General features: G+C 45.1%; 2 protein-coding genes across 14 annotated transcripts in view; one reads left to right on the top strand and one right to left on the bottom strand.

Annotated features, from left to right (window-relative positions):
• The first annotated feature begins 13,604 nt into the window (after positions 1 to 13,604).
• Positions 13,605 to 189,455, top strand: col8a1a (collagen, type VIII, alpha 1a). The gene is made up of 4 exons (XM_070892994.1): positions 13,605 to 13,726; positions 48,054 to 48,195; positions 162,776 to 163,091; positions 187,515 to 189,455. Exons 3-4 carry the CDS (start codon positions 162,779 to 162,781, stop codon positions 189,443 to 189,445), a joined length of 2,244 nt encoding a protein of 747 aa, XP_070749095.1. The 5' UTR covers positions 13,605 to 13,726; positions 48,054 to 48,195; positions 162,776 to 162,778; the 3' UTR covers positions 189,446 to 189,455.
• An 18,270-nt stretch (positions 189,456 to 207,725) lies between these two features.
• LOC139276151 (type 2 lactosamine alpha-2,3-sialyltransferase-like) overlaps positions 207,726 to 257,190 on the bottom strand; it is a 124,515-nt gene continuing 75,050 nt past the window's right edge. For 9 of the 13 annotated variants that reach the window (XM_070893692.1, XM_070893690.1, XM_070893693.1 and 6 more), the window contains 9 exons: positions 254,734 to 254,836; positions 239,556 to 239,615; positions 226,523 to 226,635; positions 225,453 to 225,516; positions 220,279 to 220,374; positions 217,456 to 217,642; positions 215,818 to 215,955; positions 212,788 to 212,940; positions 207,726 to 208,512 (listed from right to left, as the gene is read on the bottom strand). In XM_070893692.1, coding sequence (XP_070749793.1) covers positions 208,423 to 208,512; positions 212,788 to 212,940; positions 215,818 to 215,955; positions 217,456 to 217,642; positions 220,279 to 220,374; positions 225,453 to 225,516; positions 226,523 to 226,635; positions 239,556 to 239,615; positions 254,734 to 254,836 — 1,004 coding nt within the window. In that variant the 3' untranslated portion in view covers positions 207,726 to 208,422. Of the gene's footprint in view, positions 208,513 to 212,787; positions 212,941 to 215,817; positions 215,956 to 217,455; positions 217,643 to 220,278; positions 220,375 to 225,452; positions 225,517 to 226,522; positions 226,636 to 239,555; positions 239,629 to 249,276; positions 249,302 to 254,733; positions 254,837 to 257,190 lie in introns of those variants that run through there. The other 4 variants (XM_070893688.1, XM_070893700.1, XM_070893698.1 and 1 more) reach the window with 4 other exon arrangements.

The following is a 257,190-nucleotide window of genomic DNA, read 5'->3' as shown; positions in this document are numbered from 1 at the left end:
GTCACCCTCCCAACAGTACTCAAAGCGGTGTGTCTGTTTTGCAGGGGGATGACCACAGGGGACCCCTGCACCACCTTCCTTGCACTACTCTTCCTGCTGGTCTTCCATTCCCTATCTGGCTGTGGACCCTTCTCCTGCGGTAAGACCAACTCGCTACACGTGCTACTCACGTCATTCTCAGCATCGTGGATGCTCCAGAGTGAATCCACCCTCAGCTCCAATTCCGCAACGCGGACCGTCAGGAGCTTGAGGCGGATACACTTCCCGCACACGTAGTCGTCAGGAACAATGGTGTCGTCCCTGAGTTCCCACATGGTACAGGAGGAGCATAACACCCGACTGAGCTCTCCTGCCATGACTTAACCCTTAGATACACTTAAATTGGCAACAACACTGTTAAAATTACTGACTAATATAAAAAGAAAAAGAAAAACTACTCACCAATCACCAGCCAATCACTTACCCCCTGGGCTGTGACGTCACCTTTCTGTTTCTTTCTACTTCTTTTTTGCCTTCTCCCTGTAGCTGCACAAGTACGCCTTTTATAGGCCTCTGCTGATCCCCGGACTCACGCCTCAGCGACCACGAACTCCCGCTGCCTCTCGCGGCCTTTTATAGGCCTCTGCTGATCCCCGGACTCACGCCTCAGCGACCACGAACTCCCGCTGCCTCTCGCGGCCTTTTATAGGCCTCTGCTGATCCCCGGACTCACGCCTCAGCGACCACGAACTCCCGCTGCCTCTCGCGGCCTTTTATAGGCCTCTGCTGATCCCCGGACTCACGCCTCAGCGACCACGAATTCCCGCTGCCTCTCGCAGCCTTTTATAGGCCTCTCGCCGACCCTTAATAACATTTCATTTTCATTGTCTAGGAAACATTATAACTATTTCTGTTTTTAATGAGTTTTGTGTTTATTAGGGCAAGTGATTCTTGTAAAATGGAGCATTTTCTCTCTCAGTGCACCACGCACTAACAGGCCACATGCAAAGTAAAACTCTCTTGTATTTTGCTCTAGAATACAGAGAACCCTCCCAGTTGTGGACTGAAAAGCCGTGTGGGCAAATCATGGTCTGATTTTGAGAAAAAAATAATACTCACCATTTTCTACTGTATAGTTCAGCTTGATGGGATGAACAAAAATCACAGGGGAGTAAATATTTTCACCAGCAAGACTAAATTCATCTGTATGAATTCATCAGAATTTATGCAAATGAGATTTTTTTTCTCTACTTCATATAGACAACAGTGAAAATGTTGAGTGCATGCACAAAATGGAGAATTAAATAGTCAATGTTTAATTTTGAAAATAGTCATGAAACAGTTTGTCGAATGCGTAGAGTAATTGCTGGGCACAAAATCCCAACAACTGAAAATTTAAACTCATCAAAGAAATATGTCTATTGTTTCAAAGAAAGTTAACAAAGTATCTATAGTTAATAGAAATCAAGAAAACTGATAAATTGCCTACATCAAATGGTCAGGGGAAAAGAACAAGTATAGCAACAAAAGGCTTACTTTGAAAGTATTAGTATTAGGCAGTCCCTCCTATCGAGGATGACCTGCTTCCACACCAAAAAGGGATGAGTTCACAGGTGTTTCAATGAGGGATCTGACATCCTAGGTCCCGAACTACATATTGAAGGGTGGAAGATGCCTGTGCGTGGATTTTTTTAACGTGGGGTGGCCGTTGCACACCAGTCACTGCACGGGCTTGACAGAGCTAGGTCTTGGTCCAGTGGCAAGGATTAACCAGGACGACTGGAGACCAAGCTCTGCTATACTTTGAAAGACTGATATAACTAAGGAGGAAAAAAATGTTGATCTGTAAAAAATTGGATGTGCCTGAACTATTCCTCCTCATAGAACATGGACCGTCCCATCATCTGATTTCACTGACTCTTCTCAATTTCACATTATTTCTTACAACTCCACCTCCAATACTTCATGTATTGTAATGTCAACTATTGCACTATAGCTTGTTTAACACATATTGCAATATGCGTGATGAAAGTCCCCTAAAGCATATGTAAATGTTTTTGTCCCTAAATTCAACACTATCTTCCTTCATGGTTTAAATATTTTGCCAAATTGCTTTGCTTTTCTCTTGCTCGTTATTCATGTATTGAGTCAAATTGAACGATGCAAGATATTAAAGAACAAACATTTAAACATGTTAAGTATGGCTACTAAAATCACAAAGTGTGATTTAACCTCAATGCTTCTTCAAGTTTATTCATTTCATCGAGAAAATATTGTTTCATTCTCCTTTGTAGGTGGTGCAAATTTTGTTTTCAAATATGTTTTATTTGGTTTAAACTCTAGTCAGTCTAAAGTACTCATAAATGATGGATTTAATAATTATGCAGGAAGTATATATTATGCACTAGTAGAAATCTGCCTAAATCCTAAATCTTCCCAAACTAAGTTGTCCTGACATAGTGAAAACCCAAGCTGATAGGTCGATGAATTCTTCCAATATTTTTAATGCCAGTGTTAGAAGAGCACTACACCATAACCAAGTTTTCCATTTTCCATACTGGCCTTCCTCATGCCCTCTCCAAGTGAGACTCCCAATCCAGTGTTGATTTGTGCCGAACTGTGGACAGTTCTGTGTTGTGGCTTACACCTACTAAGAGCTGAAAGCTTAACTTTATTTCATATACAACACTTACAGCTGGCGGATTGAGAGGATTTTCCTCTCAGCAGCTTGGGCTGCACTCAAACCCAGATTTGAGGTAAAAGTATTATCCACTGGGCCACCCACTACCCCACAGAACTACTCCTAAGTAGAATTATGAAGCTTTCTGTATTTTTACTAAGGTTCTGATGACCAAAATATGGATGCTACCCAGATTTTAATGGGATTATTTTGTTAATTAAAAGGAGAAGTGCTTTTCCTGAAATGTAAGCAACCGATATATTAAGGTTCGGATATTCCCGTGTGAACCTTCTTTTTGGCAAATGTTAAATTTTCATATTCCAGTTTGACAGATTGCATTCATTAAAGCCACTTAATAAGATCTTTTTATTACGATTTTATTCAGCCACGAGTATTAATTTAAATGGTAGTGTATGCCTGAGTGAGAGTTTTTATGGGTGCATTTTTTCTTACTAAGCTTTGGTTCATATTAAGGTAAGGAATGACAGGACTGCAGAATTTCACATGATGCAGCCAAAGGGATCAGTACTAGGCAATAGGATCAGTATTGAACAATAAGGCCATTTCTTGTACTCTTTTGCACTGACTGACTTGTCCCTTATGAGGGAAAACATGGCAGAAATACTGTTTCACCTTTTAATCAAAAATAGTGATAGAAAGAATGAATTAGAAGAGTTGATTTGTCCCTAAAAAGGCAAATAACTTCAAGTAGTTCACTCATTCTGTAATTAAGGGATGCATGGATTCCCCAGAATGCTCCCGATTGTAACATATGTTAGTCCATGCTCTGCATTCCAAGCTGCTCACTGAAAATTTGCCTTCTGTATATTTCTTGCATTGAGGTCGAAGGAGTATAAAATGTTCTGATCTGTCCTGGTCAAGAGTTTAAACATGGGGCAAATTGGATGGGCTTTTCTCAGTCCTGCTTTATCTTCCCTTAGTCCTGTGCCCTGTCATTTCTTAACCTAAATTATTGGAGTCTTAAGAAGTAGATTTTCATTTAAGCCCTTTTCGGGGCCAAGACACGACCACACCAAAAGGCCTGAGGCCGGCCCAGAATTGGTGCTCAGCCCTCCTTAGGATTTTATTCGTGAGTTACCGGTGCCTGTTGCACCTCCACAGGCAGCTCACGCATTGTAAGTTCCGAAGGTCAGGCCGCTTGCCTCGTCGGCAGTGGCCCACCGGTAATTCACAGAGTGGGGGGAGAGACGATAATAAGAACTGTGGAATTGCGGTAGCACTCCTGCTCCTTTTGGTACCACAGCAAGGTTATTTGTAAAGGGAAATTTTAAAAGCACTTATCTTTAGTTGGTGACCGCAAGGGCCATTGAAGAATTAACATATGCAAGGTGTCTAACATCCGTTTTAGGCGGCGGCCTGGAACACATCAAAAATGAGCCCAGCAAATTTAGGAGCAGGCTGATCGCCTGTGCAGATTTTGTGCAGGCCGTCCCACCACTAAATTGATATGTGTTGTGCCTGTTCTTCGCAAAATGGACACAATGGATACCAATTTCCATCCCTTGGTTTCTAATCACTAGTGTTAATAACAAATTGCACAACTTGGCCTGAAAGATATTTGAATTTAAAGGCAACTTACTTATGTATGATAAGGGATAAAAGTCCACAAATGGAGTCAGGGAATTGTTAACTTGCATTGTAAATGATATACGATAGATATATTTTGTCAGTGATACTCTGTGCAACATTGATTTTAATTGGAAGAGTTACTGCTGTCCCAATTAATGTCCCTTCTTGTGGGGAGGCATTGGACCCCATTTTCAATACCCTACAACTAAGTGTTTCATGGGGAAAGCACACTGTCCTTCCAAATGAATGTCCTAGATTCTAAGTCAGCAATAGTGATGGGATGAAGGGCTACTTTTTGTGCTGATCCAAAAAGTCCTGAGCGAAATAAATGTAGTTTTTTATGGTGCTTTTATTGAACAACCTGTCTGCAATTTGGCACTAAAGAGGAAAGCTCACTCTAAAACAGCTGGTTGGTGTGCGAAATGCAAAAATTCACATGATTACAGTAAGGAATTTTTAAGGTTTCTATTAAGGCCCATTCATTGGTTGGCAGAGCCAAGTGGACTTTAATGAGCCTACACTCCATGCTGATCAGGAATGTTTAATACTGATACTGGGTGGTAATGGGAGAAAGATTCTTCCATCCCCCAATGTGCACATTTCTAACCTTAACAAAAAATTTTCCCCCAGCTCCCAATAAATACAGACTAAAAATGCCTTCACCTCACCAAAGCTATGGAATTCCCTCGCTGTACCTCTCCATTCCCCTCTCTTCATTTAAGACCCTCCTTATAACCCACCTTTTTAATCAAGCTTATAATCACTTCTCCTAATACGATCTTTCTTCTCGCAGTGTTGATCTTTGTCTGATTATGCTTCTGTGAAGCGCCTTCGGGCATTGTTCTACATTGAAGGTGCTATATAAATGCAAGAGCTGCAATTGCTATGTACTTCTTTAAAATATATGGCTATTGTGTGGGATTCTCTCTGATAGAACCACGCAGGTAAAACCATGTTGCATTTCTAAATGCTATGCAAGCAGAGTAAGCTGTGTTATGTTACTACATTCCTTGAGTCTATGAAGCATAAGAGAATAATGGATCCAGTAGCACTGCACACCAGGTGCCAAAAAGATGCAACAAAAGGGAGTGTTATCCTACAACTGGATGCAACATTTTTAAAAAGAATAGGAAAACAAAGCTTCAGAAAGAAAATTCCTGACTTCAATAACTTACTTTCTAGCTGCTTCTTCATCTGTAATATGAGAGATTTTACTTTTGAATACGAAAAGCTGGACACATAACTGCACTGTACTTCTGAACAGACTCAAAAAGCTTTATAAAGTATACTGCACACTTTCAGACCTGCGTAATCATATTTTAGTTACAACCCTTGTCTCCATGTGAACCTATTCAGCTGTGGAATGCTGCTGGCTGTGAGGCAAGAACTACCGTGTCAGGTTTTAACTGGTTCGCAGCAACTACAAATAGCTGCTCTTAACGTTGATCCCACTGCAAGTGACAATGAGCAGCAATGAGCAGCAATGTTTCCAATTCTGTCAAATTATTAGATTCCTTGTTAAAACCATGAGGCTGAAAATGTTAAAATCCTGAGCGCATACCTTGAGTTTGTTGTTGTACTTAGACAGCTCAGTGGAGCCATGTGTGGTGTACTGACACAGGCCGGTAGATTCTGATGTTGTGTCCTTAATTGCCTCCAGCCAGGTTTCAAAGGGAGGAAGGGCAAATGAGAGTGTTAGTCAACTCAGGCCACTCTCGTACACTTGCTGGTATCTGGTGGCAGATTGGCAGTAAGTTATAGATACTAAATTAGCATTGTTTCCTCACCCACTATGAACTTGCTGATGTTGAAACTCAGGCATGTCCTTTGATTTTTCTTCCCCATATTATGACAACATTTAATAGAGCACTTTATTTGATAACAGGAAAACAAAATTATTTGGCTAATGAACATGTACTTGTAAAATGTTAAAACCTTACATGTTCAGTTTTAATAAGGAACCCATTTGTTGCCAGAAATGAAAATGCGTATTGTAATTTTGAAAGATGGCTGCCGCACTACTTAGATGTTCTACATTTGGTTCCCCCAGATTGAACCAGTTGCATAAATGCACTGGCCACGGCTAACATGTCTCTTCCGTCCTTAGCTGAACCACTCAATGTGGATGGGGCATGGAGGGAACACATTGCACTGCAGCAAAAAATAAAGAAGAAAGAAAGAAATACTTGCATTTATATAGCGTCTTTCATGACCACCGGATGTCTCAAAGCGCTTTACAGCCAATGAAGTACTTTTGGAGTGTAGTCACTGTTGTAATGTGGGAAACATGGCAGCCAACTTGCGCACAGCAAACTCCCACAAACAGCAATGTGACAATGACCAGATAATCTGATTTTGTTATGTTGATTGAAGGATAAATATTGGCCAGGACACCGGGAATAACTCCCCTGCTCTTCTTCGAAATAGTGTCGTGGGATCTTTTATGTCCACCTGACAGAGCAGATGGGGCTCGGTTTAACGTCTCATCTGAAAGACAGCACCTCCGACAGTGCAGCACTCCCTCAGCACTGCACTGGAGTGTCAGCTTAGACTTACCGTATATACTCGCGTATCATGCGACTTTTGAAGACCTAAATTGTAACCTAAATTTGGGGGGTCGCATGATACGCGAGATACAAAATTTGCGGGTGTGAAGTGCTGGCCAAGATTAAGCCAAGTTCCTGCAGCACACCACTAACTACATCCTCCCAATGCAAAAAAAAATCCATTTAACTCCTGCTGAAATTCTTCTCTTCAGGGGGAGAGAGAGTCGCGGAGGTCGGGGGGAGAGAGAGTCGCGGAGGTCGGGGGGAGAGAGAGAGTCGCGGAGGTCGGGGGGGGGGAGAGAGTCGCGGAGGTAGGGGGGGGAGAGAGAGTCGCGGAGGTCGGGGGGGAGAGAGAGTCGCGGAGGTCGGGGGGGGAGAGAGAGTCGCGGAGGTCGGGGGGGAGAGAGAGTCGCGGAGGTCGAGGGGGAGAGAGAGAGTCGCGGAGGTCGGGGGGGGGGAGAGAGTCGCGGAGGTCGGGGGGGAGAGAGAGTCGCGGAGGTCGGGGGGGGAGAGAGAGTCGCGGAGGTCGGGGGGGGAGAGAGAGTCGCGGAGGTCGGGGGGTGAGAGAGAGTCGCGGAGGTCGGGGGGGGAGAGAGAGTCGCGGAGGTAGGGGGGGAGAGAGAGTCGCGGAGGTCGAGGGGGGAGAGAGAGTCGCGGAGGTCAGGGGGGGAGAGAGAGTCGCGGAGGTCAGGGGGGGAGAGAGAGTCGCAGAGGTCGGGGGGAGAGAGAGAGTCGCGGAGGTCGGGGGGGAGAGAGAGTCGTGGAGGTCGGGGGGGGAGAGAGAGTCGCGGAGGTCGGGGGGGAGAGAGAGTCGTGGAGGTCGGGGGGGGAGAGAGAGTCGCGGGGGTCAGGGGGGAGAGAGAGAGTCGCGGAGGTCGGGGGGGAGAGAGAGTCGTGGAGGTCGGGGGGGGAGAGAGAGTCGCGGAGGTCAGGGGGGAGAGAGAGAGTCGCGGAGGTCGGGGGGGAGAGAGAGTCGCGGAGGTCGGGGGGGAGAGAGAGTCGCGGAGGTCGAGGGGGGAGAGAGAGTCGCGGAGGTCGGGGGGGGAGAGAGTGTCGCGGAGGTCGGGGGGGGAGAGAGAGTCGCGGAGGTCAGGGGGGAGAGAGAGTCGCGGAGGTCGGGGGGGAGAGAGAGTCGCGGAGGTCGGGGGGGAGAGAGAGTCGCGGAGGTCGGGGGGAGAGAGAGTCGCGGAGGTCGGGGGGGAGAGAGAGTCGCGGAGGTCGGGGGGGAGAGAGAGTCGCGGAGGTCGGGGGGGAGAGAGAGTCGCGGAGGTCGGGGGGGGAGAGAGAGTCGCGGAGGTCGGGGGGGAGAGAGAGTCGCGGAGGTCGGGGGGGGAGAGAGAGTCGCTGAGGTCGGGGGGGGAGAGAGAGTCGCGGAGGTCGGGGGGGAGAGAGTGTCGCGGAGGTCGGGGGGAGAGAGAGAGTCGCGGAGGTCATGGGGGGAGAGAGAGTCGCGGAGGTCGGGGGGAGAGAGAGAGTCGCGGAGGTCGGGGGGGAGAGAGTCGCGGAGGTCGGGGGGGAGAGAGTCGCGGAGGTCGGGGGGGAGAGAGTCGCGGAGGTCGGGGGGGAGAGAGAGTCGCGGAGGTCGGGGGGGGAGAGAGTCGCGGAGGTCGGGGGGGGGAGAGAGTCGCGGAGGTCGGGGGGGGAGAGAGAGTCGCGGAGGTCGGGGGGGAGAGAGAGTCGCGGAGGTCGGGGGGGGAGAGAGAGTCGCGGAGGTCGGGGGGGGAGAGAGAGTCGCGGAGGTCGGGGGGGGGAGAGAGTCGCGGAGGTCGGGGGGGGGAGAGAGTCGCGGAGGTCGGGGGGGGGAGAGAGTCGCGGAGGTCGGGGGGGGGAGAGAGTCGCGGAGGTCGGGGGGGGAGAGAGAGTCGCGGAGGTCGGGGGGAGAGAGAGTCGCGGAGGTCGGGGGGGGAGAGAGAGTCGCGGAGGTCGGGGGGGAGGAGAGAGAGTCGCGGAGGTCGGGGGGGGAGAGAGAGTCGCGGAGGTCGGGGGGGAGAGAGTCGCGGAGGTCGGGGGGGGAGAGAGAGTCGCGGAGGTCGGGGGGGGAGAGAGAGTCGCGGAGGTCGGGGGGGAGAGAGTCGCGGAGGTCGGGGGGGGAGAGAGAGTCGCGGAGGTCGGGGGGGGAGAGAGAGTCGCGGAGGTCGGGGGGGGAGAGAGAGTCGCAGAGGTCGGGGGGGGAGAGAGAGTCGCGGAGGTCGGGGGGGGGGAGAGAGTCGCGGAGGTCGGGGGGGGAGAGAGAGTCGCGGAGGTCGGGGGGGGAGAGAGAGTCGCGGAGGTCGGGGGGGAGAGAGAGTCGCGGAGGTCGGGGGGGGAGAGAGAGTCGCGGAGGTCGGGGGGGAGAGAGAGTCGCGGAGGTCGGGGGGGGAGAGAGAGTCGCGGAGGTCGGGGGGGAGAGAGAGTCGCGGAGGTCGGGGGGGGAGAGAGAGTCGCGGAGGTCGGGGGGGGAGAGAGAGTCGCGGAGGTCGGGGGGGAGAGAGTCGCGGAGGTCGGGGGGGGAGAGAGAGTCGCGGAGGTCGGGGGGGGAGAGAGAGTCGCGGAGGTCGGGGGGGGAGAGAGAGTCGCGGAGGTCGGGGGGGGAGAGAGAGTCGCGGAGGTCGGGGGGGAGAGAGAGTCGCGGAGGTCGGGGGGGAGAGAGAGTCGCGGAGGTCGGGGGGAGAGAGAGTGTCGCGGAGGTCGGGGGGGGAGAGAGAGTCGCGGAGGTCGGGGGGGAGAGAGAGTCGCGGAGGTCGGGGGGGAGAGAGAGTCGCGGAGGTCGGGGGGGAGAGTACGGAGAGAGAGCACGGAGAGAGAGTACGGGGAGAGAGTACGGAGAGAGAGCACGGAGAGAGAGCACGGAGAGCGAGTACGGAGAGAGAGCACAGAGAGAGAGCAGAATCCACTCGATGTTTCATGTTAAGGTCTGTATTCGATCTCAAAAAAGTGACTCGCATGATACATGAGATATATGGTAAAATCATGTTTTGGGGACGAAAATTTAGGGGTCGCATGATATGCGAGATCGCAGGATACGCGAGTATATACGGTATGTGCTCAAGTTCCTGGAGTGGGACTTGAATCCACAACCTTCTAACTTGGAGGTGAGAGTGCTACCCACTGAGCCACAAAGGATTATGAGAAAGCATAATGGATCGTTCCGGAATCTGGGCGTCTCGCTGGCAAGGCCAGCATTTATTGCCCATCCCTAATTGCCCTTGAGAAGGTGCAGTCCATGAGGTGAAGGTGCTCCCACAGTGCTGTTATGGAGGGACTTCCAGGACTTTGACCCATCGACAATGAAGGAACAGCAATATATTTCCAAGTCAGGATGGTGTGTGACTTGGAGGGGAACTTGCAGGTGATAGCGATCCCCTGCACCTGCTGCCATTGTCCATCTAGGTGGTAGAGGTTGCGGGTTTGAGAGGTGCTGCCGAAGAACCCTTGGCGGGTTGCTGCAGTGCATCTTGTAGATGGTACACACAGCAGCCACAGTGTGCCGGTGGTAGAGGGAGTGAATGTTTAAAGTGATGGATGGGGTTCCAGTCAAGCGGGCTACTTTGTCCTGGATGGAATCGAGCTTTTTGAGTGTTGTTGGAGCTGCACTTATCTGTCCTAAATAAAATTTCCTACTGCAGTACGTGCAAGGATTTTCTCAAAATCCTTTTCCTTTAAACTTTTCATGATTCCCCCACACAAATACTGTTAAGCATGTTAGATCCACCTATATTCATGCCATCAGACTTGTCTGATCTCATTAAAGTTTTCCGGTCTTAATCCCACAACTGCCCCTTGCACTCCTTCGTATTCATTAAAGTCTAATTTAATCATCCCGTTTGTATAATAGGTTGTAGCAAGTGGACTTCATGTTGGACCAACAAGGAAAGTATTGACAGTGCTATCCAATGAGGACTGGTCTAGCAGCAGAAAGATTCAGCTTAAAGTATTAAAATAAAGCTTAAAACAATGGAGAATTACTTAGCAAATTTAAACTACTTGCAACTTTTAACATGTTTACATGTATATTCTGCTGTATAATTGCAGTAACAATGAAGTTCTGTCCATTTTTAATGCTGAACATTATAAACAATTTTACAAAAAAAATCTATGGACCCGCAAAATGTGTTTTTGATAATAAAATAGTCAACCTTAAATTAGAAAACTTAAATTTAAAAGCTCCTATGTTTTTCAGATTGTTTAATTTTCTGTTTTGCTTCTCACATAGTTCAGTCTTCCAGCAGTGAAGTTATTGTATTTTTGTAACTTTCAGTTATACATAGAAATACATAGAAGTGACAACTTAAAAACAGGCCAACCAGTCATTGTCAATGTTCGCCCTCCACTGAAGCAAGTGGTCCTAATCACATTTACGTGTGCTATTCCTGTATCACTTCATAATCTTCGTTCATGCACCTATTCAATCTAATCTGGAATGCTGATAGAATCATGGAATCATAGAAACTTACAGCACAGAAGGAGGGCATTTGGCCCATCGTCCAGTGCTGGCTCTTTGAACGAGCAGTCGTGCTTAGTCTCACCCTCTCACCCCGTTTTTTGTCCAAAACCCTGGAAGTTCCTCATCCTCAAGTACCCATCCAACTCCCTTTTAAAATTATGTGTGGAATGAGCTTCCACCACGGTTTCAGGTAGAGTGTTCCAGAACCCCATATCATCTTGAAAACCTCTATTAGGTCACCTCTTAACCTGCTCAATTCCAAGGAGAACAGTCCTAACTTTTCCAAACTCGGTTCATAACTGAAGTCCCTCATCCCCGATAACATCCTGGTAAACCTCCTCTGTACCCTTTCTAAGGCCACTAGATCTTTCCTGAAGTGTGGTGCCCAGAATCGTCCACCATACTCCAGCTGTGGCCTAACCAGTGATTTATAAAGTTCCAGCATGATCACTTTGCTTTTACAGGTAGAGGGCTGTGCATGCTCAGTCATTGAGTATATTCAAGACAGAGATTGATAGATTTTTGGGCACTAAGGGAATCGAGGGATTTGGGGATAGGTGAGAAAGTGGAGTTGATGTAGAAGTTCAGCCATGATCTTATTGGTTGGTGCAGCAGGCTCGGGGCTGCAGTATGGTCTACCCCTGCTCTTTTTTCTCATGTGCTTATAAACCCAAATAACCCATAAGCTTTTTGACCACGATCAAACCACCTCGCAGTCTGAAAAACATTCATCCACCACCATCCTCTGCTTCCTGTCACTGAGCCAGTTCTGTATTCGTACCACCACTTCCCCTTCATTCCATGGGCTTCCATCTTATTAACAAGCCTCCTGTGTGGCATATTGTCGAATTCCTTCCCAAAGTCCATATATACAACATCTACTGCTACCTTGATCAACCTTCTCTGTTATTTCATCAAAGAATTCGATCATGTTAGTCAGACACAATTTTCCTTTAACAAATCCAAACTGGCTCCCCTTGGTTAACCCATGCCTTCGAAATGAAAGTTTATTTTGTCCCTGATAATGGTTTCCAGTAACTTCTCCATCACCAATGTTCAGCTGACTGGCCTGTAGTTTACGGATTTATCCCTCTTGACTAGTGGTATAACATTAGCAACTCTCCAATCCTCCGACACCACTCCTGTATCCAATGAGGATTGAAAGATTGTGAGCAATGCCGCTGCTATTTCTACCTTTGTTTCTTTCAGCAACCTAGGATATATTCCATTCAGACCAGGTGACTTACCAACTTTCAGTATGTCTTCTCTATCTATTGCTGTCCTGTCCACAACTAGTGTAACCTTCACATCATCCGCTTTCTTTGTGAAGACAGATGGAAAGTATTAATTTACTACTTTATTCATGTCCTCTGCCTTTACATGAAGAACATAAGAATATAAGAATTAGGGGCAGGAGTAGGCCATTCGCCCCATGAGCCTGCTCTGCATTCAGTAAAATCATGGTTGATGTTGTACCTGAACTCCACTTTCCTGCACTATCCCCATATCCCTTGATTCCCTTAATATCCAAAAATCTATTGATCTCTGTCTTGAATGTACTTAACGACTGAGCATTCAAAGCCCTCTGGGGCAGAGAATTCCAAAGATTCACCACCCTCTGAGTGAAGACAGTTCGCCTCATCTCAGTCCTAAATGGCCGACCCCTTATTCTGAGACTGTGACCCCTGGTTCTTGTCTCCTCAGCCAGGGGAAACATTCTGTCAAGCCCTGTAAGAATTTTGTATGTTTCAGTGCGATCACCTCTCATTCTTCTAATCTCTAGAGAATATAGGCCTGGTCTACTCAATCTCTCCTCATAGGACAATCCCCCCCATCCCTGGAATCAGTCTGGTGAACCTTTGTTGCACTCCCTGTATGGCAAGCATATCCTTCCTTAAGTAAGGAGATCAAAGCTGCACAATACTTGTCACACTTTGGTTCCTTAATAGGCCCTACCTCTTCCCTAGCTAACCTCGTACACTTTAAAATGTTTATTAAATGTTTTAGACTTCAATTTAATGTTGCTTGCTAATCGTTTCTTGTAACCTCTCTTTGCCTACCGTATTAACTTTTTCAATTCCCTCCTGTACTTTCCATAATCATCCTGGTTATTAACTGAATCTTGCTCCTGACATTTGTCATAAGCCTTCTCTTTCTGTTTTATTTTAACTTTTATTTCCTATGTCATCCAGGATGCATTAGCTTTGGATGCTCAGCCTTTTCACTTCAAATATTCCTAGTTTGTACCCGAACAATCTCCTTCCTGAATGGGTTCCATTGCTCCGCCCTGCCTTACCCTGCAATCGCCTTTTCCAATCTAGGTTCTGCCTCATCCACTAACCCTGGAAGTGAATTCCACAGCCTCACAACTCTCTGTGTAAAGAAATTTATCGCGCTCTCTGTTCTAAATGTTTAATCTTGTGCCGTGGCAACTTGTACTGGACTCTTCAGCTGCTGGAAACAGTCTGCTTTTTCCTATCTTGTTGCAAGCTGTCATGATTTCAAACCGTGAGTTCTCCTTAAGCTCTTTTCTCTTTGTGCTCTTTTATTCAATATGTATATGATTTCTATTGTGCATTTCCCTATTGTAATCTATCTAATTCATTAGTCTATTTTATTGGATTGTTGACCTAAAAAAATAAAATCAATACAGCATTGCACCTTTTTACATGAGTTTGTCCTCTGATAGCACAGAACTCCAAGCCAAGCATCTGGGGCTAGGGTTACCAGGGAAATCCTCTCGTAGGTGGGGAATGTGTTTAGTGCCTGAGGTTTGTAGTTTGCACTATGTGTTTCACATCTGCTTTCTGAACTCAGCACTAGTCTTTATTTCCTATTGCTGAGAGTGTACAGCCCTTCTATTGCCTTACGTTTGTGGTTATCAGATTTTCTTCTGTATAATCTTACATTTTTGAGTGAAATGCCCTTGTTCGCTTGTCACATCTTGAGCAACAGGCCAAGCAGACCATGAATGGAAAGTCTGAGTAGATACACTGAATGCAAATATGTAGACAGGAAACTGTTAGGCTCTTGTAAGCGCTTGCACAGTTTTTTTTTTCCTAAAGCATACTTAACCCTCTAAGAGTTTGCTTTTTGATTCGTCCTACCAGCAGAAACAGCTGATCCTCCAGTTAGGTCACAGGAACCCAAAATAAATCACAGACAACCCTGCCGGCTTTCTCAGCAGAGCCACACTTGTCTGAAATGCAACTCCAACTCCCAGCAGTGCTGCTGTCTTCCTGCACTCAGGACCCGCCTCGGGAATCCAATATTTTATAGGTCCTGACTGCTGAGACTGGAGACGCATGTTAGTCCAATCCTACTGAGAAAGCCAGTAATGCTATTTGTGAATTTTTTTTTCAAATTCTCAAGCTCCCGCCAGCAGACTGGTTGTTTCTACAAGCAGGTTTTATTTTTACAGGTAAGTAATTTTCATTGTTAATGTGCACCTCATTTTACGGAGGGTGGGAGCAGCAGGAAAGATGAGCTCCACCCCCAGCCATAGAGCAACTGACTGATTCAGGATCACGTAACTTAACCCTGACAATATCATCATCCCTGCCCCCAGTAGACTACATCCAATGGGAAGCTACCAAACAAAATACTCTTGGGCCCTGCTCCAGCACAATAGATTCTCTAGCCAATGAAGAGAATCCCCGGGGAAATTCCCAGTGACAGTGACTTGAGGTAGAAGTGAAGGCTGAGAGAGACACAGGTCGCAGTGAAAGCAGCCAGAGAGACAGAAAAGTGAAGTGTGAGAGACAGAGAGACAAAAGTCAAAAAAGGAGATATAGACGGTAATGAAGAGGGAAGGAGCATTCTACGAAATGTAAAATACATTAGGAGTTGGCCATAGTCTTTAATCATGAATCTGCCCAACTCAATAATGATTTATGACAATAGACTATGACCTTCTGATCTAGAGTTAAGATCACAGCCAATCCACTCCCAAGAAGCAGGTCGCGCATTTACATATTATGACGAGGCTGGTGTGCCTCAGATTTAAACACCATTTAACCAAATGTAATTCTAGCTGGTCGGGTTTTGCAGGCCTCGGGGAACCTCCCGGGTAAAGTAAGGCAAAGACTGCTGGATTCAGGAGGTAAGTGCCTTTTCACTTACCTGCTGGATCCAGCGACCCTGCCTCACCCACCAACCATGATCGGACACTCGCCAAGGCTTCCGATTCACCCCCCCCCACCCCGAGGCCTCTGATCCCCATCCACCCCTCCTGCCCGAGGCCTCCGATCACCCCCGAGGCTTCCCTCCCCCCACCCGAGGCCTCCGATCCCCACCCCCCGACTTCCCCCTCCCCCGCCACCGAGGCCTCCGATCCCCCCACCCGAGCTTCCTGATAACCTAAGCCTATCTTTTATATTTTGTTCTATAGTCATGACTTAATTTGAAATAGTGCTCTGGATTAATCTTTACTGTTCCCTGTAATACCGCTCTCATTCGCCTCCTTTCAAGGTTGAAAATTCTGAGCATGTCTAATCCTCCCTTATACTTCAGTCTTTTGACACTAGGGATCAGCTTCATTCCCTTCTCTGCACCATTCCAAGGCCTCTGATCCCCCCCACACTCGAACCCACTGATCTTCCCCTACCCAAGAGGCCTTTGATTCCCCCCGCCCCTCCCTGGTGCTCCTCCAGCCAGCCCCGGTCCTCTCTCCCCCCCAGGTCCCCGGTGCTCTTCCAGTCAGCGCCGATCCTCTCTCTCCCCCCGACGCTGACCCATTCATAATTTTAAAGACCTCTATCAAGTCTCCTCTATCATGTATGTAACCTCTATGTAACACCACTGCAATACTGTATATACTTAAGCAATGCACACCTTGACCACAGGGGGTGAACTTGTGGGAGACACTCCTTACCTGGTCATCCAGGTACATAAAGGGAGGTCCCACGCAGGGTCATCACTTCTTGGTCCTGTGAATAAAGGTTCAGGTCATAAAGTGACCTTGTCCATAGAATGTGCCTTGTGTGGGTTTTGTGCCATTGAGTAAGGACATTACATTGGCGACGAGAAACGGGAATCAACGACCCACGAGAATGGCCACCAATAGCACAGAGGAATGATATTATGTTGGTGAGGACTGGGACGATTTCATTGAGAGGCTCCAGCAAAGCTTTGTCACGAAAGAATGGCTGGGAGATGCAGCGGCCAACAAGTGAAGGACCCATCTGCTGACCAGCTGCGGACCTAAGACTTATGCACTCATGAAGGACCTACTAGCACCTGAAAAGCCGGCGGGCAAAACCTTTGAAGAGCTCAGCAAACTAATCGGTGAGCATCTCAAACTGGCGAGCAGCATACACATGGCCCGACACAGATTCTATACCCACCGACGTCGTGAAGGACAGAGCATACCGGACTTCATTGCGGACCTCCGGCGTTTGGCCAGCCTCCATAGGTTCACAGACGCCTGCAGGGGGGAGATGTTAAGTGACTTCTTTATTGAGGGCATCGGTCATTGAAAGTTAATTGAGACCAAGGACTTGACTTTGGAAGCGGCGGCGTTGATGGCTCAGACTTTCATGGCGGGGGAGGAGGAAACCAAAATAATATACGCGCGCAATTCTGCTTCCAACGTGGCGGGGGATCAGGGAGTCAATATCATGAATGCGACTCAGAGCCCTGCAGGCAGGCAAGGGCAGTTCGACACACCCCAAGCAGCAATAGACTCCAGAGTAGGTTTGCAACAGAGACAATGGCAGGCTGAACGGACATTTACGCCATCACAGCGGACAATGCGGTCCGGGATGGGGCCATTGACACCCACTAACAAGGTACTCAAGGGCAGTCAAAGGGACAATCAGTGAGGAATGCTCCTTTGTTCACAACAATGGGAATCTCAGCTCATGCTGGAGGTGTGGGGGCAAACAGTCTGCCAGGACTTGCAGGTTTCAACAATTTGTCTGCAGAAATTGCAACCTCAGTGGCCATTTAGTTCGAATGTGCAGGAAGCCTGTAACCAGGCTAATTTTTGAGGCAGATGGATCAGAAGAGGGATCTGTGAGGCAGGATGACTCTTGGGGCAAATCAATGGATGCTGAAGTTCAGCGGGTTCATGTGGCAAACATTCACAGCTCATATACCAAAACGCCACCAATGATGATGAAGGTTTTATTAAATGGCATCCCTGTACGCATGGAGCTGGACACGGGGGTCAGCCAGTCACTCATGAGCGTTCAACAATTCGAAAAGCTATGGCCACTCAAAGCCAGTAGACCCAAACTAGAATGCATTGAGACACAACTACGAACGTATACCAAAGAAATCATTCCAGTACTAGGCAATGCAATGTTGGCGATCACGCACAATGGATCAGTGAACCGGCTGCCGCTCTGGATTGTCCCGAGCAATGGTCCCGCACTGTTGGGAAGGAGCTGGTTAGCTGAGATGAACTGGAAATGGGGGGATGTGCATGCAATGTCATCTGTGGAGCAAAGTTCGTGCTCACAAGTCCTACAACAATTTGAGTCACTATTCCAACCTGGCGTCGGGACGTTCAAAGGTACCAAAGTAGTGATACGCATTACAGCAGACGCCAGACCAGTGCACGACAAAGCGGTGCCGTATGTGATGCGGGAGAAAATTGAGAGCGAATTGGACCATTTGCTAAGAGAGGGCATCTCGCCCATTGAATTCAGCGACTGGGCGAGCCCCATTGTTCCCGTCCTAAAAGTGGATGGTTCTGTCAGGATCTGTGGCGACTACTAGACCACTATCAATCGGGTGTCCCTGCAAGACCAATTCCCGCTCCTGAAAGCGGAGGATCTTTACACCACGCTGGCAGGCGGCAAGCTGGTTACCAAGTTGGATCTTACTTCAGCCTACATGACCCAAGAACTGGCCGACGAATCTACTACTAACCACCATCATTACGCACAAGAGACTGTTCGTTTACAACAGGCGCCTGTTTGGCATTCAATCAGCGGCCGCGATTTTTCAAAGAAACATGGAAAGCCTGCTCAAATCCATTCCTGGAACAATCGTATTTCAGGACGACATCCTCATGACATGACACCGAGTAACACCTCCACAACTTGGAGGAGGTGTTACGCCGACTGGACCGGGTAGAAGTCTAAATATGTGTTTTTGGCTCCTGAGGCTGAGTTCCTGGGCAGGAGGGTTGCTGCAGATGGGATTCGGCCCACCGAATCCAAAACAGAGGCGATTTTACGAGCCCCCAGGCCCGGCAACACATCGGAGTTGTGTTCATTTCTGGGACTCTTGAACTATTTCGGGAACTGTCTGCCGAACTTAAGCACATTGTTGGAGCCGCTTCACGTGCTTCTGCATAAGGGTTGTGATTGGTTTTGGGGCGACTGTCAGGAATGGGCTTTCAATCGGGCGCGGAACCTACTTTGTTCAAATAAGTTATTGACCCTATACGACCCATGTAAGAAATTGGTTCTGACATGTGATGCATCGTCCTATGGGGTTGGGTGGGTGTTGCAGCAGAGTAATGCTGAGGGCCAACTACAACCTGTGGCTTATGCTTCCAGGTCGCTCTCTCAAGCAGAACGGGGATATGGGATGGCTGAGAAGGAGGCACTCGCATGTGTCTATGGTGTAAAAAAAAAGCATCAGTACCTTTTTGGCAGGAGGTTTGAATTAGAAATGGACCACAAGCCTTTAACATCCCTGTTGTCAGACAGCAAGGCTGTCAATGCCAACATGTCAGCCTGCATACAGCGATGGGCTCTCAGGCTGGCTGCTTATGACTACTCCATCCGGCACTGGCCTGGCACCAAAAATTGCGCTGACGCGCTCAGCAGGCTTCCACTGGCCACCACCGAGGGGGCAGCGGAACAAAGCACTGAGATGGTCAAGTCCGTTGATGCCTTTGACAGTGCAGGCTCCCCCATCACAGCCCGCCAGATCAAAATCTGGACAAACAGACATCCCCTCCTATCTCTGATTAAGAAATGTGTCCTGACTGGGGATTGGGAGCATGCCCTGAGGAGATCAGACCGTTTCACAGGCGGATGGATGAGCTCTCCATCCAAGCTGACTGCCTACTATGGGGCAGCCAGGTAGTCATGCCCCAGAGGGGCAGGGAGGCATTGATCAGGTAACTCCACAGCGAGCATTCAGGCATCGTGCTGATGATGGCCATTGCCCGGTCACATGTTTGGTGGCCTGGAATTGATTCAGACCTGGAACACTGTGTTCGCAGGTGCACAACGTGTGCCCAGCTGGTTAATGCCCCCAGTGAGGCCCCGCTCAGCCCGTGGCCCTGGCCCACCAAGCCATGGTCACATATTCATGTAGGCTACACGGGCCCGTTCATAGGAAACATTTTTCTAATTGTGGTAGATGCTTACTCGAAATGGATCGAGTGCATCATTTTGAATTCGTGCACGACATCCACCACTTTGGAGAGTCTACGTGTGATCTTTGCAACCCACGGCTTGCCGGACATCCTTGTTAGCGATAATGGCCCATGTTTCACGAGCTACGAATTCCGGGAGTTCATGTCGGGCAATGGCATCAACCATGTCAGGACAACACAGTTCAAGCCGGCCTCCAATGGTCAGGTGGAACGTGCAGTCCAAATCATAAAACAAGGCATGCTCAGGATTCAAGGACCCTCCCTTCAATGCCGCCTATTGCGCCTCCTGCTGGCTTATAGGTCCCGACCGCACTCGCTCACGGGGGTCTCGCCCGCTGAGCTACTTATGAAACAAACACTCAAAACTCGGTTGTCCCTCATTCACCTGGCCGACATTGTTGAGGGCAAGTGCCAGTCCCAAAATGAGTACCATGACCGAAATTCAAGGGGGAGATGTATAGAAATAAATGACCCCGTATTTGTCCTCAATCACGCCGTGGGGCCCAAACGGTTTGAGGGTACTGTAATAGACAAAGAAGGGAACAGGGTCATCGTGGTTAAACTTAACAATGGACAGATGTGCCATAAGCATCAGGACCAAGTTAAAAAAAAGGCTCAGCATAGACACTGAGGAACCCGAGGAAGATCATGAGATGGTGCTCACACCACCGTCAGTGAACAAGCAACAAGAACATGGCAGACCAATTGAAAAGTACTTTGGTTCGGTATTCACTAAGGAGGACACAAACAACCTTCCGGATATAAAAGGGGTCAGAGGGTCTAGTAAGGAGGAGGAACTGAGGGAAATTCTTATTAGTCGGGAAATTGTGTTGGGGAAATTGATGGGATTGAAGGCCGATAAATCCCCAGCGCCTGATGGACTGCATCCCAGAGTACTTAAGGAGGTGGCCTTGGAAATAGCGGATGCATTGACAGTCATTTTCCAACATTCCATTGACTCTGGATCAGTTCCTATCGAGTGGAGGGTAGCCAATGTAACCCCACTTTTTAAAAAAGGAGGGAGAGAGAAAACAGGGAATTATAGACCGGTCAGCCTGACTTCAGTAGTGGGTAAAATGATGGAATCAATTATTAAGGATGTCATAGCAGCACATTTGGAAAGAGATGACATGATAGGTCCAAGTCAGCATGGACTTGTGAAAGGGAAATCATGCTTGACAAATCTTCTGGAATTTTTTGAGGATGTTTCCAGTAGAGTGGACAAGGGAGAACCAGTTGATGTGGTATATTTGGACTTTCAGAAGGCTTTCGACAAGGTCCCACACAAGAGATTAATGTGCAAAGTTAAAGCACATGGAATTGGGGGTAGTGTGCTGACATGGATTGAGAACTGGTTGTCAGACAGGAAGCAAAGAGTAGGAGTAAATGGGTACTTTTCAGAATGGCAGGCAGTGACTCGTGGGGTACCGCAAGGTTCTGTGCTGGGGCCCCAGCTGTTTACACTGTACATTAATGATTTAGACGAAGGGATTAAATGTAGTATCTCCAAATTTGCGGATGACACTAAGTTGGGTGGCAGTGTGAGCTGCGAGGAGGATGCTATGAGGCTGCAGAGTGACTTGGATAGGTTAGGTGAGTGGGAAAATGCATGGCAGATGCAGTATAATGTGGATAAATGTGAGGTTATCCACTTTGGTGGTAAAAACAGAGAGACAAGCTATTATCTGAATGGTGACAGATTAGGAAAAGGGGAGGTGCAACGAGACCTGGGTGTCATGGTACATCAGTCATTGAAGGTTGGCATGCAGGTGCAGCAGGCGGTTGGGAAGGCAAATGGCATGTTGGCCTTCATAGCAAGGGGATTTGAGTACAGGGGCAGGGAGGTGTTGCTACAGTTGTACAGGGCCTTGGTGAGGCCACACCTGGAGTATTGTGTACAGTTTTGGTCTCCTAACTTGAGGAAGGACATTCTTGCTATTGAGGGAGTGCAGCGAAGGTTCACCAGACTGATTCCCGGGGTGGCGGGACTGACCTATCAAGAAAGACTGGATCAACTGGGCTTGTATTCACTGGAGTTCAGAAGAATGAGAGGGTACCTCATAGAAATGTTTAAAATTCTGATGGGTTCAGACAGATTAGATGCAGGAAGAATGTTCCCAATGTTGGGGAAGTCCAGAACCAGGGGTCACAGTCTAAGGATAAGAGGTAAGCCATTTAGGACCGAGATGAGGAGAAACTTCTTCACCCAGAGAGTGGTCAACCTGTGGAATTCTCTACCACAGAGTTGTTGAGGCCAATTCACTAAATATATTCAAAAAGGAGTTGGATGAAGTCCTTACTAATAGGAGAATCAAGGGGTATGGCGAGAAAGCAGGAATGGGGTACTGAAGTTGCATGTTCAGCCATGAACTCATTGAATGGCGGTGCAGGCTAGAAGGGCTGAATGGCCTACTCCTGCACCTATTTTCTATGTTTCTATGTTTAACATTCAGCAGCATGCACAGTCCCGGTGGTCAGCCCGGACAGGCCGGAATCACCACAGGTGACAGACACTCATGCTAAGGCTCAACAACCAGAGCCCCAACTACGGCGCTCCACGAGGGATGTAGACCACCTGAAAGACTTAACCTATGATCCTAATAAGACTTTGGTGGGGAGGTGATGTCATGTATATAACACCATTACAATACTGTATATACTTAAGCAATGCACACCTTAACCACAGGGGGTGAACTTGTGGGAGACACTCCTCACCTGGTCATCCAAGTACATAAAGGGAGGTCCCACGCAGGGTCATCATTTCTTGGTCCTGTGAAAAAAGATTCAGGTCATAGAGTGACCTTGTCCATAGAATGTGCCTCGTGTGGATTTTGTGCCATTGAGTAAGGACATTACATTGGCAACGAGAAACGGGAATCAATGACCCACGAGAATGGCCACCGGTAGCACAGAGGAACGGTACTGTGTTGGTGAGGACTGGGACGATTTCATTGAGAGGCTCCAGCAGAGCTTTGTCACGAAAGAATGGCTGAGAGATGCAGCGGCCGACAAGTGAAGGGCCCATCTGCTGACCAGCTGCGGACATAAGACTTACGCGCTCATGAAGCACCTACTAGCACCCGAAAAGCCGGCGGACAAAACCTTTGAAGAGCTCAGCAAACTAATCAGTGAGCACCTCAAACTGGCGAGCAGCATACACATGGCCCGACACAGATTCTATACCCACCGACGTCGTGAAGGACAGAGTATACCAGACTTCGTTGCGGATCTCCGGCATTTGGCCAGCCTCTCTAAGTTCACAGACGCCTGCAGGGGGGAGATGTTAAGGGACTTCTTTATTGAGGGCATCGGTCATGTGGGAATTTTCCGAAAGTTAATTGAGACCAAGGACTTGACTTTGGAAGCGGCGGCGTTGATGGCTCAGACTTTCCTAGCGGGGGAGGAGGAAACCAAAATAATATACGCGCGCAATTCTGCCTCCAACGTTGCGGGGGATCAGGGAATCAATATCATAAATGCGACTCAGAGCCCTGCAGGCAGGCAAGGGCAGTTCGACACACCCTAGGCAGCAATAGACCCCTGAGTAGGTTTGCAACAGAGACAATGGCAGGCTGAACGGACATTTACGCCATCACAGTGGACAATGCGGTCCGGGATGGGGCCATTGACACCCACTAATAAGGTACTCAAGAGCAGTCAAAGGGACAATCAGCGAGGAATGCCGGGTCATAGCTCCTTTGTTCACAACAATGGGAATCTCAGCTCATGCTGGAGGTGTGGGGGCAAACACTGTATATACTTAAGCAATGCACATCTTGACCACAGGGGATGAACTTGTGGGAGACACTCCTTACCTGGTCATCCAGGTACATAAAGGGAGGTCCCACGCAAGGTCATCATTTCTTGGTCCTGTGAATAAAGATTCAGGTCATAGAGTGACCTTGTCCATAGAAAGTGCCTCATGTGGGTTTTGTGCCATTGAGTGAGGACATTACATCCTCTATGTCTTCTCTTTTCTACAGTAAAAAACCCCAACACCTTCAATCTTTCCCAATAGCTGTAAGGTTACATTGATGAGGATAAAATTATGTTGCTATGCCCTAATGTTACTTTAATGTGTAGGTGGATGTTGGTATCATTTATTATAAAGATGTATGTGTTTTTTTCTGCGGTAATCAATTTCAGGAGCAGGAGTGTACTCACATTATGTATTCATTTCTGATTTTTGCCAAGCACAGAGCTAAAATTAAAGGGCATAAAGCTGAACTGAGAAATCAATCCCCTCCAAAATTAGCTGACACTTAAAAAACATATTTCTAAATGATGTCAATCTGCAGATGAATTTTGGAAATGGGTTGACTTTATTTAGTGCCCTCAGTATAAAATGCGGTTGACTGAACAAGATTTTATGCTTGGATCAGAAATTCTCCACAATAGAAGTGAGTGAGATGTGTCTGGTATCTCAGAATGATATAACTGGGTGAGGTATCTGTTTATCTGGAGTTGATTATGTCTGCCCTTATGCAGTCTGCTTGAATTCTATTTAAGCAATACTGATTTTATTAAATGTGAGGTATCGGATCCAAATCAGACCAGACTCGAAAATTGCAGAGTTGAAAGATGAAGGGCTGGATTTTCGGCTTTTGAGATTTCGGGGTGGTAATGGCAGCGGGATAGTGCTGATACCTCCTGGAAAGAGTTTGTGCCCTCGTCTTCAAAATTCCGCAAAAAATGAGGTTCCATGATTGGGGGCTCAAAATCAGGTGTTACAGAATCAGGAAATCTTTGCGCCCCAGCTGAAAATCGCGGCGTTAAAAAACTTTCATTGATTTAAGGAACTTCATTGCTGCTCAGTGCTCTGCAACATAATGTTATATATTGTATGGTTTTATTTTGTTGCAGTAAAAGTTAGGATTCATCCTTTTCTATTGGCGTCTTGTGTATTATTCCAATGTTCTCCGGAGATGTGCCTTTATGGGGGCACATAGCGTGTCCAGTGTTAGCTCCATCCCTCAGTTTCCTCCATTTAGGAGAACCGGTCCCATTATGAGTTGGCGATATGTGACTCTTCGTCCGGCAGCATCTCCACACTGCCTTCCCCGTGGATGTTGTGACTATCCAATGGGGGCCTCGTCAGGCTCCTCTTTGTCGTGCTCCTCCTCCTGAGGTGGGCCTGCAATCCCCACTGGCAATGCCTGGCCCCTCATGATGCCCAAGTTGTGCAACATGCAGCACACCATTATGAATTCGAATACCTGTTGAGGGGAGTATTGAAGGCTGCCTCCAGAGCGGTCCTGGCATCGGTCTGCCTGTAGGAGATAGCATATCTCTGTCAGCATTTCCTTTCGGAAGTGCTGCCTTTCACACACTTCTCCTCAGAAAGCTGGAGGTATGAGTGTTGGTGCCTGTAAACCCTTAGGGGCTAAGCCCTCCGCCCCAGGCATTTTCGGCCTCTCCTCATCTGTGGGCCAACATTGCCAAGAGCCCTTCTTCTAGCTTGATGCCGCCTGGCAATAGCATGTAGGATGATATGCTGTTGAACTAGTAATGCTCCTATTAAATTCTCTCACTGAAGTTGTAAGGACATGTAATGGCAGATAAAAGTACCGTTTGCAAGTCGGAGCTTCACGCAGCGTGATGTGCGTAACCATTGCAGTCAATGTGACCTGTGATGTAGGAGCCTCATCCCTCCATTTAAATACGCTGCCAATACTGCCTGCTGCATCCTGGGAATGCCTGTTTTTTGAGACGTTTCCTGGGGCGGGAGTTAAATGAGGCATTAGGGCCGAATTTTGCATCCGGTGCGGTATGGAGCGGTGCACGACGATTGACAACATGATCTCAGGGAAACTAGATGGTAGGGCAGTAAGTTTTTGCACCGCTGCAAACCATGAGCCAAATTTGCCGGCTGGGCAGTAAAAGCTGGACACCCAGCATTATACCTAGAAACACCATTTACCGCCCCTCTGGGCCGCAATCTAAGGCGCAACCAAGCTGAAAATCCAGCCCAAAAGCTATTAAACTTTCAGCTTCTCCTGAGTTTATCAAGTCAATTTACATGCAATCTAATATTGCCATTCAATCATATTTTACCAATTATTAAATTTCTATTACTCTTTTAACTTGTTCACCAAATGCTAGCTTCTTGTGCAGCTCTCTTTATGGTTAAATCCCTTTTGTGTTAAATACTTCTGGATAAATCCAGTGTGACATCCCAGAATGACTGTTATATCACTATGACACCCTCATTCACGCTTTGTGGATCACCCTTGAAAATTAACCATATACTTCAGTTAATAAAACTCCAGTATGTAAATAAAATATAGTAATATTGAATAAGTTATCTATATCATGAAAAAAAGTTGCATCAGTGTAATATTGTATGATTGTAAATTGTAGAGAGCATCTAAAGTTGGTGATTGGTCAGTGCTAATCATGTTACACCTCAGACGAATCAGAGCCCAGGTTGGTCCATGCTAACCATATGATACTACAGACCAGTTAGACCAAAGGAAAAAAGATTTCTGTTTCTAGCCACCACAAAAGTTCCCCTTTCTCCCTCCCCCTCCATTGAGATATTTTGCCCATTCTTCCTGGTCTTTACTCTCTCCCAGAGTACCCCTCACTGGTAGAATTCAGATCTGGTTCTGTTCCCTTTCTCTCAGCATGACCCTCCACTCCTTCAGCAGCAGTGGGGGTGAAGTAGAGGTGGAGATGAGCGATGTTACAGAAATTAAAGTCATGATCTTGATGATGTACTGGATGAGGAGTTTGAAACTTAGCTCAGGGTCAAGCAGAACATAAAGATTGTGCAATGTTGGATTCAGCCTGAGTGAATGGCATGGAAAGGAGATGGAAGGGTTTCCTGATATCCTAAACATGTCTTTTATATTTTGTTCTATAGTCATGACTTAATTTGAAATAGTGCTCCGGATTAATCTTTTCTGTTCCCTTTAATATTGTATACACCTTGGCGGATTACATTGGCATGTTTCCAGAGGGGCCTCACTATATTCATTGTGTCCCTCATTCGTCTCTTTTTAAGGTTGAAGATTCTGAGCATGTCTATTCTTTCCTCATACTTCAGTCTTTTGACACTATGGATGAGCCTCGTGTCTTCTCCGCACCACTTCCAGAGCTTAAATGTTTCCCTTCTGCTGCAGTGGCCAGAACTGGGTGTAGTATTGAGGTGCAGCCTGGCTTCAGCACGATATAGTATCAGCTTCCTCTTTCAGCTAATTCCTGTTCCAGTTCCAAATTCTATCACGGATGCCCACTGCTTTAATCTTGTGTAGGACTTCATCAAAAGCTTTCTGATAGTTCAGACACATTTGTTCCAATATCCTCTTGGGAGGTTACTTGAGATATAAATTAGTCAGGCAAGATCTGTCCCTCCTGAAACCATGCTGGATACCATTTACTACATTATTTTCATACAAGGGTAAGCCTCATGCTTCTTCCAATTGATCAATTGTATTATTTTAACAGTTTTTACCTGGGCTTATTTTGACAGCTTTTAATAACATGGGGATTACATTGCCGTGTTTCCAGCGGGCACTTCCGATATTCTTTGAGTCTCTCATGATGGTCATCAGCACTTTGTAGATTTTATCCCCAGCCTCACTTAACATTCCTGGGTATACACTGCCCCTTTTTGGTTTTACGTCTCTCCTTGTAAGTGTTAAGTTTAGTTATATTCTCTTGTGAAGTGTGGCTTGCCAACAATGTCTTCTCCGATGACCTGGAAGGTTAATATCAAAGCTCAGACCTAAATGGTTAAATGGCAAATTTGATATAGTAGAAAGGAAAAAACAACAATCTTTAAATGATTTAAGGACACTGAGAAAGAAATTAGAAACTATGTAAGAATTAATATAAAATTTCAAAAAGATAATGCAGAAAGGAAAAGGGACAACAAATGGAAGAGATATTGCGGGCAATGAAAAGAGGAAGTTGATGTTATATTTTAAAATGCTTTTCACCAGAGGCATTCACTTGCAGTAGTTAGAGGGTTTGGAGGTGCATCTGATGCCTTGGCCTCGACTTTAACTCCTCACACTTGGCGGAAACCAGACTGAAGGCAGTTAAAATGGAGCGGGGGACTTACCCATTCCTTTTCTGCACGATCTGGCTGACCGACCATCCCACGGGTCCCCAGCAATGGTCTCCTGCTGAACAAATTCCCGCTCACGCCAGCCAGGCAGTGATTCCTGCCGGGTTCGGCTGGATGCTGGATCCTGAATATGGTAATGAGGCCCAGGAATTAAAATCTCTCCAGGCCTTGACATGCGAGCTTGTTGCTCTTGCTGTCCCCACACCCCCTGTCCCTCCTATCCCCCCACCCCCTGTCCCCCCCTCACCCCCTATCCCCCCCCACCCACTGTCTCCCCCTCACCCTCTGTCCCCCCCCCCACCCCCTGTCCCTCCTGTCCCCCCCACCCCCTGTCCCTCCTATCCCTCCCACCCACTGTCTCCCCCCCCACCCCCTGTCCCTCCTGTCCCCCCCTGCCCCTCCTGTCCCCCCCACCCCCTGTCCCCCTCACCCCCGTTCCCCCCTTACCTCCTGTACCCCCACCCCCTGTCCCTCCTGTCCCCCCCACCCACTGTCACCCCCCCACCCCCTGTCCCTTGTGTCCCCCTCACTCCCTGTCCCCCCCACCCCCTGTCCCTCCTGACCCCCCCACCCCCTGTCTCCCCCCTCACCCCCTGTCCCTCCTGTCCCCCCCACCCCCTGTCTAAACCCTCACCCCCTGTCCCTCCTGTCCTCCCCACCCCCTGTCTCCCCCTCACCTCCTGTCCCCCCACCCCTTGTCTCCCCCCCACCCCCTGTCCCTCCTGTCCCCCCCCACCCCCTGTCTGAACCCCCATCCCCTGTCCCTCCTGTCCCCCCCCCACCCATTGTCTCCCCCCCACCCCCTGTCCCTCCTGTCCCCTCACCCACTGTCCCCCCCACCCCCTGTCCCCCCTCACCCCCTGTCCCCCCCTACCTCCTGTCCCCCTCACCCCCTGTCTCTCCTGCCCCCCCCTCACCCCCTGTCCCCCTCACACCCTGTCCCCCCCACCCCCTGTCCCTCCCTTAACCCCTGACTCCTCTCACCCCCTGTCCCCCTCACCCCCTGCCCTCACGACCCCCTGCGCCCCCTCACCCCCTGTCCCCCCTCACACCCTGTCCCCCCACCCCCTGTCCCTCCCTTACCCCCTGTCTCCCCCCCCAACCCCTGTCCCCCCCACCCCCTGTCCCCTCCCTACCTCCTGTCCCCCCCCACCCCCTGTCTCTCCTGTCCCCCCCACCCCCTGTCCCCGCCCCCCCACCCCCCCACCCCCTGTCCCTCCTGTCCTCCCCTCAGCCCCTGTCCCTCCTGTCCCCCCCGCCCGCATTGATTTCAACTCGAGTGTAGCATTGGTCATGTGTTGTGTAAAGTCTGGAGCACAGCCATGACATTTAGTTGCTTAGATGGAGCAGTGTTTAATCTGCCCTGTCCCTTTAGGATCACTGTTCAGGTAGTCCTTGTGGGGAGCACGTCTAAATAGGCAAACCCAGAGGGCAATTAGAGGCGAGTGCTTGTGGATTGTCAACTGTTTATAAGTTCCAGGCTCCTGCCCTTAAGACCAGCTCAGGTTATTAAAGTTTAAAAAAGAAAGACTTGCATTTATATAGCATCTTTCATAAGAACATAAGAACATAAGAATTAGGAAAAGGAGTAGGCCATCTAGCCCCTCGAGCCTGCCCCATCATTCAAAAAGATCATGGCTGATCTGGTCGTGAACTCAGCTCCACTTACCCGCCCGCTCTCCATAACCCTTAATTCCCTTATTGGTTAAAAATCTATCTATCTGTGATTTGAATACATTCAATGAGCTAGCCTCAACTGCTTCCCTGGGCAGAGAATTCCACAGATTCACAACCCTCTGGGAGAAGAAATTCCTTCTCAACTCGGTTTTAAATTGGCTCCCCTGTATTTTGAGGCTGTGCCCCCTAGTTCTAGTCTCCCCGACCAGTGGAAACAACCTCTCCGCCTCCATCCTGTCTATCCCTTTCATTATTTCAAATGTTTCCATAAGACCACCCCTCATCCCTCCGAACTCCAAGGACCCAGTCCACTCAATCCATCATCGCAAGGCAAGCCCCTCATCTCCGGAATCAGCCCAGCGAATCGTCTCTGTACCCCCTCCAAGGCTAGTATATCCCTCCTTAAGTAAGGCGACCAAAACTGCACACAGTACTCCAGGTGCAGCCTCACCAATATCCTGTACAGTTGCAGCAGGACCTCCCTGCTTTTGTACTCCATCCCTCTCGCAATGAAGGCCAACATTCCATTTGCCTTCCTGATTACCTGCTGCACCTGCAAACTAACTTTTTTTGGGATTCATGCACAAGGAGCCGGCGCCTCACAACTTGAGCCGCCTCGGGGAAATCCCCTCCGTGCCTTTCAGTTCCGCGCGGAGGGGTTTCCTGTACAGGCTGCTCCTGCACACCCTCAACTTTGCCATCCTCGCCGGCCGTCCGGACACGCCATGGCGTACCATCTTGCCGTCCGGAGGAGGCGGGGGTCCCCGATGGAGGGCACTCTACGCAGGGGTCCTCCCATTATTCATCGGGGACTTGGCCTGGAGGGTGGTGCACGGAGCAGTGCCGTGCAATAAATTTTTAAGCCGGTTCACGGACTCCCAGGCCGCCTGCAATTTCTGCGGTCTGGAGGAGTCCGTGTTCCATGTTTTTATTGAGTGCACAAGGTTGCAGCCCCTGTTCCATTATTTGAAGGGGCTGCTCCTGAAATTCTGGCTGCACTTCAGTCCCACACTCCTGATCTTTGGGCACCCTGTGCGGAGGGGAGCGGGTAGGTCCGAAGGCCTCCTCGTAGGACTGCTCCTGGGCACGGCCAAGGGTGCCATCAGCCGGTCCAGGCAGCGGGCGGTCGAGGGGGTCGTTCAACCTGACTGCCTGCCTCTCTTCATCCGGTCCAGGGTGTCCTTGGAGATGGAGCACGCGGTGTCCACCGGTACGCTCGCGGCCTTCCGCGAGAGGTGGGCACCGGAGGGACTGGAGTGCATCATCACGCCCGGCAACCAAATTTTAATTTGATTTTACATTTTAAAGTTTAATTTGTTTTCATTGCCGGTGCTTTTAGTGTCCCCCTCCCCTTTTATAGGGGGCACTGGAAAAATTTGATTTTAGCGCCCCCAAAAAAAAACAAAAAAACAAAAAAAAAAAAGGGGCCTTGAAAATGTCTGCTGTGTCACCCAGGTCGGGTGGCATGGTTTTAATGTTTTATGTTTTTGCAGGTTAACTCAAAAGAGTTTCATGCACAAGGACCCCCAGGTCCTTCTGCACCGCAGCATGTTGTAATTTCTCCCCATTCAAATAATATTCCCTTTTACTGTTTTTTTTCCCAAGGTGGATGACCTCACATTTTCCGACATTGTATTCCATTTTATTTAATCCTTTCATGTTAAGGAATCACCAGTGTGTAATGGTCCAGCTATCTGAGACAAATCGCAACAAGGTTATGTTCAATAAAAAAAATGTTATACCAACATTGGTCTGAAATCATAAGTATCACAGGCAAAACACCCAACCCCCACCCACACCCCACTTTTTCCACCATTGACATCAATCAAATGTTCAATATGTCCAGCAACACAGAATACAAAGGCAAAGCAGGAGGGTGGTCCACTCCCCCCATACATTACAACAAATTGCATACACTCAGATGGAGATATAACACAGCCATCACCTGCGGACATGCACCTCACTTTCCTTCCCCCCTCCCCTTCTTCTCCCCACCTCTACCCCTTCCCCTCCTTGTTCCACGGCGTCTGGCTGAGGAGCTCCTCAGGCGGTGCCTCATTGGCGGGCATGCCAAGGGGGAACATTCTCCAGCTATCCCAAAGCGCTTTACAGCCAATGAAGTACTTTTTGAAGTGTAGTCACTGTTACAGTGCAGGAAACACAGCAACCAATTTGCACACAGCAAGCTCTCACTAATAGAAATGTGGTAATAACCAGATAGTCCATTTTAGTGATGTTGGTTGAGAGATAAATATTGACCAGGACACCGGGGATAACTCCCCTACTGTTCTTCAAAATAGTGCCATGGGATCTTTTACATCCACCTAAGAGAGCAGACGGGGCCTCGGTTTAATGTCCCATCTGAAAGACTGGACCTCTGACAGTGCAGCACTCTCTCAGCACTGTACTGGTGTGTCAGCCTAGAGTTTTGTACACAATTCTCTGGAGTGGGACTTGAACCCACTGAGCCATAGCTGACACTGTGAAAAAAGTTAACAGAAAATGGTGTAGATTTTGACCTTGTCAGACAGGTGAAAGCAAATGGGCAGTCCATTTTACATTTCTCAGGGTTTATATTTTCATTGAAGTAATCTGTGCCTGTCCTCTGTGCCGCCTTCATTTTTATGCAATTTGAAATTTAGGCAAAAGCCCATCTGATTGGACACCGTCAGAATGTACTGAGATAGGGAAGGCAGAAAAATAATGGTGACATTTCCGCGGAGGTTCTCATGATCTCCCACAGTAACTTTGGCAAAGCCCCAGAAAAAAACGTGTTGAACAGCCATTTCTCTGGGGTCTCCGCTGATTTTCTACGAAAGTTATGGTGGGTACTCAGTAGAAGCACTGCGGAAATTCTCCTCCCCACATGTTTTGAAATGTTTGAGACAGTGAATGAGAGTTTCATCATCACCGCCTGGGCATTAAGCAGAAATGGGGCGAAGTGCTAAAAGGAAAGTCTGGCAGGGAGGTTTGCACACCTGTAACAGAACCCGATAGACATTTCTACCCTTAAAATTCAGCGAACGGCTTCGGTAACGGTTGTGCCGTCCTCCTGGTCTAATTCTCCTTTCTGTCCTCCACCCAGGAAATGCTTAACGGCCAGGTAGTAAAGGTAAAAATCCTTTCTAATATTTTATGATGTACATAGGGAGCACATAGGATGAAGGTTATTTGAAATGCATTTATTATATTATGAACACATGACAATAACTGATGAGAGTTTTAAACTTTTCAGTGTTGGAGACCCCCTGAATATACTGGCACGTTGCTGTGGACCCCTTGTCCCTACATTGGTAACAGTGTCAACTGCGCAAAACAAAACAGTGGTATCATTACAGAAAGCATTTTTTATTACTATATAGCAACAAATATAATGTGCTAGTAAGTTAGCAAGTGTTTAACAAATTTGCTGGAGTTCTTTGAGGTTGTAACGAGCAGGGTGGAGGATAAGGGAGAACCAGTAGATGTGGGATATTTGGATTTCCAGAAGGCATTCGATAAGGTGCCACATAAAAGGTTACTGTACACGATAAGCACTCACAGGGTTGGGGGTAATATATTAGCATGGATAGAGGATTGGCTAACTAACAGAAAACAGAGGGTCGGGTTAAATGGGTTATTTTCCGGTTGGCAAACAGTAACTAGTGGGGTGCCGCAGGGATCGGTGCTGGGGCCCCAACTATTTACAATCTATATTAATGACTTGGATGAAGGGACCGAGTGTAATGTAACCAAGTTTGCTGACAATACAAAGACGGGTGGGAGAGCAAATTGTGAGGAGGACACAAGAAATCTGCAAAGGGATATAGATAGGCTAAGTGAGTGGGCAAAAATTTGGCAGATGGAGTATAATGTGGAAAAATGTGAGGTTATCCACTTTGGCAGAAAAAATAGAAAAGAAAATTATAATTTAAATGGTGAAAAATTGCAAAGTGCTGCAATACAGAGGGACCTGGGGGAACCTTATGCATGAAACAGAAAAAGTTAGTATGCAGGTACGGCAAGTAGTCAAGAAGGCAAGTGGAATGTTGGCCTTTATTGCCAGGAGGATAGAGTATAAAAGCAGAGAAGTCCTGCTATAGCTGTACAGGGCATTGGTGCCATAGTGGTCTCCATATTTAAGGAAGGATATACTTGCATTGGAGGCTGTTCAGAGAAGGTTCACTAGGTTGATTCCAGAGATGAGAGTGTTGACTTATGAAGATAGGTTGAGTAGATTGGGCCTATACTCATTGGAATTCAGAAGAATGAGAGGTGATCTTATGGAAACATATAAGATAATGAGGGGGCTCGACAAGGTGGATGCAGAGAGGTTATTTCCATTCATAGGGAAAATAAAACTAGGGGGTATAGTCTCAGAATAAGGAGCTGCCCATTTAAAACTGAAATGAGGAGAAATTTCTTCTCTCAGAGGGTTGTAAATCTATGGAATTCTCTGCCCCAGAGAGCTGTGGAGGCTGGGTCAATGAATATATTTAAGGCAGAGATACAGAGATACAGATTTTTGAGCGATAAGGAAATAAAGGGTTATGTGGAGCGGGCAGGGAAGTGGAGCTGAATCCATGATCAGATCAGCCATGATCTTATTAAATGGCAGAGCAGGCTTGAGGAGCCAAATGCCTACTCCTGCTCCTATTTCTTATCTTCTAATGTTCTTATGTTAAAGCACCAATCCCCTGCCCCTGCAATCGCCGACCACCCAATTCCCAGTCACCCGACCCGAATCCCCAAACCTAATCACTGGCCCCAACCCCAGACCTGATCTGACCCCCAACCTTGATCTGACCTCTGACCTGGATCCAACTGATCACTAGCAGCACCCTGATCTTGCGCTCCTCTCTGCCAGCAGGCTCTCATTGCCTTGCTGGCTCCATTGAAATGAGGCCAGACATCCAATATCAAGGGAGGCTTGGACTTCACCATTTAGGTGCAGGGAATGTACCCCATGCAGCCCCCTCCCCCTCCCCATGCCGCCAAGAATGGGCGCACCCAAACTTCTCGGCCTAGGAATGTGATGACAGAGGGGTAAAAGACTTCTCAGAGCCCATAGTTTGAAAACTTATGATATAAACTATCATTTTGCCTCATATATGTGTTGTGTATCATTTTATTGAACACAATTTCTTAATGATAATTATTATATCAGAACTATTTCAAAGATAAATATGGTCATCAAATAAGATTTTTCTCAGGATTTGGTTTCAGCTGTGTATGCTACTGCAGTAAGAAAGGGACTGCAGGTCTGGACTGAATTTTCACATTAGTCTAATATTTGAAAGAAGAAACAAGAAGACATTTGGGACTGAAGTGATAATCATTTCCAGTGGAATTTCTGTGAACTTTATGAACCTGTTTCTTCTTGCTGTTAAACCAAGTATTTCAGGAACAGAAAGTCTTGTGTCAACACAGACTGGAATGCCTCAGAAATGTGTGGCGGGGGCTACAGAAAATATTGAAAGGGCATTAGTTAGGCCCCAACTTGGCACTGACCATCCAAGGAAGGAGTGCCAGAAAATATCTGGTAGGGGGCAAGAATAATTGGGGTGGGGGGTTGGGGTGAAGGGTTTGGAAAATACTGGAGGGGTCATGAGAATACTTTGCCATAGGCAGAAAACTCCAGTGGGCCAGAAATGATGATGAAGGCAATAATACTTGGGACGGGGGGTGGAGGTGGGGGACAGACCTGAAGCAGCCGAGAATGCCAGCCCGGGGAGGCCATAAAATACTCAAATGCTGAGAATACTGAGGGGAGTGGATAATACAGGGGGTGGGTGCTAGGGGATGAACCAGGCGGGTGACCAAGATTACCTCATTGGGGCAAAATAGTTTGGGGAGTGTGAGAATATCTGAGGTGGAGCAGGAATACCTACGAGGCCAGAAAATACTTGGAACAGAGGCAGAGACCTTGTGCGGCAGCAGGTACAGGGGCAATAGCAGTGATGGAGGGAGCAGGCCACCTGGGAGGGAAGGATTGCAGCCAGTTTGAAGGGTCCACAGTCTCTGGAGCCAGGGTCTGACTTCAGCAGAGCCTCCGCACCCCACCATCAGATCTCATTTTCACCTCTCATTCCTATGGCACTGTGAGGGTAATGAATGAAGGAAAGTCAGACATATAAAGAGATGGAAAGGAAGGGTCATGTGGCAAACTTAAAGTAACTGGACCTGCATGCCCTCTTCACGGAGCTATGGAGCAAGAGGGACGGGCTGTTTGGGAAAGCGGAGCGGAGATACCAATGCGGTGCACACTTTTTGGAGGATTTTGGCTGCGGGGATGAATGTCCTTAAGCTCCTTAATACCCATGACTCCTTTGCAGTGTAGGAAGAAACTTAACAACCTTCCCAGAGTAGGTGAGATAATTTCCCTCCTCCACCTAGCAACATAGGTACAGATGTAGGCCATTCAGCTCCTCGAGCCTGTTCTAGCAATCTATTCAATCATGGCTAAGAAGTCCAAAGAATTAGTTTGTACAATACATTGGTCTGGCCCTACATTGAGTATTGTGTGGATTTTTGGGCACCTAAGCGGGGCACAGGGAGTCCAAAGCAGAGCATCTAAATTGATAAATGGGATTGGGCAATTGTGCAACGAGGAACAATAATGGATACTAGTGATGTTTACATTGGGAAAAAGGGCAGATAAGAGGTATTCTTATTGAGGCATTTAGAACCTAAAGGAATAGATAAGCTGGATCAATGTTCAATATTAACAAGCCCTACGACAAGGGGACACGGATTCAGGCTTGGACAAGAAAAGATGAACAGAGGATAGTATAAATTTCAAGAAGCTGATGGCCAAAGTTCTATCAGAGGGTATCAGAGATAAAGTGGCAGAAACTGTGTGATACTTGATGGTGTTTTCCAGTCATCTACAACTTTGTGTCCCCAAGGATGTTGGGACATAATAGGGAAGGGGAGTGGGTGGGAGGGTTACTGTGCATTGTTCGTTCAGTATATCTAGTGATGCTTCATGGATATGGCCTCCTGAAATTTGTTGGTTGCCTTGGGGAATTGGGAAGGAATGTCCCATAGTGTTATTTTCTGAAAGTGGCCATTGTATTTTTGTTAACTTTTTTCATCTCCATTAGGAATTAACATTACTAGCAAATGAGGTCACAACATTTAACAGATAGGGTAAACTTTGGTGGAGCTAATGATCATTTCTCATCCTTCTTTTCATATGTTTGTATTCTATTTAATCATTGTAAAATAACATTTGTCCACAGTTTTTCTGTCCATTCAAATATATGATATATATATATTTTTTAATTTAAGGGAACAAGACAGTAATTTGTTTTAAAATAGTGCCTTTTTCCTTCCGGAACATTGGCTTTATTCCATTGAGAATGTAATGAGAGTTACTGACAGGCGTAGTAAATATTCCAAACCTCATTCCAATCTTAGATGGTGTATTTTAGCACTGACTGTCTTGAGTGTCTACTCATATATTTAATCAGGCAGTTGTGAGCAGCCTTTGTATTTGTGAAACTGTCAAGGATTGAGTAATGATCTGAAGTAAAATTTGACGTGGCCATGCTCTAAAGAATGTGCTATGCATAGTTTGAATTTAGTTAGCAAAATCAGTTTGTAGAGTAAGGGGAAGGAGAATTTAATGTCACTGACCAACATATAAAACATTTTTGAAATATGAAAAGCCTGATATATTTTAATTTATGGGCCAGTTGCCATTGTTTGTCTTACATCATTGTGTTTGGTTCCCACTTTGTAACTATGCAAGGGATAAGGCCTGAGGCGCCCCCAATATTGAGCCTCAGGCCTCATTTCCATCAAGTTGACAAGGCACGAAGAGTCAATGAAGATTGAGTCGCTGCAAGGAATATAGGAACAGGAGTGGGCCTTTCAGCTCCTTTGAGCCTGCTCCGCCATTCAATTAGACCCAGGGTTATCTGTACCTCAACTTCATTTACCTGCCTTAGCTCTGTAATACCTGATACCCTGGGGCTAAAATTGCCTCTTTTTCAGAGGACCGTTAGTGCCTCCGGGGGGTGCTAATGGGACGCAAGACACTTTTCGCCTGAGGGGACGGTGGGGGGGGGGGGGCGGAGGGGGGGCTGGTGGTGGGGGGGGTGCTACTGTCTCCTGGGAAATTGCCTGGGAGTTTGCAGAGGCACTGCCACATCAGCGCTGCGCCCTGTGGGTAGCACCCCGGGCTGCCGCTCAACCAGCTATGATGTCATCGATGTGCACGGTGGCCCCCTCAGCCTTACCACCCTGCTGGAGAAGTTGCCCCACGGCCCGCCAGGCGGGCGCGAGCAGATATCGCAGTGCGGAAGTTAAAGGGGTGGTCGCCAGCGCCCCGCGCTGCCATCTTGCTTTTGTTGGCCGGCTCTTGCGTCAGCTTCCCTATGTGCATTTTCGCATGGTCTGTCGTGCAGCCTGGCACTCCATTTTGGGTGCCGGTCTGCAGGCCCGTACCACGCTGCCCTGGTGGTGTACTGGAGGCCATCAGAGGCCTTGCAGAGTGTGCAGCAGCCCTCTCCTTTAAGCAAAAGGCAGGGCCTTTAATGCATCAACATCCATGTAGTAATGCACTACTCGCCCCAGCATTGCCCCGGGACCCAACCCTAAACAAAATGAATTGTGTGAGATTGCGCTCCACTTCCTTTGAGGGGCAGTAAGCCCAATTCAGCGGCCGGAGTGGGACTTTTGCGCCAGGCGCAGGAAGTCCTGGCCCCAGCAGGTTACTGCCCCCGGGCAGGGCAATTTTGTCCCCCCTTACTCAACAAAAACAGAGCGATCTCAGTATTGAAAGCTCCAATTGTCCCAGCATCCACAGCTGTTTGGGGGAGGATGTTCTGTATAGAAGAACTCCACAAGGCTGCGTACTGTGAGCTAAACTTAGTGTGACCTTAGTCTTCTTTATTACAACTCCAGAGTGCCTAAACAACATGGCAGCCAACCTTTTATACTGGCCCTGCATGTGTGTGCAGGTGACCATTAGGATTCCAATAGCCGCGCCCCCTAGTGGCAAGTATTACATAGTTACATACATAATATCACTCTCCCTTAAAAGTCTTCGGTACAAGTTATTTACAAGTTGAGGCGATCCAGAGCCCCTTGCTCCCTAGTTGATCGTCTAAGTTCAAACCCTGGCGTGTGTGAGTTGGCCAGACCATTGCTGCACTGCACTGCGGCTGGTCTGATGGATCTGTCAGGAATGGTGGGTTCATCCTTGTGATTGACAGCATGGTCGATTGCTGGTTGGGTTGTGTTGGTGGATTGTTGATGGTGATGTCCTCCTCAAGTCATTCCTGTTTGTCAGTAAATCACAATTTGGTCTGGTCTAAATGCTTTCTGCACGTTTGTCCATTTAACAATTTGATTATAAACACCCTATTCCCTTTCTTGGCTAAAACAGTGCCAGCAACCCACTTGAGACCATGACCATAATTCAGGACAAACGCAGGGTCATTAACATCAATGTCACGTGAAACAGCCGCACAATTGTGGTACATGTTCTGCCGGTGTCGCCGGGTTTCCACGTGATCATTAAGATCCGGGTAGACCAGGGAGAGCCTGGTTTTGAGGGCTCTCTTCATTAACAATTCTGCCGGGGGAACCCCGGTGAGCGAGTGGGGTCGTGTCTGGTAACTGAGCAAAATGTGAGATAAGTGGGTCTGCAGGCAGCCATCCGTCATGTGTTTCATGCTCTGCTTGATTGTTTGGACTGCCTGCTCCGCTTGACGGTTAGATGCGGGCTTAACAGAGCAGACCTGACATGCTTGATACCATTGCGGGTCATAAACTCATTGAATTCCAAGCTGGTGAAACACGGCCCATTGTCGCTGACAAGGACGTCATGGGTGGCGAACATGGCCCGGAGGCTTTCAATGGTGGCTGTGAACGTGCTGGATGACATGATTATGCATTCAATCCATTTGAAGTAAGCGTCCACAACTACTAAAAACATCTTTCCTAGAAAGGGGCTGGCAAAATCTACGTGGATCCTGGACCATGATTTAGGAGGGTCATGACCACAGGTTCAGTGGAGCCTCCCTTGGTGCATTGCCCAGTTGTGAACAAGTGTTGCACTGATGCACGCATGACTCCAAGTCCGAGTTAATGCTGGGCCACCAAACATGCGACCTGGCAATTGCCTTCATCATGACAATGCTTGGGTGGGTACTGTGTAGGTCACGTATAAACGTTTTCCTGCCTTTTTTTGGCAAAACCACGTGATTACCCCATAAGAGACAATTTGACTGGATGGACATTTATCATTTGCGTCGGTGAAATGGCTTAATTTCATCTTGCATTTCTCCGGGAAGGCCGACCAGTTCCCATTTAGGATGCTAGTCTTTACTAATGATAATACAGAATCCTGGCTGGTTCAGGTCCTGATCTGGCGAGCTGTGACGGGTGACCCCTCGCTCTCAAAAGCATACATGACCAGTAACAGGTCTGCAGGCTGTGCCATTTCAACCCCAGTGGTGGGTAATGGTAGCCGGCTGAGAGCATCGGCAGTTTTCAGTGCCTGGTCTATGGCAGATAACATAGTCATAAGCGGATAATGTTAGTGCCCATCTTTGGATGCGGGATGAAGCATCGGTATTTATACCTTTGCTCTCTGAAAACAGTGAAATGAGCGGCTTGTGGTCAGTTTCAAGCTCAAACTGAAGTCCAAATAGGTATTGGTGCATTTTCTTAACCCCATATACACATGCTAACACCTCTTTCTCGACCATGCTATAGGCTCTCTCAGCCTTAGACAGACTTCGAGATGCGTATGCAACCGGTTGGAGGTTGCCCAATACATTGGCTTTCTGTAACACACAGCCAACCCCGTACGATGAGGCGTCACAAGCTAGCACTAAACATTTACATAGTGTACAAGTAACTTATTTGAACATAACAGGTTCCTGGCCTTCTCAAAGGCTGTGTCTTGAGATTTGCCCCAAACCCAGTCGTCACCCTTATGTAGCGACATATGCAAAGACTCTAACAACGTGCTCAACCCAGGTAGAAAGTTACCGAAATAGTTGAGGAGTCCCAGGAATGAACACAGGTCCTTCACATTCTGTGGTCTGGGTGCATTCTTGATGGCCTCTGAGTCCGTGGGCCTGATGCCTTCTGCTGCAATCTTTCTCCCCAAAAATTCAACTTCTGGCACCAGGAAAACACAACTTGGAGCATTTCAGCCTGAGTCCCACTCTGTCTAAGTGACTTAGAACCTCCTTGGTGTTCGATGGTGTCACAACCAGTGATCAGGATGTCGTCTTGAAACACAACGGTGCGCGAAACAGATTTCAGCAAACTCTCCATGTTTCTCTGGAAAATGCAACCAAGCAAATCCCGAAAGGGCACCTGTGGTATATAAACAGCCCTTTGTGTATGTTGATCCACGTTAGTCTTTTCGAAGATTCAGCCAACTCCTGTGTTATGTTGGCGGAGGTTAGGTCCAACTTGGTGAACAACTTCCCCCCCGCTAACGTTGCGAACAGGTCATCCGCCTTGGGCAGCGGGTACTGGTCCTGTAGTGAGACTTGATTAATCATTACCTTGTAGTCTCTGCAGATTCTGACCATGCCATCGCTTTTCAACACTGGAACAATTGGACTGGCCCACTCGTTGAACTCGACTGGCGATATGATTCCTTCGCGTTAGAGTCTGTCCAGTTCGATCTCAACTTTCTCCCTCATCATGTATGGAACCGCCCGAGCCTTGTGATGGATGGGTCGTGCATCGGGGACTAGATGGATCTGTACCTTGGAGCCTGTAAAGTTGACGATGCCTGGTTCGAATAGCGAGGGAAACTTGCTTAGCACTTGAGCACACGAGGCATCATCCACTGAAGATAGTGCTTCGATGTCGTTCCAATTCCATCTAATCTTTTCTAGCCAGCTTCTGCTGAACAGCGTTGGGCCATTGCCTGGAACAATCCACAATGATAGGTCCAGCACAGCTCCATCATACGATACCTTTACACAGCTTTGCATTAATCGGGCTCAGTTTGGGCCTTTGTGCTTTCTGGCCCCACAGTTTCTCGAAAGCCTTCTGACTCATTATTGACTGACTCGCACCCGTGGATACTGGAACTCCATTTAATTTGACTTTCAGCATTATAGGGGGGGCTCTTGGTCGAGAAGGTATGTACCCCATACACTTCTTCCTCGGATTGAGTTGCCTGTGCTGCGTGATCCATGCTGGATCAATCATCTTCTGCCACGTGGTGTGTCGCAGCACGTTTGCACATTCGCTGGAGGTGCCCCATCATTGTGCAGCCTTTGCACACATAGTGCTTGAATCGACATTGATGGGCCCATTGATTACCCCTGCAGCGCCAACACAGTGCTAATGGATTCACATTCACCCCCCGATCGTGGACTCTGAGTCATCACAGGTCTTGCAATCGCCGAAGTATAGGCCCTGCCATATGCAGTTCAGCCTGCTAGCGATGTCATTTTATGCACAGTACTTGCCGGTGAGCTTCGATGTTGAGAAGCTATCTGTTTGGTGTTATTGTCCGTGGCCATGCATGCCTGGGCGATCGCGATAGACCTGCTCAGGTCTAGGGTTTCGGCAGCCAGCAGCTTTCGAAGAATGACCTCATGGCTGATGCCCAGCCCAAAAAAGTCCCGCAGCATTTGCCCCAACGCAGCTCCAAAATCGCAAGGTCCCGTGAGGTGTCTCAGGTCGGCGACATAATCTGCCACGTCCTGGCCCCAGGACCGATGGTACGTGTAAAAACGATATCTGGCCATGAGGATACTCTCCTTCGGCTTGAGGTGGTCCCGAACCAGCGTGCAGACTCTGTATATTCCTTCTGCATTGGTTTTGTCAGTGTGAGCAGATTTTTGATGAGGCCATATATTTTAGGCCCACAGACAGTGAGGAGAACGCCCTGTGCTTGGCTGCGTTTGTGTCTCCTTCCAACTGGTTGAGACGCTCGATGAAGCCTTTCCAATCATCACCCTCTATGAATCTCTCTAATATTTCAACGGCAGCCATGGTTGCATGAAGGTTCATATTTTGTTACTCGTCGCCAATTGTTATGTATAGAACTCCACAAGGCTGAGTACTGTGAGCTAAACTTAGTGTGACCTTAGACTTTTTATTACAACTCCAGAGTGCCTAAACAACATGGCAGCCAACCTTTTACACTGGCCCTGGACTCCAACAGTAGTGCCCTCTGGTGGCAAGTATTACATAGTTACATACATAACAGAGAGAATTCCTGATTTCGACTACCCTTTCTGTGAAGAATTGCTACCTACTTTCACTCTTAAATGACCTAGCTCTATAATATTAATACGTTTCCCCCCCAGAGGAAATAATTTCTCTGTATCCACCCTATCAAATCCTGTAAAGTCCTGTCCCCTCAGTACAGATTCACACGAGGCATGTAGTGAAGTCAAGGTCACTCTGGAACTGCACCTTTATTTCACAGCTCTGGAATGCTGTACTTGCCTGAGACCTGTCCTTATATACCTGTCTCTTGCAAGTGCACCCCTGGTGGTAAGGTATGCTGGTGGTTACAGGTCATACCTTATTACAGTCATGTATAGCATGTTAGGATACAGTTATATATAATAATGTAAGATGCATGACAAATCTTTTTACCATTTTAAACTTAATTAGATCATCCCTCACGCTTTTAATTTAAATTGCAGGCAGCAAGGATGTCCACTCAAAGCAGGCAGGGTCCTTCTTTAAATATGTAGATCGGGCTTTGATGACATCATTGGGGCCCAACTGCTACTTGTACCTGAGTGGGGAGCAGTGGTCGCTTCCCTGCCAGGAACCAAATACAACAACAACACCAACTTGCATTTCGATAGTGCATTTAACATATTAAAACATCCCAAGGTGCTTCACAGGAGCGTATCAAACAAAATTTGACACCGAGCCACATAAGGAGATAATAGGACAGGTCAGAGAGGTAGGCTTTAAGGAGCAGCTTAAAGGACGTTAGAGAGAGAGCTTGAGAATTGGAGAGATTTAGGGAGGGAATTGCAGAACTTAGGGCCCAGGCAGCTAAAGGCATGGTCACCAATGGCACAGTGATTAAAATTGGGGATGCGCAAGAGGCCAGAATTGAAGGGCTCGGATATTGCAAAGGTTTGTATGGCTGGAGGAGATCACAGAGTTAGGGAGGGGCGAGACCATAGAGGGATTTGAAAACAAGGATGAAAATTTTTTAATTGAGGCGTTGCCGGACTGGGAGCCAATGGAGGTCAGCGAGCACAGGGGTGATGGGTGAATAGGACTTGGTGCGATTAATCCAGAGTCAGAATTTTTTTTAAATTCTGCAGTTTTCCTTGTGGACCAGGTCCTCACAAGAAACCTTGGGGCTCCACTGTCCTGGGCTTTCTTCCATATCTGTGATTCCCCACCTTGAGCCCTCCAATCTACTTGCCTTGTGCCAAAGACCATTCCCACAGATGGCCTGTGAGCTGCCCGATTTTAACTGTCGAGCTGCAACTTCCCGGCCAATTTAGTCGACAAGTGGCATACAAATGAAGCCGAGCTGTTAAAATCGGCTGAGCTTCCCTATTACCACTCCCACACGGCCTGGCCACTCACGAGGCCACCTTCCTGCCCATGAGTGAAAATTGAGCTCATGTGTCGTATTCTGATTAAGTTTAGATTTGCTATATCTGTATCAGAATTTATGACCGTTAAATGAAGGGAAACAAGCCCCAGTTTGAGACCTAGCTTTCTCACCCTCAAACTGAATTTGAAATTCTACTATTGTCATGTTTGTAACCTTCACATAACTGTAACCTTTATGTAACAACACTGTACACTGTATACACCTGAGTAATGCACACCTTGACCACAGGGGGTGAACTTGTGGGAGACACTCCTCCCCTGGTCATCCAGGTATATAAAGGGAGGTCCCACGCAGGGTCATCACTTCTTGATCCTGGGAATAAAGGTTCAAATCATGTAGTGACCTTGTCTGCAGTACATGCCTCGTGTGATTCTATAGCAAGGTGTAAGGACACTACAACTATGCTATGATCACTCTTCCCAAGAGGATCCTTTACTGTGAGATTATTAATTAATCCAGTCTCATTACACATTACCAGATCTAAAATAGTTTGCTCCTTGGTTGGTTCCACAACATATTGTTCTAAGAAACCATCCTGAATGAACTCTATGAACTCTTCCTCAAGGTTACCTTTGTATATTTGATTTGTCCAATCAATTTGAAGATTAACATCACCCATGATTATTGCTGTACCTTTCTTACAAGCCCCCATTATTTCTTGATTTATGCTCTGTCCTACAGTGTAGCTACTGTTAGGGGGCATATAGACTACTCCCACCAGTGACTTCTTTCTCTTATTATTTCTTATCTCCACCCAAACTGATTCTACATCTTGACCTTCTGAGTCAATATAATTTCTCACTACTGCACTGATCTCATCCTTTATTAACAGAGCTACCCCACTTCCTTTTCCTTTCTGCCTATCTTTCGAAAGTGGCAAATACCCCTAAATATTCAGTTCCCAGCCTAGGTGACCTTGCAACCATGTCTCTGTAATGGAGATCATACCCATTTATTTCGATTTGCACCGTCAACTCATCTATCTTATTATGAATGCTGCATGCATTCAGATAAAGAGCTTTTAATTTTGACTTTTTACCATTTTTCCCTACTCTGACCCCACTTTCTGATGCAGTCTTATGTTTAGGCGTTCTGTCCCTCTTGTCACACTCTGGTTATCATTACCCCTATTGCTACCCTGCACTATTGCCTTCTCCTTTCTCTTTGACTTTTTAAATTTCCGCTCATCTGATCCCTCCCCCCCCACTATTTAGTTTAAAGCCCTATATCTAATTATTCGATTCACCAGGACACTGGTCCCAGCTTGGTTCAAGTGAAGCCCCTCCTGATGGAACAGCTCCCTCTTATCCCTCTAATCTATTCCTCTAATTTATTGATGATGTAGATGCAGCTCAATTTCCCCCTGCTTTGATTGGTCAGTTCCACAATCAATAATCAGTCACCCAGGCTTGAGGACATGGTGGTCAGTGCCTCCAGCATGTGACGATCAAGCTTGTAGAAACATCAGCCGCATCTGCGATAACTAATGATAGTGTACTGTTTTTTGGATGTAACTAACGGGGGTGAAATTTTACATTTATTTTCCTAAATCTGTAGGCCAGAGTTCTTGTTTATTGCCTTAAACTATTTTACATTGAATCACTGAATATTTTATTCTTGGACTAGTTTCCAGAGCCGGGGTCTCTTCCGGGGCTATTGTTTGCCCTGAGATACAGTATTTAATCCGGAAACTGTCCCTGGAAAATGGGGACATGTGGTCATCCAACATTAAGTAAGCATCATGAGTCATACCGGAAATTGCACCCACAATGCAGGCAAGCTGATCAAATCATCACATGATAAGGAGGACAGCCCCTCAATCTTATTAAAATGAGGCCCTGGGGCTAAAATGGCCTGGGCCTCATGCCCAAAATGTCCCCCGCATGCAGGATTCGTCCTCCGGGTTAAATTCGTGGGTTTAGTTTTAAAACTAAGCTATGAATTTGCAAATACTTTTCCTCTTAAATGCAACAGCAAATAAGCAGTAAAGGAACATAAGTTTTAAACTATGTATGGATCATTCATGGAATGAAGACGCCAGCAAAATAAAATTCCTCTTTTAATGAAAAACAGGAGAAGGTCTGTTTTGTTCTGTAGTTAATGGCCCAGTAACAACATGGCCCATCTTAGAAAATATACATTTCAAAGCCATGCATTCCTGCAATTTGTTATGGAAATAAAAAATCCCATTTTTCATTAAGAGAATTTCACCCCAAGATCTCTGACGTCTATAGATTTTCAGTTACTCCTCAGGTAAATAATCAAGTGGAATATATTGGGGCCGATTTTCATCAAAGCCTCCGCCCGCCTAATTGCCACCCAAAGTGCTGCCGATGGCCGCCGAGGTACCGGACGGTACTTTCGGTGGGATATTAATGTTCGAGGTCCCTCGAAGGTTGGCGGGCGGCAAATGGACGACGTACACCGCCAATCTGGGCGGCAGTGGGCGAGAGGTTCCATTCTCGGCGGCAGAGACGCTTGCCACCCAAGTGCCACCGCGGATGGAGTCCTCCACAGAGGGTCGAAGGCCTGAAAAAAAAATGCAGCAGTAAAACATAAAAAAACTATTAAAAGACCTTCAGGGGACCCCGTGCAGGTAAGTCACTGTGGAAAATTAAAAACCAAATGTTCACTTACCTTTTTTTCAGGTTCTTCATACTCACCGTCAGGGACAGACCAGCCTCCAGCCAGGGGTCCACCCCTGTTCTGCCGCCGAGTCCCGCCGACTCCCGCCCGCAGGAATCTGGGAGCTCGGTGGGCGGGAGCTCAGTTGCACCACTCGGCCGTCCGCTGACGTCAGCGGGTGGCTCCCGGCAGCACTCCCCTCCCGCCCGCTCCAGGCCACCTCCATAGTGGCACTGGGCAGATCAAGAAGAGCAATGTCGGCAGCAGCGGGCGGTGATGTGATGAATTTCGGCCCCAATTGTCTTCCCACTGATAACAGCCATGGGCGGAATATCAAAAATATCTTTTGGTAATAATGAGTAAGCAGGACAACAAATGAATAAAAATTACATTGAGCAGAAATAAGCTGCAAAATGCAAGTCAGGGACAAATAAAGTTCACAAGAACAGCACAACCTCTAGATGAGTGCCATTGATCCCATAGTGGGAAAGGATTTTATATTTGATTCTTATATGTGAACAGTCCAGAAAAAAAAACTTGAAACTTCACTTTAATATAAAAGTCAAATCAGTAAGGCCTAAGAATTTACAATGTGAAGAAAGGGAATTAAGGTTGTGGTGGAATAGGAGGGAAAAGCTCTCAGTAAAAATTTCCAGAGCTAAAATGGGTGGAGGTGAATCAATAAAAGCTGGTGCGCAGGTTCAAAATGTAAACAAAAAGGCTAATGGAATGTTGGCCTTTTTCTCAAGGGCTGGAATTCAAACATGAGGAAGTGATGCATCAGTTCTACAGAGCCTTGATTAGACCCCATCTGGAATACTGCATTCAGTTTTGGGCACTGGACCTCAGGAAAGATATATTGGCCTTGGAAGGGAAACACTGCAGATTCACCAGAATGATATCAGGACTGTAAGGGTTAAATTATCAGGATTAGTTGCATAAACTTGCCTTATATTCCATTGAGTTTAGAAGACTAAGGAGTGATCTAATCGAGGTGTTTAAAATGATAACGGGATTCGATAGGGTCGATACAAATAAAATATCTGGTGGTTGAGTCCAGACAAAAGGATATAATCTTAAAATTAGATCTCGGCCATTTAGAAGTGAAATCAGGAAACACGTTTTAACACAAAGGGTAGTGGAAATCTAGAACTCAAGTCACTAAAAACGCTGTGGATGCTGGGTCAATAAAAAATTTTAAGATCAAGATAGTTAGATTTTTGTTGAGTAAGGGTACCGAGGGATATCGACAAAGGCGGGTAAATGGAGTTGAGGAAAAGATCAACCATGATCTAATTGAATGGCAGAAGTGGCTTGAGAGAATGAAGGGCCTACTCCTGTTCCTATATGCTGCAATAAATTAGGTTATAAAGCTCGCCATGTCAGTGAGACGGTCTTAAAGGCTCAAAAACTGTAATCTAGGAGGTGACTGAAAAATTGGTGGACACTAGCACTAGATGTCAAGCTTTTCCACTTGGCTTTAGGTTTGACGTTGGCACATTTCAGGTGGACCTAACCTGAACTTTGATTTCTCTTTATTTTTCAGATCTATCAATCTGACATTTAAATCATCAGGAACCCAAAATATTTGGGTCATCGGACCTGAATCTAAGCTCTGCAATTCATCTCTAGCTGCACAAGCCAAGGAAATTATAGAAGGGAAACCCATAAGGTCATAGGAAGGTCAGGTAAGTAGACAAGATTTAAGTTCACAGCTGCAGAATTTAGTATAAGCACTTGGCCAGAAAGTCTATGCAGAAACATGTTGCAGGGTAAAGAACTTCTTATCTCCTTGAGTACATGAGACCTGAAGAGTGTAACAAGGAGCGTGGGCAGGAACATCGGCAGGGCCCAGGTACAGAGGAGTGGGAAGGTCGGGGCGGATGAGTGGTGAGTGTTTGTGGCGAGGTGCGGTGAATGTTTATGATGGAGGAGCGGTGAGAGATCGTGGCGGAGGTGCGCCAGATGAGGACATGGGGTCCAGAAGAGCAGCGAGCCCAGGGGCAGCACGGGCCAGCCCACACTGCGATATGTGTGCGCGCTAGGTCTGTGCAGCAGAGCAGGTCTCCAGTCGTCCTGGTTAACCCTTGCCACTGGATAAAGGCCTAGCTCTGTCAAGCCCGTGTGGTGGCTGGTGTGCAACGGTCACCACACGTTAAAAAAAATTCACGCACAGGCATCTTCCACCCCCCCTCAATTGGAGTTCAGGACTGGAACATCGGGTCCTTCATCAAAATACCTGTGAACTCGTGGAAGCAAGTCATCCTCGTTCGAGGAACCGCCTATGACAGATCAAACTTTACCTGAAAGAGGAAAAGAAGGGACTTGAAGAGCAGACTAAGTAATTAAATGTTTTTCTTCTACTGGACATCCCATGATAATTCAAATGCTGGAGAAATGTCAATGGCTATAGTGAGGAAAATTTTACAATGTTTTACTTTAATGGAATGAAGCACACAATAAGGATCCTATAAGTCCCTGCTCTGTAATTAGATATCTTAGAATCATATAAATTACAGCACAGAAAGAGGCTATTTGACTTATCTGTACTAGTGGTAGCTCTTCAACTAGAGCTTTCTATTCCAATCCCATTTCTCCTATCCTTTTATATACTTCCTTTTCAAATATTTAACCAATTTGATTTCAAAACTCTGCCTCAATAGTAAGTTGTGGACAGATATTCCACGTTCCACCTTTTGTATAGAAATAGTACTTCTAACTTTCTGGTTACCTTTGGTGTTGCCCTTGGCCCCCTCCTATTTCTCATCTACATGTTGCCCCTTGGCAACATCATCCGAAAACACAGCGTCATTTTCCACATGTACACTGATGACACCCAGCTCTACCTCATCACCACTTCTCTCGAAACCTCCACGGTCTCTAAATTGTCAGACTGCTTGTCCGACATCCAGTTCTGGATGAGCAGACATTTTCTCCAATTGAATATTGGTAAGACCAAAGCCATTGTTTTTGGTCCCCGCCACAAACTCCGTTCCCTAGCTACTGACTCCATCTCTCTCTCCAACTTCTGTCTGAGGCTGAACCAGACTGTTCGCAACCTTGGTGTCATATTTGATTCTGAAATGAGCTTTCGACCACATATCCGCAGCATAACTAAGACCGCCTATTTCCACCTCCGTAACATCGCTCGTCTCCGCTCTTGCCTCAGCTCATCCGCTGCTGAAGCCCTCATCCATGCCTTTGTTACCTCTAGACTTGACTATTCCAGTGCACTCCTGGCTGGCCTCCCACATTCTACCCTACTTAAACTAGGGTAAAACAAAACTTGGCAGCCTGTGTCCTAACTCGTACCAAGTCCCGCTCACCCATCACCCCTGTGCTTGCTGGCCTACACTGGCTCCCGATTATGCAATGCCTCGATTTCAGAATTCACATCCTTGTTTTCAAATCCCACCGTGGCCTCGCCCCTCCCTATTTCTGTAACCTCCTCCAGCCATACAAGCCTTTGCAATTTCCATACCCTTCAATTCTGGTCTCTTGCACATTCCCAATTTTAATATCTCCTTCAGCTCCACAACCCCCCGAGATGTCTGCACTCCTCTAATTTTGCCCTCTTGAGCATCCCTGATTATAGTTGCTCAACCATTGGCGGCCATGCCTTCTGTTGCCTAGGCCCTAAGTTCTGGAATTCCCTATTTAAACCTCTCCGCCTCTCTACCTCTCTTTCCTCCTTCAAGATGCTCCTTAAAACCTACCTCTTTGACCAAGCCTGCCCTAATTTCTCCTTATGTGGCTCGGTGGTAAATTTTAATGTCTCAATACTCCTGTGAAGCGCCTTGGGATGTTTCACTACATTAAAGGCGCTATATAAATACAAGTTGTTGTTGTTGACTTTTCTAGTAATAATCCTCAGTCAATGTTGTCACCAATTTGCCAAACAGTGGTAATAACCATTCATTATTTACCCTCTCAAAATTTTGAAAAGCTCTGTTAGATCCCCTTAATCTTCTCTGTCCAGTGAAAAAGCGACAAGCTTTTAATCCTTTTTTCATAACTGTAACCGGTCATTCTTTGTATCATTCTGAATATATGTACTATTCTGGATATATGCATTATGTAGTTACATACGGAATAATAGATGTCCAGCAGTGAATTAAAAGGTCTGCTGTGATGACGTCAAAAACAAAGAAAAATTACTGTTTTATGCTCAATGTCAGATATTTAATATTCTTTGTAATAGATAATGTAGCTTCCTTACTTGTTAAAGCAATGTTTATTTTTGCTTTTCCCTACTAGTATGTAGGAGATGTGCTGACTGTAATTGAGGTAGTGAAAGGGTAACCTAAGTATTACTTACAAAGGACCAAAAAAAATTCCGCAGCATGTAACTGATAGTGTGTCAATTTTAAATAGAAAAGAAATAAATAATGTGCATTTGTATAGCACCTTTCACACCCTCTGGACATCCCAAAGCGCTTTAGAGACAATGAAATACTTTTGAAGTATAGTCACTGCTGTAATGTAGGAAATCTAATTTTTTAATGTCAACAGATACTTTGGCAATAAGATGAAGAAACTATAGGGGAGAAATTGGCTGTGTAGGGTCAATTTTCTGGGCAGAAAATAGGGGCAAGAAGGACCAATTTCACCCGGGCTATATTGCACACCACAACGATGCCTGAAATACATTCAATGCCATGTTGGCCTCAGACAATATTCAGGCATCGCGAGCGACTGCCTTAAACAGGCGTTAAGACATCTACAGAATCTTATTGAAGCATATAAGATCCTGAAGGGGCTTGACAGGGTAGATGCTGAGAGGATGTTTCCCCTTATGGGGGAATCTAGAACTAGGAGGCATAGTTTCAGAATAAGGGGTCGCCCATTTAAAACTGAGATGAGGAGAAATTTCTTCTCTCAGAGGGTCGTGAATCTTTGGAATTCTCTACCACAGAGAACTGTAGAGGCTGAGTCATTGAATATATTCAAGGCAGAGATGGACATATTTTTGAACTACATGGGAGTCAAGGGTTATGGGGAACAGGCAGGAAAGTGGAGTTGAGGCCAAGATCAGCCCCCTCATAGGCAGTCCCAGGTGTTCACAGGTGTTTTAATGAAGGACCTAATATTCCAGCTCCTGAACTACATCCTGAAACATAGAAACATAGAAATAGGTGCAGGAGTAGGCCATTCGGCCCTTCGAACCTGCACCACCATTCAATAAGATCATGGCTGATCATTCACCTCAGTACCACCCCCCTGCCTTCTCTCCATACCCCTTGATCCCTTTAGCCATAAGGGCCACATCGAACTCCCTCTTGAATATATCTAATGAACTGGATTCAACAACTCTCTGCGGTAGAGAATTCCACAGGTTAACAACTCTCTGAGTGAAGATGTTTCTCCTCATCTCAGTCCTAAATGGCTTACCCCTTATCCTTAGACTATGACCCCTGGTTCTGGATTTCCCCAACATCAGGAACATTTTTCCTGCATCTAACCTGTCCAGTCCCATCAGAATTTTATGTTTCTATGAGATCCCCTCTCATCCTTCTAAACTCCAGTGAATACAGGCCCAGTCGATCCAGTCTCTCCTCATATGTCAGTCCTGCCATCCTGGGAATCAGTCTGGTGAACCTTCGCTGCACTCCCTCAATAGCAAGAACGTCCTTCCTCAGATTAGGAGACCAAAACTGAACACAATATTCCAGGTGAGGCCTCACCAAGGCCCTGTACAACTGCATCATGACCTCCCTGCTCCTATACTCAAATCCCCTAACTATGAAGGCCAACATACCATTTACCTTCTTCACTGCCTGCTGTACCTGCATGCCAACTTTCAATGACTGATGTACCACGACACCCAGGTCTCGTTGCACCTCCCTTTTCCTAATCTGCCGCCATTCAGATAATAGTCTGCCTCCGTGATTTTGTCACCAAAGTGGATAACCTCACATTTATCCACATTATACTGCATCTGCCATGCGTTTGCCAACTCACCTAACTTGTCCAAGTCACCCTGCAGCCTCTTAGTGCCCTCCTCACAACTCACACCGCCACCCAGTTTAGTGTCATCTGCAAACTTGGAGATATTACACTCAATTCCTTTACCTAAATCATTAATGTATATCATAAATAGCTGGGGTTCCAGCACTGAGCCCTGCGGCACCCCACTAGTCACTGCCTGCCATTCTGAAAAGGACCCGTTTATCCCGACTCTCTGCTTCCTGTCTGCCAACCAGTTCTCTATCCACGTCAGTACATTACCCCCAATACCATGTGCTTTAATTTTGCACACTAATCTCTTGTGTAGGACCTTGTCAAAGGCCTTTTGAAATTCCAAATACACCACATCCACTGGGGCTTCCTTGTCCACTCTGCCAGTTACATCCTCACAAAATTCTAGAAGATTTGTCAAGCATGATTTCCCTTTCATAAATCCATGCTGACTTGGACCGATCCTGTCACTGCTTTTCAAATGCGCTGCTATTTCATCTTTAATAATTGATTCCAACATTTTCCCCACTACTGATGTCAGGCTAACCAGTCTATAATTACCTGTTTTCTCCCTCCCTCCTTTCTTAAAAAGTGAGATTACATTAGCTACCCTCCAGTCCATAGGAATTGATCCAGAGTCAATAGACTGTTGGAAAATGATCACCAATGCATCCACTATTTCTAGGGCCACTTCCGTAAGTACTCTGGGATGCAGACTATCAGGCCCTGGGGATTTATCAGCCTTCAATCCCATCAATTTCCCTAACACAATTTCCCAACTAATAAGGATTTCCTTCAGTTTCTCCTTTTCACTAGACCCTCGGTCCCCTAGTATTTCTGGAAGGTTATTTGTGTCTTCCCTCGTGAAGACAAAACCAAAGGGTGGAAGATGCCTGTGCGTGGATTTTTTAACCGTGTGGTGGCTGTTGCACACCAGCCACCACACAGGCTTGACAGAGCTAGGTCTTGGTCCAGTGGCAAGCATTAACCAAGACGACTGGAGACCTGCTTTCCTACACGGACCTAGTGTGCACACATATCGCAGTGTGGGCTGGCTCGTGCTGCCCCTTGGCCCTCGCCTCTTCTGGCCCCGTGCTCCCACCTCTCCTGGGTCCCGATCACATCCCTCTACAATCTCTTGCCACTCCTTCGCTCGGACCTCGCCGTTCCTGGTGTATTTGCTCACGCTCCAATCAATGACCTGGACCTTAATGATGTCCATCTTCACTGCCGTCATCCACCTGCACCAGCTCACACTGTACCTTGCAGTGGTACACCACCACGTTGCCCATGGCCTCCACGCGCCGCTCCTTTTATGAGAACATAAGAACATAAGAAATAGGAACATGAGTAGGCCATATGGCCCCTCAAGCCTGCTCCGCCATTTAATAAGATCATGGCTGATCTGATCATAGACTCAGCTCCACTTCCCTGCCCGCTCCCCATAACCCCTTATCCCCTTATCGTTTCAGAAACTGTCTATTTCTGTCTTAAATTTATTCAATGGCCCAGCTTCCACAGCTCTCTGAGGCAGCAAATTCCACAGATTTACAAGCCTCTGAGAGAAGAAATGTCTCCTCATCTCTGCTTTAAACGGGCAACCCCTTATTCTAAGATTATGCCCTCTAGTTCTAGTCTCCCCCATCAGTGGAAACATCCTCTCTGCATCTACCTTGTCAAGCCCCCTCATTATCTTATGTGTTTCAATAAGATCACCACTCATTCTTCTGAATTCCAACCTTTCCTCATAAGTCAACCCCCTCATCCCCGGAATCAAACTAGTGAACCTTCTCTGAACTGCCTCCAAAGCAAGTATATCCTTTTGTAAATATGGAAACCAAAACTGCACGGAGTATTCCAGGTGTGGCCTCACCAATATCTTATATAGATGCAGGAAGACTTCACTGCTTTTTTACTCCATCCCCTTTGCAATAAAGGCCAAGATACCATTTGGCCTTCCTGATCATTTGCTGTACCTGCATACTATCCTTTTGTGTTTCATGCCCAAGTATCCCCAGGTCCCGCTGTACTGCAGCACTTTGCAATCTTTCTCCATTTAAATAATAACTTGTTCTTTGATTTTTTTTCTGGCAAAGTGCATGACCTCACACTTTCCGACATTATATTCCATCTGTCAAATTTTTGCCCACACACTTAGCCTGTCTATGTCCTTTTGCAGATATTTTGTGTCCTCCTCACACATTGCTTTTCCTCCCATCTTTGTATCATCAGCAAACTTGGCTACGTTACACTCAGTCCCTTCTTCCAAGTGATAAGATAGATTGTAAATAGTTGGGTTCCCAGCACTGATCCCTGCGGCACGATTACTGGTTGCCAACCAGAGAATGAACCATTTATCCCAACTCTCTATTCTCTGTTCGTAAGCCAATCCTCTATCCATGCTAATATATGGCATGATCTTATTAGCTATGATCTTATTGAATGGCGGAGCAGGCTCGAAGGGCCAAATGGCCCACTCCTGCTTCTATTTCTTATGTGCTTACATTAATGAAGGCCTAGCGGCTGTTTACCTAGCCCTATCAGAAATTGGGCAGCACTACCGTGCTGGGCCTGCTGGGATCAGGTTTTACAGCCTTGGCTACAGCCTAACGAGTGGCCACTAACGAACAGATATAAAAAAAATTAATCTCATGTGGAGTTAGAAGGATCCTGGCTCCACGGCACTCCTGAGGGGGTTTGTTGGCTTGTAGTAGCCCTCCTCCTGTTCTCCTCCCACCCACTCACATCCTACATGAGGGGCACTGCTGACAAAAAGCCAGCCCACATTAGAAATATTAAAACAAAGCAAGCTGTCTCAGGAGGCACGACACATGCCCAAAACTCATCGGTAATATTGACATGAGGGCCAATTTCGGATAAGACTTGAGCCTCCGGCGATGTAAGAATTTTTTTTTACGCAGCAAGTGGTTTGATTCTTAGCTTTCAAAAGCGAGTTGGATAAGTATCTGAAGAGAAAAAAATGCAGGGCCACGGAGATGCTGTAACCATTCTCTATGATTCTATGGTTCTGGCACACGCTGGAAGTGCATCGGCCATTCTGTACTTGAAAACTGGCCGAGATGAGATGTGTACATTGGGACAGTTTATGGTGCATGTGATTATTTTGACATTGATATTGAAATTTGATGTTGAACGTGTGATATTGAAAGTGAAATCACCAGCACGCTAACAAAAGAAACGCATGTAATTCTGCAAGTACATTATTGTGGTTAGATTCCATATCTTGTTCCTCATTAACGGATCTCTAAGAACACTGAGTACTGTTTAATAATTGAAGAACCTCTCTGTCCAAATGTATAAATGTGTGATGAACTAGCATCAGCATGAATATTTATGCAAATGTAGAAGGATGACACTATTGAAATACTAAAAAAATGTTCTAATTCCAAATGAAAAGAGCTTTATATTGGCCTTAATCACCAAAGTGCTTATTAATCTTACAATCTGCTAATAATTAGAGTATTATTATACTTTAATTAATATGTTCTCATTTTTATAATCTGTTTATAGTAAACACGAGATATAACTCACTTTGCAATTGCTATACAATAAATTGCCTTGTACAGTAAATGCCAGCATACCCAGTGGTGTTTTTTATTTGCAGGTTTGATTTATTAGAATTTTAAATCAGCATGGTGTGATCAGACAGTGGGGGAAAGATTATGTACATGTGCAAAATTTTAAACCAGTTCTTTATAAATGGTTCAACAATTTTATTACACATAACGCACGGAGGAGATATCCCACCAAGGTTGCTCTGTTTTGAGTCATGATCCATCCCATAATACTGAATGAACAGCGAAAGATCAACTACAACACCCTCTAGTGGCAGTGTTGTCACTTTCACACATGTACTCACATTCACACACACACACACACACACACACACTCCCTCAAACACACACACTCACACAAACACACACTCACACACATGCACTCACACACTCACACACACACTTACACACGCACTCACACAAATGCACGCTCACACACACACACACACACAATCACACTTACACATACTCACACAAACATATTCACACCCACAAGCACTCACACGCACACACTCACACACAATCACACACTCACACACTCACGCACAGTCACACACACTCACACACTTACACACACTCTCACACATACTCGCACTCATACACACACACACTCACACTCACATACACACACAAACTCACACGCACACTCACACACACACACACTCACACAATACACACACATATTCACACAAAAGCACACAATCATACAAAAATACATACTCTCATATACTCACACCTAAACTCACACAAAACACTCACACAATACACACACACACACTCACACTCACACACACACACATATACACACACTCACACACTCACACACATTCACACACACTGACACTCATATACACACACACACTCTCACACACACATTCAAACTTACACACATACACACATAAACACTCACACACTCACACGCACACACTCACACTCACACACACTCATACACACACACATAAACTCACACACACGCAAACTCACACTCACACACATACATTCACACACACTCACTCACACAATACACACACACCTTCACACAAAAACACACAATCATACAAAAATACATACTCACACATACACACACCTAAATTCAACAATACACTCACACAATACACACACACTCACACACACATACACTCACACACACACACATTCACACAAAAACACACACTCACACCTATACTCACACTATACACTCACACAATACACAGACACTCACACACACTCACATATAAACATATACACTCACATTTGCACACACACTCACACGCACACACACACACACACTCACACACTCCTCACGGGGGGCACCGGCATTGTGAGCGGGGGGGGGGAGATAAGGGGGGGCGAGGGTGTGAGTTGCGAGGGAGGTATGAGTGGGGGAGGAAGGGGTGAAGGTGTGAGCTAAGGGGGGAGAGGGCATGAGCGGGGGACAGGAGGTGTGAGTGGGGGGGGGAGAAGGTGTGAGCGTGGGGCACGGGCATTGTGAGCGGGAGGTGGGGAGAAGGTGTGAGCGGGGGGTGGGGGCAGAGGTTGTGAGCAGGGGGTGGGGAGAGGGTGTGAGCGGGGGGTGGGGAGAGGGTGTGAGTGGAGGGGAAAGGTGTGAGTGGGGGGAAGGAGGTGTGAGTTGGGGGTAGAAGCTATGAGCGGGGGGAGAGGGTGTGAGCGGGGGGGCCTGTGGATGAAGGTATGAGTGGGGGGGCAAAGGTGTGAGCGGGGGGAGAGGGTGTGAGTCGGGAGGGAGAAGGTGTGAGCGGGGGGAGTGGGGTGGGGGTGAGCGGGGGGGTGGGGGAGAGGGTGTGAGCGAGGCGGGTGGGGAAAGGATGTGAGCAGGGGGATGGGGGGAGAGGGTGTGAATGGGGGGTAGGGAGAGGGTGTGAGCGGGGGGGGGGAGAGGGTGTGAACGGGGGAGGATTCTTTCGCAGCACACCAGATGGAGAGCCATCCTGATGTCAGGGAGACATTTCAAATCCCACAGCACGTGCCACCTCTCTAAAATTCTAATTGTCTTTTATGAAGCCGATTTGATGTAGGAGAGCCTCACAATGGGGAGAGGCAGACAATGGGCACAAAACGGCAGGATATTATCCAGAGACTGCAGTAATGGTCAATGGTTTTTAGGATTCTTTTGAAGGCAGAGAGACGCGTGGGGCAAAGAAGTGTTGAAGACGTTTGCAGAGCGCAGCAGTGCGATGTACATTCCCTGTGGGTATACAGCAGGTATCATAAAGCTAGCAATTTTACAGCTGGCGCAAATATTACCATAGTCTCTACCCGATGTGGCATCGTATTTCTTTATTATTTTGCAAATTATCACAATAGCTGCATTGTTTCCAAATTGTTCTTGTGTATTTGGTTCCAAGATGGCGGATGGGATAACAGCTCCCTAGGGAGCTCTCCCCAAACAAATCTTCCTCTGGCCATTTGCTGTCATCCTTCATCTCTCTCTCCTTCAATCTCCCACCCGCATCCCCCCCGCCCTGCCCCACTGTTTAAGCACCCCCAGCCCTAACAGTGGGTGCACTTTGACCCCCAAAGTATTTTCTTATACTTATACCCCTAAAACCAGCGCTGCAAGGGCCTACTGCCCATCCCCCATCCCCCAATCATGACTTACCTTCCAGATCGACCTCCCTGCTGCCAAATCCCTCCAACTGGACTCTCGCTTCTTGCTCCCCACTGGCCGACTTGCTGCTCCAACCGATACCCGGCAATCTCAACGGCAGTAAGCCTCCGACCAACTCCAACCATAGGTTTGGGCCTTACCTTCACTCCTCGCCCTCACACACGAGCCTTCCCCCTTCGGACCTCCATCCCTCCAGCGACGTTCGGGTCTTTACTCCACTGATGACGTTCAGGCCTCCATTCCACCAGTGACATCCAAGCTTCCATTCCACTGATGACGCCTGGACCTCCATCCCTCTGGCAACGTCCGGACCTCCATCCCTCCGGCAACGTCTGGGCCTCCCCCCGGCCGCTGACCCCACTTAACGGCAGAGTCTCTGTCGAGCACGTGGTGTGCACAATGGCTGGGACCAGTCTGACCTCTCTGACCTCTCCTCCTTCCACGAAGTGGACCTCTGACCATCTCAATGCCTGCCCTCAGTCAGGCCTGGGTATTCTCACCAGCTCACCGAAGGGCGCTGCTCAGCGCCAATCTTACGGCTCGCACCCCGCCGTAGGCAACTAGACCCATACAGTAGTGCCGAGTCTCCAGTCGTCTTGGACCCTCTTGCCACTAGACTAAGACCTTGCTCTGCTAAGCCCGTGTAGTTGCCGGTGTGCAACGGCCACCCCACGTTAAAAGGACTCACGCACGGGCATCTTCCACCCTTCAAAATGAAGTTCTGGACCTGGAACGTCAGGACCCTGATAGACAACCTCAACAGCGACAGACTGGAACGTTGCACTGCCATCGTCGCCCGGGAACGTAGATGCTTCGACGTCGACATCGCCACCCTAAACGAGACCCGGGGAAGCCCAGCTCAAAGAACAAGGTGGAGGTTACACCTTCTTCTGGAAAGGCAAATCAGACAAAGAAAGCCACCTCCATGGAGTGGGTTTCGGCATCAAGAATGAGCTGGTCGACCACCTCAGAGACTCTCCCTGCGGGATTAGCGAACATCTCATGACTCTCCGGCTCACCCTATCCCAGAAACATTGCGCCACAGTCATCAGCGCGTACGCCCCAACACTCGATGCAACAAATGAGGCCAAAGAGGTATTCTGTTCCAACTTCGAACAATCTCTGTCCCGCGTCCCTACCGACAATAAACTGATCCTCCTCGGCGACTTCAACGCCAGAGTCGGTAAGGACACAGACCTCTGGGGAGGCAGGATCAGCAGAGAGGGGATAGGTAAAACCATCTCCAGTGGTACCCTGCTCCTGACAAAATACCTAGAACATGACCTTGTCATCACTAACACCTTGTTCCGCCAGAGGGACAAGTACAAGGCATCATGGCAACACTCTCGCTCCAAACATTGGCACCTGCTCGACTGCATCATCGTTCGAGCGAGGGATCACAAGTGTTATATATGTAAACTTGTACTTACTCTGTACAGCCATCAGAGGGCTCATCTCCTGGAGTCCCAAGGGATCCCTTAATCCCTTGGGAGCACAGGTATTTAAGGAGGCTTCACAGGTTAGAGAGGCACTCTGGAGACCTGCAAAAAAAGACTAAGGTCACACTTTACTTTGAGCTCACAGCGTTCAGTCTGACTCTTTCTCCATACACAATAGCAAGGACGTGCGCATCACCCACGCCATGACAGGAGCTGACAACTGCTGGATGGACCACATCCTAATCAGTTCCGTCATCAACATTAATATAGCCCCAAAGTGACAACAGCAACTGAAGCAATGCTGTAGAAAAATCAACACTGGGGCACTCAGAGGCCCAGCTAAGGGAGCCCTATACAGCCAGTGCCTCACTGCTAACCTGGCGACCCTCGATGACCCTGAGACGCAGAATGCCCACAGCGCTTGGTCTGCCCTCCAGGCGACCAAAATCAGTGCCTGCGAAGAGACGCTTGATCACTCAACCAGGAAACACCAGACTGATTTGATGAGAATGACCAGGAGATCCAGGAGCTAATAAACCGCAAGCGCAGGGCATTTCTGTACCTAAAACAACAACCCAACTCAGGAGCAGTAAAGCAGCTCTACAGATGGCTGAAGGCCGAGATCCAACAAAAAGCCTGCGACCTAAAGAATAGATGGTGGGTGGAGAAAGCACAGGAGATCCAGCAGCTGGCAGACAACCATGATGTGCGAGGATTCTTGACCGCAGTTAAGTCCACCTACGGACCAAGCACCCAAGGCCCCACCCCACTGCTGGGCAAGAACAAGAAGACACTCATCAAGGACACCGAGGCAGTCAGGACCCACTGGAAGAAGCACTTTGAAGATCTCCTTAATTAAGACTCTGCCTTTGACACGAGTGTCCTTGACTCCAACCCGCAGCATGCTACCCGCCACCATCTCAGCAAAACTCCAGCCCTGCACGAGGTAGAAAAGGCTATCCATCAGCTCAAAAACAACAAGGCATCAGGAGCAGATGGAATCCCCACTAAAGTATGGTGGAGAAGCACTGTTGGCGCGAATGCATGACCTCATCTCTCTTATCTGGAAGGAGGCGAGCATGCCGGGAGATCTCAGAGATGTCGTAATTGTGACCATCTTTAAAAAGGGGACGAGTCCGACTGCGGCAACTACAGAGGAATCTCACTGTTGTCGGCCACTGGGAAAGTCATCGCTAGAATCCTCCTCAACCGTCTTCTCCCTGTGGCTGAAGAGCTCCTCCTGGAGTCACAGTGCAGATTCCGTCCACTACAGGGCACAATGGACATGATCTTCATGACGCGTCAACTGCAAGAGAAATGCAGGGAACAGCACCAACCATTGTACATGGCCTTCTTTGACCTTACAAAGGCCTTTGACACTGTTAACTGCAAGGGACTATGGAGCATCCTCCTCCGTTTCGGCTGCCCCAAAAGTTTGTCGCCATCCTCCGCCTGCTCCATGACGACATGCAAGCTGTGATCCTGACCAACAGATCCACCACAGATCCAATCCATGTCTAGACAGGGGTCAAGCAGGGCTGCGTCATCACGCCAACCCTCTTCTCGATCTTCCTCGCTGCAATACTCCATCTCATGCTCAACAACCTCCCCGCTGGAGTGGAACTAAACTATAGAACCAGTGGGAACCTGTTCAACCTTCGTTGCCTCGAGGCTAGAACCAAGACCATCCCATCCTCTGTCATCTAATTACAGTACGTGGACTACATTTGCATCTGCGCACATTTAGAGGCTGAACTGCAAGCCATCGTCAACATCTTCACAAAAGCATGGGCCTTACACTAAACATCCAGAAGACAAAGGTCCTCCACCAACCTGACCCCGCCACACAGCACTGCCTCCCGATCATCAAAATCCACGGAGCGACCCTGGACAACGTGGACCGTTTTCCACACCTCGGGAGCTTACTATCAGCAAGGGCAGACATCGACGACGAGGTTCAACACCACCTCCAGTGCACCAGTGCAGCCTTCGGTCGCCTGAGGAAGAGAGTGTTCGAGGACCAGGACCTCAAATCTGGCACCAAGCTTATGGTCTACAGGGCTGTAGTGATAACCTGTCCTCCTGTATGGCTCAGAGACATGGACCATGTACAGTAGACACTTCAAATTGCTGGAGAAATACCACCTGCAGGATCCTGCAAATCCCCTGGGAGGATAGATGCACCAATGTCAGTGTTCTCGATCAAGCCAACATCCCCAGCATCGAAGCACTGATCACACTTGACCAGCTCTGTTGGACGGGCCACATTGTCTGCATGCCCGACACAAGACTCCCAAAGCAAGCACTCTACTCGGAACTCCTACACAGCAAGCAAACCCCAGGTGGGCAGAGGAAATGTTTCAAGGACACCGTCAAAGCCTCCTTGATAAAGTGCAGCATCGCCACCGACACCAGGGAGTCCCTGGCCAAAGACTGCCCAAAGTGGAGGAAGAGCATCCGGGAGGGCGCTGAGCACCTAGAGTTTCATTGCCGAGAACATGCAGAAACCAAGCGCAGACAGCGGAAGGAGCGTGCGGCAAACCAGACTCCCCACCCACCCTTTCCTTCAACCACTGTCTGTCCCACCTGTGACAGAGACTGTAATTCCCGCATTGAACTGTTCAGTCACCTGAGAACTCACTTTTAGAGTGGAAGCAAGTCTTCCTCGATTTCGAGGGACTGCCTATGATGGTGTGCATTTGGGCACAAAAGGGAAAATATAGAAGAGGCAAAGAATGGAAAACAAATAAACAGAAAATGATTTGGGAATAATCTTACATTTTGAGTTTGGGTCACGAAAGAGAATGACATCTGTGCCCTGGCTACATGTATTTCCATTGCTAAATTGGGCTCCCTTATGCCACTGGTAGATTTATAGACCTACATTTATATGGGTCTACAATTCTGCAATTGGGATGAAGGAACTAGTTTTAGCAATGTGAGTACGGGAAGTCTGGTGTGCACACATCATTCTCTGTCACACACCAGACTACAGAAGCCCCAATTGTAAAAGCACCTTGTAATGCAAACATGTTGAATTAAACAGCAAGACCTAGGCCTAGAAATTGGTCCACACACAAGTTTGAACACAATCCCAGCGGCGGCAACGAAACTGATGCCAAAGACGACTAGAAAAAATTGTCCCTCTTGCATCATCGTGATGTGACCGAAGTCCTGGGTACGGTAGTCATTCCCCAAAAGGCGTTGGGCCAGTCGTGCAGAGGACAAATGTTGGCCAGCAGGGATGCTGGCACAGGTCCTACAATAAGTCCAGAGCGGAAGGAGACTGAGAGTGGAATGAACAGTGGCTAGCAGTTTCAATGTGGAGCTGGTGCCAGCACGCCTGCTCTTCCTGGCTCCACATTCAGGGAAGTCATTTTTAATTAAAAAAGAAAATGTTCCCATTTAGGTAAGAAACTTTTACCTGAATTTGGAATTTTCCTTTTTATTCATTCACGAGATGTGGCCTTCACTGATAAGGCCAACATTTATTTCCAATCCCTAATTGCCCTTGAGAAGGTGGTGGTGAGCAGTGTTCTTGAACCACTGCAGTCCATGTGGTGAAGGTATTCTCACTGAAGGGAGGGAGTTCCAGGATTTTGACCCAGTGATGATGATATATTTACAGGTCAGGATGGTGTGTGACATGGAGGTGGGTGGTGGCGTGGGTGGGCCGGGGGGGGCGGGGGGTGGGGGTGTTGTTGGAGCTGCTCTCATCCAGGCAAGCGGAGAGTTTTCCATCACACCCCTGATTTGTAACTTCGAGATGGTGGAAAGGCTTTGGGGAGTCAGGAGGTGAGTCAATCAAATATTTTCACCAGAGCAGCCTAACCAATTAGGTATGCGGCCCTCTCCTGGAGTGTGCGCAATAAGGCTGAGGGGTGGCCTAATAGAAGTCTTTAAAATTATATGAAGGGGTTTCATAGGGTAGATGAAGTAGGGTGGGAGGAATCATGGAAATTTACGGCACAGAAGGAGGCCATTCTGCCCATCGTGTCTGCGCCAGCCGAAAAAGACATATCCGGCCGAATCCCACTTTGCAGCTCTTGGTCCGTAGCCTTGTAGTTTACAGCACTTCAAGTGAATATCCAAGTACTTTTTAAATGTGCTGAATGTGGAGCAGAAACACCCGAATAGATCAGTTGGGCCGAATAGCCTATTTCTAGCTGTAAATTCTATGTAAGCCACACACCACGTTGAACCTTTCAGCATCTTTTTTTATACCTGGGAAATGCAAGTTGCACGAGCCAATTTCTAGGCCCTAATCTTTTCAGTTCAGAGCTGTTTTGGATTTAACAGACTTAGTTCAGTTTGGATTATACTAAATTCACCCAGCTGATTTCAACTGATGTCAACCCTATTAATAACATATGTAGATGCATGAGTCAGAATAGAGTGCCCTCAAAGTTGAAAGAGGAGGCACGGCATTGACAGACCTAAGGGCTGGAACTGGGGAGGGAGACAGGTTTATGAACCTGACCTGCAACTAGTCATTGGATGAAGTACATAACAGTTAACCATAAATATTACAGAGCATGATGCATAGATTGCACCTGGTCAATAGGGAGTCTTCCTTTTGTTTAATTATGTGCTTGAAATACAAACAAAGATAAGTGAACGGGCAAGAACATGGCAAATGAAATATAATGTGGAGAAATGTGAAGTTATCCACTTGGGTGGGAAAAATAGAAAAATAGAGTATTTTTTAAATGGTGAAAGATTGGGAAGTGTTGGTGTTCAGGGGGACCTGGGTGTCCTTGTACATGAATAATTGAAAGTTAACATGCAGGTACAGCAAGTAATTAAGAAAGCAAATGGTATGTTGACCATTATTACAAGAGGATTTGAATATAAGCGTAAAGCCATCTAACTGCAATTATATAGGGCCCTGGTGAGACCACATTCTGGAGTATTGTGTACAGTTTTGGTCTCCTTACCTAAGGAAGGATATACTTGCCATAGAGGGAGTGCAACGAGAGTTCACCAGTCTGATTCCTGGGATGGGGAGATTGTCCTATGAGGAGAGATTTAGTAGACTAGGCCTATATTCTCTTGAGTTTAGAAGAATGAGAGGTGATATCATTGAAACATTCAAAATTCTTACAGGGCTCGACAACGTAGATGCAGGGAGGCTATTTCCTCTGGCTGGGGAATCTAGAACCAGGAGTCACAGTCTCAGAATAAGGGTTCGGCCATTTAGGACTGAGATGAGGAGAAATTTCTTCACTCAGAGGGTGGTGAATCTTTGGAATTCTCTACCCCAGAGGGCTATGGAGGCTCAGTGTTTGAATATATTCAAGACAGAGATCGATAGATTTTTGGATATTAAAGGAATCCAGGGATATGGGGATAGTGCAGGAAAGTGGAGTTGGGGTAGCAGATCAGCCATGATCTCATTGAATGGCAGAGCCTACTCGAGGGGCCGAATGGACTTCTCCTGCTCCTATTTCTTATGTTTTTATGTTCTTATGTAACTGATGTCTCTGAGGATAAACTGAGCCACAGATTTTTCTAAAGAACCTGTTTTATTTTTATTCAACAGTGGCTGTCTGTAAAATAGAAACAATCTTAAAGAGTGCAGTGGAATGTTATTTCCGGCTGTTAATGGGCCCTGAATTCTTCCCATAGAACTAAGAGGATATGGAGTTTGTGGGATGCGGAGAATTTTTTCTGGCAAACATGTGTGACAGATGCTTGATCCAAGAGTTTGATGACTGAAGTCAGACTCATTTAAAAAGGTTGAAAATCAAAGCCTGTCCTTTAACAATGTAAATGAGGTCATTTAACTCTAGATAAACACTAACAAGGAAGGAGTGAGGAGTCTAATACTCATTACCACTCAGAGCAAACCTTAATTATTCAAAATGACAAAGGCATTAAGTATTGTCGCTCTCTTCATCTGTTCCTAAGGAGGTATATACGATATTAACCCTTTGAAGATCAATGGTCTTTTTGAGAGTCATATCTTGCAAGTATGCTGGACCTCATAATTCTTTCTGCTCAAACCTGGTATGTTCATCAATAGTTATGAACAGCCAAATTCAAATCTTTGCAGTTTGGGCCAAAAACGATATCTTGTCAAATATGTATTAAAACATGAAGCAGAAGGAATTGCAGATTCTTGCTCATACAATTGCTAAAGATCCAGAGCTGCAAGCATAAGGAGCTTTCCACGAGTGAAAGAAAACTGTAAACTTATCATGGCAGCAGAGATAGTCAGTTAGTTTTCCACAAAATAAAAACGTTCTCGAATCTCACATCACCTTTAAATGAATCCAGACACCCTCATCAGTTGATATTTAACTGGTTTTGTTGCTGGATCCAAATATTGTAGAAATTGTATTGACATATCCTGTGAGCCATGAGTAGGTGGGTTTCGACCAAAGTGTGGCACCTGATCAAAGAAAGATCGACAGAGACAGTGCCCCATTTGCACTGTATTACCAGTCATAACAGTCACCATTGCTCTCAACCTTTATGCCTCAGGGTCCTTCTGGGCACCCACTGAGAGCATTTCTGGACCTACCTGCTTTGCCACACATCGCTCCATGAAAGAGGTAACAGGAGTCCAGTATCTGACATCTCAAATGTGTGAACTTCAACATCAATCAGCAGCCTCAGAGCCAACTGAGATTGGCAGCTTCCTACAGGTTTTCATACATGTATCTATTCATGCACCCACTTTCAATCCTATCGCATATCTAAATAGGAAGTTTATTCAATAAATATATAAATACTATTCAAATCACAAAGGAAAATACTGCACCTTCAATATGTGATTCCTGATTCTTATGCACAATCAATGTGGATAGACATGTTCATGTAACATATTGTGTAATTCATCGTATTAATTGTTCTGCACAGCTTACCAACATTCGCAGTCTCAAGGTCTTCTGCAGCTTCTATTCTCATGTATTCACTGAAAGATTTCTCATGGTTGGCTTCAAGGTTTTTGACTTAAAACATTTTTGCCTTTGAACATGAGAGCAGTGTGGATTGAGACAGGGTGATTTGCCCATAGAATGTCTTTCCTGTGCACATACACTTTGTCATCAAGACATGTATAATGCAGTATGTATAACCCTATTATTTTCACTTGAATACCTTTACTTGCTTTATCCTGATAAATATTTATTTGTGAGTTTATCGCAATTTCTAAATATATTTTTAGTAACTATGACTTTTCTTCATCTTCTTGTATGCCATAAGTAGCTATCCAAGAATATTCAAGGAGCATTAATCATGGCTTGCCTGTTTGGAATTCTCCCAAACCTCCTTGCAGGTTGTGGAAATAGCCATGTAAGCGCCAAAATGTGCCCATGGGAAACCATTGTTAACCCTGGCTGACATTCTGGGTTCACTGTGGGAGGGTCCTTATCATCCATTCCAATGGCTAGCACATGCACCACTCGGGGGGCACCCAGAGCACCTGCCATGGCAGAAAGACCACGTTTCCTGGCAGAATGTTGGTTTTAAGGAGGTGATCCGTTCCCCCCCCCCCTACTTGTACTGCAATGTTGGGGGTGACTATTACTTCTTTCTGGGGAAGGAACAGGAGCCAGCAAACCTTTGTAAAGGAGACAGTTTAAAATATATTTTAAAAAATGTTCTTTGGAGCTCTAAACCATAATCCCAGCCTTGAATCCCAGGTGGGCCCCACTTCCCCCAGTTGTCGGCAATGTATGCCTTATTTCACAAGGATACTTCTGCTGACCCTATACCTCCTACATTACAAGAGTGGAAGGAGCAGCATGGCGGCCCGGCCCAGCAGGCTGAGCAGCCCCCAGCCTGCGAGCACCTGGAGCAGGCCGAGGAGTGGAAGGAGCAGCGTGGTGGCATACCATTCCAGGGAGCAGCACATGCTGGAGCAGGACAGCAATGGCAGCAGAGAGGGATGTCACCAAGGTCCAGGTTGGTGATTGGAGCGTGGGCAGATACAGCAGGAGCGGCGAGGTCGGGGCGAAGGAGCGACGAGTGATCGGGGCCCAGAAGAGGCGAGGGCCCAGGTGCAGCATGGGCCAGCCCACACTGCGTGCAGCAGAGCTGGTCTCCAGTCATCTTGGTTAATCCTTGCCACTGGACCAAGACCTAGTTCTGTCAAGCCAGTGTGGTGGCTGATGTGCCACGGCCACCACATGTTAAAAAAATCCAAGCACAGGCATCTTCCACCCTTCATGATATAGTTCGGGACCTGGAATTTTAGTTCCTTCATTGAAACACCTGTGAACTTTTTGATGTGGAAGCAAGTCATCCTCGATTCGAGGGACTGCCTATGATGATGATGACTACACTTCAAAAACATAATTCATTGGCTGTAAAGCGCTTTGGGATGCCCTGAGGTCGTCAAAAGCGCTATAGAAATACAAGTCTTTCTTAATTTTATCTGAGGCTTGAGGAAGTCGGAACTCCTGACATGGGGAGTTCATTTTTAACTATGAACGATGGTGGAAAATGGTCATTATACACATAGAAACATAGAAACATAGAAAATAGGTGCAGGAGTAGGCCATTCTGCCCTTCGAGCCTGCACCACCATTCAATAAGATCATGGCTGATCATTCACCTCAGTTCCCTTTCCATTGAAGTTGAGTTCAAAATATCCCCAGGGTATCCCCCCAACTGGCCCTGTGCCGTCCTATTGTTTGGGGTGGATGAAGGCTCTGTCTCACTAAGCCATCCCAGAAACTTCAACACAAGGCAGGTACTTAGCATATCAGGGTCTCAGCTTAGACTCTGGTTCTTCTAAAGGACTCCCAGCGATGTTGAACTGAATGTATATGGAAAGCCCACAGATTTCCAGGGCCATAGTGTTCAACATCTCTGCGCTCTTTGCCTCTATATCATGTTTGAGGTCTATGTTTTCTGTCCCAAAAAGTTTCTGTCATTTCTCCAAGTTGCAATTCACCAACACTTGCAGAGGACTATTAGAAAACAGGCTTTTCAAACTTGCCCTAATCCATTTTACAAAAACATTGTGCATTCCACAGTAGCATAAATGAACTTTTAGATATTTATATTGGTTAAGTGGCTTGATATTTGCTTGAGAAGTATTAAAATTGACCTTTGACATCCACCTAATCAACTTTATTCTGAATCCTGGCATTCTGCTCTAATTGCCACATGTATTATGGTCTCTGTCTTTTTCCAATATGTGTGCTTGAACAGTAAAATGGCTGATGTGGCACTCAGGGATGGTCAGTTGTAAAGTCAGTGATTTTCCGTATGTCTGAAAAACAGATAGTCACGTTGAAGCAAAGCTTTTCTACCTTAGGGAAAGGAGAGCAATAAACTGGCAAGATTATCTCCCAGCTACAAGTATTCCTTCTAACGAACAATCGCACAGCAGCATAAACCAAAAAAAACACATGAACTGGTCCAAAGAGACCATGCAGGGGCAATGAATCTTATGGTGAATAAATGTGGGAAAAATGCAGAGAAATTGAGATAAGCTATGAAATAAAGCTTGAAGGAACCTTAATAAAATTAAGTTTTAAAAAGTTCAACAGAACTCTCTTAAATTGATTCATTAACAGTTATATTTTATTTTTCTTATTCTCCTCTCAACACCAACATTTTAAATACAATACTACAAAACTCCACTCTTGGCCTGAAATACATATATATTACTGTATACTTCAAAATACATGCAATTTGAATCTCTCTGATGTACAATAGCTGTATCTTTTTAGTTTATTGTGTCTCATACATTTCACATGTATTTATATTCAAAATGAACATAATAAGCAAGAGATGCACTTTTAAAAATAATGTATGCTTTTTGGTTTTGAATTCTATATTGTAGGCAACAAAAATCCAAAATGCATAAGAAAAGCAAGTAAACGATTGTGTTAATAAAACTGCCTATCATATTATTCAGGTACTGGCTTCCCAGTGTCCACTGTTTGATTTCAATTGCTCTTTGAATGGACTTTACGAGCCATTTTCAAGGGTTGCATGAGTGACAGCTTTTAGAGTTTTGGAATGGATTCCTTGCCAATTTATTTCCTCAATGCCAACAAATGTCCAAACACAAAGTTTTAATTCACAATTAAACAAAGCCAAGTAAAAAAAAAAAATGAAGGTTACTGAGCCAACATAACAGAACCACCAAAAAAATTTCACGTCTGCCAGGATGATGTATGTTGGTTGTCTTCGAATACAAAGAACCCATTGCAAAGTCCCCAAATGCTCTCCGTGATTTGCGGGGCAAGCTCACTGTTTGATATGTCTGTCTAAACAAGACGACAACAAAAGAAACTGCAATAAATGTTGTCATTGGACAGCTACAATGTGCCAAATACTTTAGATTGTGTTGCTTGTGTCTTTGTAAAGTCAAGTCTCTTCCCCGTCTTACCATTTTTAATATGTGTGCTTGTACATTGAAGATGGTCAGTTTACGTAATAAGGAGGCTGAGAACTGGAAAAAATGATTTCCTTGAGAGTTGTGCAAAAAATATTAATGACAGGCTATTGTGTTTTTCATGTCCATACAAATACTATATGTATGGTGAACTGGTTCGGTAAAATTAGTGAAGGATGGTGTGGGTTCATTTTAATTAAAAGGCATTTCTTAATGATAATATAGTTTGAAAATACATGATTTAATGGGTTAGTAGCACATAGCACATTTTGAGGTTGCTAAATACTCAATTATATCATTACAGAATTTTCTGAATGTTTTATGATCAATGGTGCTTTTTCTTAATAGCCATTATGGTGGCTGTTATAATGCAAACTGTTGCTGCTTGTTTTAGGTTTCTAACGTGACCACAACCCTATAACTGAACAATGGTGCCCTTTTAAAGAGTGCTGTCAATTCTGGCATATTGAAAGAGCCAGGTTAGAAATTCATTTCAAAAGAAGCATTTTTTAAATCCATTTATGGTGACAAAAGTACAAAGAAAACTTAGAGAACCTTTAAAGAACTTAACGTGGAAAACATTACTGACTTGGGCAAGAGCCAATAACAACATAACCATTTTCAAAATGTTTTATCTGATATTTCACACCAGATGCAAAATCCTACATTTTTTCCGTAAATTGCTAAGGGATACAATTATTACATCCCGTCACACAAAAAAGTTGCAGTGAAAGAAAGGAATGGAAACTGGAAAGAAACTATAAATCATGGATGTTTCTCAGCCAAATATTTGGCAGTCCTCTTAAGGTGAGGGCCTACCTTTTAGTAATGGAGATGTTAGAATAAGAGCAATACGAACAGCAACTGTGAAAGACACATAAATGTTTGATTGTAGGCCACAAACCATTCCAGTCTCAATGTTATTTGATTTAAAATTAGTTGAAAAACAATTCTGCATTTTAAGATCTATTGCAAGCTCTATTGTAAACTTTTATTGCAGGACACCAAATTAGAGGAATGGTCCTTTACTTCAATTGTAAATATGCAGAATCCATTCTTAAATGATGGTGCTATATGTTTGGATATTGGAACAGGGTATTAGCTAGAATTGACAAGTCTGGCAACTATGCATTTCTCCTGTAACTATTGGAGCATTTTGTAGGGCTGTAATACCCAAATGTTTTAAGAAAGGGAGGGGCGGGAAGGTCCCATGGGATCCACATTCCTGAAGCAGTAGTTGATTCATCTAGTAAGTACAGTAAACTCCACTTACTATCAGATAATTTTATATCATAATATTGTGATAAGGTTTGAAAATATCATAGCAGTTCCTATGTTGTGCATACATAACAGTCACTGCTCTTCAAAGTACAGTAATTTATTTTATGTGAAGGGCTTTGATACATTTCTGAGAGACATGTTAGGTGTTACAAAGTTGAGTCTTTCGTCCTGTTCTTTTCTGCATAGTTATTCCATTTTATTAACACTCGCCAGTTAATCATACCTAACTTAACTGTAGTTCCAATGCAAACACATCCAAATCATTTGCCTGAATTAAACAGGCAATATTTCAACTTTTAGCAGATCATTGTTGGTATCCAATCATCCACTCATTTGTTTTAGTCAGCCATCAGAGATTTTTCTGAGTCTATTTAACCATTCTGTTCCTCTGATTAGAACTTAAAATTTACTGACAATTTCCATACATTAAAATATGACACCCACTATCCCAGTAGAGATGCGCACATGATAAAAACAGGAAGCCAGACGAAGGTCTAATATTAGCCCAATAGTCCAGGGCGACTAGGCCTTAGTTAATTTCAACCCTTGATTGAGACCCATCCATAAAATATATTAAGGCCAATTTTAACTATTGACGGAGAATGGGCAGGTGGCAGGCAGAGTGCACCCACCCACTCTTGCTATTGCGAGGCCCGTGGTTCATTTCCATTCTGCCAGCGAGCTAAGGGCACCAAACATGCTCCCCGTTGCAGCTCTTCAATTCTGGTAGAGTGAATCAGAGCCTGAACTCGCTGACCTCCCGACTCACCGACCTCAGGGCCTTACCGACTCCCCAGGACAACACAGGAAACTACATCCAGCTGCTTTCGCCTCTGCAGATTGGGCCTCCGGGACTCCAGCGTCGCTACCGAGGCCGGCTCCAAATTGGCCGAAGGGACTCCATGGCCGGCGTTTAACTGGCGGAAGGGACTCCGGGGCCGGCCCAGGACAACAAAGGGCTGGTGCCACCCATGGAGCAGTGCCAGGGGAGTAACCTACTACTGACTTACATTTTAGACTTTTAATCAACTTTTAATCTGTTATGTATACAATAAAGGTTCAAACTGAGTACTGTTTAACTCAGCAAGGTACAACCTTGGCTCTGTTTTATTTAGGCCCAAAGTGCCTGACTCTCAAAATGGCTGGCCTTTTATACCTGAGCAGTACGATCTGCGTGCTGCTCAGTGGCCTCCAAAAATGACGCCATCTGGTGGCTACAAACAGAATGTACATACATGACAATACCCCACTCTGAGATCTTATCACAATCTTTCACAGGTTGAGACGGTCCGGTGCTTTATGCTCCAAGGTTGACCGTCTCAGTTCGATTCCAGCCTTGGGTGAGTGTGCGGGGTGTGTTGTGGCTGATGACTCGATGACTGACTTGTTGGGGATGGCAGTGGCAAGTCTATTTTTGCAAGTCCGGAATTGCAAGTCCATTTTTATTGAACAGGTCCGTGATGGAAATTTCGGCTTCACTGATGACCCTTGTGTCCTCTGAAGACTGCTGGTAGGTTGGTTGGTCATCGATGGTTTCTTCGTCTGACTGTTCTGGCTCATCTGTGTGCCTCAGCTTTGTCTGATCCATGTGTTTCCTGCAAGTTTGCCCATTCTTGAGCTGAAAAAGAATACACTGTTGCCTTCCTTGGCTATGACTGCACCAGCGATCCATTTGGGACCCTGACCATAGTTCAACACATATACAGGATCATTAACAGAAATCTCGTGTGACACAGTTGCACGATCGTAGTACCCTTGTTGACTTTGTCTTCTGTATTAAACATGATTATTTAAATCCGAGTGTACCACAGATAGCTTGGTCTTAAGACCTTTTTTCATCATGAGTTCAGCAGGCAAGACCCCTGTGAGTGTGTGGGGTCTTGTCCTGTAACTCAGCAGTATGCAGGACAAGCGGGTCTGCAGTGACCCTTGGGTTACTCTCCTCATGCTTTGCTTGATAATTTGTACTGCACGTTCAGCTTGCCCGTTGGAAGCAGGCTTGGACGGTGCTGACCTTACATGTTTTATGCCATTAAATTTCACAAACTCCTGAAACTCCTGACTGGTGAAGCACGACCCATTGTCGCTCACCCTATGTCAAGCAGACCATGTGTCACGAACATGACTTTGTTTTAGACTCCTGTCTGTCGTCATACATGATTGAGCGATCTGAATGACCCTTTTTAAATCCAACTCCTTCACCACCAGAAGTTTGCGCAGGATCACCTCGTGGTTGATACCGCTAACAAAGAAGTCCCGCAGAATGTCTGCCAACACCGTCCCGAACTTGCACAGTCCTGCTAGACGCCTCAGGTCGGCAACGAATTCCACCGGGCTCTGGTCCTCCGATCGAACGTGTGTATAAAACCTGTATCTCAAGATGATGATGCCGTCGTCTGGCTTGAGGTGCTCCTGTACCAAGGTACACAACTCCTCGTACGTTTTCTCTGTTGGATCACTAGACATGAGCAGATTCTTTATCAGACCGTAGATCTTTGAACCGCACACAGTGAGGAACACGGCCCGGCGCCGATCTGCATCGTCAACCCCCTTCATTTTGTTTGCCATGAAGTACCAGTTCAAACGGCTCACAAAGTCTGTCCAATCTTCTCCCTCCACGAATTGCTCTAAAAATCCAATCGTGCTCATTTTGCAAAAAAAGTTCTTGTATTCTCGTGGTCAAATTTTATGTATGCAATAAAGGTTCCAACTGAGTACTGTTTAACTAAGCTCTGTTTTATTTAGGCCCAAAGTGCCTGACTCTCAAAATGGCTGGCCTTTTATACCTGAGCAGCACCATGTGTGTGCTGCTTAATGGCCTCCAACAATGACGCCATCTGGTGGTTACAAACAAAATGTACATATATGTCATAATCAACTTTTAATCAACTTTTAATCAACCTGAGAAAATTTTAAACTATTTGGGAAAACTTTTAAACTTTTAAACAACTTGGAGAATTCTTCATTTGTAACCTCTGAAGAAACTTTATATAACTTTGGAAAACTTTGGAAGAAACTTTTAAAACATCCCTCACAACTCCAGCAGACAGCTGACCTTCCTAATGCATGCCCCCAACCAAGCCTCGGGCCACCTACCATCAAAGGTGCTACTCGGCGCGGAGCTTGCAGCCAACATCTTGCCTTAGGCAATGAGGCTCATACAGCAGTCCCTGGTCTCCAGTCATCTTGGACCCCCTTGCCGTTGGACCAAGACCTTGCTCAGCTAAGCCTGTGTGGTTGCCGGTGTGCAGCAGTCACCCCACATTAAAAGAACTCATACACAGGCATCTTCCACTTCATTAACATGAAGTTTGGGACCTAAAACGTCAAGGCCCTCATGGCAAACTCCAACAGCGACAGGCCGGAATGCCGCACCGCCATAGTTGCCTGGGGACTTAGACGCTTTGACATCGACATCGCCGCCCTAAGCAAGACCCGGCAGGCAGGAGAAGGCCTGCTCAAGGAATAAGGTGGAGGTTACACCTTTTTCTGGAAAGGAAAATCATAGGAAGAACGCCGCCTTCACGGAGTCAGCTTTGCCATCAAAAATGAGCTGGTCGACCACCTCAAAGACTCCCCATGCGGGGTTAATGAATGCCTCATGAGTCTTTGATTCCCCCTATCCCAGAACCAATGTGCCACAGTCATCAGTGCGTACGCCCCAACATGCGATGCAACGGATGAGACTAAAGAAGGTTTTTATTCGAACCTCGAAACATCCCTGTCCTGCGTCCCCACGGGTGACAAATTGATCCTCCTAGGTGACTTCAACGCCAGGGTCAGCAAAGACACAGCCAGCCCTCTGGGGAGGCGTGATTGGTAGAGAGCGGGTAGGGAAAGCCAACTCCAGCGGTACCCTACTCCTGACAAAATGTCTAGAACATGAACTCCTCATCACCACCACCCTGTTCTGCCAGAGGGATAAATACAAGGCATCATGGCAACACCCTCGCTCCAAACACTGATACCTGTTTGACTATGTCATTGTCCGAGCCAGGGATCGCAAGGATGTATGCATCACCCGCACTATGACAGGAGCTGATGACTGCTGGACGGACCATCGCCTAATCCAATCCATCATCAACATTAACATAGCCCAAAGCAGAGGGGACAGCAGAAGCAGTGCAGCAAAAAAGGTCAATGCCGGGGCACTTAAAGACCCAACTAAGAGAGCCCTATACAGCCAGCGCCTCACAGCTAACCTGGCGTGCCTTGATGACCCTGAGATGCTGAATGCCACAGCGTTTGGTCTGCCCTCCAGGCCTCCATAACCAGTGCCTTTGAAGAGTTACTTGGCAGAGAAAACCAAGCCAAAGAACAAAAAGGGCCACTGTACAGCAAAATTCTAAAAGGACAAAGGGTGTTAAAAAAACAAGCCTGAAGGCTTTGTGTCTTAATGCAAGGAGTATCCGCAATAAGGTGGATGAATTAACTGTGCAAATAGATGTTAACAAATATGATGTGATTGGGATTACGGAGATATGGCTCCAAAATGATCAGGGCTGGGAACTCAACATCCAGGGTTATTCAACATTCAGGAAGGATAGAATAAAAGGAAAAGGAAGTGGGGTAGCATTTCTGGTTAAAGAGGAGATTAATGCAATAGTTAGGAAAGACATTAGCTTGGATGATGTGGAATCTATATGGGTAGAGCTGCAGAACACCAAAGGGCAAAAAACGTTAGTGGGAGTTGTGTACAGACCTCCAAACAGTAGTAGTGATGTTGGGGAGGGCATCAATCAGGAAATTAGGGGTGCATGCAATAAAGGTACAGCAGTTATAATGGGTGACTTTAATATGCACATAGATTGGGCTAGCCAAACTGGAAGCAATACAGTGGAGGAGGATTTTCTGGAGTGCATAAGGGATGGTTTTCTAGACCAATATGTCGAGGAACCAACTAGGGGGGAGGCCATCTTAGACTGGGTGTTGTGTAATGAGAGAGGATTAATTAGCAATCTCATTGTGCGAGGCCCCTTGGGGAAGAGTGACCATAATATGGTGGAATTCTGCATTAGGATGGAGAATGAAACAGTTAATTCAGAGACCATGGTCCAGAACTTAAAGAAGGATAACTTTGAAGGTATGAGGTGTGAATTGGCTAGGATAGATTGGTGAATGATACTTAAGGGGTTGACTGTGGATGGGCAATGGCAGACATTTAGAGACCGCATGGATGAATTACAACAATTGTACATTCCTGTCTGGCGTAAAAATAAAAAAGGGAAGGTGGCTCAACCGTGGCTATCAAGGGAAATCAGGGATAGTATTAAAGCCAAGGAAGTGGCATACAAATTGGCCAGAAATAGCAGTGAACCCGGGGACTGGGAGAAATTTAGAACTCAGCAGAGGAGGACAAAGGGTTTGATTAGGGCAGGGAAAATGGAGTACGAGAAGAAGCTTGCAGGGAACATTAAGGCGGATTGCAAAAGTTTCTATAGGTATGTAAAGAGAAAAAGGTTAGTAAAGACAAACATAGGTCCCCTGCAGTCAGAATCAGGGGAAGTCATAACGGGGAACAAAGAAATGGCAGACCAATTGAACAAGTACTTTGGTTCAGTATTTACTAAGGAGGGCACAAACAACCTTCCGGATATAAAGGGGGTCAGAGGGTCTAGTAAGGAGGAGGAACTGAGGGAAATTTTTATTAGTCGGGAAATTGTGTTGGGGAAATTGATGGGATTGAAGGCCGATAAATCCCCAGGGCCTGATGGACTGCATCCCAGAGTACTTAAGGAGGTGGCCTTGGAAATAGCGGATGCATTGACAGTCATTTTCCAACATTCCATTGACTCTGGATCAGTTCCTATCGAGTGGAGGGTAGCCAATGTAACCCCACTTTTTAAAAAAGGAGGGAGAGAGAAAACAGGGAATTATAGACCGGTCAGCCTGACCTCAGTAGTGGGTAAAATGATGGAATCAATTATTAAGTATGTCATAGCAGCACATTTGGAAAGAGATGACATGATAGGTCCAAGTCAGCATGGATTTGTGAAAGGGAAATCATGCTTGACAAATCTTCTGGAATTTTTTGAGGATGTTTCCAGTAAAGTGGACAAAGGAGAACCAGTTGATGTGGTGTATTTGGACTTTCAGAAGGCTTTCGACAAGGTCCCACACAAGAGATTAATGTGCAAAGTTAAAGCACATGGGATTGGGGGTAGTGTGCTGGCGTGAATTGAGAACTGGTTGTCAGACAGGAAGCAAAGAGTAGGAGTAAATGGGTACTTTTCAGAATGGCAGGCAGTGACTAGTGGGGTACCGCAAGGTTCTGTGCTGAGGCCCCAGCTGTTTACATTGTACATTAATGATTTAGACGAGGGGATTAAATGCAGTATCTCCAAATTTGTGGATGACACTAAGTTGGGTGGCAGTGTGAGCTGCGAGGAGGATGCTATGAGGCTGCAGAGTGACTTGGATAGGTTAGGTGAGTGGGCAAATGCATGGCAGATGAAGTATAATGTGGATAAATGTGAGGTTATCCACTTTGGTGGTAAAAACAGAGAGACAGACTATTATCTGAATGGTGACAGATTAGGAAAAGGGAAGGTGCAACGAGACCTGGGTGTCATGGTACATCAGTCATTGAAGGTTGGCATGCAGGTACAGCAGGCGGTTAAGAAAGCAAATGGCATGTTGGCCTTCATAGCGAGGGGATTTGAGTACAGGGGCAGGGAGGTGTTGCTACAGTTATACAGGGCCTTGGTGAGGCCACACCTGGAGTATTGTGTACAGTTTTGGTCTCCTAACTTGAGGAAGGACATTCTTGCTATTGAGGGAGTGCAGCGAAGATTCACCAGACTGATTCCCGGGATGGTGGGACTGACCTATCAAGAAAGACTGGATCAACTGGGCTTGTATTCACTGGAGTTCAGAAGAGTGAGAGGGGACCTCATAGAAACGTTTAAAATTCTGACGGGTTTGGACAGGTTGGATGCAGGAAGAATGTTCCCAATGTTGGGGAAGTCCAGAACCAGGGGTCACAGTCTAAGGATAAGGGGTAAGCCATTTAGGACCGAGATGAGGAGAAACTTCTTCACCCAGAGAGTGGTGAACCTGTGGAATTCTCTACCACAGAAAGTAGTTGAGGCCAATTCACTAAATATATTCAAAAGTGAGTTCGATGAAGTCCTTACTACTCGGGGGATCAAGGGGTATGGCGAGAAAGCAGGAAGGGGGTACTAAAGTTTCATGTTCAGCCATGAACTCATTGAATGGCGGTGCAGGCTAGAAGGGCTGAATGGCCGGCTCCTGCATCTATTTTCTATGTTTCTATGTTTCTATGTCACTCAACTAGAAAACACCAGGACTGGTTTGATGAAAATGATCAGGAGATCCAAGAACTAATAGATCGCAAGCACAGACAATTTCTGAGCCTCATGCAACAACCCAACTCAGGAGCAGCAAAGCAACATTATAGATGGCTGAAGGCTGAGGTCCATCAAAAAACCCAGGACCTAAAGAACAGATGGTGGATGGAGAAAGCACAGGAAGTACAACAACTGACCGACAGCCACGATATGCCAGGATTCTTCATCGCAGTCAAGGCCGCCTACGGTCCAAACTCTCAAGACCCCACGCCACTGCTGGCCAAGAACGGGAAAACACTCATCAAGGAAACATAGAAACATAGAAAATATGTGCAGGAGTAGGCCATTCGGCCCTTTGAGCCTGCACCACCATGCAATAAGATCATGGCTGATCATTCACCTCAGTAACCCTTTCCTGCTTTCTCTCCATACCTCTTGATTCCTTTATCCGTAAATGCCATATCCAACTCTCTCTTGAATATATCTAACGAACTGGCATCAACAAATCTCTGCGGAAGAGAATTCCGCAGGTTAACAATTCTCTGAGTGAAGAAATTTCTCCTCATCTCAGTACTAAATGGCTTACCCCTTATCCTTAGACTGTGTCCCCTGGTTCTGGACTCCCCCAACATCGGGAACATTCTTCCCGCATCTAACCTGTCCAGGCCCGTCAGAATTTTATATGTTTCTATGAGATCCCCTCTCAGTCTTCTAAACTCCAGTGAATACAGGCCCACTCGATCCAGTCTCTCATCATATGTCAGTCCTGCCATCCCGGGAATCAGTCTGGTGAACCTTCGCTGCACTCCCTCAATAGCAAGAACGTCTTTCCTCAGATTAGGAGACCAAAACTGAACACAATATTCCAGGTGAGGCCTCACCAAGGCCCTGTACAGCTGCAGCAAGACCTCCCTGCTCCTATACTCAAATCTCATAGCTATGAAGGTCAACATGCCATTTGCATTCTTCACCGCCTGCTGCACCTGTATGCAACCTTCAATGACTGATGTACCATGAAGCCCAGGTCTTGTTGCACCTCCCCTTTTCCTAATCTGCCGCCATTCAGATAATATTCTGCCTTCCTGTTTTTGCCACCAAAGTGGATAACCTCACATTTATCCACATTATACTGCATCTGCCATGCATTTGCCCACTCACCTAATCTGTCCAAGTCACCCTGCAGCCTTTTAGCATCCTCCTCACAGCTCACACCGCAACCCAGCTTAGTGTCATCTGCAAACTTGGAGATATTACACTCGATTCCTTCATCTAAATCATTGATGTATATTGTAAAGAGCTGGGGTCCCAGCACTGAGCCCTGCGGCACTCCACTAGTCACTCCCTGTCATTCTGAAAAGGACCCGTTTATCCCGACTCTCTGCTTCCTGTCTGCCAACCAGTTCTCTATCCACATCAATACATTACCCCCAATACCATGTGCTTTAATTTTGTACACCAATCTCTTGTGTGGGACCTTGTCAAAAGCCTTTTGAAAGTCCAAATACACCACATCCACTGGTTCTCCCTTGGCCATTCTACTAATTACATCCTCAAAAAATGCTAGAAGATTTGTCAAGCATGATTTCCCTTTCATAAATCCATGCTGATTTGGACCGATCCTGTCACTGATTTCCAAATGCGCTGCTATTTCATCTTTAATAAATGATTCCAACATTTTCCCCACCACCGATGTCAGGTTAACCGGTCTATAATTCCCTGTTTTCTCTCTCCCTCCTTTCTTAAAAAGTGGTGTTACATTAGCTACCCTCCAGTCCATAGGAACTGATCCAGAATCGATAGACTGTTGGAAAATGATCACCAATGCATCCACTATTTCTAGGGCCACTTCCTTTAGTACTCTGGCTTACAGACTATCAGGCCCTGGGGATTTATCGGCCTTCAATCCCATCAATTTCCCTAACACAATTTCCTGACTAATAAAGATTTCCTTCAGGTCCTCCTTCTCGCTAGACCCTCGGTCCCCAAGGACACCGAGGCTCTCAGGGCCCATTGGAAGGACAACTTCGAAGATCTCCTCAATCGAGACTCTGCCTTTGACTCGAGTGTTCTCAACTCCATCCCGCAGCATGCTACCTGCCACCACCTCAGTGAAACCCCAAAGTCGCACGAGGTAAGAAAAGCCATAAAACAGCTCAAGGCTACGACTAAAGTATGGCGGAGAGGCGCTGTTGGCACGGATACATGACCTCATCTCTCTCATCTGGAGGGAGGAGAGCATATCGAGAGATCTCAGAGATGCAGTGATCATGACCATCTTTAAAAAAGGGGACAAGTCCGATTGCGGCAACTACAGGGGAATCTCCCTGCTATCAGCCACTGGGAAAGTTGTCGCTAGAGTCCTCCTCAACCGTCTTCTCCCTGTGGCTGAGGAGCTCCTCCCGGAGTCACAGTGCGGATTTCGTCCACTATGGGGCACAGCGGACGTGATCTTTGCAGTGTGACGGCTGCAGGAAAAATGCAGTGAGCAGCGCCTGCCCTTATAAATGGCCTTTTTCGACCTTACAAAGGCCTTTGACACTGTCAACCACGAGGGTCTATGGAGCGTTGTCCTCCGTTTCGGATGCCCCCAAAGTTTGTCACCATGCTCCGCCTGCTCCACGATGACATGCAGGCCGTGATCCTTACCAATGGATTCATTACAGACCCAATTCACGTCCGGACCGGGGTCAAACAGGGCAGCGTCATCGTCCTAACCCTCTTCTCAATCTTCTTCACTGCCATGCTCCATCACGCAGTCAACAAGCTCCCCGCTGGAGTGGACTTAACTATAGAACCAGTGGGAAGCTGGTTAACCTACGCCGCCTCCAGGCCAGGTCCAAGATCACCCCAACCTCTGTCGTTGAGCTACAGTACATGGATGACGCCTACGTCTGGGCACATACAGAGGCTGAACTCCAGGACATAGTCAACGTATTTATTGAGGCATATGAAAGCATGGGCCTTACACTAAACATCTGTAAGACAAATGTCTTCCACCAGCCTGTCCTCACCGCACAGCACAAGCCCCCCCAGTCATCAAGATCCACGGCGCGGCCCTCGACAACGTGGATCATTTCCCATACCTCGGGAGCCCCTTATCAACAAAAGCAGACATTGATGTGGAGCTTCAACACCGCCTCCAGTGCGCCAGTGCAACCTTCGGCCGCCTGAGAAAAAGAGTGTTCGAAGAACAGGCCCTCAAATCTACCACCAAGCTCATGATCTACAGGGCTGTAGTAATACCTGCCCTTCTGCATGGCATGGACGATATGCAGAAGACACCTCAAGTCGCTGGAGGTATATCACCAACGATGTCTCCGCAAGATCCTTCAAATCCCCTGGGAGGACAGGCGCACTAACATCAGTTTCCTCGTCCAGGCTAACATCCCCAGCATTGAAGCACTGATCACACTCGATCAGCTCCGCTGGGCAGGCCACATAATTCACATGACTGACACGAGACTCCCAAAACAAGTGCTCTATTCGGAGCTCCTTCACGGCAAACAAGCCAAAGGTGAGCAGCGGAAATGCTACAAGGACACCCTCAAAGCCTCCCTGATAAAGTACGACATCACCACTGACACCTGGGAGTCCCTGGCCAAAGACCGCTCTAAGTGGAGGAAGTGCATCCGGGACGGCATTGAGCACTTTGAGTCTCAACGCTGAGAGCGTGAAGAGCTCAAGCACAGGCAGCGGAAGGAGTGTGTGGCAAACCAGTCCCACCCATCCCTTCCCTCAATGACTGTCTGTCCCACCTGTGACAGAGTCTGCAGCACTCTTATTGGACTGTTCAGCCACCAAAAGAACTTATTTCAGGAGTGGAAGCAAGTCTTCCTCGATTCTGGGGGACTGCCTATGATGATGGGGAGGCAAGCAACCTGGAGGGTCTTGGACAGGCCAGAGTTAACTTGGAGGTTTTTGCTGTCCCAGGAGGAGCACGCCTACTCCACTTGACCCCACAAAAAAAATAATTGATATTTCCTGGACTGTTTTATGAGTGGCCTCCAAGTAGTCCCTTTATGGACCTTTGGTTACGCCGCAGATTGCTCAGTACATGTAATTTGAATAGGCATGGTCCGTCCATGTGTATAAATTTAATGACGGTTCCGCCTGATGCAGGCAGGTGCATGGACCGCCCATGTAAAAGCCCTGGGAAAAATGTGAACTGCTGGTATTAGAGCAGGAACAGGGTGGTAAATGCAGCACTCCGATCTTAGGACCACAAGAACACAAGAGCACAAGAACACAAGAAATAGGAGCAGGAGTAGGCCATTTGACCCCTTGAGCCTGCTCTGCCATTTAATAAAATCATGGCTGATCTGATCTGTCATGTATGTACATGGTGTTTGTAGCCACCAGATGGTGTCATTGTTGGAGGCCACTGAGCAGCATGTACATGGTGCTGCTCTGGTATAAAAGGCCAGCCATTTTGTGGGTCAGGCCCTTTGGGCCGTAATAAAGCAGAAAAGGTTGTGCTTTGTTCAATTAAACAGTGCTCAGTTTGTACTTTTATTTCATACATAACATTTGGCGACGAGAACACAAGAACCTTTGTTTGCAAAATGAGCACGATTGGATTTTTAAAGCGATTCGTAGAGGGAGAAAATTGGGCAGACTTTGTGAGCCGTTTGAACCAGTACTTCATGGCCAACAAATTGAAGGGGGTCGACGATGCAGATCGGCGCCGGGCCGTGTTCCTCACTGTGTGCGGTTCAAAGATCTACGGTCTGATAAAGAATCTATTCATGCCTAGTGATCCAACAGAGAAAACATACGAGGAGTTGTGTATATTGGTACGGGAGCAACTCAAGCCAGACAATGGCATCATCAAATCGAGATACAGGTTTTATGCACACGTTTGATCAGAGAGCCAGAGCGCAGCAGAATTCGTTGCCGACCTGAGACGTCGAGCGGGACTGTGCAAGTTCAGGACGGTGTTGGCAGACATGCTGCAGGACTTGTTTGTTGTCGGTATCAATCACGAGGTGATCCTGCGCAAACTTCTGGCAGTGGGGGAGTTGGATTTAAAAAGGGCCATCCAGATTGCTCAATCATGTATGACCACAGACAGGAGTTTAAAGTAAATATCGGTGAAACATAGAAACATAGAAACATAGAAATAGGTGCAGGAGTAGGCCATTCGGCCCTTAGAGCCTGCACTACCATTCAATATGATTACGGCTGATCATGGAACTTCAGTACCCCATTCCTGCTTTCTCACCATACCCCTTGATCCCTTTAGCCATAAGGGCCACATTTAACTCCCTCTTGAATATATCTAACGAATTGGCCTCAACAACTTTCTGTGGTCGAGAATTCCACAGGTTCACAATTCTCTGAGTGAAGAAGTTTCTCCTCATCTCGGTCCTAAAAGGCTTACCCCTTATCCTTAGACTGTAACCCCTGGTTCTGGACTTCCCCAACATCGGGAACACTCTTCCTGCATCTAACCTGTCCAATCCCGTCAGAATTTTATATGTTTCTATCGATGAGGTCCCCTCTCATTCTTCTAAATTCCAGTGAATATAAGCCTAGTCGATCCAGTCTTTCTTCATATGTCAGTCCTGCTATCGCGGCAATCAGTCTGGTGAACCTTCGCTACACCCCCTCAATAGCAAGAATGTCCTTCCTCAGATTAGGAGACCAAAACTGTACACATTATTTAAGATGTGACCTCACCAAAGCCCTGTACAACTGCAGTAAGACCTCCCTGCTCCCATACTCAAATCCCCTAGCTATGAAAGCCATTTCCCTTCTTCACCGCCTGCTGTACCTGCATGCCAACTTTTAATGACTGATGTACCATGACACCCAGGTCTCGTTGCACCTCCCCTTTTCCTAATCTGTCACCATTCAGATAATATTCTGCCTTCCTGTTTTTGCCTCCAAAGTGGATAACCTCACATTTATCCACATTATACTGCATCTGCCATGAATTTGCCCACTCACCTAACCTGTGCAAGTCATCCTGCAGCCTCTTATCATCCTCCTCACAGCTCACACTGCCACCCAGCTTAGTGTCATCAGCAAACTTTGAGATATTACACTCAATTCCTTCGTCTAAATCATTAATGTATATTGCAAATCGCTGGGGTCCCAGCACTGAACCCTGCGGCACCCCACTAGTCACTGCCTGCCATTCTGAAAAGGAGCCGTTTATTCATACTCTTTGCTTCCTGTCTGCCAACCAGTTCTCTATCCACGTCAATACATTATAAATTCACCTGATTCTGACTATATTTGTCTTCTCTAATCTTTTTCTTTTCACATATCTATAGAAGAGAACCTTGGCACGTACTGTAAATGCGATTGATTCGGCGTTCGGCAGAGCGGCACGTGGCAGGGCCTATCCGACTGCGTTCGCGAAACCTGTGGCTGCCCAAAGTCCGCCAGCGGGAATGTATCCGACTTCTCCGTGTTAGTGTTGTGGGGGAAATCTTCGGCACGAGCAGTGCCGATTTAAGCAATATAGTTGCAAAGGCTGTCTGATTGTGGGGCATCTCCAGCGCAAGTGTCCGCAGATGAGCAAGCGAGCTGCGACAGACCATGTGGAGGATGAGAGTCAGACTAGCGCGGATCCGGATATGCAATCCGAGATGCCAGAGGATTAATGTGAAGTTTGACGGGATATCGGTATCGATGGAACTGTACACAGGGGCAAGTCAATCGATCATAAATGAGAGGACAGTTAATAAGCTGTGGGATACTAAGACTGTGAGGCCCAGGTTGAGCCCTGTTAATGCCAAGCTGCGCATGTACACAAAAGAACTGATAAAGGTGATTGGCAGTGCACAAATTAATGTGCTGTATAACGGTGCGGTTCATAAGTTACTGCAGTGGATTGTTCCAGGCAATGGCCCAACGCTGCTCGACAGGACCTGGTTGGAGAAAATCAGATGCGACTGGAACGACATAAAGGCGTTGTCATCGGAGGAAGATACATGTGCCCAGTATTGAGCAAGTTCCCCTCGCTTTTCGAACCGGTTATCGGCAACTTCACGGGAGCCACGGTGCAGATCCACGTGGACTCAGATGCAAGGCCCGTCCATCATAAAGCTCGGGCAGTGCCGTATATGATGAGGGAGAAGGTCAAAATTGAACTGGACAGACTCCAGCATGAAGAGATCATATCACCGGTCGAATTTAATGAATGGGCCAGCCCCATTGTTTCTGTGCTGAAAAGTGATGGCACAGTCAGAATCTGTGGAGACTACAAGGCTACAATCAACAGGATTTCAAAACAAGATGAGTACCCGTTACCGAAGGCTGATGACTTGGTTGCGACGCTAGCTGGAGGGAAGTTGTTCACAAAATTGGACTTGACGTCGGCCTATATGACACAGGAGATGGTTGAGACATTGAAGAGACTTACATACATTAGCACGCACAAAGGACTGTTTCTTTATCACAGGTGCCTGTTTGGCATTCGCTCCGCTGCAGCAATATTCCAGAGAATATGGAAAGTCTACTGAAGTCCGTTCCCAGAACCGTCGTGTTCCAAGATGACATCCTGATCACCGATTGTGACTCCAAGGAACATCTGAACAATCTAGAAGAGGTTCTACTGCATTTGGATAGAGTGGGACTCAGACTTAAACGCTCGAAGTGCATCTTCATGGCACCGGAGTTCGAATTCCTCGGGAGGAAAATCACCGCTGATGGCATCAGACCTACTGATGTGAAAACCAAAGCCATCAAGAATGCACCCAAGCCACAGAACGTGATGGAGCTGCGTTCGTTCCTGAGTCTACTCAACTACTTTAGTAATTTCCTACCTAAATTGAGCACCTTACTTGAACCACTGCATATGCTATTGAGAAAAGGCAACAACTGGGTGTGAGGCGCATTGCAAGACAGACCTTTCGAGAGAGCCACCAATCTGCTTTGCTCGAACAAGTTGCTGGTACATTATGACCCATGTAAAGGTTTAGTTTTGGCCTGTAACGCATCGTCATATGGAATTGGTTGCGTGTTACAACAAGCCAATGAGTAAGGGAAATTTCAACCTGTCGCGTATGCATCCAAAAGTTTGTCTAAAGCAGAAAGAGCCTGCAGTATGGTAGAAAAAGAAGCTTTAGCGTGTGTGTATGGTGTTAAAAAGATGCATCAATACCTGTTCGGTCAGAAGTTCGAATAGAGACCGATCACAAGCCACTCATTTTGTAATTTTCCAAGAGCAAAGGTATCAAGACCAACGCTTCATCCCACATCCAAAGGTGGGCGATAACATTATCTGCCTATGATTATGTCATTCGCCACAGACCTGGCACAGAGAATTGTGTCGCTGCTTTAAGCCGGTTGCCGTTGCCCACACCGGAGGTGGAAATGCCACAACCAGCAGATTTAATATTAATCATGGATGCTTTTGAGAGTGAAGGTACCCCTGTCACAGCTCAACAAGTTAAGACCTGGACCAGCCAGGACCCGATATTATTGGTGGTAAAGGGTTGCATCCTCAAAGGGGATTGGTCTGTCATACCTAAGCAAATGTGCGAGGAGGCCAAACCGTACATTTGTCGCAAGGACGAACTGTCTATTCAAGCAAATTGCATATTGTGGGGCAATCGAGTTGTAATGCCTAAGAAAGGGAGAGAGAAATTTGTGCATGAGTTACACAGCACACATCCTGGTATAGTGATGATGAAGGCCATCGCCAGGTTCCACTTGAGCTGGCCCGAAATTGATTCTGAGCTGGAAGCATGCGTGCATCAGTGCAACACCTGCATGCAGTTCAGTAAAGCAACAGCGGAATCGCCGCTGTGTCTGTGATCATGGCTATCCAAACCTTGGCCCAGGATCCATGTAGATTTTGCAGGTCATCCAACACGTCTATGGCAACCATAGAGCATCTCAATGTCATGTTCGCAACACATGGTCTGCCTGACATAGTGGTGAGTGACAATGGGCCGTGCTTCACCAGTCAGGAGTTTCAGGAGTTTGTGAAACTTAATGGCATAAAACATGTAAGGTCAGCACCGTTCAAAGGGCAAGCTGAACGTGCAGTACAAATTTTCAAGCAAAGCATGAGGAGAGCAACTCAAGGGTCACTGCAGACCCACTTGTCCTGCATACTGCTGAGATACAGGACAAGACCTCACACACTCACAGGGGTCTTGCCTGCTGAACTCATGATGAAAAGAGGTCTTAAGACCAAGTTATCTCTTGTACACCCGGATTTAAGTAATCATGTTGAATACAGAAGATAGAGTCAACAAGAGTACCACGATCGTGTAACTGTGTCACGCGAGATTTCTGTTAATGATCCTGTATATGTGTTGAATTATGGTCAGGATACCAAATGGATCGCTGGTACAGTCATGGTCAAGGAGGGCAACAGAATATTTGTAATTAAGCTTAAGAATGGGCAAACTTGCAGGAAACACACGGATCAAACAAAGCTGAGGCACACAGACGAGCCAGAGCAGTCGGATGAAGAAACCATCGACGACCAACCAACCTACCAGCAACCTTCAATGGACTCAAGGGTCATCAGTGAACCCGGAATTTCCATCACGGACTTGTTCAATAGAAATGGACTTGCAATTCCTGACATGGCCACTGCCACCCCCAACAAGTCAGCCATCCAGCCACCAGCCATAACAGACTCCGCACATTCACCCAAGGCCGGAATCAAACTGAGACGGTCAACCCGGGAGCATAATGCACCGGACCATCTCAACCTGTGAAAGACTGTGATAAGATCTCAGAGGAAGGTATTGTCATGTATGTACATGCTGTTTGTAGCCACCAGATGGTGTCATTGTTGGAGGCCACTGAGCAGCATGCACATGGTGCTGCTCTGGTATAAAAGGCCAGCCATTTTGTGAGTCAGGCACTTTGGACCGTAATAAAGCAGAAGCAAGGTTGTACCTTGTTCAGTTAAACAGTACTCAGTTTGTACCTTTATTGCATACTTAACATGACCATGGACTCAGTTCCACTTACCTGCCCACTCCCCATAACCCTTTATTCCCTTATCATTCAAAAATCTGTCTAATCCGCCTTAAATATATTCAATGACCCAGCCTCCACAGTTCTCTGAGGCAGAGAATTCCATAAATTTGCAACCCTCTGAGACAAGAAATTCCTCCTCATCTCAGTTTTAAATGGGCGGCCCCTTATTCTGGGACAATGTGCCCTAGTTTTAGTTTCCCCGATGAGTGGAAATATCCTCTCTGCATCCAACTTCTCGAGCCCTCTCATTATCTTATATGTTTCGATAAGATCACCTCTCATTCTTCTGAACTCCAATGAGTATAGTCACAACCTAGTCAACCTATCTTGATAAGCCAACCCACTCATCTCCGGAATCAACCTAGTGAACCTTCACTGAACAGCCTCCAATGCAAGTATATCCTTCCTTAAATACGGAGACCAAAACTGCACGCAGTACTCCAGGTGTGGCCTCACCAATACCCTGTACAGCTGTAGCAGGGCTTCTCTGCTTTTATACTCTATCCCCCTTGCCATTTGCCTTCCTGATTACTTGCTGCACCTGCATACTAACTTTTTGTGTTTCATGCACAAAGACCCCCAGGTCCCTCTGTACTGAAGCACTTTCCAATTTTTCGCCATTTAAATTATAATTTGCTTTTTTTACTTTTTCTGCTAAAATGGATAACCTCACATTTTCCTACATTATACTCCATCTGCCAATTTTTTGCCCACTCACTTAGCCTGTCTATATCCCTTTGCAGATTTTTTGTGTCCTCACAATTTGCTTTCCCACCCATCTTTGTATCATCAGCAAACACTCGGTACATCCCGTTCCCCTGGTAGACTGAGTTAAATTTGGCTCTACTGTTGCCGTGCCTCGGTTGAAATATGTAGACAGGTTTTTCTTCATCATGTGAATTGCAACAGTCCTATCATATCAAAATTTATGAAATTTGTTTAGAATTAAATTAAGACAACATCTGAATTTGAAAGAAAATCAGGCTTCTCAAGTGGTTAAAGGGAACAAATTAAAATTGTTTCCAAATGATTACAGTGGGATATAGATCTGTAAAGGTGGTTACTGTTGGGTTGATCAGTTTTTTATAAAGCAGCAGGAATTGTAAATTATGAGGATAAAGAAAGACAGAAATGATCATAGTTTATGTGGATCATAATGGTTCCTGTGCTATTGGAACCAAAGTTGAGTCATCTGTGGATTACATCTGATCAGCGTGGAACAGTGTTTTGCTTGATTTCCTTCAGATGTGAGGGGACGATTTGACAGATTGATCTTTTTAGTCGTTTACCTGTGCTTCACTGCCTGTGTCTTTGTCAGGGTTAATCTTAAAGGGCTGAATTAAATAGACCCATGTTACATGTTAAAAGGGAGGCGTCTTTTCTTGTTGATGTCATTCCCTCCCTGTTGTTACACTTTACATTTCAGAACAGTTATTTAGACGCAGGAACTCGCAATCAATTTTTTTTGTGTGTGAACTTCCGTAGTTGGAACATCGCGAAGATTCACTTCACAGACATCACAAACACAAATGATGGGCTCTGGGCAGAACTCCACATTCATGTTGTCATTTGATCAAAACCGCAAAGGGTTTCATTTGAAGTGAGTCTGACATGAATACCTCTCCCCAGCTTGCCTCTAACCAACAGCTGTACATTGTGAAACACAGTAACAAGGGAAAACCGAGAGACTTTAATAAATATGCAGATATATCTTTCTCTCAAATTTGGTATTATGTGACAAATCAAGGTTGAAGTCCACTTCACTTGTGTATACTAGTTACGCATATTGTTTTTTACACGTTAAAATTTCCTATTAATAATTATGGCAATCTGTTTTTGTTAATGGTTAATTTTAGCAGTTCACAACTTAATTCTCAGTCAATTGTTGATTTGTGTATTTCAGTCTAGCCAGTAATAAACTGAGTTTGCGAGGAATCATGCTGTACGATATTAGTCATGTTAATAAATTTGCATGAATTTCCTCTCTACATTAGTTTAGTTAAAACATATTTTAGCTATTTAAAAAAGATTGCAGACAAGAATATTTATTACAACAACTTGTAATCATGCAGCACTTTTAAAACAGAAAATGTGTGTGGCTCTCGAGGCTCCGTAGTATGCAACTATGCCATTCATAAAAACCTTCAACCTTGTAATTAATGGGAGCCAGCTCACAGTCAGCAGACCCACAGAATTTGAACTGAAATGCCACGGCATAAAAGTGGTTGAAATCTTGCGTCTACTTTAATATCAATGCATAAGCCTTGAAATTGTGCTGGGTGACTAGTAGCATATGAACGCACAATGAGTTCCTATGCAATTCCTTGACCTGCTATTTTAATGCATGCATGAACCCGTTTATTTCAAATGGATTAAAACCTCTGTTAATATATCAGACAGATGAATTATGACTGAACACATTAAACATCTGTGCGGGAATATTTGCACAGCGTAACTTCAGGGCCGAAGAGCCGATTCCCCTCGACTGGGTCCTGGGAAATCACAAGATGATCACATCTTCAGGCTAAACTTACATATGTTAAGAATATTTTTGTACAATTTGCAGTAATGCTGACACGTTAAGATGGAAGCATTTCTGAAAAATATATCTTAGCAGCCAAGTTTCAAAATATTGTACTTTGACATGCAACAGCGGAGCTCAATATTTAAAGTATTAAATGCTGCATCTGAGTTTCTATTTTATTTGGCCTGGAGCTTCACTTTGGTATCACTGGTTATTGGTGTGGCTAGACTGCAATTATTGATATTGTTGGAACAATACATCAGTCGAGTTGGATTCTGCACAGGTACAGTTTGTTATGGTTGGAACATGCATTGTTTTAGCTTTTTGGAAGTCTTTATTGTTGTGAATAGACATCTGTTTTGGATAGTCAGTTTATCCTTTTTCGTTGTTCACTAGCACAAAGAACAGTTGAGATGAATGGCATAAATGCATTTAAGGAGAAGCTGGATAAACACATGAGGGAGAAAGGAATAGAAGGATACGTTGATAGGGCATGATGAAAAGGGTTCGGAGGGGGCTCGTGTGCAGCATAAACACTGGCATGGACCAGTTGGCCCGAATGACCTGTTTCTGTGCTGTAAATTCCATGTAATTCTACATACAGCCACACCTCCATGGTGGGATAGATGGAACACCGTATGGACTTGGTGGGATATTAATTTTGAAACTGATTCATCCTCACATTGCTACAGAAGGCTTAAATCACATGAAATTAATTTTAGTAGCAAGATATATTTTTTGTTGGGTTGGGAACTCTTCATTGATACAGAAATAGATTGAAGATCTGTCGATCTAGAATCCTACAAGGTTGTGATTATATACTTGAATAGTCAAACAGTAGGCCCTTTGATTTTGGTTTGGATGCAGTCTGTTAATAGGTAGCAAGCTAGACTCAGGAGTTCAAAGCCCACCACAGTGAACTGTAAAATAAATGTTTAAATTCTGCAAATTTGTCGGCTCTCACACTATAAATAACCATGAAAACCTTTCTTTATAAAAGTCCAACTAGTTCACTAATGGTCTTCAGGGAAGGAAGACTACCGCCTCACTCTAGCCCCACACTCAGTGAATGACTCTTAGGGGGTGAAATGCGACAGTGACAAAAAACGGATGGGGGCATACCTTGTATCCCGGTGTCCGTGCCCATTTTTATCATTCAGAAAGCACAGGCAACACATTAATTTGATGCTTCCTACTAATTAACTTGATAGGAGCTCACAGCCTAGCGATGAATGCACCGCTGACAGGCTGTGCGCTCTGTAGGGGACCTAAGTTTGTGCCACTGGATTGAGGCTAGCTTTACTTAAAGCAAGCCTGCTCCTTTTCGAGGCAGTCTCCAGCTCTTGAAGCTGCACTGCGTTCTGCAGAAAAAAATTTAAAATCCTTCAGCACTAGGCAGTCTGCAGCTCTGAAAGGTAAGCTGCCTTCTGCACATAAAAAATGCTGAAATCACAAATGGCTTAACAGGTCAGAGAAAGGGCACCCAGGGTCTCGGACACAGCAATCCAGCTTTGTGCAGGTGGTCAACACTGGAAGAGAGGTCCTGTGCCTACAAGAGGCCCGGAGGCCCTCCAGAAAGAAGGATGTGAAACCAGATCACCGAGGTAGTCACTGCTAGCAGTGTTACCCCCCAGAATCTGGCTCTAGTGCCCAAAGAAATTTCACGACCTCAGATGAGTGGTCAAGATCAGTGAATGTATCTTCAAAAGCCGTCTCCTACAAACTGCACCACTAGCCTCACAATGTTCAATGCATGACCACACACCCCCATCACTCATCCACCAACAATCTACCAAACAGGCAGCATACCTCACATTCCTAGCTTTACCTTACCTCATTTGAGGAGACGGTGCAGTCCATTCTTGGCAGAGGCAAGGCTGAGCCCTTGGCCAGCGGCAGGGCTGAAAGAATACAAGATGCCGGTATCCTCATACTTTATCCTTCTTCTCACATCCCACTTCCCCCTCATCCCACAATCTCTTCTGAATTACAAGCTGCACATGGTGTAAGCATGCACCTCCTGCTTTAGCCCCATCCCCTCACCACAACCCTACACTTGTGCCTTCCTCATTTCAGACACACAAGAAATCAAGGCTGCCCAGCCAGTGGTTGACCAAAAAGAGGGAAAGAAGAATGAAGAAGAAGAAGAAACACTGTCACTCGATTTAACACTCCCAGCCACCAGCTCCTCGAGTTGTCCTGCAAGGTCACCTGCAGTGTCCCCCACTGAAAGTCAGCAGCCTTCCCCCAGCCATGCTGCAGCCACTGGGTTAGCACTGTGTACCATCACCAGGATAAGCAAAGGCACACGCAAGACAGTCACTGAGGGAATAACAGATTTTGTAATATAATATTGGATGCATATATGGATAACGAGGGGTTGGAACATTTGCATCATGGTGGCTTTTATTCCAGTTTGTCACCAAGAGGATGTTGTGATGATCAGTAGCAGAGAGAAGGTAAGGTGTGGGACAAATGCTGAAAGGGGAATAAGGCTTGTGTTTACTGGTACCACATGAAGATGATTCGATCCCAGATATCCTGGGCAGAAAAGGGCTGTCTGGGTTGTCTCCTTCCTTCGCTTCCTCCACTTCTGCTTCCTCCTCCCTCTCCACGCAGCTTGTATTCTTTGCTTCCTCTGTTTGATGTGATGTTGCAGCCCAAGGGGGACCACAACTAGAGACCCCAGGACTGGGAGCAAGTAGTCTTCTCAGAGGCCTTTCTTTAACAGCAAAAGCCTTACAAAATGTCCAGCAGCACTCCCTGCACAATTTAAAAATTTTTTAAATGTATTGCACTAAGGCACTACACCAATAAACTGTAAAAATAAAAGTCCAAAAGCAAAAATCTCAATTTACCTGAAAGATGTGTGTGTCCCTTTCAGAAGCGCTGGCAGCGTCTCTGTTGTACTGCTGCAGGCATGTTCTTCTGTGCGGGCTTTGGAAAGGGCAGTACCAAGAGCGGCGATGTCGGAAATCAATTCAGGCATTGCACACTGATTGACATCACGATCTGCATCATTTAAATGTGGGCGGCGAACGCAGGCAATGGCAGCACTGACGAACTGCCCAAAATGGCGGCCGCCGTGTTCCAGGCTGAATGCAGGTGGAATCAAGGTGGTCGCCACTTTTTCAGCAAAACTGGCCTTAATGGCCGTCGCTGAAGTTCCCAATTTCGCAGCTTTAATGTCTCTGTTATGGTTCAAAGAATGAGCCAACCACCCGCACCTTCTCAAGGCAACTGGGGATAAAAACATAAGAAATAGGAACAGGAGTATGCCATTTCGCCCCTTGAGCCTGCTCTGCCATTCAATGAGATCATGGCTTATCTTCTACCCCACTTTCCTGCACTATCCCCATATCCCTTGATTCCCTTAATATCCAAAAATCTATCGATCTCTGTCTTGAATATACTCAACGTCTGAGCCTCCGCAGCCCTCTTGGATAGAGAATTCCAGAGATTCACCACCCTCTGAGTGAAGAAATTTCGCCTCCTCTCAGTCCTAAATAGCCGACCCCCTATTCTGAGACTGTGACCCCTGGTTCTAGACTCCCCAGCTAGAAGAAATATCTATCCTGTCAAGCCCTAAAGGAATTTTGTATGTTTCAATGAGATCACCTCTCATTCTTCTAAACTCTAGAGAATATAGGCTTGGTCTACTCAATCACTCCTTATAGGACAATCCCCCCTAAACCAGGAATCAGTCTGGTGAACCTCTGTTGCACTCCCTCTATGGCAGGTATATCCTTCCTTAGGTAAGGAGACCAAAACTGTTCACAATTCTCCAGGTGTGGTCTCACCAGGGCCCTATATAATTGCAGTAAGACGTCTTTTCTCTTATACAGGTTGTACCTCTCCAGTCCGGGACTCTCTGGTCCAGAAACATCTGTGGATCGGCGTGAGTTGGTTGACCACTATCATGCCGTTGTTCTGCTCGGTCGCGTAACTGACCCACAGCCCATTCTCGTGCACCGCCAGGTCGATGTCTGACTTGCCTCCCCCCCAACTGTAGGGAGAGGTGTTGTGGGATTTGGCATTGGCAATGATGGCCTTGCCGTTTTTGATGCGAGTCCTCAGGTCGTACTTGACGATGTTCCTCGTGTGCTCCTTGTTGAAGAAGACCGTTCCGCCGTACACCATGAAGCCAGTGCCGGCGACGTGGTGGGGCAGCTTGTAGGTGGTGGTTTGATGGCCGGCGGTGAAGTCGTGCAGCAATGCATACTCCATCAAGGTGTCAGTGTGGTACGGTGTCCACGGCATGTAATAGATCTCCCGATCCCATCCCTCCTCCTCCTCTTCCTGCAGCACATAGACCCGGCCTGGAGCAGGTCTTTACACCAGGCCCCGGATTGCTGCTCAGCCTCGGTTACATAGACCTCGGTTTCAGAGTCCTGGAGCAAACAAAAACTGAGAAATGGGCAACGAGGAAGACAACAAAAGAAAAAAAAATGAATTGTCATTTTAAACACCTGCAGCGTGGCCTCCTGTGGTTCGGAAAATTCTCTGGTCCAGCACCGGTCAGGTCCCATGGATGTTGGACTGGAGAGGTACAACCTGCACTCAGATCCTCTTGTAATAAAGGCCAACATACCATTTGCTCTCTTAATTGCTTGCTGTACCTGCATGTTAACTTTCAGTGATTCATGTACAAGGACACCCAGGTCCCTCTGAACAACAACATTTCCCAATCTCTCACCACTTAAAAAAACTCTGCTTTTCTATTTTTCCTACCAAAGTGGATAACTTCACACTTCTCCACATTATATTCCATTTGCCACATTTTTGCCCATTCACTTAACCTGTCTATATCACCTTGAACCCTCTTTGCAGCCTCCTCACAACTTACATTTCCACCTAGCTTTGTATCAGTAGCAAACCATATATTAAATTTGGTCCCCTCATCCAAATCACTGTTATAGATTGTGAATATCTGAGGCCCAAGCATTGATCCTTGCGGTATCCCAGGAGTTACAGCCTGCCAACCTGAAAAGGACCCATTTATTCCTACTCTCTGTTTTCTGTCCATTAACCAATCCTCAGTCCCTGCTAGTATATTATCCATAATCCCATGAGCCCTAATTTTGTTTAATAACCTCTTGTATGGCACCTTATTGAATGCCTTCTGAAAATCCAAATATACCACATCCACTGGTTTCCCCTTATCTATTCTGCTAGTTACAACCTGAAAAAATCTAACAGATTTGTTAAGCATGATTTCCCTTTCAGAAATCCGTGTTGACTCTGCCCAATCTTATTATTATTTTCTAAGTGCCCTGTTAACATATAATAGATTCTAGCATTTTCCCTACTACTGATGTCAGGCTAACTGGCCTGTAGTTCCATGTTTTCTTTCTCCCTCCTTTTTTAAATAGTGGGGTTACATTTGCTACCTTCCAATCTGCGGGAACCGTTCTAGAATCTATGGAAGATGACAACCAATGCATCCACTATTTCTACAGCCACCTCTTTCAAAACTTGAGGATGTAGGCCATCAAGTCCAAGGGATTTATCGGCTTTCAATCCCATTAATTTCTCCAGTACCATTTTTTTTACTAATACTAATTTTTTTCAAGTGGCTCATTCTCGCTCGACACTTGGTTCTCCACTATTTCCAGCAAGTTTTTTGCGACTTCTTCTGTGAAGACAAACACAAAGTAGTTGTTTAATTTCTCTGCCATTTCCTTATTCCCCATTATAATTTCTCCTGTCTCAGCCTGTAAGAGACCCACATTTACTTTCGCTAATCTTTTCCTTTTTACATACCTATAGAAGCTTTTACAGTCTGTTTTTATGTCTCTCACTAGTTTACTCTCATTTTCTATTTTCCCTTTCTTTATCAGTTTCTTGGTTCTCCTTTGCTGAATTTGAAAACCCTTCCAATCCTCAGCCTTACTACTCTTTTTCGCAACATTATAAGCCGCTTCCTTTGATCTAATATTATTTTTAACTTATCTTGTTAGCCACGGTTGGACCACTTTTCCTGTGGGATTTTTGTGCCTTAAAGGAATGTATGTTTGTTGTAAATTATGTATTAATTATTTAAATGCTATCCATTGCTTGTCTACCGTCATACCTTGTAATGTAGCTTCCCAATCTACCTTAGCCAACTTGCCCTGCTTTGTTTAGACTTAAGACCCTAGTTTTTAATTTAGCTAAATCACTTTCAAACTCAATATAAAATTCTATTATATTATGGTCACTCTTTGCTAAAGGCCCCTTTACTACATGCTTATTAATTAACCCTTTCTCATTGCACAATACTAGATCTAAAATAGCCTGTTCCCTAGTTGGTTCCTCAATATCCTGATCTAGAAAACTATCTTGTATACATTCAATGAATTCGTCCTCCACATTATTACTGCAAATTTGGCTTGCCCAGTCTTTATGTAGATTATAAAGTCCCCCTTGATTACAGTATTACCTTTATTACATGCAATTCTAATTTCCTGATTTATAGTCTGCCCTACATTACAACTACTGCTTGGGGGCCCTATAAACAACTCCCATTAATATTTTCTGCCCCTTACTGTTTCTTAGCTCCACCCAAACTGATTCTACTTCTTGATTTTCCAAGCTAAGATCCTTTCTCTCTACTGTCTTTATCCCATCTTTTATTCTCAGGACTACTACTCCTCCTTTTCCATTTTACCTATCTCTTATAAAAGTTAAGAATCCTGGAATATTTAGTTGGCCTCTTCGCAACCACATCTCAGTAATGGCTATTAGATCAAACCTATTCATTTATATCTGCGCTATTAATTCATCTATTTTATTTTGAATGCTTCGCACATTCAGATATAGTGCCTTTAGCTTTGACTTATTTCTATTCTTCCCTGGTGTCACGGTCACTGATGCCTTATTATCTTTGTTATTTTCTTTGTCCATTCCTGACCCACTCTGTTTATTTTTACCCAAAACTTTACTCTGTTCTCGAGCCTTGACATTTCCCTTGCTGCTTTTAAATTTACTCTTTCCTGAATCCTCCCCCCTGCGCCCCCCTTCATTAGTTTAAAGCCCTGTCTACTGCCCTAGTTATTCAGTTCGTCAGGATAATGGTCCCAGCCCAGTTCAAGTAAAGCCCGTCCCAACAGAACAGCTCCCTCTTTCCCCAGTACTAGAGCCAGTGCCCCATGAACTGACTCCTTTCTTCCCACACCACTCTTTGAGCCACGTATTTAAACCTCTAATGGATGGGTAATAAATGTGGTTTGGCCTAAATTAGATGTGTGCCCTCTCATAAAATATTAGCCACAGGCCAGTGACAAAGAAATCCTTAAACAGGAGGTTCTGCCTGGACTTTAAAAAAATGATTTGAAACATAACAAAGGGTGAAATAGTTTCAGTTTAAAATGCTTCTCCTGTAGTTACCTTTACGCCTTTTTGGTGTTACCCATGCTGTGTTTATTGGGAAGCTGTAGAATTGTTCAGACCTGACTCTGACATGACTCCTTCCATATTTTCGAAAGAATTTAAACTGTGATATAGTATTATCATTACAAAGTGAATAAAATGATCTTAAAACCTGACAGAGATTGAGTCTGGTCTTGTCTCATCGTTGAAGTGCATATTTCAGCTTCAACAATCAAAACCATCTGTTTTATTTATTTTCAATGTTTCTTCCACAACAAAAAAATAGAAGGGCAAGGGGCCCATATGTTGCAGCAACTTCCATGTATGAAGAATTTGTTCTTTTAAAGGACATTTGGATGGAATTAAAAGATAAGTATCAATCAGCAATGCACTGATGAGTGCTGATAGCTTATTTGCCAAGAAATGTTTTGCCTGGACCATAATTTTGCAGGGTCTGGTTTTGTGAAATGACCAGTTTGTAAAATCAATCTACTCCAGTCCATCAAATTATTCTTTCAGCAATTCAATCTAAAGAAAAACAACAGAAAACAAAACATATGCTTTTTATGCAAGTGAGTGCACTGCTATCTGTAAGTGAACTGTGGCAGTGGATTGGCTATATTCACTGTCCAAGATCACTCAGGAACACTGTGTGCTTTTCTATGTAAGTATTATGCTTGGATAAGAAATACTTACAAGGGGAGTGAATGTGAATGGTTTAGTACATTGAAACTGTATTCTTGGATCAGGTATGTCTTTATATGAAGATTTTGGCTGCTCATTCTTATAAACAGTAATTTTTTATAATCAACGACACTCAGCGTTACCTCCCTACACAATTAGTACAATTCAACTGGCTGACTTCAAGTCATAAATGAGTTAGTGCTTTCTCCAGCTAATCATTGGTGGCACCAAAGCCTCGCTGGTTGGTTCTTGGCTGGAATTCCACTGTCTACTTCTCAATTTCACCCCCCACCTCCCCAATCCCCATCTGCTCATTCAGGCTAAATCTAATGGTGTGCAACATCAGTGTATTGTTTGAACCTGAGCAAAGCTTCACCCCAACACCCAGTCCATCGCCCTGACCAACTAATTTCACCTCAAAAAATCATTCACCTCCGCACTACCCGAGCCTGACTCCATCATCACTGGAACGCACATCACCAACTTCCTCGCCTCCATGCTGAATTCTCCAAGCCATCCCCTTACCAATCTTCTAAGCTCTAACTCATCCAGAACTCTGCCACCTGCAGTCTATTCCTCTTATCTACACCACCTATTCTCACCAATTTCTATTGGTTCTCCATTTTCCAACACAATGATTTCAAAATCCCCATCTACAAATCCTTTCTGTAGGTTTGTTCCACTCTTCCTTGACATCCTCCTCCAGACTTACATCCCAGCTCACACCATCCACTCTTCTGGAATCTGGAATACAGTGCATCTCCATTCTCTCAGCTGCAACATTTGTAGCACTGCCTTCAGTTATCATGCACCTCTTCACTGATATCCTTCTGCTAAACCCTTCTTCCTTCTGCATTTCTTCCCATCTTCAAAAGCCTCCTCAAGATCTAGTTGTTTCACTTTGCCTTTTGGTTATCTCCTGTATATTTTCTATCAACTGGTGCTTGATGTCTGCATTTCTCCCCCCAATCCCAGCCTATCTTCTGAATTATTTTGGCCAGTTTCTCTTCAATAAAGCTTGTTGCTGTAAATTTTGTTTTCACCCCATTTTGCTCCATCTCCACTAGATTTCCATTGTTGTGATCTGCTATTATGCTTCTTCCTTCAGCCAACAAGAGGTGACAGGCTAGACTTCAGATATCCCAATAGCTGTCATCAATACTGCAATGCGATTTGTACACTTCTATAGGGTGTAACTGATTCTGCCAGTTGTTGCTTTTTATCCAAGACAGCGCTCCATTATCATAAATTTCTTCATCTGACAACCGTGCCAGTTCATCAAAGTCTTGTTATAGCCAACGTAAGCAGTAATGAAAATAGCAATGACAAAATACACACTGCCACATTTACTGTTTTTACTTTTGTTAATACCCTGTAAATTATATTTTTGGTCATTTATTTGTGCGTAAGGTGAGGAATGCGACTGTTGTGGAATATTACACTTTTCCATTTTGCAGCCAAATGTCAACATCCGATGCTCTAAGACCATATATAACACTGCCTATGGCTCCAACTATATGCTTTGATTTTTTAAAAATATTTTAGATTTTCAACTGGATATTTTTTAACTAAGAAAACAGTTTTCCAACGCAGGATTGGCTTATACCATAGAAGAATATTCTAGTAATGTGAATTTTTCATTCACCGTTCCAGGCTTTTGCAAGACTACCAATTAGTGCCTGTTCATGATGAATTGTTGGTCCCATGGAATTGACGAACTTAATTTCATATACAACCCATGTAATCAAAGGAGTAAGGGGAAAGTAATCTAGTCAGTTTGGACTAGATTTAAACCCAAGCCTCAGATATAAAAGGGGAGTGCCATAATTAACTTTCCACATTCCAATATGCTTCATAGAGGACAAAAGACACTGAGCCAAAGAAAGAGATGTTAGGAGGGGTGACTCAAAAGATTGGCCCAATAAGCCGGTTTTAAGGAGGGTCTTCATGCACATGTAGTTTCATAAAGACATACTCTAGCCTCACAGTATTTTTTTGCTCAGTATGTACTATATACTATAATAACTTTCAAAAGGAAATTGGATAAATATTAGAAGGGAATAATTTACAGGGCTACGGGAAAAGAGCAGGAGAGGGAACTAATTGGATAGCCCTCCCAAAGAGCTGGCACAGGCATGGTGGGGTGAATGACCTCCTTCTGTGCTGAATCATTCTATGATTCTATGCCATGTTTAGGTTTGTTCTGATCCATTTTCTTTTGGTTCAGTGAGTATATTTGTTACATTTAAACACTGTACAACATTCCACAAATGAAAGAGCTCAACTATGAAAACTGCTCTGAACCATAAACAAAAGTAAATTTTGAGGTTATCCTTTGAAAAACACAAAACAATTTTCAGTTTTTTTTTTGAAGAACAACCCTACATTTTTTATTTCTTCAAAACACTCGAAAATAATGTATGCTAAATCCTCAATTCACTCAATATAACAATGAGAAAACTGTTCTTGGATGTGATTCAAGAACACTACTTTGCAGATTTGGATGGGGACATTTAGATAGAGACCTATTTCATTTATGAATTTTTATTTACATTTTTTTAAATAAAAGATGGAATGGATGGAAGGAATGTTAAGAAAGGACTATTCTCTGCATTACTTGATAAAATAGGGTACAGCAGTTGACTTATTTATGTCCAATATAATTTTGTTTCCATTCTTTCCATCATCAAATATAAGGAATTGGATGAGATAGGCAGCACTGCTGGAGACCTTTAGCTCAACAGTTTTCTATAAACTAGACTTTTTAATCAATGGAGAGGAATATTGTGGCAAGGTCCAATACCAAGGAATAGAGATAAAAAAATACATTATTCTCACTTTTGCTGTCTGCATAAGGTTGATGAAGTGCTGCATCCATGTCCTGGAGGTAATAGTCCAGACCTTGACATTTTCAGTCACCTCCTTCCAGGCCTGAGGCTGTCCTATTGACCCTTCTATCATCCACCCGAAAACTGCCCAAGGTGAAAATATTACCTCATTGTCTGAAAGTCTTGGAAGAATTTCCATGTGTCATCAAAAAAAGGATAAGCTGGGAACCTGATTTTTCATCTTTCACGTAGTTCCATAAATAGCTCGTCATTATAGGTTCATAGAGGGAGCTTCAGAGGCAATCTATTCACATTACAAGTAGAACTGTTTCCAGCCATGTCTTTAAACGTCCAGCAGATATTTAGAAAAAATCCACATCATTCAAACTAGACGGTCTGTCTAATAATAATAAAAAAATAAGACTGGTGTTGTATTACTTTTTTGCCATTCTAAGTAGCCCGATTACAAATAACTAAATGACAACTAGGGACATTACTGCATCTGTTGTTCTGTTTGAATCTAATATTGGACTCTTTGAAATTGGAAAACGAAATACTGCGGATGCTGGAAATCTGAACTAAAAACAGAAAATGCTGGAAATACTCAACGGGTCAGGCAGCATCTGTGGAGAGAGAGAAACAGAGTTAAAGTTTCAGGTCGATGACCCTTCATCAGTTCTGAAGTTGATAAGTTGATACTCATGCTGAAAACACTGATAAATGTTGACAACTTCAGGAATATTGGGCTCAATTTTCCCCAGTGATTTGGAGCAGGCTGCTCTTTTTGGTTTAAGTTGAAAAACCACAATTTCCCCAATCAATTTACACCAGTGTAAGTCAGTTAGTTACGGTTTTACGGTCAGTTTGTTTTTCAGCCAAAGGGGGCATAACCAACCACCTACGCCAATTAGGCAAGTTTGGCCAGCTGAGAGTTACTTCAGTTGTGCTTAGGTCAGAGTATGTGGCCTCTGCTGAAAAACCTTCCCTAGAGTTAAGGAAATTGGCGCAGGTATGGAAATCGGCGCAGCAGCTGCCCACACACACTAAAAGAATTGAAAAACACATAGCAGCAATTTACCTCCAACCCTGTCCAGTCCCACTCTCGGTTCCCGGTTCACACACACAGGAAGGCTGTCCGGTCCCATTCTCGGTCCCCGGTTCACACACACACACACACACACAGAGAGAGAGAGAGAGAAAGGGAGAGAAACACAGTGAGAGAGAGAGAGAGACAGAGAGAGCAAGAGAGAGAGAGAGAGAGAGAGAATAGAGAGAGAGTGAGGGAGAGTCAGAGAGAGAGAGAGAGAGAAAATTGAGCCCAAACAAACTAACTCCTAAATTTCCAAAAAGTGTTTTGCTATGTTTCTATTTTCCATACCGAACATGTGAGCACCTGCTCTAGTCCTGGTTTGTGTACAATATGCTTCTGCATTCTGTATTTCTTCCCCCACCAGATCCCAGCAGGGCTGGTGGTACATGTGGTGTCCGCACCAATTTCGACCTTTTTTAAGAAAGCACTGAAGGGGCACCCCATTTGGGGGCAATAACTTTCCGGGGCCGCGACATATATCACCTGGCCCAGAAGTTCCACCCCAGTGCAGATTTCGGCCCTTCTTCCCCTCAACGGAGGCGGAACGCTATCGGAGGCGCCGTGCTCTGGAGCCCAGTGCCCCACCACAATGCCAGCTCCACGTAGCACTGACACGGCTGAACGCCCGTCCATCTCAATTAAAGGAGAGGGCCGCTGTGCGCTCTGCAGTCCCTTTGGCAGCCGCCACTGGGCCACCAGGGACGCCATCGACCGGGCCAACAACGCAGTACCCATTAAGGAGTGCCGGGCTGCAGGATGGCGAGGGCTGCCACTGTCGGGCAGACAGAAGAGTCGGCGGACAGAAAATTATGGTGGTCCACGGCGCAAACAGCCTCCCCTTTAAGGCAATTTCCCCCGCAGGGCGCAAATTGGTCGGCGTGGGGCGGTGAGGGGTCAGCTCGCACAGCGATGACATCATCGCGTGCGTGCGCTTGCCCGGGGCGCAAATCGCGGGGCGCTGTGCTAACGGCACAACACCCCGCCCCAAACCTACAGGGCAATTTCCCCGGAGGTGCTATCGATCCCTTCATCCGGGCGATAACCTTGTTGCACCCCATTAGCGCCCCCCGGAGGCGCTAATGGCGCTATAAAAAAGGTCAATTTTGTCCCCTGAATTTTCTAAAAATCAACCCAACTGAAAAGTGGAATACCTAACTCTAATCAATAGCTCACAATACGCTATTGAATTATTTTGTGCTATGTTATTGGATAATATTGCAGTGACTAGCCCATTTGAGTATATATTGGCATGAATCCTTCATGCTGATAGGCATGAATGTGGCAAGTATAACAATGTATTAAAGGTTCTGAATGTAACTACCCATAGGCCTACTATTTTACATGTGTCAAATGATATTTAATTGTCAGCATTTGTCCAGAATTCTTCCAATACATTGTATATAAGCAGATTGGGAGTAATTTTGACTTTTTGCAATAGTGTAAAACGGGTAATAGCTAATTGGCAGCCTGTTTTATATCTCTCATTGACTTTAATGGAACCAACATTCGAGAGAGATGTAAAAGGGAAGGCCACTGCGTTTTATACTATCGCAGAAAGTCAAAATGACTCCCACTGACTCACTGAGCCCTAACTGTTCCACTACTTGTGCATCACTTGTGAATTGTGGGTCTTTCACTAGAAAGAAATCCAGCAGATCAGCTTCAATGGTGAGATACTCTCCATACTTTAAATAACGTGATGGTTCAAGTCTTTAGACTCAGCTGCCATCCACGTTACTTCTTTGTTGGTGTTTCATGTACACATGCTGCCTATTCATTCTGCTGATCTATTGATATTTTTCAAAGGAATGCGAGCAGCTACTGGATTGGTGTGAATTGAGGCCTTCAAGGCTGTCAAACTTGCGTCGACACAATTTCCATGACACCAGCTTGCAAGTGAGCTCAAAATACACATGGGCATCCAAATCAGAAACATGAGGGTTGGCCATACTGTACTGCAGAGAAAAATAAAGGGAAGCATAAGCAGCTTAAAATAGATAAAGCAAGGGAGGATAAACTCAGTTATACTGCAGCTCTCGGCCTCACACTGGTATCTGTGGACTGCGATGCACAGTCAGCTGATCTGAGCAATACTGATGGTTGCACCTTGCACTAAGGTCAGCCACAAAAGAGCCCTCATAAAAACACAGGCACATGTGGAAAAACTCTGCTTTTAGGAGGGAGCAAAAGGTGCCTTCATCTTTTTATTAACATTACAAACATCCAAAAGGCCACCAAGGCACTTTTAAAATGCATATTTACAATATGATTTCACAATATGAAAGGCTGCCTTCTGGCAAAAGTCACACATGTCTTGGCTTTACTGCAGATTGAAAGCTGGTTCCTGAGTTACACTGCCACCTTTACTTCAGCAACCATCTGAACAACATTATTGTGAACTCAAAAGTGATAATATAACTGTACCCTGATGCAAAATGTTCCAGGCTGTATACACGAAGAACCATAACGACAGAACTAATAATCTTCAGCTTTTCTAATAATGTGTTACTATATATGAGTCACTGAAAGTGCAATCATGTGCGTGCAACCAATAACTCTTACATCACCTTATTTTGTGTTGGTGTTACATTTCCTTTTTTTATTTCTGTATTATTTTTAAAATCTTTACAGCAGGGCTTCGTGTTTATTGTTAAATGAGTCACGCTATCTGAACATATTAAAAAAATGAAACCATTTAGATTATAGTTTTCAAATTACTTGTCTCTTGTTATTTAAGCTCAATAATCAAGGGAATTTAAAGTTAAAGAGCAGCAACCTCAGTGTCTATTTGTATATATATAGAGCAAGATGAAAAAGCACTTCATTAATTTAAGCTGAAATTCCTTCCTCTGCTACTTTAGCTGAAACATTAGCCTATTGATATAAATAGCTTAACACCTCCACTGAAACAGCGGGGAAAGGAATTTCAGATGAAAGCGTTAAGTGTCAGTATTCTAGAAGCCCATGTGCAATCCCAGCGCTGGAGTTTGACTATTTCAGTTGCTGTCCTTTAGCCTGTCTTCCATATTTACCATGTCTCAATGCGAGGAGCATGCGCAATAAGGTGGATGAATTAACTGCGCAGATAGCTGTTAACAGATATGATGTAATTGGGATTACGGAGACATGGCTCCAGGGTGATCAAGGCTGGGAACTCAACATCCAGGGGTATTCAATATTCAGGAAGGATAGACAGAAAGGAATAGGAGGTGGGGTAGTGTTGCTAGTTAAAGAGGAGATTAACGCAATGGTAAGGAAGGACATTAGTTTGGATGATGTGGAATCTGTATGGGTGGAGCTGTGGAACACGAAAGGACAGAAAACGCTAGTGGGAGTTATGTACAGACCACCAAACAGTCATAGTGAGTTTGGGGATGGCAACAAACAGGAAATTAGGGATGCGTGCAATAAAGGTACAGAAATTATCATGGGTGACTTTAATCTACACATAGATTGGGCTAACCAAACTGGTAGAAATAAGATGGAGGAGGATTTCCTGGAGTGTATAAGAGATGGTTTTCTAGACCAATATGTTGAGGAACTGGCCATCCTAGACTGGCTGTTGTGAAATGAGAGAGGATTAATTAGCAATCTTGTTGTGCAAGGCCCCTTGGGGAAGAGTGACCATAATATGGTAGAAATCTTCATTAAGATGGAGAGTGACACAGTTAAGTCAGAGACTAGGGTCCTGAACTTAAAGAAAGGTAACTTCAATGGTATGAGACGTGAATTGGCTAGGATAGACTGGCGAATGATACTTAAAGGGTTGACAGTGGATAGGCAATGGCAAACATTGAAAGATCACTTGGATGAACTTCAACAATTGCACATCTCTGACTGGCGTAAAAATAAAATGGGGAAGGTGGCTCAACCGTGGCTAACAAGGGACATTAGGGATAGTGTTAAATCCAAGGAAGAGGCAAAAAATTGGCCAGAAAAAGCAGCAAACCTGAGGACTGGGAGAAATTTAGAATTCAGCAGAGGAGGACAAAGGGTTTAATTAGGAGGGGGAAAATAAAGTATGAGAGTAAGCTTGCAGGGAACATAAAAACTGACTACAAAAGCTTATAAAGATATGTGAAGAGAAAAAGATTAGTGAAGACAAATGTAGGTCCCCTGCAGTCAGAATCAGGTGAATTTATAATGGGGAACAAAGAAATGGCAGACCACTTGAACAAATACTTTGGTTCCGTTTTCACTAAGGAAGACACAAATAACCTTCCGGAAATACTAGGGGACCGAGGGTCTACCGAGAAGGAGGAACTAAAGGAACTAGTAGAGTGGACAAGGGAGAACCAGTGGATGTGGTGTATTTGGACAAGGTTCCACACAAGAGATTGGTGTGCAAAATCAAAGCACATGGTATTGGGCGTAATATACTGACGTGGATAACTGGTTGGCAGACAGGAAGCAGAGAGTTGGGATAAACGGATCCTTTTCAAAATGGCAGGCAGTGACTAGTGGAGTGCCGCAGGGCTCAGTGCTGGGACCCCAGCTCTTTACAATGTACATCAATGATTTGGATGAAGGAATTGAGTGTAATATCTCCAAGTTTGCAGATGACACTAAACTGGATGGCGGTGTGAGCTGTGAAGGGAACGCTAGGAGGCTGCAGGGTGACTTGGACAGGTTAGGTGAGTGGGCAAATGGCATGGCAGATGCAGTATAATGTGGATAAATGTGAGGTTATTCACTTTGGGGGCAAAAACGCGAAGATAGAATATTATCTGAATGGCGGCAGATTAGGAAAAGAGGGGGTGCAACGAGACCTGGGTGTCATGGTTCATCAGTCATTGAAAGTTGGCATACAGGTACAGCAGCTGGTGAAGAAGGCAAATGGTATGTTGGCCTTCATAGCTAGGAGATTTGAGTATAGGAGCAGGGAGGTCATGTTGCAGTTGTACAGGGCCTTGGTGAGGCCTCACCTGGAATATTGTGTTCAGTTTTGGTCTCCTAATCTAAGGAAGGACGTTCTAGCTATTGAGGGAGTGCAGCGAAGGTTTACCAGACTGATTCCTGGGATGCAGGACTGACATATGAGGAGAGACTGGATCAACTGGGCCTTTATACATTGGAGTTTTGAAGGATGAGAGGGGATCTCATAGAAACATATAAGATTCTGACGGAACGGGACAGGTTAGATGCGGGTAGAATGTTCCCGATGTTGGGGAAGTCCAGAACCAGGGGACACAGTCTTAGGATAAGGGGTAGGCCATTTAGGTTTGAGATGAGGTGAAACTTCTTCACTCAGAGAGTTGTTAACCTGTGGAATTCCCTGCCGTAGAGAGTTGTTGATGCCAGTTCATTGGATATATTCAAGAGGGAGTTAGATATGGCCCTTACGGCTAAAGGGATCAAGGGGTATGGAGAGAAAGCAGGAAAGGGGTACTGAGGGAATGATCAGCCATGATCTTATTGAATGGTGGTGCAGGCTCGAAGGGCCGAATGGCCTACTCCTGCACCTATTTTCTATGTTTCTATGTTTCTATGAAATCCTTATTAGTCAGGAAATTGTGTTTGGGAAATTGATGGGATTGAAGGCCGATACATTCCCAGGGCCTGATAGTCTGCATCCCAGAGTACCTAAGGAAGTGGCCCTAGAAATAGTATTGGTGGTCATTTTCCAACATTCTATAGATTCTGGATCAGTTTCTATGGATTGGAAGGTAGCCAATGTAACCCCACTTTTTAAAAAAGGAGGGAGAGAGAAAACAGGGAATTATAAACCGGTTAGCCTGACATCAGTAGTGGGGAAAATGTTGGAATCAATTATTAAAGATGTAATAGCAGCTCATTTGGAAAGCAGTGACAGGATCGGTCCAAGTCACCATGGATTTATGAAAGAGAAATCATTCTTGACAAATCTTCTAGAATTTTTGAGGATGCAACTAGTACAGTGGACAAGGAAGAACCAGTGGATGTGGTGTACTTGGACTTTCAAAAGGCTTTTGACAAGGTCCCACACAAGAGATTAGTGTGCAAAATTAAAGCACATGGTATTGGGGGTAATGTATTGACGTGGATAGAGAACAGGTTGGCAGACAGAAAGCAGAGAGTCGGGATAAACGGGTCCTTTTCAGAATGGCAGGCAGTGACTAGTGGGGTACCGCAAGGTTCAGTGCTGGGACCCCAGCTATTAATATACATTAATGATTTAGATGAAGGAATTGAATGTAATATCTCCAAGAGGACACTAAGCTGGGTGGCAGTGTGAGCTGTGAGGAGGATGCTAAGAGGCTACAGGGTGACTTGGACAGGTTAGGTGAGTGGGCAAATGCATGGCAGATGCACTATAATGTAGATAAATGTGAGGTTATCCACTAAGGTGGCATAAACATGAAGGCAGAATATTATCTGAATGGTGACAGATTAGGAAAAGGGGAGTGCAACAAGACCTGAGTGTCATGGTACATCAGTCATTGAAAGTTGGCATGCAGGTAGAGCAGTCGGTGAAGAAGGCAAATGGCATGTTGGCCTTCATAGCGAGAGGAATTGAGTATAGAAGCAGGGAGGTCTTACTGCAGTTGTACAGGACCTTGAATAGTGTGTACAGTTTTGGTCTCCTAATCTGAGGAAGGACATTCTTGCTATTGAGCGAGTGCAGCGAAGGTTCATCAGACTGATCCCCGGGATGACAGGACTGACATATGAAGAAAGACTGGATCGACTAGGCTTATAGTCACTGGAATTTAGAAGAATGAGAGGGGATCTCATAGAAACATATAAAATTCTGACGGGATTGGACAGGTTAGATGCTGGAAGAATGTTCCCGATGTTGGGTAGTCCAAAACTAGGGGTCAAGTCTAAGGATAAGGAGTAAGCCTTTTAGGACCGAGATGAGAAAAAACTTCTTCACTCAGAGAATTGTAAACCTGTGGAATTCTCTACAACAGAAAGTTGTTGAGGCCAGTTTGTTAGGTATATGCAAAAGGGAGTTAGATGTGGCCTTTATGGCTAAAGGGATCAAGGGGTATGGAGAGAAAGCAGGAATGAGGTACTAACATTGCATGATCAGCCGTGATCATATTGAATGGTGGTGCAGGCTCAAAGGGCCGTATGGCCTACTCCTGCACCTTTTTTTATGTTTCTATGAAATACAATGCTATTTTTTAACATTGCATTCTGGAATTTATTCTCCATTTCCTCAAATAAACAAAAAGAAGGAATAACATTCATGCCATTTTGTACATGTACTTCCTGGAAAAGAAATGAACAGTAAACATTACAGGTAGAACGCACACTGTTATATTATTGGGCCCAAATTTGCCCAGATGTTGCTCCGTTTTTTTTTGGAGCGACTTGATTTTTCTCGAGTATCTTAAAAATCCCCATTCTGCACATTTAATTTGTGCCAGTGCAAGTGAGTTGTTAGGATTTTTTAAAATTTCGTTTTTTTTTCAAAAGGGGGCATTACCAGCCACCTACGCCTGTTTTGGCCATTTTAAGCCAGTTTGGACAGCTAATAGTTGCTTCAAATTAACTTCGGCCAGCATATGTGGCCACTCGTGGCCGCACAGAAAACCCTTGCAGAGAGTTAAGAAATCAGTGCAGGCAGCCAGAGATAGGGGGAGGAAGGGAAGTGGAGAGGACCTTGCAAAGCACTAAGCACCTTCACAACAACTAATACAGATCTTGTACTGTAACTTTTACATAATTTACACATTCCACTATATAAAGCTTCATAAAATATGCACTTTTTAATATCATTTATATCAGAAGACAAAGGGTTTCCTAAAACTATTTATGAATCAAATATTTTTCTAGCAGGGCTATATTAATGCAAGTTGTTATCTTGTGTCATCACACCATCATGAGGTAGTAATCATGGGTGATGCAATGATAGGAGTAATACAACTGTGCCTAGTTGTCTTCGGGTTAGGGAGCAGAAAATCAACCAGGGTCCCAGCTCCTGGTCGCTATCCATTGAGCCTGCTGGAACTGTTGTATGTGTAGAGATCAGGTGGAAAGTGGAACAGGTTGTGATGTCCCTCGTGGTCACATAGCTTGCCGTTCTCCGATTGTCAAGGCTCGGGTTTACACATGAATGAACGATGGTCACTTGCGCAAGGTACCTGAGGGTGCCCATGCAGTTACTCCCCAATAAGGCACCTGTGGGTGCTGATGGAATGTTCCCAACAGGGTATCTACGGGCATCCAGCAGTTGTTCACTAAGAATTGGTGGGATTTTAAAAAATTTGACCTAAGTCATGAATACTACCAAAACAAGAGCCACGACCAGATATTTGCTGGTACTGAGAGACTGTATTGTATGGGGTTAATCACATACTGTTAATTATGATATTTAGTCATTCACAGTGTGTCTCTGCTCCACGCTTCGTGGATTGTTGTTGCTATATAGAGAGAGAGAGAAAGCAACCTTGGGACGCACACCAGCTTGTTATGAGACCGTCCGTGGCTCGAGATCTCATGCTTTGTGGACAAGCACCTGGGGCCTTACAGATTAGGAGTTGGCCATAAGCCACATGCACCCATGTTTTGTTCAATAGTATGTTTTTTTGATGGTATAAAGATACAGCACTGTCCCGTAGCTCTTTGAACTTCACCTTGGACCGTGATTCGCGAGCGGTGCCGGGACCCCCAATGCTCCAGACCAGCCGCCGCTGTGGAGTTCCCGACGGGCGGAAGGCTGTGAGCGTTGTTGCATCTTATCATACTTCTCTTTTCTTCATAAACTGCATTATTAATGTTTCTTTTCTCTCAGTAAACGGTATCTTATTCTTTACTTCATTTGTCTTGTCTCTTATTTAACATTCATCCAGATCCCGAACCTGGGTCTATTATTATCAATCCAAAACAGAGACCAAACCTAAGGAAAGTTTTCTCTGGTCATTCTCACCTCTTAACAGCCAGTTGCATTGTGCCATTGACAGAGTCTTTTTCTAAATCATTTAAAGAAACTCTCCTCCTTCCCCACCCCCCTCCCCCGATCAAAGTTTTCCCCCCCCCCCGATCAAAAGTCTCCCCGTACCAATCTGTTTCTTGTAGCCCTCAGTGCGGGAAGGCAGTGGCCGGTCTGTGCAGCAGGCCACTCGGCCCGGGATAGGGGCGGGACGCATTGGGTCCCACACTGCAGGCACGCATCATCACAATTATGGGAGGAGCTACTGCGCATTTGCGCACGCTCTACTGCGCATGCGGACAGCTGCTGGCACTCTTTTAGGCTCAGGGCCCTAGCTCCGCCCCCCCCCAATGGACTCGCCACGCCGCGTCAAGCCCTGGAAGAGTCGGCAGAGAGGCCAGAATACGGGGATATCTTTTCTGTACCCTTTTGAGCGCAGGAAGTCGACACACCTCACGTAAGTGCGCCGAAAATAACGGAGAACCAAATTTGGGGCCATTGATTCTAGGTATTCATACTGATTATAGTCAATATTATAATCTCCCTGTAAACCACTGGTGTGGAATTCATACGGATGAATGGAAGGAGGCTGGCAGTACCTGTGATGCACTACAAATAATATGATGTGGTATATTACATGGAATTACATGGAATGTACAGCACAGAAACAGGCATTCAAGCCCAACTGGTCCATGTCGGTGTTTATGCTCCACACAAGTCTCCTCTCACCCCTCTTCATCTCACCCTTTTGGCATAACCTGATGTTCTTTTCTCCCTCATATATTTATCTAGCTTATCCTAACATGCATCTATATATATAGAGTAATCATTAAACAACAGTTTCAGGTTTACTGGTTAGAGGACTGTAAATTATTTCATGTCTTTTGTCAATGCCACTTTTTGTTTTTAGATTGAATTACCTTAACCACATGGATAATTATTATTTCATGGCAGTTGTGACGGCTATTTAAAGGTCACATCGCTGAAAACCGACTTTGCCTGCAGGGTGGCTCTATAGTAGTTTCTGAGCCTACACTGTCAGATTTCATATATATCAATATTCAGAAGCTGGAAGTTCTTTAGTGCCACTTCCATCACTTGAGTGCTATGAAATAAAGGACAGGTCACGGACTGACCTTCTCCCAAGCATGCGCCTCGTGTGCATTTATACTGTATAGTAAGGACGTATCAATGGTGACGAGGATTTAAACCACGCGAGCATGGCCACTAGCAATAACAGGGGCAGTCAGGGACGATCGACTGGCAAGGAACCTTTTGTTTCAAACAGCAGCTCATGCTGGAGTCGTGGAGGCACACACTCAGCCGGAGTATGCAGAGGTGAGAAAAATACCTGCAGAAATTGCAGAAATGGACACTGGGGGAAATCGCTGGAAGCTGAAGTTCAGCGAGTTCATGTGGAGCACGTATACAGTTCATACACCAGGACGCCACCGATAATGATGAAAGTGCTCCTCAATGGTATCCCAGTATCAATGGAGCTAGACACGGGGGCCAGCCAGTCCCTGATGGGTATCAAACAGTTCAAAAAGTTGTGGCCGTCCAAGGCCAGGAGGCCAAAATTATCGCCGATTGACGCACAGCTATGGACATACACAAAGCAGATCATTCCGTGCTAGGCAGCGCCACGGTAGTCGTGACCCACAAAGATTCGGAGAACAGACTGCCACTCTGGATTGTCCCAGGGGATGGTCCCACACTACTGGGGAGGTGTTGGCTTGCTGTCATGAACTGGAAATGGAGCGATGTCAATGCAATTTCCTCTGTGGAGCGAGTATCATGCTCACAGATCCTGGACAAATTTGACTCATTATTTCAACCGGGCATTGGCACTTTCATGGGAGCCAAGGTAGTGATTCACATAAACCTGGATGCCAGGCCAGTACACCACAAGGCCAGAGCGGTGCCGTACGTGATGCGAGAAAAGATAGAAGGCGAATTGGACCGCCTGCTGAGGGAAGGCATCATCTCGCCAGTCAAATTCAATGACTGGGCGAGCCCGATTGTGCCGGTGCTCAAGGCGGATGGGTCAGTCAGGATATGTGGTGATTACAAGGCCACCATCAATCGGGTGTCACTCCAAGACCAGTACCCGCTACCGAGAGCGGAGGACCTCTTTGCGACGCTATCCGGTGGCAAACTTTTTTCAAAATTGGACCTGACCTCAGCTTACATGACCCAGGAGCTGGCGAGTGAGTCGAAGAAGCTGACCACCATCACACAAGGGGTTGTTTGAGTACAACAGATGTCCGTTCGGGATTCGCTCGGCCGCCGCGAACTTTCAACGAAATATGGAAAGCCTCCTCAAGTCGATTCCAGGGATGGTGGTTTTTCAGGACGACATCCTCATTACGGGTTGAGATACTGAAGAACACCTCCACAACCTGGAGGAGGTGCTACGCAGACTGGACCGGGTAGGGCTGCGACTGAAAAAGGCGAAGTGCGTCTTCCTAGCTCCAGAGGTAGAATTCCTGGGGATGAGGGTAACAGCAGACGGGATCAGCCCTACTGCGTCCAAGATGGAAGCGATGCAGAGGGCACCCAGACCCCGTAATATGACGGAGCTGCGTTCATTCCTGGGGCTCCTGAACTATTTTGGTAACTTCCCAAATTGAGCACGCTGCTAGAGCCGCTACACATGCTCCTACGCAAAGGTCGCAAATGGGTCTGGGGGAACAGCCAGGAAAGGGCTTTTAATAGAGCACGCAAATTGTTATGTTCTAACAATCTGTTAATGCAATATGACCCATGTAAGAAACTTGTGTTAACGTGCGATGCGTCGTCCTATGGTGTCGGGTGTGTGTTGCAGCATGTCAATGCCAAGGGTCAGTTCCAGCCGGTAGCTTATGCCTCCAGAAGTCTGTCCCAGGCAGGAAGGGGCTATGGGATGGTAGAAAAGGAGGCGCTCGCATGTGTATACGCGGTAAAGAAAATGCACCAGTATCTGTTTGGCAGGAAATTTGAGCTGGAGACAGATCTCAAACCCCTAACGTCCCTTTTGGCCGACAACAAAGCCACAAATGCAAATGCATCGGCCCGCATACAGAGGTGGGCACTCATGTTAGCCGCCTATGACTACACAATTCGGCACAGACCGGCCATCGAAAACTGCACCGATGCACTCAGCAGGCTCCCACTAGCCACCACTGAGGGGGCTACCGAGCATGCTGCTGAGATGGTCATGGCTGTTGAAGCTTTCGGAAGCGAAGGCTCACCCGTGACAGCCCATCAGATTAAAGTCTGGACAAATAGAGACCCGCTATTGTCTCTAGTCAAGAAATGTGTCCTGAATGGGGACTGGGCAGCCACGTACAGGGCATGCCCTGAGAAATTTAAACCATTTCACAGGCGCAAGGATGAACTCCCGATTCAGGCCGATTGCCTACTGTGGGGAAACTGCGTAGTCATGCTCCAGATGGGCAGAGAGGTGTTCATCAGAGAACTCCACAATGGGCACCCGGGCATTGTCACGATGAAGGCAATTGCCAGGTCACACGTTTGGTGGCCAGGGATAGACGCAGATCTGGAACTTTGTGTTCGCAGGTGCATCACGTGTGCCCAGCTGGGCAATGCGCCCAGGGAAGCCCCCCTTAGCCCCTGGCCATGGCCCACCAAGCCTTGGTTACACATCCATGTGGACCACGCAGGTCCTTTCCTGGGGAAAATGTTTTTGGTTGTAGTAGACGCCTACTCCAAATGGATCGAGTGTGACATTTTAAATTCAAGCACATCCTCTGCCACGGTAGAAAGTCTACGGGCAATGTTCGTCGCCCACGGTCTACCGGACATCTTGGTCAACGACAATAGAAACATAGAAACATAGAAAATAGGTGCAGGAGTAGGCCATTCAGCCCTTCTAGCCTGCACCGCCATTCAATGAGTTCATGGCTGAACATGAAACTTCAGTACCCCCTTCCTGCTTTCTCGCCATAACCCTTGATCCCCCGAGTAGTAAGGACTTCATCTAACTCCCTTTTGAATATATTTAGTGAATTGGCCTCAACTACTTTCTGTGGTAGAGAATTCCACAGGTTCACCACTCTCTGGGTGAAGAAGTTTCTCCTCATCTCGGTCCTAAATGGCTTACCCCTTATCCTCAGACTGTGACCCCTGGTTCTGGACTTCCCCAACATTGGGAACATTCTTTCTGCATCTAACCTGTCTAAACCCGTCAGAATTTTAAACGTTTCTATGAGATCCCCTCTCATTCTTCTGAACTCCAGTGAATACAAGCCCAGTTGATCCAATCTTTCTTGATAGGTCAGTCCCGCCATCCCGGGAATCAGTCTGGTGAACCTTCGCTGCACTCCCTCAATAGCAAGAATGTCCTTCCTCAAGTTAGGAGACCAAAACTGTACACAATACTCCAGGTGTGGCCTCACCAAGGCCCTGTACAACTGTAGCAACACCTCCCTGCCCCTGTATTCAAATCCCCTCGCTATGAAGGCCAACATGCCATTTGCTTTCTTAACCGCCTGCTGTACCTGCATGCCAACCTTCAATGACTGATGTACCATGACACCCAGGTCTCGTTGCACCTTCCCTTTTCCTAATCTGTCACCATTCAGATAATAGTCTGTCTCTCTGTTTTTACCACCAAAGTGGATAACCTCACATTTATCCACATTATACTTCATCTGCCATGCATTTGCCCACTCACCTAACCTATCCAAGTCACTCTGCAGCCTAATAGCATCCTCCTCGCAGCTCACACTGCCACCCAACTTAGTATCATCTGCAAATTTGGAGATACTGCATTTAATCCCCTCGTCTAAATCATTAATGTACAATGTAAACAGCTGGGGCCCCAGCACAGAACCTTGCGGCACTCCACTAGTCACTGCCTGCCATTCTGAAAAGTACCCGTTTACTCCTACTCTTTGCTTCCTGTCTGACAACCAGTTCTCAATCCACATCAGCACACTACCCCCAATCCCATGTGCTTTAACTTTGCACATTAATCTCTTGTGTGGGACCTTGTCGAAAGCCTTCTGAAAGTCCAAATATACCACATCAACTGGTTCTCCTTTGTCCACTTTACTGGAAACATCCTCAAAAAATTCCAGAAGATTTGTCAAGCATGATTTCCCTTTCACAAATCCATGCTGACTTGGACCTATCATGTCACCATTTTCCAGATGCACTGCTATGACATCCTTAATAATTGATTCCATCATTTTACCCACTACTGAGGTCAGGCTGACCGGTCTATAATTCCCTGTTTTCTCTCTCCCTCCTTTTTTAAAAAGTGGGGTTACATTGGCTACCCTCCACTCCATAGGAACTGATCCAGAGTCAATGGAATGTTGGAAAATGACTGTCAATGCATCCGCTATTTCCAAGGCCACCTCCTTAAGTACTCTAGGATGCAATCCATCAGGCCCTGGGGATTTATCGGCCTTCAATCCCATCAATTTCCCCAAAACAATTTCCCGACTAATAAAGATTTCCCTCAGTTCCCCCTCCTTACTAGACCCTCTGACCCCTTTTATATCCGGAAGGTTGTTTGTATCCTCCTTAGTGAATACCGAACCAAAGTATTTGTTCAATTGGTCCGCCATTTCTTTGTTCCCCGTTATGACTTCCCCTGATTCTGACTGCAGTGGACCTACGTTTGTCTTCACCAACCTTTTTCTCTTTACATACCTATAGAAACTTTTGCAATCCGCCTTAATGTTCCCTGCAAGCTTCTTCTCGTACTCCATTTTCCCTGTCCTAATCAAACCCTTTGTCCTCCTCTGCTGAGTTCTAAATTTCGCCCAGTCCCCAGGTTCGCTGCTATTTCTGGCCAATTTGTATGCCACTTCCTTGGCTTTAATACTATCCCTGATTTCCCTAGATAGCCACGGTTGAGCCACCTTCCCCTTTTTATTTTTACGCCAGACAGGAATGTACAATTGTTGTACTTCATCCATGCGGTCTCTAAATGTCTGCCATTGCCCATCCACAGTCAACCCCCTAAGTATCATTCGCCAATCTATCCTAGCCAATTCTCGCCTCATACCTTCAAAGTTACCCTTCTTTAAGTTCTGGACCATGGTCTCTGAAATTACTGTTTCATTCTCCATCCTAATGCAGAATTCCAACATATTATGGTCACTCTTCCCCAAGGGGCCTCGCACAATGAGATTGCTAATTAATCCTCTCTCATTACACAACACCCAGTCTAAGATGGCCTCCCCCCTAGTTGGTTCCTCAACATATTGGTCTAGAAAACCATCCCTTATGCACTCCAGGAAATCCTCCTCCACCGTATTGCTTCCAGTTTGGCTAGCCCAATCTATGTGCATATTAAAGTCACCCATTATAACTGCTACACCTTTATTGCATGCACCCCTAATTTCCTGTTTGATGCCCTCCCCAACATCCCTATTACTGTTTGGAGGTCTGTACACAGCTCCTACTAACGTTTTTTGCCCTTTGGTGTTCTGCAGCTCTACCCATATAGATTCCACATCATCCAAGCTAATGTCTTTCCTAACTATTGCATTAATCTCCTCTTTAACCAGCAATGCTACCCCACCTCCTTTTCCTTTTATTCTATCCTTCCTGAATGTTGAATACCCCTGAATGTTGAGTTCCCAGCCCTGATCATCCTGGAGCCACGTCTCCGTAATCCCAATCACATCATATTTGTTAACATCTATTTGCACAATTAATTCATCCACCTTATTGCGGATACTCCTTGCATTCAGACACAAAGCCTTCAGGCTTGTTTTATTAACACCCTTTGTCCTTTTAGAATTTTGCTGTACAGTGGCCCTTTTTGTTTTTTGCCTTGGGTTTCTCTGCCCTCCACCTTTCCTCATCTCCTTTCTGTCTTTTGCTTTTGTCTCCTTTTTGTTTCCCTCTGTCTCCCTGCATTGGTTCCCATCCCCCTGCCATATTAGTTTAAATCCTCCCCAACAGCACTAGCAAACACTCCCCCTAGGACATTGGTTCCAGTCCTGCCCAGGTGCAGACCGTCCGGTTTGTACTGGTCCCACCTCCCCCAGAACCGGTCCCAATGCCCCAGGAATTTGAATCCCTCCCTGCTGCACCACTGCTCAAGCCACGTATTCATCTGCGCTATCCTGCGATTCCTACTCTGACTATCACGTGGCACTGGTAGCAATCCCGAGATTACTACTTTTGAGGTCCTACTTTTTAATTTAGCTCCTAGCTCCTTAAATTCGTTTCGTAGGACCTCATCCCTCTTTTTACCTATGTCGTTGGTACCAATGTGCACCACGACAACTGGCTGTTCTCCCTCCCATTTCAGAATGTCCTGCACCCGCTCCGAGACATCCTTGACCCTTGCACCAGGGAGGCAACATACCATCCTGGAGTCTCGGTTGCGGCCGCAGAAACGCCTATCTATTCCCCTCACAATTGAATCCCCTATCACTATTGCTCTCCCACTCTTTTTCTTGCCCTCCTGTGCAGCAGAGCCAGCCACGGTGCCATGAACTTGGCTGCTGCTGCCCTCCCCTGATGAGTCATTCCCCTCAACAGCACCCAAAGCAGTGTATCTGTTTTGCAGGGGGATGACCACAGGGGACCCCTGCACTACCTTCCTTGCTCTACTCTTCCTGCTGGTCTTCCATTCCCTATCTGGCTGTGGACCCTTTCCCTGCGGTAAGACCAACTCACTACACGTGATACTCACGTCATTCTCAGCATCGTGGATGCTCCAGAGTGAATCCACCCTCAGCTCCAACTCCGCAACGCGGTCGGTCAGGAGCTGGAGGTGGACACACTTCCCGCACACGTAGTCGTCAGGGACACCGGAAGCGTCCCTGAGTTCCCACATGGTACAGGAGGAGCATAACACCCGACTGAGCTCTCCTGCCATGTCTTAACCCTTAGATACACTTAAACTGGTAATAACAATGTTAAAAGTTACTGACCAATATAAGAAGAAAAAGAAAAACTACTCACCAATCACCAGCCAATCACTTACCCCCTAGGCTGTGACGTCACCTTTGTATCTTTGCCTTCTCCCTGCAGCTGCACCAGTACGCCTCTCACCGACCCCGGACTCGCGCTGCTCCGAGCTCCCGCTGGCCTTTATAGGCCTCTCACCGACCCCGGACTCGCGCTGCTCCGAGCTCCCGCCTCCTCGACTGACTGCTCCGAGCTCCCGCTGGCCTTTATAGGCCTCTCACCGACCCCGGACTCGCGCTGCTCCGAGCTCCCGCCTCCTCGACTGACTGCTCCGAGCTCCCGCTGGCCTTTATAGGCCTCTCACCGACCCCGGACTCGCGCTGCTCCGAGCTCCCGCTGGCCTTTATAGGCCTCTCACCGACCCCGGACTCGCGCTGCTCCGAGCTCCCGCCTCCTCGACTGACTGCTCCGAGCTCCCGCTGGCCTTTATAGGCCTCTCGCCGACCCCGGACTCGCGCTGCTCCGAGCTCCCGCTGGCCTTTATAGGCCTCTCACCGACCCCGGACTCGCGCTGCTCCGAGCTCCCGCCTCCTCGACTGGCCCATGCTTCACAAACACTGAATTCCAGGACTTCATGGCAGGCAATGGAATTAACCATGTCAGAACGGCACCGTTCAAGCCGGCCTCAAACGGCCAGGCAGAACGAGCAGTGCAGATAATCAAACAGGGGTTGCTCAGAATCCAAGGGGGTTCCCTACAAACCCGCTTATCACGCCTCCTGTTGGCCTACAGATCCCGACCACACTCGCTCACAGGGGTTCCACCCGCAGAGCTGCTAATGAAAAGGACGCTCAAAACCCGGTTATCCGTTATACACCCCACCATGAAAGAAATTGTCGAGAGCAGGCGCCAGTCACAATATGACTACCATGACAGGAATGCGAGGGCGCAATGTATTGATATAAATGACCCTGTTTTTGTCCTCAACTACGCTGCAGGGCCCAAATGGCTCGCAGGCACTGTGGTTGCCAAAGAGGGAAATAGGATTCTGGTAGTTAAACTTACCAATGGACAAATCTGCCGCAAACATGTGGATCAAACAAAAAGGAGGTTCAGCAACCCCATAGAAGAAGCAGAGGAAGAACACGATGTAGAGTTCACTCCACCACAGGTGACCGAACACAAGAACCAAAGGGAGGCGAGCCCAGTCACTGTGGGTAGTCCGGACAGGCCTGAGGCACTGCAAACAGCAGACACTCAGGCCAGTGCCCAACAACGGAGCCCCAACTCAGGCGCTCTACAAGGGAGCGTAAACCACCAGAGAGACTCAACCTGTGATCCCAATAAGACTTTGGGGGGGGGGGGAGGTAATGTCATGTATTCAACCAGCATTGTAACCCATGTATAAACTGACCTAAGTTGTACACTGTGAGAACAATGACCACTAGGTGGGAGACACTCCTAACCTGGGCCTTCAGGTATAAAAGGGGAAGCTCCACCCACCTTCATCACTTGAGTGCTATGAAATAAAGGACAGGTCACAGACTGACCTTCTCTCAAGCATGGGCCTCGTGTGCATTTATACTGTATAGTAAGGACGTATCAATATATATCAATGTTCAGAAATTGGAAGTACTTTAGTGCAGGGTGGAAGGACTGTTAGAGATGCTGTTACTGTGCGGCTGAAGATAAGGAGTAGCTTAACTGTTGCCAAAGAGCTCTGACTGCAAGCTGGTCCTGTCACCTTTCCTGCTTCTGCTACACCCACACTGTCGTTCTAGTTCTTCCTCATCAGATGGCGGAAGGTTCTCTTATTGTGAAGACTCCATTTGGTGTCCCCGTTGTACAGCAAAGTTTTTGCAGAATACAGTAGATGCACAAGCTGGGGCACTCTCTATCTGGGCTATACTGTAGAGAGCCCCCAGACTCGTCCAGGTAACATGAGTGTTGCTTAAACAGTTTAATCGTCTGCTCGACAATGGCTCCTTCATTGCTCAGTTTGCATCTTCGTTGAGCCAGCCAGCGTGGATATTGCAGAGGTGTCATGTGCCAGGTGTAAAGAGGTCCTCAAGTGGCCTTTAAAAAGAGTTACTGTAAACTCACTCAGGTGCAACCTGAACCACCTTTATTCCAGCCCGAGAGTGCCTGCGTGACAAGGACACCTAGCTTATATACAGGTGACCAAGCACACATGCCACATGCGTACAGCCCGATGACCTCCGACCGCGGCACCCTCTGGTGTTTGGTGACCCCCAAGCATTAATACATAACAACATCCCCCATTTAAAATCTTAACAACAGTCTTTTTATAAATTAAGATGGTCTGGGGCTTTCCTCTCACGAGTTGATCGTCTCAGTTCAAGCGAGCGTTCTGAGTCCGTTGAGACTGAGGACTGAGTAGCCGATCTGATGGGAGTGGTCATGACCACATCAGAGACTGAAGGTTCAGAGTCAGTAATGTCAGCAGAGTCCTCTGATGAGTGAACAATGGTTGGTTGGTCACTGACTGCATCTTCCTCACTCGGTTCCAGTTCATCCGTGTGCCGCAGTTTAACCTGGTCAAGGTGTTTCCTGCATGTTTGCTCATTCTTGAGCACGACAATAAACACTCTGTTACCCTCCTTGGCTGTAAATGTGCCGGCAATCCACTTTGGACTTTGACCATAGTTCAGTACATAAACCGGATCATTAACCGAGATGTCATGTGACACGGCAACACGATCATGACACCATTGCTGACTTTGACGTCTGTTTTCAACATGATCATTCAAATCAGGATGAACAAAAGAAAGCCTAGCCTTGAAATTTCTCTTCATCAGCAGTTCAGTAGGAGGAACCCCAGTAAGCATATGAGGTCTTGACCTGTAACTGAGCAATATACATGACAACTGTCTCTGCAGTGAGCCCTGAGTTACACGTTTCATACTTTGCTTGATCATTTGAATGGCACACTCTGCTTGACCATTAGAAGCAGGCTTGAATGGAGCTGATCTCACATGTCTGATGCCATTGAGTTTCATGAACTCCTGGAACTCAAGACTTGTGAAGCAAGATCCGTTGTCACTCACAAAAATGTCAGGCAAACCATGAGTAGCAAACATGATACGAAGGCTCTCAATGGTAGCTGTAGACATGCTGGATGAATAATAACACACTCTATCCACTTAGAATATCCATCTACTACGACAAGAAACATCTTTCCTAGGAACGGGCCCACAAAGTCAATGTGGATCCTCGACCATGGTTTGGATGGCCACGACCAAAGACTCAGCGGAGATTCCGCTGGTACTTTACTTAGCTGCATGCAAGTATTGCACTGATGCACACATGATCCCAGATCAGAGTCAATTACAGGCCACCATATATGAGACCTAGCAATGGACGTCATCATGACAATACCAGGATGAGTGCTATGAAGTTCACGTACAAATATTTCTCGACCTTTCTTAGGCATGATTAAATGATTACCCCACAGTAAACAGTCTGATTGAATGGACAGCTCATCCTTGCGACGGTTGTAAGGTTTGGTCTCCTCACGCATCTCCATAAGTATGGCAGACCAATCACCACTGAGTATGCACCATTTCACAACCGATAAAATAGGGTCATGGCTGGACCAGATCCTAACTTGATGAGCAGTGACAGGGGTTCCTTCACTCTCAAAAGCATCCATTACTAACAGTAGATCTGCAGGTTGAGGCACCTCCATCTCAGTTGTGGGTAAGGGCAGACGACTCAATGCATCGGCACAATTCTCAGTACCAGGTCTATGACGGATGACGTAATCATAGGCAGACAATGTCAGCGGCCACCTTTGAATGCGAGACGATGCATTGTTATTAATACCTTTGTTTTCCGCAAGCAATGAAATGAGTGGCTTGTGACCCATTTCTAGTTCAAAACGAAGACCAAACAGGTACTGGTGCATTTTTTTTACCTCATACACACAGGCCAAAGCTTCTTTCATTACCATACTGTAAGCTCTTTTTGCTTTAGTCAGACTTCTCGAAGCATACGCAACAGGTTGTAGCTTGCCCGATTCATTTGCTTGTTGGAGTATGCAGCCAGCTCCATATGATGAAGCATCACAGGCGCTTACATGGATCATAATGAACAAGCAACTTGTTTGAACATAACAGATTCTTGGCTTTCTCAAAGGCTCTATCTTGAGACGCACCCCAAACCCAGTTGTCGCCTTTTCTTAGTAACACATGCAGTGGCTCTAGTAAAGTGCTCAATCTGGGTAAGAAATTACCAAAGTAGTTGAGTAGCACAAGGAACAAATGAAGCTCCATCACATTCTGAGGCCTGGGTGCATTTTTGATGGTCTTGGTTTTCGAATCAGTGGGCCTGATGCCATCAACAGCAAACTTCCTCCCAAGGAATTCGACTTCAGGTGCCATGAATACACACTTCGAGCGTTTCAGCCTGAGTCCCACTGTCCAGACGCTGTGGGACTTCTTCAAGATTATTCAGATGTTCAGCAGTGTCGCGACCGATGACCAGAATGTCATCTTGAAACATGATAGTTCAAGAAACGGACTTCAGTAAACACTCCATATTCCTCTGAAATATGGCTGCAGCCGAACGAATTCCAAAAGGACACCTGTTGTAGACAAACAGTCCTTTATGGGTGTTGATGAAGGTGAGTTTCTTCAAAGTGTCGACAAGCTCCTGGGTCATATAGGCCGACGTCAGATCCAGTTTTGTGAACGACTTTCCACCAGCTAGCATGGCGAACAGGTCATTAGTCCTCGGTTATGGATACTGATCCTGTTTCGAAAATCGGTTAATCGTAACCTTGTAGTCTCCACAAATCCTGACAGTGCCATCACTCTTCAACACAGGAACAATGGGACTAGCCCACTGTGATATGATCCCTTCACGCTGGAGTCCGTCAAGCTCAATTTCAACTTTCTCCCGCATCATGTACGGAATAGACCAAGCTTTGTGAGAGACAGGCCTTGAATTGGAGTCGAGGTGAATCTGTACCTTGGCTCCTGTAAAATTACCAATGCCCAGTTCAAACAAAGAAGGAAACTTTTTCAATACTTGAGCACACGAAGTATCATCCACCGTGACAACATCTTGACATCATTCCAGTTCAGCTTGATTTTCTCGAGCCAATTCCTGCCGAACAGCGTTGGACCATTACCTGGGATGATCCATAATGGTAGCTCGTGAACCACACCGTCATATGACACCTCGATTGCTGTACTGCCGAGCACCGGTATGAGTTCCTTACTGTAAGTACGCAACCTGGTATTGACTGCACTAAGCTTCTGTTTCGCAGCCTTAGTGTCCCACAGCTTATCGAATGTCCTTTGGCTCATTATCGCCTGGCTCACACCCGTGTCCAGCTCCATTGATACAGGCACGCCATTCAGCTTCACTTTAACGACTATCAGCTGGCTCTTGCTCAGGAAAGAATACACTCCATTCACTTCCTCCTCGGGTTGCGTATCCAGGCCATCACTGAACTGGTCCTCATCAACCACGTGGTGAGCCGCACCATGCTTGCTCCGTTGTGGACATATCCTGTGAAGATGCCCCACTTTTGAACATCCATTGCATGAGTATTGTCTAAACCGACACTGATGAGGCCGATGATTGCCCCCACAGCGCCAATAGGGTGAAATCTGGTTCGAACCAGTTGGCGGGCTTTGAGCAGCGACAGGTTTCACGTAAGCAGCTCTGCCCGAAAACTACGCCGTCTTGTTTACAGTACTTGCCATGGAACTCCGACTCTTCGATGATATCTGCCTCAAATTATCATCCATCATCATGCATGCTTGGGCAGTCGTGATAGCCTTTTTCAAATTCAGCGTCTCTGCAGCCAACAGCTTCCTGAGGATCGCATCATGGCTGATGCCTATCACAAAGACATCACGCAGCATGTCTTCCAGCATGTTCCCGAACTTACACGGCTCAGCAAGACGTCGCAGGCCGGTGACAAATCCCAACACGTCCTGGCCCTCAGCACGAACATGTGTGTAGAAACAGTAACGTGATATGATGATCCCCTCTTGTGGTTTCAGATGGTTACCCACCAACGTACATAATTCCTCGTACCCTTTTTCCGCCGGGCGTACAGGCGAGAGAAGATTCTTCACGAGGCCATAAATTTTCAGACCACAAACGGTGAGAAGAACTGCCCTGCGCTTAACTGCATAGGCCACTGCCTCCATGCCATTGGCCACAAAATACTGATCCAGGCGGTCGACAAAATCTGCCCAATCCTCACCCTCCACGAATCTCTCCAAGATTTCAACTATGCCCATGGTGCATGCGAAGGTTCTTAAATTACCTCGTCACCAATTGTAATGACTAAAGAGTCTGGTTACTGTAAACTCACTCAGGTGCAACTGGATCCAGCCCGAGAGTGCCTGCGTGACAAAGAAACCCAGCTTATATACAGGTGACCAAGCACACATGCCACATGCGTACAGCCCGATGACTTCCGACCGCGGTGCGCTCTGGTCTCTGGTGACCCCCAAGCATTAATACATAACAGTATGAAGATGTCATGACAGCTGCCAGAGCGCAGACAGAGACCTGCATGATCTGCTGGTGGTGATCATTCACTAATCCAACAATAAGGGAGTGGAAACCTTATCTGTTCATGAAGGCTGCTGTCTCTTTGGAAGATGCCCTGTTGACTACATGGGTGCAGTCAATCACAACCTGAACATGGGGGCTGCCTGCTATAGCAAACCCACAGCCTTTTTCTTCTGGCTGCTGGCATCCAAAGGAAACATTACAAATTGGGCTGGCAAACAGGCCGTCAGCGAGCTGCTTGATGTGGGCCTGGACTGCGGTCTGACTAATATGATTGACGTCACATGATGCAGCTTGGAAAGAGTCCGGGGTGAAAAATTGAGGGCTGCAGCTTCTATCACCCCTACAGGGAATGCATGGCCAGCTAGGAGAGTGGGTTGCAGGTCTTACTGTAAGGCGACACGGGTCTGTGGCAGTCTCTCTGGAGAAGTACAGCCTCCTGATGCACTTCTCTTTGGATAACCTGTTCTGAAGCATTGCCTCTTTAGTATGGAATTGTGGTGGAAATATTTATTCTGGATTTACTTTCAAACAGTAAGGTAATGATGATTGCATTGATTTTGGAAGATGTTTCATTTAAGGGAATAATATTATGGCAGCTGGTGAAATTCTCGAGCTGCTTCTGATTGCTCATAACAAGTGGGAAAATCACTTGATTTTTATGAGTGTACAGTATAGTACTGAACTGGAGGTAGTTGATTCTAGGCCAATGGACCCTATGGCCAGGGTAAGGACATTTCCAAGGAACCTATAGATCCTATGTGTAATGTAAGGACGTTCCCAGCAACCTACAGACCCTATGGGCAGAGTAAGGACACTTCCAAGCATCCCTTCTCCTTTTTTATCTCCTCACAATCCCTCCCTGAGGTTATTTATTGACTAGCTACTGCGCCTCCTCCTGTTGTTCCTCTAACCAAAGTAGAGTGACCAGGATGACTGCCATGTTGAACATTGTCCCTGAGCTTACTGAAGGTTTGTTTTAAACTTGTGCCTCTTGTTTTTTGGCACAGTGGAAAACATTGTTTGTATCCACTTCACAATTTTAAGAAATTCAGGGCTAGAATTTCGTCACCGTAACGTGCATTTTAATGCGATTTTTTTCACATTAAACACATTTTTTTGTCCTTAAAATAAACTGCTTAAAATTCCACAAACCTTAAGGATGACATTGTCAAAATATCACCATTTTCAGTAAAGCCATACCTAAAAAAATGTACTGCCTAAGTTTGGCTGTTTGGCACTGCCGTACTCGCTTCTCAACTTTGAAGGTATGAGGCATCAATTGGCCAAGATAGATTGGCTAATGATACTTAAGGGGTTGACTGTGGATGGGCAATGGCAGACATTTAGAGACCGCATGGATGAATTACAACAATTGTACATTCCTGTCTGGCGTAAAAATAAAAAAGGGAAGGTGGCTCAACCGTGGCTATCAAGGGAAATCAGGGATAGTATTAAAGCCAAGGAAGTGGCATACAAATTGGCCAGAAATAGCAGCGAACCTGGGGACTGGGAGAAATTTAGAACTCAGCAGAGGAGGACAAAGGGTTTGATTAGGGCAGGGAAAATGGAGTACGAGAAGAAGCTTGCAGGGAACATTAAAGTGGATTGCAAAAGTTTCTATAGGTATGTAAAGAGAAAAAGGTTAGTAAAGACAAATGTAGGTCCCCTGCAGTCAGAATCAGGGGAAGTCATAACGGGGAACAAAGAAATGGCAGACCAATTGAACAAGTACTTTGGTTCAGTATTTACTAAGGAGGACACAAACAACCTTCCGGATATAAAAGTGATCAGAGGGTCTAGTAAGGAGGAGGAACTGAGGGAAATCTTTATTAGTCGGGAAATTGTGTTGGGGAAATTGATGGGATTGAAGGCCGATAAATCCCCAGGGCCTGATGGACTGCATCCTAGAGTACTTAAGGAGGTGGCCTTGGAAATAGCGGATGCATTGACAGTCATTTTCCAACATTCCATTGACTCTGGATCAGTTCCTATTGAGTGGAGGGTAGCCAATGTAACCCCACTTTTTAAAAAAGGAGGGAGAGAGAAAGCAGGGAATTATAGACCGGTCAGCCTGACCTCAGTAGTGGGTAAAATGATGGAATCAATTATTAAGGATGTCATAGCAGCGCATTTGGAAAATGGTGACATGATAGGTCCAAGTCAGCATGGATTTGTAAAAGGGAGATCATGCTTGACAAATCTTCTGGAATTTTTTGAGGATGTTTCCAATAAAGTGGACAAAGGAGTACCAGTTGATGTGGTATATTTGGACTTTCAGAAGGCTTTCGACAAGGTCCCACACAGGAGATTAATGTGCAAAGTTAAAGCACATGGGATTGGGGGTAGTGTGCTGACGTGGATTGAGAACTGGTTGTCAGACAGGAAGCAAAGAGTAGGAGTAAATGGGTACTTTTCGGAATGGCAGGCAGTGACTAGTGGGGTACCGCAGGGTTCTGTGCTGGGGCCCCAGTTGTTTACATTGTACATTAATGATTTAGACGAGGGGATTAAATGTACTATCTCCAAATTTGCGGATGACACTAAGTTGGGTGGCAGTGTGAGCTGCGAGGAGGATGCTATGAGGCTGCAGAGTGACTTGGATAGGTTAGGTGAGTGGGCAAATGCGTGGCAGATGAAGTATAATGTGGATAAATGTGAGGTTATCCACTTTGGTGGTAAAAACAGAGAGACAGACTATTATCTGAATGGTGACAGATTAGGAAAAGGGAAGGTGCAACGAGACCTGGGTGTCATGGTACATCAGTCATTGAAGGTTGGCATGCAGGTACAACAGGCGGTTAAGAAAGCAAATGGCATGTTGGCCTTCATAGCGAGGGGATTTGAGTACAGGGGCAGGGAGGTGTTGCTACAGTTGTACAGGGCCTTGGTGAGGCCACACCTGGAGTATTGTGTACAGTTTTGGTCTCCTAACTTGAGGAAGGACATTCTTGCTATTGAGGGAGTGCAGCGAAGATTCACCAGACTGATTTCCGGGATGGTGGGACTGACCTATCAAGAAAGACTGGATCAACTGGGCTTGTATTCACTGGAGTTCAGAAGAGTGAGAGGGGACCTCATAGAAACGTTTAAAATTCTGACGGGTTTGGACAGGTTGGATGCAGGAAGAATGTTCCCAATGTTGGGGAAGTCCAGAACAGAGGTCACAGTCTAAGGATAAGGGGTAAGCCATTTAGGACCGAGATAAGGAGAAACTTCTTCACCCAGAGAGTGGTGAACCTGTGGAATTCTCTACCACAGAAAGTAGTTGAGGCCAATTCACTAAATATATTCAAAAGGGAGTTAGATGAAGTCCTTACAACTCGGGGGATCAAGGGGTATGGCGTGAAAGCAGGAAGGGGGTACTGAAGTTGCATGTTCAGCCATGAACTCATTGAATGGCGGTGCAGGCTAGAAGGGCTGAATGGCCTGCTCCTGCACCTATTTTCTATGTTTCTATCTATGTTTCTATGTTTCAAAACACCATTTTGAAAAACCTTGCATTGCAGCTTCAAGAATGTCAGTAAGTAAGAAGACCTACAAGAAAGTAAGTTGAATGTTTTTTAATAATTTTTTTCAGCGATTCTGTTGTTAATGCTTTTGTGAATGTTTTCTCAATTTTTATTTTTTTATCCTTGAAAATTTTTTGTGGTGTTTTTTTCCCCAGTATTTTTTGCAATATCGACCTCGGGTTAAAGTTGAAGAGGACGGCGTTTTCCAACACGATTCCTCCAGCAATACCGTTTTTTAACGACAGGGGTATTTTTTTGGCCAAACTTACCCCATTATAAAATGGCAAAACTTTTCGTCTTATTTTTTCACTAAAATGGCGTTATTTGTCAAATAATGACAGTCTGGCGAAATTCTAGCCCTATATAGTTAGGTCATTTCAAAATTCATACTGTAAGAAAGTAGCACCGGAAAAGCTTTATAATTGGGTAGGTAGCCCAGATTCCTTTCAGGGAGCTGTTTGAGTTCAAACTCTCAGACTGTACACAAGAACAAACACATAAAACATCCCAGGGACAGGCCTGTGAAAACAAAGCAGCTGTACGTGTCTCCCCATTACCACATAGCCGCTCGTTTAGTTTGGCCACAGGTCAAACAAGTGGGTTTTAAAATACAAAGACTACAACCGCAGTAAAAATGTATTAAAGCCTACAGTTCTTGCATACCCATCTGTCCACAGAGGAAGCAGCATGCTGCGCTTGTTCTGAAGTAGACAGTGCTGGCATTGCCTCTTTAGCATGGAATTTGTGGCGGAAATATTTATTCTGGCTTTAATTTCAAACAATAAGGTAATGATGATTGCATTGATTTTGGAAGTTGTTACATTGATAGGAATAATATTATTTAACTTGACAACTGGTGAAATACTCTAACAGTTTCTGATTGTTTTATACTTCATAAAAAGTGGAGAGTCACTGTTAATTTTTATGAATGTACTGCACAATTGGAAAATCACCAGCTCAGTTCTTATTGTTTCAATGCTTTTTTTTAGCAAGAATGTCTTGCTTCTTGGATTCCTTGGAGATCTGTGGAATAGTTTATTTATTTATTTAATTTTTCATATAATTATGTTTGTAAGCATGTGCCCCTTCACGTAAGGAATGGCAATACTTTGGATCAGACCATTGTATCCATTTTCTAAACTAGCAATTGCATTAGATATTGCTTGTTAGAGAAGGTAAATGCAATTTGGAATTCCTGTATCATTGTTGTGTCACGTTTGTTGCAACAGCTGAGGAAAACCGAGGTGTCGTTTGTATTCCTCATTCTGCGTTTTAAAAATATTGCTACATTTGTGCCAATTAATGCCAGATCTAAATATTGAATTTTCAGTGTTGAGGATTTACAGATGTTGAGAAGTGGAGTAAAAATGCCCCATCTTAGGTCACATAGGAAAGGCACAGTGCTCTTGTTAAATATTTGGGGGCATTTTTGTGCTTAGCGAGGGGAAGGGTGTCAATGCTAGGATATGGAATTCTTTTGCCACTTTTGTCATTCAATATCAACATCAAGTACTCTCACATTAACATTTACCAAATTCAGGAGGAAAGTTGCTTCCACTCTGTTCCAACAAGTCCAGTCTTAGCAGAGCACCAATGTGAAGTGTTTCCCCCCAATTCCTATGCCAGCTATGTCTATGTCTGAATTACTGACAATTTATGGTTAGTTTTGTATCATGAGATCCATGCTGACTCGAAGCTGAGTTGGAATCATAGTAGTATCATAGTAACACAGTATGATTCAGCATAGAAGGAGGCCATTCAGCCCATCATGTCTGTGCAGGCTCTTTCGTAGAGCTATCCAATTAGTTCCACCCACCCTGCTCTTTCCCCATAGCCTTGCAATTTTTTCCCTTCAAGTATTTATCCAATTCGCTTTTGAAAATTAGTATTGAATCTGCTTCCACCACCCTTTTAGGCAGTGCATTTCAGATCACAACTCACTGGGTAATAAAATGTTTCCTCATGTCGCCTCTGGTTTTTTTTGCTAATCACCTTAAATCTGTGTCCTCTGGTTACTGACCCTTCTGCTACTGGAAACAGTTTATCCTTAATTACTCTATCAAAACCATTCATGATTTTGAACATCTCTATCAGATGTCCTCGTAACCTTCTCTGATCTGAGGAGAACAACCCCAGCTTCTCCAGTCTCTCAACATAACTGAAGTCCCTCATCCCTGCTCCATTCTAGTCAATCTCTTCTGCACCCTCTCCAAGGCCTTGACATCCTTCATAAAGTGTCGTGCCCAGAAGTGAACACAATACTCCAGCTGAGGCCTAACCAGTGTTTATAAAAGATTTAGCATAACATCCTTGTTTTTGTACTCAGTGCCTCTATTTATAAAGCCAAGGATCCCGCATGCTTTTTTAACAGCCATCTCAACTTGTCCTGCCACCTTCAAAGATTTGTGTATGTGCACCCCCCCAGGTCTCTCTCGGAGCTATCAGGTTGGTGGAGAAAGAGGTCTGTGTTGTATCTGATTCAAACCTGGATTACTGAAGGAGGTACTGAATACGGGGTAAGTTCCTATTGTCTTATTTCTAATCTGGACTAAGCTGAAACTGCTGAAATTCTCCAGATGGGAAATGCAACGAATTGCAACGGTAACATCCCCAAAACAATCTTACAACGTGCCCCATGTGGCAATGAAAAACTATCATTTACTCTTAATTTTCTTTCTTTCATTGAATGCTTGTGATTAGGACCAGTACTATTTGTAATTGAATTTGCCATGTGCTATTATTTCAGGCTTGATAGACTAGCTGGTCTTTTCCTGCCTGGTAATTTTGTATGTTCATATTATTGTGATTTCTTTGCTTCTTTGCATAATCATAAGTCTGGGGTGGCCAGCTACCAACAGAACACTAATGTGCAGTGCCATAATGGTTGGAAATGTGGATGCAGATTCAATTCCCCAATGTTGTTGAGTGCATAGTAATACTTCCCCACCAGGGATAGAAGAGGAAATACTGAAAGCAGAATTGTCATAGGTTAAGGAAGCATGTGTGTAGACCAGAGGGCAGGTCAGCAGCTGCTCACCATCTCATAATCAGCATAAGAAATAGGACCAGGAGTCAGCCATACAGCCGATTGAGCCTGTTCTGCCTGTGGTCCATGGAGACCAGGAGGACAAGAGTTAAAAAAAGACGCATTTATATAGCACTTTTCATGACCACCGCACGTCTCAAAGCGCTTTACAGCCAATTAAGTACTTTTGAAGTGCAGTCACTGTTGTAATGTGGGAAATATTAGTTCTAACCTCTAGAGTAGGGAACGATCTGGAGATTAGGGGAAAATTCTCTGAGCCCTTGCAAAGAACAGCGAATTGTAGCATCAGCTTGGCTCAGTAGGTAGCAATCTTTCTTCTGAGTCAAATAGTTGTAGGTTTAAATCCCACTACAGTTTTGAGCACATAATCTAGGCTGGCACACCCGTGCTGTGCTGGTGGAGTGCTGTATTGTCAGAGATGTTGGGACCGAAATTGCCCCTTTCCGAAAGGCCCATTAGCACTTCCGGGAGGGGCTAAGGGGGTGATAAGAACGTTTCGCCCGGGGGCAAGCAGCGGAAGCGACCTGCCCCGTAGTTCTCGCCCCAGGCAGCGGCGCACATGATGATGACATCATCGGCATGTGCGCCGACCCCTTTACACCCCACGGGGGAAATTTCCCCGCGGAAGAAAGATTGGTGCAGGGCGATGCCACCGACAGCTTTGTGGGCCACCAATCTATGTTGGCTGGGGCGCCTTATCCATTCATAAAGGGGAGGGCCTTGCGCCGCTGCTGGCATCTTTTTTTTTGTTGGTCGTCTTTGCACTCTTGGGTGCTGGGCTGCTGGCCCGGCTGAAACCTTGGGTGCCACGGAAGCAGCTGCAGAGTTTGCAGCGGCCCTCCCCTTTAAGAGAAGGGGAGGGATGTTGTGACGCGTTAGCGTGACATAGCACATCCGTGTCGCGCTAACATAATCAGGGGTGACATCGCCGCGCTTCTGCCCCTTTCTCACCATGCAAAGGCCATTTAGCACTTCAACAACACAGCTCTCCGATTTGGGAAACAACGAGCCGAATTTCAAACTTCCTCCCGCCCATCTCAGCCGGCGCTAACTTTTCACTTAATTCAAATGATGCGTTCCAAATCCAGCGCAGGGCAATTTTGTCCCATTGTCTTTTAGATGAGATGTTAAACCAAGACCCTGCCTGCCTGGTCAGATGGATGGAGGATCCTATGGCACGATTCAAAGCAGAGCAGAGAGTTCTCCTCAACAACATTCTAATCTCAGCCTGTTCCACCAAAAAAAATCATCTGGTCATTCATTCATTTGGTGTTTGTAGGATCTTGCTGTGCTCAAATTAGTTGCTGTATTTGCCTACACAAAATGATTGCACTTCAGAAGGGATTTGTGGGTTGTGAAGTGTTTTGCGAGTCCCTGAGGACACACCAAGGTACAAAATAATTGCAAGTTCATTCTTTCTTAGATTGGTTTACAGAGAACAATTTCCCACCTTGGGAGCACCAACATAACTGGCACTAAGTGGAGGCTGGACTTGCACCGCAAGAAGGAAGGGAAAGCTGTAATGATCTTTAAGTGTCCTTCGGCCGGGCTGTTCTTTCAAATGTCTGAGCAGCCAGTCATACAAGTGGAGATCTTCAATGTTTCCTCGTGGCGTGAGAAGGCACATGATTCAGAGCGACATCCCAATGTGAGAAGGAGCGAAAGAAAATCTAAGTACTGTAGTGCTTTAGGGAAAACAACAATAAACCTGGATAGTTGGAAATCAATAGGAAACATGGCAGACTGTGTTAGCAACTAAAATGCATCTGTGAAGCAGACATCAGATTTGAACTGTGGATTTATTCCAAAGGTTCAATTGGAGACAGAGATTTCCTCCAGCATGGGGAGATATCAGGTGGAACTTTCAACTTCTGCGGGGCATAACTAAGGTGTATAACTGGCGGTATCAGAATGGTGAGATGTTACACACCTTGCAGGATTTCCATCACTGCATTTGTCTGCATAACCACAGTAACTGCACTTCATAAGGAATTTGTTGGTTGTAAAGTGCTTTCAGGCATCCTGAAGGTGCTGTATAAATGCGGGCTGTATAACAGGTGGCCAATCTGATACCGTCACCTTTGCGCCTCCGCTGAGGTTGACCACAAACACAAAGGGGGTGATTTTGAGGCCTTCCACCCAGCAGGGACATGGGTTGATTGCCACTGGAAGGCAGTAGTGGGTGAAGTGTGCACAGTGCATGCACAAGGTCATCACAGTTGAGCCCAATCCTGTACTCATTCTTGTACTTCTCCTGAGGAAAATGATCTGGAGAGTTACCCTGGCTGTATTTCTTTGTCCTCCCCAGCCCAATGGCACGGAGGCTAATTGTAGAACTCCTACTGCCGCCCGAGCTGACATCAACCAGCTTCATGGAATCTCCCTGGCTCATTCTACACTGGGCAATATCTTTACCAACAGAGCCACCAGTGAGCTCCAGCAATGTGCTTTCTAAAGCTGTAGGTACCGTTAATTTTTGGGGCATTTGATTGCTGGTAATCTCACATTTTCAGGAATTCCAGAAGTCAATATAACTTGTATCTGACAATTGTAGACTGCAGAAGGTACATTGTGTTTTACAAAGGATCCAGTTGACACTATAGTCTGTGATTAAAGTAACATGCTGTCCTCCGAAGTGATAGCATTGGATTTAAGTCCATTGGTTACATAATCCCATTCATGTCATCAATACCTACAACATAATTTCTTAAAGCTGACAGATTTATGTTGAAACTACAGTATAGCAATTGAATACATATGTTTTTTAAAAGAACAGCTTGTCATCAGTTTTCTATTTTATGAGGTAGGAAGTTTCCTGAGATCTGTGTGCTTTTTCACAAATGATTTTGAGCTGTAAAGAATTGTGGTAGAGGAACCTAAGAGGCTCGGCAGTCCTCCTGCCCACTGTGGTATGTTCAGGTCAAGTATAATTACAGGCATGTTGGTGAGGTTGACATTGTGCCTAACAGTTGCACTGCCTGATGTAATGTATTTGCTTCATGGTTTCTTTGCTTAAGAATTCATAGCAACATATTGCTATTAAGAACTAGTTGTCTTATTAACAAAGGTTTAACAATCACACCACACAGTACCAGTTCATCCACTAGGCTCACAACCGCATACCTCATCATGGATGACCTAGGCCCAACTGACTGGGGTTTGATTGAGTCTTGTGAACATCATGTGACTGGCTAAGCCACTCACAATGCAACAGCTCTACAACTGTTTCAGTATAACTTTAAATCAAGTGCCCTCTTTTGTAAGGGCACCAAAACCCACAAATTAACAATTAAACATTAAAGGGAACCTTGTCAAATCAAATTAAAATTCTGTTCCCTGTTGAAATGATGCACTCCAGTCCCTCTGGTTCCCACCTCGTGCGGAAGGCCGCGAGCATACCGGTAGACATTGTGTGCTCCTTCTCCAGGGACATCCTGGCGCAAATATAGCCACGGAAGAGTGGCAAGCAGTCGGGCTGAACGACTCATTCGACCGCCTGCTGCATGGCCATGTTAATGGACACCTTCGCCAGGCCCAGGAGCAGTCCTATGAGGAGGCCCTACTCTCTTCGCTCCCCTCCGCACCGGGTGCCCAAAGATCAGGAGCACGGGACTGAAGTGCAGCCAAAAATTGAGGAGCAGCCCCTTCAATAATGGAAGAGGGGCTGCAACCTCATACCCTATATAAAAACATGGAACACGGACTCCTCCAGACCGCAGAAATTGCAAGTGGCCTGGGAGTCCGTGAACCGATTTAAAAAACAATTGCACGGGACTGCCTCATGCAACAGCTTCCAGGCCAAGTCCCCAATAGATAAAGGGAGGACTCCCACATAGAGAGCCCTCCCTGCCTCCTCCGAATGGCAAGATAGCAACAGCTCTACAAACCTGTGAGCATACACACACGTACATACATTACATCTGAGAAAGAAGATGACTGAGAACATGCACGCACAAGGTGCTTAGATACCATTGCTTTAAGGGGGGAGACCTATCAGAGATCCATAGCTACAAAATATTAAACTGCTGTATTTTCTTTAGATGCACTGATGGGTCTGCTGTGTATTTTCAGTGCTTTTTGTTTTTATTTTACAATAATGATTATTTAACTCAAACATTTGAACTCAGAAGTATGGATTCCTATTCTCTGCAGCCAAATGTTCAAGTGAAGAGATCCATCGCCTTGTATTATTAAAGGGGTGATGTACCTTAATCCCATTTTGGGTAGTAGAGTTGTTGATCAAGAACAGTAAATATGCAATTGAAAAACAAAAGAAGTATGATAGAATATTATATCAACATTCCTTATCCAATGTCTGAATGCAATACTGAGATGAGCAATGCCTAATCTTAAAGCAGATCATTCTCTTTCTCTGGTCACATTGCATAAATAAGCTGATGTATGTCTAACATTTCCAATTAGTACATGTCAGAGAATACTTCTTCCAAAAATATGAAAATACATCAATAGCTTTGTTATGATGAGGGGAATGACGTGGAATACTGGTACAATATGACTTAATGTTGAATACTGTTTCAGCTAATGTCTGTGACTATGATAAGGTAGCACTGAGATGTGAAATTCTGAGCTGAGCAGTCTGTGTATAAGTGATCGTACGTCAACTGTTGCTTCAGGGAAACTGTATTTCTTTTTTGTTGGTTAACACTCAAGAATGATTCACAATCTTAACATAAAACCAATGATCAACTTCACCTGATGAAACCCGATACAAATCATTGAAGTAGAGACAACATTGATTATTTATTTTACAATGTATGTGGTGTGCCTTTCAGTAAAAACTCTCTTCCTGTCAGCTGATCCTTCATAGGGGTGATATTTTATCCTATCGACTATTACAGGAATTACAGCCATAGAATTATTACTTCTGTCACTTGATGCAAAGCTATCATCATATCAACACAGGAAGAAAGAAAGAAAGAAAGAAAGAAAGAAAGAAAGAAAGACTTACATTTATATAGTGTCTTTCATGACCACCAGATGTCACAAAGCACTTTATAGCCAATGAAGTACTTTTGGAGTGTAGTCACTGTTTTAATGAGAAGAATTATTCATGATAACAGATTATAGGAATGTGAATATTAAAGCTTACAAAGCTCAGAAATGCTGCTTAAAACATGAAGAAAAATTTCACACTTTAAAAAGAATAACGATAGCTAGAAGCGTGTTTAAACGTATAACACTAGCTCAGGAGACTTTGCAATATGTTTGAACTTTGTTCCTCATCCATAACACAAGCCTCATAATCTAGAAAAATGTATTTCATTAAAGGGAAAGTGTATGCTATTAAATTGTTACATGACCCTAAGTTATATAAAGTATGTTACATGTACTTTTACCACTGTGTGTCAATCATCCCTGGTCACCCTGCTTTAGATCTGTGAGTTAGAGGTAGCCCAGAGGAAGACATTTTGTGCAGAACTCTCCCTTCATGTGAAATCAGTAGGTTCCACCCCAGTGGCATTGTCAATTTAAAGGACTACCCCATTATCCTTGTTGACAATGTCACTGAAGATTTTGCTCCAAGGCTGTCTTTACTGCCAATCTCAGAGTATAAGACATGGCAACAACAACATCAACTTGCATTTATATAGCACCCTTAACATAACAAAACACCCAAGGCGCTTCACAGGACTGTTATTTAACAAAATTTGATACCGAGCTACATAAGGAGGTATTAGACAGTGATAGGTGGCTTGTTATTCTGGGCTTTTCCTTCCTTTACACATGACATGCATTTTGGGAGGCATTCGCCCCACCACCCAACCCGACAACAATCTCCGTGCCACTTTTTATTTGATGAAGCTTTACATAAGTCTCCATCCAGTCTGACCTCATTACCTCTCCCAACATTGACAGACCACTTCTGTCATCTCTACCTCACCTGCCATCTATTCCATTAGTATCGGTGCCCTTGAAATTATCTCACCTTGGTCCTCAGAATCCCCCCACGATCAGCCCCAACACCAGCTGCAGGAAGCACACCAGCAGCACCAACACCAACCTTCTCCGCAGTCAACTGATGCTGCAAAGGACACAGGGCACCCAAGCACATTGCTGCTTGGGATGCCAGGGATGACCTCACCATGGCCAGATTTACTTCATTTGACACTGTACATCCTGGCTGCCACATGATGCGCCAGATTGACACCACACCACACCAACACCCTAAAGCATCCCTACAATGCCCAAGCCATTCCTTTCACACTCATCACTTTTGCGGGGGTACCATTACATCTCACCATTCACTGCAACTCACTAAGCCACTTCCAAAGGTGCACACAAATCTGTCCAAGAATGTAAAGCATTCAAAATAAAGGTTTTAATGTTTAACAACACATTAACAGAAACTTTACATGAACATTGTAAAAACACCCCATTGCCTACCGTTATGTGTTGTTCGTTGTTATGATTGCACTAGGATGAGGGGTGGCTAGTGAGATGGGGATGTGATAATGTAGATAGAGAGGGATGGGTGGAGATGCAAGGTCGGTTGGTGTGAGAAAGGATGTGCAGGAGTAGAATAGGGAAGGCTGAGTGATGGGGGTGTGATTATTGGAACAGCAGGATGAGGTTGAGTGTGGCTTTGCAGTATCTTTCGTGATCTATTGAGATAGAAACATAGGAACATAGAAAATAGGTGCAGGCATAGGCCATTCGGCCCTTCGAGCCTATACCACTATTCAATATGATCATGGCTGATCATGCAACTTCAGTACCACATTCCTGCTTTCTCTCCATACCACCTGATCCCTTTAGTCATAAAGGTCACATCTAACTCCCTTTTGAATATATCTAATGAACTGGCCTCAACAACTTTCTGTGGTAAAGAATTCGACAGGTTCGCAATTCTCTGAGTGAAGAAGTTTCTCCTCATCTTGGTCCTAAATGGCTTACCCCTTACCTTAGACTGTGACCTCTGGTTCTGGACTTCCCCAACATCAGGAACATTCTTCCTGCATCTAACCTGTCCAATCCCGTCAGAATGTTATATGTTTCTATGAGATCCCCTGTCATTCTTCTAAATTCCATGAATATAAGCCTAGTCGATCCAGTCTTTCTTCATATGTCAGTCCTGCCATCCCGGGAATCAGTCTGGTGAATCTTCACTGTACTCCCTCAATAGCAAGATTGTCCTTCCTCAGATTAGGAGACCAAAACTGTACACAATATTCAAGGTATGGCCTCACCAAGGCCCTGTACAACTGCAGTAAGACCTCCCTGCTCTTATACTCAAATCCTCTCACTATGAAGGCCAACATGCCATTTGCCTTCTTCATTGCGAGACCATTGAAAGGTTTGCGCCATTGCAGTCAGGTCCACCTGACGACATCCCTGCTTATACCCTCATGTGCAATGTGCAAGCAGGCTGCATTGATCTCCTGGGGAAGTCTCTTCTGTCCATTGGAAGAGAAGAGAAACTCCTTGCATGCTGTGACTCCCTCCATAAGCATCTGGAGGGAGTCATGGGAGAGCCTGGCTGCAACCGTGCACTTCTGTGTACCATTCGTCAGTGTTTGCAGTACCTCAATGCTGTAGAACACTGACAGCACAAATGTCAAAATAAATTTGCGCATGGTCCCTTTAAGGAAACTGGCTGATGACGCGTCATCAAATGACATCATCAGACCCGCTTCCTTCAATTGGCTCACAAATGCACTGGACAGGCTTAACAAGCCCAATCAGGGGAAAACCATTTTGGACAGAGGGCTGGAGCCGGCAGCGAGGTCAGGACCCGCCACCGACGTCACCCGCCATGGACCCGCCGAGGTTGGTAAAATCCAGCCCCTCATCTATTTCACCTCCTTTGTAAAATGATGAAAAATTTAACTTTATAAAAGTCCAATTGATACTGCAGCATGAACACAAACACACATTAGCTTCCTATGAGTTACACTGAATTCATATATTTCCTCTACCTTTCGAAGTATGTAAACTAGGATTATTTGCCAAATGTGTTTTTTGAAACCAGAACACCCTCTAGTGTTCAGATTCCCACCTGTAGGTTTGTCAATATATCTGCCTTTTTATTGCCACAAGTTATGGGTAACATAAATTGTACATATTAATCTCTAGTTATTTGCAGAAAAAATCCAAAATTGCTATAACATAGTACTTTTCATGTGATTGATTTATTCTTCAGGTCAGACCTGGGCTGATGTGAAACCTTTAAGTCATCCTCTGCTTTCCTTCCCGACATTACTGGCAAAGTTACAACAGGCCAAATTCCAGAGAGTGCTGGTAGCCCACCGCCTGGTAACGAAAATAAAAGTAAATAAACGTGGAAACATTTTCCATTATGTGTAAGACAATGGGAAAAGTCTGCAAGACTGCAATTTTAAACAAGATAGCGTCGAGTTATTCCTTTTAAAATTGGAGAACTTGGTCGAAATTTTAACCTCCAAAAATGGGTTTCAGGGCCACGGGAAATCTTGCTGCAAAAAGGAGGCGAAGACTGCTGGACCCAGCAGGTAAGTGTCTTTCAAGTACCTTTCCACCTGCCTGCTGGATCCAGCTTACCTGTTTCCCCTCATCTCACGCGATCAAACACTCCACCCCTCGAGCCACGATCTCCCACCAACCCGACCCTTCTGATCGCGTCCCCGTCCCCCGCCCGAAGCCTCTGATCCCTCCTCCAGTCACTCAAATGTATCTTCGGCACCCCCCCGTGTGTCTCCAACCCCCTCCCCCTGCCCGATCAAACCAAGGTCCCCGACCCACGATCTCTGCCTCCATCCTCTCCGCTCCTCGGTGGCGGCCTGGTGCCACGTGCATTCCCGCCCGACAGCCAACCAGCTTCTCAATGTGGGACTAAAAGTTAAATCAGGCCCGGCCGTTAAATTCGACAGGGCCTGAGGGAATAGAACCCCGCTTCCTCCCTGCTCCGAGCCAATATCAGGGCCCAAGTTTCAGCTGAGACCCAGAGGTTTGTTCATGATGCCTTCAAAGAGACATAAAATGATACAACATTTTTTGCATCATACAGCTGTGGAGAGGATTAGGAACATGAGTGTGGGAAGGGTTATAATAAACAGAGGTTCCTTACTGGGTACTGGAACTGTGCCTTCAAATTCACCCTCAGCAGTCCTTCCCGCAGCTTCTCATCTGAAAAGAGCAAGGAGCATCTCTTCACGTTCAATGAGCCATTTTAGCACGGCTGCTCCCACTGTCTGTAAGCAAAATATATTCAGGAAAATGATAACAAGTCTCTGAACACCCCAAATATGACTGCTGTGTCCAGACCACCTCCGTCCCCAAACCCACCACCGCACCAGGACTTTGAAAATGAGCTGGCGTGGCTTTTCTGTTCGGAGTGGCCTATGCAAGCTGAACTTTGAACTGGATGTGGTAACTGGGAGAACTTCCCTGCACTTCTTCGAATAGTGCCAATGATATTTTCCCTGAGAGAGCAGATAGACCTCAGTTTAACGTCTCATCTGAAAGACGGCAACTCTGACAGTGCAGCACTCCCGCACAACTGCACTGAGTTGTCAGGTTAGATTATGTGCTATTTAAGGCTAAAGTGGTAGAAGTGAATTCAGAACATGCAAGCCCTATGCATCACCCAATGCCTTTTGAATCTACTTTTAAACAGTCATGTTAGGTAATTTATAGGAAAATCCTTTTCACAAATGTTGCATGATAGATGTTGAAAGTTAGCTAGTTGCCGTTTAGAGGGGTAAATGAGAAACTAACCCATAAAATTCTTGCAGCCAACCTGAAAAATTGCTATCAGATGTGTTATCTTCAAAAATAGATGACTTGAAGTCATTAGGTTCACTATTTTGTAAGACTGATTACTCCTTAATGTTGATTCCTTAATTAGTCCCTTTTGATCACCGATTCAGTGAGAGTTTGAGAAGCAACCAGATGTTCCCACAGTTACACCATGGACTCTGGCAGTGCATCACCTATTCCAGACAGGGGCCGGCATTATTCAGCTTTTAACTGTGGGAAAAAGTTACTGAAAAGATACATTCATTTAATTTCAGTCTAAATAGCGAAACATTACCAGCTGACAGGCTGTCTGGAGACTCTTGATTTGTGTTGAGCAGACTTTGCGACGAGACTTGGCTTTCCTGGAGTTCTGGGCTAAGAGGCCTGCTGTGCAGACAAATCCCAGCAGGTGGCAGTTTAAGAAATGGTCCAAGATCATTTCCAAAAGCATGTTACAAAACCGATGACCTGGCACAGTCAGTGCACTCTGCAAATGTGTGTGAATGATTTGTTTTTTATCAGAGTCTACAGTTGAGAAGAATGCTAATAACATATACTGTAGAATAAAACCTTAACCTAAAGCAGACAAAACTACTGATACATAAACAAATGTACTATAAATAGGTCCGTCTCTGCATTGGATAAATTGCTTAAAGAGGTTGCTCAGAAAGCCCTGCTTTGTGTGTGGGTGTATTACAAGCTCCAGAGGCTCCAGTATAAGCTGTTCTCACAGATCTTCATTTTCTGTGTTGTTTTAATTAAAATTTATACTGAAAAGTAAAAAAATATCTAATGGTAGAAGTCTAGTGACATAATGATATCATAGCTCGCTGTCCACTTACCTCTTTATAAACCTGGTAATGTCTTGCAAGGTGGATTTTCTCCCAGTTTATTTTATTCCTCTCCTGATTCAGGCTGGAGTTTGCTCCGCGAGCACAACTAGGCCTTGCTCAAATGGCCACTCTTCGTGTAAGAGCCTAGGCAATCAGTTTTCCCAGGCTATATTTGCTACTGCTGCTATTTAACAATGGGTTATCACATCTGAATCCAAGGCTGCCCCATCTGACACCCACAGATACGGACCGTGAAATTCGGCACCTTAGCGTCGGCAGTTAAGGCTGATTTCGGAAAAAATGGCGGCCGCCTCTCTTCCGCCCACTTCTGGCGCAGCTTGCACTGGTCGCCATCTGGAAGATAGCCTGGGTGGGGTGGCATGGGTTAGCAGTATGCAGATTAGGCAGATTTGACACCGACCTGCCATTTTGGATGTCGCCATTCCAAACAACGCCCTCTCCTAAACACATACAGCTGAACTGCACAAGGGAGAACCCCCACCAGTGCTATTTAAAGTAATGCAGGTAAGTTGATTATTTCTCTTGTACTGACTCTTGCAGAGTTTATATCAACACTGGCTTGCCGGAAGACATTTATAATGTTGTTAAAGTGTGCAGGAAGTGCTGCGAGGAAGACATTGGCTGCAACTAGAAGGCCCTGACTACATCACTTGCTCCCAGTCATGGGGGCTCTACTTTCAGACCCCCTTGCACTGCAGCATGACAGGGAGATGGAGCAGAGGCAGCAAAGACAGCAGGAGAAGGAGAAGGAGGCGGGCTCTCAGCAGGAGGCCATAGCCAGCTAGGGTCTGTCATGTATCTTACATTATTATATATAACTGTATCCTAACATGCTATACATGACTGTAATAAGATATGACCTGTAACCACCAGCATACCTCACCACCGGTGGTGCACTTGCAAGAGACAGGTATATAAGCACAGGTCTCAGGCAAGTGCAGCATTCCAGAGCTAGGAAATAAAAGGTGCAGGTCCAGATTGACCTTGACTTCACTACATGCCTCGTGTGAATCTGTACTGAGGGGACAGGACTTTACAGTGGCGACGGGTTACGGGATTACAGAATCCACAGAATGGCGAACAACGGATCAGATGAAAAGTACAATGCGGGAGACAATTGGGAGGATTTTATAGAAAGGCTCCAGCAAAGCTTTGTAACCAAAGACTGGTTAGGCGACGATACGGCAGACAAGAGAAGAGCCCATCTCTTGACCAGCTGTGGCTCGAAAACGTACGCTTTAATGAAGGATCTGTTGGCACCTGAGAAACCAGCAAGCAAGTCGTTTGAAGAATTGAGCACACTGGTAAGAGACTACCTGAAGCCAGTGAGCAGCCTACACATGGCCAGACACAGGTTCTACAACTACAGACGCTGTGTGGGCCAGAGCATACCCGACTTCGTGGCGGAACTTCGGAGGTTGGCTAGTTTATGTGAGTTCTCCGATGAACTGAGGAGAGAAATGCTGAGAGACTTTTTCATTGAAGGAATAGGCCACGCAGGCATATTCCGAAAGCTCATAGAGACCAAGAACCTGACCTTAGAGGCAGCAGCACTGGTTGCACAGACATTCTTGGTAGGGGAAGAAGAAACGAGATTGATTTACAATGCAGGTACGACAACTAACGAAATAATGGAACAAGGAGTTCACAGCATTAGAAAAGCTGCTACCTCCACACACAGACAAAACCGGCAGAACAGGCTTTCGACAGCAAGCAGTGGCAACAGAAGCCATCAAGGGCCACAGGAACGGCCGTTCACACCTCATCAACCCACAATGCGAGCAATCAACTACAAACTGAGAGAAGCTCAAGAGAGATCAGCCAGACGCAGTTCATTCTTTGCAAGCAATCTGTGCTGGAGGTGTGGGGGTGGGCACTCATCAAGGGAATGTCGATTTCAGCAGGCTGTTTTGCAGGAACTGTGAATACACAGGGCATTTGGCCCGCTTGTGCAAAGAAACGGCAGCTCGGCTGGTATACGAATCGGATGGGTCGGAAAGCGGACCAGAAGACGGTGGGGACAGTACCTGGGACACCGATGTACAGCGGGTCAACACGACCAATGGCCACTGCTCCTATGACAGGACGCCTCCTATAATGATGAGGGTCCTACTCAACGGGATATCTGTCAACATGGAGCTGGATACAGGAGCGAGTCAATCTCTCATGGGCGCTCAACAATTTGAACAACTGTGGCCACATAAAAGAGACAGACCAAAACTCACAAGGGTCGACACCAAACTAAGGACCTATACCAAAGAAATCGTACTAGTCCTCGGCAGCGCCATGCTCTCTGTCACACACAAAGGGACAGTGAACCGACTTCCCCTGTGGATTGTCCCCGGAGACCCCCCGGTACTGCTGGGGAGAAGCTGGCTGGAAAAACTAAACTGGAAATGGGATGATGTCATTAGAGGAACGGACCTCCTGCTCAACAGTTATAAAGTTATTTGAACATCTCTTTCAGCCAGGTGTGGGCACTTTCAAAGGGGCCAAAGTCAAAATCTACATCACACAGGATGCTAGACCGGTCCATCACAAGGCCAGAGCTGTACCCTATGTGATGAGGGAAAAGATTGAACACGAACTAGACAGGCTTCTGCGGGAAGGCATTATATCACCTGTGGAATTTAGCGACTGGGCAAGTCCCATCGTCCCAGTCATGAAGCCTGATGGATCCGTACGAATCTGTGGGGATTACAAATCTACCATAAACAGAGTCTCCCTACAGGACCAGTACCCGCTGCCCAGAGCGGAGGACTTATTTGCCACATTGGCTGCAGGTAAACTTTTCTCAAAATTAGACGTCACATCTGCGTATATGACGCAAGAATTGACTGAGGAACCAAGCTACTCACCACCATCAACACACATCGAGGCCTTTTCATGTACAATCGATGCCCATTCGGCATCAGGTCGGCAGCTGCCATATTCCAGCGCAACATGGAGAGTTTGCTCAAGTCCATCCCGGGGACGGTTGTATTTCAAGACGACATACTTATCACGGGCCGGGTCACCGACTTCCATCTCCGTAATTTGGAGAAAATACTAAAGCAGTTGGATCAGGTAGGCCTACGAGTCAAGAAATCCAAGTGCCTGTTTCTCACACCCGAGGTTGAATTTTTGGGCAGAAGAATTGCCGCTGATGGAATCCGCCCAACAGAGTCCAAAACAGAAGCAATTCGCCTGGCACCCAGGCCCCGGAATGTCTCAGAACTGCGCACCTTTCTCGGGCTACTCAATTACTTTGGGAACTTTATGCAGAACTTAAGCACGCTGCTGGAGCCTCTCCACATGCTACTCAGGAAGGGGTGCGATTGGTTTTGGGGGGACGCCCAGGAACGCGCCTTCAATAAGGCACGCAACCTTCTGTGTTCCAACAGTGTTTTGTTTTTCTTTGACCCAGGTAAAAAGCTAGTTCTCACATGCAATGCGTCAGCATATGGAGTCGGGTGCGTTTTGCAACATGTCAATAGTGTGGGCAAATTACAACCCATAGCTTATGCCTACAGGTCACTTTCGCGGGCGGAGCGCGGGTACGGAATGGTAGAGAAGGAGGTGCTCGCGTGCGTGTACGGTGTCAAAAAGATGCACCAATACCTTTTCGGGGCCAAATTCGCGTTAGAAACTGACCACAAGCCCTTCATGTCCCTTCTATCCGAGAGCAAGGCAATAAATGCCAACGCCTCGGCGCGAATTCAATGGTGGGCACTCATGCTGGCGTCCTGTGACTATACCATAAGGCACAGACCAGGCACAGACAACTGTGCCGACGCGCTCAGCAGGCTACCCCTGGCTACCACGGAAGGGTCTGACGAACAGGACTGTGAGATAGTCATGGCAATCAATGCCTTTGAGTCCACAGGTTCGCTCATGACGGCTCGCCAAATCAGAGCCTGGATGGCCAGCGACCCCACGTTATCCTTAGTAAAAAGATGTGTCCTAACCGGTGACTGGGCAGAGGCTCGCGATGCCTGCCACGAGGAATTAAAACCCTTTCACAGGCGCATGCATGAGCTATCACTACAAGCAGACTGCCTGATGTGGGGCAGCCGAGTAGTCATGCCTCTGCGAGGCAGAGAGGCATTTGTCCGGGAGCTCCACCGCGAGCACCCGGGGATCGTTCTCATGAAGGCCATAGCCAGATCCCACGTCTGGTGGCCTGGTATTGACGCGGACTTGGAGCTCTGCATCCGAAGGTGCACCATTTGTGCCCAACTCAGCAATGCCCCCAGGGAGGCTCCACTGAGCCCCTTGCCCTGGCCTACCAAACCGTGGTCGCGGGTGCACGTAGACTATGCAGGCCCATTCATGGGCAAAATGTTCCTCGTAGTTGTAGATGCATTTCCAAAGTGGATCGAATGCACCATTTTAAACTCGAGCACAACCTCCACCACTGTGGAGAGCCTCGCAACCATGTTTGCACGGAATCCCTGACATATTAGTCAGTGACAATGGTCCATGCTTCATCAGCGCAGAATTCCAAGACTTTATAATTGACCACGGCATAAATCACGTCAAGACGACGCCTCCAATGGCCAGGCGGAGAGAGCAATGCAAATCATTAAACAAGGCATGCTTAAAATCTAAGGTCCCATGCTGCAGGGTCGCCTGTCGCGACTGCTGTTGGCATACAGATCTCGTCCACACTCACTGACTGGGATTCCCCCCGCGCAACTGTTGATGAAAAGGACTTTAAAAAAAAGGCTCTCATTAATCCTCCCAGACATGCACGAAATCATTGAGGCAAAGCGCCGTAAGCTGACTGAGTACCATGACAGAAATTCGAGGGGGAGATGGAATGAGATCGGGGACAAAGTGTTTGTACTAAACTATGGCAGGGGTCCCAAATGGCTTGCAGGGACAGTAACGGGCAAGGAAGGAAACAGGCTACTGGTAGTACAAATGGACAATGGCAAAACCTGCCGGAGGCATGTAGACCAAGTCAAAAGCAGATTTACCAACAGCACTGCAGAACCAGAGGCAGAAAACAATTTGGAACTCGCACCACACCTGGTGAACAGACAGAGGGAACAACCTGAGGAAAGGGCAATCCCAACAGACAGCCCGGGCAAGTCAACAACAATCACACCAATCAAAACAGACAGCCCAGGTGAGATACCAGCAACCACACCCAAAGAAAAACAGACACCAAGGCAAACAACTGAACCACAACTCAGACGCTCCACGCAAGAGCGTACACCACCTGAGAGACTGAACTTATAAAGACAATAAGACCTTAGGGGAGGGTGATGTCATGTATCTTACATTATTATATATAACTGTATCCCAACATGCTATACATGACTGTAATAAGATATGACCTGTAACCACCAGCATACCTCACCACCGGGGGTGCACTTGCAAGAGTCAGGTATATAAGCACAGGTCTCAGGCAAGTGCAGCATTCCAGAGCTGTGAAATAAACGGCGCAGGTCCAGAGTGACCGTGACTTCACTACATGCCTCGTATGAATCTGTACTGAGGGGACAGGACTTTACAGGGTCTTCAGGGAGCACTTTTCCTACCTACATCTAAGCCAGGAGCAGTTTCACCAAGGAGGTGTTCACAGAGCTCCGCCATCTCTTGGAACAAGACACGTAGCCTCAGAACAGGCCAACGACGGCTCTACCGGTGGCCCTCAAGGTGACCGCGGCCTTGAATTCACCAGCGGATCCTTCCAGGCTTCAACAGCCGACATAGCTAACATCTCCCAGTTCGCCATCCATCGCTGCATCCAACAAGTCACAGAGGCTCTGTACACCAGGAGAAGGGACTTCATTATCTTCTCTCTAAACAGAGAGAAGCAGCAGGAGCACACACATAGCTTTGCCAGGATATCGGGACTCCCCATGGTGCAGGGCGCCATCGACTACACACACGTGGCTTTGTGGGCACTGCATATCAATGCTGAGATCTACCATAACCCCAAAGCTACCACTCTTTTAACGTGCAGTTGGTGTGCAGCCACGCCCAGTTCATCATGCTGTTGAATGCCTGCTATCCTGACAGCAGTCATGATTGAAACATTTAAGATTCTGAGGGGGATTGACAGGGTAGATGCTGAGAGGTTGTTTCCCCTGGCTGGAGAGTCTAGAACTAGAGGGCATAGTCTAAGGGGTCGGCCGTTTAAGACTGAGGTGAGGAGGAATTTCTTCACTCCCAGCGTTGTGAATCTTTGGAATTCTCTACCCCAAAGGGCTGTGGATGCTCAGTCATTGAGTATATTTAAGGCTGTGATAGATAGAATTTTAGACTCGAGGGGAATCAAGGGATATGGGGATCAGGCGGGAAAGTGGGGTTGAGGTCGAAGATCAGCCATGGTCTTATTAAATGGCGGAGCAGGCTCGAGGGGCCGTATGGCCTTCTCCTGCTCCTAATTCTTATGCTCTTATGTTCTTATGATGCCTTCATCATACGCCAGTCCGCTGTGCCAGCAATCTTCCAGCCACCAATCTGAGGGTGGCTGCTCGGAGACAAGGGCTATCTGTTCTACATATGGCTGATGACTCCCCTCTGCAACCCCACCACTTATGGTCAGCAATGATATTGTGAGAGCCACACTGCCACGAGGAAACTCATCGAGCAGAATATCGGGGTGATCAAGCAACGAGGGTTCCACTGCCTTGATCTCTCGGGAGGAGCTCTCCAGTACTCACTGGAGCGGGTGTCCTAATTCATGGTGCTATGCTGCATCCTCCACAACTTGGCCATCATGAGGGTGCAGCCCTTGCCACCAGTGGTTCTGCAACCATCTCAGGAGGAGGAGGAAGAGAAAGAGGAGGAGAAAGAGGAGGAGGAAAATGAGAAGGAGGAAGAAGGGAGGAGGCAGCTTGCAAATCTTCATATCGGACAGGCTGTCCATGAGTGCATCATCAGACTTTGGTTCCCATGACTGAAACCCCAGATCCCTGCTGTTTAGCACTTCCCCACCTTACCAGCCCTCTGTCATGGAACATCACAGGGTCCTCGCCTGTTTGCTCCTGCTTACGCCGGTTGTGGTGCAATATATTTGGGTGATGTGTCTATCATGATGGAATAGCTGGCATTGTGTGGAATGTGGATGTGAGGTTTTTAGCAGTGGTAAGTGCGTGAGGTGAAGCTATGATTTGGAATTACGAGTCGTGTTTGATAGAGATTGTTGGCAGATGAGTGATGGGGGTGTGGTGCATTGAGCAATGTGTGAGGCTGGTGGTGCAGTTGGTGGGATAGGACATTTGAAGATGCATTCACTCAGTCTGGAGGAAGTGGCACATGTGCTGGAGCACAACATCACACTGTGATTTGATTTTGAGTTCGTCGCAGGAGACAAGGTTTCTGATGGACTGAGTGATGATCGACGTGACACATGTGCCGTCATCTATGAACAAGTCAGCACCAGAGCCCGAAGCATGTGTCGAGCGGCTGAGCATGTCAGCATGTCAGAGGGTAAATTTCCTGCCATAGTGGTAAATGTGTCAGCGTTCACATTCATAGATGCAAGCGAGTGCTTTGCGTTCCCCTGTAGAGTATTTACGTTCTTCAGATGAGAGCATGTGAGAGGCGAAGGTAACTGGGCATTCCAGCCCGTCAATCCATTGCGAGAGCACAGCACCCATAGCGGTGCCTAATGCACCCATGGTGACATATGTAATGGCATTCGGATCAAAGTGCATGAGGATAGGAGGGGATGTGATTTTCTCCTTAAGCCTGAGTGAATGCCTGAGCCTGGGAATCTATCCAGTCCCAAGGGATGTCCTTGCGCAGCAACTTGTGAAGTGGTTCGGCAATGTGCGCGTAGTACGGGACGAACTTCAGACAAAAGTTGCAAGTGCCGAGGAATGATGAAAGTTCTTTGACGTTGGTAGCCTCCTGCATTTGCTGGATCGCGTCAATGTCCTTGTGCTGTGACTCTGTAGCCCAGAAAGTTTATTTCTCCAGCAGCGAATGTACACTTATCGGCATTGAGTGTAATGTTATGTGTAGCAAGTCTAGCCTTAACTGCATGAAGTCACTGGTCATGTTCTCCCATTGTCCATCCATGGATGACAATATCTTCAAGCGGATTGAGGGCTCCCTCTATGCCTGCTAGCATAGTAGTAACAATCTTCTGAAATGCACTTGGTGCAAAAGGTAGCCCATAGGGCATGCGTCGATACTGATACAGACAATCATACGTCGTGAATGTCATGAACAGTTTGCTGTCCTCCTCTAGAGGTATTTGCAGGTAACTGTGGCGCATGTCGAGTTGCATAAAAACTATTGAGCCGTGGAATTCTGAAGACAGTTCTTCGATGGTCGGAAGAGGGTACTTGTCAGGGATGATAGCCTTGTTGACCTCTTTCAGGTTGATGCATAGACGGATCTCCCCATTTTTATGGCAAGCAATGACTAAGTTCGAGATCCACGGTGAGGAATCGATGCTCTCAATGATTCCCTGAGATTCGAGTCACGTAAATTCTGTGGATACTTGGTCACAAACCATGAATGGGAGATGGCAAAGTCGCTGCATAACCGGTTTGACGGAAGGGTCAACGCAGGGATGATGGCAGAATTTTGTTGTCACTCCAAACCCTGTGAAGATTGAGTGATACTGCTTGTCAAAGTCCACCGTGTACACAGGTGTGCCGGTTGGGTCGTAAACTTTGAACCCAAGCTTGTCAAAAAGGTCAACACCCATGAGACCTCATCCCTTCGCGACATGAAAGAAAACGTTCTCCAATGTTATGCCCTTGTAGTATATCGGGACAAATATGACCCCAAGTACCCCAATTTTCGAGTCTGAGTACGCATGTAGAGTCGAAGTTGCAAGCTGCAGTTGACAGTGCGTGAAGTGAGTTTTGTACACATCCTCGCTCAATATGGAGACTTTGGCTCCAAGCTCAATGAGGAGGCAGATGGGTGTGCCGTCAATGTTTACATCGCAGTCCTTGAATTTGCCCGAATCGATGTGCGAAATGTCACTAATGGTGTAAACTATACTGGGTTCATCACTATCGGGGTTGTCCACATGTCGAATATGCTGCGATGAGCGTCAGACACTAGCAAAATAGTTCATGTACAGAGCAATTAGGACTTTTTGCTGAATGTGATTGCCCCCACAGTTAAAGCAGTGGAAGTTAGGTCCACAATCCATAGTAATAATCCTTATTACTAGCCCTGGGTCTCTGCTGTGATTTCTGCTTTGGACGAACGCCTTGAACATGGGCTGTAGCTGACGTCTGCTGCACAAGGGGAGCAGGGGATCTGATCACTTTTGAATCAGAAAGCGCTGATTCAATTTGGATGGCCAAATTAGTTGCTTTATCCAATGTCATTTTGTCATCCTCCATTAGCAAGCATTCCCGAATGCGGTGGATCATTGTTTTCTCAATAATTTGATCTCTGATCATTTTCTCTGTGAGTGCTCCAAAGTTACACATAGCGGCCAGTTCAGTTAATGAAATGATTTACTGTTTGATTGGTTCATCATTCCCTTGCCCCCTTTTACAAAATTTGTATCTCCCCATTATGATACTTTTCCTTGGCCCAAAATATTTTTCTAAGGTGCTTACCACTTTGCCGTAGGACTCCGTGTCTTCGATTTGGCCAAAGATTCATTGGCCTTCGGTGCTGAGGCAATGGATAAATATTGCATGGCGGTGAGCTGGTGTTACATTGTTGCCGTCTAATCCACTCGCCATGATGTACATAGAGAAGTTTTTTATTCATCTCGGCCACGGAATTGGAGGATCCCCGTGTGTGAAGAGGAAAGGCGGGGGCGGGGGGGGGATGCGGATAGGGAGGTTAATTTTATTCATCCTCATCGCCAAATTATGTTGTGTACGTAAATAACAGACCAACTGAAACAGGAGTAATGTAACTAACTTTGTCCTTTATAGCAACTCCCAAAGTAGTGTCCCAAAACCAGCATGAACCAGCATGTTTACAGCAGTGTGTGAATAACTCCCTCAGGGTCCTAATGACTGTCTAGTGAGGGTTCGTGTAACAAACAAATAGATTATGAACACAACAAAAATAGCTTTGATTTGTAAAAGAAGTATATGTGTGTAGAAACATATCAGTTAGCAGGCAAACGTGAAAGTTGTATACAAATTATTCTGTAAAGCATTTCAACTTAAGGATGTGCAATAGTAAATACATGTCATTAGACTCTCTTTGAAACCACATTTTAGTAGCTAAAGTAGATTTGAGCTTGAGAGGCCGTGTTTAATGGATCTTCATAGATAGCATAATACACTTAGTGAGGAATGAAATTTACTGAATGATGTATTCAATTACTTGTCACTGAGTACAATTGCTGAACCTCTTGACTCAATTTATTTTCCCCCATGAATAGCTTCTTACGAATTGTTAACCTGTCGCACACTGGTTTCCATGATTTTAATCCTGTTTCAACCCATACATTGTAATAAATTGAATTCATAGCAGCACCTGATTACCTATGCCTGGTTGGCGATAGATATGAATGGACTTTTCTTATCGAGTACATTAGGTAATTGGAATATGCATGAGTGTATCCTTATGAAGCTCCTTGTATTTATTTCACTGCAGAAATTGTTATTCAGTAAAAGCAGAATATTTGGCTTGCAATGCAACAATAATACCAGGACTGATGCTCCCTGGAATTTCTGCAAAATATTTGGGACACAAATAAAATCCTTTGATGTACCAACACCCCACAAAAGTCAGATGAGAAACTAGCCTCTGTACTACAGTCATAAGCACTATCTTTATAAATGTTCTTGAAAAACACATTTACAATTTCACCACATATAATTCAGAGCAAATCTTCCCATGGTAAGAATGCAGGATACAAAATAACTGTGGACAACTGTGCTTCCCTAATCAGATACTTAATAAGCAAGAAATTATTTTATTGGCCAAGATTTTGCGTCGAGGATAATGGTGAGGCTAGCAGTGCTCACCGTTATTCTGGAGAAAATCGGACAGCGACATCTGGTGTCCACACATGCACAGGTAAATGCAGAAATTTGGATGTTGTGGTCCGAGTTAGCCACAGGTTGCGTTATAATGGCATCGCACCGATAGACTTAGCATTGAAATACATGCAATGGCATGAAGTTCGAATACTTACGCACTCGTTGCCCACTAAACATGCCAGAAAAAATTAGAGCTGGTGTACTCAGATATAAGTGAATTTTTAACGCGTGATAAGTGATAGTTAATGTCAAACAACCTCTCCGGTCCTGAACATTTAATTTTACAAGAGAAATCTCATTCCTTCGAAACTTAATTAATGTTGGAGATTTTTTTTAATTATAATTTTTTTAAACTTTTTTTGTCGGTCTCTTTTACCTCTCTCTTAATCCCATCTTTCTTTCCCAATCTTTATTTCACTTTCTATACATGATTTTAATCTAATTTATCTTCCTGATTTATACTTCCTGATTTAGACTCGGTGTGTCACAGTGAGGATTCTTCAATCTGACTGGTTGAAGAGCCCCGCTGTTGCTTGACTTGCTCATACATGCCACAGATCTCATGTAGAGGGCTCTGTGCTGGATCAGATGCCCGATAATAGCAAGTCTATACCCAAAAACCTACAAAAACTCTATGGGTAGCTGTCAGTATAGTGAACAGTGAGCGCCGTTCCTTCGGCGCAGACTGCAAAATCTGGGTCATTGTATTTCTTTCTCATTAACTCACGATCTCAATATGTGAAATTCTCCAAATAAAATCAAGAGATTTTCAACCCATTTTGTGGTGGTCAATGTCTGGATCAACTTTTTCCACCTCAAAAGATCTTAAATACTGTTATAATTCAGTGCAGATGGAAAAAATATTATATGAGGAGCACAATGCTTGATGAATGGGCTAACAAAAGGATCAAGGGCAAAGAAATAACCTTTCTGGAATGATTTGACTATGTTTAATGAAATCTTCCTGGATGAATCAAAGCAGTGGAATTGGGAAACAACTTTTCCCTGGCAAATAACAACCAATGCAATCTGGTCAACATCAATGTAAATTCCATTTGAAAGATCTGTTTCTGGTTAAGATTGTCAGATCTGCTTTTTTATTTGTTTGTACAGCAGAGGATTTTAGCAGCAGATTGTTTATTTAATTTTTATAGCTTTCCCCTGTGCAGACTTTTTAATGCAGAATAAATTAACTAGTTCTAGTGAGAACCGAATCCTTCAATTCCCTTCAGATTCTGATACTGTGTTGCGTTAAATATCAGCTAATTGTTTCTTTGCGGGGGTGGGGACTTTTTTCACTACTGTATTGTCAATATGTTCTAACTGGTACCCTCCCTTCATTTCTGCTCATTATCTTAGATGATATTTTATATTAAGGTAATGTGAAAAAGCTATTTAGTGGGTAAAAAATGCTGAAAGGACCTGGGACTGTATCCACAATTGTTTACATGGTGAGTTTCAAATCTCAGGAAATTGCCGAGATGTTTCTCCAGAGGGAAAGACTAAAATTAAAGGATCAGTCTCCCTCAAGGTTGCTCTTCTGGACCTCCGGTTAGTCAGCTCAAGAGTGTCATCTGTAGAGGCCTGGAAACAGGTCTCCATCAGAGAATGGTGTGTGGTGGAATAACATCTAAAGAGGAAAAGGCAAATATGCTAAAATGGGCAGAATCCAAGGTTTGAACATAAGACCATAAGAAATAGGAACAGGAGTAGGCCATTTGGCCCTTCGAGCCTGCTCCGCCATTCAACAAGATCATGGCTGATCTTCTACCTCAGCTCCACCTTCCTGCACAATCCCCATATCGCTTAATTCCCATTGTTCCCAAAAATGTATCGACCGCTGTCTTGAATATAAGAACATAAGAAATAGGAGCAGGAGTAGGCCATAAGGCTCCTCAAGCCTGCTCCGCCATTCAATAAGATCATGGCTGATCTGATCATGGACTCAGCTCCACTTCCCTGCCCGCTCCCGAGAACCCCTTATCCCCTTATCGTTTAAGAAACTGTCCCAGTTTCCACAGCTCTCTGAGGCAGCGAATTCCACAGATTTACAACCCTCTGAGAGAAGAAATTTCTCCTCATCTCAGTCCTAAATGGCTGACCCTTCAATTTCAGAATGCCTTAAGAACACATAAAGGAATAACCATCCTCATCTCCTTGTATAATGCGGTTTAAATGCCAACAGCAACCAAAAATAATGAATAAATCTCTATCTACCCTTAAGAGGATTACTTGAACAGCCCGGGTCCCTAGACCCCCTTGTGCCTACTTTTTATGAGATGAGGCTCATGCTGTGGACAGAGCCTTGTCCAGGGATGTGAAATTCACCATGGAGCCCTTTTAGTAAGATTACCGAATCAAAGTGAGTTACAAATGGCGGGAGTAAGGTCTTATTATTTGCCCACAAATCATCCATCAGAATATCAGGCATCCGTTAAATCAGTACCCCAATTTTCCAATTTATGCCCACTGCCTGCCCTGCTCTGTGGCACCGATAAAGCCTTACAAAATCTTCCTTTTTGTTTATTAAAAACCAACTGAGCTGCCTCAAGGGCACTTTCATGTCTGACATGACAAATATTGGCTAGTATCCAATACACAAAGATGGTGTGATTGCTTGTTTAAAGTTTTAGTGGAAGGGATTGTACATCAGTTGTTGACTGTACCAGAATATCAAGGCATCCTCCAGAATATCAGGACACAGGTGGGCAAGCAGTGTCAGTTGGATGGGTTAGCAGCAACAACAAAATGATCACAAATAAAGAAAAGTCTGACTTATAAAAATCATTTATCAAGTAATAAAATCTGTAATTTCAGCGGGAACCTGTTGGAATGGTTGAAGACTAAGCAGTGGCCCAGATACGCCAAGTCCTGGTCTTGCGTCAAATAGGCCAAATGTGGGGACAGAGCTTTCATCCATAACATGTATCTCACCTTTAATTGTCCAATCTATGTTACTACCCCTGCTCTTAATCGATTGTTCCAGAGGCGACTTCACACTGAATGTGAACCATACCCTCCACTTATACGGTTGTTTTATGACATCACTTGGTGGATTAGTTAATTTAATGATTATTGTGCACTGTTATTGAATGGATAATTCTGCATTGTATCTTTCATAACATTGGGTTTAAAGGGACCTTTAGATCTCACAATTTTAATAGTTGAGCGAGAGAGAAGGATTTTGGTTCAGGTACTAGATACTGATGGTGCTCTATCACACTTTGCCATGAAGTGATCAGACAATATCTGTGATTCTCCTACATACCGAGGTTCCAATCAGCGAGGCTGTGGGGAGATGGATGTACCAAGCAGTGGGCTAGGTGCCTCCTAAGATGGTGATTGATTCACCAAAGACTGTAGTATACTTCCCAGAGGCTGGTTGCAGAGCACTATCAGGATACTGGTATATTTGTGTAACAATATCTGATGGATTGCAGGGTTGACATACTGCTATTCAGTTCTTAGTTTTATAGATTTCATATGTGGCCTTTTGTTACAAAAATAAACCTACATGACTATTGTCACATTTACTATAGTAAAGCATGGAAATAGGCGGATGTGAAATGAAAGCCATATGAAGTTGTGGTTGAGCTCCCTCTCAACAAAAAGGACAGATTTCAACCTCTTCACTGACAAGTAGGAGCAGTGAGGCTCAACGCCTTCCATTTATTTAAAACCTCATCGGGAAAATAATCTGTGAAATATTTGCTTGGCTTTTCTTTCCCTGCTCTTTGTTAAATTGCTCGGAAATCATGAATTATGCCAAGTTGTTCTAGAAATTGGAGAATTGGAAGCTCCATGAGATAATCAGTTGTGACTGGCAGAAAATCTCAGAAACAACAACTTGCATTTAAATAGCACCTTCAACATAGTGAAACGTCCCACGGCGCTTCACAGGAGTATTATGAGATTTTTTTAAATTTGACACCGAGTCGCGTAAGTAGAAATTAGCGCAGGTGAACAAAAACTTGGTCAAAAAGGTAAGTTTTAAGGAGTGTCTTGAATGAGGAAAGAGAGGTGGAGAGCTTTAGGCAGGGAGTTCCAGAGCTTGGGGCCTAGGCAACAGAAGGCATGGCCACCAATGGTTGAGCGATTATAATCAGGGATGCTCAAGAAGGCAGAATAAGAGGAGCGCAGACATCTCGGGGGGTTATGGGACTGGAGAAGATTACAGAGATAGGGAGAGGCGAGGCCAATGAGGGATTTGAAAATAAGGATGAGAATTTTGAACTCATTTAACCGGAAGCCAATGTAGGTCAGCGAGCACAGAGGTGAAGGGTGATTGGGACTTGGTGCGAATTAGGACACGGGCAGCTGAGTTTTGGATCACATGTAGATTATATAAGGTATAATGTGGGAGGCAGCCAGGAGTGCATTGGAATAGTCAAGTCTACAGGTTGTAGGGTGCTTGTTTTTCACTCTACTCTGATTCTTAGATCTCAGAACTTATAGTGGGAAAGGACAACACGTGGCACAAAATTTAGGCTAAACCAGTGTCAGTTTTATTATGCAACAAAAACCAACTAAAACTACAGGACGAGACTGCTGAGAGAAATTTGACTTTATACATACAATCACCAGAGATTCGTGGTCCTTGATTCCGTAACCTGCTGTTTTTTCTTCCGGCTGTTCTCTGCAGCTTCTGTTCTCTGCTGCTTCTTCTGTCTTCCTGTCCTCCTTGTGTTGTCTGTACTCCTTCTTTCTGTCCTTCTTCTGCTGAGTTGCTTTTTGCTCGCATATTTATATTCAGGTTTTGAATAAGTTTCCCGCTGGGCCGAGATCCGATTATCGAGGTGGTGATCTGTTTAACTGGCTGTGGTGATGAGTTTGAATGGTTACTAATTTGCACACGGAGTTGACAATGCAAATATATTTCCTTATGATGAATGCTGTTTTCCAAAAATTTGCATTTCGTGGGGTCCTTTCTTGTCCGGACTTTTTACAGACTCAATGTCTCCAGTGGCTGTTTTCCCCACCCTGGTCAATCAAGTTCAAAGCCTCACATAACAATTCCATTGTTGCTATGCATGAAGTCAGTTTTATGTCCTTGACCATAGAATCTCCTTAATTGTCCAGCTTAATTCCAAAAGCTTGGATTAACTTTTAGTTCATGGTCTGTGTTTTTCTGAAGATTAGTAACCTTACAAGGTAACAAAGGCATGGATGAGGGCTTCAGCAGCAGATGAGTTGCGCTGAAAGCAGAGATGGGCAATGTTACAGAGGTGTAAATAGGCGGTCTTACTTATGCTATGGATATGTGGGCGGAAGCTCATTTCAGGGTCAAATATGACACCAAGGTTGCGAACAGTCTGGTTCAGCCTCAGACAGAAGTTGGGGAGAGGGATGGAGTCAGTGGCTAGGGAACGGAGTTTGTGGTGGGGACTGAAAACAATGGCTTCAGTTGGAGAAAATTTCTGTTCATCCAGAAGTGGATGTCGGATAAGCAGTCTGACAATTTAGAGATCGTGGAGGGGTCGAGAGAAGTGGTGGTGAGGTAGAGCTGGGTGTCATCAATGTACATGTGGAAACTGATGCTATGTTTTCAGATGATTTCTACAAGGAGTAACATATAGATGAGAAATAGGAGGGGGCCAAGGATAGATCCTTGGGGGACACCAGTGGTAACGATGCGGGGGTGGCAAGAGAAGCCGTTGCAGGTGATTCTTTGGCTATGATTAGATAGGTAAAAATGGAACTAGTCAAGTGCAGTCTCACCCAGCTGGATGACATTGGAGAGGTGTTGAAGAAGGATGAAGTGGTCAACATGTCAAAGACCGCAGACATGCCTAGAAGGACGAGGAGGGAAATGCTGATCATAAGTCACCCTGATCACAAACCTTCTTGTACTGAGGTCAAGGAAAAACTTTCTAAATGGCAGATGGAAAATGGGAAACACAAGTTATAGGAAAGCAATAAGCAATGTGTTTCCTTTTAACCTGGTTACGCGACAGTGGTGATGTTTCATTTTGATGCAAAGTGTTCTGGTAAATTAGATTGGCTTTCTTTTTCAGTGGCATGTGACAACTTGCACTGCTGAGTGACACTGTCCAAAAACTGTGAGATATTAGTATTAGATGGGTAAAACGTCATTTGTAGAAGCTGGGGTAACTCGTAGGTAACAAGTGTTTTTTTTTGTATGCAAATAAGATGACAAGGTTGGGGATACGGTAGCATAGTGGTTATGTTAGTGGACTAGTAATCCAGAGGCTTGGGCTAATAATCTGGAGAAGTGAGTTCAAGTCCCACCACAGCAGCTTAATTAATTAAATAAATCTGGATTTTTATTTTTTAAAAAGCTAGCATCAGTAATTGTGACCATGAAACTACCGGACTGCCATAAAAACCCAACTGGTTCACTAATGTCCTTTAGGGAAGGAAACCTGCCGTCCTTACCCAGTCTGGCCTATATGTGACTCCAGACCCACAGCTATGTGGTTGAATCTTAACTGCCCTCTGAAATGGCCTAGCAAGCCACTCAGTTGTACCAAACCACTGCGACAAAGTCAGTACTGTGGGAGCACCTTCACCCCAAGGACTGCAGCGGTTCAAAAAGGTGGCACCACCTTCTCAAGGACAATTAGGGATGGGCAATAAATGCCAGCCTTGCCAGCGATGCCCACATCCCATGAACGAATACATTTTTAAAAAGATTATGGCCCAGAAATTCCTCTGGAGGTTTTCCCGCGGGCAATTGCCTCCTCGCTGGATATTTTTTACGAATTTACCTGGTGGTCTCGGAGGCGCCCTGATTTCCGATGGGGAGGGCTTCTCTTCCTGCACTACGAAGCGTGCTCCCGTACAGAGGGCCCCAACGCAGAAGATGCAGTCATGTGTGACCGCTCAGCCAATCAGGTAAGTATTTCACAGGTTCCCATTAAGCGCACTGAGACTTGCGTATCTACGAGTTCTCAGTGCTATTAATGGGAACAAAAGCAATCACGCAAAAAATAAAAAACAGACCAGACATGTTTAAAATTAATTGAAATTAAAGTTATTATGTCTTATAAAAATAAAATATTTTCCCGATTTTTAAAAAAGTTTTTTTAGTTACGGTTAAAAATAAATTTACCATAGTGGGGAGGGTTTTTAAGAATAAAATGTGCTTTTATAACTTTATTTTATAATGCTTTTGTGTATTTTTAAACACTTGCGCCTGTAAAAGTAGGCTATACGCCTGCTTTTTCAGGCACAAGATTTTTGAGGACATTTGCTGGGCAAGATAGCCGTAAATATCGGAACTCTTGCCCTGCAAGTGTCCTTGCTCCCGAGATGCGAATGATCTGTCAAGCCAGAATCTTGCATTGCGCATTGCGTGCTGAAACCCGGCTTTTCCGATGCCTTCCTGGGTCCATAGAAACCTCGTACAGACCCGGGACATCGGCATTCCAGCACCAATGTATTGCAGAAGAGTATTAGCAGTTTCAACCTCTGGAGCTTTTGCACATCTCAACAATGATTTGAATGGATTTGAATGGATCTTGAAGATAAGAACATAAGAATAGGTCCTATTGGAATTGATCCTTGGATTATAAATCTTTGAGTATTATGAATCTTCCAGAAACTGTACCCTAGCCATAGAGTGTACACCCACATTAAAATATGATCTAGGACTGCTGTTTAAACTTTACTATCCCATATGGATGTGTTTGAATAGTCCTTAGCTAGGTCATTAAGAAGTCCTTTCATATGATGGAACAATGCTCCGTGTCAAAGGGAAGTGGAGAAAATACCAGGAGACCAGTCCCAACCTCCTATCAGAAGGTGTAGCATATTGCGAGCAATCGTAAGAAATTGCATAATCCCACTTTCTGGTTGAAGGACAGAAATCATAGAGACAATGAAAGCGAGAAAGGGGGGAAAGGTTAGAAGAAAATTGAAAAAATGTTTAAACTTTTTGTGTGCTTTCTTTCAGACCATGGCTGTGCCTCTGGTTCCAGTACAGGTGCTGACAATGGCCATCCATCTGCTTCTGGCCAGAACCATTCACGGCGGTGCCTACTATCAAATGAAGCAAGTTCCACAGCAGATCCCCCAGATGCAGGTGCACGGACAAGTCCCACACATGATGCGAATCAGCAAAGAGACGCCTCATAGACAGCACATGGGCAAGGAGATGCCACACGTGCCAGTGTATGGGAAGGAGTCGCCATATGTGCCTCGCTATGGAAAAGATGTTCCTCAAATGCACGTGTTTGGAAAAGATGTGATGCCTCAGAAGGAAGCAAAGGGTAAGGCATATAATAACCTAATAATGAATGTCCAAATTTTCATTTCAGTTTGACAGACAGCAGGAAGTGCCCAGATTCAATCTCTGATCTGTACTGATGTCAGCCAAGGCAGTGATAGGTGCAGAGTTGGAATTGTTAATAAAACTGTTTAACTAAAAAGTGTTACGAGTCTGAAAGGATCTCATTGGAATAGGATGTTCAATTATCCTCAGTACTATCAGGACAGCAGGAGATTTGTGAGACAATGAAAATCAATCTAAGGGAATCGAAGGACATTGGAGAGAGCCATGAGGCTGATTCCGAGTGTAAAAGATTTGTTATGAGGAAAGATTGTAGAAACTTGGGCTTTTCAGCCTGGAAAGAAAGTACCTGAAAGGCCATCTTTTTGAGATATGCGAGATAGTTAATGGTACAAAAAAGGTAACTCTGAAATATTACTTTAAATTAAATAATGAGAATAGGACAGGAGAACACAGGTTCAAACTAATAAAAGACAATTTTAAGACTGATAGCAGAAAGTTCTTTCTCACAAAGAGTTATCAACATATGGAATAGACTTCCAAATTAGATGCTGCAGTGGAGGGGAGCTTAGAGTGGTATGTGTCCACTTGTGACGAATTGTCCCCTTGTTCTCTAACCCTGCTTGACCTGAATACTGCACTTGGTCTCAACATTAACCCCCAAGGTGGGTGTGAGAGAGCTGGGGGCATGTTAAAAATGAAAAAAAATGGAGAACGTGTCCCTAACCCGCTGCACACGAACCCATTGCCATTTTTACGATGGCAGGTTTTGTGGCGCCCGAGCATCTCGCTGTGGAGAGGCAGGACACTTCATTAACATAGTTAAATCGGGTTTCAATTGTACAGTTGGGAGCCTGGTTTAAATTTAACAGTTGCTGCATGGGTTTCCTAGGGTTTGGGAAACCCGGCAGCGAAAGGGAGGTGGGCGGTGCTGGCTCAAGAAGATAAGTACCTTTTACAGCAATCCTTGTGGGCCAGGAGAAGCAGGTGTGATCTCCCCCAATCCCTCAAGGAAGCCTTCGACCTCTCCTCTGCCGATCGCGGCCTCCCTCTAACCCCTGCCGCGATCGCTAACAACCCTCCAGCCCCGATGGCCTCTCTCCATCTAGCCGACCATGGCTGATCGCATCTCTCCAAGCCCCAATCAACGACCTTACTCTCCCGCAATGGCCTCTCTGCCTCCCCCCAAGCTCCGACGGCTCTCTCTCCATGCTGCAAGCGCGGAAGATGCCTGGCACCCAATTGCTGGGGTCGTCCCCAAGGGTCGCCAGCTGTGGTCTGCTGCTGCTGGCTTTTTACAATCAATTACGGCTAGTCTCTCAATTTGGTCGGCTGCCGGGCTGGAAGCAGAAGTTAAAAAATGATAATGAGATCCTGCCATTAAATTCGGCCAGACCTGCGCTTCCCCGGGTGTTTCTGGCCTCCCCTGCACCCTACCCCGCCTCCCTGTAAATATCGGGCCCATGAGTGCAACACTATAGGAGATGTACTGGTAGATATATAAATATTAAAAAGGAAACAGGCATTAAAGGGTTAATAGGACTTATACCTCAGAATACTGCGGGAGGTTAGTAATGAAATAGCAAAGGTACTAATCATAACTTTCCAACATTTTTTTAGAAACAGGAATTGCACCAAATGACTGGAGGCAGTGAATGTTATACTGCTGTCCACATAAGGGGAAATAGATATAGAATAGTTAGTCCCACATCACTTGTGGGAAACAATGCTACAGAACATATTGAGGGATAATGTTACTGAGCACTTAGAAAGGTATGGATAATCACATCAGTCACTTGGATTTGACTGAGTTAATCACATTCTTTGAGAAAGCTGAGTGTATAGACAAAGGGATTGAAGTGGGTGTGATTTAGTTAAAGTTTTACAAAGCCATTGTGAAGAGCGAGAACTGTGGTATAACATGGAAAGTGGTGGCATGGATAGGGGGTGTGGCTGATGGATACAAAGCTGAGAGGAGGAGTAAGTGAATGTTTCTTGACAACCGTGATCAGCAAGGTGTAGTTAGCAGTGTGTCCCAAAGATCTCTTTTGTTCTCCATGGGATAGACTTTCACCTTCACTGCTTGGACGGTGAACTGGCAAAGCAGATGTGGCACCCATTGTGGAGCCTGCCCGGATGTAATTCCTCTGATTTCCTCGGATTGGTCCTATAATGAGCCGGCAAATTGCTCCACCACCAGTGAAGGTGGAAATCCTAACGCCATATATGTAAATGATCTAGACATGGACATAGAGGGACGAGTATCAAAATGTGTCAATCATACTAAATTTAGGTAGATGTCAAACTGTGTGAAAGATTTCAGAACATTACAGGAGGGCATAGACAGATTAGGCAAATAGACAGATATGTGGCAAATGAAGCTCAACAAAAAAGATAAGTGGTACATTTTGGAAAAAATAAAATAAAATTAGTATATATCATAAATGGTTAAACTCAATGGAACAAAGGAAAAGAGAGAGCTAGGGGTGCTGATACAGACATCTTTAAAAGCAGGGCTGCAGGGGAAAAAAGCAAACAAAAAAAGTAAATGGAATTCTGAGTTTTCTAAATAGGTGATTGAATACAACAACAGCAGCAACAACTTGAACTTATATAGTGCCTTCAATGTAGAAAAACATCCTAAGCCACTCCACAGAAGTGTAATCAGACAAAAATGGAGACTGAGCCAAAGAAAGAATTATTGCCAGGAAAGAGGAGGATTTTAAGGATAGTCTTACAAGAGGAGAGGGAGGTGAAGAAGAAAAGGGGATTAAGGAGGGAATTTCAAAGCATGATGCCCACACTGCTGAAAGCATGGGAGACAATGCTGGGGCAAAAGGAGGTTGGGGGGGGGGGGGGGGTTGGGGGCAGGGGGGGCGTGGTTATAAAAGAAGCTGGAGTCAGAGGAGCGGAGAGTTGAGGTGGTGGGGGATGGGGATGAAAATAGAGACAGGGAGAGGCAAGGTCATGGAGAAATTGAAATATAAAAATGCTGATATTTAATTTGAGGTGTTGGAGGCACTGGAGCTAATGTCGGTCAGTGAGGATGGGTGGGATGGGTAAGTTCTGGATGTGGTTGCAGGCAGTCTTTGTGACTGAGAGGATATGGAGTCGGAAACTTTGCTTGGGGTCAAACAGGATACTGAGGTTGAGAAAGGTATGGTGGCCAGGAAGGGGGCAGGAGTCAGCGACGAGGGTACAACATTTATAGCTTCAGTCTTCCCAAGTTTAGTTGGAGGGAGTTACAGCACATCCAAGGCTGGATGCCGGACAAACAATCTGACAACACAGAGGCAGTGTCGGGGTCAAGTGTGGTGGTGCAGAGAGAGAGCAGAGTGTCAATAGTGTACATGTGCAAGCTGCAGATGATAACACGTGATACTAGATGATTCTCCGGTCCAATGGCGCAATTTACATAGTTAGGGAGGATTGAAAAATTGTGGCCAGAGCTTCAGCTATCGCCCCTCTGACTTCTTTCAACAGCCATCAAGGTCCAGTGAGCCATCTTGAGTTCAGCTGATTATTTCAGGACCAATTCTTTTTCTACAAATCACCCAACCAATTGTTCATTTCTAAAATCTGATGCAAACTATTTATTTGCTCTGCCATACATTCATATTCCATAATTAGACTCACCTCATCCCGGAGTGGTCCTCCCCTCTCTTTAATTATCTTTTGATTTTTATATGTTGATAAAATCCTTACTATTTCTGTTGGTCTTTTGTCATATTCCCCTTTAGCCTTTGCAATCTTCCTTTTCGCCTCCCTATTTCATTCTCTATATCCCTTATGATTATCTTTAATATTGTATAACCTCTAACTTTATTATACACCTTTTTTAAGATTCCATTTAGTTTTAATCTCTCTAATCTTTATACATTACAACAGTGACTGCAGTTCAAATGTACTTCACTGGCTTTAAAGCACTTTGGGACATCCTGAGGTCGTGAAAGGCGCTATATTAATGCAAGTCTTTCATGTCTTTATTTATCCCTGGAACTCTATACTTTAATGCATCCCCTTTTCTTCTTCTAGGAATATATTTATTTGTAGTTTATGCATCTCATTGCAAATCTTTCAAGTTTTCATAGTGCTGATCTAGCAACCTGTTTGCTAACTTTTCTGACCAATTAATTCTGGCCAGGTCCCCTGTTATCTGGCTAAACTTTGCCCTTTTCCAGTCTAGCACCCTTATCTTTGACTCTTCATTAATCTTTCCTATTTTTACATTGAACCTACCTATTTTCTGGTCGCTATTTCACGATTATTCTCCTACTGTCGTGTCAGTTATTCGGCCTATTTCATTTCCCAGATCTAAACCAAGCAATGCTGCTTTCCGTTACAGACTGGAAACATACTGATCTATGAAACAGTCCTGAATGCATTCGGAAAATTGTGCCCCACTTTGATCACATGCTTTATCGTTATTCCACTCTATCCTGGGAAAGCTAAAATCATCCATTACCATTGTCTGCTGTGCTTGCATCTCTCTCTTATATATTCTCCCGCAATTCCAGTCATGAACATTTGTGTTGGGTGCATTACATAATATTAGCCACAAGAAGGCTCTCAGTGTTGATAATGGCCCTGAAATTCAGGTTGGAGGCTTCCCGCGAGCAATTGCATCTGACTGGAGAATGTTTACGAAATTACCTGGTGGTCACGAAAGCGCCTGCGATTGCAGTGGGGAGGCCTTCTCTTCCTGTGCTGCAAAACGCACACCCGTCCCCCAGGTTCCGAAACAGAAGGTTCAGTCACGTGTGACTGCTCAACCAATCATATACAGTATTCTCAATTAATAGCAATGGGAACTCCGTATCTACGAGTTCTCATTGGTATTGAGAAAAAAACACACCAATTAAAAAATAAAAAACACACCTCACATAATTAAAATTAATTGAAATTAAAGTTAATAAATATCTTAGAGGAAATGTTTTTTCCGAGTTTTTAAAAAGTTTTTTAAATTATGGTTTAAAATACATTTAATTCAGTGGGCAGGGTTTTTAAAAATAAAATGTTTATTTTTAATTTTTTTTAATGTTTTAAGTGTGTTTTAAGAATCTTACGCCTGTAAAAGTAGGCTATCCGCCTGCTTTTATCAGGCACAAAAGTTTTGAGGACATTTGCTGGGCAAGATATGGGTAAATACCGCAATCTTGCCCTTGCAAATGTCCTCGCTCCCGAGATACGGAGGACTTGTCAAGCTGGAGCTCGACAAATCGGAAAAAACGGTTTTTAGCGCATGCGCATTGTGCACTGAAAACCGGCTTTTGCAATGCCTTCCCGGGTCCGTACACACTCCGTACAGACCCGGAGAGGCCGGAATTTCTGGGCCAATGTACCTGTTGTTGTCCAAGTATGCAATTAACCTGAGCTGATCTGGTGAATTTTTCATCCAAGGTTAAAATAATCATTGAATATTCTAGCTCACCAAAAATCAATTTTGCCTCTTATTTTAAAATAGGAAATATTCTAAATATAAATTAATTCTACCCTATGTAAACTAGAGGTGATCCAAAACTCGGCCGCCCATGTCCTAACTCGCACCAAATCCCGCTCACCCATCACCCCTGTGCTCGCTGAGCTACATTGGCTTCCGGTTAAGCAACGCCTCGATTTCAAAATTCTCATCCTTGTTTTCAAATCCCTCCATGGCCTCGCCCCTCCCTATCTCTGTAACCCCCTCCAGCCCCACAACCTCCCCCCCCCTCCCCCCACCCCCGCGAGATGTCTGCGCACCTCTAATTCTGCCCTCTTGAGAATCCCAGATTATAATCGCTCAACCATTTGTGGCCATGTCTTCTGTTGCCTAGGCCCCAAGCTCTGGAATTCCCTGCCTAAACCTCTCCGCCTCTCTACCTCTCTTTCCTCCTTCATGACGCTCCTTAAAACCTACCTCTTTGACCAACCCACCTTAATTTCTCCGGATGTGGCTCGGTGTCAAATTTTTTGTCTCATAATACTCCTGTGAAGTATCTTGTGACATTTCACTGTGTGAAAGGCACTATATAAATACAAGTTGTTGTTGTTAATTCACAGCATGCTTGGGTGAAGTACATTTTAATATGGGGTAAATGTTCCATCTTGATTGCAATGGAATGAAAATCGGCCGGGTTCCCAAACAGCTGATCCTCTTCACCAGATTACTGCCCAGGAGCTGAAGACAAAAGTTTACCCGATGGTGTTTGGCGTAGAACTAGGACCCACAAAGCAAGAATATACAGTACTGTACACTATATTTCTTCTGACTCCTGAACATGTACACAATGAAGCTTTATAATGGTGCCAAGGCATTGTCCATCATAATTAAAATAAATACAAAGGTTTTTCTTTCTGTTCTGGAGGGAGAGAGATACAAGCAAACTGGTATTTTCCCCTCTTAGTGCCAGGAAATCAGTTTAAAGAGCCACTTCATGAATAAAGTGTACGCAAAGCCTTTTTTGTAACACGGTCTAACAATATAAATCATGTTAGAACATTATGTCTTCTCTTGCATATCACACCACTGTGATAAAATGAGGCATGTAGGTTGTTTGGGTTTTCTTCCAAAGAGGTTTGCCAAGCATTTTCTCATGAAGACAAACAGAAGCTGTGTTTAGTGTAACAAGATCTCTGTATACAGATACAGAACCTCTGCTCTAATGGCCTTGTTAAGACAGCCTGACATAAGACCTCAAATGGTATAAATACTACTTAGATACTTTTTGACAAATCCTTTCAGAACTCAATTTTTGTTAATCTTGTTTTGTCCTTGCACTCTCTGGGTTAGTCTTTCAACTTTCTGCCAAGGGAAATGAAAGTCAGTGGGCTTCTATAACAGACAACAGATCTGCAATGCCATGTTTACAACCAGGTGCTTGCTTGCCGTGTCGAAGCTCCGAGTAGAGTTCTTGCTTTGGGAATCTCGTGTCGGGCATACGGACGATATGGCCCGCCCAACGGAGCTGATCGAGTGTGGTCAATGCTGCTACTATACACAGAGCTCTTCTCAAAGCTTCAACACGGCAAGCGAGCCCAAGGTGGGCAGAGATAACGCTCAAGGACACCCTCAAAGCCTCCTTGATAAAGTGCAACATCCCCACAGACACCTGGGAATCCCGGGTCCACGGCCGATCAAAGTGAAGGAAGAGCATCCAGGAGGGTGCTGAGCACCTCGAGTCCCATCGCCGAGAGCATGCAAAAACTACGCATAGGCAACAGAAGGAGTGTGTGTCAACTCAGGCTCCCCACCCACACTTTCTCTCAACCACTGTCTACCCCACCTGTGACAGAGACTGTAGGTCCCGCATTGGACTCTTCAGTCACCTGAGAACTCACTTTTAGAATGGAAGCAAGTCATCCTCGACTTCAAGGGACTGCCTATAATGATGATGACACCCAGGTGGCAAGTTGAAAACCTACCGCACTGACAATTGCAGCAGGTGTGTCATTTGCCTTCTGGGGAGCTCGTGGAAAGGTTCAGTTTGGAGTCCGTACATTTTACTGGACAATCATTCTAAATACTACCTATTTACTCTGGTGTCAAATCCGCACACATAAAGGGAGATAAACATGTCCAGGGAATTATAGACCAGTCAGCTTAACAAAATAATGGAATCTCTACTAAAGGAAAAAATAGAAGAACATCTAGAAAACAAAAATATAATCATAAATAATCAGCATGGATTTCAAAAGAGAAAGCCTTGCTTGACCAATCTCATTGAGTTCTTTGAAAATGTTTCAGATAGAGTAGGCAAGGGTAATGCAGTAGATGTCGTTTACCCAGGTTTGCATAAGGCCTTCAATAAGGTGCCACATAATAGACTAATGAATAAGATCAGAGAATGCAGAGTCAGGGGAAAAGTAGCAGACTGTATAGCTAGCTGGCTTCAAGACAGAACACAGAGAGTAGTGGTAAAATGTAGCTATTCACAGTGGTAGAAGGTAGTAGTGTTCCACAAGGATCAATGCTGGGACTAATGTTGTTCACAATTTATATTTAGGCTTTGGAATCACAGTTTTTAAATTTGCTCATGACATCAAATTGGGGGGGTGGGGGGTTCCCCCTGATAGACAATTCTGAGGGCAACTGCAAAAAATGACAAGAAGTCATTAATAAACTTGCAGAATAGGCATTTCAACACAGATAATTGTGAAGTATTACATTTTGGTAAGAAAATTAAGGAGGTCATATATTACTTGGAAAATAAAAATCGAAATGGGGTAGAAGAGCAAAGGGATCTTGGAGTACAACTACACAAATCACTAAAAGTAGCAACACTGGTTAATAAGGCCATAAAAAAAGCAAACCAAGCACTAGGGTTTATTTCGAGAGGGATAGAATTGAAAAGTAGTGAAGGTATGCTAAACTTGTATCGAAGCTTGGTTAGACCACATTTGGAGTGCTGCATACAATTCTGGTCACCATATTATAAAAAGAATATGATGGCACTGGAGAGAGTGCAAAGAAGATTTACAAAGATGATACCAGAAATGCGAGGTTATACCAATCAGGAAAGAATGAACAGGCTGGGTCTCTTTTCTCTTGAAAAGAGAAGGCTGAGGGGTGACCTAATAGAGATCTTTAAAATGATGCAAGGTTTTGATAGCATAGACACAGAGAGAGTGTTTCCACTTGTGGGGAAGAGCAAAACTAGAGATCACCAGTGTAAGGTAGTCACCAAGAAATCAAATTGGGAATTCAGAAGGAACTTTTTTACCCAGAGAGTGGTGAGAATGTGGAACTCGCTACCACAGGGAGTGGTTGAAGTGAATAGTATAATTTATGATTTTGAACACCACTGTTAAATCGCCCCTTGACTTTTGCTGCTCTAAAGAGAACGACCCCAGCTTCTCCAGTTTCTCCACATAACTGAAGTCCCTGATCACTGGTACCATTCTAGTAAATATCCTCTGAACCCTCTCCAGGGCCTTGACATCCTTCCTATAGTGTGGTAACTGAATTGGACACAATACTCCAGCTGGGGTCTAACCAGTTATTTATAAAGGTTTAGCATAACTTCCTTGCTTTTGTACTCAATGCCGCTGTTTATAAAGCCAAGGAACCTGTATGCTATTTTAACAGCCTTCTCAACTTATCCTGCCACCTTCAAAGATTTTTGTACGTACACCCCTCAGGTCTCTCTGTTTCTGCACTCCTCTTTAAAATTGTACCCTTTAGTTTATATTGCCTGTCCTCATTATTCCTACCAAAATGCATCCCTTCACACTTCTCTGCATTAATTTTCATCTGCCAAGTGTCTGCCCATTTTACCAGTATGTCTCTGTCCTCCTGAAATCTGTTACCACCCTCCTCATTGTTTACTACTTTTCCGAGATTCATGTCAGCTGCAAACTTTGAAATTACCTAAGTTCAGGTCATTAATATATATCAAAATGATTAGTGGTCCTAATACTGACCCTTGGGGGATACCACTAAATAGCTCCCTCCAATCTGAAAAGCAACCGTCCATCACTACTCTTTGTTTTCTGTCCCATGGCCAATTTTGTATCTATGCTTCCACTGTCCCTTTAATCCCATATGCCTTCAATTTTGCTAGTAATTCTATTATGTGGTACTTTATCAAACGCCTTTTGTAAGTCCTTATACACAACATCAATTGCACTACCCTCATCATAAGATCAGGAGTGGGGCCATTCATTGATGATTTCAGTGTTCAGCTCCAATTTTCTGCTAATGAAGCATCTCAAGCAACTTATAGCAAGCCTTGGGTAAAATCTAGACTTAGACTGTCAAGTGGCAGCTAACATTTGGACCACATAAGTGCTAGGTAATGACCATTTTGAACAAGAAAAAGCCCAGCCATTTCCTCATGAACTTCAGCAGCATCGCCATTGCTGAGTCACACACCAGCAACATCTTGGGGAGACAGCATTGACAAGAAGCTGTACTGGACCAGCCATATCAACATCATGGCTTCAAGAGCAGGGGAGAAACTGGGTACTCTTGAGATGAGGTTTACCTCCTCACACTCAAAGCCTCTGCATCAACTCCAAGGCTCAAGTCCAGAATATGACTGGATGCTCACTGGTTGCCTGAGTAGGTGCAGCTGCAACAGTGGCCAAAAGCTCAACACCAACTAGGATGGAGCAGGTGACTTGATAAGGTTCCCCTGCCACTGAACTCACTGAACCCACTGGCACATCGCTGGCACACTGTGGCTGCAATATATACAATCCACAGGCTGCACTGCAGCAACTCACCAAGGTTACTTTGACAGCTCCTCGCTCCCTTGCAATCTCTACTACCGAGAAGGACAAGAGTAGCAATATGGTTGGAACACCATCACCCTCAAGTTCCTCTCCAAGTTATACATTTGACTTGGTCATATATCACTGTTCTTGGTCGTCACTGGGTCAGAATCCTGGAATTCCATATCTAACACTATTGTGGAAACAACATCACCATGAGGACTGCAGCAGTTCAAGAAGGTCATCTTCTCAGAGGAACTTGGGATAGGCAATAAATGCAACCTTGCCAAAATTGCCCATACCTCGAGAACAAATAAAAAAAATCAATCACTAGTAATTTATCCAAATAATGAACAACTTGTACATTTTTGTGCTGCATTCTAAGAACGAATGAATATGATTCCAACCATTTCTAATCATTAGTTAAGCTTTTGGGGAGGGCAAGTCAACACATGTGTTGAAGCTTCTTTGTGACTGACTGCAGTGCAACCTGCAGTGATGTGCAGTTAGCAGTGTAACTGCTTTGACAAAGTCACACTCCACGGATATCCATAGCTGTATATTAATGCACCATTAGTGTTTAAATTAAAATAAAGAGACATGTCTGAGGCACAGAAAAATATGGTAGACAAAACATATATAATCACATAACTCAAACCAGACTGCAGCTGAAGAACACAGGCACTGAATCAAGCAATCTGTACTCTCAAAGAGAGGAAAATGAATTGGAAGAAAATGAGGCAAAGCATGCGTGGGTTGTTTATGTCAGTTATTAAAAACACCTAAGTTGTCAGTGAAAGTGCCAATAAAAACATAAGCACCAGCTCATAAGTGAACATTATGGGGACACTTGGCATTTTATGTCTTATTGAAAGAATATGTTCAGTGTCAGGGAACAGAACAAATGCTTCATAGAAATACAATGTTAAATAAATATTTGACAGCCTCGCATAATACAGTCCAAAACTGTAGTCTTTTAAAACTTTGAATCAATAACCTGTGCCATTCCTCACGGGAAGTCAAATGTATTATATTATAAGGAGAGGAGCATTAAGCCATGTAATTTACAATCTCATAGTATAACAATCCTGATCTCTGCTCAAAGAGATGCTGCATTCCTGCAAGGTAACAAAACTCCTAATTGCTGTTAAATACATAGGAACATAGGTCAGAGTTTAACTGCTCTTGAGGCTGCAACTCAGAACCCTGGATTTCTTTCTCTCCTTTAAGTGTGATTGGTAAGGTCAGCTAGGGTCACAGCCATGAATGGTTCCAATATCAGTTAAGGGTATTTTACAATGCCGCAGGAGTTTGTACATTCAAAATGACTGTCTTTGTTTCTTCTCACTTTGTTTTTAAAGTGTGTGATGCATACATTTGCAGCGCAACACACATAGTGTGACAAAGAAATGTGACAGACAGGAAAAATGTGCTAGTCTTACAGATTTTATTATATAACTAGTTGCAGGGTTGCTGATGGTAAGTCAGTGAAAGTGCTGTTTTGGAAGGACTGAAACATGATACCAGATGAAACACTATATTATTATTTTATTTCTGAAATATAGGTGTGTGTTTTAAAGCTGCAAAGTCTAGTTGCTGTTCAGTAAACACTGGGTGAGTTTACTCAAAGGTTAATTGTTATTGAGGCTGGGGTTCAGAACTCTGGCTTTGTGTATGGGAAGGTCACCTAACAGCCTGCAGACTTTGTGGCTCAGGTATTCCTGGAGAACTTCTCAGAAAGTCAACCTCTGTTTCTTCTTACTTTTTAAAATGAAGTGTAATACAAAAATTTCCATTCGACAATGTGTGGTGTTTGAAGTGTAATAAATACATATGGGGAGAATTTTAACCCCCAAAATAGGTGGGAGGTTAAAGCATTCAACATGTGAATCCCGACCCCATTCTTGGGTTTAACAGAGGCAGGACGGGAGCAGGCAGCCAACACACTTCCGGGAGGCGGGTTGGCACTTTAAATATGATAATGAGGTTGGAGATCTCGACTTTAGCCTGCTGTGCAGATTTAATGGTGGCTGGCCGGGGATTCTGGGTCTTGGGATTCCCAGCAGCTGTAGCGAGTTTAGGACAGCCTCGGTGAGCAATCCTTGTGGGCCTGGAGGAACAGGAGTGCTTCCCCCTCGCCCTCCCACCCCCAGCTCCACCACCAGTAACCTGCGCTACAAACTGCACCCTTTGGGATTGGACACCCCTTTCCAAGTTTTTCCAGGCAAATTGATCACTCTGACTATAGCAAAAGGTTCAAATAGCAGGGGAAACAAGTTCAAAATTAGGAAACTGAATTAAGAAGTAAAATCAACTGAAACTTATTTACACTACAGTTTAGAAAGAAAGACTTGCATTTGTATAGTGCCTTTCACGACCACCGGACGTCTCAAAGTGCTTTACAGCCAATGAAGTACTTTTGAAATGTTATAATGTAGGAAACGCGGCAGCCAATTTGTACACAAGCAAGCAGCAATGTGATAATGACCAGATAAACTTTTTTTTTTGGTTATGTTAATTGAGGGATAAATATTGGCCAGTTCACCGGGGATAATTCCCCTGCTCTTCTTCGAAATAGTGTCATGGGATCTTTTACATCCACCTGAAAGAACAGATTGGCCTTGGTTTAACGTCTCATCTGAAAGACGGCACCTCTGACAGTGCAACACTCCCTCAGCACTGCACTGGAATGTCAGCCTAGATATAGTCTTATGGAATGAATTACTAGAGAAGGCCATTGGCATAAGCAATAAAAGTTTGTTCAACAGAGAGCTAAATGTGTTTCTGGAGCAAGAAGGAATTTAGAGAAATTCAAAGAGGAATTGTTTTCCTATTCGTAAAACATTGTCCATTCTTACACAAAACCAGACAACAATTCGATGACCTAAAAGGCAAACAGGAATACAAAATGTAACCTGAAGAATGTATCTGTTACAAATAATAACAGCAGTGTCTGGGAATGCATGATTCAAGATTGTCTTGCGGTTTAGGACATAATCCTTGGTTAGAACTACAGCTTTGGAACACATACATCACTTGCTGCCAAATGGATCATTCTTGCGGCCAGTATCAGTTTCTCAGCATTCTCCCTCCAGCTAATGCTAACAGGAAAGTACAGAATTAAATAAGGGTAAAAGGATCTCAAAGGCTTCCTCCCTGAAAATGTAGAATTTGTAACCAGCAGAAGCTAAAGCTCATCTTATAAGCAGCAAGAGTTCATGAAAGAAAGACTTGCATTTTTATAATGCCTTTTATGGCCTCAGAATGTCCCAAAGCAATTTACAGCCAATGAAGTATAGTCACTGTTGCAATGTAGGAAACGTGGTAGTCAATTTGCGCCCGGCAAGGTCCCACAAACAGCAATGTGATAATGACCAGATAATCTGTTTGTGGTTGACTGATAAATATTGGCCAAGACACTGGGGATAACTCCCCTGCCCTTCTTCAAAACAGTGCCAAGGGATCATTTGCATCCACCAGAGAGGACAGACAGGGCCTCAGATTAACATCTCACCTGAAAGATGGCACCTCCAACAGTGGAGCACTTCCTCAGCACTACACTGGAGTGTCAGCCTAGATTTTAGTCTCTGGAGTGGTACTTGAACCCACAACATTCTGATTCCGGGGCAGCGGTGCTACCCACTGAGCCACAGGCTGACGATATGGTCCTCTGTGGCCTCACCCTTGGCCTTGAGATACCTTATCAATGTAAGTAAAATATGAGAAACAACCAGCTTTATTTATTCTGAGACCCATGCAAGAAACAGTTTATAAGATGCATGTAAGATAATGGGAAGAGGAAAAGAATGTCAAAAAAGTAAAGTAGAAAACTGAGAGATTTTATTTACATGTAACACTGAATGGGTTTGCAGAGTGGGTGAAAGTTCCAGTCTATGGTAAGTTAGCCAGTCTCAAAGCCGGGATGACATTAAAAAGCACTAACATTGGTCTCAGTGTGGAGAAGACTACCAGGATCCTGAGTGCCATGATCTTATTGAATGATGGTGTAGACTCGAAGGGCCAAATGACCTACTCCTGCACCTATTTTCTATGTTTCTATGCAAGGGCAGGATTTGGCTGGTTCCATAGTGATCTACTGGAGGGGACAGTGTATTATTCAACCTGTATATCAGATGGTTCAGTTTTAGGAGTCTAGAAAAAAAGAACTTACATTTCTATAGCACCTTCCATATCCTCAGAATGACCCAAAGCTTCTCAGTCAAAGAATTGCATTTGAAGTGTGCAGGAAAATGCGCCAGCCAATTTGGGCTCAGAAGGTTCCACAACAACTTGTATTTATATAGCGCCTTTAATGTAGTGAAACATCCCAAGGCACATCATAGGAGTATTAAGAGATAAAACATTTGACACCGAGCCGCCCAAGTAGAAATTAGCGCAGGTGACCAAAAGCTTGGTCAAAGAGGTAGGTTTTAAGGAGCGCCTTGAAGGAGGAAAGAGAGGTAGAGAGGCAAAGAGGTTTAGGCAGGAAGTTCCAGAGCTTGGGGCTTAGGCAACAGAAGGCACGGTCACCAATGGCTGAGCGATTATAATCAGGGATGCTCAAGAGGGCAGAATTAGAGGAGCGCGGACATCTCATTGTACAAGTCTAAACCAAACTGCACTTTTCCCAGAAACAAATGCATTGAACAGACATTTCAAATAGAGACACACTTAACATGAGAGCTCCTGATGAAGGATCATCGACTGAAACGTTAACTCTGTTTCTCTCTGCACAGGTGCTGCCTGACCTGCTGAGTATTTCCAGGATTTTCTGTTTATATTTCAGATTTCCAGCGCCTGCAGTATTTTGCTTCTGTGTTGAATGCTCTTGAGCGGGTTATATACATATCTGAACTGCTTCCAAATCTATGCAATTGTAGGCGTTTTCTGAGGGCATACTTTACTGCAGTAATTAAAAATTTAATTAGGAAACAATTCAAGGGAATTCCTAATGCAGCAATATTCAGCCAGGTTCTGTTTAAATATTTTTTTAAAGTGCACTTGTTAATAGAAACAAATCCAATGCAATCTGACTCTCAAACAGGGAGCTTTAGTACAAATTGTAGAAACATCAAAACATTATGAAGTGTGTATATTGTTACATTCAATTTGGTTAAGACAGTTTTCTTGTAAAATGAGGAACATATTGTAGTTTTAGGAGTTAAAACATAACCCTCTGGGCTGGGAAGAATCATTCTCCTCTAAAAAGAATTCCTTGGGTCTTGTCAGTGCCAGAATTCACTAGCGGTTAGAGATGAAAGAGTTCCACTGGCTCCCCCCGATGGTTCAGCTGGGTATGGCAGTCAGTATCTGAGCCACACCATCAATGAAAGTTCTTAGTTCGATCTCTAGTTTGCAACATTAGCTGATCTCAACCAGCATAGGAACTGAAGTGCTGTCTTCAGTGCTTTGAAGTAGGGGAAAATTTACATAAGAACATAAGAAATAGGAGCAGGAGTAGGCCATTTGGCCCCTCGAGCCTGCTCCGCCATTCAATAAGATCATGGTTGATCTGATCTTGACCTCAATTCCACTTCCCCGCCCACTTCCTATAACCCTTGCCTTCCTTATCATTCAAAAATCTGTTTATCTCCACCTTAAATATATTCAATGACTCTGCCTCCACAGCTCTCTGGGGCAGAGAATTCCAAAGATTCACGACCCTCTGAGAGAAGAAATTCATCCTCATTGGCGACCCCTTATTCTGAAACTATGGCCCCTAGTTCTAGATCCCCCTTTCCTATATCTGAGCACTATCCAATTACTCCTGCTGAAAAATATTCATGTGTTGATGTGACATAAAGGCGAAGAGAGGTCGAGAGTGGGTTTGCTGTGACACCCCTCCATAGTCGAATAGCCCACCTCCACACACGAATCTCAGAGCCTCGGGGCAAATATAAGAACAGAAGAAAAGATAAGGTTGCGGAAAGGCCATTCAGCCCAGCCCATCAAAGCTGATTCTTCAAGTACATTAACTTCCCCAACAGTTCATTAACTCTCTCATCATGAAGTGATCACTTGGAAATTTGGTGAAGTACTGGAGGGAAACCGCTCCTCGTACCATTGTACCTCACTCAGCACAAGTCAGCTAGTGCCTTCAGGGTAGGAAGAGAAACAAATAAAGGAGGACTTTAGTGCAGGGAATGATGCATGATTACCCTCACAGCAATCATGCGTAACTAGTTTCTTATTCTTTTATTGTTTTCTGTCAGAATTGTATAATTAGGGAACTGCAAGAACATTTAGTTAGCGCAGCAGAAAGACTTGGCTGATCGAGTGCAGGGGTGTGAAACTCATTTAATATGGTGAGCCTGATCCGATTATCCTTGTACCACATTCAGCAAAAGTTATTAAAATAGAAATAGATGAAAATAAAACATATTGGTACTTACTTAAATTTAGATTTTATTTCCTACATTGGAACAGTATTTACATTTCAAATGTACTGAAGGAAATCCTTATTAGTCAGGAAATTGTGTTAGGGAAATTGATGGGATTGAAGGCCAATAAATCCCCGGGGCCTGATAGGCTGCATCCCAGAATACTTAAGGAAGTGGCCCTAGAAATAGTGGATGCATTGGTGGTCATTTTCCAACATTCAATAGATTCTGGATCAGTTCCTATGGACTGGAGGGTAGCTAATGTAACCCCACTTTTTAAAAAAGGAGGGAGAGAGAAAACAGGGAATTGTAGACCGGTTAGCCTGACATCAGTAGTGGGGAAAATGTTGGAATCAATTATTAAAGATGTAATAGCAGCTCATTTGGAAAGCAGTGACAGGATCAGTCCAAGTCAGCATGGATTTATGAAAGGGAAATCATGCTTGAAAAATCTTCTAGAATTTTTTGAGGATGTTTCCAGTAGAGTGGACAAGGGAAAACCAGTGGATGTGGTATATTTGGACTTTCAAAAGGCTTTTGACAAGGTCCCACACAAGAGATTAGTGTGCAAAATTAAAGCACATGTCATTGGGGGTAATGTATTGATGTTAATAGAGAACTGGTTGGCAGACAGGAAGCAAAGAGTAGGAATAAACAGGTCCTTTTCAGAATGGCAGGCAGTGACTAGTGGGGTACCGCAAGGTTCAGTGCTGGGACTTGTAAGCGGTTTTGATACTAGCCCAATATCTAGATGGACGGTTTGAATCGCCCCTGCCTTACGAAAGTTCTAGACACGGCAATTATTATTCAGAGTTAAATGAAATGAGTCACGGACAGAAATGCTTCGGTGAAAAATCGTACTTATATTTATTTGGTCGAACATACACTGGCTAAAACATGCACTACTAAACGAAAACACTGTCTCTGTGGAGAATAAAATCCAGATTACAAACAGCGTACATACAGTACAGAAATGAGACCTAGTAACATGCAGTACTTCCCTGGTGGGTTCTAACTTCACCCCTACCAATGAATTACCCAGTCGAAGCTCCCTCCCCAGAATAGCCCTGAAAAACTTCACTTCTGAGAAAACCCTGAGCCCTCAGTCTCACCCAGCTTGGGACACTCGCGATCATGCTCACCACTACACACACAGTTGGTTTCCTCGCTCAGCTCAGCTGTGGGAAGTCACTGCCTGAGTTTCAGTCTCGGCGGCTTCTTCTGCAGAACTGTGGCTTCCTCCTGGTACATCGATCTTGGTGTAGCGAGAGGGAGAGAGAGAGAGAGCTCTCTCTAGATACATAAGAGTCACATTTTAACTCCCTTTTGAATATATCTAACGAACTGGCCTCAACAACTTTCTGTGGTAGAGAATTCCACAGGTTCACCACTCTCTGGGTGAAGAAGTTTCTTCTCATCTCGGTCCTAAATGGCTTACCCCTTATCCTTAGACTGTGACCCCTGGTTCTGGACTGCCCCAACATTGGGAACATTCTTCCTGCATCTAACCTGTCTAAACCTGTCAGAATTTTAAACGTTTCTATGAGGTCCCCTCTCATTCTTCTGAACTCCAGTGAATACAAGCCCAGTTGATCCAGTCTTTCTTGATATGTCAGTCCCGCCATCCTGGGAATCAGTCTGGTGAACCTTCGCTGCACTCCCTCAATAGCAAGAATGTCCTTCATCAAGTTAGGAGACCAAAACTGTACACAATACTCCAGGTGTGGCCTCACCAAGGCCCTGTACAACTGTAGTAACACCTCCCCGCCCCTGTACTCAAATCTCCTCGCTATGAAGGCCAACATGCTATTTGCTTTCTTAACCGCCTGCTGTACCTGCATGCCAACCTTCAATGACTGATGTACCATTATACCCAGGTCTCGTTGCACCTCCCCTTTTCCTAAACTGTCACCATTCAGATAACAGTCTGTCTTTCTGTTTTTACCACCAAAGTGGATAACCTCACATTTATCCACATTATACTTCATCTGCCATGCATTTGCCCACTCATCTAACCTATCTAAGTCACTCTGCAGCCTCATAGCATCCTCCTCGCAGCTCACACTGCCACCCAACTTAGTGTCATCCGCAAATTTGGAGATACTACATTTAATCCCCTTGTCTAAATCATTAATGTACGTGTTCCCAAACATGGAAAGAATTCTTGATGAAAAGGACCTCAGGATAATTTGATTCCCGATTTTGAGAAAACTTGGTAACTTCAATATTGGAAAACTTGTCCTTCAACAGAATGTCACACTGTAGTTCAATAACTTCTATTTGGAGCTCCTCTGGTACATCATGCACATTGACAGAAAAAGGTGTGTTGAAAATTACAAGCTCTCCTTCATGTTTCTTGACGTCAGAGAATTGTTCCTGAATCCTTTCTCAGTTCAACAGTTTGCCCATGTACTACCCATGTACCGCCCATGTACCACCCATGTACCATCCATGTACCGTCCGTGTCCCCCCCCCCCCCATGTACTGCCCATGTAGCACCATCACATTGAGTCCTGATTGCCTCTCACACTGATTTCTAGGTGGGAATATGTGCCAGGTTACTCTAGGAAATTTGCTTCTCCACCAGCTGAAACATCAACTCAAAGTTACAAATGACATAATATTCTATCACTACTTGGTTGTGCTCCTTTTGTTGAGCAAATTTGGATGCTCCGTTATATCCACCATGAAAGCTAGATCTTGAAGCCATTCAATGTCCTGTAAGTCAGTAACATCTTTCCCTTTCTGATCTAAGAATAGGCCTCACCACACAATTCAAAAAAGTGTTTCAACACAGTTCACCGATTTAGTGCTGAACGGCTGTGTTATATGGCACTCCATGGTGAACTTCACATTCTTCCAGAAGCCGGCTAAACTGCCAATGACTGCAGCTTGAAGAAAAATTAGTTTTTATAACCACATCCATAATATGATTCATTTTCAAAGATTTACTACACAGAGCTTAGTGATGTAAAATGCAGTGAAAACTATTAAACTGTTTGGGTTGTTATTTTGCAATTTGGCCTCCAATTTTGTCACAACTCCAGCTTTTTTGGCCCATCTGTGGCCACATTCACATCTCTTGTCCAGTCCATATTCCATTTGTCCAGAGCTCCTACCAGGCTGTCGAAGAAGTCATTTGTTGTGTCTCTCATCGGTGCCAATTGTACAAGCTCCTCCATCATGCACATGTTCTCATCAACTCCACAGTTACATCAGTGCTTCGATCAACTGCAACTGAAAAAAACAGTTGAATTTGCTTTGTCCTGGAGCTGACCACTCTCTCAGCGCAATCATTGATTCTCTCAGCGATTGTGTTCCCCAAGAGGCTGATATTTACAAATGCTTGGGCGCACTGAGGGTTATTTAACCTCCCAAAACGGGTGGGTTTGGGTTGGGTGGAAGGTTAAAATGGGAAATAGGAACCCAACAGTTTCTAACCTACCCACTTCCAATTTTAACTGAGGCGGGGCCAGGGACGGTTAGGTCGGTCAGTGAAACTTTTTAAGGAGGCTGTGTACCTTCATTTTTATAGCATTTCTATTTTAAAACTATGCTGGATGTCGGGAAACCCACAGGTAAAACGGGGCGAGAAGGGCTAGATCCATCAGGTAAACGCCTTTACAGCATTGCTTACGGGCCAGAAGGAGCACGTGTTTCCTCTTGACCCAACAAGCAAACCCTGTAAACCACCTCCCATCTCGCACCTACACGATCTCTCCCCCGACACCCCCATCTCCTCGATCCCCTGCGCTCAATAACTCCCGATCTTCCTTATGATCTCTGCCTCTCCCCCGATCCTCCCATCACCCACCCTGAACTCCCATTTTCCCCGACCCCCTGCAATCTCTGTCTCCCCCAACCCTCCCCCTATTTCCGACCATCCCCTGCAATAATTCCCAAACCCCCCAACCACGCTCAAGTCTACATAAATTACTAAGTCTGAGAAAAGCACCAAGTCTGTTAACATCATCATCATAGACAGTCCCACAAAATCGAGGAAGACTTGTTTCCACTCTAAAAGTGAGTTCTCAGGTGACTGAAGAATCCAATACGGGAGTTACAATCACTGTCACAGATGGGACAGACAGTAGTTGAAGGAGAGGGTGGGTGGGGAGTCTGGTTTGCCGCACACTTCTTCTGCTGCCTGCGCTTGGTTTCTGCATGCTCTTGGCGACAAGACGCGAGGTGCTCAGCTTCTTCCCGGATGCTCTTTCTCCACTTAGGGCGGTCTTGGGCCAGGGATTCCTAGGTGCCAGTGGGGATGTTGCACTTTATCAAGGAGGCTTTGAGTGGGATGGTTTACAGGGTTTGTTTGTTGGGTCTAGAGGAAACACTCATGCTCCTTCTGGCCCACAAATAGTTTGCCTAGAACTCGACCTTGTCATCACCAACACCTTGTTCTGTCAGAAGGACAAATACAAGGCATCGTGGCAACCATGTCTGTAAAGACTACTCTAAAACACACTCGCCTAAAAGTCAATGCAACAGCAGGGAGAAGCCCTACCACCATTGACCACACGGTGAAAGGGAAATGGAGAATCCACAGCCTCATTTAAAAGGATTGAGCTTCAGACAGTCAGTGCTTCCTCCAAATTTCAAATCACAGCACCAGATGATTGACAATTTTCACCCAATTTAAAAAGACGACGTTTTCAACACTGTGCGGGAAATCCAGTCAATCTGCGCTTCATGTCCAAATTCACATTTTTCCAGTGGACAAGGATGGTCAGCCAATTGGGGAGTCTGTGGGCCACATGAAACTGTTCCATGGGCTGAATTCAGCTCACAGGCCATACGCCTGGCACCCCTGATCTGGTGTGAAGGGATTCGCCTTGCGCTGTGTCGACTTCACAGTAGTAAGCTCATATATGTAATATTACCAGTCTGTTTACAGTTCCATATTTGTGGTTCTAGTTTCTGCTAATGCAGCAATTACTTAGGACTCAGAAAGGATGAAGCCAGAAAATTAGCCTTTATAGAATTTATATGGACGGAGAAATTTAGGGAAGGTGAGAGGTCGGTGAATTCAAAGGAGCGAGGACACGGAGAGCTTAAATGAAAATTGAAATCGCCAAAGATGAGTTGTTCAGTGCAGAGGTGAGGGCAGAAAGGAGAGAGAATATCTTGGTGAGAAATTGGGGTGGGGCTTGGGGGGAACAGTAGACAATGAGGACTTTAAAAGGGAGGTGAGAGGGTTGGAGCAAGGCAAGATTCTCGAAGGAGGAGAATGTACCAGAAGAGTAGGGGACGAGACCAAGGTGTGGTTTGGTGGTAAGTGCCACACTGGGCAGGACTGATGGTGAAAAGTATAGCCTGGCGGGGAGGCTTCAGTAAGGGGCAAGGTGTTGTCACCCATGAGCCAAGATTCAGTCAAAGCCATAATGTCAATTCAATCATTCATAATAAGGCCGTGGATGGGAAGGACCTTGTTTGTGAGTGAATGGACTTTCTGAAGTAAATGCACTGCCTGATAGGGTGGTGGGTATAGATTCAGCAGTAGCCTTCAAAAGGAAATTGGATAAATACTTGAAGGAGAAAAAAATGCAGGGCCATGGGGAAAGAGTGGGGCAGTGGGACTAACTGGATTGCTCTTGGAAAGAGCCGGTGCAGACTCAATGGGCTGAATGGCCTCCTCCTCTGCTAGAGTATTCTAGGATTCTGTGAAATGCAGAGGGGAGGGTGATTGTTGGTTTATTCACAGAGTCAAGGAAACAGTGGTGGGTCGGGTGAGTGGGATTGGAAGGTTGAGGTTGGTGAGGTTAGTTCCCTGAGGGTGGACTGGGAGGTAAGATCTGCGATAGTGGAGAATGGGCCAGTTAGGGCTGCTTCTTGTAACGAGACAGCATTTCATGTGCCTTGATGAGCCCTTGAGAAAATGCCATGGGAGGCACTGAGGGATTTGTGGGCTTAACCAAGGGGGAATTCAACCGTGGAAGGCAAAGGGTTGTGTAGGGATAGGGGCCCGGTAAAGTACCCAAGAAGGGAGACCACAAGCAGCAGATTGTTAAGAACAGATACACATACAAGTACTGGACTGAAGGGGCAAACATACACACAGCACCAATACTAACCTTCCATTGGGAGCCTCTGACACTCTCTTTAAGGACTGCTGGTTAGGACACATCTGGATTAGGAAAACCCCACTCAGCACTGATGAAATTCCAGGTTGGAAAAATGTTGGAGTCCATTATTAAAGAAGCAGTAGCAGGACATTTGGAAAAGCATAATTCAGTCAGGCAGAGTCAGCATAGATTTATGAAGGGAAAGTCATGTTTGACAAATTTGCTGGAATTCTTTGAGGATGTAACAAACAGGGTGCATAAAGGGGAACCAGTGGATGTGGTGTATTTGGATTTCCAGAAGGCATTTGACAAGGTACCACATAAAAGGTTACTGCACAAGATAAAAGTTCACGGGGTTGGGGGTAATATATTATCATGGATAGAGGATTGGCTAACGAACAGAAAACAGAGCGTCGGGATAAATGGTTCATTCTCGGGTTGGCAATCAGTAACTAGTGGGGTGCCGCAGGGATCAGTGCAGGGACCCCAACTATTTACAATCTATATTAATGACTTGGATGAAGGGACCGAGTGTAACGTAGCCAAGTATACTGACAATACAAAGTTGGGAGGAAAAGCAATGTGTGAGAAGGACACAAAAAATCTGCAAAAGGATATAGACAGGCTAAGAGAGTGGGAAAAAATTTGGCAGATGGAGTATAATGTTGAAAAGTGTGAGGTTATGCATTTTGGCAGAAAAAAAATCGAAGAGCATGTTATTATTTAAAATGGAGAAAAATTGCAAAGTGCTGCAGTACAGCGGGACCTGTGTGATCCTGGTGCATGAAACACAAAAGGTTAGTATGCAGATACAGCATGTGATTAGGACAGCCAATGGAATTTTGGCCTTTATTGCAAAGGGGATGGAGTAAAAAAGCAGGAAAGTCTTGCTACAGTTATACAGGGTATTGGTGAGGCCACACCTGGAACACTATTGTTTTGGTTTCCATATTTAAGAAAGGATATACTTGCTTTGGAGGCAGTTCAGAGAAGGTTCACTAAGTTGATTCTGGAAATGAGGAGGTTGACTTATGAGGAAAGGTTGAGTAGGTTGGGCCTCTTACTCGTTGGAATTCAGAAGAATGAGAGGTGATCTTATCGAAATGTATAAGATTATGAGGGGGCTTGACAAGGTAGATGCAGAGAGGATGTTTCCACTGATGGGGAGACTAGAACTAGGGGGCATAATCTAAGAATAAGCCCATTTAAAACTGAGATGAGAATGAATTTCTTCTCTCTGAGGGTTGTGAATCTGTGGAATTCGCTGCCTCAGCGAGCTGTGGAAGCTGGGTCATTGTATAAATTTAAGACAGAGATAGACAGTTTCTTAACTGATAAGGAGTTATGGGGAGCGGGCAGGAAAGTGGACCTGAATCCATGATCAGATCAGCCAAGGTCGTATTAAATAGCAGAGCAGGCTCGAGGGGCCGTATGGTCTACTCCTGCTCCTATTTCTTATGTTCTTATGTTCTTATTTAAAAGGGTAACCAAAATTGTGATAACATAAAGCAAGGTTTTGTAGACAGGAGGTACATACAGATATACGATTAGTAATGTTATATAGACAAATATAAATAGTTGTTTTGATAAATTTAAATAATTTCAATTTATGTTTTCTTTTGTGCGGTTTTCAAATATTTCACCTGAACTCGAATGATATGACTATATTGAATTCTTTAATAACTGCTAAAATTTATTAGCTATATAGTCAACCGAGGCAAATATATATATTCAAACCTTTACATTTAAATTATTTTTCTTCTACAGAAATGATACCATATCCAAGTGCATTGAAAGGTGAACAGGGCCCATCAGGGGAGCCTGGTGCAAGAGGACCAATAGGACCACCTGGACTGCCAGGATTACCAGGTCATGGTATTCAAGGACCAGCAGGAAAACCAGGTCTGCCAGGCCAACCAGGTTTACCAAGTGTTGGGAAGCCTGGGATGCCAGGAATAGCAGGTAAACCAGGAGGGATGGGATTGCCAGGTCACAAAGGTGACATGGGACCAAAGGGAGAACACGGGCCCATGGGACCACCAGGGCCACAAGGACCACTAGGTCCTTCAGGACTTCCTGGATTTGGAAAGCCAGGTAGACCAGGATTGCCAGGAAAACAAGGGCCAAGAGGAGAGCCAGGACAGAAAGGATTGCCAGGAGTTGCAGGTCTATCAGGACCTAAGGGACAACAAGGAATAGGTGTACCTGGATTACCAGGATTAAAGGGCCCACAAGGACTACCTGGACAACCAGGGCTCGCAGGACTTCCAGGTGTATCAAAACCAGGTTTAAATGGTCTTCCAGGAGCTCCAGGAGGACCGGGTAAAGGAGGATTCCCAGGTGAACCAGGACCTCAAGGTTTTCCAGGACCACAGGGTCCTCAAGGACCCCCAGGAATGCCAGGTGTGGGAAAACCAGGCCTAGATGGACTTCCTGGTCAACCTGGTTTTCTCGGGGGGAAAGGTGAAAAAGGACTCCCAGGTTTACCAGGGCCACCAGGAATGCCAGGAGTAGTAAAACCAGGGTTTCCCGGGCCCAAAGGTGAACGTGGCCATGGAGGGCTTCCAGGAATACAGGGACATAAGGGTGCACCTGGACCTGCTGGTGCTCCTGGAATTCATGGTCCTCCAGGTGAACGAGGACCACCGGGGCTTCTGGGACAAATTGGGCCACCAGGTGGTTTAGGTTTCCCAGGACTAAAAGGAGAATATGGGCCAGCTGGCCCGCAAGGTCCTCGAGGCCCCAATGGGGAACCCGGTGTACAAGGATTGCCAGGCGCACCAGGATATCCTGCTGAAGATGGACAACCAGGTCAAAGAGGTTTGCCAGGACCAATAGGGCCAAAAGGAGACATAGGACATAAAGGCCCATCTGGTTTACCTGGACCACCAGGACTACCAGGATTAAAAGGGGCAGGTGGGTTTCAAGGAGAGAAAGGCATCCAAGGTCCTACAGGAATACCAGGGATTGCTGGTCCAGGAGGTCCAATCGGGCCACCAGGTCAACCAGGACCAAAAGGAGATAAAGGATTACCAGGGCCACCAGGGATACCTGGCATAGGAAAACCTGGAGTTCCGGGACACATTGGACCAACAGGAAAGTCTGGTCCAGAAGGTCTTCATGGAATACCAGGAGCAACTGGCCCTCCTGGACCTCCTGGAGCTCCAGGTCCACCAGCTGTTCAACCAGATATAGGACAGTTTCAACTTCCAGATATGGGGCCAGGAATTGACGGCATAAAGACACCACAAGGATATATCAGTCAACCAAGTAAAAAAGGGAAACATATAGGAATTAGTCCAGAAATGCCTGCTTTCACGGCTAAACTCACAGTACCTTTTCCACCAGTAGGATCTCCTGTCAAGTTTGATAAAATCCTATATAATGGCAGACAAGGTTACAATCCACAAACTGGCATTTTTACATGTGAAATACCAGGAATTTATTATTTTTCATATCATATTCATTGTAAAGGTGCTAATGTATGGGTTGCATTATATAAGAACAATGAGCCACAAATGTATACTTATGATGAATACAAGAAAGGGATCCTTGACCAAGCTTCTGGGAGCTCAGTTCTTGAACTAATGCGTGGAGACAATGTCTGGATGCAACTCCCATCTGAACAAGCAGCAGGACTTTATTCAGGCCCGTACGTGCATTCATCTTTCTCTGGATTTTTACTGTATCCAATGTAAAAAGTGTACACATGTAAAGCTTTTAAAACATGATTTTTTTTACCTTATGAAAGCTACATTTTCACTACAAAGGCAATGACTGACATTTGTAGGATAATTAATTGTCTTTCTTTCTTTGACGGAAGGCTACTGGTAGGCACACCCAAAGAAAGTTAGACCATGTCTGTTTTACACATTATAAATGTATATTAAAGGGCTTGGAGACACAGAATAATACTCTGAGACCCGAGGATCACCTCAAATCAATGAAATAAAAGTTTCCTTGTTCTGATAGTTGATAGGAGTTCCAAGTGTAAGTTTGCAGAGCCTCTGCATAGTTCCCAGTGGACTGTAATACACAAGAGAACTGTTTGGCACAATTGGAACTAATTTTCCAATCACAATCAGAGATGCTAAAAACAGAGAGAATTTAAGAAATAGGCTCTGAATGCCACATAATTGTAGGAGGTATTCATCCAAAGTTAGGGTTGAGATATGTTTTCAGGTTAATGTAAGCAAAGTACTTTGCATTTGTTATACCTAATCCGGGAGTACTTGATACTGTTACTGGGTGCAACATGGAAAAAATGCTCCATTTCCCAGGAGCGATCTTGCCTCTTTATAAGGGCAAGTTCAGAAAAAACTGCTAAAAGAAACTAATGTAACCCTCCCTATCTGTGAAAGGGAGTAAAATATTATTTTCATCACTAAAGTATGATCAAACATGAACAAATTATGTTAGTTCCTAGTTCACCTAGGGAACCGTGGAGATTTAATAGCAGCCTACCAAGTACTGACCCGCAATATTTCATCATCCAACTCCTCAGTGAAAAAATACTCTCAACAACAACCAGTGACCTGCAAGCTGATGTAAATGGAAAAAGCAATATCTTATGAAAGGTTTCTTGTGAAACATCGAGAATTGACTTTCCTCTGAGGAGAGGGAAGATGAAGGATTACTTTTACAGTCCGCTGTAGCCTTAAGTTTCTGGTCATTCACCCACTTATCTTTTTTTAAATGTAGTACGACATTAATATTTATCCAGGCATATACACTTGGAGATCTGCACATTTCTTTATCTAAACAACCAAAAAACATAGGAGTTGACAGGAAAGAAAGAGGCAATTTGGTCCCTTGTGTCTGCGTCGGCTTGCTGCTAGAGTAATCTAAAACTAATTAAGATACTCTTATCTCTCTCTCCATAGCCTTGTATCTTCCACTGCTTGAAATATGTATCCACTTTTCCCTCGGAAGACCATTTTGCATTAGGCATTTCTTCAGTGTCTGCAAATGTTAATGTTTCATTTACTAAGATTCTAAGAAACACACCAGCACACACATAAGCAGATATTATATCATGGGCTTGTTAATTTAAACATAAGTTACTAAACAATTTACAACGTTGAATATGTAAAGCACACCCCTTCTGGTAATGTGAAATCAATGAAAGGAAAGTTTCATGCAGGTTGGGCATTGCTTTACTTTTTCTTAAATAAATGTTTAAAGATCACAGCAATATTGTGTTTTGTCCAAGATTTCCTGACCCTGACATGATAGTTGAAGTACATAGCCATAGTCTTCTGATGGCATCTGTCCGTTGTAACTATGAATAAAATTTCCAGCTTTTCAACTATAATTTATTTGCTTTACTACTGACTGTCTAAATTTGTATATGAGTAGAAGGGCTGCATCAAAATATGAAATGAAACTAAAAACAAAATAAGGTGTTAAAATTATTTCTCATTTAAAATAAAATCTCTGTCGTTCATGGCAACTTTTCATCAGGCTTTGACAGGCTGAATCAGTCAGATTGTTTTCGTAGCCTGTGCGATTTATCACATTTTCTGCCATTTGACAGTTTGAATTGCAATGCTTTCCTAATTTACTTCCAATTAATTTTCCATAACATGCAAGGGAAATTTAAATCATTAAAATGATGAAATTAAAGAAGGTGTCACGATGAATATCTCCAGTACATGTTTTTACCCTTTATCTTTGATTTCTTCTTGGTAGATCACATTCTACAATAAATAGCCGCACCATGATATGTTTACCTGGTTTTAACTGATATTTACATTATTTTAACAAGTGCTTCAATGCAACAGTATGTCGGAGCTGATAATGTTTCTACCTTTAGGAATAGCATTTTTTGTTTTTTATCAAGAGTTTTTGCGACCAAGCTATTTTGGCGGGTCACAAATGTAACAATTTTATAGTATTAGGTGCAGTGGGATTTTCATTTTTATAACTTTAACATTTTCATAAAAGGTCTGTTCAAGGGGCTACAGTGACATGGTCTGTTGGTGCTACAACATATTGTGGGCTTTAAGACTGGACCCATAATTCCTCCATCCAGCAGGGTTCCAAACTCAGGTGTGCCAGACAGGGGAAGACAATGACTGGAGAGTGAAGAGAAATGAGTCACCTGCTTTCTATAGCCAGAACAGGTTTCTGCGCTGTATATCCGATGTAATCCTGCGTAAAACAGCATAACCAGAACCTGAGAGCAAGGCACCAATTCACTCTTCCCAGATAGAAGCTGTGTTGAGGAGAAAATAAAGTAAGGAGAAAAGAAAGTAATTGAAAAATGAATTAAATAAATAGCATAAAACTTCAATGTTAAGTGTAAAAAAACATGCCAAAGTAAGCAGAAGACCTCTCTATATGGTGACTATTAGTAAGACATGATGTTTCATTTTTGATTGATTGCAGCAACACCCTGAATGTAATGTAACAAAAAAAAATTTCTGGTAACTAATGCTTATTCTGTATTATCAAAATTATTTTGTACTGAATTGGAAATTATTGTATTAAATATTTAAACACTTATTTTTAGCTTCACTTTGAGAAGAATCTTTCTTATTTTGTAGAATGTTACTTTACTTGTGACTTTAAAGGGGGGTTTCATGATCATGGTAAATCATTGTGCAACTTTGCAGCTTGCAGTGCTTCATGCTTAATTTGACATTTCTACATGTTGTTACTTTTTGTTTCCTTTGTTACAATATCAATTTTCATAAAGTGCTGATTGACCGGGATCTGCTGAGACCTGAAAAAGCAGGAAATACTGTCCTTCCCAACCGATTCATGATACGATCAGCTCATTAACAACAACTTGTATTCATATAGCACCTTTAACGTAGTAAAAAGTCCCAAGGTGCTTCACAGCAGTGATATAAGACAAAACAGATAAATTTGACACCGAGTCACATAAGAAGAAATTACAGAAGATGACCAAAAGCTTGGTTAAAGAGGTAGGTTTTAAGGTGCGTCTTAAAGGAGGAAAGAGAGGTAGAGAGGCAGCGAGGTAGAGAGGCGGAGAGGTTTAAGGAAGGAGTTCCAATACAATCAAATTCTTTGTTTACACTTTTTAAAATTACTTTATTTTACAGTAAATAAAATTCATATGATTACTCAGGTCAGAGAACAATGTGGAAAACATCCTATATACATGGTACTTGTAGATACATCAAGTTCAATTTTTTTATTTATCTGTTCATGGAATGTGGTTGTTGTCGGCAAGACCGACATTTATTGCCCATCCCTAACTGCCATAGAGAAGGAATGATGAGCTGCCTTATACAACTAAGTGGCTTTCTAGGTCATTTCAGAGGGCAGTTAAGAGTCAACCACATTGCTGTGGGTCTGGAGCCACATATAGACCAGACCAGGTAAGGATGGCAGATTTCCTTCCCTAAAGGCAATCTGGTAGTTTCATGGTCACCATTACTGATATTAGCTTTTTATTCCAGATTTATTTATTAACTGAATTTAAATTTCCTAGCTGTCATGGTGGGATTTGAACTCATGTCTCCAAGATCATTAGGCAAGGCCTCTGGATTACTAGTCCTGTGACATAACCACTGTGCTATCATCCCTAGTTACTATCATAATACATGACTGGATTTACTGGCAGGGGTACTAGAAACAAATGGTGGGGGAAAGAGTCTGACTGGGCGAATGTGTCAAGCCTGCTCTCCATAGTATAGACAATACAATAACTTGCATTTATATAGCACCTTTACCATTGTTAAATGTCCTTAGGCACTTCACAGGAGCATTATCAAACAAAATTTGACATCCAGTCACACAAGCAGATATTAGAACAGGTGACCAAAACAAAGAGGTAGCTTTTAAGGAGTGTCTGAAAGTGAAAAAGTTCAGAGAGGAACTTCTAGAGCTTCAGATAACATAGATGAAAGTTGAGGGTAGAGAGGAGGAAATCGGAGTAGTGCAGTTAACGTGCTGCCCTTTCACCTATGGGACTTGGTTTTCAATGCTGCCCAAGTGGATGATCTCAAAGCAATTCCTAGAGACAGTGGGCCAGCACTATAACATTTCCATGATTTGGCACATATTGGCACTCTCACTCTAGATTATAAGGATGGAAAATTGAAGAAGTGGTGCAGTGGGGAGAGTGGGGGAGTATCTTTATCAGGACATTCCATGGGCTAGATTTGCACTTCTGTGCAAATCAGCCAAAAATGGGCGTTATTTCCATTGTGGGCAGTAAATATGGGTTTTGAGATCGCCGGATTATCGGCCATTTCCAAAACCCTAGTTTTCCATTTTTTTAAATGGGCGTTACCACGAGCGATCTGAAATGAGCGTTAGCGTTAACATTTTTTGACCTTCTACCGTAAAGTGTCGCCGACCATAGCAATGGCATGGCAACGCTCGTGTCCCGCGCTTCAGGAGTTCAGGGGTCATCATTACATGTGCAGAAGAGAAGACAGAGAGAGAGAGAGCAGAGAGGGACTGAAAGCATGTGTAGTTGAGGTGTGTGCTTGTTTGGCTGTTGTGGGAGGCAGGAGGGAGATTCACCAGCAGCAAAAAGCCTACTAAGCACCAAGAAGGTAGTTGGCACCGAGTTTTGGTCCAACAAATAATATATAAAATGGAAGGGGTGGAGGAGGCTCTGGACGGCTCCCAGTGGTCCCGGAGCGCGGCACTGCACCCCAAGGCGCCGCATCCCCATTGCCAACCACACACGAGAACCAGGAGGAAGATCTTGCTTCTGGCTCGGAGCACATTCCCACATTGGGACCGTCCTCTCCCATATCCGTCAAAGCAGCGGTTCTGTCATCAGCCCCCCAATGAAGCAGAGCCCGAGGAGCTTCTCGGCCAGGCAGCTTGGAGTCAGGAGGGGTAGGGGAAGGGGTAGAGGTGGGGAGGAGAAGCGGGCGGGTGTGCGGGAAGGAAAGTGAGGTGCATAGCCGCAGCTAGGGCATATTTTTAGGTTGCTGGTGCTATTTTGATGGAAGGGTCAGGGCAAGGAGCGAGGGGACTACCTTGTTGGTTTGCATTTGTGTTATGTTTTGCTGGCAATGAGGACCATTGCAATGATGTAAATGTGATAAATTTGTTGTGAGATGGGGCGGGGGTGGGGTGGGGTGTTTTTTACAGTTATATTTATGATTTCAGACAAATGATCGGATTAAATGTTTTTTATTTAACATAACCTTATTGCGCATTGTCTCAGATAGCTGCACTGTTACACAAGGTGATTCCTTAACATGAAAGGGTATAATTACACTTAACTTGAATCAACTTAAACTTTAACTGTCACCAAGGTGATGCACACCATTGATGTATGACCCAGCAGTATTACAGCTTTGTAAATACCACAAACGTTTTTTCAAGCAAAGCGCTCATTTATGAGCTGCTGACGTAAGAGTCTTGCAACTATGTAGCCACCACGGGCCCTTTCCTGCGGTGTAGAGGGGGGCGGGGGCATGGTTTCAGCATCAGCCTGATTGTCTGGCCAGAGGTCAGCATTCAACTCCTCGTCCTCCTCTTCCTCTCTCTCCTGAGGTGGACCGTCAGATCCTTCTGGCAATTCTTGTCCCCTCCTGATAGCCAAGTTGTGCAGCAGGGAGCACACCACCACAAATTGAACTAACTGCTCAGGGTGTTATTGGAGCTCACCTCCTGAGTGGTCCAGGCATCTAAAGCACTGCTTAAGCACTCCAATGGTTTTCTCAACGATATTGCGAGTGGATATGTAGCTCTCGTCATATCGCTTCTCGGCTTCAGTGTGGGTGTCACACAGTGGGGTCATCAGCCAGGTGGCGAGGCCATATCCTTTGTCACCAAGCATCCAGCATTGACCTTGTGGCTGACTGGTAAACATGTCAGATACAGCGCTCTCACGCAGAATGTGAGCATCATGGATGCTGCCTGGAAATTTAGCATTCACTGCCATAATAATTTGCTGGTGGTCGACAACGAGTTGCACATTCAGGAAGTGTAATCCCTTGCGATTCCTAAAAACCTCTACATCCTGAAAAGGTGCTCGCATGGCAATGTGTGTACAGTCTATTGCTCCCTGCACCTTGGAGAAGTTAGCAATTTGATAGAATCCTAAAGCCCTCTCAGTCTGAGCCTCCCTGGCCATAGGGAAGCTGATAAAGTCCATTCTGCATGCGTAAAGGGCTTCAGTGACCTGTCTAATGCAGCAATGTGTGGCATGCTGAGATATAACGCAAATGTCGCCAGCTGAGGCCTGAAAGGAACCCGATGTATAGAACAAGTGTCGTGGTGACCTTGACCTCGATGGACAGTGCGGTCCTGATAGTGCTGGGAGGCTGCACATCTCCCCTGAAGAGCTGGCATATCTCACTGATAATCTCCTTGTGGAAGCGCAGTCTCCTAAGGCAGGTGGTGTCGGACAAGTTGAGGTAAGACTGCTTCTCACTGTAAGTGCGGGGGGTGTAATGTCTGGTCCTCCTCATCAGTCTGGCACACCTTACATTGGGCACATAATGCTGTCGAATGTACCTTCTGCCATCTCGCGTCTGCAGCATGTGTGTGGCCATCAAGAGAGGCCGAGAAATGACAGGCCCCATTCCAATAGCTATTAGTATTATACCGATTGTTCACAACAATAAATGTCCCCACTAAGACACCTAAAGTAAATGCCAATCGTCCACAGTATGAAAAGCTGTTTATTCAGATGTTCACATCACCTTAAAAGACCTCCAGAGTGCATCCAAACATCCCCGACGTTGAAGCAGAACAGCCTTTTAAATGATGCGACCTGCGATTTAGAACATGGCGTCCAGACCACTGTGATTAGTTCAGGTCAGTTCATATTGTCGACGAGATGTGTGCGAGGTGCCGAAAGTAACGCTGGCCGATTTTCTGGGCATTCGTTTTGGCAAATGTGATCTTTTCAACAAAAAACAGTGGCCGGATGGTGTTATTAAATCTCGGCGTTAATTACGTGCCAAAAGTAACGCTGGGCGATATAATGGGCGTTGGTTTTGCCCATTCTGATCTTTCAGCCCAAAAAAAGTGGGTGTGCGGTATTATTTTTTTTATCGGCGTTACATACATGCCGAAAATAATGCTCAGCGATAAGTAACTGAGAGATGGGCGTTACTTTCCATTTTGTGGCTACATGGACGATATACCTCATTTCAGCATTAAAATGGACATTAAATGGGCGGTATGCATGTAAAAATAATGGATAATCTAGCCCCTGGACTTATATACTCAGGCATGGTGAATAAAGATTACATAAGAAATAGGAACAGGAGTAGACCATTTGGCCCCTCGAGCCTGCTCCGCCATTTAATAAGATCATGGCTGATCTGATCTTGGGCTCAGCTCCACTTTCCTGCCCGCTCCCCATAATCTTTCATTCTCTTATCATTCAAAAATCTGTCTCTCTTTATCTTAAATATATTAAATGACCCAGCCTCCACAGCTCTCTGGGGTAGAGAATTCCACAGATTTATGACCCTCACGAGAAGAAATTCCTCTTCATCCCAGTTTTAAATGGGATCCCCTTATTCTTAAACTATGCCCCCTAGTTCTAGATTCCCTGACGAGTGGAAACATCCTCTCTGTATTTACCTTGTCGAGCCCCCTCAGCATCTTATATGTTTCAATAAGATCACCTCTCATTCTTCTAAATTCCAATGAGTATAGACTCAACCTGCTTAACCTTACGTCATAAGTCAACCTCTTTATCTCAGGAATCAACCTAGTCAACCTTCTCTGAACTATCTCCAATATAAGTATATCCCTCCTTAAATAAGGGGACCAAAATTGTAGGCAGTACTCTAGGGGCCCAAAATTGGTCATCCGCCCATTTCTCGGCTGTATGTCGTTTCATATCGCCGGGTACTGCTGGGGAGGAGTGTGCGTGTTTTTCATCACTTTTTTCTAAGCGGTATGCTGAGCGGAGTGTAGCGGGCGGAGCGGAGTGCAGCCGGTGGTGTGCAGGCGGGGAGTCATTTTCACTCGGGAATCTTCAGTTCCCGAGTTGTGCACACGCGACATGCTGCTGCGAAGCTCCAACCCCTGAGAGGCACCGACGAGTGTCCACAGAGACTGCCGGCCACGAGCGCTGTACAGGTATGTGGGGGGGGGGAGGCGGGAAATCATTGCTGTGGCCAAGATACCTGTGCAGGGGGAGATCGCTGTGAGGATGGGAAATTGCTGTGAAGGGGGGGAGAACATATCGATTGGGTGGGGGGTGCGGGGGGTGGGAAGCAACTTGAGGGGAGAGACGGCGGGGGGTGAGAGCTAAAACATTATTTACAAGTAAAGATGCATATCGCTGTGAAGAGGGCGGGGGAAACAAATCGCTTGGGGGTGGGGTGGGAAGCGACTTGGGGGGAGAGACGGCGAGGGTGGGGGGGGTGAGCGCTAAAACATTATTTACAGGTAAAGATGCATACCGCCGCGAAGATCGACTTAAAACCACATTTTCCAGGGCGGTCTGCAGGGTCGGCAATATGTCGGTGGGAAGTGATCAATTTGGCAATTTTGGACGGTATGTCGGCAGTGTGCAAGGATGGATGGTATACACACTGCCCGGCAGTATATTGCTGATGAATTTTCCGCGGGCGGTATGTCCACCAATTTCGAACCTGTACATTTGTAGCAGGACTTCTCTGCTTTTATACTCCATCTCCCTTGCACTAATGGCCAACATTCCATTTGCCTTTCTGATTATTTGCTGCACCTGCATACTAACTTTTTGTGTTTCATGCACAAGGATCCCCAGGTCTCTCTGTACTGCAGCATTTTGTAATCTCTCCCCATTTAAATAATAATTTTCTTTTTTTTTGCCAAAGTGGATAACCTCACACTTTCCCACATTATACTCCATCTGCCAAATGTTTGCCCACTCACTTAGCCTGTCTATATCCCTTTGCAGATTCTTTGTGTCCTCCTCGCAACTTGCTTTCCCACCCACCTTTGTATCATCAGCAAACTTGGCTACATTACACTCGGTCCCTTCATCCAAGTCATTAATATAGATTGTAAATAGTTGAGGACCCAGCATCGATCCCTGCGGCACCCCACTAGTTACCATTTGCCAACTAGAAAATTACCCATTTATCCCTATTCTCTGTTTTCTGTTAGTTAGCCAATCCTCTATCCATGCTAATATATTACGCCCAACCCTGTGAGCTCTTATCTTGTGCAGTAATCTTTTATGTGGCACCTTATCAAATGCCTTCCGGAAATCCAAATACAGATAACTGGTTCCCCCTTATCCACTCTGCTCGTTACATCCTCAAAGAACTACAGCATATTTGTCAAACATGATTTCCCTTTCTTAAAACCATGCTGACTCTGCTTGACTGTATTATGATTTTCTAAATATCTTGCTACTACTTCCTTAATAATGGATTCCAGCATTCTTCCAACAGCAGATATTAGACTAACTGGTCTATAGTTTCCTGCTTTCTGTCTCCCTCCTTTTTTAAATAGGGGCTTTACATTTGCTGTTTTCCAATCCGCTGGGACCTTTCCAGAATCCATGGAATTTTGGTAGATTACAACCAATGCATCCACTATCTCTGCAGCCACTTCTTTTAAGACTCTAGGATGCAGGCCATCAGGTCCAGGGGACTTGTCCACCTTTAGTCCCATTATTTTACCGAGTACTTTTTCTTTCATGATAGTGATTGTTTTAAGGAATCCATTGGAAGGAACAGCCGAATCAATCGCAGAACCTCATCGACGCTGAATTTTCTACATTGCGCAATATTTCGGAATTTGGTCAAAGAATTCAATGATGAAAAGGATGATATTTTATTCAGAATGGAGACAAATCTACAAGAAATCAGAGACCATTCACAAGAACCATTTCTTGTATATAAATGACCTAGAGTTGAGTATAGAAAGTACAATTTCGAAGTTTGCGGATGATACAAAACACGGCAACACAGTAAACAGTGAGGAGGATCGTGGCCAACTTCAGGAGGATGCAGACACCATCGGAGCAGGCCGAGGAGTGGAAGGAGCAGTGTGGCGGCATACCACTCCAGAGAGCAGCACATGCTGGAGCAGGAGAGCAACGGCAGTGAAGAGGGACATCACCAAGATCCAGATCGCTGATTGGAGGGCGGGCAGGTACAGCAGGGGCGACGAGGTCAGGGCGAAGGAGCAGTGAGAGATTGCAGAGGGACGTGATCGGGGCCCAGAAGAGGCGTGAGTTTGGGGCCAAGGGCCCAGGGGCAGCACGGGCCAGCCCACACTGCGATATGTGTGCGCACTAGGCCCATGCAGCAGATCTGGTCTCCAGTCGTTTTGGTTAATCCTTGCCACTGGACCAAGACCTAGCTCTGTCAAGCCCGTGTGGTGGCTGGTGTGCAACGGTCACCACACGTTAAAAACAATCCACGCACAGGCATCTTCTACCCTTCAAGATTTAATTCGGGACCTGGAATATTAGGTCCTGCATTGGAACACCTGTGAACTTTTTGATGTGGAAGCAAGTCATCCACAATTCGAGGGCCTGCCTATGTTGATGTTTTAAGTTCCCCCCTCCCTATAGCCCTTTGATTATTATTGGGATGTTTTTAGTGTCTTCTACTGTGAAGATCAATACAAAATATTTGTTCAAAGCCTGTACCACTTCCCTGTTCCCCATTATTAATTCCCCAGTCTCATCGTCTAAGGGACTAATGTTTACTTGAGCTACTCTCTTCCTTTTTATATACTTGTAGAAGTTCTGTTTTTATATTTCTTGCTGTTTACTGTTATATTCCATCTTCTCTATTATTTTTTAGTCGTCCTTTGCTGGTTTTTAAAAATTTCCCAATCCTCTGGCCTCTCACTAATCTTGGCAACTTTGTATGCCATTGTTTTCAATTTGATACCATCCTTTACTTCCTTAGTTAGCCACGGATGTGTCTCCCTTCTCAGAGTCTTTCCTTCGCACTGGAGTATATTTTTGTTGAGTGTTATGAAATATCTAATACAGGTTGAACCTGCCATATGGAACTCCCTTATCTGGAACCATTCCCGGCCACCGGGTGGCATATGCGCAAACATGAACAAATTGAAGTCCTTCCTTGCTGTCGACTTCCACAATCGCTGGCCTGACCCTGTGATTCACCCCCCCATGATCTCTCTGCCGCACTCCCAGCCCCAAGCCAGCCAGCCCCGATATTCCCTTGCTCAGTACTTGTACCATCCAATTTAACGTGACCACCCCTCGTCTGGAAAAATCCCTTATCCGGAACAGGCCAGGTCCCAATGTTTCCGAATAAGGGATGTTCAACCTAATTTCATTTGGTGACACAAGTCGATAAACTGCATGAATAACATTAGGAGAAATGATTTAACAGACTTCTTTAACTCACAAACTGGGAAACTGCAGATTGGATTCAGAAGGGAAATAGAATATACACGTGGCAATTCTCATGCACGAGTTTAAGTGATGCTTAAATGATTACGATTGGTCCAAATCTCATCAGAATGGTAATGTATTGATACGACTTAAATTTTGTAAGTCAGTCATTTTCATAGTTGTGTGCTGATTGACTGGCATTCGAACAATCTACATTCTAACAATGACTATACTTCAAAAATATGTCATTGGCTGTGAAGCGCTTTGGGACATTGAGGTCATGAAAGGCGCTATACAAATGAAAGTTTGTTCTTTCCATGAGAATCTACATTATAGAGGCAAAATTTGCAGACAATTTTTTGATAAGCTTCTTAACTCGCACTTCTCGAACCAAAGTGCCCTTGTATCACATGTTCTCAATACTTGCCAAGTTTTATTTTACTTTAGTATTGGGGAGTAGCATGGCCTGGATGTATCCTTTATTTAACAGATTGTAAAGAGTGTGCCAAAAAGCACCTCTTCATGAAGCCAGAGATAGATTAGCTACCTGGTAGGTTTTTTCATTCTTTGAATGATATGCAGCCTTCATAAACTATAGGAGAATTACCTAGTTTGATAGGCTCTGGGAAAAACATGCACTGATCACACATGACAATGTGACTTCAATAGAAAGGTAAAAACGAGGGGTGTATAAAATGGGAGACCAATCCAACTCTTTACAATCTGTTTTATGCCTCCGCTGAAGTTGAAAGTTCCTTCCTGTATGCGAGAGGCTCGAGTGCATGTCATCAGCATTTCAAACAAGCTTGATCAAATCCTCACTTGGTGTCCACATGCACACATTCCAGCAGGTGACACTGTATCGCAAGCAGTAGCCTGAAATGTATCTAATCTTTCCTCTTCGTAGCTTAAGAGTAGAGGCCTATTTTGGCACCTATACTTTATTTCTTTTAAAAACAAGTGAAATACTGTGGGTGAAAACGAGAGAGAAAAAGAGAAAGAGAGAGAGAGAGAGAGAGAGAGAAAGAGAGAGAGAGAGAACTCTGATTCGTTGCCAAGAACTCCCTTTAGAATCTGCAGTTTTTCTTGGCACCAGTCCCTAAAAAGAAAATGGCTATGAGACCAAATGATTTTAAAATGAAAAAAGTAGCATTTTTTTTGTGAAGCTCGGTGCATTGCAGTTTTGGAAGCAAATGAAACTAGTGAAATACTAAAGGATAATGCATGGAATGTTGGGGGGGGGGGGGGGGGTGGGGAAGGGGGGGAAATGGAGAAATTAACATTTTATCCCCTCCTCCTCCTCTTCAGAAGGCAGCGATTCCACAGGTCTCTTCCCATGCCTACAGTTGCTGTGCAAGCTTACATGTCGGGGTCAATAATACAGCCTGTGGCACCCAAAGTGTCAAAACACCACATTATTGGGCATAGAGGCCCGACGTATATAGAAACATAGAAAATAGGTGCAGGAGTAGGCCATTCAGCCCTTCGAGACTGCACCGCCATTCAATGAGTTCATGACTGAACATGCAACTTCAGTACCCGCTTCCTGCTTTCTCGCCATACCCCTTGATCCCCCTAGTAGTAAGGACTGCATCTAACTCCCTTTTGAATATATTTAGTGAATTGGCCTCAACTACTTTCTGTGGTAGAGAATTCCACAGGTTCACCACTCTCTGGGTGAAGAAGTTTCTCCTCATCTCGATCCTAAATGGCTTACCCCTTATCCTTAGACTGTGACCCCTGGTTCTGGACTTCCCCAACATCGGGAACATTCTTCCTGCATCTAACCTGTCTAAACCCGTCAGAATTTTAAACGTTTCTATGAGGTCCCCTCTCATTCTTCTGAACTCCGGTGAATACAAGCCCAGTTGATCCAGTCTTTCTTGATATGTTAGTCCCACCATCCCAGGAATTAGTCTGGTGAACCTTCACTGCACTCCCTCAATAGCAAGAATGTCCTTCCTCAAGTTAGGAGACCAAAACTGTACACAATATTCTAGGTGTGGCCTCACCAAGGCTCTGTACAACTGTAGCAACACCTCCCTGCCCCTGTACTCAAATCCCCTCGCTATGAAGGCCAACATGCCATTTGCTTTTTTAACCACCTGCTGTACCTGCATGCCAACCTTCAATGACTGATGTACCATGACACCCAGGTCTCGTTGCACCTCCCCTTTTCCTAATCTGTCACCATTCAGATAATAGTCTGTCTCTCTGTTTTTACCACCAAAGTGGATAACCTCACATTTATCCACATTATACTTCATCTGCCATGCATTTGCCCACTCACCTAACCTATCCAAGTCACTCTGCAGCCTCATAGCATCCTCCTCGCAGCTCACACTGCCACCCAACTTAGTGTCATCCGCAAATTTGGAGACACTACATTTAATCCCCTCGTCTAAATCATTAATGTACAGTGTAAACAGCTGGGGCCCCAGCACAGAACCTTGCGGTACCCCACTAGTCACTGCCTGCCATTCTGAAAAGTACCCATTTATTCCTACTCTTTGCTTCCTGTCTGACAACCAGTTCTCAATCCACGTCAGCACACTACCCCCAATCCCATGTGCTTTAACTTTGCACATTAATCTCTTGTGTGGGACCTTGTCGAAAGCCTTCTGAAAGTCCAAATACACCACATCAACTGGTTCTCCCTTGTCCACTTTACTGGAAACATCCTCAAAAAATTCCAGCAGGTTTGTCAAGCATGATTTCCCTTTCACAAATCCATGCTGACTTGGACCTATCATGTCACCATTTTCCAAATGCACTGCTATGACATCCTTAATAATTGATTCCATCATTTTACCCACTACTGAGGTCAGGCTGACCGGTCAATAATTCCCTGTTTTCTCTCTCCCTCCTTTTTTAAAAAGTGGGGTTACATTGGCTACCCTCCACTCGATAGGAACTGATCCAGAGTCAATGGAATGTTGGAAAATGACTGTCAGTGCATCCGCTATTTCCAAGACCACCTCCTTAAGTACTCTGGGATGAAGTCCATCAGGCCCTGGGGATTTATCGGCCTTCAATCCCATCAATTTCCCCAACACAATTTCCCGACTAATAAAGATTTCCCTCAGTTCCTCCTCCTTACTAGACCCTCTGACCCCTTTTATATCCGGAAGGTTGTTGGTGTCCTCCTTAGTGAATACCGAACCAAAGTACTTTTTCAATTGGTCTGCCATTTCTTTGTTCTCCGTTATGACTTCCCCTGATTCTGACTGCAGGGGACCTACGTTTGTCTTTACTAACCTTTTTCTCTTTACATACCTATAGAAACTTTTGCAATCCGCCTTAATGTTCCCTGCAAGCTTCTTCTCATACTCCATTTTCCCTGCCCTAATCAAACCCTTTGTCCTCCTCTGCTGAGTTCTAAATTTCTCCCAGTCCCCGGGTTCGCTGCTATTTCTGGCCAATTTGTATGCCACTTCCTTGGCTTTAATACTATCCCTGATTTCCCTTGATAGCCACGGTTGAGCCACCTTCCCTTTTTTATTTTTACGCCAGGCAGGAATGTACAATTGTTGTAGTTCATCCATGCGGTCTCTAAATGTCTGCCATTGCCCATCCACAGTCAACCCCTTAAGTATCATTCGCCAATCTATCCTAGCCAATTCACACCTCATACCTTCAAAGTTACCCTTCTTTAAGTTCTGGACCATGGTCTCTGAATTAACTGTTTCATTCTCCATCCCAATGCAGAATTCCACCATATTATGGTCACTCTTCCCCAAGGGGCCTCGCACAACGAGATTGCTAATTAATCCTCTTTCATTACACAACACCCAGTCTAAAATGGCCACCCCCCTAGTTGGTTCCTCGACATATTGGTCTAGAAAACCATCCCTTATGCACTCCAGGAAATCCTCCTCCACCGTATTGCTTCCAGTTTGGCTCGCCCAATGTATGTGCATATTAAAGTCACCCATTATAACTGCTGCACCTTTATTGCATGCACCCCTAATTTCCTGTTTGATACCCTCCCCAACATCACTACTACTGTTTGGAGGTCTGTACACAACTCCCACTAACATTTTTTGCCCTTTGGTGTTCTGCAGCTCTACCCATATAGATTCCACATCATCCAAGCTAATGTCTTTCCTAACTATTGCATTAATCTCCTCTTTAACCAGCAATGCTACCCCACCTTCTTTTCCTTTTATTCTATCCTTCCTGAATGTTGAATACCCCTGGATGTTAAGTTGCCAGCCCTGAACATCCTGGAGCCAGGTCTCCGTAATCCCAATCACATCATATTTGTTAACATCTATTTGCACAGTTAATTCATCCACCTTATTGCGGATACTCCTTGCATTAAGACACAAAGCCTTTAGGCTTGTTTTTTTAAACACCCTTTGTCCTTTTAGAATTTTGCTGTACAGTGGCCCTTTTTGTTCTTTGCCTTGGGTTTCTCTGCCCTCCACTTTTCCTCATCTCCTTTCTGTCTTTTGCTTTTGCCTCCTTTTTGTCTCCCTGCATTGGTTCCCATCCCCCTGCCATATTAGTTTAACTCCTCCCCAACAGCACTAGCAAACACTCCCCCTAGGACATTGGTTCCGGTCCTGCCCAGGTGCAGACCGTCCGGTTTGTACTGGTCCCACCTCCCCCAGAACCGGTTCCAATGCCCCAGGAATTTGAATCCCTCCCTGCTGCACCACTGCTCAAGCCACGTATTTATCTGCGCTATCCTGCGATTCCTACTCTGACTAGCACGTGGCACTGGTAGCAAACCCGAGATTACTACTTTTGAGGTCCTACTTTTTAATTTAGCTCCTAGCTCCTTAAATTCGTTTCGTAGGACCTCATCCCTTTTTTTACCTATGTCGTTGGTACCAATGTGCACCACGACAACTGGCTGCTCTCCCTCCCTTTTCAGAATGTCCTGCACCCGCTCCGAGACATCCTTGACCCTTGCACCAGGGAGGCAACATACCATCCTGGAGTCTCGGTTTCGGCCGCAGAAACGCCTATCTATTCCCCTCACCATTGAATCCCCTATCACTATCGCTCTCCCACTCTTTTTCCTGCCCTTCTGTGCAACAGAGCCAGCCACGGTGCCAGGAACTGTGCCTCAGTCAGTGTCTCTATCTCTTTGTCTGCCTGTCTGTGTGTGTCTCTATCTCTTTGTCTGTCTGTCTGTGTGTGTCTCTATCTCTTTGTCTGCCTGTCTGTGTGTGTCTCTATCTCTTTGTCTGCCTGTTTGTGTGTGTCTCTATCTCTTTGTCTGTCTGTCTGTGTGTGTCTCTATCTCTTTGTCTGCCTGTCTGTGTGTGTCTCTATCTCTTTGTCTGCCTGTCTGTGTGTGTCTCTATCTCTTTGTCTGCCTGTCTGTGTGTGTCTCTATCTCTTTGTCTGCCTGTCTGTGTGTGTCTCTATCTCTTTGTCTGCCTGTCTGTGTGTGTCTCTATCTCTTTGTCTGCCTGTCTGTGTGTGTCTCTATCTCTTTGTCTGCCTGTCTGTGTGTGTCTCTATCTCTTTGTCTGCCTGTCTGTGTGTGTCTCTATCTCTTTGTCTGCCTGTCTGTGTGTGTCTCTATCTCTTTGTCTGCCTGTCTGTGTGTGTCTCTATCTCTTTGTCTGCCTGTCTGTGTGTGTCTCTATCTCTCTGTCTGCCTGTGTGTGTGTTTCTGACAGCTGGGGGTGGTGGAGAAGGTGGGGGTGGAGGAGAAGCGGGGCGGAGGAGAAGGGGGGCGGAGGAGAAGCGGGGCGGAGGAGAAGGGGGGCGGAGGAGAAGCGGGGCGGAGGAGAAGGGGGGCGGAGGAGAAGGGGGGCGGAGGAGAAGGGGGGCGGAGGAGAAGGGGGGTGGGGCGGGGGCAGAGAGGGGTGGGTGGAGGAGGAGGGGTGGGGGGGAGGAGGAGGAGGAGGTGTGGGGGGGGGGGGGGGCAAGGGGAGGAGGGGGAAGAGAGCGGGGGTCGGGTCGGGTCCAGTCGGTTGGGAGGAGCCTTATTCACGCAGTCCCAGTTATGCCATTTGGCCAGGGCTTGGGGTTGCCTGCTTCGGGCCCCTCCCACAGTTTTGCGCCCACTGTAGCGAGCATGTGCAGAGGTCCCGGCACGGTTTTCAGCGCAGGGACCTGGCTCCGCCCCCTACAGCTCGTGCTGCGCCGCGCCCAGCTCCAGAGGACCTGCAGGGAGCCGGAGAATAGGTGAGGTTTTTTTAGGCGCACTTTCTGGCGCGAAAAACGGGCGTCCAGGTCCGGGCTGCGCCGTTTTAAGCGTGGCCCGAAACTTGGGCCCAATAACTCAGCTACTCACAGCCCAGCGGGAGATGGAGGAGAAAGGGAACAGTAAGTATTTCTGAATATGGCTGTGGGGTTTCTGTTACAGGAGCTAAAGTAAATATTCATTTTTATTAAATTACATTATTTTAAAAAATTGTTTTTGAAACACCTTTTCTTTCTGAAACATTCTAACACAAATTGAAAGCATGAGACTTTGTTCTTTGAACTACTAAGGAGCAATAAATGCAGTGTGTTATTTTCAAACAACATAATTCAGTCCTGGAATCCTTAACTGCTGCTTCTAAATGCCATGCCCAAACTGGCAAGACCGTAAGATCAGAGCGAATCTATAGTCATCTTGGTAAATAAGTTACATAACTGTGCCCAAACTGAAATGACAACTGTAGAAGCAGCAGTAAAATTGCTGAACAGGTGTCACCAAACCAAATGATGAAACTTCGGAAATGTCCAAAAGCTACTTTTATATTCTTTAATTGAAATATTCTCATCATCTTATTCCATTTTAAAAATCGAACTCTTAGATAAATTATCAACTTGAACATTAATTGATTACTTTTTAAACAGTGATTGTAAGTAACATCACTGGGCTACTAGCATTGAGAATTTTCTGGTTCCAACAGTGAAAAGAGCTGAATGAATTATTAAATGTATCTCAGCCCAGCGTGGGCATATGTAAATTCAGTTTCTGCAGACCACTATCCAAACCATTCTTCGTCTTGTAATCAGCAATCACTGTCAAAATGATTTTTTTTCCATTTACCGAAATAACAAAAAGGATGTCAAGTTCAATTCCATTTCTTTTTTGGCTAGTTCATTTTTGAGAGAGGGGTTTTAGTGATGGAAAGCCGCCAGTTTCATCATCGTGTCCATGCCCATCAACAGATAGCCTTTCATATGCTTATTCTCGGAGTCCTAGAAGATAGCTCTCAGTACCACACAGCAACTGTAACTCCCACTGTTCCACACGCCACTGTTCCGCATGTAGGAGGATTTACATATTCTCTAGTTCTAAATGTTTTAATAATCCAACAATTAGTGGTTTGTTGCCTCAGTATAGGTAGAACGCCAGACAGCAGGGAGACGGCACTCAGCAGCCTGCAGCAACGCTGGTATGAGAGAGCCTTTGTAAAGATTCCAGCAACAGAGCTTACTTCAAAATGTTCCAGTCAAATCAAAAATTGTATTGGATGATTTCAACTTCTTCAAAAGCATTTGTTCAGCAGTAACATTATGGTACAGCATCTGCAAATGCAACAGTACAATGAATACAGTGTTCAAAACATAGTTGGAAAGTTCACCTGATTAAATCTAATTCAAACACACTTTATTTCTAATAACACTTTCATTCATAAAGCATACATTAGGTATGGGTCTGACTGGTAGCTTGGATGAGAAATCGCACTGAGTCACTGGGTTGGGCTTCCTTCTTGCCAGTGACCCTGAGCAGATTTATTACTAGATTACTGAAATCTGACAGAAAACAGCTGCCTGAATGATCGGCAACACTTACTGTTCTACATTTGGTTTTTTGCAATGTATTCCATTCATAGGCGGTCCCTCGGACGAGGATGACTTGCTTCCACAAGAGTTTCAATGAAGGACCCGATGTTCCAGTCCTGAACTCCAATCGAGGGGGTGCAAGATGCGTGTGTGTGGATTTTTGCACATCATTGCACATCAGCCACCACACGGGCTTGACAGAGCTAGGCCTTTATCCAGTGGCAAAGGTTGAATCAGGATGACTGGAGACCAGCTCTGCTGCACGGACCTTGTGCGCACATATATCGCAGTGTGGGCTGGCCCGTGCTGCCCCTGGGCACTCTATTCTTCTGGACCCCATACCCTCGCCCACGATGTTCCAGGGCCCGGCACTCCAGCTCTATTTATAGCCCCAACCTGCGGTGGTGTTCTCACACAGGTCGGGGCAGCCCACCTGTGAGACCACCACCGCAGGTCGGGGCTATAAACAGAGCTGAAGCGCCAGGCCCTGGAACATTGTGCAATGCAAGACCTATTTGGCGGGAAATAACTTGGGCAGAAGCTCATCACATTAAAAATCTTTCACAATCATTAAAGAACAGCTGCAGTTCCCCATCACTGGTGAAACATACCCTTTGTAGAGTGAAATAGCCGCTGAATGACAGTAACCCAGAGTTACATTTGCACTGCATGTTTTCCATTCCATCCGAACACTATATTAAAAAGGGCAAGTACCCCACAAAGTCTAACTCCACACACAAACCCAGTCATTTTATCTAGCAATAAAGACTAGTTTCAGTTGAGACGATTTTCATTTTCTTAATGTTGCCATCCATTCTACTCTAGACATCCCAAGCAGCCTTTAATCACCATATCAAAAATTCACACTTCTTTTTCCACCCCAACAGAATGCAGGAATGCTATTAACATATGGAGAACTCTTGCTAAGTCATATATAAAAGGTGGGTTTTCATAATATCTCCCAATTTAAAACACTAGCCCTCCGATATTGACCCATTTACTTTTAGCCAGTAGTATCAAGCAACATCAGCATGTGAGACTAGAGACCTGTATGGTTTCTAATCATACAAGACTAGGGGGTCAATCTAAACCTCATCAGACAGGCAGAAACCGAGCTGGTAAGCAGTAAAAATTGACTAGCTGACTTACTTGCCGATGTCCTGCCTGGATCCCACTGTATTTGATATTAACATGCTCTTCTAAGCAGGCAGCAGAGGCACCTGCCTAAAGCTGGCGGGGTCCTTCGCTAAACATGCAGATAGTCCGGATCACTATTTTAATTTCGACCCGAGCAGTTTTACCGCCAGGTGAACTCGTCAGTTGAGGATCGGAGGTAGAAAAGGCTAAGAATTTTTACTTTCTTTTTTGGGGCCAGGAAGAGCAGGAGTGATTTCAGTCTTTAGTAGATTTCTATTTCACCAGCACTCGCAAGGCAAGGATAGCAGGAAAATGCCGTGAATACTCAATTTCACATCTGCACTTAATCCAAATTAACTGTTATTGTGGAGAACCTCAAGGACATTGAAATATTTTGGACTAAAAACTGTGGCTCAGGTCTTCTGCATTTTGCAGAACTGGGGCACATCGTCAATGTGGCAGAATCTGTACCCACCACAAAGATGCAATCCAGACTCGAGCTGATCGTCCAGCCTTCGGCATTTAAATATTTTTGCCAGGCTTTCCGGCCTCTGCTAAGGAGTCTGCAAGTGGTGTGGTAGAGATTTGCTGCAGTCGGGCTCAGTTCTGCTGGTACAATTGTAAAAATTCTTTCTAAACTTTTGAGTCTGGCACCAAGGTTTTCTGGATTTAGAAGTTAAATGTGGGCAGGGGCCCGGGGGAGGAAAGAGTCCAAAACTAGGAGCCATAAATATAAGACATTAAGACAGTCACTAATAAATTAGAGAGTGGTGAGAATGTGCAACTCGACACCACGTGGAGTGGTTCAGGCGAATAGCAGAGATGTATTTAAGGAGCAGCCACACATGAGGGAGAAAGGAATAGAAGGATATGTTGATAGAGTGAGATTAAGTAAGGTGGGAGGAGGCTCGTGCAGAGCACACACATTGGCATTGGGCTGAATAGCCCGCTTCTGTGTTGCAAATTCTATGTAACTTCACCCCTCTGCTGCCAGAGCAAGAGTGGGTACAGTGTTGCTAGAGGTCAAATGACAGAAAATATATCGTATAATGTATTTCCATCATTTGAATCTTTCAATACGCCCATTCATAAATAGGCATGAATGTCACCTGTCACTTCCATCAAAAAGTCCAGGTATGAAAATGAGCAAGGATACAGGGAGCCCATGCCTTTCCCATTTTCTACCCCATCTTATAAACTGGGAGGGGGAAGGCAGGAAATCCACATCTGTAAGTTTGTGCATATTTTTGTAATCTAGTGAAATCTGTGTTGCAGTTGTTTCTTAATAAACCCGATTTGTAGTTTGTAGCCTGTTATGTACAACCTGTCAAGAGTTTTCATTTTTATTATGTGGAAAGACTAGGAGTACAAAGTCTTTTGCATTATCTGCAATAAATTGCTGAACAGCATTAATAATTTATTGTCCACGCTGAGCATTCTCAGATTATTTCATGCATTCATTACAACAGTGACTAGACTTCAAAAGTACTTCATTGGCTGTAAAGTGCTTTGAGACGTCCGGTGGTCGTGAAAGGCGCTATATAAATGCAAGTATTCCTTTCTTTCATTCATACACTCATGCTTCAATTCATAGAAAGTGTGGACTTGCTTTTAGAATCAGTCCTTCATGTTAGCCACGAAAAAGGTATCTGGAGGGTAGCTTGATTAAATTGATAGCACTCATTTCTAGCTCAGAAGGGTGTGGGTGCAAAATCCACTTATAAAATAAAGGGTGCAATCCAGTCAAGTCTGAAGGTGAGCTACATTGTTGGGTGGTCCTCCTGTCTTAGTGGTCCGCGTGGATGTTTATAAAAAGACTTGCATTTATATAGTGTCTTTCACAATCTCATGATATCCCAAAGCGCTTTTCAGCCAAAGAAGTACTTTTGAAGTGTAGACATGGTTATAATGTAGGAAAAGTGGGAGCCAATTTGCACACAGCAAGCTCCCAAAAACAGCAATGTGTTAATGACCAGATAAGCTGTTTTAGTGATGTTGAGTGAGGGATAAATATTGGCTGGGACACCAGGGAGAACATCCCTGCTCTTCTTCGATATAGTGGGATCTTTAGTGTCCACCTGAAAGCAGACTGGTTTAACGTCTGATCGGAAAGACAGCACTCTGACAGTGCAGCGGATCCCTCAGCACTGCACTGGAGCATCAGCCTAGATTTTTGTGCTCAAGTCTCTGGGATGGGACTTGAACACACAACCTCAAGAGGCAAGAGGGCTACCAACTGAGCCACAGCTGATGTTCACCTAGGGTTTGATTCTCCCTCAACCATCACCAAAAACAATTAACTGCTCATTCATCTCTGTTCCCAGATGTGAGTAGAAGAGGCCATGTTTGCTTACGTAAGTGACATTGCACCATAGCAACTCTGTATGCAAAATACTTGATATTTCTGACAAGTAAGAGGAGCCAAGTGAAAGATGTGATTTGGCATTTCCTTTCAACGTATTAGCTTGTTTTCTTTACCAAAAAAGCCCAACAAACTCTCAGGAAGAGGATTTGCTGTAGTGAAATAAAAAATAAATTAAAAACAGGAACTAGATATTGGAGGGCTGTTGTGTGTATTAAATGGAAGTGATTTAGAAGCCGGAGCTTTCAGTGGAACTGCTGTATGTAATTCTGCAAAAGCAGAACAGGTGTACAAGGCGTTCCCTGACTGAAGCTAAACAAGTACCAGCTCGAACTGCAGTTAATTTACAGCCAACCACATGCACTAATCCCTGGAACTTCTGGAGCTGTTGCAAGTATAAAGCAGGCAATACTCTGTTCTCCTTTAGCTTCCTTAATGAGAAATCCCATACAAAAGTCCTGCTGTTTAAAAGACTTTCCAACAGCTATTACGAACTTGGGTTTGATTCAGTGACTTACCTTTTCCATGGCTGACATGGTATCATTGCCATAATAATGCAAAGTGCTATTAGGACTATAGACGTCATATTTGAATCCAGCTATGTGAACCTTATCACAGATGCTAAGTGCCATAGTTATTGCAATGATTCCCGTTGTTGGATATTGAGATGGCTGTCAGAAACAAGAAATCAAATGTAAGTGTATTTGCAAGGACATCAAAGCTAAGGGAAAGGAAATAAATATTTGAGCAGAGCTGATAAGATAGTGCGAGGCTTCCAGGAAATAATATGCTTTATCCAGTCATTACTAATAGTGCTGAATTTAAAAACACATACTCCAGCAAGACACATATAATATCAAGAGATTAAAATGAACGATCGTTAAATAGACAAGGAGTCTTTTTCAATAATCTACTAAATATTCCTCTTAATATCACCCTAAACTTACCACAAAAGAATGCTTACATATATTACATTTCATTGAATGGGTCAAACTGATTTTCTGATCGAATAATCTTTGCTGCGAGTCCAATATTAACTCTTGGTCATCACTAGAACCAGTTGAACAATATATCTGTTCTCTATACAACTGATTTTTATACTCTAAGTAAATTTAGAAGGATTATACTTTTCTTGGGGCCTAGGACATACTTATGAGGTTGTGAGAATCTTGCAGTTTGCTGTTTTCTTCAGTAAGGTAACAGCTTCTCCTGACAAGGAGTAGGAGGGGCCAAGTAAAAGGTTCTATAAAATAAAAAGTGAACAATATTTCTGAAGTTCTGTTTTGGAAAATTTTAGGACTTAAAACAATAAAAAAATGATCTTCACTTCTGTGACAAACCAACACCAGCTTTTAGTTGGTCTTATTTATGCAAGCATTTATATCTTAATTGCCGAGTGGAAAAGTGAGACCAGATGACAGGAAACAGAATCCTTGACCAGCTCATATTAAAGTGCTAACTTGATTGTATGGATCCCTGCAAAGTGGCAGAGAAAGACTCAAACATCAATATCAACCGGAGAGGAAAGCAGAGCTCCAATTCCACAGTGGTACACTCAGGGCTGCTTCACGGCATAGCCTGCAGAATCAGGAAGATAGGCCCAAGCATGCTCAGTGCTGGACTCCCAATGTCATGAGAGGAAAAAGATTTTTAAATGTTAAGGCCAAGCTTTAGCCTCATTCCACGCTACAAATTTATATAAACAAACATAAATTGGTACTCCTCCTGATTCATTGCACAGTTCTGCAGTACAGCTTACTGAGCACCTGTACCTGGTAAGTCCACAAGCTGTTCATTGATGAGCTCCACTTCAAACTAGGGTGCTAAATTAGTAAGACTTCCATTTTGACTTGACTAACTGAACTTTTTGCTTTAACACTTAAAAAAAAAAAACTAGTACTTGTGGTTTTCCTTCAATTCAGTATTCCTTTGGTGCACATCTCCCACAGCAGCATTCATGTTATCCAGAACTCACCCCTGGGGCAATAAGCAGTGCTGATCACAGCTTTATAAAACAAATTGGCCATCTCGGAATACCTCTCCTGCTCCAAATCCAGAAGAGGGAGAAGCAGATGTGCTGGCATAGCAGATGCTGAGCACCCCATCTGTGGGCAGCCCAGGAATTATATAATAATGCTCTTTCTTTGAATGGACACCCATTAGTCCTTACCTTGGCACGTTTCCTCAATCTGAAGAACTTTCGCATTGGCAAAATACTGAGCAGACAGCATGCACACGATGGGAAACTGCCCGTCACAACTGCTGCTCACTGACTTTATTTGGACAATTTGTGTCTCAGAATTACAACTTTCCTCAGGGGACACCTCCTCCAATAAAATTTACATGCTGCCTTTGCAGAAGGGGACAGTTCCAGAAGCTCATTCAACCAGACTCATTAGAGAGCCTGCCAAAATAAAAAAATGCTGCCTCCCTTTAAAAATGCAAAAGCCCTTCAAGAGCTGCTGCACGCCCGATTCCACAAGTGACTGAACACGCGAAAACTGTGCAGGGAGTTTTCATTCCATTTAGTCAACCCTGCGGAATCAGGTGAGGCTGCCACACAATTAGTGCAAGTCTGCATGCAAGTTTCAGGGGCTCCCGTGATGGCACCCACTCTCCCAGCTCTCGTGTGCATCTGTTCTGGGAGAACACCCATTTTTTGGTCAGATTATGGATTGGCCCTCGTATAGCACGAGTCAGTGCCAGGGAAAAGGCTTGTAACAGTACAATTACTGTTATATGCTCCTTGGTTTTCCCACCATTAAATAGAAACCAGAAGGAACCATCAATACCGATGGGAAAAAAAATATTTGGGGCCAAAGCTATTGGATAATAATTTTCTACTCCATGCTTTGTGCAGTACATTGGAGCACCACATCTTGTACAGTAAAGTGGAGGGGATTTCCCAGTCTCGGGTATATGAAGCTATCAAATAGAGAGGTCAAGCATTTTGTCAAAAGGAGAATAGCAGTAAAAACATTAAAGGAAACGAGTCACTCCCAGGCTGTTCTTGCACAGTTCCTAGTGGCTTGGTATCAGAGTAATGTCAGTAGAGGGATGGGAACGGTTATGTATGCAATAAAGGTTCAAACTGAGTACTGTTTAACTAAGCAAGATACAACTTTGCTTCTGCTTTATTTAGGCCCAAAATGCCTGACTCACAAAATGGCTGGCCTTTTATACCAGAGCAGCAATGTGCATGCTGCTCAGTGGCCTCCAACAATGACACCATCTGGTGGCTACAAACAGCATGTACATACATGACAGGAACAGACCACACCAATGCTAAAACTGCTTGATGTACAAGAACTAGCTAGGGTATCTCACCACTAATATTTCATTTCTTGCATTATTAACCCAGAACTTGCCATATGGGAAATAATGACCTATTACAGAAATTTCACCATTTTACAGTGCTTCAGACTGCCCAACTTAAATAAATGTACTTGATTGTATTCATTCTGATTTCAGTTTCTCGCTGATCTCTTAACTAAAACCATAACGAAAAATGACCAAGACAGGAAAAGAAATGTTAAGTATCAGCATACCTTTGGCCAAGGGATAACCTTGGGTAGATTTAGTAAATCAAAGGCAGCTTTCTGGACCATAGAAGGTTTTAGTATCCTTATTTGACTATTCTTGTAAATAAGCTGTGTGGGTGTCTTTTTCCAGAAGCCCCGCATGGACTGCAATAAAACAAAACAGATTGCAGGTTTGAAAAAGACATGATAATTACATTTAAATCTAGGGTTAGATTCATTTCATCTTTTTCAAACTCCATTTTCAACAATTGACCTCAAATGTAGGTTCAGATGAGCACCCTACCACCAAATTTCTATATATTTTTTATTAAGGCTGCTAAATGGCGATTTATTAGCAATGGAACTCTGCCCGTGGAACTATACCCTGCAAGGAGCCAATGAAGGTCAGTGAGCACAGGGGTGACGGGCGAGTGGAATAGTTTGCGACAGCAGAGTTTGACATCAACTGAAGCTTATGGAGGGTGGGAGGCCGGTCAAAAGAGTATTGGAATAGTCAAGTCTGGAGGTGATAAAGGCATGGTTGCAGGTTCCAGCAGCAGGTGGGAGTTGTTATGCAGGTGGAACTAGACCTTTATGATGGAGAAGATGTGGGGTCAAAGCTCAGCTCGGGGTGAAGTAGGACACCAAGGTTATGAGCAGTTTGGTTCAGTCTGAGATAGTGGCCTGGGAGGAGGATGGAATCAGTGGCGAGGGAACAGAGCTTGTTGCAGGGGGCTCAAGACAATGGCTTTCCCAATGCTTAATTGGAGGAAAATGCAGCTCATCCAGGACTGGATGTCAAAACAGACGCAGCGAATGAGTCGAGACAGGTGGCGGAGGTAGAGCTGGGAGTCAGCAGTATACAAGCAGAATCTGACGTCATGTTTTTGGAAGATGTCAAAGGGAAGCATGTAGATGAGGAAGGGGAGGGGCGCCCATCCTTGTGGGATTCCAGATGTAAAGATAAGGAACAGGAAGAGAAGCCATTGCTGAAGATGCTCTGGCTACAATTTGATAGGCAAAAATGGAACCAAGCGAGGGCACTCCAACTGAGCTGGACAACATAGGAGAGGCGTTGCAGGAGGATAGTATGGTCAACCGTGTCAAAGGCTGCAGAGAGGGCGAGAAAGATGGATTGGTATAGTGTCCCATAGTCACAAAAGATATTGTTAATGTCTTTGATTAGGGCCATTTCAGTAGTGGCAGGGGTGGAACATTGCAAGTTACGGGAGAGACGGGCAGAGATATTGGAAACAACAATAATATTCAAGGACTTGAGAGGAAAGGGAGGCAAGAGATGAGGTGGTTGTTTACAAGCAGACGGATCAAGGATGTGTTTTTGGAGTGGGAGGGGGGGTTGATGATGGCAGTTTTGAAAAGGGAGGGGACAGTACCCGAGGAGAGAGAACCTTTTACAATGTCAGCTAGCATTGGAGCCAGGATGGGAAGATGGGTGGCCAGCAGCTTAGTGGCAATGGAGTCATGGATTTTTAATAAAGGAAAGACGATTTCCTCACAAGAGGTTTTTGCTTCTGAATGCACATCACAACCTTCAGGTCCCACTACTGTACTCAATGTGAATGAGTAAAGGAGATCAGAGACTACAATCCCTTAGATATTTGAGATGATTTTTTTTTTTTAAATGAACAATTTCAGCAAACTCACCACTTTCTTCTTTAAGAGCACCTCCTTTAACCATCGTAAGTCTACTGACTTAAAAGGAATAAAAACCAAAGTCGTATCGGCATCATACTGGCTGTGTTCGGAAAAAACCGATTCTGGGTAACAGAACCTAAATGTTGTTTTATTCCCAACATCATCTTCGTACCCAATTACAGGACCACTATTTATTCTTAAAAGGAATTAGAAAGGTAAATTAAACACAGTATCACAACCTATTCAAGGAACATTCCTTCCACCTTGGAGTCCCCTTGCACCTCGCAACTAAAAACCTTCCCATTCTGAAGGCCTGAGTTTTGTTCAACGAGAACACTGGTACTGTGGCACCATTGTGTGGTGCACAATCTTTAGTAAAAATGCTCAACCTGTACAATCCTAGTGGCACACCATCAGAAGTGTATATTCTTGCAATTTTCTTGCCTAAAGGTCAGTTCAAATCTCAATTCTCTACAAAAGGTGAATAATATGATATCTATGAAAGCATCTTGCCTGTCAGAGTGGGTAACAGCTTTCAGATCGCCATCTTGTGCGACTGCACATGACTACAATTGTGTTTTATCTTTAAGGTCAATGGCTGACAATAAGTTATGAAAAGCTTTCATAGTCAGCTTACTCATGTATCCTCCAGTCTATGCTCTCAGCTCAAGTCGAATGGCATGCTCGCATCTACATTGTGTGTACCAGTCAGCATTTGGCTAATGTATCCCCTCAATCCTCTGTTCTCTAGTGAAAACAATTTCAGCACTGCAAATCTTTCCTTATAATTCAGTGCTCTAATCGTTTGTTACTATTCTTTTAACCCAACAACTTACATTTATATAGCACCCAAGATTGTTATCAAAAATAAAATTTGATACTGAGCCATACAAGGAGATGTAAGGGCACATGACCAAAAGCTTGGTCAAAGAGGTAGTTTTTAAGGAGCATCTTAAAGGAGGAAAGAGGTAGCGAGATGGAGGGGTTTAGGGAGGGAATTCCAGAGCTTAGGACCTTGGCAACTGAAGGCAAGGCAGCCAATGATGGAGCGATTAAAATCACGGATGTTCAAGATCCCACTCCAAAGCAGCTGTGCCTTTGTCATGGTGATGACTCCTTTTATAATTTTAATTGCTTTCTTGTAAGGAAGCACCTCTTCAAATTAGTGTAGCTGACACCTTCACAAAAGGAGGTAAGAAAATGAAAATAAAAACTTTCACTGTGTGTGGAAGAGGATTCAGCCCACAGAATTCTAAATCAGCTGAAACCTGTGTAGGGTGGAAGTAGAAAGCTTAGTGGGGAAGCATTTGAGAAGTCAATCCTCTAGGTGGTGGAAACATGAATTAGCATTTCAGTCTGCTAGCACCAAAGGCCCCAGAACGATTGCACTATTCCAACTGCCTGTCTTCTATCAAGTCCTGAATGAGTAATGTTCTTTTTTTTTTACTTCAGCACAGACAAAAGCAAAGACCCTCTGTTCCTGTCTGAAGAATTACTTCCAAGCTCCAACCTCCCCCCACTCCACCAGCAGAGTCACTATGGCTCTGCATTCTGCAATTCTATTCTCGAACCACTGCACTGAACGCTCTTTCTCCTAGTCTTTAAAAGCTCCCGCGAACACATACACAGTGCCCAATTCCCCAAACCTCTCAGATTGGTAAATCTGGTGGGGTACAACTTGTAGCAGAGTTGTTCTAGATCTCACACCTGCTTTATTACCAAGACTTCCATCGCCATTTCGGAACACTGCTCACTTACATCCTTCCTCTTCCAATTGGATATCAAAGTACTAATCTGTGTTTTCATCACCGATGATTGATTTCTCAAATGATGTCTTTAGCAAGCCTCGCCAGCTCCACCTTTCAAAAACTTCAGCCAATTCAGAACTCTGTGCCCCAAGTCCCCTTCCTACACATTCATCAGTCATCCTGCTCAAGCTCCATAGATTATCAATTTGAAGATCCCTTTCCTTATTTTCAAATCCTTTTACAGCTTTTTTTCCCCCCACTCGGAGAGATCGTCTCCAGCCACATGCTCCAGAACGTACTTCAGAATGCTTCTCAAAATCTGGCTACTATTTTAACAATCCATCTGCTGCACCATTAGAGTCGCTATAGAATTCTCTTCTCAAACCATTTCGCTTAGCTACCTTCACTGCCTTTAAAGGCCTCCCCAAAAACCCCTCTTTGACCATGCCTTTGGTCTCCCCTTTAATGCCTCCTTCTCTGCCCGTGTCCAACTCTCCCCTTGTAAAGCACTCAGACATTCTTGTATGAAGAATGCTACATTAATGTAAGTTGTTGTTAATTTGCAAATGTGCTTTAAAATGGTTCAGTTCCATAAACAACCGGACGGGTCATGAAAAAGATAGCTGTATAAAAAAAAAAATTGAAGCAAGGGACTCGATTTTCAAAATGTTATCAGAAACATGTGATGCAACTGTAGTGTGCAATTACATAAATCTGTAAAGATGTGTTTCGTCAGACCACAGAGCAAACTAGAACCTTCACATTTGTACAGACATATTGTACATCAGTGAAAGGACAATAATTAAAATGCTGCAAGTGAATGTCATTCCCAAATACCAACAGGAACAGGTGTAACAAATTAACAAAGCTATAAACTGCTGTTTGAAAACATGCCAGAACCAATTTTTAGGGGTCAGGAAGAAGGAGAATTGCAGCAACTGCTAAGTTTTAAAAACTATTACAACATCTAGAACATAATTTGCTGTGTTTTTAAATAATAAATACTCTGAAAAATAAAATGCCCTGGTGTTAGTTGTACCAGGCAACTTGTTTTGTGTAACAATGGTTTAGAAAAAAAACTTACCTAATAACAACATCATAGGAGTCAATTTTTTTCCCTAATGTCTTGTTTCGAAGTATTCCTCCATTGCCAACAACAATGCAATTCAGGTAAGGTATGCTATTAAACAAAGAAACAAGCGTCAAGAGCTATATTTCTGATTTATTGTCCAAGGCCAGTATCATAAATAAATACCAATCCTGATTTTTAACTCACTAGTATGTGCAACAGAATTTTCTTTTGGTTACTGCCTTTGTTTTGCTTTTCATCTTTTGGCATCCCAATATAACAACCAAGCATCTAGATGGGAGCTTTTGTCTAACGTAGCCTATTTTGGGCATTTGTGAGCCTCTTCCCGCTACAGCCAACCCACCTGCAAAACTCCCCAGCCTCTTCCCACCATAGGCTATCCTTCCAGGATGAACCCAAGCTGCTTCTCATTATAGCCTAACCATTCTGGACATTCCCAAACCTCTGCCCACTGCAACCCATCAGCCTTGGATGCTGCCATGATTGCAACAAGTTTTGTATGTTCATTTTTGTTGTAGTCCACATGGAACAATCGGAATCCAGCAAAACTATAACGGATCTAATAGGTATTAAGGTATCTGTACTCTACTTTGAAGATCTGTGGGAGCCCTGAATGGAGGCCCTTTTCCCATATTCGCCTCCTCCTCTTAACCACTTTTTTCTTACAAGGATGGTGTCCCAAATGATTTTTTACCATTTATAAAATAGTTCCTAGTTGTACCTGAAGGCTGAATGAATAAGGAATACGTTTTTTTTTTTAATTGTTCTGGTGTAGATTTTCTCTCTTTAAAAAGGTATTTTATTCATCTTTCTTTGTTTCGGACTCTATCCCATGCACCATCCCAGTTTAAATAGGTAGGTGATCCACTCCCAGGCCTCTGCCAATACAACTCTCAGGAAGGAATTTTCATCTTCAGCTGTAAAACTATTCTAATTTGGTTTCCACGGCTTTAAGACCTGTCTAAATCCTAAGTGCCAACAGAACTCAATTTTTCAGTTCAATCTCATTTGTCGAATCCTTCACACATCTCAGTGATGCCACCAGGAGTCCGAGAAACAACCATCATTGGAAAGCAGCACCTCCAAACTGCCAAAATGAGGTTTGCTACCTTTCTCTGCAGATGTTGGGTTGCCGGTGCAGGTGGGGAGAGCGCAGAGCACCTCTAGGGTAGCTTGACCAGTCTGGCATCCTTCTATTGGGCCCACTTACCACCGAGCATGTGGTTCGAAGGACTCCTGATGGCAAACCCACTTCTGCCAATAAAGGCGGCTCAGGACAGTGGTGCAGTGGTGCAGCAGGGAGGGATTCAAATTCGTGGGGCACTGGAACAGGTTCTGGGGGAGGTGGGACCAGTACAAACCGGACGGTCTGCACTTGGCAGGAACGGAACCAATGTCCTAGGGGGAGTGTTTGCTAGTGCTGTTGATGAGGAGTTAAACTAATATGGCAGGGGGATGGGAACCAATACAGGGAGACAGAGGGAAACAAAAAGGAGACAAAAACAAAAGACAGAAAAGAGATGAGTAAAAGTGGAGGACAGAGAAACCAAAGGCAAGAAACAAAAAGGGCCACTGAATATAAAAGGGCTGCAGGAGGGGTAAAAACTAAAAATCATGGTTTAAAAACTAGGATGAAAACACTACCTAAATGCACGCAGCATTAGAAATAAAGTAAATGAGTTGACGGCACAAATCATTACAAATGGGTATGATTTGGTGGCCATTACAGAAACATGGTTGCAAGGTGGCCAAGACTGGGAATTAAGCATACAGGGGTATCTGACAATTCAGAAAGATAGGCAAGAAGGGAAAGGAGGTGGGGTAGCTCTGTTAATAAAGGATGATATCAGGGCAGTTGTGAGGGATGATATTGGCTCCAATTAACAAAATGTTGAATCATTGTGGGTGGAGATTAGAGATAGTAAGGGGAAAAAGTCACTGGTCGGCATAGTTTATAGGCCCCCAAATAATAACTTCATGGTGGGGCGGGCAATAATCAAGGGAATAATGGAGGCATGTGAAAAAGGAACGGCAGTAGTTATGGGGGATTTTAACCTACATATCGATTGGTCAAATCAAATCGCAGGGGGTAGCCTGGAGGAGGAATTCATAGAATGCATACGGGATTGTTTCTTAGAACAGTATGTAACAGAGCCTACAAGGGAGCAAGCCATTTTGGATCTGGTCTTGTGTAACGAGACAGGAAAAATAAACGATCTCCTCGTAAAAGATCCTCTCGGAATGAGTGATCACAATATGGTTGAATTTGTAATACAGATTGAGGATGAGGAAGTTGTGTCAGAAACGAGCGTAATATGCTTAAACAAAGGGGACTACAGTGGGATGAGGGCAGAGTTGTCTAAAGTAGACTGGAAACAAGGACTAAACGGTGGCACAATTGAGGAACAGTGGAGGACTTTTAAGGAGCTCTTTCATAATGCACAACAAAAATATATTCCAGTGAAAAAGAAGAGCGGCAAGAGAAGAGATAACCAGCCGTGGATAACCAAGGAAATAAAGGAAAGTATCAAATCAAAGACCAATGCGTATAAGGTGGCCAAGGTTAGTGGGAAACTAGAGGATTGGGAAAATTTTAAGCAACAGCAAAGAATGACTAAAAAAGCAATAAACAAAGGGAAGATAGATTACGAAGGTAAACTTGCGCAAAACATAAAAACAGATAGTAAAAGCTTTTACAGATATATAAAACGGAAAAGAGTGACTAAAGTAAATGTTGGTCTCTTAGAAGATGAAAAGGGGGATTTAATAATGGGAAATGTGGAAATGGCTGAGACCTTAAACAATTATTTTGCTTCCGTCTTCACAGTGGAAGACACAAAAACCATACCAAAAATTGCTGGTCATAGGAATGTGGGAAGGGAGAACCTTGAGATGATCACTATCACTAGGGAGGTAGTGCTGGACAGACTAATGGGACTGAAGGTAGACAAGTCCCCTGGTCCTGATGAAATGCATCCCAGGGTATTAAAAGAGATGGCGGAAGTTATAGCAGATGCATTTGTTATAATCTACCAAAATTCTCTGGACTCTGGGGCGGTACCAGCAGATTGGAAAGCAGCTAATGTAACGCCTCTGTTTAAAAAAGGGGGCAGGCAAAAGGCAGGTAACTATAGGCCGGTTAGTTTAACATCTGTAGTGGGGAAAATGCTTGAAACTATCATTAAGGAAGAAATAGCGGGACATCTGGATAGGAATAGTGCAATCAAGCAGACGCAGCATGGATTCATGAAAGGGAAATCATGTTTAACTAACTTACTGGAATTCTTTGAAGATATAACGAGCATGGTGGATAGAGGTGTACCGATGGATGTGGTGTATTTAGATTTCCAAAAGACATTCGATAAGGTGCCACACAAAAGGTTACTGCAGAAGATAAAGGTACGCGGAGTCAGCGGAAATGTATTAGCATGGATAGAGAATTGGCTGGCGAACAGAAAGCAGAGAGTCGGGATAAATGGGTCCTTTTCCGGTTGGAAATCAGTAGTTAGTGGTGTGCCACAGGGATCAGTACTGGGACCACAACTGTTTACAATATACATAGATGACCTAGAGAAGGGGACAGAGTGTAGTGTAACAAAATTTGCAGATGACACTAAGATTAGTGGGAAAGCGGGTTGTGTAAAGGACACAGAGAGGCTGCAAGGAGGTTTGGATAGGTTAAGCGAATGGGCTAAGGTTTGGCAGATGGAATACAATGTCGGAAAGTGTGAGGTCATCCACCTTGGGAAAAAAAAAAACAGTAAAAGGGAATATTATTTGAATGGGGAGAAATTACAACATGCTGTGGTGCAGAGGGACCTGGGGGTCCTTGTGCATGAATCCCAAAAGGTTAGTTTGCAGGTAATCAGGAAGGCAAATGGAATGTTGGCCTTCATTGCGAAAGGGATGGAGTACAAAAGCAGGGAGGTCCTTCTGCAACTGTATAAGGTATTGGTGAGGGCGCACCTGGAGTATTGCGTGCAGTTTTGGTCACCTTACTTAAGGAAGGATATACTAGCTTTGGAAGGGGTACAGAGATGATTCACTAGGCTGATTCCAGAAATGAGGGGGTTACCTTATGATGATAGATTGAGTAGACTGGGTCTTTACTCCTTGGAGTTCAGAAGGATGAGGGGTGATCTTATAGAAACATTTAAAATCATGAAAGGGATAGACAAGATAGAGGCAGAGAGGTTGTTTCCATTGGTGGGGGAGACTAGAACTAGGGGGCACAGCCTCAAAATACGGAGGAGCCAATTTAAAACCGAGTTGAGAAAGAATTTCTTTTCCCAGAGGGTTGTGAATCTGTGGAATTCTCTGCCCAAGGAAGCAGTTGAGGCTAGCTCATTGAATGTTTTCAAGTCAAAGATAGATAGATTTTTAACCAATAAGGGAATTAAGGGTTACGGGGAGAGGGCGGGTAAGTGGAGCTGAGTCCACGACCAGATCAGCCATGATCTTATTGAATGGCGGAGCAGGCTCGAAGGGCTAGATGGCCTACTCCTGTTCCTAATTCTTATGTTCTTATAGGACAAAACAAATAAATAGCAGCAAATGGCATAAAGGTGCACGATAACCAGCTGGAGAAAAGAAAAGAGCCAAGCAAAACTACAAGGGAGTCACTACAAGGCCTAATTCACTTATCCTTAAAGTGTGCATGCCTTATAAATGCTCTCCCTCCCATAGGTCTGTCTGAGGCAGTGTCCCCGTCAGGTGCCATTAGGCATGCTGGAGACTTGACATTCAGCACCTATGGAAAATGACGAACAGTTTTGCCTACTCCCTTTTGCATATCACAATGAAGCTCGCACCTGTGTCAGTCAGGAGCTTCAAACACCCGCTTAGGCGCAACCGAGAGATCGGGCAAAACCTTCAACCAGCAAGTATCCATGGTACTGATTACTGATGGATTTTCAAACTTCTACCAGACAGTTATAGCATCCCAAATTGGAGTACCGCGAAAACAAAACATTAGCTGCTCGGTCTCATTTTCTCACTGTGAGGAGAACTCCCTGGCCCTTACCCTGCTCTCCCATATGGTCATGGCAGAGATTAGGAATTGGAAAAGTATGTCCACATTACAGAGGTTGGGGCTAGAATGTACATTACCTGAAATTAAATTAACTGTTTTATCATAAATATAATTTTTTTTAAGTGAGTTCACCTACTTCTTCAGTTTATTTGGAAGATCACACTTCTTCAAATTATCAAGTACTGCTTGGAAATATCTTTCTGGAAAACAAATGAAAGAATAATGATTTGAATGAAGTATTGACCTTCTCAAAGTAGTGTCTCAGGTTACTCCCGTGAGGTCACAGTACAACCTAGCACAACAAATGCCACAAAAAGCAAGTAAAATGCAATTGTACAAACATAAAAATTGAACACACGAAGGAGAGGAGGAAACACATCTGTAAGTACACCAAAATAGTCTGACAAAGGTCATTGAACTGAAATGTTAACCCTATACTTCTCTCTGCACAGATGCTTCCTGACTTACTGAGTCTTCCGAACAATTTTTGTTTTTATTTCACATTTTCAGCACCTTATTATTTGCCTAGTACTGAAAACATGTGGGGGTGACCCTGGTAGGTGCTGAAGAATTGGTACAGGAATACCAAAGGAAAAGCCCAAAGTAATCGCCTGGCTACTACATCCTCGTGTTTAGCACATGATGGTTAACTCGGACGGCTGCAAGATTTACACACTTTTCATATTTCAATAAGCTCACTGCTCTAACCTATATGGCACTATATAAATAATTAACTCTTTGGCAATATGCAACTAATAGAATGCTTACTGTTATACTATTTCACTATAACATGGTTCTAAATCCTATTGCAGTATTAGCCCAACATAATAGTGGATATCACCTTAACTACAAGTCTTGCTTATATCCATTGCTATGGTATGATAGTGAGAAGTTAGATAGATGGGGCTAATCTATCAAAAAGGGTCAAGCTTGTTGAGCCAAATGGACTTCCCACCCCTAAAATGTATAATGTATTTTAATTGTCCCTGAGGTTCCCACCATAGCCAGCCTTTTTCAGAATCTTAATAGTACTTGTATTCCCAAATTTGTCCACGTGGCCTTTCCTAATCCCAGAGTACCATCAATGCCCTGCCCCAGTTGGAAAGATAGCTTTAATGTTTGAAGCATTGCTTTTCTCCTTTGAATTATTGTTAAATCTTTTATAGGACAATATATAGTCCCCTTTCTCTCAGAAGATATGTATACCTGAGCTCAATGTGCCAAATGGCAGAATTTCTGGTACGGTCATCTTGTGAGCAGGCCATCTTTTATAGCCAATGTCTGAGGAACACAAGAATGGGTTCTTGCGTTTGGATCCACTGAAAGATAAAAGGGGAAAGAAAGACTGAGTGGGAAGAATTAAACCTTATTAGTATTCTATTTGTACCCTCTTTCAGGTAGCATGAAAACAAAAAATGTAACGTGCTCAAGATGGCGACATCAACTGAGCTCCTCTAACCTCAGTGCAGTACAGTGCAAGGCCAATAGTATGCACAGATAGATACACAGAGCAAATCAAGAATTTAGCAGAATTGATCATTCTGCATTGACATGAAAATAAAAACACACATCTGGAGACAGCACTATAGGTGACTAAATTAAGTCTGGACTACATTAAAGTTTCCAATAAAAGTAAATACAAAGATTCTAGCACGTTGAATTGAAAGAAATGTAGCCCCAGGGATAGAAAGCAAAAGGGTAAACGTAAATGGCTGTGTTTCAGTTTGACAGGATGTCAGCATCCCAAGGAGCTATTCTGGGACTTTAAGAATTTCCATTAATTATAAATGATTTGGACATGTGCACAAGAGGAATGATATCAAAGTCTGCTAATAATGCCAAATTAGACATTGGTTAGGGCACAGTTGGAATCTTACACACAGTTCTAAGAAACTCCATTATAGGAAGGGTACAGTAAAAATTGACTTGAATTATACAAAAATGTCATAATTAAGAAGCAATGTTCAAAAGATTTGAGTTTTTAAAACAACTAGAACAGAGGATAAATAGCAAAAGATTATTTCCATTATCTGGCAAATTGGTATCAAGGGTTATAGGTTCAGGACTATCAGTGGAAAGGGACATTTAGGGTAAACAGTCTAAACCTGCTAAACCAACAGAGGCAGAGACGAGAACATCATTTTAAAAGGGAACTGGAGACGTTTTGGAACAGAAAGAACATAAAAAACATCCAGGGAAAGTACATGGAAATAGGATTAGAATAGATGCTTCACCTGTTGAGCAAACACTGGCTGTGGTTTAGCATAGGGAGACAAAGTGAATAACAGGTTAGGTAGAATAAGCATCACAATCACAAAACAAAGGAACAAATATAGGTGCAGATTTTCCAGTTTGCAAATTAAAAAAAAATGTTTTAAATGTAATTTGGTCAGCTTCCCCACGACTATGATTTAATGAAGTGTGGCATTGAGCCATACACGCGAGGAAGGTCGTAGGTTATTTGCTTGTTTATGCTGTTAGATGATCTGGGAGAAGATACAATATTCTGGTCTCGAGTAAACTAGCAGCCAGGTTCACATTCTTGATCGCTCTGCGGCAATTCCTGCTGGAATGTACAGTTGAGGAAAGGATAACATGATACTCCACTCATTATCCAGGCTCACGTGAAGACTGAGCCCTTGACAATGTGCCAGAAGGCCTCCACAACTGCCCACAGATCTATAGTCTCACCATCAGCCAACGCCTCAGCAAAGGAGAAAACAAAAAGGAAAAATGAATACTAGTACAGGTTTGAACCTCCTTTATCCAGAACGCCCTTATCCGGAACCACCCATCGTCCAGAGCCATTCCTGGCCACAGGTGGTGCATGCGCAGAACTCCGACATGAACAAATTGAAGTTCTTTCTCATTCCCAACTCCCGCAATCGCTGGCCTGACCCTGCAATCCATCCCCCCCGCCCCCATGATCTCTCTGCCACACTCTTAGCCCCGATATCCCCTTTCTCAGTACTTGTACCATCCAACTTAATGTGACCACCCCTTGTCCTGAAAAATCCCTTATCTGGAACAGGCCAGGTCCTGAGGGTTCTGGATAAGGGAGGTTCAACCTGTAGTTGGAATGTCATGAAGCCACAACTACATTTTGCCAAAATTTCTCTTCCGACATCACGTGCAACAAGCTGATATAGGTCCAGGAACAGTAGTCAATTAGACACAGACCGAGGGCCGGAAATTCAATCCCGCTGGAAAGCTGGTGCTCCCCCCACCATTTTGTGGCCATTAGCACCAAAATGTGTGTGTGGCTGGGCCACTCCATATTCAGCTCCAAAGGTGAACAAATAGGTTCCAGTGCTAATAAACCCTTCAAAGTGGATTTTTCAGCGGTGTGGCTGTCTTAATTTGAGCGTTATCACCACTGAGAAATTCAGCATGCAGGAATGGGTTTCTAATGAGCCAGCTGCTGGGCCAGGGTTTGCAGTGAGGCCCTGAGAGGAGGGGGGGGGGGGGGCTCGCTGCAGGTTGGAAGGATGGCGGTGTAAGAGGTGCAAGGAGAGCCAACAGGTTCACTGATATGGAGCTGGATACACTGATGGACGGTGTGGAGGACAGAAGAAGAATACTGTTTCCTGACATAGGGAAACCTGGCAATCAGGCAGTACATAATGCATGGAGGGAGATTGTGTTGGAGCACGCATCAAATTCCTGGCAGTACCCCTGCGAGGTTAAGCCCTACCTTTTCATCGGTGAATTTAGCTATGGTAGTCCCTTTCCAGCGGCCCACACACTGCTTCCCTCTCCACTGGAAACTTACCTTTACAGCGGCTTCACTGCGCCGTTTCCAGTGGAAGTGAACACCGCTCAAATCAATTGTCAACAATTTCTTAAAACTATACTACCTTTTATAAAACTTCTTAAAGTTGTATCCCTCCAATACAGATACAGAGCTCTCAACAATCTATGGCTTACATAACTTCCCTCTCTCTCTGTTAAATATTCCTCCCTTCCCCCCCGCCAGTTAAGAGCCAGGGGCTTAAACGACTCCCATCATAAGGCATGATGTTCGGGTGAGGGCATCTGCCATTCCCATGTACCGACCCGGTTCTATGCTCAACTGTAAAGGCAGATGGTTGGAGAGACAAAAAATGCATTCACTTAAGGGGGGGGGGGCATGATCCATTACCAGCCAGAAGGTTCTCCCTAATAAATAGTATTTTAGTGTCCTTACCCACAATTTGATCACTAAACACTCCTCCTCAACTATAGCATAGTTGCGTTTTCAAGATAGCAACTTTCTACTCGGGTACATTACTGAACCCTCGGCCCCTTCGATAACCCGAGATAGTGCTGCCCCTAGCCCAACATCTGAGGCGTCCGTCTATAGTGGATGAACGCGAGAGAAATCCAGGATCAGTACTGGATCCGAGCACAAGGCATCCCATAGGTCCACAAATGCCGTTTCCCCTCCAAGGTTCCATCAGATTGCATTCGGCTCCTGTATTTTGATTAGATTGGTCAAAGGAGCTGCTCTGATGACGAAGTCTGGGATAAATTGTCGATTATATCCGACGAAGCTAAGAAAGTTCTTTCTTGCTTTATTTTTGTCACAGGTCTGGGCCATTCCCCAATAGCCTCTGCTTTGTCAAGTTGAGGTTTAACTAAGTCCACCTCCGACTACATATCCCAAGTAATGCTTCAGGCAAACCCAAATGGAATTTCCCTGGGTTGGCTGTCAAACCTGCCTTTCTTGGTCTATGTATCCAATAAAATATGTATACCTGAGCTCAATGTGTACCGCTTATAAATTTTGTTGCTGGGACTCCCAGTCACCACTGTAGATGATATAACCTAGGTATGTCACGATGTATTGAGCATGAGGCCTCAAAATCCAATCCATTAGCCACAGAAAGATGGCAGGAACCCTGTGCAGCACAAATGCCATCACTAGGTACTGGCCCTTCAGGTGTTAGAGGCGCTATTTTTTTTGGCAGAATCCGTTAATGGTATCTGCCAATCTAACTTCATGTCCACCCTTTCGTCAGCTCCAGGGTGGACATGAAGTTAGCATTTCCCAGACGTTCAATTAGCTTGTCCACCCTCGGCATGATGGGGGGGGGGGGGGGGATGGGCGAGAGGGAGAGCATCAAACGTAGAAAATTAAATGACGATGTATCTAATATTACAGAATTTCCATGACCTATCGGCTTTTGGTACCACAACTATGGGGTTTGACCATTCACTGTGAGACTCTTTGATTACCCGTAGCTTTAGCATTGTCCTGATCTCTTGGGACATGTTCTGTTTCTTCGCTTCGGAGATCCGGTACGGTTTGAGATTCCATTAACCCCAGAGACATTACGACAATATTTAACATGAATTTTCTCGGGTTTAGAGGTAAACATTCAATAAGGTTATGGCTGAAGTGGACTCTGCGCCACTTCCCTGTCCGCTCCCCATAACCATTTATTCCCTTGTAAGAACATAAGAAAGAGGAACAGGAGTAGGCCATACGGCCCCTCGAGAATGCCCCACCATTTAATACGATCATGGCTGATCCAATCATGGACTCAGGTCTGCTTCGCTGCCCGCTCCCCATAACCCCGTATCGTTTGAAACTGCCTATTTCTGTCTTAAATTTATTCAATGTCCTAGCTTCCACAGCTCTCCGGGGCAGCGAATTCCACAGATTTACAGCCCTCAGAAGAAATTTCTCCTCATCTCTGTTTTAAATGGGCGGCCCCTTATTCTAAGACTATGCCCTCTAGTTCTAGTCTCCCCCATCAGTAGAAACATCCTCTCTGCATCCACCTTGTCAAGCCCCCTCATAATCTTATACATTTCGATAAGATCACCTCTCATTCTTCTGAATTCCAATGAGTAGAGGCCCAAACTACTCAACCTGCCCTCATAATTCAAACACTCGATCCCTTCCTCCAAGTCGTTAATATAGATTGTAAATAGTTGGGGTCCCAGCACTGATCCTTGCGGCACCCCACTGGTTACTGATTGCCAACCCGAGAATGAATCATTTATCCCTACTCTCTGTTTTTTGTTCGTTAGCCAATCCTCTATCCATGCTAATATATTACCCCCAGCCCTGTGAACTTTTATCTTGTGCAGTAACCTTTTATATGGCACCTTGTCAAATGCCTTCTGGAAGTCCAAATACACCACATCCACTGGTTCCCCTTTATCCACCCTCTTCGTTACATCCTCAAAGAATTCCAGCAAATTTGTCAAACATGACTTCTGTTGTGTATGGAGAAAGAGTCAGACTAAACACTGAGCTCAAAGTGTGACCTTCGTCTTTTATTGCAGGTCTCCAGAGTGCCTCTCCAACCTGTGAAGCCTTCTTAAATACCTGTGCTCCCAAGGGATTATGGGATCTCTTGGGACTCCGGGGAATGAGCCCTCTGGTGGCTGTACAGAGTAAATGCAAGTCCTCATATATAACAACGTTCCCCCCCTCCCCCCCAAAGTCAATAGTGTAACTATTTACAATGTGAGTCAATCTGGGGCCCTTCTTGCCCTGGTTGATCATTTCGGTGTGAAAGCTGTTGAATCATTTGTTGGGCCCTCGCTGGGCTGCTGTACAGCTGGCCTTGCTGGACTGCCTGGTGTGTGGGGCCCCTGCAGGGCTGCTGTGGATGATGGGTTCTGCTTCGTGGTCAACCGTGGTGTCAGTTGCCCTGGTGTGTATGTTGGGGGATCAAAAAAGGTAGGGGTCAAGGTGGGGTGCTCAGGGTAGTCCGTGAATCTGAGTTTGATTTGGTCCAAGTGTTTCCGGTGAATGAGTCCATTTGAAACATCCTACTCCCCTCTTTGGCCACGACAGTGCCGGGAAGCCACTTGGGACCTTGTCCATAATTTAATACAAATACAGGATCATTGATTTCAATCTCGCGTGACACATTTGCGCTATCATGGTATGCACTTTTTGAAGCCGCCTGCTCTCTACCCATTCATGTAGATCAGAGTGAACTAACGAGAGCCTTGTCTTAGAAGCTCTTTTCATGAGCAGTTCAGCAGGTGGGATCCCAGTGAGCGAGTGGGGTCTCGTGCGGTAGCTAAGCAGGACTCGGGATAGGTGAGTCTGCAGTGAGCCTTCAGTTACCCACTTCAAGCCTTGCTTGATGGTTTGCACTGCTTTCTCTGCCTGACCATTGGATGCTGGTTTAAATGGGGCAGATGTGACATGTTTGATCCCGTTACGGGTCATGAATTCTTTGAACTCAGCACTGATAAAACATGGCTCGTTGTCGCTCACCAGGACATCGGGTAAGCCATGTGTGGTAAACATGGCCCGCAGGCTTTCAGCGGTGGCAGCGGACGCGCTAGCCGACATTATCTCACATTCAATCCACTTGGAGTACGCGTCTACAACCACAAGGAACATTTTACCCAAGAACGAGCCTGCATAGTAGACGTGTATCCTGGACCACGGTTTGGAGGGCCAAGACCATAAACTTAGCGGAGCCTCTCTGGGTACATTGCTTAACTGTAAGCATGTATTATATCTGTGAATGCAGGACTCTAAGTCCGCATCGATACCAGGCCACCACATGTGGGATCTGGCTATCGCTTTCATCATTACGATGCCTGGGTGGGTACTGTGGAGGCCACTGATGAACATGTCTCTGTCCTTCTTGGGGACCATGACTCGATTGCCCCACAGAAGGCAGTCCACCTGTATAGATATTTCACCTTTGCGCGGCTGGAACGGCTTTATCTCTTCCTGCATTTCCACTGGGACACTGGACCAGCTCCCGTGAAGCACACAGCTTTTGACTAGAGATAAGGGGTCCTGGCTTGTCCAGGTTTTGATCTGCTGGGCAGTGACGGGTGATTGCTCACTCTCAAATGCTTCCATAACCATCTGCGGGCTGCGCCATTTCCACCCCCTTGGTGGGCAATGGCAGCCTACTGAGAGCATCGGCGCAGTTTTCTGTGCCTGGCCTGTGGCGGATGGCGTAGTTGTATGCGGACAACAGGAGCTCCCATCTCTGGATGCGGGCTGATGCGTTGATATTTATCCCTTTACTCTCGGAAAACAGGGATATAAGTGACTTATGGTCAGTTTCCAATTCGAATTTTAGCCTAAACAGGTATTGATGCATTTTCTTTACCCCCATAGACACACGCTAACGCTTCTTTTTCAATCATGTTGTAGGCTCTCTCGGCCTTAGACAGACTCCTGGATGCATAAGCAACCGGTTGCAGTTTTTTGAAATCATTAGCTTGTTGCAATACACACCCGACGCCATATGACGACGCATCACATGCTAGTACCAAATGTTTACATGGATCATACAACACAAGCAATTTGTTTGAGCATAACAATTTTCTCACTTTTACAAAGGCATTTTCTTGGCTTTTGCCCCAAACCCATTCGCCCCCTTTTTGTAGTAAGACATGTAGTGGTTATAGCAGGGTGCTGAGACCCGGTATGAAGTTACCAAAGTAGTTCAAGAATCCCAGAAACGACCGCAGCTCCGTGACGTTGTGTGGCCTCGGTGCGTTCTCGATTGCCTCCGTCTTCGCGTTGGTGGGCCTGATGCCGTCCGCCGCAATCCTCCTTCTTGGAACTCCACTTCAGATGCCAGGAAAATGCACTTCGAGCATTTTAACCTGAGCCCCACCTGGTTGAGTTGACTAAGAGACTCCTCCAGATTCTGCAGGTGCTCGACTGTGTTCCGACCTGTGACCATGATGTCGTCCTGGAAGACCACGGCGTGCGGGACCGACTTCAGTAAACTTTCCATGTTTCTCTGGAATATCACCGCCGCCGATCGGATTCCAAACGGGCATCTGTTATAAACAAAAAGACCTTTGTGCATATTGATGCAGGTGAGGGCCTTTGATGATTCCTCCAGTTCCTGCATCATGTAGGCTGAGGTCAGATCCAGCTTCGTGAGCGTCTTTCCTCCCGCCAGTATTGCAAAGAGGTCGTCGGCTTTTGGTAGTGGATATTGGTCCTGCAGGGAGAAACGATTGATAGTTACTTTGTAATCGCCACAGATTCTGACGGTGCCCTCTCCCTTGAGGACTGGAACAATAGGACCGGCCCACTTGCTGAACACGATCGGTGAAATGATGCCCTCGCGTTGCAGCCGGTCTAGCGCGATCTCTACCCTTTCTCTCATCATGTACGGTACTGCTCTCGCCTTGTGATGGATGGGTCGCGCCCCCGGAATTAGGTGGATCTACACTTTTGCTCCTTGGAATTTCCCGATGCCTGGTTCGAACAGTGAAGGAAATTTGTTTAAGACCTAGGCACATGAAGTGTCGTCAGCGGGTGATAGCACTCGGACGTCGTCCCAGTTCCAGCGTATCGTTCCCAGCCAACTCCTGCCGAGCAGCGTTGGACAATCGCCCGATACCACCCAGAGTGGTAGCTTGTGCACCGCTCCTTCGTAGGAGACCTTTACGGTAGCACTGCCGATTACAGGAATCAGTTCTTTAGTGCAAGTTCTTAGTCTCGTGCGAACTGGAGTTAAGACTGGCCTTGAGGCCTTGTTGCACTACAACTTTTCGAAAGTCTTTTTGCCCATGCTGGACTGGCTCGCACCCGTGTCCAGCTCCATTGACACCGGGAGTCCATTTAGTTCAACATTCAGCATTATCGGGGGACAATTCATGGTGAATGTGTGCATCCCATGTACCTCTGCCTCCTCTATCTGAGGCTCTGGTTCGTCGTAATCCTCCGTGGATCTGTCCTCCTCTGCAACGTGGTGGTTTGCAGGTTTAACAGGCTTAGCAGCTCACCTGCACACTCGTTGGAGGTGTTCCATTGTTCCACAACCCTTGCAAACGTATCCTTTGAATCTGCATGAATGGAAACGATGATCATCCCAGCAGCGCCGACAAGGTGTTAATGGCCTTGATGGTGGACTCAGACAACTGCGGACATGCAGCTTCAGGTATGTGTGACCTGCCCTGCACGTTCCGATTCGAAAACAACATCACTTTGTTCACAGTACTTGTACCAGCACTTGTGTGCTGAGAGATTTGCTTCGTATTGTCACTGGTGACAATGAACGCCTGGGCTATCGCTATGGCCTTATTCAAGGTTGGGGCCTCGACAGTCAAAAGCTTGCGAAGTACGAAAAAGTCTCTGAGCATGTGCTCCAAATGTCCTTCAAATTCGCAATGTCCTGCAAGGCATCTCAGCTCGGCGACATAACTCGCCACTTCCTGACCTTCAGACCTTTTGTAGGTGTAGAACCGGTACCTCACCATCAGAACGCTTTCCTTCAGGGTTCAAATGCTCTCGGACCAGTGTACACAAATCGTCGTATGATTTTCCGTGAGTTTCGCTGGATTGAGCAGATTCTTCATGAGGCCATATGTTGGTGCCCCACAGACGGTGAGGAGGATCGCTCTACGTTTGACAGCGCTCTCTTCCCCATCTAGCTCGTTGGCCATGAAGTATTGATCGAGTCGCTCCACAAAAGTTTCCCAATCATCTCCCTTCGAAAATTTCTCCAGGATGCCCACTGTTCTCTGCATCTTTGGGTTCGCCATCTGTATCTCGTCACCAGTTGTTGTGTATGGAGAAAGGGTCAGACTGAACACTGTGAGCTCAAAGTAAAGTGTGACTTTAGTCTTTTATTGCAGGTCTGCAGAGTGCCTCTCCAATCTGTGATACCTTCTTAAATACCTGTGCTCCCAAGGGATTATGGGATCCCTTGGGATTCCGGGGAATGAGCCCTCTGGTAAATGCAAGTCCACAAATATAACAACTTCCCCTTCATAAATCCATGCCGACTCTGCCTGACCGAATTTTGCTTTTCCAAATGTCCTGCTACTGCTTCTTTATTAATGGACTCCCAACATTTTCTCAACCACAGATGTTAGGCTAACTGGTCTATAGTTTACTGCTTTCTGTCTGCCTCCTTTTTTTAAATAGGGGCGTTACATTTTCAGTTTTCCAATCTGCTGGGACCTCCCCAGAATCCAGGGAATTTTGGTAAATTACAACCAATGCATCCACAATCCCTGCTCAAAAATCTGTCTATCTCCACCTTAAATGTATTCAATGACCCAGACTCCACTGCTCTCTGGGGCAGAGAATTCCATAGATTTACACCCTTCAGAGAAGAAATTCCTGCTCATCAGTTTTAAATGGGCGGCCCCTTATTCTGAGACTATGTCCCCTAGTTTTCCTTATGAGTGGAAATATCCTCTCTGCATCCACCCTGTCGAGCCCCCTCATGATCTTGTATGTTTCAATATTATCTCTCATTCTTCTGAAATCTAATGAATATAGGCCCAATCTATCTTCATAAGTCAACTGGCTCATCTCTGGAATCAACCTAGTGAACCTTCTCTGAACAGCCTCCAATGCAAGTATATCCTTCCTTAAATAAGGAGACCAAAACTGTACTCTGTACTGTAGGTGTGGCCTACACCCTGTACAGTTGTAGCAGGACACCTCTGCTTTTATACTCTTTCACCCTTGCAATAAAGGCCAACATTCCATTTGCCTTCCTGATTACTTGCTGTACCTACACACTCACTGTTTGTGTTTCATGCACAAGGACTCCTAGGTCCCGCTGTACTGCAGCACTTTGCAATTTTTCTCCATTTAAATTATAACTTGCTTTTTGATTTTTTTCTGCTAAAGTAGATAACCTCACATTTTCCCACATTATACTCCATCTGCCAAATTTTTGCCCACTCACTTAGCCTGTCTATATCCCTTTGCAGATTTCTTGTGTCTTCCTCACAATTTGCTTTCCCACCCATCTTTGTATCAGCAGCAAACTTGGCTACATTACCCTCGCTCCCTTCATCCAAGTCATTAATATAGATTGTAAATAGTTGAGGATCTAGCACCAATCCCTGCGGCACCCCACTAGTTACTGATTGCCAAACCGAGAATGAACCATTTATCCCAACTCTCTGTTTTCTGTTAATTAGCCAATCCTCTATCCATGCTAATATATTACCCCCAACCCCGTGAATTTTTATCTTGTGCAATAACCTTTTATGTGGCACCTTATCGAATGTCTTCTGGAAATGTGTCCTCTGGTTCTCAACCCTTCCACTAATGGGAACAGTTTCTCTCTATCTACTCTGTCAAGACCCCTCATGAATCTGAACACCTCTCAACCTTCTCTGCTCCAAGGAGAACCACCCCAGCTTCTCCAGACTATCCATATAACTGAAGTCCCTCATCCCTGAAACCATTCTTGTAAATATTTTCTGCACTCTCTCCAAGGCCTTCACATCCTTCCTTAAGTGCCTTGGAGAGAGTGCAGAAAATATTTACAAGAATGGACACAATACTTCAGTGTTATAAAGGTTCATCATAACTCCCTTGTTTTTGTACTCTTATACAGCCCAGGATCCAGTATGCCTTTTTAACCACTTTCTCAACATGCCCTGCCATCTTCAATGATTTGTGCACATATACTCCGTCTCTTTGTTCCTGTGCCCTCTTTAGAATTGTATGCTTTAGTTTATATTGTCTCTTCTTGTTCTTCTGACCAAAATGCATCACTTCGCACTTTTCTGCGTTAATTTTCATCTGCCACGTGTTCACCGATTCCACTATGTCCTCAAGAGTTGTGGTGCAGGCTCGAAGGGCCGAATGGCCTACTTCTGCACCTATTTTCTATGTTTTATTTTCTATGAAGTCTATCACTATCCTCCACACTGTTCACTATACTTCCAAGTTTTGTATCATCTGCTCATTTTGAAATTGTGCCTTGTACAGCCAAGTGCAAGTCATTAATATACATCAAGAAAAGCAGTGGTCCGAGTACCGACCCCTGGGGGACACCACTGTATACCTTCCTCCAGTCCGAAAAACAGCCGTTCACCACTGCTCTCTGTTTCCTGTCACCAAGACAATTTTGTACCGATGCTGCCACTGTCCTTTTTATTCCATGGGTTTGAACTTTGCTGGCAAGCCTATTATGTGGCACTTTATCAAATGCCTTTTGAAAGTCCATGTACACCACATCAACCGCATTGCCCTCATCAACCCTCTCTGTTACTTCATCAAAAAAATCAAGTTAGTTAATGAAGGGCTATTCTTATTCTCCCAGTCCTCTAATAATACCGAATTTCACGGTATTGTCTCCCATAGAGAAGATCGAAAAGGTGAAAACCCTGCGGAGGCCTGGGGAACTTCTCGAATTGCAAACATTAAGTATAGTAACAAGACATCCCAGTTCTTGCCATCCCTGACTACTACTTTCTTTAATATACATTTCAAAGTTAAATTGAAATACTCTACCAACCCATCAGTTTGGGGATGGTATACCAAGGTTCATAGAGCCTTGGTATTAAACAACACAAATCAGTCTCTCATTAGTTGGGTTACAAAGTGAGTCCACTGATCTGTCAATCATTTTTAGAATTCTTACCCTGGAAAATACAGGTACCAATTCAGTGGCAATGTTTTTGATGTAATATTCCATATGGAAATAGCCTGAGTAGCTGGTCGCATAATCAACTATTACTAGAATACACTGCTGTCCCTTGGCAGACCTTTCCAAAGGCCCCATCAAGTCCATAGCAATTTGGTTGAAAGGTACATCAATTATGGGTAGGGGGAGTAACGGTGCACGGAGATGAGGCTTAGATCCTGCTAATTGATATTTAGGACAGGAATTACAATACATTTGCACCCTGGCCAGAAACATTGTCGCAAGATTTTCTGCTCATTTTTTTCTATCTAGAGATGTCTGCCCAACAAATGCTTATGGGCCAGATTTAATACCTGCTATCGAAAGGGTTTTGGAATCAATAGTTGTTCTATCTCTACCCCATGCTCACTGATTACCCTGTACAACAAATCACTCTCAATTATATAGTAAGGCTTTATACTTTAGACTTTATATTATACCGCCTTTTATATAATTTCTTAAAAGTTGCATCCCTATCTTGGATACAGAGCTCTCAACATCCTATGGCTTGCATATCATTTTTCTCTTACTCGGTTACATCCAGAAATAAACAATGGGGGGGTTGAATTCCTTAAACAATAAAGAACACAAAGTAGTCGAAAGGAGAACTCCATCATTTCAAGTCACTATTTACAAGCTATTTTTCATCTCTCTCCGGCTGATACCAAGTCCATTCCCCTCAACGGAGATCAAAATCTGTCCATTTCCTTTCTAAGCATTTCCACCAAATTCACATTTCACTGCACGAAGTAGCAGTCTGCTCGGATTTTTAAAATAACAGTTGCTCCTTAGGGCATTTATACTCCTTAATGTGCAACTATTTAAAAAGAAAAGTTTTTCCTCAGACTAATTAAATGACTTACGTTGTAAGGTCATCTTCAGTCTTCTTCACTCCAGCAAGCTGCATAAGTATCAAGCTGCTACTGTGAAAAAAAACTAGAAAATAAGGTATTGCGATATCAGTGGCATGGCCATATGACACTCCCTTCCTGCCCAGTGCATAAAAGCTGCCTGCTTTAAGATTATATTTTAGTTATCTTCTCAAAGAAGGCAGCCAACGTTCAGCTATCTATGCATTGGTAGATCTCCCAGGGCTTCGCTTGCAAGTACAGAAGCACTACACCATGTAATTTACAAAGTATTATGGTATTATTAAAGTGAATATGTTCCTTTAAGAGCACTATGACTAATTGTTGTTAAGTAAACATGGCCTCAGGCCAATCAGAGTTCAAATGCCATTTGATGATGGAACTTTTCAGATTGGAAAGTGCTTATGAATTCTGGGCTCCGGGTCAGAAACACCCAGGAATTCTGTTTTTTAAATTTAAAAATTGCTTTACTTCATAATAAAATACTGGTAAATACACAGATGATCAGGAGTCAAAAAAAATTCAGATATTCAGAAAAGTAACAAAAAGGGAAAGTTAAAATGAAAAACAAACTAAGAATGCTGGAAACACTCAGCAGATCATCAGCATCTGAACATTAGATGCATTAATGGGCTAGAAATTGGAAAATTCGGGGACCAATGTCCCATGCCAAAAGGACACCTAAAAGACGTCAGACCCGATATCAGGTCAGACTATTTTTCAGGCGTCCCCAGTGGCTACCTAAATCTGATGTTAGACCCCCTCATATATATGTGTAAGTGGCCTAACGCCTGTTTTAAGCCCTTTTGGCAAAATTTGATATGCAGAAGGGAGCAAGAACTGAAACTGCTCAGTTTGGGATTTTTAAGTGATTGCTGTGCGACCGTCATCAAAATGTATGTGTATTTTTTTTTTTAAATACATTTAATTGAATAAAAAGGGATCACTATAAAGTAGAGAACAGCACAAAGGAACTTTCCTGTCCATGACAACAATAGATCATCTGAAGCCAAGCTTGTCCATGCCTGCTAATACAGCTAGGGTTGACATATTCCTGGAGGTTCGAGCATGTGACATTGGATCAAATGGCACTGCTCATGTGGCACTTAATCACGACACTGGATCACATGACATTTTTGTTATGTATGTCACCATCTTGCAATGACAATAGTTATGTAACTGTAACTCATGCACACTGTAGCTGTACCCTTGAAATGCACACCCTGACCACAGGGGGTGAGCTTGCGGGAGACACTCCTCACCTAGGTTTCCAGGTATAAAAGGGGAGGTCCCACCCAGGGTCAGCACTCTTTGGTCCTGGGAATAAAGTGAAGGTCACAGAGTGACCATGTCTGATATATACATGCCTCATGTGATTTGTAACAAGGTGCAGAGACACTACATCTAGCGACGAGAAACGGGAATCACCGGACCACGAGGATGGCCACCGGTGGCAGAGAAACGCTACTGTGTGGATGAGGACTGGGACGACTTTGTGGAAAGACTCCAGCAGAGCTTTGTCACAAAGGACTGGCTGGAAGAGACAGCGGCTGACAAGCGGAGGGCGCATCTACTGACCAGCTATGGTCCACAGACGTATGCGCTGATGAAAGACCTGCTCGCACCCCAAAAGCCAGCGGACAAATCCTTCGAAGAACTCAGCCAGCTGATCAGTGAGCATCTCAAGCTGGCAAGTAGCGTACATATGGCCCGGCACTGGTTCTACTCTCACCGGCGTCGGGAGGGTCAAAACGTCTCTGACTTCGTGGCGGAACTGCGGCATTTGGCCAATCTCTAAGTTCTCCGATGCCTGCAGGGGGGAGATGTTAAGGGACTTTTTCATCGAGGGCATTAATCATGCCAGCGTTTTCAGGAAACTTATAAAGACCAAGGACCTGACATTAGAAGGAGCGGCATTGATAGCTCAGACCTTTATGGCAGGGGAAGAGGAGACCAAGCTAATTTACACACACAGCCCTGGTTTTAACGTTGTGATGAACCAGGGAGTTAATATTGTAAATGTGATACAGAATCCCATAGGCAGGCAAGGGCAATTCAACACTGCCCAGGCAGGCAGGCAAGGGCAATTCGACACCGCTCAGGCAGCAACAAGCTCCAGGGTGGGCCCGTAACAGGGACAATGGAAAGGGGATCGGCAATTCACGCCATCACGAGGAACAATGCATCCCGTGATGGGACCATTCAGAGTGCTTAGAAACAGCCAAACGGGCCATCAGAAAAATGCCTGTGAATAGTCCTTTTGTTAACAGCAATCTCAGCTCATGTTGGAGGTGTGGGGTAGACACGCTGCCAAAAAGCTGCAGGTTCCAGCTTTATACCTGTAGGATTTGTAATGTCAGTGGACACTTGGCCAGGATGTGCAAAAAGGCAGTAGCAAGGCTAGTCTGCGAGACAGAGGAACCAGACGAGGAGTCTGCAATGCAGGATGAGGCCTGGGGAACAACCGTGGATGCGGAAGTTCAGAGAGTTCATGTGGCTGACGTCCACAGTTCATACACCAAAACGCCACCCATGATGATGAAAGTCTTGCTGAATGGCATCCCGGTGCACATGGAGCTGGATACGGGAGCTAGCCAGTCACTCATGAGCGCCCAACAGTTTGAGAGACTATGGCCACACAGCTAGCAGGCCCAAACTGGAACGCATTGAGACGCAGCTACCACCAGAGAGATCATCCCAGTGCTGGGCAGTGCAAACTTGGTGGCAACGCATAATGGATTATAGAACCGGCTGCCACTCTGGATTGTTCCGGGAAATGGCCCCGCGCTTTTGGGGAGGAGTTGGCTAGCTGAGATGAATTGGAAATGGGGGGGGGGGGGGATGTGCACGCCATTTCATCCGTGGAGAGAAGTTCATGCTCACAGGTCCTGCAAAAATTCGAGTCACTGTTTCAACCCGGTGTCGGTACGTTCAAGGGCACTAAAGTAGTGAAAAGCATCACTCCGGACGCCAGACCAGTACACCACAAAGCGGTGCCGTATGTGATGAGTGAGAAAATTGAAAGTGAACTGGACAGGCTGCTCAGAGAGGGCATAATTTCGGCCGTTGAATTCAGCGACTGGGCAAGTCCCATCGTTCCCATCCTCAAAGCAGATGGCTCGGTTAGGATTTGTGGCGACTACAAAGCCACCATCAACCGAGTGTCGCTGCAAGACCAATACCCACTTCCGAGAGCTGAGGACCTCTTTGCCACGCTGGCAGGTGGAAAGCTGTTCACAAAGCTGGACCTCACTTTGGCCTACATGACTCAGGAACTGACGGAAGATTCCAAGCTTCTGACCACGATCACGACGCACAAAAGGATTATTTGTCTACAACAGGTGCCCGCTTGGCATTTGTTCGGCAGTGGCTATCTTTCAGCGAAACATGGAAACCTTGCTCAAGTCCATCCCTGGAACGGTCGTATTCCAAGACGACATCCTTATAACAGGTCGAGACACCGAGGAACACCTCCGCAACCTGGAGGAGGTGCTACGCCGATTGGATCGGGTAGGCTTGCGGCTGAAAAAGGCCAAGTGCGTGTTTTTGGCCCCAGAGGTAGAGTTTTTGGGCAGGAGGGTTGCTGTAGACGGGATCCGGCCCACTGAATCAAAAACTGAGGCGATTCGCCTGGCGCCCAGACCTGGCAACACGTCGGAGTTGCGATCATTCCTGGGACTTTTGAACTATTTTGGGAACTTCCTGCTGAACTTAAGCACATTGTTGGAGCTGTTACACATGCTCCTCCGTAAAGGTTGTGAATGGTTTTGGGGGGATTGTCAAGAACGGGCTTTCAATAAGGCGAGGAACCTGCAGTGTTCCAACAAACTGTTGACATGTGATTTAACATGCGATGCGTCATCCTACGGGGTTGGGTATGTATTGCAGCAGGGTAACGATGACGGTCGACTCCAACCGGTGGCTTACGCCTCCAGGTCGCTCTCCCAGGCAGAGCATGGATACGGCATGGTCAAGAAGGAAGCACTCGCTTGTGTTTACGGTGTGAAAAAGATGCACCAGTACCTTTTTGGTAGACAGTTCGAGCTAGAGACGGACCACAAGCCGTTAACATCCCTGTTGTCCGACAGCAAGGCTGTCAACACTAACGCGTCAGCTCGCATACAGCGATGGACCCTCACGCTGGCTGCGTATGACTACACCATACGTCACCGGCCAGTCACCGAAAATTGCGCTGACGCACTCAGCAGGCTCCCACTGGCCACCACCGAGGAGGCATCGGAGCAGAGCGCCGAGATGGTCATGGCCATTGAGGCTTTTGACACTGCGGGCTCCCCCATCACAGCCCGACCGATCAAACTCTAGACCAACAGGGACCCCCTCCTATCCATGATAAAGAAATGTGTCCTGACTGGGAATTGGGCGCCCGCACACAGGGCGTGCCCTGAGGAGGTCAGACTGTTTCAGAGACAGATGTATGAGCTCTCCATCCAAGCCGACTGCCTGTTATGGGGCAGCCGGGTAGTCATGCCCCAGAAAGGAAGGGAAGCGTTCATCAGGGAACTCCACAGCGAGCACCCTGGCATCGTGTTCATGAAGGGCATTGCCCGGTCACATGTATGGTTCCTAGGTGCATGACATGTGCCCAGCTGGGCAATGACCCCAGGGAGGCTCCACTCAGCCCGTGGCCCTGGCCCACCAGACCATAGTCACATATTCACGTAGACTATGCGGGCCTGTTCATGGGGAAAATGTTCCTGATCGTAGTCGATTCATACTCGAAGTAGATCGAGTGCATCATATTGAACTCGTGCACGACATCCATCACCGAGGAATGTCTGCGTACGGTTTTCGCGACCCATGGCTTGCTGGACATCCTGGTCAGCGACAATGGCCCGTGTTTTACCAGCCATGAATTCCAGGAGTTTATGTCGGGCAATGGGATCAAGCACATCCGGACAGCGCCGTTCAAGCTGGCTTCCAATGGCCAGGCAGAACGGGAGGTCCAAGTCATAAAGCAGGGCATGCTACGCATCCAAGGACCCTCCCTTCAGTACCGCCTATCGCGCCTCCTGCTGGCCTACAGGTCCCGCCCGCACTCGCTCACGGGAGTCCCGCCAGCGGAACTCCTCATGAAATGCACGCTCAAGACGCGGCTGTCCCTCATTCACCCAGACCTGGCAGACATTGTTGAGGGCAAGCGCCAGTCCCAAACCAAGCTCCATGATCGAGGCTCAAGGGGGAGGTGTATAGAAATAGATGACCCGATATTTGTTCTTAACCATGCTTTGGGACGCAAATGACTTGAGGGCACTGTAATCGGCAAATAAGGAAACAGGGTCATGGTGGTCAGACTAAACAATGGGCAGATATGCCGCAAACACTTGGACCAAGTAAAGACAAGGTTCAGCATAGACACAGAGGAACCTGAAGAAGAGCATGATGAGATAGCACCCACACCACTGCCAGCGTACGAGCAACAAAGACAGCCCTCAGCATGCACAGTCCCTGCGGCCAGCCCGGACTCACCTCAAGTGACAGAGATGCGTGTTGAGGCTCAGCCACCAGAGCCACAACTACGGCACTCCACGAGAGAGCGTCAACCACCCGAGAGACTTAACCTCTGAAACTAAAAGACTCAAGGGGGGAGGTGATGTCATATATTTAATCATCTTGCAATGACAATAGTTATGTAACTGTAACTCATGCACACTGTACCTGTACCCTTGAAACGCACACCCTGACCACAGGGGGTGAGCTTGTGGGAGACACTCCTCACGGGAGACACCTGGGTTTCCAGGTATAAAAGGGGAGGTCCCACCCAGGGTCAGCACTCTTTGGTCCTGGGAATAAAGTGAAGGTCACAGAGTGACCGTGTCTGATATATACATGGCCTCGTGTGAGTTTGTAACAAGGTGCAGAGACACTACAATTTTCCTAGTCTTTGTAAAAGTTATTGGGCTCAATTTTCCCCAGTGATTTGCACTTTTTTTTGGGAGCAGGCTGCATTTTTTGGCCTGTTAAAAAACAGTTTCCCCAATCAATTTGCACCAGCGTAACTCCATTAGTTACAATTTTTTTTAGCTAAGTTTTTTTTTCAGCCAAAGGGGTCATAACCTGCCACCCGTGCCAATTCTGGCCATTTAGGCAAGTTTGACCAGCTGAGAGTTACTCCAGCGTATGTGGTCTCTGCAGAAAAATCTTCTGGAGAGTTAAAGAAATCGGCGCAGGTAAGTGGAGCCCGGACAGCAGCAGCAGGAAAGGTGGGGGTTGGCGGGGGGGGGGGGGGAAGGAGAGAGAGGAGAAAGGGGGGTGGACGAGAAGAAGAAAGAGGGGGGGAGAGGAGAAGAAAGAAGGGGGGAGGAGAAGAAGAAAGGGGGGGGAGGAGAAGAAGAAAGGAGGGGGGGAGGAGAAGAAAGGGGGGGGAGGAGAAGAAGAAAGGGGGGGACGAGAAGAAGGGGGGGAGAAGAAGAAGAAAGGGGGGGGAGGAGAAGAAGAAAGGGGGGGGAGGAGAGAAGAAGAAAGGGGGGGGAGGAGAAGAAGAAGGGGGGGGAGGAGAAGAAGAAAGGGGGGGGAGGAGAAGAAGAAAGGGGGGGGAGGAGAAGAAGAAAGGGGGGGGAGGAGGAGAAGAAAGGGGGGGGAGGAGAAGAAGAAAGGAGGGGGGAGGAGAGAAGAAAGGAGGGGGGGAGGAGAAGAAAGGGGGGGGAGGAGAAGAAGAAAGGGGGGGACGAGAAGAAGAAAGGGGGGGAGAAGAAGAAGAAAGGGGGGGGAGGAGAAGAAGAAAGGTGGGGAGGAGAAGAAGAAAGGGGGGGGGAGGAGAAGAAGAAGGGGGGGGAGGAGAAGAAGAAAGGGGGGGGAGGAGAAGAAGAAAGGGGGGGGGAGGAGGAGAAAGGGGTGGGGAGAAGAAGAAGAAAGGGGGGGGAACGGAGAAAGGGTGGGGGAGAATTACAGAACAAGGACAGTGAAATGTTGGGGAACATAGATTATAGCAGCATGGGAAAAGGATGGTATTAACTGGTAGTTTTTGGCTAGAGTTCTTGGGAGAGGGATAAGGAGGCACTGAGGCAAAGTTGACACCACTGAACAACACATTCCAGAAGGGTGACGTATGATGGAAGATGAACAGGTGGGGGGAGAGCCATTCGGAGCCAGTCTGATGAGGATTGACGAGTCAATGTAACATCATTGATAGCAGTAGTTCAATCGGTGGTTTTGTAGGAGGTCGCACACCTCGAAAAACAGTCTAATTGTAATTGTAAAACCTCTGATCGAAGAAGCATTCATCAGAACCCTTCCCCTGCATGCTTGAATAAAAACCGGTTAACCGAGGTTTCGTTTGAGTGATTCCGTGGTCGCTATACAGACGGGCGAGTGTCAATTCCTTATAATCAGTGAGTCCACCTCGAGGAAGAGAAGTCTTCTTTTTACCCCAACGGGGTGCGGGGGGGGGGGGGGGTGGAAAGGAGAGGGAGGGGGCGCAGGGGGGGGGGGGGGGGGAGGAAAGAGATGGGGGGGGTGAAAGAGATGGGGGGGTGAAAGAGATGGGGGGGGTGAAAGAGATGGGGGGGGTGAAAGAGATGGGGGGGGGTGAAAGAGATGGGGGGGGGTGAAAGAGATGGGGAGATGGGGGGGGTGAAAGAGATGGGGGGGTGAAAGAGATGGGGGGGGTGAAAGAGATGGGGGGGGTGAAAGAGATGGGGGGGGTGAAAGAGATGGGGGGGTGAAAGAGATGGGGGGGGGATGAAAGAGATGGGGGGGGGGGGGGGGTGAAAGAGATGGGGGGGGGTGAAAGAGATGGGGGGGGGGTGAAAGAGATGGGGGGGGGGGTGAAAGAGATGGGGGGGGGGTGAAAGAGATGGGGGGGGGTGAAAGAGATGGGGGGGGGGTGAAAGAGATGGGGGGGGGGTGAAAGAGATGGGGGGGGGGTGAAAGAGATGGGGGGGGTGAAAGAGATGGGGGGGGTGAAAGAGATGGGGGGGGTGAAAGAGATGGGGGGGGGTGTGAAAGAGATGGGGGGGGTGAAAGAGATGGGGGGGGTGAAAGAGATGGGGGGGGTGAAAGAGATGGGGGGGTGAAAGAGATGGGGGGGTGAAAGAGATGGGGGGGGTGAAAGAGATGGGGGGGGGGTGAAAGAGATGGGGGGGGGTGAAAGAGATGGGGGGGGGTGAAAGAGATGGGGGGGGGGTGAAAGAGTGGGGGGGGGGTGAAAGAGATGGGGGGGGGTGAAAGAGATGGGGGGGTGAAAGAGATGGGGGGGTGAAAGAGATGGGGGGGTGAAAGAGATGGGGGGGTGAAAGAGATGGGGGGGTGAAAGAGATGGGGGGGTGAAAGAGATGGGGGGGTGAAAGAGATGGGGGGTGAAAGAGATGGGGGGGTGAAAGAGATGGGGGGGTGAAAGAGATGGGGGGGTGAAAGAGATGGGGGGTGAAAGAGATGGGGGGGTGAAAGAGATGGGGGGGTGAAAGAGATGGGGGGGTGAAAGAGATGGGGGGGTGAAAGAGATGGGGGGGTGAAAGAGATGGGGGGGGTGAAAGAGATGGGGGGGTGAAAGAGATGGGGGGGTGAAAGAGATGGGGGGGTGAAAGAGATGGGGGGGTGAAAGAGATGGGGGGGTGAAAGAGATGGGGGGGTGAAAGAGATGGGGGGGTGAAAGAGATGGGGGGGTGAAAGAGATGGGGGGGTGAAAGAGATGGGGGGGTGAAAGAGATGGGGGGGTGAAAGAGATGGGGGGGTGAAAGAGATGGGGGGAGAAAGATGGGGGGGAAGGAAAAGAGAGAGAGGGTGGCGTGGAGAGAAGCCTTTCCGCTATAATTAGGTGCGGGGACCGGGAGCTAGGAGGCCATTTGTCCTGGACGGGCAGTGGACCGGGAGGCCATTTGGCCTGCGATAGGGGCGGGACGGGCAAGGGGCTCGGGAAGCAGACTGGCAAGCCCTTCGGTCAGGGCTACAAGCGGGAGCGGCACCAGCCTAGGGCTCGGGGCGAACGGGGGAAAACAGACCGGGAGGCCCTTCGGCCTGGGATCGGCATTGGGGGGGGTGGCGGGGGGACTTTAATAATTGGAGGCAAATTGCTCAAATATATTTTAACGTGTTTTTAAGTTGTTGGCATGTGTTTTAATGTGTTGCGAAATGGCTGTATGTTTCACTTTCCAGCCTCAGCCCACATTCTGTCCCTGGTTACCGTGGCAACCTGCTCTTTTTGGCGCAGATTAAGGCTCCTTCCCCAAAATTAAAGGACAGGTGCACCAAAATGAAGAAATGCAACAGGGAAACTTAGAACTTTTTTTTTGGCGTACTTGGGCCCCCCAAAAAAACCAGGCAGAACTCTTCAAGTATGCCAAAAAAAGCTTTGGGGAAAATTGAGCACATTGAGTTTATTTTAGTTGGGTATCACGGAGTCCTGAACAAAATATTTGACTTTTTGTTTTATAGTGAAATGAATAACAATTTATAAATCAAAGAACACAAAATATAAATATTTAAGGATAAGTAATGTTTAAATAAAAACTACTTCTGTGATGTGTCGACAGTATTGACTGCAATGAGAAACACCAGTAAATACCACTTGCAACTAAAGTTTTTGTACAATTATGTGTCTTTTTACAATACACAGCAAGTTATAAAAATAATAAAACCAAAACCAGACCAAACTCAATTCACTGATGCCCTCACCACACCACTGAAGCCCAAGGGAGCTTCAGTCCTCCGAGAGCAGCACCAAAGCCGCCCGACTCCTGTACTAAAACATTATACAAACCGCACAGCACTGGCCAACATGAATTTTCCTGCCCCAGTTTGTCCTGCTCGCTCGCTCTCGCTCTCTCTCCCTCTCTCTCTCTCTTTCTCTCTCTCCTTCCCCCAGTTGTGTTTCTCTCTCTCTGCCTCTCTAGTTTGTGATTCTCCCGCTCTCTCAGGACTCCATTTCCAGGAGATTGTCATTGGCTCCAAGGCCATCATCCTCACAACCGGCAATGTGTTCCGAATAGCTGGGGGACCGGAAAGGTTTAGGCAACAGCGTTTGTTTGCAATCCAAACAGCGCAAACAGGAACCGTTTCTCCCGAGTCACCAGCTGCAGTGCTCGAGAGATCACTCACTCATTCCGGTAGACTTCAGCCCAATGGTTGGGAAGCCTACGTACAGCTGACTTCTGGAAAAACTAGTTTTTGTATTATTTAGAAACCAATGTGAAGGGCCAAGGCCCATTGTACAGGGCCAACACCAAATTTGAAAGAAGCAAGGCAAGACGAGAATCAAGATTGTAAAAGGAAAAAAATAGGGGGCAGCAAGACTGCATTTTAGTGGGAATAAAAAAAGATCAAACGAGCACTTAGCATCATATAAACCAGAAAGATCAGATTTTTTTTTTGGGGGGGGGGGGGGGGTGGTAAGTGCTAAGAGGATAGGAAGGGATCAGCTATCAGACAACGAGCTTTGTCTTGTATCCTGTCTAGGTGTTTAAGAAATGGACTAGAGAAGCCTCCCAGATAGAGTAGTATTGGGACAAAAAGTTGAGCTTTATAGAGAGTTAAGAATTGTTGATGGAAAAATAAGTATAAGGCACGAAAGAGAAAACTAAGCTTCTTGTAGATAGCTTCAGTATTACCATATAGCTCCTCAAACCTGCTCCGCCATTCAATAAGATCCTGGCCTCAACTCCACTTCCTTGCCCGCTCCCCATAACCCTCGACTCCCTTGTCAATCAAAAATCTGTCAATCTCCACTTTAAATATATTCAATGACCCAGCCTCCACAGCTCTCTCGGGTAGATAATTCCAAAGATTCACGACACTCAGAAGAAATTCCTCCTCATTTCCATTTTAAATGGGTGACCCCTTATTCTGAAACCACGCCCCCTAGTTCTAAATTCCCCCACGAGGGGAAACATTCTCTCTGCAGCTACCCTGTCAAGCCCCCTCAAAATCTTATACGTTTCAATAAGAGGACCTCTCATGCTTCTAAACTCCAAGGAGTATAGGCCCAACCTTTCTTCACAAGACAACCCAGTCATCTCAGGAATCAACCTCGTGAACCTTCTCTGAAGTAGTTCATCAGCGGTCTGGTGAGCTATTACAAGGCGGTTGGAGTACAAGAGTAAGGAAGTCTTACTACAATTGTACAGGGCTTTGGTGAGACCATACCTGGAGTACTGTGCAGTTTTGCTCTCTTTATCCGAGAAAGGACAAATATGCCTGGACACGGTGCAGCGAAGGTTCAGTAGATTTATCCCGGAGAGTAGAAGGAGAGATTGACTAGATTGGGCCTATACTCTCTGGAGTTTAGAAGAATGAGAGGTGATCTCATTGAAACATATTAGATTCTGAAGGGGATTGATAGGGTAGATGCGGAGAGGTTGTTTCTCCTGGCTGGAGAGACTAGAACCAGGGGGCATAGTCTCAGGATAAGGAGTCGACCATTTAAGACCATTGAGGAGGAATTTCTTTACTCAGAAGATTGTGAATTTTTGCAATTCTGTACTCTAAAGGGCTGTGATGCTGAGTCAGAGTATATTCAAGGCTGAGATAGATAGATTTTTGAGCTCTAGGAGAATCAAGGGATATGGAGATCGGACAGGAAAGTGGAGTTGAGATCGAAGCTCAGCCATGATCTTACTGAATGACGGAGCAGGCTCGAAGGGCTGTATGGCCTACTCCTGCTCCTAATTCTTATGTTCGTGTGTCTGAGCAGGGACAGGTGAAGCGGGTGGAGCACAGATCGATATTGTGCACTAAGGAATAGCATCAGCACCAAACCGGGACTGTAGTATGTGGGAGTTTGTAGAAAGTGAGACTGTCCTGGATTCCCACATCTGAAGGAAATATCTCTACCTTCAGTCACTCCGGCTCAGAGCCATTGAGCTGGAGTGCGAATTAGAGACACTCCAAAACATAAGGGAGGGGGGAGGAATTTCTGGATAATTTTATCCAGGATACAGTCACACCCCAGAGGAAAGCACAGATTCAAGAAGGGGTAGGTGTGACTGTTCGGGGGTCAGGTAGCAGGGACTTGGAAGAACTGTAAGACTACAGTATTTGGATGGCCGAACCTACAAATTAACTACATTCTTATAACCCAGTATATCTGCAGGGCAAGAGACCTTTCTGTTGAACTTTTAACAAATGCAGACAAATGAAGTAACTGTCCCACGTATTGATAAAACTGTAAGAGAACAAACCCTGCCTAAGTAACTGTCCCACGGATTGATAAGAGAACCAACCAAGCTCACAGAAGTTACATTGAACTGGAACATAAACCTTTTTGATAGTCTGGATAGTTTGGACCACGCATGCAGTAGGCCAATAGCCAATTTTCTAAGTATAATTACAGTGCGAAGTCTCTCGTCAGGGGCTGCAGTCGGAGAGAGGGCAACTTGGTCAGTTGCCAACCAAAGAGCCACCCTCAGATTACTGGCCGCATAGTTACAAGTGAGTTTTGCTTAAAATTGTTTAAGTATAAAGTAAATTAACTGTAAGTAAAATAAGTCTTACAGGGTAGACCTACACAGTAACTTGTGCATTGATGCTATCGGATGGTTACTTGTACTCTTGTTGAATTTTAAGTAAAGGTTACCCCTTGAGGAGAAACGGGATATCCTGTGTCTGTATTCTTCTGTCTCAAGTCTGAACCCTGTAAAGCGTAGAGTCAAGACAAGATCTTACAGGCTAAAACCTGTTTTATTAAGAAAAGTCTTGGCTCTGTTTAGTGAAAAGAACAAGATAAAATTTTACAGGATAAAAACCTGTTTTTATAAAAGATAAGTCTTAGAGAGGTTGAGAAGGAAGTCCCGCAGACACTGGTCCTGTCCAACAGATATGATGTACTCACTACCTGTGAGGACAAGAAGAAAGACAGCCGCAATGCAGACCAAGGCACGTGGCTCAATGCTGTCCAAGAGAGGGAAGAGCAGAATACAAATGTAGTAGTGATAGGGGATTTTATAATTAGGAGGATAGATAGCGTCCTCTGCAGCCAAGAACGAGAATTTCGAAAGGTGTGTTGCCAGGGTAAGGGATACCTCATGGTGACTGGAGAGGAATTTAGAAAGGGAGGAGGGGGTAAATCCAGTTGTCGTGGTCCATGTCAGAACAAACAACTTAGGTAGGAACAGGGAGGAGGTCCTGCTGAGGGAGCATCAGGAGTTAAGAGCTAAATTAAAAAGCAGGACCTCCTAGAGGGTAATAATCTCTGTATTAATGCCCGAGCCACATGAAAATTGGCATAGAAACAGTCAGATCAGGAAAACTAACACGTGGCTAAAGGGATGTTGTGAGAAAGAGGGGTTCCTTTTCATGGGACACTGGCATCAGTACTGGGACAGGAAGGAGCTGTACTGATGGGAAAGGCTCCACCTGAACTGGGATGGGACTGATGTCCTAGCAGAAAGAGTAAATGGGGGAGGTGGCATAGGCATTAAACTAGTAAGATGAGGGGAGGAGTCTACAAGAAATGAAACCAGCCAAAATATAAACAAAACAGCAAAGAAGAGCATAGGAAACAGTAAAATAAGGGAGGACATTGGATGGTCAGGGAATTAATAGAATTATAGAACAGTAGTTTAAAAAGATGGTTAATAAGAGAGGGGAAGTGCTATTAAAAATTAGTTAAACTGTCTGTACAGCAATGCAGTGGCTGTAATAAAACAGAGCAGCTGGAGGCATTCATGCGTTTCAAGGAACCAGACATAGTAGAGATTACTGAGACATGGCTACAGAAAAGAATCAGCACCAGGAATTAAATATTGCAGGGTATAACCTATTTAGAAAAGATAGAGGGGAAAAAGGGAAGGTGGAGTAGCTGTACTTATTAGGAATAACATAATGGCAGTAGTAAAAAGTGACGTAACTATCAGCAAAATAGAAATAAAAATAAATAATAATAATCAACTTTTATTTATACGTAGTAAAACGTCCCAAGGTGCTTCACAACAGGGTTACAGACAAACAGATAAATTTGACACCGAGCCACAAAAGAAACAATTAAGGTAGATGAGATTGTCAATACTGAGGAAGACTACAACAAATTTGAAGACGACATTAATAAACTTGCAGAATGGGCATATAATTGGCAAATGAAGGGTTTTTTTTTTCTAGAGGGATTGAATTGAAAAATAGTGAAGCTGTGCTAAACTTAAAGAACCTTGGGTTAGACCACACTTGGAGTACTGTGTACAATTCTGGTTGCCATATTATAAAAAGGATATAGAAGTGGTGCTGTGAAGATTTACAAGGATGATAACAGAAATGCCAGGGTATACCAGTCAGGAAAGGATGAACAGGCTGCGTCTCTTTTCTCTTGAAAAGAGAAGGCTGAGGGGTGACCGAATAGAGGTCTTTAAAATCATGAAAGGTTTTGATAGAGTAGATACAGAGAGAATGTTTCCACTTGTGGAGAAGAGCAAAACTAAAGGTCATCAATATAAGATCATCACCAAGAAAAAGTCAGAAGAAACTGCTTTACCCAGAGTGGTGAGAATGTGGAACTCGCTACCACAGGGAGTGGTTGAAGCGGATAGAATAGATGCATTTAATGGGAGGCTAGACAAGGATACGAGGGAGAAGAGTATAGAGAGTTATGCTGATAAGAGTTAGACGGGAAGAGGCTCGAGTGGAGCATAAACGCTGGCATGGACTGGTAAGCCATATCTGTGCTGTATATCCTATGTAAATCCGACGTAAAACCATTAAGCAAACACTAGAAAATAATTCTTAAAAAGGCATGAGGGGGGAAAAGAAAGCACAATATTTAAACAGTTCAACACAAGAATGGTGCTCGAGTAAACGTGCCAAGTGGAAAGTGGCATATTTTACATCAACTAGAGATTAGGTCAAGTCATGACGTCAGTGTTTCCTCATGATTTCCCCGGTGGAAACTTTTGTTCACTGCAGCAGTATGTGGAGAAGGCTGAAATAAAGAGATTTTTAAAAAAGGATTATGTATCAATCTCTCAACCCAGTTGTGTTTTGTTCCACGCTACCAATCTCTGAAACAAAACAAGTAACGGAGAGAGAGGATTGCATCCTTCACTGTAGCACACACTGCTTAGAACATGAGATTAGGCCACAGCTATGTGAAAAGATGCAGCTCCGGTTTGGTCAATGTACAAATATATTCAAAAATGGCAGCCTGGCGTGAGCACTAGGAGCAGTGCTCCGATTTTTAAAAAGTTATACATCAATATATTATAAATAACAGATAAGCATTAGAAAAATAACATACCCACTGGATTTCATTTTGTCATAAAATAAGTAATAGGAGAACAAAAAGAGCACCACCACCACCAAGAACTTAAGGCATCGGTGTCTCTTCATGCTTCCCAAGCCTGAAAGACAAAGAGGAAAATAATTCTTAGCCCTCAGCAAATCAGCTTGTACAAAACATTTAAACACTTATAAAATTACAATCGAAGGTCATCTGCTTCTTCCATACTCCAACTTCTAATAAATAGAATTGGCACCTCTATCTCTCATTTATTTATATTTAACATGATTTTTAACGTTAAAATTAAATGGATGGAAAATTGTGGGCAGCACACCTAAAATTTCTTGATGTGTGCAAGTGCCAGGCAAGACTCCTCCACTAGCAGTCTAAATTCACAAAATCAGCTGTATTATTTATGCCCACAACACAGCGCCTTGCTGTCACCAGGAAACCATCTGCCATACGTCAGCTTACGACTTGAAAGAAACAATCGCCATTAGCTAGAGGTCTGGCATAAGAACATAAGAATTAGGAACAGGAGTAGGCCATTGCAAAAGATCATGGCTGATCTGGCCGTGGACTCAGCTCCACTTACCCGCCCGCTCCCCTTAACCCTTAATTCCCTTATTGGTTAAAAATCTATCTATCTGTGACTTGAATACATTCAATTAGCTAGCTTCAACTGCTTCCTTGGGCAGAGAATTCCACAGATTCACAACCCTCTGGGAGAAGAAATTCCTTCTCAACTCGGTTTTAAATTGGCTCCCCCATATTTTGAGGCTGTGCCCCCTAGTTCTAGTCTCCCCGACCAGTGGAAACAACCTCTCTGCCTCTATCTTGTCTATCCCTTTCATTATTTTAAATATTTCTATAAGATCACCCCTCATCCTTCTGAACTCCAACGAGTAAAGACCCAGTCTACTCAATCTATCATCATAAGGTAACCCCCTCATCTCCGGAATCAGCCTAGTGAATCGTCTCTGTACCCCCTCCAAATGGGATGGATTGGCGAATGATACTGAAGGGGTTGACTGTGGATGGGCAATGGCAGACATTTAGAGACCGCATGGATGAACTACAACAATTGTACATTCCTGTCTGGCATAGAAATAAAAAAGGGAAGGTGGCTCAACCGTGGCTATCAAGGGAAATCAGGGATAGTATTAAAGCCAAGGAAGTGGCATACAAATTGGCCAGAAATAGCAGCGAACCTGGGGACTGGGAGAAATTTAGAACTCAGCAGAGGAGGACAAAGGGTTTGATTAGGGCAGGGAAAATGGAGTATGAGAAGAAGCTTGCAGGGAACATTAAGACGGATTGCAAAAGTTTCTATAGATATGTAAAGAGAAAAAGGTTAGTAAAGACAAACGTAGGTCCCCTGCAGTCAGAATCAGGGGAAGTCATAACGGGGAACAAAGAAATGGCGGACCAATTGAACAAGTACTTTGGTTCGGTATTCACGAAGGAGGACACAAACAACCTTCCGGTTATAAAAGGGGTCGGGGGGTCTAGTAAGGAGGAGGAACTGAGGGAAATCCTTATTAGCCGGGAAATTGTGTTGGGGAAATTGATGGGATTGAAGGCCGATAAATCCCCAGGGCCTGATGGACTGCATCCCAGAGTACTTAAGGAGGTGGCCTTGGAAATAGTGGATGCATTGACAGTCATTTTCCAACATTCCATTGACTCTGGATCAGTTCCTATAGAGTGGAGGGTAGCCAATGTAACCCCACTTTTTAAAAAAGGAGGGAGAGAGAAAACAGGGAATTATAGACCGGTCAGCCTGACATCGGTAGTGGGTAAAATGATGGAATCAATTATTAAGGATGTCATAGCAGTGCATTTGGAAAGAGGTGACATGAATTCAGCATGGATTTGTGAAAGGGAAATCATGCTTGACAAATCTTCTGGAATTTTTTGAGGATGTTTCCAGTAGAGTGGACAAGGGAGAACCAGTTGATGTGGTATATTTGGACTTTCAGAAGGCGTTCGACAAGGTCCCACGCAAGAGATTGATGTGTAAAGTTAGAGCACATGGGATTGGGGGTAGTGTGCTGACATGGATTAAGAACTGGTTGTCAGACAGGAAGCAAAGAGTAGGAGTAAATGGGTACTTTTCAGAATGGCAGGCAGTGACTAGTGGAGTACCGCAAGGTTCTGTGCTGGGGCCCCAGCTGTTTACACTGTACATTAATGATTTAGATGAGGGGATTAAATGTACTATCTCCAAATTTGCGGATGACACTAAGTTGGGTGGCAGTGTGAGCTGCGAGGAGGATGCTGTGAGGCTGCAGAGCGACTTGGATAGGTTAGGTGAGTGGGCAAATTCATGGCAGATGAAGTATAATGTGGATAAATGTGAGGTTATCCACTTTGGTGGTAAAAACAGAGAGACAGACTATTATCTGAATGGTGACAGATTAGGAAAAGGGGAGGTGCAAAGAGACCTGGGTGTCGTGGTACATCAGTCATTGA

This window comes from Pristiophorus japonicus, chromosome 11 (assembly GCF_044704955.1).
Source record: "Pristiophorus japonicus isolate sPriJap1 chromosome 11, sPriJap1.hap1, whole genome shotgun sequence".
In the NCBI taxonomy this organism is placed as follows: domain Eukaryota; kingdom Metazoa; phylum Chordata; class Chondrichthyes; family Pristiophoridae; genus Pristiophorus; species Pristiophorus japonicus.
This window is presented reverse-complemented; position numbering and strand designations above follow the sequence as displayed.

Coding starts and splice junctions, on each gene's coding strand:
- col8a1a (XM_070892994.1), top strand. CDS start 162,779: ATGGCTGTGCCTCTGGTTCCAGTACAGGTGCTGACAATGGCCATCCAT. Junction 163,092..187,514: donor GCCTCAGAAGGAAGCAAAGG/GTAAGGCATATA, acceptor TTTCTTCTACAG/AAATGATACCATATCCAAGT.